Source organism: Abramis brama (assembly GCF_963993115.1).
Source record: "Abramis brama genome assembly, chromosome: 3".
Classification (NCBI taxonomy): domain Eukaryota; kingdom Metazoa; phylum Chordata; class Actinopteri; order Cypriniformes; family Leuciscidae; genus Abramis; species Abramis brama.
In genome coordinates, this window is record NC_139965.1 from 20,592,824 (window position 1) to 20,855,962 (window position 263,139).

The following is a 263,139-nucleotide window of genomic DNA, read 5'->3' on the forward strand; positions in this document are numbered from 1 at the left end:
AGGATGAAAATGGATTTTTTTAATGTTACAAAAGATTTTTATTTCAAATAAATGCTGTTCTTTGGAACTTTCTTTTCATCAAAGAATCCTGAAAAAAAAACACAGTTTCCACAAAAATATGAAGCACCCCAACTGTTTTCAATTTTGATAATAATAAGAAATGTTTCTTGAGCCCAAAGAGTAAATTCAGAAGACTTGAGTAAATTCAGCTTTGTATTACAGGAATAAATTACATTTTAAAATATATTTACATAGAAAACAGTTATTTCAAATATAATATTTCACAATATAATTGTTTTTGATCAAATTGTCTTGCTAAGTCAAAAATGACTTTGAAAATGAAAATGAATATGACAGTTTTTACATAACATTTAAAAAAAACATGTCTGGTGCAGGAAAGACCTTCAAAACCTGATTTTTGTCAGATAAAAAAAAAGATAAATAGTAACTTTTGAAGGACAGCACATAATATTGCACATGTTTAAACTGAAACATTTACAAATAACTCTGTGATGACAATTTGACAACTATTTATTTATTTACAGTTTGACAAACTGACTGCAGCACTGCTATTTCTCAGTCTATTATTCATTTTGCATAGCTAGAACAAATTCTTTCTCTTGCGTAAGTAATTCACCAGATTTCCAAAATGAGCGTGTAAACACAGCCTTATCATGTGTGTCTAGCACATGGATTCAGCTACCTTAAATCAGGTCAGACGAAAAGCAAACTCAGTTCATGCTCCATATGGGTTTTTGCCCTTTCCTTTGTGTCCAGGACAGGAAAAAGGTGGCATTTGGTGTCTGCTCTGAATAAGCCCCGATGCCGTCAAATTTAATAGTACATGTTGTTTAATCTCATTTTCTCTCCTTGCACTAGGGAATCTGTCCTAGGGGAGCAAACCAAATGACACCACATCGCGCCTGCAGAGGATTTAGCTATTTACAGGTCTTCTTCTTTCTCTCTCTTTCTTTTCCCCCTTATTTCTCTCCTATCTCTCTCTAAGCACTCTCCTATTCACATTCTACAAGAGGTGCAATTGGTCTTTAGTGGCTGGAAGAACTGGCTATTCACGGACCGAACCAACGTCTGCCCCAGAAACTTGTTTTTTTCTCTCTCTCGTTCAGATACATTAAATGTGTTTGGCCCTCTGTCTCTTTATTCCATTACTTTGCCTTCAGAAGAGAAACTAGGACATTCTCTTCTGTATAAATTCTGCTGTGGACAATTTGAGATAATGTAGTGACCCATTCAAACGTGAGAGAGAGAAAAAAATCGGTGTTTATACCTCAGCGAGGCCAGAGTTCTTCCTAGGGCATTATGTAAGTTAAACGGGGTGAGTGCAAATCAGGTATTTCCAATCTAATTATGGGATTTCAAATCTCTCCCACACACATAAAGAATGACGTTTGCAAGTTTTCATCTTTGAGTTAAGGACATTGAAATGTATCGCTCTATGGAGATTAAACAGGATTACTTAGACTGGACTGTGGCTGAACTGGGAGAAGTGTGGATTCCTTATTTAGAATGTACTAGGTCAAGTTATTGCTGAAGCTCAGTCTTTTCATATAATGTGAAACAATACATAGTCACAATATATTGCAATACAAAAATGCAACAATATGTGTTGTGTATAGTTCAGCTTTTATTTACATATAAACAATGATTAATGGACATACAAAGAGTGCATCAAATAGGTAAACCAGCGCGTTTATTATTATTATTAATAAATAAAATAAAATACAATATTTAAGTAGTAGAAACATATTATTGTCTAACATATTTCTGTATTTATTAGCTAAGCAGATTCATGAATATTTCTATTCTGGTTAATGAACAGTACTTTTGTTAACTGTTTATCATATGTCTTGGAAGTAACAATTAAAAAACTTGCCATTTTAATTTAGGCTTTCTTTGAAGTATCGTGAGAGAATCGTATCCTATGTCAAACCGAAACATGACATGAGTGTATTGTTACACCCCTATTTTTCACTGTTCTGTCTGCATTAATATCAGACAATTGTATTTAAATGCAATTTGAAAGTTAAATAATTGCATTACAGTTCATCCGTTAAATAGCCTTACGACGATGCAATCCCTAAACACACACACACACACACACACAGTCCTCACTGCGGCAGGGAGAACGGATCGATCAGTCAATCTCTCAGATGTTTGGCTCCAGAGAGCCTTGCTTTTAAACCTCTTACCTCCAGAGCTCTGGAGTCAAGCAGAAGCAACGGGCTCTGCTCATTTGGTTTGAAATCGAAACATGATTTTTTCAATACATTGTCAGAGACTTATTTAGAAGCCTCACTTGTAGAATCTTTCCTGGTAGGCAACAAAACTTTGCTTTTGTTTGGTATTTTACTCTTGTCTTGTACCATACCATTGTATGCAAAGTATTCTTGTTTTTCTGTGAAGTTTGCCTCTAGTCTGACCAACTTCATGGAAACACTGATACAAGCTTCCAGCTAACTGTCACGACACATTTGTCTGCCAAATGTCATGACATGTCAAATTCCAAAACTGTCTTGGTGAGAGAAAGAGAGAGTGTGTGTGTGTGTGTGTGTGAAAATGTGTATTTATGGTCTTTTTGCCAGGTAAGTGTAGATGCAGACTGAAAGAAAATCAGGGAAAGAGGGGGAAAGGGCTATTTAAAACAATATTCTTTATATATTTTTCTATTTTAAAAACGTAATGAAAAAAAAAAAAAAAAAAACATTCTATGTAAATCTTCCTGTGCATTTTTAATATCTTGCATTTTTTCTTGTTGTATTTTAATCATTTGTAAACTCTATATTTTATTTTCTAAAGTTATTGTCATGATGTACAGTATAGCATTCCTTTTTTCTTCATTGTCATTGACAAAAGCAACAACAACAACAACAAAAAAAACCCCTAAAGTTATTATTTTGTAATTGGTACTTATATACTATTGAAGTGGCTTTTTGAACAAGAAAAAATGTTGGGCGGGACTTGATTTTGGGAATTGGGAATTACTTGTATCATTGGATCAATGTGCAATCTCATATGAGTGACAGGTTGTCCCGCCTTTGTGTCTGTAAACACGTCACTAGAAGAGATGTCGCTGCAAGAGGGAGAGGAAGTTATTTTGATTAAAGATTACGAGGGCACATGAATTTAAAAAATAAGAATGATTTGCATGTTAAATCATTTATAATAAATTCTGCAATGTTCCATAAAAAAATAAGAATTGTCCATTTTGATTTCATGATGACTTTTCGTCAATAATTTCGTTATTGCTCATTTACTACTCTGTCACTTGCCTCACCCACCGTGCCATGACTCAGATCTTACAGTGTATGGAGGCTTTTCTGAGAGCTTTTTTTTATTCTCGTATTTACAAGATATTTACATGTGAGACAACTTGGTGGTTATGGCAGGGTAGAATTTGCATTGTCACTGATAATATCGCTCTTTCTCTATTTCTTTTGCATATGAGCAGCAGTGGCGGAGCCAGGATATTTTTATAGGGCTGGTCAGGCAGAGGCCAGCAACCAGTCTGGGGTGGTTTTTTCAACATAAAAATGACTATAAAGTAATGGACTCTTTTAGTGCCTACAACACAACTAAATACAATTAATTTGTATTTGTAACTGAGATAGAGGTGGATTCGATTAAGTAATACTAAGTGATTTTGACAATTCTTGTATTATTCCTCACCTCCAGGAATATTAATAGAAAAGAAGCTCACAGCTAAGTTCAACTTGAGCAGTCTGCTTGGTTCTGGTTCTCAACACCCCCTTAAGCTTGTTCTCCATTGTTGGGTATGCAGGTAACTACATACAGTAGTTCAAAGATTAGTCAACCTTCACTGAATTATATATAATTAATGAACTCTTCTGAAATATAATCACTGAACTCAATTCTGAGTTGGACTGTAAGGTCTGTTTCAAAAACTTGCAACTGAAAAAGGGAACATTTTCATGCACATTTAATTGTGTGTCACATAGCAGTATATTTTAGCCCGAACTTTGGAGAGACATACTTAAATGTGAAACATATATAGCAAATACATACATACATACATGCATGCAAAGTTTTGACTGTGCTTTAATTGTCTCCATATTTAATCATGTTGTATTAAGAGTTCCACTATATCTATTGTTCACTGTTCATTTACTGAAGCTACCTGGCAAAATTTAAGTGCTCGCATGAAACATTTCCTGTGTGTTGTGGTCATAAAGAGTATACTCTACGTCTAAATAAACGCAATTCTTATCAAGAAAAAAGAGACAGAAACAGCTATTGTGAGCAGGGTGGCCAAGCTTAGGTCAATGATCGCAGCAAACCCCTTAGCTCCACTCCTGATGAGCAGATAAATGCATCTCTTTATATTTTTCCTGCCAATAACAAAGCCTCAAGCATGGCCTGTCCAAATAAGAAGCCTCTCGATAGCACAAATCATCATATCGCTAAAGCCGGGAAAACACTAGGATCAGTGAGTGGATCAATGGACCCCATTAAATAGGGTGTCGCTTGGGTCTGCATGCTTCGCCTGTTGTGGTTTATTCAGTTGTGCGTGAAGAAGGGGTTGGGGGTCAGTCAGTGTGACTTGTGCAGTGAGGATGAATCTTGACCCCTAGGGCTCAGTCTAGGCTGCCTGGTAAAGGCTGTTCCAGAATCAGCTCTGCTAACCTGACTCTGAACATTTAATCACTAGAGGAGCGACTGTAAAATTGAGCCCAGAGCCGCATTTAAGAGGAGCTACACGTGAACAGTCAGCCCGGGTCTGATTCAGATTCTAAATGCAATCCTCAATGCATGACTGCTCTGCTCTCGTGGCTGAGCATGAAACAAAATCCAGGGTTTTATATGGAAAATAAAACACCATTTATAAAGAAATTCTGGCCACTGTTTTTGTATATAATATAGAATTTATAAATTTTATTTAAAGAAACTAACAGTATAGAAATTATATTTGTGTTGTTTCTGTAGAATTTACTTCACAACAGAATCATTTTTATCATTTATCAGACCAATTAACAGCACAATATGAAGCCTGGTTTATTTTATTGTGCCTTCCTGAGGGTTGTTCCCGTAAAGGCCGCTTAGAAAAGCAGTGATTAAAGTCCAACACTTGAATGAACTGAACTAATCAGCTGTGCTTAAATCGGTTCCATAACGGTAAGTTGATCTTACTAATTTAAACCAGGTTCAAATAGTCTAGATAATTGCACGTGCACGCTATTCTTAAGAAGCCCTGATGGTGGAGCATGGGTTCTTCAATTTACCATGGCAACTAAGGGGAAATAAAGAGCAATGATGGATGTTCACGGCGACTGAGCAGTGTTTGCTTCTCGAGACTTATGAAGTATTTAAACATGATTACCAAAAAAAAGGGAATAGGTGTCACGGGATAGATGATCATGAGACGAGGATACAGATGCAGAGGAAATTTATTAGTGACATTCAGACAAGGTACAAAAACTCAAAACACAGAGACTCCAAGAACAAGAAACTCGGACAATGAACCAGCACCAGACTACAAACACAAGGAGGCTAAATAGGGGAACAAACAAAGAAGGGTAACGAGACAGACAGGTGGGACAAATTAACCAATAATCAGATAAGATGGGAGGGGCTAGACAATAGACACGAGCACATGGCCCAAAATAACAAAACACCCATGTGCAGCACAAGACAGGACAGGCATGTGACATTACCCCCTCCCTACGGAGCGGCTACCAGACGCTCCATAAGACCAGGGCGGGACGGGAGGGGCCGACCAGGGCGGGACGGGAGGGACCGACCAGGGCGGGACGGGAGGGACAGACCAGGGCGGGACGGGAGGGACAGACCAGGGCGGGACGGGAGGGACAGACCAGGGCGGGACGGGAGGGACAGACCAGGGCGGGACAAGGGAAATGGACAGTTCAGAAGGCCAGGGAGGCACACAAAGTTCGGGAGTCCAGGGCGGAGACGACAGTCCATCTGGCGGCCAGGGCGGAGACAACAGTCCATCTGGCGGCCAGGGCGGAGACGACAGTCCATCTGGCGGCCAGGGCGGAGACGACAGTCCATCTGGCGGCCAGGGCGGAGACTCTCCCTCGGGCGGCCAGGGCGGAGACGACAGTCCATCGGGCGGGACAAGGGAAATGGACAGTTCAGAAGGCCAGGGAGGCACACAAAGTTCGGGAGTCCAGGGCGGAGACGACAGTCCATCTGGCGTCCAGGGCGGAGACGACAGTCCATCTGGCGGCCAGGGCGGAGACGACAGTCCATCTGGCGGCCAGGGCGGAGACTCTCCCTCGGGCGGCCAGGGCGGAGACGACAGTCCATCGGGCGGGACAAGGGAAATGGACAGTTCAGAAGGCCAGGGAGGCACACAAAGTTCGGGAGTCCAGGGCGGAGACGACAGTCCATCTGGAGTCCAGGGCGGAGACGACAGTCCATCTGGCGGCCAGGGCGGAGACGACAGTCCATCTGGCGGCCAGGGCGGAGACGACAGTCCATCTGGCGGCCAGGGCGGAGACGACAGTCCATCTGGCGGCCAGGGCGGAGACGACAGTCCATCTGGCGGCCAGGGCGGAGACTCTCCCTCGGGCGGCCAGGGCGGAGACGACAGTCCATCTGGCGGCCAGGGCGGAGACGACAGTCCATCTGGCGGCCAGGGCGGAGACGACAGTCCATCTGGCGGCCAGGGCGGAGACGACAGTCCATCTGGCGGCCAGGGCGGAGACGACTCTCCCTCGGGCGGCCAGGGCGGAGACTCTCCCTCGGGCGGCCAGGGCGGAGACTCTCCCTCGGGCGGCCAGGGCGGAGACGACAGTCCATCGGGCGGCCAGGGCGGAGACTCTCCCTCGGGCGGCCAGGGCGGAGACTCTCCCTCGGGCGGCCAGGGCGGAGACTCTCCCTCGGGCGGCCAGGGCGGAGACTCTCCCTCGGGCGGCCAGGGCGGAGACTCTCCCTCGGGCGGCCAGGGCGGAGACTCTCCCTCGGGCGGCCAGGGCGGAGACTCTCCCTCGGGCGGCCAGGGCGGAGACTCTCCCTCGGGCGGCCAGGGCGGAGACTCTCCCTCGGGCGGCCACGGCGGAGACGACCTTTCGGGCGGCCACGGCGGAGACGACCCCTCGGGCGGCCAAGGAACAGGCACCGGCTCAGGAACAGACACCACCGGCTCAGGAACAGACACCACCGGCTCAGGAACAGACACCACCGGCCCAGGAACAGACACCACCGGCCCAGGAACAGACACCACCGGCTCAGGCTCAGGAACAGGGACCACCGGCTCAGGGTCAGGCACTGGAACTGGCACCACCGGCTCAGGCACTGGAACTGGCACCAACGGTTCAGGCACTGGAACTGGCACCACCGGCTCAGGCACTGGAACTGGCACCACCGGCTCAGGCACTGGAACTGGCACCACCGGCTCAGGCACTGGAACTGGCACCACCGGCTCAGGCACTGGAACTGGCACCACCGGCTCAGGCACTGGAACTGGCACCACCGGCTCAGGCACTGGAACTGGCACCAACGGCTCAGGCACTGGAACTGGCACCACCGGCTCAGGCACTGGAACTGGCACCACCGGCTCAGGCACTGGAACTGGCACCACCGGCTCAGGCACTGGAACTGGCACCAACGGTTCAGGCACTGGAACTGGCACCACCGGCTCAGGCACTGGAACTGGCACCACCGGCTCAGGCACTGGAACTGGCACCAACGGCTCATGGTCAGGCACTGGAACCGGCACCACCGGCTCAGGCACTGGAACCGGCACCAACGGCTCAGGCACTGGAACCGGCACCAACGGCTCAGGCACTGGAACCGGCACCAACGGCTCAGGCACTGGAACCGGCACCAACGGCTCAGGCACTGGAACTGGCACCAACGGCTCATGGTCAGGCACTGGAACCGGCACCACCGGCTCAGGCACTGGAACCGGCACCAACGGCTCAGGCACTGGAACCGGCACCAACGGCTCAGGCACTGGAACCGGCACCAACGGCTCAGGCACTGGAACCGGCACCAACGGCTCAGGCACTGGAACCGGCACCAACGGCTCAGGCACTGGAACCGGCACCAACGGCTCAGGCACTGGAACCGGCACCATCGGCTCAGGCACTGGAACTGGCACCACCGGCTCGGCAGACATGACGTGAACAGGCTCGGCGGCAACCATCTTGTCCGCAGACACTGGATGCGGCTCGGCAGCGGCCATCTTGTCCGAAGACACAGGCTCGACGGCGGCCATCCTGTCCGAAGACACAGGCTCGGCAGACGTGACGTGAACAGTTCTGGGAAACTCTAGGATCTTGTATAGTCTTTCAAAGTAATTCAACAGAGTCTCAGCTGCTCTGTCTATCTCAGACTGCACGGGGACCTCCGAGACTGGGACCGCCGGAACTGGGACCACCGGATTCGGGATCACCGGAATTGGGACCACCGGACTCGGGACCACCGGAACTGGGACCACCGGAACTGGGACCACCGTACTCAGGACCACCGGAACTGGGACCACTGGACTCAGGACCACCGGAACTGGGACCACCGGACTCGGGACCACCGGACTCGGGACCACCGGAACCGGGACCACCGGAACTGGGACCACCGGAAAAGTCACGGAGGGGTTCTTCCCTCTCCTCCGTTTCGGTACCAGCGATGAAGGCTTTCTTTTCCGCTGACTGCCGTCTGCCGTGGTCCTCTCCTCCTCCATAGTCCTTTGAGCGCATCTGGCGAAGTACTCCAGCAAGGAAATAGAGGATCGCTTCTCCTCTCCCTGAGGAAAAATCTCACTCTGCTGTATCCACATTTTGGGCTGGTTCGTTCTGTCACGGGATAGATGATCATGAGACGAGGATACAGATGCAGAGGAAATTTATTAGTGACATTCAGACAAGGTACAAAAACTCAAAACACAGAGACTCCAAGAACAAGAAACTCGGACAACGAACCAGCACCAGACTACAAACACAAGGAGGCTAAATAGGGGAACAAACAAAGAAGGGTAACGAGACAGACAGGTGGGACAAATTAACCAATAATCAGATAACAAGATGGGAGGGGCTAGACAATAGACACGAGCACATGGCCCAAAATAACAAAACACCCATGTGCAGCACAAGACAGGACAGGCATGTGACAATAGGCTACTGCAGCTATTAATAAAACGAGAGAAAGGCTGGCAGTAAATTGATGATCGTCTCAATGCGTAAGTAGCAACTAATTTGAAATGTACATTACTATATTTTGTTAAAGTTAAATTAAATATTTGTCACAATACATTGAAAAGTGTGTGTGAGTGTGAATAATGACACACAGCAGCAACTTAAGTGAAGAAAAAAAGAACATGGCAGCAGGTGAAAATATTGTGCATAATGTAAGTACTTAAGCATAGTCAGCTTGATGTTACAACTGTCCAGTCGCATGATGTTTATTAATTGCAGCTGCCAAAAAGAAGAGTGAGGTTGCTGGCACTGGGGGAGAGCCACCAACAGCCAACTTTACTCCTGCAGAGGAGCTGGCATTAGAAATGAGCAAAGGGAGGCCTGTCATTGAGGGAATAAAGGGGGGGAACAGCATCTGAATCCATTCCACCTTGTAATGACTACATAAAGGGTTTTTTCATTTTTTATTCATGCATTCCTAACCAAATATTTCCGTTTCATAGTGATGCCAAATTCTGTGTGCTTGCTGAATCCACCAGACATCATGCTGAACCCTGTGAGTATGACAGAGTTTAAAGCACTGATTTATTGTCAAGTGGTGATTTATTAAACTGAGTTTAATTAATGGTGTCAGGTTGAAGGCCCATCCACAGTTGAGGAGGATGAGGAGACTGTGTCAGTATGTTCAAGGAGGCCTGAGGTAGGCACAGTGTAGTGTGCATTTCCCCTATTATTATTATTATTATTGGCTGCAGGATGCTGACACCCTTAGTCATAGTCCTCTCAGTCTGGGACCACATGTGACCAAGTGAGTATTAAGAAATTACAAAAAAGTGCCAAGAGCACTCAATCAAATAACTTAAATTTCTGTGCCTACATAACCCAGAGAATATAAAGGGAATCTACAAACCCAGAGAATATAAAGGGAATTTACAAACCCAGAGAATATAAAGGGAATCTACAAACGCTATCTCCTGAAACAAATGGAAGCCATAGATCCTGACATACAATATAAAAAAAACCTCAAGATAAGAAAGTTGGAGCTGGAAATCCAATAGCTATGGAGAAAAATGCAAGTAGAACTGCCATATTTAAAACAAAGACACGTGACCTTTTTGTTTTTTGACATTTAATTGTATGTTTTCACCCCCCACAGGCAGCTTCAACCTGAAAAAAACAAAAAACAAAAAAAAACTAACTGTGACTTGTGCGTCTGGTAAATTAAGGAGGAAAGTTGAGGACAAAGTGAAAACTTAACATGGTTTGACCATATTAACCAAAATAATTATTGGCATAACTGTCTCTTATAACCCTGCCTGTTTTATTGTCCTCAAAAATGTTCTCAATGCCCCAGTCTTCCTCTACAACCATCCTTGGTTGCCTCTCTCCTCAGACAGGCAATGTTATGTAGCACAACACATGCAACTACAATTTCACATGCCCTTTGTGGAGTCACTCTGAGGTAATTCAGGCACTGGAACCTTGACTTGATGAGCCCAAATGTCATCTCTATACGAGCTCTTGTGCGTGCATGGGCTATATTGTAGTTGTGCTGTGCCTCAGTCTGGGTCTCCTGATAGGGAGTCAAGAGATAAGGCAGGCATGCATGCATATCCCTTGTCTCCCAGCAAAACTCCTGAGAATTCACCTGGGGCCTGTTTCAGAAAGGAGGTTAAGTGAAAACTCTGAGTATGTTAACCCTGAAATGAGGGAAACTCTGGGTTTTCCGTTTCAGAATGGGAGGTATGTCAAACCCGAGAAAGCAGAGTAAGTCAAGCCTGTTTCTGAAAGAGAGGTAACTTGTAATCGGAGTCAGTTACCATGGTAACTTACTCTGGGAACCTAACCTGGGCTGGGTTTCCCGAAACCTTCTTAACGCTACGTCGTTCTTAAGTTACACCTTAAGCTGTACTTTATCGTTAATACGTGTTTCCCGAAACGTTCTTAGTTAAGTATACCTTCTGTAAGTCATACGTTCGGAAGGTTGGTCTGGACCACTCTTAGCTTTACCTTATCACTGTTGCAGGTCTATATGAATATAATTCTGAAGTTTTAATACACCCAGACAGTGTTCAGTTAGGCTAATTCAAGTGTTTTCATGCAAATAATAAAATTGTCATTACACTGATTGTTGTTAGAATTTTAATTATATTATTATATATAATAAAATTGTATAAATTTATTTTAATTAAAGAGCGCTTTTAAAGGCCAGTGAAAGCATAGGCTACTGTCAGTTAAGTCCTATTCGGACGCTAATATTGTTTCTCATGGGCTCGTACGGTATTTTAAACATTTACAGGGGTAAGTCGGTTATTTTAGTGCCGTCTGAATCCACATCTCTGCGTTTTCAAGAAGAGATTCAAAATTCACTGTTTAAATCCTTTTTGATCACTGCCGAGCACCGTACGTGATGTACACTTTTATTACTGAAATGCTTGAAAGTATTTACAAGAACAATATTTCATCGCAGCTCCACCTCAGCGAACAAAAATGGGAAAGAGAAGAAAGCACATAAAAAATGTTAATGGTTATTATGGCAGCAATATATGATACAATTTTAAAATATGTAGGCAATGCTATTATAGGCTATTATAGTTTGGATTATTTTTTATAATATCCCATGAGTCCTAGTAAATGCAATTTCAACTATTTCTAAAGTGCTTTTTTATAAAGAACACCGCTTTCTCACATAAACAGCCCCTGCAAGAGAGAATAATTGAGTCTCGAGCCATTGATATCAACCAATTCAGCACCATCGCCACGGACAGCACCCGGTAACGTCGCACGTAAGAAGGTATATCTTAAGCGGCTTCCTAAGGTATAGTTCGGGGAACACACCTAGAAATGGTATACCTTCAGTTAAGTTATACCTTAAGAGTCTTCGTAGCGCGCTAAGAGACAACGTTATCGGGAAACTCAGCCCTGGTCGGGAGCAGGTTTTCTTCTGTAAACCCAGAGTTTTTCTTATGTAGTAAATAAGAATTTTTAGATATTTTGACTGGAAACAACAAGACAAAAGCCTAAGTAAGAAAATAATTTCTGCAGTGCAGTACATTCATTCATTCATTAATTGTGCATTTTTCTATATAACATTGGAGATGCAGATCACATTAGTAAGGACACTATATCAGAGCAGGAAGGAAAATGTGCCTCGCTCTCACGCTCTTTCTGAGATTTTTTGTGTTGTTTCCTGGACACAAACCTGTGAGATCCATCAAAGAGGAGATTCACAGGATTGCAGGTTAGTGGTGGAGAAATCAGATTAAATGAGGTAATCTGATAAATGACGTTCACTTGATAACATCTTGCTGTGACCTCTGAAAGTAACTGAATAATTAGAATTTCCTTTAGGATTTCCAGTGTAGTTGGATGCATTGATGACACATATTCCCATCATCGCTCCTGCCGAAAATGAAACATTACTTAATGGAATGGGAGGATGCCAGATGGAAGGGTAGAGATATATGCCGTAACCACCTCCACAGCTGTTAAATAAACAGTAATTATTCACAATTTATTTGGTCATTTTTATTTCCTACAAATACAAAAGCAACAGTAATTATTTTTCCTGTCGGATTTTAATATTCTTCCAATATTGTGTATCTCCGCTTCATCTATCAGAGGTGGTGCAGGTCCTCTGCCTTCTTGCTGTTAGCGGAGGAGAACTCACATGTTAATTTCATTAGCCTAATTAAAAAATGTAACAGGTTGAATTAGAGAACATTTAATTTTGTGAAAAGAGCATAATACTACATGGAAACAGCTGCGGCACATTGACATAGACACTGAATTATATTTATTTAATATGTAAAATGTTTGTAAAGTCATGTAGCCTACAGCCATGAACCTTTTATGCTTAATTTAACTGATTGAATTATGTTTTTATTGTTCAATTTTAGTTGCTGCCACAGTTTTTTTTTTTGTTGTTGTTTTTTTTTGCCTGTGGGATACCTACTCAGAGTTGATTAAACTAACTCAATTCAGCTGTTCTGAAACCGAAAACTCAAGAGTTTCCCATCTCAGGGTAAATCAACTCAAGTTTTAACTCAGAGTTGGTTGAACCTCCTTATTGAAACAGGCCCCTGAATAGAGTATTATTATCATTATTTTTTAGTATTGAATTTGGTGAAGGTATTTTAAAGCTGTAGTTTTTGCCATATGTTAAGTGACTAACATACCTTGTGCCAGGTGGGAAAGAGAAGAGGCCCGAAAGATTCTGGAATCATGCACGCCTCTACATTTGTGATCACAGATCATCTAAATAATAAAAAATGTAGGTCACTACACTGGACTTACATAGATATAAAATGAGGATTGTTACTGCATTTGTAATGAACAGAACACTGGTGCCCAGCTTATTGTACAGAACAATTGGTTCTACAGTAGTAGCCTACAATGTCATCTAAGTAGGACTGTACCTGTACATTGTGTGCTATTGCTATTTGTGATGTGTGGGCTCAGTAATCTACAAATATATGCTATCCCTTCCCTTGAGGATCTATACCGCTCATGCAGGTAGTTGTAAGAAAAAGCCAACGGGCCTGCCCTGTCCCTGAAAGTATGTTCTCTTTGAAATGCCCTGCGTATGATTATCGCTCCCTCATCCAGCACCTCATCAATGAAAGGACATGCCATGATTACGGGTCCGACATATGGGTTGAGCTCCCTATTTATAGACATTTAAATGATTCATTACAAAAATAACACCAACTAAAGAAATGTAACTTTACTTCTTTACATTTGTTACACTTTTTGTATGTTCGAATTTATTACATTAATTATTAAAGTGCATTTGCTTTCATTTATGGACTGATAGCGGTTACATGAAATAAAATGGCAGCATGCCAGAGAGTCTGATGTAATTTCATCACATTCCAAGCGGGTCAGTGTTAACGGTATTCTGGTTAAGCTTCAACTCAGGCTTGGCCTGACAGTTAGTCTACCCTGGACCAGGTTAGTTTCCCAGCATAAGTTGCCAAAGTAACTGAGTTTGAACTATTTTAAGTTTGCTTTATGAAACGGAATCCACAGACAATAAGTCTGACTAGCCAAAATAAGCCTGGCTTGTATTCTAATCTTGTTTTGTGGAACAACCCTCTGGCTTGCGAATCACTGAATACTGTGTGTGCGCCAAGATTAATAAACAATAAACAAACAAAGGAATAAACCCCGCTTAAACTTCCCCAATGTTCAAACCAAAACTACGCCCTTTGACATGAGTAAATGATGACAGAATTTCCATTTTTGGCTGAACTAACCCTTTAACAGTTATTGTGGGAACATGGCTTTCTAATATTTTGGCAGTGCTTTGGGTTATTTGTAGAATAAAGCCACTTGCTAGCCTCAGCTGTACACTGAACAAAGCTGTAATCACAGCATAATGTAGCTTTTCAGTGGCTTTTCAGACCTTAATGTTTATTACAAGCCATTATCCCTCATCAATTCTAGGGCATCTTTACATTTCCTTGCGGTGAACATATGTGAACCTTTGTTTCTTTAACTGACTTAACCCTCAACATTTCCCCCACAGGGCTTAGCTTGTTATTAGTTTAGGAAGGTCTGCTCAGAGCTCTATAGTGCCATATATATATGACAGGAAGATGAGGAACCCAGGAGAAAAGGTTATAATCACTACCCTTGCTTCTCTGTGTCTTTTTCTTCTACAAAGCCCTTAATGATAGGTGCGCATGCAGCAGGGGGTTCATGTGGGTGTGGGAAGCAGGAATTGTCGTTTGACATTCTCCAAATGTATCTTTCCTGAAAGTTGGGGAAATGTGCCTCAAATATCCCTCATCATTGTTGAGTAGTCTAATGATCCTGTCTGCTGGCAAAGTTGGAGAGGGAGGCCGGATTACCTTTCAACTATTTTGATACACTTTGTGTGTGTGTGTGTGTGTGTGTGTGTGTGTGTATGTGGTGCGAGATGTTCCTGTGAGGCCCATTAGACTTGCCTGTGGCCTGGGTAAGAGAAGGGAAAATTTCTTTCCTCCAGGGGTCTGCACTCATTACCTCCCAAACGCTAATGCACATAGGCGTTGATGGAGGGTGGTACTCAGAACAGAATTAAAGGTAGGAGTTGTGCTTTTATGCTCTTCTAAGGATGAGATTTTTACCACTAAACATCCCGGACCATTATATGGTCTATTTCAGTTCTCTCTAACCCCAGTAGACCTAGTAATGTGTGTTGGCTTTTATGATTATACTTGAGAAATTTGAGTTGGAACTGATTGACCTTTCAAATCCCATAATCTTCATTTATATCATAGACTGGCTAATTTATTGCTCTGCTCCTCTTGCCCTCCAATCCTCATGGAGCTCCATTTGGCCTCTGTGCATTCGGTCGATCTGTCCTAGCTTGGCTTTAGGGGAAGTTCAGGTCCCCGCTGTTGTCACAAATGATATGTCAGAAGCACAACGAAGCCATTCGTAGGAACCATGCTGGGTCTGTATAATTTAACACGTAGCACTCAGCACTGGGATGGTGCCAAAATGCTCAACTGCAGATCTCATCTAATCGTATTCTACTCCTCACAGCACCATGCAGTCCTTCATAATTGCCTCTTTGAAAAGGTGTTTTGTTAGGTATGATTAGTCATACCACATAAGAGTGCAGACGCTCCTGGCTGTCAAGAGGATTGACTGCATTTGGGTGAATCTCATAAAACCTTTAAGTTTAGGTGATATGTTTGCATTATTTATGACAAATGAGCACCCCTTAAATATAATATTAGAGTAATGAATCATCACTGAGAATAATGGGAGGTGCTATGATTTAAAAATTATGTTGTAAAAAACAAAATGTTTTGCATTTTCTTTTTGAATCTCGCTTGACTGACAATTTTGCTTTAATAAACAAATGCCATCTGTTTATCAGTAGATGTAAATCAGTTAAGGTGAGAGATTTAGTTGCGTTTGATGTTGTGATTTCACTGGACCAGAGAGCGTTCTGATGAGACACAGAGAAATGAAGTGTGCATCTGTGAACAGCTGTGTGCGGGTAGTGCTCCGTGCAGAACACTGCCAGCCTGCCTATGAGCGAGTCTTCCTCTGACTAAGAATAATACCTAATGTAACCATCGTTAGTTTTTTCAAAAGATATGGGACTGGTGAGAGTTGATTCTAAGTGAAATAACCACCCGATAGCTCACTGCAGCTGTTTGGTTTAGACAAAGTGAAGAGAGATCACATAAGCGCAGATATTTAAGAGTGTTGACAGCTATAATCACAGATTTTTAGGGGTGGATTGCGATGAAAGACATAGGGTCTAACAATGCCTATGGCCCAAACTCTACTTCCCATTTCTGTCTCCAATGTCTTTGTCACCATGAATAAAATGCATGTGTGTGTGTTTGTAAAATTAAGTACATATATATGTACTTACAGTAATTGCACATAATTATATAGGATCCATAATTGTATAAGAATAATTAGGCCTACTCCAGTCGTCAGTGTCACATGATTTTTAAGAACTCACCCTAATATGCTGATTTGGTGCTCAATTATAAATAATGGTTTTTATTTTTATCAATGGTCAAAACCATTTTTTTGCTGCCTAATACTTTTCTAAACTGGGAGGAATAAATTACATTTTTAAATATTTTCCAATAGTCATCTTAAAAAAAAAAAAAATAATAAAAAAAAAAATAATATATATATATATATATATATATATATATATATACACACTCACCTAAAGGATTATTAGGAACACCTGTTCAATTTCTCATTAATGCAATTATCTAATCAACCAATCACATGGCAGTTGCTTCAATGCATTTAGGGGTGTGGTCCTGGTCAAGACAATCTCCTGAACTCCAAACTGAATGTCAGAATGGGAAAGAAAGGTGATTTAAGCAATTTTGAGCGTGGCATGGTTGTTGGTGCCAGACGGGCCGGTCTGAGTATTTCACAATCTGCTCAGTTACTGGGATTTTCACGCACAACCATTTCTAGGGTTTACAAAGAATGGTGTGAAAAGGGAAAAACATCCAGTATGCGGCAGTCCTGTGGGCGAAAATGCCTTGCTAGAGGTCAGAGGAGAATGGGCCGACTGATTCAAGCTGATAGAAGAGCAACTTTGACTGAAATAACCACTCGTTACAACCGAGGTATGCAGCAAAGCATTTGTGAAGCCACAACACGCACATGTTGCATGTCGAAATGAATGAATTCCAAGACGTGCATAATTTGATGGGTTCGTTTAATCTTGTTCACTGCTTACATTAACTCAGCATTTATTCACAGTCCACCAAAAACTCTGCGCACGTTCACAACACTACAAAAAAACTCTCTTCCTCTGTTTCTAGTCCACGCCCGCACCTCTCTTCCGTGGGCGCCCCCTCTCCTGTAGGATCGCTATAACATGCCTGCTTGAGCATCACTCAATATAAAACAAGCAGAGATTATGCGTTTGCACAAACATTGACTTAAACATATTTCCAGTATTAACCCCATCAAGAATTTAGAATACATATGAACTAAGTGAACAATAAAAATTAAAAAAGACATATGGGGGGGAATGTTATTATGAACCAATGTTATTATGAACCCCACACACAACCTTGAGGCGGATGGGCTACAACAGCAGAAGACCCCACCGGGTACCACTCATCTCCACTACAAATAGGAAAAAGAGGCTACAATTTGCACGAGCTCACCAAAATTGGACAGTTGAAGACTGGAAAAATGTTGCCTGGTCTGATGAGTCTCGATTTCTGTTGAGACATTCAGATGGTAGAGTCAGAATTTGGCGTAAACAGAATGAGAACATGGATCCATCATGCCTTGTTACCACTGTGCAGGCTGGTGGTGGTGGTGTAATGGTGTGGGGGATGTTTTCTTGGCACACTTTAGGCCCCTTAGTGCCAATTGGGCATCGTTTAAATGTCACGGCCTACCTGAGCATTGTTTCTGACCATGTCCATCCCTTTATGACAATCATGTACCCATCCTTTGATGGCTACTTCCAGCAGGATAATGCACCATGTCACAAAGCTCGAATCATTTCAAATTGGTTTCTTGAACATGACAATGAGTTCACTGTACTAAAATGGCCCCCACAGTCACCAGATCTCAACCCAATAGAGCATCTTTGGGATGTGGTGGAACGGGAGCTTTGTGCCCTGGATGTGCATCCCACAAATCTCCATCAACTGCAAGATGCTATCCTATCAATATGGGCCAACATTTCTAAAGAATGCTTTCAGCACCTTGTTGAATCAATGCCACGTAGAATTAAGGCAGTTCTGAAGGCGAAAGGGGGTCAAACACAGTATTAGTATAGTGTTCCTAATAATCCTTTAGGTGAGTGTATATATATATATATATATATATACAGTATATACATATATATATATGTATATATATATATTACAGTATTACTGCTTTCACTGTATTTGATCAAATATATGTATATCAACGATCAATGTATATGTGTGTGTTATTTTTATGGACACTGCAACAGTATTGTACATTGTAATAAGTTTAAGGCATGTAACCTGCATTATGTAAATTGGTTTGTGAAGAAGTGACATTTACAAAACTGGCTAATTTAACTTCTGGTATGTTAACTTTTGGCACTGGATTGATTTACACCATGAACTTAGACGACTTTATTATGAAACGATCTTTGTGCGTGACTTTCAGTTTTCTTGATGTTGATAAAAGTGCCCAGTCGCTCACTATAATTGCAAGTTCATAGTAATTAAACCGGACCGTCGAGTACTGATGCGTTACAGATAAACACTGGCTGGCCACCACCCTTGCTACCCGTGGCCGTGCGCCAGAGCGCAGCTGCATTAACACACAGCCTGTGGATCCTCCCGCGTTGTTTGGTGTGCGGCTGGTTGCAGGCAGTGACGGCGCTCGCGCGCGCGCTCTCTCTCCCTCTCTCCCTCCCTCCCTCCCTCTCTCTTTCCGCGCTTCAGTCTGAATGAGCACAATCCTCGTCCTGCCACGGGCTTGCGTTCTTGAGGAATTCGTCATCAATGAAAGTGAAAGAAGACTAAATAGGAGAGGAGAAACGCAAGAATGCCGACAGGTCAGAAGAGAAAGACGATTCCTTAATGGGTGAGTTAATCACAAATAACATTTATTCTTTTTTTTACGTGCGAGAAAACACTGGTGTTTATTTATTTAATTCGTTTTAGATGGATGTAGTCTATATCTTCTCACTGCGAAGTATCACGTATTCATTTAACAATTGTATTTTTACAATTCATTTACATATTCATTTGTAGAAAAAAAGTATTTAAAAAAGCCTGATTGAAGTATTCACAGTTAGTTATGTCTTAAAACGACTGTAAGTTCGGAAAGTGAATGAATTCTTAACGTTTTAAAATGTGGATTTAAGCCATTTCAAGTAATTTAGCTTCTCTTTGTTTGGCAATGATCCTGCGCGCAGGATAAGACAACACATCTTGTAAATGCTATAAAAGCTTATTTTAATGACGGCATTGCTGGTGATTTTGCTATTATGTAGTTGGAGATGAACCTCGTAGATATTATTGAATGCGCTGTGATGTGTAACAGAACTTTAGTGTTTCCTTTGCGCATCGCTCCACATCTATTACGCATCTTGTTAATCAAGTGATATTAAACACATTAAGTCAAACATTTTCATGAAATAGAGTCATGACCTTACTCAAGTCTTTCCTCAGTTGTTCGCAATTTACTGTCAATGTCAGAGTGTAAAATGAACCCCCTTCTAGTGGCATTTAAATGTGTCTTTGCTCTAAGAAATCTAGTTTCATGAGTCAGATTCAGTGACATAGAGACAAATTTATGAACATTGGTGACATTCATTGTAGTTGCTGAGGTATATTTGCCTTGATCTAATTAAAAATGATGATTAATTGGTGATATCAATTTGGGATCTCTCTGAGACTAGCAGTGAATTTATTACTGCTGGTTTCGTGTGGTGACATTATGCGACGCGATGTGTCCAGATTCCTTCCAATTCCTTACTATCTATAGGACTTGGAGAGGCGCGCGCCCGCGTGAAAGAGTGAGGACGCGTACAGGTTTGAAAAGTGGACGCTGTAATAAGATGAAATGACGCAATACGGCTGACATCATCCGCGCGCAGTTGCATGCGTAATTGTTCCACATTTTGCGTAGTTTAAAAATGACATTAAGTCTGCTTTTTGAGGATGAAAGTGAGTTAATTAGCATCCTATTGTTTTATAGAAAGGTGTGTTAGGATTTTAATACTGTTTTTAAGACATCTAATTATCTGGCTCTTCCATTAAAATGGGGTAGATGAAATATTGTTTTAATCCACATTTTCTTTGACCTGAGGTCATAACCAATACAACCAATGGATAGGCCTACTTTTCACAGGCTGTGGTGATCATTTCTACAATTATTAACATCGTGAATCAAGCAACTCTTATTTGTATTTTCATTATTTAATAATAATAATAATAATAATAATAATGTCCATTTATATCAATATTTCTGTGGCTTTAAGTTATAAAAACTTGCTGTGAAGGTGTTTCTACAATGGCTGATGGTAAATTTGTAATCTTTCTCTCCTCTGTCTACTGTAATCCATCTCTGTAATTTTTTTTTCCTGATTTGGAAAGTTGTGGAAATGCTATTGTGGATTATTTTTCTTTTACTATTGGAACAAATGGAAACCCAACAATCATATTTGATGAATTAACCTGTTTACCACTATATAAATTTACCCATATATGGTGACTTCCGCTTCTGATAACCCTGAAAAGGGTCCATTAGAAATGATCTACATGTGATGTATGTGAATAATGCTTTTACCTGGTTGTGATTTTGTTTTGTTCATACTCATTCCAGATCGTTTATAATACATCTTAGCTCATCTGGAATCAACCTTCATTTTCTTTCTGATCTCATTAGTTTATGTATTGAAGTGGACAACTGATCTAGAGTTAGCACCCTGGAGAGAAATTGATGATGTGAGGCTGTGCTGGATTGTGTTCTGGTGTTCTGGGCTTTGGTTTTATGTTTAATGTTCTGCTTCTCTGTGGGGTTTCTCATAAATATGAATCGGCTGCCTGGTGCAGGCATTAGGGCTTTGTCTGAGTGGCCCTGGACCAGTGTTCTGTCAGGTCTGATTGTACCCAGTGGGAATGGCTCACCACTATGAATGAAACACAGTATTTTGTAGTAGTTTTGTCTTGATTGTGGTTCAGTTTTTTTTTTTATTTTTTTTTTTTATATAACATTTGTTTTTGTTGCATTTAAAATGTTTGTTGGCATATCTTTTCAATGCTTTTGTTTTTACTAACATCCAGTACACATTGATGATGGGATAAAGAATGTCAATAATCTTAAGCGGTGACCTGACCTGCTCCAGTTTAAATTGATTTGCTGGTGTGACCGTCACCATGAGCATTAGAAGATCCTCTTCTTAATCATTTTTGTGTTCTTTAATTTCTTTATGTAAAACGAAAGCTGCCCAAACAGGCACCGAACACGAAAACACACATGGATAAATACATGCGTGTAGTGCACGGAAACCGTTGTGTGCGTCCACAGGGGAAAATTCCCTTTCTGCCTGTCTGCCCTTTTCTCTCTTTTCCTCTCTGTCGGTCTTTCACACATCTCATCTGATCTTGTCTTGGTGTGCTCTCGTACCCACGTCCCCCAGCCCCAGAGACAAGCTACAGAAACAGTCCACCTGTCACAGAGTTCACAGAGTCCTTGGCACTAGAAACATCCCACGTTCAGTGCCACAGCATGTGGGAGCTTCTCCGGCCGTTTCCCTCCGAGTCTGTCTTTTTTAGGTGTCAAAATACCAGAGATGCCCCATATGTCACTTTGCTTCCCTGGGCAGCATCAGTGCTGGGATGAATCACACAGAGGCATTTTGATATTCTGAGCGTCATACTTGCCACACTTGTGACTAAACGTAACGTTTATTGTTAAAAAGTTTGGGGTCAGTGAATTTAAAAAAAAAGAAATGAATACTTTTATTCAGCAAGGACACATTAATTGATGAAATTTTTGACCACCAAATCAGCATATTAGAATGATTTCTGAAGGATCACGTGACAATAAAGACTGAAGTAATGGCTGCTGAAAATTCAGTAATTGCTGTAAAATTCAATATTACTGTTTTTACTGTATTTTTGATCAAATAAGTGCTGCCTTGGTGAGAAGATACTTCTTTCAAAAACATAAAAAATATTGCCAACCTCAAACTTTTGATTGATAGTGTATTTCCAAGGGTTTGAGAGGAGTGGCATCGGTAGTGCTAATTTTAATAGGATTTAATATATCAAATGAAACTGACAAAGTTGACATAACTGTGTTCTCAGGAGTTTAGTTCATTAAAGACTTTTGGCTTCCCTCATGAAGGGAATTGACTTACCAGAATAAGAAAAATCTAGTGCCAGTTTCTCTTCAGTTGTTCAGTATTCATGAGTGTAGCTATGTCTTTGGCACTGTCACTGCACCTCTCCCTTTCCTTTCACATGACTTGACTGGTGAGGTGTTTCTTTGAGACATGCCTTTGGAGACCCATGTTCATTCCAGCAGCCTGTTTCCAGTTGTTACACCCTTTAACTGTGATAGTGTCAGCAGTTCAGATCAGAACTTCAGCACGGATAGCATAATGCAGTATTGGCCTGATATAATATAGCTCATGCAGCAATCTGTTTATTAGCAAAAGGACGAACGGAAGTGACAACCACATTTACTAGTGGGAGTGAATCTCAAATGTTGATTTTCTGCATGTGTACTGTACTTAATGTAGTGATAACTATAGAAATGTCTTGCAGTTTTTTGCAGGGTTTTTCAAACGGGACAGTAGAATATCATGTTGAACCTTTTGAAGGTATATTACAGCACCAAGAATAGAGTATAACAAAGAGTGGAAGGGTGCACAATCCATGCAGAAAAAATTGCTCTGCCCCTTGAAGATACATCGATTCATGTAATTCTGATTTTCATGTCTGTCAGCTTGTCAGCTTGTCCAATCGAGTAAGGAGTCTTCTTTAAAACACGGTGTCTTGTTGTAGAACCTGTTTTTCCAGCTACTAGGAATCGTTTAGAATAACAGTTTTCATTGTTTCTTTGTGTTTGCATACCAGGCCTAAACTAAATATTCCCCACACACTGCATCATTCTCTACGCTGATGTATACGCACGATTACATCTATTAGAAAGATCAGTGGAACACATTTTAATGTCAGTGTATGAAAGTAATAAATTAAATGCAGATTGTTTTTCTGTGTTGCTGCGCTCAGGAATCAACTCTGGGCCCAGCAATAGTTAATTGATTCACTGTACTTGAACTAATGTGCATTTATTTATATTTTATGCATTGGCAGACATTATGCGTTATACAAAGCAACCGCGCATTCAAGGTATACCAGGGGTCGTCATAGGGGGTCCTCAACCTGTATGTCTGTGGTTGTAGGGGTCTGCCAATTGTTGTGCAATATTCAAGATATTTTTATGTGAGAAAAAAAAAAAATTATGTGATGCATGAAAATATTTACATACTCTTGGAGTAGGTACTTTTTTTGAATAAGTAATTACTTTGTGACTGTAATAAGTATGTTCTCAAAGTATATGTATCCGTCATGTTCTCATTGTCATGTGACCTACCAGCATCAGTTGCGTTATTTCACTGCTATTCACAAATTCTTAGTCGTGTCCATCAGATGTGCTCTTCAGAATCTTGTCGGAAGTAGTAAGTCATCCGGGTTTGACTACTGTTTTATGAAGAATTCGAACATACTCTTTTCACATACTATTTAGTAGGGAAGTATGCAAATTCAGATGCACCCTAAAACATTTATGAAAATATTTTATTTTTCTGTTCCTCAGAAAAATAAAATGAAACCGTTTTGGAACGACATGAAGATGAGTAAATGATGACAGAATTTTTATTTTTGGGTGAACTATACCTGTTCACTACAACCAAATATAAACAAAGCTAAAGTTAAAATGGCCACCTAAAAATGTATTAATAATTTTACAAATGTTTTACTTAATTTTATCCACCAAACAATCTGTAAAAGGTTAAAGGCCCCTGAGCTATTAAATAAATGGAATACTATTGTTCAGTGTATTGTAAACGACGCATCTGCTACATTAAGTAAAAAGGACCGAAGTTCTTTGTTCATTTTTGTTCTTGTTGCTGAGAGGCTTTTCAGTGATAAAAGACAACGTTGTATCAGTTGTTTATAAACAATATTTATATGAGTAGGTAACACTTTATAATAGTGTTCCATCATTAATGAATAACTACACAGTTAACTATTGGCTAATATTAGCTAATAAGCAACTACAATTTTTTCATACCCCCCAATTGACTACTAAGAACTACTTAAGAACATAATGTATAATTAATTCTAAAGTGAAGATCATGGGAACCCACTAGGAGTGACTCCGATAACTCCCTGGTCATGACTGAAGTCATTGTAAGCTTTTGAGGTTTTTGTAAGGATTTGGATAGTAATGACTCAAGTGTTTCTACATCCTTTTAAAGGAATTACAAATTATTTGGATCAGTATTCTAAAGCGAAGATCATGGTAACCCACTAGCAATGAATCACGTGTTACCAAATTCGTCAGAAGCAAGTATTATGCAAATCCTTACAAAAACCTCAAAAGCTTACAATAGCTTCAGTCATTACTTACTGGGTAGGGAGTTATCATGCTTCTCACTTTAGAATACTGTTCCAAATAATTAGTAAGTCCATCTGAAAGATTTGGTGATACTTGAGTCATGGGTTACCATGATCATCACTTAATTATACATTATGCATTATTCATTAATTATGACCCTGTCTATAGTAGTTCTTAGCATTGCTCCGAGAGGTATGAAAAATAATTAAAATAACTACATCATTCAACTGAGCACTATTATTACTATTTAATTAATTTGTTTCTTGTTAGTTAATCATAATCACTAGAATGTTAATAACGCGTTACTCCTTTGTTCCTGTGTAGTTATCATTAATGATGGAACAGTATTCTAAAGTGTTACTTGTGAGTAAGACTTTTTTTAATTGCAGACACATGGCTATTTTGTATTTGTAGACTTTGAGTGGATCATTTGTAGTCTTTGTAGCTCAGTAGTATGCTTAGAAGTGCCACAGATGGCCTTTTTTTGCTTAATGTCTCTTTTGTTTAATTTCGAATAATTTTGACACTTTAAACTAAACAATGGCCTTGACTATGCTCTTTTTTCTCTCTTGTCTTAATGTTCTATTTTCATCATGTTCTAATTTTAAATCTGGACATTCTGTTTCCATAGTACTTACTGGAAATACTTCAGCTGGTGTCAACAGCAATTCCTCATATGCATTCTGTCCGTCTCTCACTGTGAGGGTTGAAGCTCCGACTGTGGAAAAACACACAGAGCTTTGCATGTAGCTTTGGACCCTGCGTGTACGAAATGTGTGGGACTTCAGAAAGCTGTGAGTGTTGTATAAATCGCTGACTGTCACCTGGAACGCATATGAGCCGGACCACAATGCAGCCCACTGCGGTATTCAGCATTTTGCCATTTACAGAACACACACACAGACATAAACACATTATAATCTGATTGATTTGTGTGTCAGTGCTGAATTGATCTGACAAAGAGAAAGCACGTCTCATCAATAGACAGACAGAAGCAGGTAGGATTTTTTGAATTTAGCAGAAGGTTTTAAAGCATGACAAAGTGTTAATGTAAATTAATTAATGAATAATTGTGTACACGTGTATGTATTTATAAAGCTCATCAGTACCCATCCATCACAGTCCCTACTGAAAAAAACAGCTTAATCCAGCCTTAACTGGTTTGCGTGTTTCAAAACCTCTCTAAAAACAGCCAGCTTGAGTCTAGATGGAAGACCGGATAAGACTACAGTAGCAAACAAGTTTAGACTAGTTTAATATGTTTTTTCCAGTATGGCTATGTTGTCTGAAACGTGCTTTCAGCCCAGAAAATGCATCGATTGTCAAACGTTATATTACGCACACTGAAGCCTCTGCTTTACAGCTGTACCTGTGGAGTGTCCCGTAGTCGTAAAAATGCAAGTATATTTAATTTATGAAGCAGAAAGTGCTTAATACCCATAAAGTTGTGAAGCATGGAGTAGGGCCAGGTAGAGTCATTATTTTTATCGTGCATGGCTACAGACATCGGTGGCGTCCAGATACTTTGTAAAAGTTTCCGAAAACAATCTCCTCCACAAAAGGGCTCTAAATTGACATGGTTCCTCAGACAAGCTCCAGATCTCATTAGAAAGAGCATTCAAACATTTTGAAGAATGTGAGTGGCGCTTACCAGTGCAAAAATGGATTCTACAATGTTATGTTTTTATAGTGGTTGCCAGGGCGTTAATATGTGGTTGTTTTCTGTGGTTTTTAGTTTGTTGCTAGGTGGTTGCTGTGTGGTTACCTACAAGCCCACGTCATAACAGCATACCATAAAGTCTCATCCTGCAATGGCCTTCCTGTAGTTCAGTACCTTAAATGCAATGTAAATCACTTTGGATAAAAGCACCTGCAAAATATATTAATATATAAGTATCCATTTGATCGTCCAGCAAGTGGAAATTGTATGTTTGTGATATTATGTGCCAAAGTTTAAGAATGAGTAAAGTATAAATAAAGTACTTCAAGTGTGAGCAATATGGTTGGCTTACAAACGACAACTGAAATAATACTGACTATGCTAGATATTTTGGAAATTTGGGGCCAGGTGTCAGTTTAGAGGTCATTGACTTCTGGGGTGTTTGTGTGTTTTTGTGAGTTCATGCGTGTATGTACACGTTGTGCCAAATAGAAAAAGCGTTGAGTGTAATTGCCTCTCTGTTCACACTGTGTCCCTTTCTGTGACATTGAGAAACCCTGTAGATCAGGGTGTCAGAAGGAGGCTTTAAAATACCTCTCAGACTTTCACAGTAGGTGTGAGCTATTCAAACATCTATCCTCCCACACATGGGCTTTCAGTTCAATTCTGTACAATCCTTCCCCCCTGCAGCCGTCCTCTTTCAACCTCTTTTCTGATTTCACTTATACCCATGCTATCTTTTTATGAATTTGAGATCATTTACATCAATTTTACTGGCAAATGTGTGTGCAAAACTGAACAGCCATTTTAAACACTATTAAATGCAGTGGTGTCAATCTCCCATTCCATCCTTCCCTCACTCGTGAACAAGACCCCCAGATACTTGAACTCCTTCACTTGAGGCAGGAACTCTCCACCTACCTGAAGCGGGCAAGCCACCCTTTTCCGACTGAGAACCATGGCCTCGGACTTGGAGGTGCTGATTCTCATCCCAGCCGCTTCACACTTGGCTGCAAACTGTCCCAGTGCACGCTGAAGGTCCTGGTCTGATGAGGCCAACATGACAACATCATTTGCAAAAAGCAGAGATGAAATCGTGTGGTCCCCAGCACCCTGGAGAGGGTATAGAGCTGGTCCAGTGTTCCACAACCGGGACGAAAACCGCACTGTTACTCCTGAATCCGAGGTTTTACTATCAGCCGAATCATCCTCTCCAGTACCCTGGCATAGACTCTCCAGGGGAGACTGAGAAGTGTGATCCCCCTGTAGTTGAAAACACCCTCTGGTACCCCTTCTTGAAAAGAGGGACCACCAGTCCAGAAGTACTGTCCCCAACCTCCACGCGATGCTACAGAGGCATGTCAGCCAAGACAGCCCCACAACATCCAGAGACTTGAGGTACTCAGGACGGATCGCATCCACCCCTGGTGGCTTGCCACCGAGGAGTTTCTTGACTATCTCGGTGACTTCAGCTTGGGTGATGGACAAGTCCACCTCCGAGCCCTCGGCCTCTGCTTTCTCAATGGAAGACGTGTTTCGTTGGGATTGAGGAGATCCTCAAAGTATTCCTTCCACCATTCGACGATATCCCCAGTTGAGGTCAACAGCTGCCCACCTCCACTGTAAACAGTGTTGGTAGGGCACTGCTTCCCCCTCCTGAGGCGCCGGACGGTTTGCCAGAATCTCTTCGAGGCCAACCGATAGTCCTTCTCCATGGCCTCACCGAACTCCTCCAAAGCCCGATTTGTTTTTTGCCTCCACAACAACCCGGGCTGCAGTCCGCTTGGCCTACTGGTACCCGTCAGCTGCCTCTGAAGTCCCACAAGCCAGCCAGGCCTGATAGGACTGCTCCTTCAGCTTGACGGCATCCCTTACTTCCGGTGTCCACCACCGTGTTTGTGGACTGCCGCCTCGACAGGCACCGGAGACCTTACGGCCACAGCTCCGAGTGGCTGCGTCGACAATGGAGGTAGAGAATATGGTCCACTCTGACTCAATATCTCCAAACTCCCTCGGGATCCAGTTGAAGCTCTGCCGGAGGTGGGAGTTGAAGATCTCTCTGACATGGGACTCGGCCAAACGTTCAATAGAGTTCAAAGGTACAGCACGCACATCCAAAACAATAAAACTGGGTGCTGGGCAGACAAGTAGTTGCAAAGGTAAACAATGAGTCCGCACACCAGAAAATGCTCCTTAGCAATTTTAATGATTGCTCACCACGTGTAACGTTTCGGGCCCAAGCCCTTCATCAGACATAAAAGGCCAAACGTTCCCAACAGACCCTCACAGTACATTTGGGTACAGTACACAGTACAGTCTGTCCAGCTTCCTCCCCCGTCACCAGGTGGTGATCAGTTGACAGCTCCGCCCCTCTCTTCACCCGAGTGTCCAAGACATATGGCCAGAGGTCAGATGAAACGACCACAAAGTCGATCATCGACCTCCGGCCTAGGGTGTCCTGGTGCCACGTGCACTGATGGACACCCTTATGCTTGAACATGGTGTTCGTTACGAACAAACTGTGACTAGCACAGAAGTCCAATAACAAAACACCGCTCGGGTTCAGATCAGTCAGAGCACTTTCCAGCACCCCTTCCAGAAACCTCAAGAAGGCCGGGTACTCTGCACTGCCGTTCGGCCCGTAGGCACATACGACAGTGAGATATCTGTCCCCGACCCGAAGGCGCAGGGAAGCGACCCTCTCGTTCACCGGGGTGAACTCCAACACATGGCGGCTGAGCTGGGGGGCTATAAGCAAACCCACACCAGCCCGCCGCCTCTCACCATGGGCAACTCCAGAGTGGTTGAGAGTCCAACCTCTCTCAAGGAGTGTGGTTCCAGAGCCCAAGCTGCACATGGAGGTGATCCTGACTATCTCTAGTTGGTATCTCTCAACCTCCCGCATAAGCTCAGGCTCCTTCCCCGCCAGCGAGGTGATGTTCCACGTCCCTAAAGCCAGTTTCCGTGTCCAGAGATCGGGTTGTCGGGGCCCCCGCCTTCGACTGCCGCCCTATCCACTATGCACCAGCCCCTTACGGTCCCTCCTGCAGGTGGTGAGCCCACGTCACTCATTCGGGCTGAGCCCGGACGGACCCCATGGGGGGAGGCCCGGCCATCAGGCGCTCACATGCCCAACCCCGGGCCTGGCTCCAGGGTGAGGCCCTGGCTGCCTCATGCCGGGGCGACGTCTCGTCCTTGATTTTTTCGTGCATCATATTGGGCTTCTGAACCGCTCTTAGTCTGACCCGTCACCTAGGAGACCATTGAGACCCATTAATTATTCTCAATGGCCAACTCATATTAATCATGTTGTAATTTATGGCTGAAATACTCAATGTGGTAATGGAGAAATCACTCAGTTTTCTCCGTAATTGAAGTACAGTACACAGTGTATATCGGTTATTTAAAAAATAATAATAATAATTGTTTTTAAAAATAAATATTAAAAAAAGATTAAAGTTTTTGTAGTATAATTAGTTTTAATGAACATAAAGTTTTGTATCATTGAATAATAGTGATTTTACATTTAGAATTTACAAATTTTTATTTAAAATTTTTGGAATAATTTAGATTCATACAGTAAGTTTTTATTATAATGTGATTTATTTGTGGTTTAACACAACTTCCATTTATATATTTAAAAATACTGTATGATATATTATTAGGGGCTTCTTCCCCATCTTACCCTACTATACTATACTATGCCATACTGTATCGAATTACATACAGTATTATCCTGTACTATTTTCTGTGAATGTGTGAGAGTTTCAATTCATTGGCCGCTATAGGTAAATAACTAGAAGAATATCAAAGTGCTGAAAATTGTAAAACTATTTATGCTACAAACCAGTGTTTACGACAATAAATAAAAATAATATGGTTAGAAATACTTTTCAATATCATAGTTTGCAGTATCAGTTTTTTACAGCTAAAAATAACTTGAAGCTGAGGACACCTGAAGCCTTGCACATTCACTTTACAAATGGCCACACCCTCTATTAATCAAATAAAAAAATCTTATTAAAGCCAAAAGTAAATGTAGCGTCCCATTTATTGACAACCATAAACACATTCACCACGCTATCAATAGTCAGTTTGCGGATGATTCTGAAATTTCGGTGAAATACAGGCTGTGTATAAAACAAACAGTACACTTCAAATGACTACTCATATATGTTAATATGCGCTACTTTAATGACAAGACAACATGATAGCGGTTGTGGAAAAAATTAATAAAGAATACCAGTCATGACAGCGATCGTTCTGCCCTTTGCCATCTTGGGAACTTGGGTATCAAAATTATCCCAGAACTTCCCAGTGGTGAATAAGACTTGAAAGGGGCAATTGATTGACAATTGAAAATTTGTATATTGAATATTTGAATATTGAATATTTATGATAATTCTGATAGCATGTGAAGGCAACATTACATTAAAAATAAGGTGGATACTACATTAATACACCACAACACACCATATCAGATGTTTAGCCTCAGCCTCAAAGGTTTATTTTCGAAAGATAAATAAATTGGCTTTACACGGCCATGTCTTTTCTTTGTGTCTTCGTGGGGAACTGACATTCTCTCTGGGGTGGCATCAATAGATCCAGCATGTTCATTTACTGTCCTGCTGTGTGCCCTCTGTGACATCAAAACTCGCTGGTATGTGCCAGGCACTGTGTGCTTTCACATCGGCTGGTGTGACTTTGAGATTCCAACCAGTGTGGAGGACATGAATTAACATTGTCAAGGGCAGGAGTCTTTGCTTGTCTAAAGTTCAAGGCCTCAGCACAGGACTCGAGGTTATGTCTGAGGCGGAATTTATGCTGTGAAGTAGCGAGACAGACAGGGAGAGAGATGGGGGCAGGATTGGAGGACAGGAAGGCAGCCAAACATCAAAGAAGTGATTGAATAAAGAGGGTCAGTCTGTATCCAGATCAGTCTCTGTCCCTTGTTGAAAGGCCATATATCAAGAGTTGTTTACCACTGTCTATTCCTGCATATGTAATCAGATGAACCTAACTGTCCTCAGAATAGTATCTGCTTTATAGCAGAGTTCACTGGGTGGATATTGATAAACGTATCAGTTACCTATGCTCTGATATTAAAATTCCGTCCTATACCAATAAGTTGATCATTATTTTATTGTTATGGTCAGTAACTGATTTTAGCATTTGGTTGATGTTAAAATTTTGTCCTAATAAATTAAAAATAAAGTAATAAAAACTAAGCCAACATAGTCATCGCAACATTATAATGTACAGAATAAAAATGTAAATACTTTATTAAAGACTATATGTAAACGGCTAGTTCACCCAAAAATGAAAATTCTGTGCTTTTTTACACTTAACTCCATGTTGTTCCAAACCTGAATGATTTTCGCAACATAAGATTTTTTTCTCTCTCTCGTCCATACAGTGACATTTAATGGGGACCAGTGTTGTTGTTTTTTTGGACCCTGTTGACTTTCATTGTATAGTCAAAAAAAGTTGATATTCTAAATGTAGGGGATATGAAAATGCATAATTAAACATCAAATGGTACTGTATATCCATTACATTTCCAATTATTATCCAAATATCCAATTTCCAAATATCAATCAATATCAATATGTTGTACATCACCAATATTAAAATTATTTGGAAATGCTTTGCTTGAGCTTCAGCTAAATACATATATTACAAACAATTTAAGGCCATTTTTCATTCATTTTAACCCAGTGTGCCTATACTTTGTGTATGTCAAAAATGTGGAATACACTGTTTTCTGTGCATTTTCACCAGTTGAGGAAAAACTTGAAAAATACTGTTGTTTCATTTTTGGTAGAATGGCATCCACTGCATGGTTTTCTGCAATCGAAATCTGGCTGGGTTACATAATTTTTCTGCTTGGGCGAACCATTCCAAGTAGATAAACAGCTCACAAACTTTGTTGCACCTCTAATGACAAGGACATTTGGTAACACTTTAGAATACTGTATCTTACTTACTGCATAACTAATAAGGAATTATTGAAGAACTAATAGGTAATTCTTCATTAACTACTTCTTTACTACTGTTAACTACTAAGGAAGATGTGTTAACTAATCAGTATGTAATATAATTTTATGATTGTGTTAAGTATCAGTTAGTTAATCAATAACTAATGAATTATGTCATATATCCTGAAGAACTACTATTAATTATCTACTAATTAAGGTTCAAGAAAAATAACTTTGAAGTAACTACTAATGAACAGTCATAGTTATCGGTACTACAATAATCCAGGTTTTTTTCAGTGGAGTGGTGGATGAAGTACACAAATCAAGAACTTGAGTAAAAGTATGGATACCCCAATAAAATATGACTTCAGTAAAATTATAATTAGGCCTATTCATTTTCAAATTAACCTTAAAAGTACAAATGTAATTCATTTTTAAAGTACTTAAAAAGTAAAAAGCACTGAACAATATTTTTTAGTTTTTTAGACAGTTTTAGTCATTCAGCACTAATAAGAAAGATAAGTGGAGAACAGAGACCGGGTGATTACACTTGGAATAGTTTTTATCTGAGTTCCAAGAGTTTTCAGATACGCAAAATGAACACACGGATCGATTAACCGTGACAAAAACAAAATAAAATAAGCTGTATTAAGAAATATCCTTATCTGAAATAAAGGAAGATATCATGTACCCTAAACGAGTCATTGTCATGTATTTTACAAAGGTTAAGATGATTACACATGATAGTGTTTTTTTTTTAACAGTAAGTTTGATTTGAGTGGGAAGTATGTGGTAATTCTTTATTAATTAGTAATGGGTTCCCTATATTTTCACTTTAGAATACTGTTTCGGGTTCTAAGTAATTCCTGAAGAATTATCTAATAATTATTTATTAATTACTAATAGGTTCCCTATATTTTCACATTTAGAATCCTGTTTCAGGTTATAAGTAGGCTAATTCCTGGATAATTATTTGATAATTCTTTATTAATTACTAATGGGTTCCCTATATTTTCACTTTAGAATACTGTTTCAGGTTCTAAGTAATTCCTGAAGAATTATCTAATAATTATTTATTAATTACTAATAAGTTCCCTATATTTTCACATTTAGAATCCTGTTTCAAGTTATAAGTAGACTAATTCCTGGATAATTATTTGGTAATTCTTTGTTAATTACTAATGGGTTCCCTATATTTTCACTTTAGAATACTGTTTCAGGTTCTAAGTAATTCCTGAAGAATTATCTAACAATTATTTATTAATTACTAATAAGTTCCCTACATGTTCAGTTTCCCTCAGTCGTTGCCTCAAATACATGAATTTACTCAATGGCATTCTATGCTGAGCAATACAGACACACACAGTACTGTATATACAATATAAAAACTAATCTGAGGTTAGTTAAGGCAAGGCACTTGAGTGGGGTTTATTTCTGAAGTTTATTTCTTACAGAACACACTCACAAAACCACTTAGGCCAAAACCTCTTTAACATTTATATGCATTTGTTAAAATTGTATTTTCTTATATTAATAACATTAGTAAATAAGGAAGGTCACAACTCAATGTAGTTTTGTATGACTGTTCAGTAGTTACTTCTTAGTTATTTTTCTTGAACCTTAAATAGTAGATAATTAATAGTAGTTCTTCAGGAGATATGACATAATTCATTAGTTATTGATTAACTAACTGATACTTAACACAATCATAAAATTATATTACATACTGATTAGTTAACACATCTTCCTTAGTAGTTAACAGTAGTAAAGAAGTAGTTAATGAAGAATTACCTATTAGTTCTTCAATAATTCCTTATTAGTTATGCAGTAAGTAAGATACAGTATTCTAAAGTGTTACCGGACATTTTATATTTATGTTAATATTCATTAGCAAATCCCCACACTCAAATCCCCACACTCATTCTCTTGAATGACTTGCAGAGCATTGTTAATGTGGAGCTCATACCGCTGTAGCATGGGCTAGTATACTGGAGGGTTTGGTAATTTACTCATAGAGGCACAGATTGACAGAGCGGAGAAGGAGATAATAAATATTGCCATTCGGGTCTTGTGTAGAACCCTGGGTTTTTGGACCCAATTGAACCAGTGAAGACCTATTTTTTTTATAGGTTGTGACAAGAGATAGTTAGTCTTAGAGTTTTTGTGAATGTGTTTTTCATGCAGTGGGAGGTTATGATAATTTGTGAGAAACACACACTCTCATACATATTTACAATTGATCCATGAAGCTGCCCACTCTTCTTTTAATCCTCTTTGCTTTGTGATCTTTTTATCTGGGGTTTTACGGATGGCAGAGCAGAGTGAGTAGGGAAGACCTGTCTGCCACAGTCTCAGGGAGACTCTGTAAAACAGATCTCTTCCAAGCTGTTCTACAGCAATCCCAAAGATTCAGTGTAATGTGCAACAAACAATGCGCCTACTGAGAAATATCCCTCTCTCTCACATACATACTCTGGCATCATGCCCCTGGAGAAACAGGCACCTCGCTGACTTTGTGATAATTTTAGTTTTTGCTATTCCTGTCTTTGTGAAGGATGGCACCCATGCACACACATGAACATGTGTACACGCCTCACTGACTCTGTGATGTGCCTTCTCCTCCTAATGTCACTCAACAGTTTCAACTCACCCAGCAGTCCCACTGAGAGTTATGGGACACAAAGTTTTCTGATGGTGTTATATGCTTGTCGGCTTGCAGATCAGCATCGCTGAGCGTATAGACCCATAACTCCAGAGATTAGAGACTAAGAAATGGAGAATGTGAGAGAGAACCACAGATTAATGGGTTGCTTTCAGACATCCTGTTCCTCTGCAGTAGGTTTTTGTGTCAGTGTCTGTAAGACAAAGGTTATCATATATAGTGTTTGTTATTAATTTTGTCAATTTAAGTTGCTTTCAGGATCAGAATAAGCCAACATTAGACCAGTGGTTGTCAACTGATGGGTTGTAACCCAAAAAATGAATCACAAGTATTAATTCAAGTAATCACAACTGATGCAGGGAAAGAAAGCAATGCTAAATGCTACTAGTAAAATGTAATTGGCCATTTAATAGCGCATATCTAGACAATGAAATTAAATAGGCTTATCAGTTTTTGTTTCTTTGTTGAAATGAAAGGCTGTGTGTCTCTTTATGTCTTAAAATATACAACCAGGGTTTGAAATGAACTTTTTCACTCAACTGCCAATTTGGATACTAAATTAAGTTACCGCCTGTGGCAAGCAGGGCGGGGGCGAGAGGCGTAGGAACGGAATGAAGCTCGGGGCTTGGGTGCTGATGAGCGTCACTTGCGTGCCACACCAGTTTCGAGTCCCACGGAGGAGCTCCTGAAGGATAAAAGGAGGAGAGGAGCAGGCCTGGATTTTATGTTTTGTTTTATAATGTTTATATGTGGCAGTCTGTTTATTTTGTTGTTACATTGGTACCGAAAACGTGGGAGAAAGGAGGAATGCGCTGTCAAAGACCCCTTGCCCAGTGGAAAATCTGCGGTGCCATTGAGCATGGCTGAGCAGAGTCTGCCGCCATGGATGCTCGAGGTGGTGGGCTGGAGTAACCTGACGGGGAGAAGAATGAACTCGCTGCCATCCGCCTGGGCTGCTGAGGAGGAGTTGCCGCCATTAGCCTTAGGCCAGAGTCTACTACCGTCCATCATGATGGGGAGGAGCAGAGAACAGGGGACTTGTTGCCAGGTGCCTGAAGACGGAGGAGACGTTGTCGTCCACCAGGGGGTGGAGGATACAGAGGGCCGTCTGAATAAATTGTTTATACGCAGCAGTGGTCCGTGAGGGGCTGCCGCTTTTCTTTCGTTTTGTTGTTTGTTTATTTTGTGATTAAAACTTTATGTTGATCATTAGCCAGTTCCTTACACCCAAATAGAACTTCTACAAGCCAAAACAAAAATATCATACATAAATATATAAATAGAATAAGTGGAATTAATGAGTTTGAATTTAGTAGTTTACTCACACTTACAGAAGACTGTGTTGGGTTTTAAAGACTTTACACTTTGGGTAACACTTTATTTTGATGATCCACTTTGGACATTCTACTATCTAACTTTGCAACAACATGTCAATTAGCAGTCATATCTGCAAACACTTTATTTTGATGCTCTCTAAACAAACATTCTATTAACTATAACTTTGCAACTACTACGGTCCACTAATACACTAATGAGAGTTAGATGACATGTAGTTGCAAAGTTACTTATAGTAGAATGTCTGAAGTAGATCATTGAAATAAAATGTAACCACCATGCTTTGTTTTGCTAATGTTGAAGCTCCTCTTGGGGGAGGAGCTCTGGTAGCGATGGCATGCAAAGTTATAGGACATTTTTTTTAACCTGCTGAATTAGCTAGTGAGTTGATATGCTTTCCCCGCCATGGTTGATTTTCATCCGCATTCGACAGGTGTTAATTTCAAACCCTGTATACAACCCATATAATCTAGATTCTGTCTACTGAAATTATATGGAAGGTTGTGTTGGCTTAATGTAAACAATAGTGACACATTGAGCAGACATATTGTATTTATAGCATCTGATCAATTTATAAAGAGTGAATTTGAAGACGGTGATGCCAGTTTCAGACAGTTATAGATGAGGCATGGCTGGCCTATATGGTTGCAATGTGGTCTGTAGAAGATTTAATTGTCTCAAAAAGTCAATCCTCTGGGTTGTGTTTTCTTTTACTCTAGAGCCAGCGATTGCCTCCCACTTGAGGCACTGTGAAATGATGTGTCCTATCAACCTGAAGCTGTGTTAAAGTGAAAATGGTGTTAAAAGGTTATTGTAACAGCTCCAGTTCTGCCTGTAGGCAGCTTCTTTGCAGTTGCTCATGAGGCCAATCAACATTGTATCTTTGAGAAACTTACAGGATCTTATGGGGGTGGGCATGCTATTTCCCAATATCATGCTACATTAAAATAAGTATTTATGTTCAGTGCATGCAAGTTAAGCTCAATCGATAGCATTTGTTGCATAATGTTGTTTGCCACAAATTTTGACTCATCTCTCCTTTTTTGTGAAAAAGCAAAAATGGAGGTTACAGTGCGGCACTTTAAATGGAAGTGAATAGGGTACATTTTTGGAGGATTTAAAAGCAAAAATGTAAAGCTTACAATTATATAAAAGCACTTGCATTAATTCTTCTGTAAAATCTAGTGCATTATTTGAGCTGTAAAGCTGTTTAAATCATTTTTACAGACATTTTGGGATTTATGGCATTACGTTATCATGGCACTAAAATCATGTTAACATGCATATTGTTTATGTCTTGTCTCTATACTTGTGAAAATTTGAACATTTATGAATTGTGGGAATGGAGGTCATTTTGGGGGGAATCAACACTATTTTACAAATGCTAAGATTGTTCTTGAAAAGATATTTCCCTCAAAAGGAGAGTTGAGCACAGAGCTAAAATCCACAGAATACTGATCCTAAAATAGATTCTGTGGGCACATAACAGTAGGTCCTGTAGAGGTGTATTTATTGCAGATGAGTATGAATGTGTGAATAGTGCACAGACATTGTTTTAGTAAAGGTGGACAGAGTGTGCCAGACATTGCAGACTCCCATTCAAGCGATCATTTGAGAGAGAGGGAAAAAACCTTGACACTGGAAACATACTCCCACAACTTACACATAGACTCCAGTGTGACTTCTCGTCATGTGGCAACAGTAAATCTTGTTTTTGGAATTCCATTTCTGGTGGTCCGTTCTCAGTGGTCATCAAGCCACAAATATTTCTGTAATGTGACCAAAAGGGATTAGACCTGTCAAACTGATGAATGACCCGCTGCTCAGATCTGTAATGAAATGCATCCTGGACATGATTGGGACTAGATCTCATGTCTCACTGGGCATTTTTCCTGGATGCACGTTAAGAAAAGACTAGCTCAGGTACAAAGGATTTTATGTGTGGAAAAACACTAATAAAATTGGTCTGTATTCAGGTACTTGTTCCCTTGTGCTGTTTTGTAGGGTAATGGCTGGATCACCATCATCACAGAGATTTTAGAGAGAATGAGACTCTAAGAAGATGATACGTTCAAAGGTCTTTAAACCTTGTCCGTTTATGGACCATCAAGAGGTATTTTTAGTGAAATACCAGGTGGATAACATTGAAAATCAGATGATTCGGATTGACTACAATCTAATGCATTAGTTAAGGCTTGAGACCTTTGAAAAACGGCAAAAGGAGCTCATTTTTAATGGAAGGGGACAGAGTGAAATGAGTGGAAATTTTTTGGAAACTGCTGCATAACTTTCTCATAAAACAGGAATGAGTTTACCAGTTGCTGTAACAAGATGTAAATTCAAATCCAAGATCCTTTGTGGTGTTCTGCTTCTGGGCCAAACAATGCTTAATATGCAAAGCCTGACAAGAAAAAATTAGTATACATTGATGGATGACTTGCATCGTAGACATTTGTTTTAAGACCGATGACTTTGATTTGGAAGCTGATATCTTGGATGATGCAAAAAATCATGGATTGCAGCATGGATTGACCCATCAAAAAGCACAAACAAGGAACATGACTGAGAAAAAAAGAAAATTAAGGATATTTATCAAGAAGGTACATTCCTTTCAGGTTTTGTTATGGCCTATTTTGCAATTGTTCTTCTTTTGAATTTAAGTGTAACTGTGTAAAGCACCTGTCTGTTATCATTACTCTTGAAATTAATGGCTTTTCTTTTTGAAAACCAGGGAGCAGATTTCTTGACAGATAAACTTCAAAGCTGGTTCAAGATTATTCCAAACTTCAACGTTTTACCCATCAACATTAAAGGTTTCAAACTCACTACAAATCTGTTGCTTAATCTACAGGTTGTGACCCCACATTCCATGATATAAAATGTAAGATGAAAATATAGTTAATAACATCAACTGAGATTGAGAGGGTGCTTAATCACACACACAATGTACCATCTTAACACCATCAGACACCATGATCACATTGCCAAAACAGCACCGACCCGCAGAGGAATGGACTCTAAAAGACCTCTGAAGGTGTCCTGTGGTATCTGGCAAAAACATGTTAGAGACAGAACCTTCAAGTCCTGTAGGTTGCGAGGTGGAGCCGTTGAAGATCAAACTTGTTGGTCCAGCACATCCCACAGATGCTCAATTGGATTGAGGTCTGGTGAATTTGGAGACCAGGGCAACACCTTGAACTCTTTATCACGTTCCTCAAACCATTCCTGAACAATCTGTGCAGTGTGGCTGCGTCCATTATCCTGCTGAAAGAGGCCACTTCCATAAGGGAACACCACTGTCATGAAGGGGTGTACCTGGTCTGCAACAAAGTTTAGGTAGGTAGCATGTGTGAAGGGTTTCCCAGCAGAACATTGCTCAGAGCATCACACTCCCGCCACCAGCTGTCGTTGTCCCACAGTGCATCCTGGTACCATCAGTTCCTTAGGTAAACGGTGCACACGTACACAGCTGTCCACATTATGTACAAGAAAACCGGATACATCAGACCAGGCGAACTTTTTCCATTGCTTCATGGTCCAGATCTGACGCTCGCGTGCCCATTGTGGGTACTTCTGATGGTGGACAGGGGTCATCATAGGCACTCTGTCTGCAGCTACGCAGCCACATAATGAGTGTGATGTACTGTGTTGTGACACATTCCTCCTATAACCATCATTAAAGGGGTGGTTGATATGATTTCACTTTTTTCATTTTAGTTCATGTGTAATGTTTCTGTTTGAGCATAAATAACATCTGCAAAGTTACAACGTTCAAAATTTAAAGCAAAGGGAGTGAGGTAAAAGGACACAAGCTCTTGAAGCTCTGCCCACTGTGTCGGGAGCAGCAGCTCATTTGCATTTAAAGGGACAGACACAAAAACCTGGCGTTTTTGCTCACCCTCAAAAAGTGACAACTTTAACATGCTATGTACAAATGTCTGTGGGGTATTTTGAGCTAAAACTTCACATACACACTCTGGGGACATCAAAGACTTATTTGACATCTTGTGAAAAGGGCATTATACCACCCCTTTAAAATTTAGTGTGACTTGTGCCACAGTAGACCTTCTGTTGGCTCAGACCAGACGGGATAGCCTTGCCCTCGTACATCGATGAGCACTGGGTGCCCAACACCCTGTCGGCGGTTTGGGCTTTGTCCCTCCTCCGACCACTGTTGCTAAATTCTCACCACTGCTGACCGGAAACAACCCACAAACCTTGCTTCAGAGATACTCTGACCCAGACGCCTTGCCATAATAATTTGGCCCTTGTCAGAGATGTTCGGATCTTTATTCCTGGCCATTTTTCCTGCATCCAACATGTTTATTACGAGAACTGATTTTTTTGCTGACCATCTAATCTACCCAGACCTTAATATATGGACTTGTTTAGAGATGATCAACAATTCTTGCTTCACCTATGACTTGTCATAATGTTTCTGCTCATCAGTGTATATACACACTCTTAAATCAACAATTTACTTGCAGCAAAACCGCACAATATATTAAGACTTATCTTTTTCTTACACATCTGCAAATTATTTTGTTTTATTTTAAGCTTTACCTAACATGTTTGTGTTATTTTTTAAGGCTTATGCTATGAACAAGACTTGTAGTCTCTTAAAACAAGTGTACAGTAAATATCTAATATGTGTATACTGTCTATATATATATATATATATATATATATATATATTGTTTAGATATTTTTACTGGAAAACAAGACAAAAATAATGGATAAGAATTGAATCATCTCTGTGCTGAACAGACAGAAGGTGTTTCTAAATTCACTTAGTTGTACACTATTCTATGACGTTTTATATTATAAATGGTGCAAGTAGTGTGTTCACGCTGAAAATTCCAAAAAGAAAAAGTGCACTTTAAATACCCGGATGATGCACTTAATTAGTGTGGATTGCTCTCGGCTATCTCACCTTTAATTACATAGCGGAGGGGGAGGGGCTATCAGACTCAAATGTTGGATGATAAAATAACCATATAAAATTCATACATTACACAGTTGAGTACACAGTTGAGTGCATAAGTACATAGTGTATAAGTGTATAGTGCTTCATTTGGGACACAACTAGAGACCATTTCAAGCTAAAATCAGGCCACTTTTATGGGAGGAAAACCGGTATCGCTGTTATGAAACATATTTAAAATAGGATGAACTGAAAGCGTAATAAAGACAGCAGCTTGCATGAAGGCGGCAGTGTGGTTGGAGAGGTCACTGAAGCGTAAAGCATCTCTATTTTTTTCCTCCTCACTGGGATTGATTCACTAAAAAGGCTATAAATGGGATATAAATATTTAAAGAGGTGCAAATGGTTACTGAAAACAAAATATTTAGCTTTTGGGAAGTTGGCAAGTAAATCCTTTTTTTGTGTGTGTGTGTGTGTGTGTGTGTGTGTGGCAAATGCTCATGCTGTTGGACTCGTTCTGCGCTCTCTGTCTCTTCCAAATTCATCTCTTTGATGCGAACTGCTTAATTTGGGTGACAAAGCAGAACTAAGAAGAACTCGCCTCTATTCCAAGTAAGAAAGAGGCAGCCAGGGGCACAGGGGCAAATTAAATTAGTAGATCATTCGTTTGGAAGGACGGTACTAATAATATGGATGGGTAAGAAGTTGCATATTCCATATCTCTACCTCTTTTTGCTTCTTTGTTTTATAAATTGGTTTTTAGCATTACCATGAACAGTAGCAGTTCTTTCTCACGGTTGCTGAAAAGTTTCTGCTCACACGGCCAAATTTGATTTGTTCACTTTTATGATGTCACACCTTATCCCTTATTGCAGCACTCCCACAGCGACTCAGAGATCACAGCTTTTCTTGCAGGTTAGTGCCAATAAGTTGTCGGATTAGTACATTACTTTTTTTTTCTCGGGGGCTTATTTTATTAGTCAGAAATCTGTCTATTTTTTTAGGCTGTCAGTTGTTTTCCATAGAGGCAAATTTGAGGCATCACATTCTGTGACACTAAAAAACAAGCACATGCTGCCTGTCAGCCAAAGCGGGTCTGTCACTCTGATGTGTCACAACCAACCTTAACCCCCGACTGAGCCTTACCAATGTGTGGTTTCAGACAGCCTATCACACATACTTTCATTCTCTGGCTCTCCGATCCTTGTCTTTTACAGAAGCGATGGATGGCATCAATGACAAGTCACTGATCTGTGCCGACTCCATGGAACATTCTCCCTCTATGTGTGTGTGTTAAGTGCAAAATCAAGTCGCTAGCCTTTTCAATCCCCAAGGACCAGAGTTGTGTGTGTACGGTACAGTGTGAGAGACACCCTACTATTCTAAACCACGTCATAGATGGAGAATTCAATGATGTTCTAATTGCCCTGAGAGTGAATAGATCTGTCTGTCTGTCTGTTGATTGTTAGTTAATTGGTTCTTTCTATCTTGTTTTAGTTCATCATTCTTTAGTTCTATCCATCTCAAAAAAGAAAAGGACAGAATTTGATTGTCTGTCTGTTGCAAGTGTAATTCTAGCTCTAAAATTTGATTGAATTACACCACATTTTAAAACAATCACCCATAACACTAATGTAAAATAGAAAATGTACTTATTTTGACATATATATTACTATAATATAATTCTATAGCGTTGTGTAGCATACAGTTAAGATAAATCCATTTTATAACCTTTTTGTGCCATAGAATCAGAGAACACTTTGTAATTGTAAATGCTTGTGAGTGTGTATGTGATACGTATATATTTAGCTGAAATCACACGGCTATGCCCCACTGCCCATTCCATCAGCCAACTGATGCACAAAGTCATTCAGGAGTCATTTAAACCATCACACTCCAATGCCAAGAGTCACTCTAGTGTCATTCAGAAACAACTCACACTGAATGAATCTGCTCTCTAATGCAAAGACTAATTCAAAATACTCAATGAATCTCCACAAATGTTCAAAGAGTCATTGCATTCAGTTTACTTAGAATTACTTTTGTTTTGTTTTTTTTTGTTTTTTTTGAAAACCGGGACATCAATGATTTATTGATTAGTAACTAAAGTATTCACTAGAATGTCTCAATAATTCTTTCGATTGAATTAATTTAATCGATTCCGTCACATACATGTACTGTATATACGCACACACAGTTATATGTAGCCTACATTTACAAATACAGTGTATTTACAATTGTATTTTTATTTCATTTTCTGATTAAAAAATGTGTGAATGGTGCTTTCACATGACTACAAAATACAAAAATACAATGCTAGGGTTTCTACAGTAATTGGTAAAAATCATTTGAACCCTCAACAAAGTGCTATATACTATAGCTTGAGCCCCTTGTTTAATGGAAGTTCATGTTGTTTTTTAACCTGTTTTATTTGCAGGCTGAGTCAAAGATTTAATGCGAATACTCCAGGTATTTGTTAGTAGTCAGACTAGGTTGCTTCCTCTGTAAGTCTCCCAGAGGTGCTGTGGAAGGTGAGTGATGCTTTTAAAAGATATTGTTTACGCAGTTTTAAATGTATTCTCCCTCTGTGGTTTGGCAGGAATGATGGCCAGCAATACAGGTAGAGAGATCGAAACACTTGAAAGGCTAAAAGAGAGGAGCTGTTCATCTGTCTTTCAACTGCTCTTTGTGTCATGTGTGTCTGTGTGCGGTTGTTATAAGCAGGAGGGTGTACACCTTCAGTAGAGGGAGGGAAAGAGAAGGACAGAACAAGTGTGTGAGTCTATATGTTAGATATAATTAATATCTCACCCCCGAATCAAAAGAAGAACATAAGAAAAATTGAAATAAATGAAATGATTTTTGGATTTGTGACATTAGTTTTATGACTGTTGTTAAGCACATTGTCACCCAAAATTCTCATTACTGTAATGTGTTGAGGTTTATTCTTTGTAACTCCCATTATTCTCGATGTCGACTCATCGGTGTAAAACTGAAAAATACATTATTTAAGTATTGACAGCATTGTAAAAGTTTTATTTAAGAACAACTTTATGAAAATAAATGTTTATGATTCTTTTTAGTTTCAAAGAATATTGTATTCATATGCTTAATTGATTGATAAAAAATAAAATGTTAGGTTTTTATGTTTAAAGTTGTGCATGCATAAATATTTTTATATTTTAGATGCTGTCAAAATGAATACTAATGAGATCCGTCTGCAGAGGCATGTTCTTGACAGGTTTTGTGAGATTGGGGGCAGTTGTGGACTAATGGTTAGAGGGTCAGACTGGTAACCCGAAGGTTACGGTTCAATTCTCAATGCTGGCAGGAAACGACTGAGGTGCCCTTGAGCAAGGCATCTAACCCCCTATCACTCCCCAGGCAGCAGCAGTGAATGGGTGCCCACAGCGTGTGTGTGTGTCCATGGCTTGCAGTGTGTGTGTGTGTTCGCTACGCACACTAACTTGGATGGGTTAAATGTAGAGGAACTTGGCCTTCACATCACTTCATTTGCCCAGAAATGGTGTGTGTGGTTGTGCTGTATGTGCACGCAGGTGTGAGGAGATGGAATATGACCTAAAGTGCACATCCCACTGTGGTGGTGCTGTGTCTATTAATGGAATGGGTGTGTTTGGGTCAGTAGAACCTGCCTGAGATAAAATGTTTGTTCTGGTCCACCTAATCTCTCGCCCCTCTCTCTCTCTCTTCACTTTATTATTTTAAATTTTATCTTCATTTACTCACCGAACACGTGGAACAACCACACAATCTTTGAAAGTTCATCTCAAGTGCTGTCTCTGAAACTAACCTTTCTATGGAAAGTGCTTCGCAGATAAACACAGATGACGGTTACAATGAAATGCAAATGTAGACTCTCGATGGCCACTAGAGAAGGTACCATAAAGAATAAAATCTCTTGGTGAAGTTTAGTACTCCTAAATGAAAACGAGGGATCCGTTAGATGGGTTCACATACCCGAACATCAGAAACCCATTGGGGAGCAAGTGCAGTTGATGCCGCAGGCTTGAATCAGTAAGAGGTTTGAGAGCCTTTTGGTGTCTTTTTTCCTTCTATCTATCCTTCTTTTCTCTTTGCTTCTTTTCTTTTGAAAGAATAATCTGGGTTGTATTTCTTTTGCAACCAGTTCGAATTGACTCCCTTTCATCCTGCAGGCTCCCAAACAAAACAGATAAATCACTCTTGCATCCATCCATTTATTCTGCCTGCCCACAATTCCACTCAGTGATTAAACGATTCGCTTAAAGGAGCGGGACAGACTCCACTATTAATGATTTTCTGTTTTTCCATGAGGAGATGAATGACTCGTGTTCTGACTGGTCACGTCATGCTCAGCAGTCTGGGGAATAGAAGGAATTGTTTGCTCTTTCCCTTTCTGTCCCCAATGCTTCATCTTTTCCCTAAACCGAGTCAACATCGTTATTTATTAACATGATAAGTGATGTACTAATCATTATTATTTGATGTGGGATTGTCAATATGAGGCTGTAGTGCTCCTCCATCATTCCTTTGAAATTGTGATAGCAGGTCAATGACTAGGGCGATTGCTTTGGTGACCTTCAGGACGTAAAGTTTTGTTGTAATATATTATTAGAAAAATAGAACCGGTCGATCGTACATGACATTTGTGACCTTAGACCACAAAACTAGTCACATGGGTCAGTTTTTTTAAATTGAGATTTATACATCATCTGAAAGCTGAATAAATAAGCTTTCCATTGGTGTATGGTTTGTTAGGATAGGACAATATTTGGCCGAGATACAACTATGGAAATAGTCTGAGGGTTGCAAAAAAATCTAAACATTGAGAAAATCACCTTTAAAGTTGTCCATTTATGTTCGTGATTGTGCTGCATTCACTCACAAAAATAAATGTTTTATATATTTACGGTAGGATATTTACAAAATATCTTCATGGAACATGATCTTTACTTATTATCCTAATAATGTTTGGCATAAAAGAAAAATCGATAATTTTGACCCATACAGTGTATTTTTGGCTATTGCCACAAATATACCCGTGCTACTTGTGACTGGTTTTGTGACCCAGGGTCACATTTATGTGTGGATTCTGCATGGTTGAGGTGTAATTGATATCCATCTCATGGGAATCAACCTCAAAGCGAGTGTATGCGTGTGTATACAGGTTTGGCTATGTGTGAGGGCCAAATGTCGTCACTCATATACTGAAATATTTTAACAACCGACTAAGACATTTTACTGGTCCTCACTAGTTAAAAAAGCTTATAAATCAGCCAAAACATGTTTGTTTTTTTTGTTTTTTTTTGTTGTTTTTTTATTTAGTGTTTTGGATGTTTTTGTGATGGGTGGGTTTAGGGGTACTAGGGGTTGGGTTAGACGATAGAAAATATCATTAACATTATATAAAATCAATGGAAGTCTATGTAGGTCTAATGTTCTCACTAATATAGTGAAACAAACGCGTTTGTGTGTGTGAAGTAGATCAGATCATGACTGAGGTAAGATTCACGTAGACGAGACACTTTACTGTTATTTTACAGGGATGCAATTTGTGCACATTATCCTCTGTGTTTTTGGTCAGGCCATGATACATGCTTACAAATAAGGCAATTAATATTTAGCGGGTATGTGAGGGTTTGTATGTGATATCAGCTCCACAGTCATGATCCAGTGCAACATATGCATTTGGTTGATAGCAGCAGCATTTGTGCTTCATACTGTGAGATTAATTAAAGTTCTGCTGTGATCATGCTGAATTTAATGCAAATTGTTTTCTTCTAACAGAAGGTAGAGGGAGTATTTCCTCTGAATATTCATCTTACTCATGCTGTTTTCTCTCTGTCTGTCCGCTTCTCTGATGATTTGTCAGTATGTGGGAAAGGTTTTCAAAAACAGATTCAGAATCCTTTTTTATTGTGATTACTATAATTGACTTTTAACTCTGTGTGGAGTCAGCAGATTGTAATGTATCTGTTGTTTTGTTGGATTAGACGAGCATGGTCTTTTTTAGATGTAGCTGGATGACCAACAAAGGCTTTCTGGTTCAGTGAGTTAAGAAGGTTCCAGCCTACACTGTAAAAATAAAAGGTGCCTGGAGGAACCTTTTGGGGTTCTTCACTTTGCCACACCGGCGGAACCGTCTGTAGATCCTTTAGGCACCCTTTAAAAAGGGGCGGTTCTCTGAGGAACCACACAGGTTTCCTGAGGAACTCTTATATTAGGCACTGTGTGGAACCACTTTGGGTGCCTCCAGGAACCAAATTTCATTTTTTTAAATATTCAATTTCATGTTGTAACTATGGTTACCTTTGACTTCTATTATAATAAACAAATTGAACCAAATGCAAAATAAGAATTGTTTATTACATATTTTATATTAATTTTTATACATACACTTCCATACACATGGGAAAAAAGCTAACTATAGATTAATATCAATGAATACACAAAAAAATGTTTATAATACATAAGCAACATGTCAATAATCAACCATGTATATACAATAGGCTATACAAGAAAATGCCGCAGAAAACATTTTCCATTATAACAGAGTTAAGGTGCAGTAAAATTATCTGTTGTTCTGTGAATGTTCACTGGTGAATTCCAGTCATTTCAATAAGAATCCACATGATCAGCAATTTCGTTTGTGGTCAAAAATGTCACTATGGGACCAAGGTGGTCACTGGAATTCGCTAGATTTGACCAACAGAAAGCTGCTTGAAAGTGACTCCTGTGTGAGCTGTGCTTCTACATTACGTTGCTACACTGCTGACAATGGTCAATGGACTTTTTTGCCTGTGTAATTTCACGAAATTCACAAATGTGACCGCACCTTTACTCGCTGCAACATAAAATGCAATCAATAATAAAATCTCCACAAGGGACATGTGAGGTACTTAACGAGTTAGAAAAGTGAAAAGGTACAGCAAATTCGTTTTCCGTTTGTTTTTCCTCTTTTCTGGTGGATGGTCCAGGCACTTCAGTGATTTTCAGGTCTACAGGAGGATTTTTATTCTTGTTCAAACTTGTATTTCAGCTTACCGAGATCCCTGCAAAGTACAAAATTTACTGTTAGTAAGGTTATTAAAGATAGTTGTCAAATTTAAAAAATTTCCTCAGCCTTGTGACGTTCCAAACCTGTTTGACTTTCTGTCTGTGGAACCCAAAAGCAGATCTCAGGCATAATGCAACCCCAGTCACCATTCAATTTCACTGCATGAAACACAAGCAGAAAAAATTTGTGTAAATCATTCAGGAAACCATTCTTATGCACACTTGTCTAGTTCAATTCAATGCAACAATTTATTTAAAAATGGTTAAGCTCCAAAAATGACCAAGAAAAGATCCTAAAAATAATCAATGAGTTCACAACTCATGTGTTATGGGTTGTGTTGTAAGTCTTCTGAAGCCATAGAGCTTTTTCCTTTTTTTTGTCGAAAAAGACTAAACTTAAGTTATAAGTTAAGTTATAATTCAGACAGAGTTAAGTTAAGTTATAATTCAGAGTTAAAATGTCTTATATTCAAAGGCAAATGATAAAGATATAAGAAAAAAATGCATAGCATTATTGGCACCAAACCTGTGATATTGTTTTTCTGAGTAACATGAATGAGATTTGTGAGCTTGAGGGAAGATTTTCAGAGAATAACTGATTAAAAAACACAAGTACACAGTCAAACAATACAATTTCACACAGAGAAAGTTCATAGTAATAAAGTACTTGCATGTGGTGCAGGTAACTTACTGTAATTCAATGTTTCCTCTGAAATGTTCAGATTATTTTAGAAATGTTACGTTACTGGTTGTTCTGGGGAAACAAAAGAACAAAGCTGATTATTCACAACATAATATTTATTGACCAGTAAATTGCTTTAAAATGGTATTTGAGAGAATGAGGGCACCTGTAGTAAGTAAAGTTAACTTAGGCTAAACAAAAACAGCCCAAACTATATTAACCTGCTTTTGTTACTCATAACAAACGCAAATGACCACAGCAGGAATCAGCTAAATTAGTAAGGCTATATCAGCAATTTGACGACACAGTTGTACAGAATATGTTGAATTGAATGACTAAATCAATCTAAGACAATAAGTCAGTAATTTCCATTTGTTCATTAGATCAACGTAGTTAGCATCGCGGCTAAAACCTTCATACCAGATACTGTGCAATAAACGAGTGGTAAACACTGTAAAAACGTAGTAATGTATAATACATTTAGTTTATATATATATATGTGTGTGTTTGAATATATAGTGAGTAGAATCTGTATTTATATTTATTTGGCGAGTTTACAAACCTTGTAACGGAGAGCCGAAGAAATGGCGGAAGCTTTGATGAGAGGACTGGAGCCGTTACTTTCAAACCCGATGACGTCGATCAGCTGAGCTTTGTTGCGCGCGAGCAGCGCGAGCATCACTGAAGCGACGACAGCAGCAGTTTCGTGACAGAATAAAACTTTTCTCCTCCTGGTTCTTCTTCTTCATATTATTAATACTATTATTATTTAGTGTTGTTGTTTAAGGTTTAAATTAATCAATAAAATAGGCCTATACTAAATAAATGTAAGCTACACAGGTGAAAAAGACGTAGGCTACTGTTAAATGTATTAAAAATGCATTAAATTATATGTGTATTGTAGGCCTACTAAAAACACACTCAAGTACATTTTTAATACATTTAATAGTATGTCTTTTTCACCTGGGTATGTATACTGAATCAAACTTAAGTAGCCTATAATAATAATAATAGGATAATAATAATCTTATTCTGGCCTCACTGAACCATTGGGTTCCTCCAGATGCTGGCTTTAACATAAGAGATCCTCCAGGAACCACTTAAATGTTAAAAGATCTTCCAATAACCCTTTTATCGCATTCAAGTTCCTCTATTTTCCCCCAAAGCACTTCGAGGTCTCATAGTAATGAAAAGGTGACTCCAGAACCTCTGAACTAAATACAAAGTGCTTAAAGGATCCCATAAGTTCCAGCAAGAACCTCAAAGACTGTCAATGCTCCTCCAGTAACCCTACTATAGGAGAAAGAGCTTTGAGGCACCTAAATTACATTTTGAAGTTCCTTGAGTATCCAACAGGATATTTGAGGCTCCTTTAGTTTTTACAGTGTACAAAACAAAATATTTGTTTGCTACCAGCGCTGGTTGCGTTGGTTACATATGGTTGCCAGCATATGTTTTTTTGTTTGTTTTTTTTTCAGCATATGTTATGTTCTTTTATTCAGCAAAGATGAGTTAATTTGATTAACAGTGACAGTGAATTATTTTTAATGTTACAAAAGATTTCTATTTCAAACAAATGCTGTTCTTTTGAACTTTATTGTCATCGAAGTCAGGAGTGCACTAGGCTCTCCCTAACCGGCTCTCTCAAAATGTATTGTGCCCCTCTCTAAATGTAAATAATAATAATTATTAATATAAATATAATAAATAGCAATACACTTATACACCATTGCCACTAACAATAATAATACAAAAAAATATTAAATACATTTTTTTTTGGCGGAAACATTTGGCGGAGGTGAAGTGGTAGTAGGCGGAGTTTCCTTTGCAGCGCTATGTATGCAGCAGTTCGCCGCGAGACTTCAAACTGCACAGGCAGCAGGTAGGCCTAACATTAAAGGGTTAGTTCACCCAAAAATGAAAATTATGTCATTAATGACTCATCCTCATGTCGTTCCAAGCCCGTAAGACCTCCGTTCATCTTCGGAACACAGTTTAAGATATTAGATTTAGTCCGAGAGCTTTCTGTCCCTCCATTGAAAATGTATGTACGGTATACTGTCCTTGTCCAGAAAGGTAATAAAGACATCATCAAAATAGTCCATGTGACATCAGTGGGTTTGTTAAAAATTTTTGAAGCATCGAAAATAGATTTATTTATTCAGCATTGTATTCTCTTCACGACTCCACAGTGCTGACGTAAGACGCTAAAAAAAAAAAAAAAAAAAATAGGAAGAGAATACAATGCTGAATAAAGTCGTAGTTTTTGTTATTTTTGGACCAAAATGTATTTTCGATACTTCAAAAAATCCTAACTAACCCACTGAGTCTGACAATGTCATTCGTTTTTATCCAAGGCCATAGCAAGTGTTATTAGCTTGGGGAAATACATCTAGTGAAAGGAAATTTTAAGTCCATGCCCAGCTCTAAATTGTAAGGAATTTATATCTTTGATTTCATAGTACACTTTACAATAAGGTTCATTTGTTTATTATTCATATTAACTAACATTAACTAATCATGAGCAAAACATTTGTTAGGCTACTGTAGGCCTATTTGTTAATCTTAGTTAATAATAATACAACTTTTAATTGTTTGTAATTCATAATTGACACAGTCAGTGCATTAACTAATGTTAACAAATACAACTTTTGATTTTAATAATGTTTTAGTAAATGCTGAAATTAATATTAACTAAGATTAATAAATGGTGTAGAAGTGCAGTTCATTATTAGTTCTTGTAAACAAATTTAACTAATGAAACCTTATCGTAAAGTGTTACTGATTTCATGATAGCTAACACTTTAATGAATACATACATACAATTTATAACATCAACATAACTAAACATGAATTCCTCATAATTACCTACTTGATTCTCTGTTTTATTTGGTAAAGTAAATAATATTAAGTAAAATTATCATAATTTCCCTATTTATTTTTATTTTTTTTGATGTTTGATGTGTTATACATTCTAATTGTATCAACATCTTTTCATTGGTAATGAAGAGAGGCTCTCTGACCGACTGCTGCTCTCCATCGAGCGAGATATTCCAAATAATTGTGAGGAAGTCATTCAAATATATAAAAACACAACAGACAGACGGGTACTGCTTTAAATACAGGTGATTTGTTTAAAAAATAAATGTTTTTTTTTTAAAAGTGCCCTTTTTGGTCCTTCCGCCCCTGCCCCGGAGGAGGTCTGTGCACGCCACTGCCGTCATCCACCCACTCTCGCTCGCCAGATTTCTAACTACGCACACCTGTTGTCCATTATCTTATTTGAACCACTATTTAAAACCTGCATGAACACTCAGGCAGAATTAAACCCTCAATTACTATTCCCCACATTAGTCCACTAATACAGTTCACTTGAAGGAGTGAATGAAAGTGAGAGAGCGAATTTGGACAGCTGTTGAGTGTACATCGGCTGTACACTTGTTATTGCGGTGCAACATGAGATTGAATAAGTGTACTCGATAACGTCCACTATGGTTTCGGACACCTCTACAAATGGATGTCCCCTCAAATAATACCCTATATTAGGGTATAGGGGACGATTTGGGATTCAGCCTCAGTTGGTGTCAGTCTTTGTAAATTATTCTAGGTCTCACTATACTCTCTGCTGGAAAGGAAAATACTTATCCGCAAGTATACTGACCTGTTGTTCTTTGTGTTTCTGCCCTTGTTCCTTTATCTGGACATTTGTGAGGAAAAATCACAAACTGAGAGTGTACTCTCCTATGATCCACTATATGAAAGTTAAGTGCTCCGTCTAAGTTCTGAGTTATCCTATGTTCCTGAGTTTGGGCTATTCTAAGTTGAAATCTAAAGCGTCAAGAAAGTATTATCTCTGAGTTTACCTGGATTTGCTTGCCTGCATTCCTCATTGTTTGCCAAGACAGTGGACTTCCATTGCGATTGTTACATCACCAGATTATGATGTTCTCCGCATTCACAAAAGACTGTTTAAAGACTTGTCTATGTGTTCACCTCAAGATATTTACCTGCTTAATGAGTTTTGTTCTCATCTGGGTTTGTCATTAACTTCTGTGTTGTTAACATTATCCGTTCAGTTTTCAGACATTTCCTTTGACCCCAAAACACTGTAACACTGTTACACAACACTGTAAAAAATAAAAACGGAAAATGTGCTGGTAAGTTTCTGCCAGGATGTTATCCAGTAATTTTATAGAAATTTACGTTAACCCTAAAACACAACACAGCGCAATGCATAATTCAAAATACAGGTAGAACTGTAACGTGTATGTTATGTTTTAGTTTAGTTTTCACTCTGTTTGCTCTGTTCCCATTCCCTAGTTAGTTTCCTTGTTTGTTAATTAGTTTCCATAGTGCCTAATTCCACACACCTCTTTGCTTTCTCTTTTGATTACGTTCTCTGTGTATATAAGCCTGTCTGTTATTGTCTATGTTGAAAGTGGTTGTTACATCAATCTCCAATGATCTCCTGTGTTTTTCCATTGAGCAATTATTGATTAAAGACCTGTAGTGCGCTTCATAACAGCCACACACCTAACAGAAACACCTGTAAAAAAAAAAAAAATCAATACGTAAAATTCCTTATTCTATATTGATTCAGTACATTATGCCATATTTTCCACTGACTTTTTTTACAGTGAATATTTTCCAATGCATAATTAAAGATTGAGTAAAACCTGTGCAACTCATTACAGAAAAATCCTTCATATATATCATATATCATATTATAGTACATTTTGCCCAATCTTTTTATTATTTTCTGATGGATCATTGACACTGAATGGATCAATGGTTGCTGAAAATTCAGCTTTGCCATTACATGAATAAATACAATTTTTAAAACAAGTTCAAATAGAAAACAAATATTTTATATTGTAATAATATTTCACAATATTACAATTTTTACTGCCAAGGATCCTGAAATATGATGATCTATTTTTGTGTACAAAGACCCACTAATGTGTAAGGATAATTTTTAAATTACATTGGCAGTGTGATATTTGCAAAATTAAATAATTGGCTTTTATAATTGACTATGTTGCTGAAGCCAACGCATATATGTATATATATGCTTCTTTTGACCCTCCAAGGGACTCTGGGCTCTGGCCACGGTTGAAACCCCCTTTTGAAATTTGCAGATTCTGTAAGTACATTTGGATTTTTCATGGGCAGCAGGCACTAATAACTGGCTACTTCAATCAATGAAATCCCTCTGAGAGAATTTTGTTGGACACACACACACACACACACACACACACATACATACATACATACATGTCACCTGTGGACCTTCCCTTTACCTGTTCATTTCGTACCCCCTTCAGCTCCTCAGTTATCAGCAAAGACATCTAGCTGTTCTCTTTCATTAGTTGTTGTTTGAGTGTCAGTGTGAAGCTGCCCATGGACTGAGTAGGCGTCCGAGCTGTCTCCATTCTGAAGGGTCTGACAGCAGCTAAAAAAGAAATAATAAAAAGGCACACAAGAAGGTGACTATACTTCCAAAACTGAACCACAGATCTTTGTCTGATTTTATGATGTGTGGTTGCTTTATTTCGCCCATGTGAGTGTCAGACTGATTGGCTTGATCTCTGCATGAAGAGCTCTAGAAGGTGCCAGAAAGTTCCAGAAGGTCAGTGAAGGTGGCTGGATGGCATAAGAGGTTGAGGTGTTAGGACTGACTCATAGGGGTTTCATCTCAATTACGCTTTTCCATGGGTCATTATGGGTCAACTTCGCTTCAGATTATTTCATTCGACTTTTATCAACACCTACACACTAACAACTACAGGCTGCTTTTCCTCTCTTGTGCTTGTTTTATCATGGTAAAGAAGGTTGATGATATGTTCGCTGACTATTCCAGGAAAAGTTTTACCATTAAACTTGGACTGATGTGAAATTTGTCAAGTAACTGGCTTCTTCTTTACCTCCGTCCAAAGATTAATCAACCATACTGATTCCCTTTCTTTTAATGTGTTGGTCGCGGGGAAGAACTTGACCAAAGGATTCGGCAAAGCATTTTTTTTTTTTTTTTACCCATAGATACCCTTAATGTTCCTATGGACCGAACACGCTTGAATAAATCAATAGCCTCGGTTTCTGTGGTGTTAAGTGCTCACTCAGGGGAAAAGGTGGGCGGGTTTATTTCTGAGCATAATAACAGGTCAGTCATGACTAGAATGACACTGGCCTCCAATTAAAAACTGAAATTTCAATAAATGTCATGTCACATCAAGCAACACCCTGAGGTCATGAAAGAAAACAGGCTATGAAATTAAGTCTGTTTTGACTTGTGTCTGTGCAATAGCACAATTTAAGAAAAAACTGTTCAAATACATTTTTGTATTTCAAGTACATTGCTGACTACTATTTCCAACAGCTGGATCTTTGAAGGTTGCGTGCAAATATGTCATTACTGAATCGAATATTGATTCATTGACTACGATCTTAATGGAACTCAGGGGTAAACGAGCATGTGGCAATTCATTTACAGTCCATTTGAGACAGTGAACTGAGCCATACCGCTAATCTGAGTAGGAGATGTTTTCTTGGAAAATGATGGTCCTTATTCATGGTATTTCTTAGATGTTTTACTTTAGAATAACCTTTATGTGGGTTTGTAGTTTATGTTGGTTCAAACACATTAATAGACATTAAAAGCCTATCAAAGGTTTTTCTGAAGGTCATCTGCAATGTCTCGAAAACCGTGATCATGCTATAGGTAATTCTCTATTTGACCTTTTTGTTTGAAGTAATTTTCTTAAGGTTTACATTATTAAATGTCGTTCCCGACAATATTAATTAAATAAAGATGGAGTGTTCCTGCATCTTCTCTTTGAATTGCTAGATTTTCATTTTGAACCATCAAATGGCCTCTTTTATTTATCTGATTTTAAATATTAAGCTTTCATTTTAAATACATCAAGCTTTCCATGGTAATTTTACACAGTCTGAAAAAACAGTCAGTTAAAACAACACAATGCAATTAATTTGCAGATTAACTTATTTGCAGTGTCTTTATTGACCAGGCATCCAATCTGGGGTTCTCTGTTCTCCTCATTGTGCATGCTGTGTGTCTTCTGTCTGGTCCTCACAGCGCCTGCAATGTGGAGGCCAGGGGACTCAGAGACAACAGATAAACAACCTCAAACACTGCAGCTTTAACACAGCAGCTGCCATCTAGTTCAACATTATCTATTATGTTTTACATTGGTCCTAATGTAGCTTGGGGAAACACCAGGTAATTAGATTTAGACAAACACTGCCCTCATTAAAACAGGGCTTAACATTTCAACTAGTTTTTTTATTACACTCTCTCATTTATACACAGTCTCAGAACCATTTTCATCTTTTAAAAGATTGGTTTGTGTCAGTCAGCAAAATAGTTCACCTAGGCTGCTTTTGATGGAAATTGGTTTTGCAACTAATTATCAGTGTACAAAGAAAGTGCTGTCTGTTTTTCAGTCAAAGTGATGTTTTCAGTAACCTATTTCCTCTTATTTCATTAAAATGGCTGAATGGAAGAAATTTTGTGTAATAATAAAATATTTTCAAGTGTTACAGCAGAGTCACTTATATGTTTAATCAAAGTCTGTGCTCAATCTCAAAGCACGAATGGATATATTCATGATTCTTCCACATTCTTTGGAAGTTTATTATAAATCACAGTGCACAGTGACTTCAACAACTTTATTATTTACAAATATCATATGTGAATTGATTGCTATGAATTTTTACTCGTTATTTAAATAACTTCAAATAAAAAGCGATGGCATGATGATAATTTTGGATGTTGAAATAAGTTTTCTGGCTGTTACTTACAATTATCATCTATGAATTAAATGCTATGATTTTTATATCTTTTGATGGATGCATCAAAAGCAGCTTATATTATCATAAGCACATTTGTCTTTACAATTTCTTGTAAGACAAACACCGTGATGCACTGTGTTTATTTGCGGGCAGGTTAAAGGGGTTCTTCGCTGGCAAAATGGGCTTTCAATAAAACTTGGCTGCCTATACAGTAGAAAGGCTAAACAATTTTTAAAATCGATGCTACCTGCCTAGAGAAAACAGAGAAAAGATGCTGTTTTCTTCCCTTTTGCCAAATAAGTAGGAAAACTTCAACAGCCATAATGCACTGGGCATGTTGCCATCTGTCACAGTCATCTGGACTCATTCACCTTTAGTTTCGTTTTCATGGACTTTTAGTATGTTTTCGATTGTTTGTATTTTCCCGCTACTCATCAGTCACCATTGACAATAATCCTCCATCACAGCTATTCATCATTTAGTTCATCACCACCATGTCATTAAACTCTGCTTTGGAACTATGCCTGATCATCTTCTTCTTCCTTGTACCTTGCTGAAACCATCCAAGGCCACTCCCACCATTCTGCTATGGCTAAGTTTACCAGTCTAACATACTGTACCGCCTTGCTTTAGTAGGAAATACTTCTTAGCAAACTATTCGTCATAATGGTGTGGACTTGTATTTTTCCCGTTTGCAAGAATTAAAGCGTAAACGTTTAGCAAGTGTAAGTTACTTTTGCTTTCCAGTGAAGGATCTAGCGGCTAAAGGCTGTTTGTAATCAGCATTTCAAACTGGATGACAGCAAACACAGTGTTCTAAGCCAAACGGAAGGGAAAAACTGAAAGAAACTGCCGTTCTGTCAGTTTCGCCCAAAGCAAAACGCTGTATCCAGGTAAGAAAGCTGCTCCCATAGTGTTCCATTTTTACCATAATACTGTTTAAAGTGTTGACATATTAGCACGATACAATTTTCAGTGATAAACCTACCCTTACAATAACTGTAGTGTTCTGCTAATAATTCTCTGTCAGTCCGACTCTTCTTGGGTGGGGATGCGAAAATTCAGAAGTATAATCTATAGTTTTCACGAAAGCCCTTGAGCTGTCAAATGTCTGCAGAGTGACGCATTTTGCAAGATCCAGACAAAGATAGGCTACCTGTATTTCTTGGTCCAGGTAACACAGAGAATGAGTAAACATTGTTCATTTACATATACTACTGACCCAAAGTGGGTTGAAAGTTGGCGAAGTTAAACTTTTAAGTAGTAATTAATTAGTTATGTCTATACGGATATTTTGTGGACACAATGTGAAAAAGATCAGAAAAGAGTACAATGCTTCTTTCGTCATGAAAATTGCTACTTAATACCATTTCTACTGTAAAAATCTGAGTCAACCTCCTTCCTTCTAGATATAATAAAATAAATACCTCCCCTCCCTCCCTCTCGCCCTCCCTGTTGGTTCCTGTTGGTTATTTTCGCAGGGCCCTCATCCTCTTTATTGAGGGTCACATTGCTTTTAAAGGTAATAGAGCTCAAGCCTCAGCCTTGATTGGAAGCGAGATGTTCTGGGAGGAATGATTAATTGAGGTAGTTTGTTTGAAGCTCCAATTCAAATATGTCCTCCCTTCACAATATCCCTTTATTTTCTCTCCCTCGAGAGGAAGTGCAAGAGAACCAAAGTCACAAAGGTGTGAAATGCGTAACTTTATTTCCTTTCAAATAGTTCTGTGCTCTTCTTTTCTGTGTGTGTGTGTATGAGAGTTTATGTGTTTAGAAGACCAGTGTGTGACACCACAATGAGAGTGAACTCATATATACAACCCAATATGCTCCTGTTACACTGTAAAAATCATCGTAATTTTAATGATGAAAATAAATCTTTTTTAATGGTTAACGGAATGTTCCCTTACTCTACACAGTGAAAACTGTAAAAGATCTAATGAAACATTTTGTGTAATTTCACACTAAAATACTCTGTTAAATGTTTTTGGTAGTGAATAAGAACAGGTCATCTTATAATTTACAAAAAAAAATATATTATGGATATTGACTAGAATTCATTTTCACTTATATTATTTATTAGCTATTTTTTTTCTTAGTTCTTTCTTATCCGTTATGTACATTAGGGTATTATATTACATCCTATGTTGTTAAATCAATGTTTATTGCATTATTTTAGCATTGTGTTACCATTAATTTATTGTGTTACCATGACAGTGTTTTGTATTTGTGTGCATTTACCTCAGCTTGTGGAAAAGCTAATTGTGATTAACTTTTTATCAAGTGAAATTTTCTTTACCACCCATGCTTTTAAGGTGGTTGTCAGTATATTATGAAGGTAAAAACGGATTTTATTATTTTGGTATATTAACGTGTATTTCAGTTATTGAAATATGTTTATTTAAATCTGTAAAACTAAAAATGTTGCTATGTTTTTTTCGGTAAAAAACTACTGCTGCCATTCTTTTACGTACGTTTCACATATATATATATATATATATATATATATATATATATATATATATATATATATATATATATATATATATATTATTATTATTTTTATTTTATTTTTTTCTTACAGTGTACATGTTTCTAGCATGCCAAGGTCAATGATTCGAGTTCTAAGAAAAAGATGCAAGGTTTGAATTCACTTTGTTTTTGATAAAAGCATCTGCTATATGCATCCAAATGTAAATGTAAGCTGAAAAAAATACATTTAAAAGCATCTGCTACATGTAAATGAAAAGTAACCGCATTACAAATGTGGCCTTGTCTGCTGTTCAAGTGCCGACCGCAGTTTCCCTTCAGGCTGTGGTGAGACCGCATGCGGCGAGATTGACGCTGTCAGATAAACGGCTCAGAGTCCACACACCTGAGGAGAGGGGAGGACGAGAGAGTGATTATTTTCCTGATTGTGTGTGTTTGACTGCAAAGGAATGTCAGATGCCACACTGTATTCGCAAAATGGTCTGTAATGTTTAGATGCCTTTGCTTTGTCGTTGATCTCTCTTTGATATTCATATATTCCCTTTAGAAATTCTATATAGTCTCATATTTTATGTTTTTGCTGCATTTATTTGATAAAATACAGTAAAAAATAGTAATATTATGAAATATGAAATAATTGTTACAATTAATACTTTTTTATATATTGTAATGTTTGTGTAGAATGCTTTTAATACTTGAGGTTTGGTGTATCCCTGGGCTCAAGTACAATATATACAATGATGTGTTTTATATAAAAACTGTTTTTAATAACCTCTGGCCACTATGGTTCCTCTTTATTGTTGTTTTTTATATTGTCAGAGAGACAGACTTGGATATTGATTACCCTTCTTCTGAGCCTTTGGAACCATTCACACGCAGACAGACATTGCTGAGAAAGTTAGCCAGAATCATCTGGAGGTACGCCAACACCGGCAACCAGTTCTTCAACAAATAATTGATGTATTGTAGCTGAAATACTGGCCTGTGCAAGAGCAATTGGTCTATAGTCACTCCATTACAAAACATCCATTTAATAGATTTTTGGACTTGGCCGTGCGTTCAGTCACTAGGAGAAGAGCAGGATTAAAAACAGGGACTTTGCAACATAGCTGTGATAAATTGTTATTCAAAACTATTTGATGATTTTCCAGGACAAAACAATCTAAGCGCACTAGACTTGCAATCACTTCTCTTGCTGTTAATACCCATAGGTGTCTGGTTCAGATGTCTAGTGCTGTGCTGATTTATACAGCGAGGAGCTCAGCATGTTTTGACATTATTGTAAATGCATTTCTTTTGCATCAAACCATGTTCTCTGCTCTTTTGTTTCTCTGCCGATGAAAATTGTATTTGGTATTGTATATTTAGTCTTTGAGTTTAGTGTTGATAACTGCATCTTGAATTATTTTTAGGGGTATATTTAAGCTCATTTAAAACTTTTTAGCAGTTGTTTACCTCCCACACATGATGTGGTTCTGGCATCTATAGACAACTGAGTGTGTATAATTATGTGCTTGGTTTGTCATTGAAGCCAACTGTCTGAGTAACACTAATTATTGATGAAGATCTTTGAACAGTTTCATGGTGTGTGGCATATATTCTCTTTGTATTTGTATTTGTATTTGTTTTCATTTTCTTTTCTTTTTTTAAAATTAATTTAAAAACATTCAGAAGCTTCATAGAGACAGAAACTAAAAACGGTTACAGACAGACTGGGAAGAGAGGTGCTGTTGACTAAAATTTGACATATGGTCCTCCTAATCCATGGTTCTAATCTTATTGTGCATGAGTCATTATCAAATAAATATAGGCATATATTAGAGACCTTCTTATATCACAATGCTCTCGTGGGTCAGCATGACTTTCAATCCGTTTTGTGCTTTTCATAGCCCGTCAAAACTCTATTGGCCACTGGAAAATATAGTATAATGAAGTTTTAGTCATATATAGATTGCTAATAAACTAGATTTTTTTTAAATACAGATGTAGTTTGGAATGTGCTAATGAGCTCATGCCAAGCCATGTCCCATTAAATCATTTTTTTTCCTGGTTTAGTCCTGTTTCACTCAAATCTATGCTACATTACATTTGCTTAATGGGGTGTGAATGCCGCTTCATGTTGACTTTAACCTTTGTTGAACTGAAATCCATTAATTCAGATAAAATTCCCTAAGGAAACATTCCAGTCAGGCTGTACAACGTAGGGCATGTAAGTCTTGATAAGTGATTATTATTTGCTGTCATGTATGAACACCAGTGATCAAAGGATACTGAGCGAGATTAATTATTCATATATTGAATATGTGATCCTTTATGGCTTCAATCTGTATAGATTTATTTCATGGCTGAAAGTAAATGGATGTTCGTAAACAAGCATGTCAAATCCCTGGGCCCGTATTCATAAAAAATATTAATGCAAAGAGTAGCTCCTAGTGACAAAATTCTAAGAAAATTCTTAGAAATGTGGGCATTTACTCTTAAAAATTAAATAAAATAAAAAATCAGAAAGCGTCTTAACCCTTAAAAGAGGTCTTAAGGTCAAAATTGTTAGGAGTACGGACGAGGACTTTTAAGAGGGTTAAGAGTTTCTTTAGCAGTGGAGAAAATGGCAGAAAGATGAAGAGGGAGAAGAAATGCGTTGCAGACAATGGATGACAGTGAGTTAATAAGACGCAATAGATTAGATCAGACAGGGATCATGTTTGTGACCGATCTTATAGAGACACGCTAACATCTCCGACACAGCGCAGAAATGCCGTAGCGCTAGAAATTAAAGTAATCACTATATTTGGCAACTGGGAAAATGCAACAATGCAGCAGTGATGACTTGGGTCTGTCACAACCTTCTGTAAGCAGAGTGATCACACAAACAATTACAGCACTTTCAGAACCTCTTATTGTGTCGCAGTTCAATTAGTTTCCACTGGACATTCCCACCTTGCAGGCTCGTAACTGCATTTATGAATATAGCAGGCTTCCCTGGTGCGCACATGCAGGGGGAATGAACCATTAATAATTTGTGCTATAAGCTCCCACGTCTACTCCTTGCCCTGTGCTGTGACACCCGGCCCGAATTTTCCTTTAAGGATGGTCTTGTGTTCATCCACTAACTGGGCTAACAGTAAACACTGTTCCTCTGTCCAGTTGAGTTTTCTCGTCCTTCTTGTTTTTGATTCCATGTTTGCTACATTAAAACCAACATTCAAACCACCACTTTAATAGTCATGCCAGCAAATAGGTGTAATTGGAAAGAGTGGAACTATTTTTATCATTCTAAGCCAATGAAATACCTTATAGGAATTTAACAGCATTGTAAAAAAATAATAATAATTATTTATAAGATTTTTATATATATAATGTGTTATATATTATATATATTAACCCTATGCTTAAAATCGCTCTCTCTTTTTTTGTCCTTCTCAACCAACCAATCACAGTCTTCAAAAGATTGTGTCATACATAGCAACGGGGTCAGCCCCGCCTCCTAACTAAGATGAAAGCTTTTGTCTTTTCCTTGCTCAGAGTTGCTCTCAGATCGGTCCCAAATCGCTCTTAAGCTAAGACTCCTACGTAGAAGTTTTTAAGCTAAATTAAGAGTTTTCTGAGAGGATTCTTAGAAGCTTTAAGAACACGGGCCCTGGTCTTTTAGGTGAACTATTGCTTTAAGGAAAGAGAGATGGAGAGCATTATGAAATGCAGACTGCATAAGCAGATAGTCACATCAAGTAAACTCTGTGTAGGCTATTGTTGGGGTAATTTAATGATATCGCTGGCCAATTAGGAGTGTTCCTCTGTTGCAGAGCTGGTTATGCAGAGACGGCAACACAGACATCTACGACAGCCGGAATAGAGGCTGAGAGAAAACTTTGGAAGTACCGTTATACATATTCAAATGCAGTCTGTACAATGCAAAACATCCATTGCCTAAATTGATGTGAATCACATGGAAAAATGTCGAAAAATATCGAACCTAAAGCAAAACCAAATGCATGTTGGTTAATGAAGTGGTTAAATCAGTGTGTTGTTCATCTGGAAGAGCATAATGCCAGGGCCTTCCTGTCAGAGTTGCTAATGTCTATGTTTATGAAAATCACTTCAATATTGAATCCTATTGCTGTAATACAACAGTTATCTGCATTATTTTCTGCAGAGAGAGAGAGGAGGGGGGAGGGGGGAGAGAAAGACTGTAATTTTCTCTCTGGTCTTGGTTTGACAGGATCAATTCTTGTTTGTAATAATGGGTTCTGGGCGTAAGGCTGTCTGAAGACTCTCACTCAGAGTGCACACATTGGTATGACTCATAGTTTTACCTCCTGTTTGGTACAAGCGACTCAAAATGTTTGTGTGTGTGTGTGTGTGTGTGTGTGTGTGTGTCCGAGTCTGTGTGGGTCGCTGCATCTGTAGAAAACTTTGGCTCAGGGCATTCCAAAAACCGTCCACTTGATGGTGAAGACAGTACATTTCATCTTACCTTGTCCCTTGAGGTAACACTTCGGATGTGACAACAAAACATACACTTCTCTCTCTCTCTCTCTCTCTCTCTCTCTCTCTCTCCATTTTGCTCTTGCTTCCATGGCAGATGTATGGATGAAGCTAAAAAAAAATCTGTCAAGAACATGTCAGCGCCATATTTTACCTTAAAATCGGAAGGGAACTATAAACGTTTATACATAAGGGACTCGGAGATTTGAGAGTGTTATGATGAGGAAAAATTGGTGACTGCAGAGAGATATGCGTCAAGCCCGGTCATGGATTTAACTGCGTGGTCAGTTCTGATTCTCCATTGAGAGTTCTTTCTTTGTCTTGGTCTTGGTTTAAGCTTTGTCCAAGAAACCATCATGAATGGTGACAGATTTAGTCCATCATACCTGTTCAACGGGCTGCATCAGGATCTTTACACCAGAGAGTCAGCAAGCTGCAGACAGACTTCATTACCTGCACACAAAGAAATCCTCCTCTCTCTCAATATGCTCTTTCTTTCGCACCGATTCTCCAAGGTCTGGCCCTGTTTGCGTCAAATCTGCTCACACTCTTCCCTCCATGTCCTCGCATGCTTTTTTCCCATATGCTCTCCAAGGACACTTCACACAAGTAAAAAGCTTATATAAACCATCCAAAGACAAGATTAAAGGAATTTAAATGAATAAATAAGAATGATAAAAGAAGTTCCAGGTCTAGTTGTAGTTAAAAAGTAATCAATTTAATCTAATTGAAAATAAAATTTTGTTTAAAAATGTGCACACATTCACTCTTCGTATGTCTAATATGTCGAAAATGCAAAAGTTTCTTTAGGTTTTTTTTTGCTAAAAAGCTTGAAATGCTTGAAACACGTACCCATGGATTGACAACATCTAATTTAAAAATCCTTTTTTATTTGAATGGCACTAAATGACAAAAAAAAACATTTTAAAAAGTCAGCAGTCAATAAAGCTGACTTTATTCCAGCCTTTGCATCTCATTCTACTCTTAGTATCCTGGGCTTGACTGAGACCTGGATTCGTCCAGAAGACTCAGCAACCCCTACTGCTCTCTCTAACAACTTCTCTTTCTCTCACTCTCCTCGCCAGTCTGGGAGGGGTGGGGGTACAGGTCTTCTCATTTCTAACAATTGGAAATACTCAGCGCTCTCCTCTCTATGCAACAACAACTCATTTGAATATCATGCTATTACACTTACAACTCCCAATAAGATCCATATTGTAGTCATTTATCGCCCCCCAGGTCAGCTGGGTAACTTCGTAGATGAGCTGGATGTGCTGCTGTCCTCTTTCCCTGAGGACGGCACCCCACTTCTAGTCTTCGGTGACTTCAACATCCATCTTGAAAAGCCGCATGCAACTGACTTCATCTCTCTCCTAGCCTCTTTCGATCTCAAACGTCTCATCACCACAGGTACTCACAAATCAGGCAACCAACTGGACCTGGTTTACACACGCAACTGCATCACAGACAACATCTTGGTGAGACCTCTCCATGTCTCAGATCATTTCCTCATTACTTTCAGTCTACATCTCTCTACCCCTGCACCACCAACCCCCCCCACCAGTCACTTTCAGGCGAAACCTGCGCTCACTATCTCCCTCCCATCTTTCCTCTGCCGTGTCTTCTTCTCTTCCCCCACCCTCACAATTCTCATCTCTGGATGTGAATACCGCAACGGATACCTTATGCTCCACTCTAACCTCTTCTCTAGACAATATCTGCCCTCTCTCCTCCAGGCCAGCACGCGCTACTCCCTCTAACCCCTGGTTGTCTGAGGTTCTTCGTGAACACCGGACCGAACTCAGGGCAGCGGAGAGGAAATGGCGCAAATCAAAAGACACATCTGACCTGAGTATGTATAAATCTCTCCTCTCTTCCTTTTCTGGTGATGTTCATGCTGCAAAATCTTCATACTTCCACAACAAGATCAACAGCTCCTCCAACACACGATCACTCTTCAAGACATTCAACTCTCTCCTCTGTCCACATCCACCACCACCCACCTCCTCTTTAACTGCTGACGACTTTGCGAACTTCTTCACCAACAAAACAACAACTATCAGCAGTCAGTTCTCAGCTCCACACACACAGGAACCCAGACTGACCCCTTCCACAGCCAATAACCCTCTGTCCACCTTTTCTCAGCTAACCGAGGAAGAAGTATCTACACTTCTCCTCTCCAGTCATCCTACTACCTGCCCTCTTGACCCCATCCCCTCACACCTTCTACAAGCCATCTCTCCCACACTTCTCCCAGCACTCACACACATCATCAACTCATCCCTCCATACTGGCACCTTCCCTACAGCATTCAAGCAGGCTCGGGTTACTCCACTGCTTAAAAAAACAACGCTAAACACATCATATGTAGAGAATTACAGACCTATCTCTCTCCTACCATTCATTGCGAAAACACTTGAAAGAGCTGTTTTCAACCAAGTAACATCCTTCTTGTCTCTAAACAACCAGCTAGATGTCAACCAATCTGGCTTCAAGAAAGGGCATTCTACTGAGACTGCACTACTGTCGGTCACAGAAGCCCTACGGATCGCAAAAGCTGCTTCCAAATCTTCAGTCCTCATTCTCCTGGATCTGTCTGGATCTGTCTTCGACACTGTGAAACATCAGATCCTTCTGTCCAGCCTCTCATCACTGGGCATCACAGGAACTTCACTCCACTGGTTTGAGTCCTATCTCACAGGTAGGTCCTTCAGGGTCGCATGGAGAGGCGAGGTATCCAGAACTCATCGACTGACCACAGGTGTTCCCCAGGGTTCAGTTCTTGGTCCCCTCCTCTTCTCCATCTACACCACATCACTGGGACACATCATACAAGCACACGGTTTCTCCTACCACTGCTATGCTGATGACACACAGCTCTTCCTCTCATTTCAACCAGATGATCCCACAGTAGCTGCACGGGTCTCAAGCTGTCTGGCGGACATCTCGGCATGGATGAAGGAACATCACCTGCAGCTCAACCTGGCAAAGACTGAGCTTCTCTGCCTCCCTGCCAATCCGTCTCTACAGCACAACTTCACTATCCAGCTAGATTCATCATCAATCACCCCATCAAGGTCGGTCAGAAATCTTGGAGTAACGTTTGATGACCAGCTGACCTTCACAGATCACATTTCAAAGACAGCTCGATCATGCAGGTTTGCACTGTACAACATCAGGAAGATCAGGCCTTTCCTAACTGAGCATGCAACACAACTTCTCGTCCAGGCCCTGGTCATTTCTAGGCTTGACTACTGCAATGCTCTTCTGGCTGGACTTCCATCATGTGCAACCAAACCTCTACAGATGATCCAGAACGCTGCAGCTCGTCTCGTCTTCAACGAGCCCAAGAGGGCCCACGTCACTCCTCTGTTCATCTCTCTGCACTGGCTACCACTCGCTGCTCGCATCAAGTTCAAAGCATTGACGCTTTCTTACAGATCTATCACAGGCTCAGCTCCCTCCTACTTTCACTCACTACTACGAGCCTACATCCCTACCAGAAGCCTACGATCGGTCAACGAGCGACGTCTCGTGGTTCCATCACAGAAAGCCACAAAATCACTTTCCAGAACATTCTCATTCACAGTTCCATGCTGGTGGAACGCTTTCCCCACCCTCATCCGGAATGCAGAATCCCTGACAACCTTCAAAAGACAGCTGAAAACCCATCTCTTCCGTGAGCACTTAACCGCATTAAAAAAAAAAAAAAAAAAAACTCCCCTTTCCCTCTAAAACCTCACTTATCGGGCTTATGCTACTCTGAATAATGCCTGAACTTCGTATCTTGAGCACTTCTTGCGTTGTTTTTGTTTTTGCCTCTTCATGATGACTCGCTTAATCTAGTCCTAGTTTGTAAGTCGCTTTGGATAAAAGCGTCTGCTAAATGACTAAATGTAAATGTAAAAAAAGAACAGTGATGTCAGTTGGAACATGTGAGTTAAATGGATAAGTTGGAGCTGAGAGTGAAGACAAAGCAACCAGCCCATAGCATGCCAAGTGGCACCTCATGAAGCTGGGGGAGAGAATGCCAAGAGTGAGCAAAGCTGCTATCAGGGAAAGCGGCAGCTACTTGAAGAATGTAGGCTTTTTGGTCATGCAAGTGATAGTTTTAATGGCTTTACTCTTATTCTAAAGTCTAGAAAGTTTTGAAAAATATATGAATGAGGTGTTGTGACCAAACTTTGGACTGGTAGAGTGTGTGTATGACATGTATAGTCGATCACCGATTCCATTGCCCATCCTTCACCGACACTGCATTGAATCCCCGGGTTTCATTACAGCAGACTAATTTACAGCAATTACATGGCTGATTTTGAATGGAGATTGATTCTCTGTGTGTGTGTGTGTGTGTGTGTGTGTGTGTGTGTGTGTGTGTGCGTGCGTGTGTGTGTGTGTGTGTGTGTGTGTGTGTGTGTGTGTGTGTGTAAAATTGAGAGAGATAGAAAGAGAGGGATTTTAAATGGAGACAGGGGAATAATGGAGAGAAGATTGTAATTGTTGCATCTGCTTGTCTTAACACACCTCAGTTACAAAGCGTGACACACCTCTGTGTGTGAGTGTGTATGTGTGTGTCAGTGAAGGCTCCATCACTTTCAGTTTATTGATCTCACATCTGTAACTCTCTACACTTGTTGAAGAGCTATGGTTATCTCAAGATGCATGGGAAACAAAGCTTTAGAAGCAAAACACAGATTATCTCCATTTTTTTTATTATTAAAATTTCTCAGAGTTTTCCATGTCCCATGTCTCAGCAGTTCTATCAGTGAGTTACTATACTGTTTTCATAGGTAAAAAAGATTCATGTCATTCGTTGAAAACCTTCTGTCTGAGCTTTCAAATCTCATTCGTATTTGCACGGTAAGCATTTATTTGATAAAAAATACAGTAAAAACAGCAATATTGTGAGATATCATTACAGTTTTAACTTTTCTATTATAATATACGAATACATTCAAAATGTAATTTATTTCTGTGATCAAAGCGGATTTTTCAGCATAATTACTTTAGTCTTCAGTGTCACATGATCCTTCAGAAATCATTCTAATGTGCAGATTTAGTGCTCAAGAAACATTTCTCATTATTAACAATGTTGAAAACAGTTTGCTGTTTAATATATTATGTTCTTTAAATTGTTTAATGAATAGAATGTTCAAAAGAAGAGCATTTATTTCAAATTCATTAAATTGATCACTTTCATACAATGTAATGCATCCTTGTTAAATTCAGGAATAATAATTTAAAAAATAAAATAATAATAATAAAAAATCTTACTGACCCAAAACTTTTGATCGGTAGTGTAGGCCGATATATATATATAAAAAAAAATTAGAATCTTTTTGTTTATTTATAGGATAGTAGAGGATAGACACATGTCCAAATTCCAGTGGTTTTATTAATCCAGCTCTGCCATGCAGTTTCATTATATGTTGATCTTGAGGACTTTAGCATGCATGAACTTTTCAAAAAAAAACTTTTCTTGTTTTAGTTGTTGTTTTTTCAGCCAAATACAAATGGACAATTCTTATATTTTCTTAATAGAATTTTGCAGTATTTATTATAAATATTTTTTTCACATTCATGTGTCCTCGTAATCGTTAATCAAAATAACTTCCTCTCCCTTTTACAACGGCCTCTCGTCTCAAATGATGTGGGCGGGACAACCTGTGACTCACACGAGATCACAGCAATATCAAACGACAATGATCTATTTAATTCCCGAGTCCTGCCCTACATTTATTCTTGTTCAAGAAGCCGTTTCACTTGGATAAATGTCTATCACAACTTAAAGATGGGCCGCATACCGTACCCTAAGAGAGAGCAAGAAAGAGAGAGAGAGGGAACTGTCAAAGATCCCGGGCATAATGAGGGCTTTGGGGTCCAGTATTCACTTTTCCTGGCATTCATACGCAGACCACCAGTCTGAATAATTCATCATAGGGACTCAGGGAGTGAAATGTTCTTCCCAGCACACAACAGCATTGTGTAACCAGAGCTCTGTAAGTGTAAGCACCCGCTGGGGCCCTCTGTCATTACATGACCCTGACAACCGGAAGTCAACTCTGACTGCAGCGCTGTGTTGTGAGAGCCGACAGATGTTCACATTGCATTTGCTTGACAGCGAGTGCAGGTCTGTGTTTTAGGTCTATAAAAGATTGACTATGGAAGTAAAATAATGCCAAATGTTTTTGAAACAAAAAAGCCTGTTGAATTGCACCACTTGAAAAAAAAAATGCATTGCATTAACCATGCTTGCATTTTAATGCATTGCATTTTTAGGACTTGCATTTTTATTGGCTGAAATTCAACATGGTTGAATTTTTAAGCTGCGAATATTTCAATTCAAAACATTTCAAACACATTTTCATGATTAAAAATTCAATAATCCATATTCACCTTTTTATATTTCACTTCCAAAATATTCAAACTGTTTAAAAATAACTTTTCAACATTAAAAATAACCTTCAACAGGCAATTTTCGGTCCATTTTATTTCACTTTACAAATTCACTTCCACAAATTCAGTGGTTCAGATTCGACAGTAAATTCAACATTGACATCCAGGAACTGCAGGAAAAGCAGTAGATTACCGAGCATAATCTCTGCTGTTAGTCTACCTCACCAGCAGGTGGTGCAAGCGCATGTTATTGACGAAGACCAGAGCAACAGTTAGAGCAAGCCATTCATTCATAAAAACTGATTTACAGAAATGTAAGTGTATTTGTGATTATTATGAGGGCTCTTTTTATGTTTATTTCAGTGCCTTCACGGTTACTTTACTGTGTAGCCTACATGCATCTTTCTCTACCGTGAACGATATTATAATGTTATTCCCCCGATGCTGATGTACAGATCAAATGTTACATTTTAGGTAGAAATATATTTCTCTTGGATGTTTAGTTGCCTTAACCTTATATAGCAGCGATGTGCTGCATAGGGTTTCCCTCAATACTTCAGCATTGCTGAACAAATAAAATGCTTAACGTAGCTAAATGGACTTATACAGTGATATAAAAGACCAAACTTGCACCTTATTGAGAAGGCTGTACTATATGGCTACAGGCAAGCATGGACTGAATAAAAAAATCATTTGAAATGGCAAATTAGTCTAGAGAAATTAAACTGAAAAATAAATAAATAATGTAATACAGTAAATCTTTTAACAGTGTTAACTTTGGACCCTGTGTGTATAAATTACAGGGTAACACTTTTTTTTAGCATTGCCATTAGTTCGTTTTCTCATACATTACATGTATTTATAATATTAACAAAGTCAAAGGCAAAGTATGGTGGTCATGACATGTTATTTGCTTCAGTTTCAGATGCAGAAACACAAGCAAATTAATAGTGTTAACTCATATTTGTTTTCTAACAGATGACAAGAGGTTCGCTATTAGCCTAATAAGCAGTCCAAAAAGAATACAGCTCTTAAATAATGTCATCAGAGTAAATGTGTGTAATTTTAATGTTCAGTGTTTAAATATTTTTCTTCCACAGTTTGATATTCATAGCCATTGCTCTGTTTACAGATATTCGAACATCCCAAACAGCCTAGCTTAGCAACATTGGCTCAACCGCAAGTTTTGGGTGAGTCTATCTGTTGAACAATGGAAGGTGGAAGGAGCGTTCAGGAAACCTGTTTAAAAAAATGTTTTTTGCAATTCTGTGATGCTAGTGGTGCAGAAATAGAGTACTGCAGTGATGACATATTTTGTAGGCCAAACTGGAAGTTAGCATCACCCTGGTTCCCTTGTCAAAAACCCAATAGGATTTTTCCATTGGCTTTTGGATTATTGCAGAAAATAAGCTTTGTGAACACCAAACGTTTATGATTCCAACACATTTTGTTCATCATGATAATCTTCACAAATAAGCACAACTTTAATTAATTTTGAAGCCTATATACAATCGGCAGAAGTAAAAACCTAAATATAGGGTATAAACAAACTACTCACGGGCGCATAATGTTACGCTTCCGACAACTCTTTCAGTATTTCTCAAAACATTTCCCCTGAAAGTTTAAGTTAGAATAGATCGCAAAGAGCATGATTATAGCGGATTAGTGAGTATGAGTTTACCTGTTCAGTGTGATGGTGTTTAATGTCCCCAACAACCTCTGTAGTCGCATTTAGCCACTCGCTAGCAACCTCCTTTTTCAAGACACAAAAACTTTTGAAAAAATTACAGGGGGTATATTTTAATACTTATATATTTATATATTTTGATAAAATGGGAAAATATCTTGAGCTTGTTTTACAGACCTTCTACAGACCTTATTCAGAACACCCCCCTCCACACACACACACAGATTATTGCAGATTATCTCTGAAATGCTATTAATTTTTCATCTCTCTGGTCCCTGACAGTAAAGAAGCATGGGTATTGCGTGATTTACGTCTGCATGGACCTGTCCCTAACCAGCTGTCAGAGAAAATAAAAACATTTGTAAATTATTCATCTCCCAAGGTGTCGGTGGTTAGAATGACATGAATTATTCATTGGCATAAACCTGCTGATACCTTCACATTTAAGAAGTTGGATATATATTCTTAACCAAGGTTGGGTTTTTTTTTTTCTGTAGCTTACTGGCTGAAAGGACGTGATAGCACAGATCGATATCAGGTCCAATCTCACACAGCTGGGCCCCTGGCTGCTGATTTTCTTTACTGTGCTCTCTGATTACTAAAGAGTGTGATATCTGTAAATATGACTGACTCTGATGGTGTATATGCTTTGGTGTATGTGAATGTGAATGTGAATGTGTGTGTCTGTGTAGGCTTTTCTAAGTTCTGGAGGAAAATAATATTAGACACCAGGGCCCGTATTCATAAAGATTCTAAGAATCCTCTCAGAAAACTCTTAATTTAGCTTAAAAACTTTTACGTAGGAGTCTTAGCTTAAGAGCGATTCGGGACCGATCTGAGAGCAACTCTGAGTAAGGAAAAGACAAAAACTTTTATCTTAGTGAGGAGGTGGGGTTGACCCCGTTGCTATGTATGACACAATCTTTTGAAGACTGTGATTGGTTGGTTGTCCAAGAAGGAAAAAAAAAAGTGATTTTAAGTATAGGGTCTATTCTAAGCCTTCACTTTGAAATTACATGCGTAATTTTTCCTATTTGACCGTTCTCTCAGAGTCACACACACACACACACACACACACACACACACACACACACACACACACACACACACACACACACACACACACACACACACACATTATAGGCCTATATGTGTATATAAATCCTTTTTTTATTTTCCATGCTGTTAATTTCCTATAAGGTATTTGATTGCTTAGAATGATAAAAATTGTTCCACTCTTTCCAATTACACTGATTGTTAGCATGTCTATTTAAGTGGTGGTTTGAATGTTGGTTTTAATGTATCAAACATGGAATTTTCCCAGTTGCCAAATATCGTAATGTAGTGATTACTTTCATTTCTGGCGCTATGGCATTTCTGCGCTGTGCTGGAGATATTAGCGTGTCTCTAAAAAGATCTGTCACAAACATGGTCCCTGCACGATCTAATCTATTGCGTCTTATTAACTCACTGTCATCCATTGTCTGCAACACATTTCTTCTCCCTCTTCGTCTTTCTGCCATTTTCTCCTCTGCTAAAGAAACTCTTAAGCCTCTTAAAAGTCCTCGTCCGTGCTCCTAACAATTTTAACCTTAAAACCTCTTTTAAGGGTTAAGATGCTTCCTGAATGACTTTTTTCTTTACTAGGATTTATTCTTTAATTTTAAGAGTCAACGCCCACATTTCTAAGAATTTTCTTAGAATTTTGTCACTAGGAGCTACTCTTTGCATTAAGATTCTTTATGAATACGGGCCCTGGTAATTACTGTAGTGTGCTGTGACTCTTGAGATACTGTAGCGGACATGTAACCACACACTATTGCACAAACACACATGTTCTTAAAGGCATAAACATGCTGTGATTGTGCCATGCATCTCAAAAAGATTTTTTTCTATAGTGGGGACCTTTTATTGATTCTATTGTGATTATGATGTCACATACAACTAAATATAAAAACCTCACAAGCTTTTTAAGTTTTTACATTTTCTTTGAGTTAATATTTAGTATATTTAGACGTTTTCCTTGAAGGTATAGTTTATGGTGCCCACATTGTAGAGAAAACTGGACCCATACAGACACACACACACACACACACACACACACACACACACACATACATGATCTGAGGCTGATTACAGAGTTTAGGATTGCAGCTGATGGAAGAGAAGTGGTACTCTTCACCTTGAGAGGAACCTTGAGCAAGAGGAGAATGAAAGAAATAATCATGAGATATTTGTCTGAGTTCAAGAGATTGTTCTTAAATGGACAGAGTCATGGAAGAAGTGAAGAGGAGGAGAGCAGAGAGTGTTTGATCACACATGAAAGACAGTTGTAAGAGAAGAGTTTCATATTAGAAGACAGAGTGTTTCAGAAAGATGGATTTCTGATGGCTGGTGACCAGTATAAGGTATTGTTTGCATGCTGGGACAAACATGGGAGGATGGTTGCTGGTTTGCTGGTCCCCAGCATGGGAAGTTTTGCTTGAGAGCCAACATGGTCCAACATGGAATTCATGCTGGTTTATGCTGGATTTTTCACCAGGGTAAAAAAAAAAAAAAAAAAGTGCATAATATATTGACTCTTGGAATAACCTCTAATATCTTAGCAAGAGGTCATCAAGTTTTGCAAACGTTTTCATTCACAAATCCAGTCGTTATCATCATCTCTGTCAAGAGGTGAAGACAGAGATGATAACAACTCGATTTGTGAATGAAAACGTTTGCAAAACTTGATGACCTCTTGCTAAGATTTTAGAGGTTATTCTTAGAGTCGGTATATATGCAGATTTTTAAAAAATCATAAAGTCAAATTCTAATTTTATGATTCTATATAAATATATAAACTATATAAACTCCTTATAAATACACAGGGAAAACATAATGATAGACTGCTGAACGTAATCGATTACAAAGGAGACGAACTAGGAAGCAATAAAGGCTAAACTGAACTGAAGCACAAAAAACAAACACATAGGAACGAAAAGAACACTAAACAAATACATAATCCTGGCAGTCTGCTCCTAATGTGAGGTGTCATTCATGTCTATAGCACAAAAAGTGCAGGATGAGTTACGTGGCAAATTTAGTTCTTAGGATGCGGGGGGGTTGTTAAAATCTCTTAGTTATGGTGAAGCTTGATGATTATAATGCCACAATAACAAAGACTAAACCATGGTTGTTCAAAAGTATTTTTTCTCTCTTTCTCTTGTGAGTAATTCTATTCTTGTGAAATTTCTCATTTTTGGCAATGTTCTGGTGTTTGTTCTTGCTGTTATCTATGAATTGCAGATTTCCATTTCAAAGGGCAATTTTACCCCAGGGGGAAAAAAAGCTGCTGTATTCTCTTCCTTTACGTTCTGTTTAGCGCATCACTCTAAATTTGATACAGACAGATCAGAAATCTTTTGGAGCTGAATGAATGAATGAAAATGTCTGCGAAAGAAAGGGTGATGGACAGAGGAATTTAACACCTCTCTGCATGTGTCTCTCTGGGGGCTCTCCTTCCCAGCATTCCTCTGGAAATTACACCTGTCAACCTACTATTGGCCAACCTGACTCACAAGAGCAATGTAATATTGAGACAGAGAGAAATGGATGGATGGATGGATGGATGGATGGATGGATGGATGGATGAATGAATGAATGAATGAATGAATGAATGAATGAATGAATGGATGGATGGATGGATGGATGGATGGATGGATGGATGGATGGATGGATGGATGGATGGATGGATGGATGGATGGATGATTAAAGATTAAGAGACTGCAGGATGGAATGATGCCCAGGAAGATAAAAGGAAGAGTTTGGTAACAAATGGAGAGATAAATAGATACGGGAGAGGGAACAAGACAAAGGATTAGACAGACATAGTGGGGGAGAGTAATGGAACAACAAATCAAATCACTTAGAACAACAAACCACTTAAAAGGAAAGAGACGCTCCTGTCTGCATTAACACTCCAGAGAGGCCAGGAAATGGATGTGTCCAACATAGACAATTGAAAAGTGAAGACAAATCACTTTACTAACAGCACAAAGTCAGACATAAGTGAAAGAGGGTAGTCTGGACACACTTTACTTTTTGAATAGATCAGAGTTTTGGCACTGACGTATGGACTAATACAGGGGTCTCAAACTCGGATACAGGGGTGCATGGTATTTATTTATTTATTTGTTTGTTAAATATATTTCTAAGAATATATTGTTTTTACAAAGTATGTGGTTGATAAAACTATTTCAGATAAACCCTGCACTATTAAATGGCATGTAAAAACAAAATGGAGTAGTTGGTCACTTTACATGTCTAAGTGGGCTGTCTAAATAGTCAAAATAAGCGGACTAGAATTTATGCCGATGATTATACATGAGAGTGAAAAAGAAAGCAGGATGTTAATCAATTTCAAAACACCATATACGTATTCATACTTCAACATACAGTACTTAAGGGGGGGTTTGGTGCCTCTGTGTGTGCATATAAAGGTCCAAATTCAAAGACAAACTCCATGTTTTTGGAATGAAATTACTTTAGAATAAGAGAAAAAGAGGGACAATATCATCCCTTTTAAAAAGAGCGCACATCTGTGTGTATTTATTTGGATCTTTAAATGCACAACAAACTGTGTGTGTGTGTGTGTGGTGTGTGTGCGCTTGAGAGAGGGAGGGCAACACATGCAGTCACATCTGTGATTCACAGCATGCTACACTCACTCACAGTCATCACAATCACAGTCACACACTCTTGCAGTAGATTAACAGAGGATTCATCTTGAAACACACACACTTAATGGAGGGCTCAGCTTGAGATAAGAACACCGTGGGTCACTGCATTCTCTCCTCCACCAGTGCTCAACTGAACCCAGAAACCCCGGCAAACAGAACACACAACTGGGGGACGGGGTATGTGGACCCGGGTCACAAAACAGCTGCTTTTAGACTGCGGCATGATACTTTACTGTAGACAAGTTTACTGTCTTTTTTTTCCTTTTTTTTCAGCCCAACCCCTTAGATGCAAAACATTTAATTTACTTTATATTTAATTTACTTGAAGTACCCCCTGAGATTTTAAGTTAATATTTCAATAATTTAACAACACATTTGCATATTCACTGTTCTCTGATGCTGGTTTATGGTTAAATGATATGCAAGATAAACAGATAAAATATTTAATATGTTTTTCAGTAAGTGTTTTATTTTGATTGCTTTTATTTTAAAATTATTCATAGGGATGCACAGCTTGGACAAAAAAAAATATATTGCAATTATTTTGTCATATGACAGTAAAATTACATTGCATGTCATAAAAATGTTTCATACTGCTGCTGCTGCTGAAACCAACTAAGACTTCTTTCAGACCATTATTATTATTAGTAGTAGTAGTCAAGTCACCTTTATTTATATAGCGCTTTTTATAATACGGATTGTTGCAAAGCAGCTTTACAGTGATAAGTATAATTAGTAGTAGCAGTACTTTTAACTGTAATTATTAAAAATAAAGACAAATATATTACTGCATTGTAAAAAAAAAAAAAAAAAAAAAATGTTTACACTACAAGCTACCAATATTTTTTTTTTTTAATTCTTCGCTTTCAAATGTTCAAACCCACAAGCTTTTAAGATTTTAAATCCGTGAACATTTATTTTGGCAGAATACTGGTGAAATTCTTCTGTCCACATGTTGGAAATCATTCCCAAAATGCATGTTAAACCCGCTGCAGTTACCTCACGAAGCCCCATTTGGGAAACGGTGCAGTAGACCCACAGGACTGAAGCTTCTTTCACACATGTGCAGAATTTAATAAGATTTCACAAGTTCACATCCATCTTACTTCTTAAAAAGCCATAAAAGTAAAGAGATTTGGTTTGTTTTGCGTAAAGAAGGGGCTTGAGCATAAGTGCTAAGCCCCTGTCTGAACTAATTAATGGATTAATGTTAATATAAAGTGAAGGCATTAAAATAATGGTTGGGGTTGAGGTAGTGCAGGGATGCTTGAAGAGCTGTCACAAGAGTGAGGTGAGTGATTGACGGGACACTTACTGTTAAACCTAATAAATACTAAGGATTTTCTTAAAATTCATTTAGATAATCTCCTGTAGTGCAAGCAGTAGAGCAGAGGGGAGATTGGGAACATTGTTTTTAAGTAATTCCAGCATAGCTTTGGATTTGGCCTTTGTAAACAAATGTTCTCCCACGCTGCAGGTGTCTTAGACTCCATGAGGTTTTCGTCCAGGATTTCCGTGTTGTAACTGCGTTCACAAGCCTTCCAGGGCAGCTGCAGGAAACCTCCTCACAGCATGTTGCTTCCGACACCATGATTCACAGTAGGGACATTGTGTTTCCTTTAAATAACGTTGCACAGTATTTGGTTTGATGCCATGCTTATGACAAATATGATGTTTAGTAGTGATGCACCAAAATGAGTTTTGGGTAATTCAGTTTGGGTAACTATACTCAGTATGCTGTTCAGGGTGTTGTGTTCTCAGTTGAGAAATTAAGCCAGTCTTAGTTCTTCAGCAATGAGCCGCCTCTCAATATTTCAGCCAAACAAATTTTACACATTGCTAATTTAGCATCCTTGGTCACAGTGAAGCATTGCTGACATGTGTCATTGGAGAAGCGCTAATTTTAAAAAAAATTCTGTTGCTCAATCAATAGTGTTTAGTCTGATTTTCTTCTTGCACGGTCAGGTTTTAAGGGCTGCTTTATGATTTGTAGCTGTGCCAAACTGTTCCCATTTCTTAATTACTGACTCATCTGTTCTCTAAGGAATACTTAATGACTTGGAAATGTTCTTGTATTCTTAAATGCCTTGTGCTTTTTAATTATTTTTTCGCAGTGTTGCATGGAACTGTGTTTTTTCTTCTTCTTTATGCTTTAAGGTGTGCAACTAAACTTCAGATACATCAGTACCTTTCAGACAGAACTTCATTTTTTTTTTTAAATCAATTGAAATCTCATGATGTCTCAGGTGATTTCCATTAAAAAATGGAGTGAGTACTAAAAGCCAATTGGTTACATTAATTCTTTTGGATTCATTTATATTGTCATTGGATACTAATGTGTCATTCAAGTGGAAAAAAAATTCAGAGCACATGAATGACTAAGTGAAGTCACACTGTATTGTAACTTGGAATTCTAGATGATACAGTACACAAGTTGCTAATTTGTGACGTTGGAAGTGTTGATTTGAAACATTGTGGAAACACTGATTTATAATATAGATAATATCATATAATATATATGTTACCTATATAGAGATCAATGAGTACAAAGCAAGTCTGTAGAAATTTATAATGAATTTTAATTTTAATACCCAACTTGGAGGTGAAAGTTTCCCATGTGCACTTGAGGGTAGCATATATTATATTACATTACATTCTTACTATAGAGTCTGTGTACCTTCTGGCCATTTGATCTTCTACTTAAAAAGGAATTAGTTAAATGAGAAACAAATAACTATATATAAACTCATTTTTTACTCACACTGTAAAAGCCGTAAAAAAACGGCAATTTTCTGGCAGCAGGGGTGCCAGAAAATATCTGTTAAAAAACGGAAAAATTCTGTAAAAAAATGGTAATTTCTTCCCGTTGTTTTTACGGAAAAAAACTGTATATTTAACATTGGATTTCAGTAATATGATATAACGTTAATTTACCGTCCTATTGAAATATTAATATCTGTTTTGTACACTGATAACCACCAATCACAGCAGTGATGAGAGTCACATGATCAATCAAAGCTCAACACAAGCAGTTCTTCCACAAGAAAGTTAATACTAATATATATAGAAGCTGCACAGTGTCATTCACACAAACATTAAACACCATCATGGTAACACATGAAATTTTAAAAATGCAATAAACATTAATTTAACAACATTAAATGTAACATAAACCCCTAATGTACATAACTGATTAGAAAAAACGAAGAAAACTATGAAGAAACAAACATAGTTATTTCAACAAAAATACATCAAATGTGAAGTGTCACAGGGAATTGTGGGAATGTCAATTTACGGTTTTTCACTGTAAATTATACAATGAGTTGTTTTTTCACTTTCAAAAACTGTAAATTTAACGGTATGTTACAGTAAAATTACATTAAATGTACCGTTAGATCTATCACAGTTATTTACCGTAAATAGTACGGAAACTTTCTGTTAACCAATTAACAGTTTTTCACTGTAGCATTTTTACAGTCTTTTACCGTTAAAATTACGATCATTTTTTACAGTGCATGAACCAAACATACAAAAAACATCTGTCAACTAGTTTTGCCTTTCACAAGGGTACGTTTACACAACAACGATATGCTTAAAACGGAGAAGTTTTTCCTTTGAGTTTTCCACGCACAGACGACACCATTGTCAAAACGATCCCCATTCACACGGATCCACGAATTAAAAAGTTGTACATTTTTAGTTGAAAACGGTGTTGTGTAAACAGCCCCTAAAAGTTAACAGAGCTTTTTCTGTAGTAGTGTCACGGATTCAGCCAGCATGCCATCAGCACCAGGTCCTTCAGCTCCACCCACTCGTTCACACAATCACCAGAATACTAACCTGCCACACCTGTCGCTCCCTCATCAAACACCATTCATAAGCACAAAGCTCACACTCACTCATTATCCGGTCTCGTCTCTACATGAGAGTGAACCTACTACTCACCTGTGTTTCTTTATCCTTCTTAAGCTACCTGTCTATCAGACTATATCTCATCTTCCATCCTGCAAAGAGAAAGACTCTGTCAGTTAAGTGTGACTGTCCATTGAACTGCTTATGCTCCTCACTTAGCGTTTGGCGATCCAAAATATCAAACCTATCTGTGAATAAAAACCTGTTCAGTTAATCTCAGTGTCTCACCTCTTGTTTCATGAAAATTATCCCCAAAGCTGTGGATCTTACTACCTCAATCCGTTAGATTGTCTGCTTCACTACCAGCTTTTAAGTCGTCCTTGAAAATGTACCTCTTTTCACAGGTTTTAGCTTTTAGCTTTTTTGGGGGCTTGTTTTTTAATTAATTTCTTTGGCTATTGTGCGATGTTTAATCTATTCATTTTTAACCATTATAGTTGTGTTATTATTTATTTTTATATGCACCTTGGTCAGCTTTCATGTTGCTTTAAGGTGCTATATAAATAAAAATGACTTTGACCTTGACCTCTAAATTCATGTTTTTCTGTTTCTTAAACAAAACTAAAATCAAAGTGTTTCTCATTTCCCTTTAAGTAGAAAATCAGATGACCAGAAGGTACACAGACCCTACAGACACTGTGGAAAATCATGGAAAAAATTATATTTATAATTAGATAGTTTGTACTATAGACATTCATAATTTTATTTCAGAAGGATGTGCAACAAATAGTAACAGGATTTGTCATCTGAAAGCATCAGGCGATTCTGGAGTAGACAGATTCGTTAACTATAATAGGGTTTATCATTTCAGCGCACCGCCTCACACTGTGGCGAATGTAAAATTAAACTATGCCTGTTTTTGATGCAAGAAACCTTGACTAACATCATAAGTTGATTTCAGGAGAAACAATCATAGAAAAGAAACAGCTCCAGATCAAAGATGTGAGCAAGTGTGTGTTCTGATTGGTGGGTCAACTTCCACTGTGTTTATTTGCAGATACACATTCAGAAGATTGTTACATGTGTTACATGTACGTACCATAGTAATAGTAAAACAGTAAATTATGCATAATTACATGCAACTAACCCTCAACCTAATCCTACCCTAACTCTATAGTAAGTACATGTAGTTGCTTATTATTACTCAGTACTTAAATATATAATTACACTGTAACAATGACACCTTAAAATAAAGTGTAACCGTATTCTACAGTATGCCATTCTCTATCTATCTTATTTATCTCTCTCTCTCTCTCTCTCTGTGTGTGTGTGTGTGTGTGTGTGTGTTTGTGTGTCCGGGCCACTATTGGGGAAATCGATGTAGTCTGAGGGAAAGGTCATATCTGTCTCTGCAGTTAATTAGTTACTTCAAACACCCTGCTACCAACCTACAAACCTCTCAGTCTCACACACATTGTTTAATGTACATAAGATGATTCTGCTTTTATCGCTCATTACTGGAGATGTCAACTTCAGAAGAGGAGAATAAGGGATGTTCTCACACTCAACATATATTTATAGCGGATATGCTATTTTAGATTAAAGTAAACCAGACTGACCAGATTTAAACAAAAACTAAATGCGACAAGCAGAGTAAACGCCTAAAGCTTTGCCCATGAGAGAAGCCAATTCAAACAGCTCACCTGAGGTGTTTTTAGCTGTTTGGGTGTAAGACGCTTAAATAAGGGATAAAATGCATCCTATATGGATTTAATATGAAACGCAAGTCCGTTCCCTTCAGTCCGGAATGATTCCTTATTAGAGAGAATGGTTGGCAGCAGGGACGTCGTTAGGCCTATTTTAGGGGGGCTGAAGCTACCCCAAAATGTTCCTAAGCCCCCCTAAATGATAATAAGAACAACAATTCGATTTATCAATAACCGAATCCTCATTCATATTTAGACGTAACAAATGAGATATATCCAGCTACAAAAAATAGCCGAAAAGTCGGAAGTTGGATAGAAGTACAAAGAGTAAGAGCTGCCAACTCTCACGCATTCACTGTGAGACTCACGCGATTGACTTTTCACCCGCTCTCACGCCACTCATCCATTTTCTCACGCACAGAAAAATCGCGAAGCAAAGAGGACACGGAGACCGACAGACTAGACAGTCAGAGCAGGTTATGATATAAAATAATCTCAACTCTCAGATTCTGTCAATTTTATTACGAAATTCAAACAATAAATACCGTTTTGGCGTTTGTAAATGTGACGTGACAGATCCCTAGCGGCACGTGAACCGATCATCTCTACTAGCTAATAGTAAAAAAACACGAACACTGTTGAAGTAGGCTACAACTTACCGAAATGTATATTCCTCATACATAATATCGATCAATCAGTGTTTTTTATAAGCGTGAAGAGGTCAATAACATAGCTGGAGAACAATTATGTCACATTTACCTCAGGAAAGTCATTTAATGAACATATAGGCTATAGCACATAGTTGGCAAGAAAAAAAGAGCTATAGAGAGTATTTTGCTAAATATGTGTTCTGTATTACATATTTATTATATTGTAATGATTTTTGGCCACCACTAGGGGCCACTGGCAAGCCTTCTTGCGGCTTGAGACCTATACTGCCACCACCTTTAATTTCTAACCCGGTCTGGTCCGGGGGGAGCACACCAAACACACTCCAAAACAGGGATTACAAAAGGAATACACTTTTTATTAGTAACAATAGCAGCCGTATGGCATTCGCTCACTCAAATATCCTGATTACATATACTGGTCATCTCATTTCATTAAACCGTGAACACACATTTTGTTAGGGAACCAAGTACTCATTCCAAATTCACAGCAAACTATAGTGATATCTCAGACAAAGCACACTTAATTAGAAACTCCAATCACATGCCTAGATAGAATAACCAGCACAGGCAATCAACATACAGTTCATGAAGGCAATAATCACCAAGGGCTAAACACAACACACATAATAGATCATATAGAATGATTAAAATAATTTCGGACTTCCCTGTCCACGTCCGACGACACCCTGCCGTCACTGAGAGGACTCAACCTTCCTCGCCACATTAATGGTAGGAAGGTCTCTTCAAACCAGCCAGGTCCACCTACACTTACTTCCCTATCTTTCTCTTTTTCCCCCCAACTGTCTACCTCCAGGCCAATAAGTGGGACCCCGGTTTTCTTCACGCCGGTGGTGCTAGCCAACCACGAACGCCACAGATCCCCTTTGTGAACCCAGCAGGTTAAAAACACAGTTTATCAGTCTCTTTTCTCCTTCAGTGTCCGACAACCCCCATTTTAAAAGTCCCCAATTATCGTTCATCGTCCACAGGTGTTCCAGAAACCATAAATCCTTCCGTGTTTGTCCGTAACAATGACGTCACGCACCATCCATCGAATCATAATCATTACACTACTTCCCCTCTTGAAAACTGGGACTCGTCCTCGAGTCCCTAAACAGCTCCATCATAATCCTTGAACCACACAGGGGGTTTTCTTATTCGTAGGGGACGGCCCCCCTCTGTAATAGATATAGTTGGTGTGGACAATTTCCCCCCAGCCGCAAACCGATCACTCCTGCTAGCCCCCTCAGCAACCGTAGATCCAGCAGGTAAGGGAGGCTCTCTCACTGTAGCCGGAGACACAGGGGGGCAACCACTGTCCACCACTGGAGCTTCTGCCAAAGCCGAGGGCAGCTCAGCCTCAATAAAAAGCTGCGATGCTTGAGATCCCCCGATAGCAGCCGACAGCCCAGGTGAAGCAGGTACTCCAGCAGCAGGTGAAATCGCCAACTGAAACCCGTCCGCGACACCAGAAGAAGCAGATGAATGGACGTCCCCCACAGCAACAGGAACATCAGGTGGCCGTGATCGTCGAAACACCCAAGTAGACCCAAAGCCTGGACCCCTTTCCTTCCTCCCCGTAGTCTGGGCAGATGTAATCTCCTGGTCAGCTTTGGCTTTTGTATAGCCACCCCCAGACTCTGCAACCATAGAAGGGACATAAGGTTTCAGCTGATTAAAATGCACCACATGATCTATACCTCCTGCCTCCGGTTGTATCCGATACAACACTTCAGATACCTTTTCCAACACCTTATATGGGCCCTTAAACCGTTTCTGCAATTTTGGGCTCACCCCCTTCTTCCTGGCCTTATTCTTTAGCCACACCAACTCACCCTCTGAATAATACTGAAACCTGGCTTTAAAGTCAAAGTGCAACTTTTGATGTTCCGAGGCTCTAGCCTGATGATTTTTCACTGCCCCAACTACAGTTGCAAGGCTTTCAGCTACCCCCTTCACATACTCATTCACAGTTGCAAATCGCTCTTGTCCATCTACGTCCATCATGACATCAATAGGCAAAACCATCTCCTGCCCAAATAAAACTTTATATGGGGTAAAGCCAGTACTAGAATGAACACTACTTCTATAAGCCATCATTACATAAGGCAAAAGGACATCCCAGTTCTGCTGATTATCCTCAACATAAAAGGACAACATGGACAGCAATGTACGATTAAACCTCTCAATCATTCCGTCTGACTGCGGCTGATATGGAGATGTCCTTGTCTTATTAATGCCCAGTAACCGACACAATTCCCCAAACAAATTTGATTCGAAATTTCGACCTTGGTCGGAATGCAGGCTTCTAGGGGTTCCATAACGACACACCCACTCTTCTACAAGTACTCTGGCTACGGTCTTTGCTTCCTGGTTTGGGAGTGGGTACGCTTCTGTCCACTTTGAAAAATAATCCCCCACAACCAACACATATTTGTTTTTAAGGAGGGTCTCAGGGAGGGGCCCTAATATATCAAGTGCAACTCGTTCATAAGGACGAGATGTTACAGAAGGAATAAGCGGGGCCCGGGGAACCGGACCGTTTTCCTTATGAACCGCACATTCAGGACATTCTTGACACCATCGTTTCACATCCTTATACCATCCTGGCCAATAAAAACGACCCCTCACCTTTTCTTGTAGCTTTTGCACTCCTAAATGGCCTCCCGTGGTTATATTATGCAGCAACCTCAAAATGTCTGGCACCATAGACTGTGGAATAATAACTTGAGTTTTTGCCCTCAGACCAATTTTTGAAGGCAACACCCTCACCAACCTCTGCCCCTTAACCTCTATCTGCTCCCAGACCAAGGCATACTTCTTAAGGGAAGGGTAGGTCTTCATAACTGCTTGTCGATTACCTTTCTGAGTCTTCAATGTTAACATCAAACTCAACTCTGGGTCCCTATGCTGAGCTCGTGTCAAATCATTCTCTCCTTCTTCCACCCCCCTAATTTCTTGATTCGAGAACTCTCCCTGTTCCAAAGCACCACCCTGAGGTGAAGATTTTACCTCTACATAACTAACAGAGCTAGCCACACCCTCTCCAGAATAAGATGGTAATCTTGATAGCGCATCAGCATTAATGTGGTCTTTACCTGGTCGATGAACAATTTTATATTGGAAGACAGCCAATTGTTCCAACCAACGGGCCAACTGGCCTTCCAAACCCTGAAAATTATGCAACCAACGAAGAGAATTGTGGTCCGTTCGCAACAAAAACTCTTTCCCTAAAAGGAAATGTTTGAAATACTTGGTAAAAGTAACCACACTAAGCAGTTCCTTCTTTGTGGTGGCGTATTTACGTTCTTGTTTACTCAAAGTCCTACTAGCATACGCCACCACTCGCTCCAACCCATCAACTTCCTGTGACAAAACAGCCCCAATCCCCGAATCACTGGCATCTGTATCCAGGATGAATGAGCGCTGGGGGTCTGGATAGGCTAAAACCGGAGCAGTAGTAAGGCACAATTTCAACTTCTCAAAAGCAGTCTGACAGCAATCATCCCACTGAAATCGCCTCCCCTTTTCTGTTAGCCGATGTAACGGTCTAGCCAACTCAGCAAAGCCCTTCACGAATCGTCTATAATATGAGGCTAAGCCCAAAAAGCTTCGTACCTCAGTCTGATTTTTAGGGGTTGGCCACGATTGTACAGCTTCCACTTTGCTGGGATCAGCCATAACCCCCTCAGCCGAAATAACATGACCAAGGTACTGTACTTTGGTGGCAAACAGATTACACTTAGATGGTTTTACTTTGAGATTGGCAGCCTGCAATTGGGACAACACTTGACCCAACCGCTGAAGATGTTCCCCAAAATTCTTCCCAAAAACTATAATATCGTCTAGGTACACTAAACACACGGACCACTGCAAATCTGCCAGAATCAAGTCCATAAGCCTTTGAAATGTACTTGGACTATTAGACAGCCCAAACGGAAGAACATTAAATTCAAAGAGCCCCTGTCTTGTTATGAAGGCTGTTTTAGGGCGATCAATAGGGTCCACTTCGACCTGCCAGTAACCGCTAGCTAAGTCTAAAGTAGAAAACCACTGTGCATGGGTTAAGCTATCTAATGCGTCGTCAATACGTGGAAGGGGATATGCATCTTTTCTAGTGACATCATTTAACTTACGATAATCGACACAAAACCTCAATGTGCCATCTTTCTTTCTCACCGGCACAACAGGAGCAGCCCAAGGACTACAGGAGGGTCGTATGATACCACTTTCCTGCATCTGCTTCACATGATCTGCCACCTCTTGCTGCAAATGAAGTGGTACCCGACGAGGAGCCAATTTAATGGGCTTTGCATCCCCTGTGTCAATTTGATGGAGAGTCCTATGGGTCCGTCCTAAATCCGTGTCACCTTTACTAAAAACAGAAAAATAGTCACTCAATAATTCTTGCACAGCTTGTAACTGTAGGGGTTCCAGGCCTCTATTATTTAACCCCAGATTTTGCAACAGCACTTCGGCTGTCCATGGCTGCTCTACTGCATCTTTCATTGAACTTAGAGAATTGACTGCACTATCCCCCGTCTGAACATCGGTACACAAAGTCCCAATAGTCATCCCTTTCCTTAATACAAGTTCCTCACTTGTCACATTAATTACCCTTAGTGGCAGCACTCCCTTTTCCACCCTACATAACACCCGGGCCACCAGAACTTCAGTAACTAATCTATCCGAAGGTTCCAGCATTCCTTCCATACACTCTAGCCCCACTCCTTCAACACTACCCGGAATTATAACCTCAGTTCTTGGGGGCACAATCACATCCTGCCTCACTGATACAGTCCTGGTCTTGTTGTTCACATTACCCAATTGTAGCGGTAGGCTCTTCCCCATTAAGTTACAACACTGTGCATTTAAGTCAATTACTGCACCAAACTTCCTCAAGAAGTCGGTGCCCAAAATGATCTCCTGTAAAGGTATATCAGCTACTAAGAAGTCTGTGGCCAAAGCCAACGCCTCTATCTGGCACACCGTTGACCATTTTCCCACAATATTCATTTGTCCCCCATCAGCTACAGACACCTTCCCTAAAAATGGCACTAATTCAGAGCCCCCATTTGTTGCTTTTTGCCAGAATTCTTTAGACACTACCGACACCTGAGCCCCGGTATCTAACAACAACTCACAGGCTACCCCTCCCACTTTAGCTGATAAAAACACCCCAACACCCTGTTCACTACAAGAAACACTAATTTGCAGGCCAGTCGTATAATCAGGGAGGGGGGCGAGCATTTGACCTTCTTTACTCGCCCCCTCTATTTTCCCTGTACATAAGGACACTCTCTTCTCAAATGGCGATCACAACCGCACTCCCAACATACATCGCCACGACCCTTTTGGCCCCGACTACAACCTTGTAATTCAGACTGGGAAGGAGCCCTAGAAAAAGAGGCATTATTGACTTGAGTCTTAGTAAGATTTTGAACAGACACCTGTAAAGTTCTAACTTCCTGACGCAAACTCTCCACAGTTTCAAGCAATATAGCCATTTGGGTATCATTCGGATTGTTATTAGACACTCCGCGCACCTTCAATTCAGGTGTCATCTGACTACGTTCTAACTCTCGAATGAGCTCCAATTCAGAAGCCAAATTTATGGCTGCCTCTAATGTAACTGGTCTAGCACTACGGAGCTGTATTCGTAGATCACCGGTTCCAACATGTGCAATAAAATGCTCACGTGCTAGTAAATCTTGAGTATCACAGTTAGCCACTGGATAGGATTTGGCTACTAATCGCCTCAAAGCGTTACCAAACTCACGTGCACTTTCCCCTGGTAATCGTCGCCTAGCTGACAAACTTGCACGATTCCAATCCTCACTTTCGCAAGGATCAAAACACTTACTCAACGCTTCTTTAAGTTTAGCATAACTACTACGATCTTCTAGGGTCAAACCACAGAACACATCTCTTGCTCTGCCAGACAACAAAAGTGACATGAACTTCAATTTTAAATCCCTGTTCCAATTATTCACCTCTGCAGCCATTTCAAATTGCTGGGACCAATCAGACCAATCACGCCCATTACCTGTAAATGTCTCTGGCATGAACACAGGACGGTTCACTATACTACTAACAGAAGCAGTCCTACCCATAGCTGTTTCAGCAGACAATTCCTGACTAGAATGTGCATTTTCAGTGTGCTCCATTTTAATAATTTAACAACACCCCAAAAAAAAAAAAAAAAAAAAAAAAAAAAAAAAAAAAAAAAAAAAATTATGGGTATTTTACAATTCTATCCCACCGCTGCTACCAGTGTAATGATTTTTGGCCACCACTAGGGGCCACTGGCAAGCCTTCTTGCGGCTTGAGACCTATACTGCCACCACCTTTAATTTCTAACCCGGTCTGGTCCGGGGGGAGCACACCAAACACACTCCAAAACAGGGATTACAAAAGGAATACACTTTTTATTAGTAACAATAGCAGCCGTATGGCATTCGCTCACTCAAATATCCTGATTACATATACTGGTCATCTCATTTCATTAAACCGTGAACACACATTTTGTTAGGGAACCAAGTACTCATTCCAAATTCACAGCAAACTATAGTGATATCTCAGACAAAGCACACTTAATTAGAAACTCCAATCACATGCCTAGATAGAATAACCAGCACAGGCAATCAACATACAGTTCATGAAGGCAATAATCACCAAGGGCTAAACACAACACACATAATAGATCATATAGAATGATTAAAATAATTTCGGACTTCCCTGTCCACGTCCGACGACACCCTGCCGTCACTGAGAGGACTCAACCTTCCTCGCCACATTAATGGTAGGAAGGTCTCTTCAAACCAGCCAGGTCCACCTACACTTACTTCCCTATCTTTCTCTTTTTCCCCCCAACTGTCTACCTCCAGGCCAATAAGTGGGACCCCGGTTTTCTTCACGCCGGTGGTGCTAGCCAACCACGAACGCCACAGATCCCCTTTGTGAACCCAGCAGGTTAAAAACACAGTTTATCAGTCTCTTTTCTCCTTCAGTGTCCGACAACCCCCATTTTAAAAGTCCCCAATTATCGTTCATCGTCCACAGGTGTTCCAGAAACCATAAATCCTTCCGTGTTTGTCCGTAACAATGACGTCACGCACCATCCATCGAATCATAATCATTACAATATTTTTACTTTTATCATTAAATAAAGTTGTTATTATATATATAAAAAAAACACATTATATTTAATTTGAGTTATTTTTAACCTTAAAAAAATACTACCAGCTGATAGGGCTCTCTGTATGTTTACAGCATTAGGTGAGTTTTTTTTTTTTCCTTGAGAAAAATTAACGCCCATCTTGTGTACCTAATATTTATCCAAATGAGTGAATATTAAATCAAATCACAAGAATTGAACTGAAATAATAAAAAAGCGTAGCTTACCAGAAATTGTACCATGCACCATAACATTTACATATAATTTTACACTTATGCTATACTAAAGCCTGAAATGGGCACTTTTTGTGACAGCAACCCTTTCATTTTTGATCAAAGATGTGGCTTAACTTCAGAATTTGAACTAACATCAGTATTCTTATGATTGCTCTGAACATTTCTGACTAAGTTCAACAAACATTAAATTACTTATTCATAAACTTAAAAAAAAAATTAATAAAAATGTAGGTGTGACGGGGTTGAGACTAGGGTAACGGGGTTGAAGAGACAAATACAGCTAAACATAGGCCTATACATAGTTGTTTTTTACTCAAATTCACTGTAAGATTTTCTATAAATAAAGTTACAAATACCCTGGGGGCTAAGCCCCCCTGGTCTTCCAATCTTAGTGACGTCCCTGGTTGGCAGCCCTACTCATTACAAGCATTTCTTTGTTTGTCTATGATCTTCTCTACCTCTGTTACATCTTTACTCTCTCTCTCTCTGTCTTATGTCAGTCCTGTTACACTGTATTTCATCATTTAGCTCCATTTCTGCCAAATGAATGCCTTATCGCCCATGTGTCATATCGCCACAGAAAATCACAGGTGTTTAAGGATATTCTTCAGATTCTCCCAGGAGCGATTTCCCTTAAATTGGTTCAGTGAATCAGTGGATACTGGCCAATGTCTTCTAAGAGATGCAGCACAGAGCTGGATAATGAGAAGGCCTAATCAATCACTAAACGTCTGCTGTAGGAAAGGTTTGAGGAGCCCTCTGACCAGACACACTACTGCTTTTCAGTTATAGAAAACGTATTGATTTATATAGAGCTTGTGACATTTTCTATCCTCTTACCCTAAACCTAATCCTCACACAAAGCTTTTTGCACTTTTAGATGTTAATTAAGTCGTTATTTAGTGTGTTTATTAAGGCATTTTCCAAGTGGGGACTTTTGGCTGATTTACATAATGCATAAGATTTCAGGTTTTAGTATCCTTCTAAGCAGTGGCGCCTGCAGCCGTACGGTTTTGCATACGGTGTGTATACCATGAGATTTAATAATGTTTTATTTTTTACATAAATGTTAAATGGATTATTAATCACTCATGACATATTAATTCAAATGTGTGTATGTACGTGCACGGGTGGGTGAAAATAAATTTGATTGGCTAGTTTAGTTTTGTTTAATTTTTACACAAACAAAAAATTACATTACAGTAAATATGCTCATTCAAGGATGTGCATTTATTGCTTGGACAGACCAAGAAAAACAACGTGATAATGTTTACTTTCTTGACTTTAACTTAATGCTGTTGAACTGAATATATATGAAGCAAACTGTTTGCTAAAATAACCACAACAATAACAAAAACACTGAAATAAGAGTGTCAGTCAGATGCGCGTGAAACTTGTTTGTTACTATAACAAACCTTGCGCATTTCCATCATTGGCTGGTAAAAATAAAAATAGAATACATAAAAGCTTTTTATTTAAAATGAAGAAAAGTTAAAGACCCACTCGTCATGTGAGGAATGTTATAAAATATCAGGTATAGAAAAAAAAAACATATTATGAATAATGCAATGAAATTTCAATCACCAGTGAACTAGCCAGAGAAAGAGAACAAACAGGGAGTGTGTAACTTCACCAGCTGGAGTGCCCATGAGAGCCACCAGAGGGCACTACACATCAGACTATTGTCATTCCCTCACAAACTACATTTCCCATAACTCAATGCCCGGACTCATAATCCCTGATTGCATCCACCTGTGTCTCATAACCTTGTCAGTCTCAGCCTATTTTCATTTCCTGCGAAGTCTTGTTTAGTGTTACACTGCAGTTCCGAGCATTCTCCCTGGTTTCATGTCTCTTGGTTTTTGGATTTCTTGCCTGTTCCGTGGATTACTCTTTTGCCCATGTTCCCTGCCTTGTTGTATTTGTTTGTATGGACTGCCTGCGTTTGGCCTTGCCTATACTTTGGATATGGATCCAGTAGTTGAGTCGCATGCGCCAAGGTAACCACACCCTCGAAGAGCACATTCATATTTTCCTGGACATTGCAAATGTTTCTGAACTGCCAGATTGTGCTCTCATCGACTTTTTCTGTTACGGGCTTAACCATCCGCTCATGGTCAAGTTAATCCACGATGCTCCTCGAGGGTCGTTCAGTGACTTTTTGTATTATGCCCTGCTTTTGTGTGGTTCCTCCTTCACTGTTGGGGAGGATGAGGAGGACATGTCCCCTGAACGTTTTTTGGGGAGGGGCATCACACTCCAAGATCCAGTGGCCACGGAGCTTGGCCCACCACAGTCACCAGCATGCCCAGGTCTGCCTCTTCACGTCATGCCTGCCAAGCTTCTTCACGTCATGCCTGCCGAGCCTGAGTAAGTTCTGGAAAAGACAGCACTCATAGTCGCCACTGCGATTTTGAGTGTGTGGGCAGTACCCACATCGGCTCCAGCCCGTGAATCCTTGGCCAATATGGACGCCGTCCTTCCAGAGTCTCGTCCCGTCATGACTGCTGCCACGCCTGTGTCTTCGGACAAGATGGCAGCATCTACGCCTTTGTCTTCGGACAAGATGGAAGCCTCTACCCGTTTGTTCGGACAAGATGGCCGACTCTACGCCTGTGTCTACACCGGTGTCTTCAGACAAGATGGCCGCCTTTGCCCCTGAACCATCGGATCCTCCATCCCGCCCCTGGGTCCGCCTCCGCTCCACCTCCCTCCTGGACAATTTTAGGAGCGTCTGGAAGCCGTTCCTTTGAGGGGGGCTATGTAACTTCACCAGCTGGAGTGCCTTTGAGAGCCACCCGAGGGCACTCCACATCAGACTATTGTCATTCCCTCACAAACTACATTTGCCATAACTCACTGCCCGGACTCATCATCCCTGATTGCATCCACCTGTGTCTCATTACCTTGTCAGTCTCAGCCTATTTAAACCATGTACACTCATTCATTCCCTGCAAAGTCTTGTTTAGTGTTACACTGCAATTCCGAGCATTCTCCCTGCTTTCATGTCTCTTGGTTTTTGGATTTCTTGCCTGTTCTGTGGATTACTCTTTTGTCCGTATTCCCTGCCTTGTTGTGTTTGTTTGTATGGACTGCCGGTGTTTGACGTTGCCTGTACTTTGGATTACGTCTTTGGATTACCCTGTTCAATAAATACTGCATTTGGATCCTCAACCTTCGTGTCTCAGAGCAGTTCGTAACAGAGTGAGTGACTGGAGGTAAAAGCTTTTTATTAAATTTTTTCATTAATTTTTGAAAATTATTTAACTGCTTTTAAAACAATATTTATAAATCTTATGTGGATATCTCCATATTGAGACTTTTTCAGCTTTAGCTGTAGTCCCCAAAGTATAGCTTTGTAAAAAAGAGACTTTCTCATGTACTGTACAAAAACACAGTTGTGTAGCATTGTTTGAAGGTTTTTTTTGTGTTTTTTTTTTTAACTCTTTCTCACACACATCCATGTCAGCATTAACTCTTTCTCACACACATCCATGTCAGCAGCCTCTCTTCTGCAGAACTGTGGGAGCTTGTGTAAGTGCTTTATGGATGTGTGTTAGCAGGGCATGTATCCTCCGCCTGTTACATCAGAGCTGGGATTTTAATCAACTCGCTGTATTCCACACACACTCCATAAAAACATCTGTAACCCAGCCAGCTCTGAGATAATATTTCTAGCATATCCCCAGAGCTTCTGATGTGTTTGGGTTTCAGGTTAGAGGAGATTTGATGTCAAATGTAATGACATTTTAAGGATTTATGGGCAATCTGCTTATTTATTGTAATCTGTGAATTGTGAAGTGATTTCTGTGCTCCAAATGGCATTGCAAAAGTAATGGCTGTTTGCAAACAGACGTTCCCAAACATTCCCCCATCTTCCAATTTATATCTAAGTTTGCAGATGTTTTTATCTAAAGTGTCTGACATTGCATCTGAGATATAAATTTGATCAGTTATTAGATTTCCTGGGAATCGAACCCACGATGGCATTGCTACAGTAGCTGCATTTTTTCTGTTTGGCTGCTTTAACAAGGTCTGCTTTCATAGATGTACTTGTTGGATATGAAACCCCAAATGTGCATATTGAATGCAACATCAGTCACTTTGAAACACAGGCAAAACGGTCCAATTGCAAACAAATCCAGACTAGTAATTCAAAAACGTGAGTCACAAGAATGAAAACAATGGTCATAACAGTAATCATCAACAATGGTATGCAATATGGCAGTGTGAACACATGGCTTTAATACAAGCTGAACTGGAAATGACATGACAGGAACTGATGTGGTAGAACCAGGAAGTGACAGAGTTTACAATATTCAGATGAGAGCTCCCTCTTGCAGACCGGAGCCTGATCAGATGTTACAACTATATATAAAATGCTAGTTAAAATTTTGGGCCCTATCAAGCACCCGGCGCAATGTGGCGCCAGGCGAGAGGAAAGTGTTTTTTGCTAGTTTCAGCCTGAGCTGAAATAGCAAATGCATTTGCGCCCATCTGTTTCCATCTGTTTGCGCACATCACACCAATGGGCGTGCAGTGCTGGTCTGAAAACAAAGTGTGTTGTTGAAACAAGGTGCAAGGTCCTTTATGTTAACAACATTGATTGGACAAATACATGCAAAAAACAATATTGTTAAAAGCGCTATATAAATGAAGGTGACTTGACATGCCTGTTTTAATACCTGTCAGCGTGTCTCATTACTTCAATGAGTTTTTAGCTGCTTTCCCTCGGACTGTAAAAATATATAATATTTGATGAGGTAATCACTGAGGAGGTTTACGATTGGTTGTCTCTTGTTACAAACTCAGGGTAGCATTTTAGCACCACGTAGTTTCACACTAAATAACTTTGGCACTAAGGTAACTTAGGGTAAAGACTAGCTTTTATCTCATTAACCCAGGGTTATGTGTGAAAAGCCCCAGAGACCCATGTCATTTCTCAGGATTACTTTTTCAGTGGTTTCTTACAATTTAATACCTAGACATGTCAGGTAGTAGAGGGACATTTTGTGCTTGATGCGTGCCTGATATTCAAAAGCAAATTCATTTTTTTCCGACAGTTGACCACGTGACAGAAAAATGTTAAGAGTTGTTTTTTCCTGTGCATATGCTGTGGAGGTAGATGAGTGAATGATGAAAAAAAGAAAAACAGTGGAGAAGAGAGAGACTAAGGCATTCCCTTCTAAACTATCTTCTTTAGACAGGCTTGAAAACAGAAGATGAGTATTATTCACACTCTGTTCTTTTCTGTAATTCGGTAAGTGAATGTAATTTTATTTTCTCTCTGAACCCCTCTCAGTTAGACTCCATCTTAAATTCCTAAAAGCAGGGCTTGTTCTCTCTGCGGACAAAAACTTAAAGCCACACTTTAATTGCCTTATAATGCAACAGCAAAGCTTTTTTTTTTTTTTTTGGCTTCACATAGTCATTCTAATTTACATAGATATTTGAATTCTGTTGTCCCCCAAAGGCTTGTTAAATCGTCCTGAAAGATAAATGATCACAGCCTTTCAAAGAGGGAACTCCTTTTAATTTTAACAAATAATTTCTGGCCTTTAATGGTTCACATTTCAAAAAGAAGTGGATTAGAAATGGGCTGACAAAGCAAAGGCTCCTAGGCATATAATGAGGGGGCAAAGGTGGCACTAACTTTCCAGTTTTCCCTTAATTGCTTGTCTTTCATTATGTCCCCTTGACACTCGCTCTGCATCTAATTAAAATACCGGATGAATATTCAGCGTAGGGCAGGGATCCTTCATTGTTTGGGTGTGTAGAATTAGAACAAGAGTATAGGAGGGTGGAAAAGAGCTGCGTCTGATCAAGTGTGTCTCTTTCCCACAGCGGGCGGCACTCAAGTTGGAGAGCAGACTTTGATTGACAGCTGACTGTGGATAAGCTCCGGACAGTTCACTCTGCAGTCCTGCACGCTGAAGGAGCTCTCAGGTGAACATTTTCACATCAGGTGAAAATGGGAGCGTAAGTGAGAAAATGTCTGTGAAATGAATGGATGAATGTCAAAAAGTGAAGAGTGAGTAAAAGAATGAATGAATAAGAGAATGTATTAAGTAACTGTTTAGATTACACTATTTTGATTTTCCACTTTAGACATTCTACTGACTATAAGTAACTTTGCAACTACATGTCAACTAACCCTCATTAATTTGCAACTCATTAGAGTATTGTAGACTGTTATGTTTGGGTTAGGATTAGTAGAATTTAGTTGAAGTTCAGTATAGTAGAAGTTGGCATGTACTCGCAAAGCTACTTATAGTCAATAGAATGTCAAAATAAAGTGTTAGCAGATATTAAAGGGATAGTTCACCCAAAAATGTAAATTATCCCATAATCCCATAATTATCCCCTCAAGCCATGTATATGACTTTCTTCTTTCAGCCAAACACAGAGTTATATTTAAAAAATCTTGGCTCTTCCAAGCTTTTTAATAGGAGTGAATAGATCCTGAGTTTTTGAAGCTCCAATGCGAGTCTAGTTCCGGTGGAAGAGTGACCTTTGACCCGATGTATGACGTAATGACAAACGCAGAAGCGCAGAGTATTGAGCAAAACAAAACACCGGACACAAATTAGAAGCCTAAAATAAGAGGAGCTTGAGTTTGTTGTCCAGCCCTATTTGTTTGAACCGTGAGAGGCGTCTACTCCCACCTTACGCCCATGTCGGGTCAGTGTTCACTCTTCCGCTGGAACTCGACTCGCATACAGCCGTTACCGGAAGCCAGTGATTATAGTTATATAAAGTTATAAATAGGGATATTTTTCTAACAAAAACGCACTGCTTCGCTTCAGAAGGCCTTTATTAACCCCTTGGAGCCGTATGGATTATTTTTATGATGCATGGATGCATTGGATCCCATTATAAAACTGGGAAGAGCCAGGATATTTTCTAATATAACTCAGATTATATTTGGCTGACAGAAGAAAGTCATATACACCTAGGATGGCTTGAGGGTGAGTAAATTATGGGATCATTTTAATTTTTGGATGAACTAACCCTTTAAGTAGACCGTCTACTAATGACTACTAGTTGACATGTAGTTGCAAAGTTATTTATAGTTTATAGAATGTCTAAAGTGGACTATCAAAAAAAGTGGTACCATTGTTTATTCATTAATCAAATAATAAATGAATTAATATTTGAAACATTAATAATTATAAAAAATTATTACAATAAATGATCGAATTCAGTAATTTATTAATCCGTTATTGGATAATGAATTCAGTGAATGTTAATGGAGTAACAAGTGAGAAAATGGCTGAAATGAATGAATATGAGAATGCATGAATGAATTAATGTATGGTCGACTGAGTGATTCAATGAGTTTAGTCATTGAATGATTAAATGAAAAGGGTAAGTAAGTCAGTGAGTGAATAAATGAGTGAGAGGGCGTGTAACTTGAGGAGCAAGTGAGAAAACAACTGACTGGATGGATTAATGACGTTAGAAATGAATTAGCAGTTTACCGAGTGAGTCAGTGAATGAGCAAGAGAATGCATGAATTAATTAATAATCAAATGAATGAGGGAGCCAGTAAATGAGTAAGCATGTAAATGTGGGAGTGATGAATGAGTGAATGGATGGATGGATGGATGGATGAAAACCTGACTGAAGAAATTAGCATGTAGTTTGAGTGAGTGAGTGAGTGAGTGAGTGAGTGAGTGAGTGAGTGTGTGAGGATTTTTGCATTTGTTTCACAAGCGAATTTATGCAAATACTGCATGTTGAATAATGATGAGCAAGAACAATGAAAAGACTGTTGTACAAAGCTATCTTAATGTTCTTCATTCTTCACTCTCTTTTAATCCTAATGGAAGTACATTCAGTATTCCCTTGACAGCCATCATGGAAACTATGAAGTGAGAACAACGCTCACCTCAGGTTGAATGCATGAAGCCAGGAACTTCCTGAGAGCAAACACTCTCAAAACGTTTGAGAGCCAGCAAGGTGAAGAGGACGACAGAATGACACAAGCCCTGTAAACAGTCTCAGGGACCCTGTTCCTTTACAAAATGAGCACTTGCCACTCCCGCTTGTTGTCTTGTTTGTTTAGAGAGCAAAAAGACAATAAGCAAAAGAAAGAAAGACTCTCTCCCTCTCTCAGTACTTCAATTCCTCAAAGCCAAAATCCATACAGTACCTTGACACACAGGTGGATATGTGACTGTGTAACCGAGAGCCAGATTAAGCTTTAGTCTTAACAGTGAATGGTCGCAATTGTGGGGAACTGTGTTGGATTTAGTGACATTTGGCTCGCCTGTAAATTCAGTTGAAGAATTAGCAGCTTTTTCCACTTTTTTTTCACTGAGCCAGAGGAACGGCTGTAAGCATGAGGTTTTCTTTAGAGCTGAATGGTCAATGCGAAGTCAAAAGCAGCCTTACGTTACGTGCTAGAAATGAGGCAGAACACACAAACTGTTTCAACTATTATGTCCTTTCAAGTGGCTAGTTTAGTGAAAGAACTCAAGGACTTTCAGCACTAAAGCAGTTTCTTATCCATTTTTGTTTGTTTATTTATTTCTTTATTCACTGTGTCTGTGTGTGGGCAATGAAAGCCGTTGGATTTTTTTAGCAAGTAAAGTTTACAGACAAACAAACAAATCCTAATTAGCATAGTCTCTCACAACATTCCTCAGCAAGTACACACTCACACACTTGCGACATAATTATGGTTTTAGGTGGCCTGAATGTCAAAAAACACAGGATTTGTCGGATGACTCATGAGAGTTGTGATGGTGAGTTAATCAGAACAGACAGTGTACGTCCTCCAAATGTCTAGACCTCATTTTTAAGATAAGATCTGAGAATAAATGTCTGTTTCTGTACTCAGACCTCTCACTTGTCTTGAGCATGTGTGTGCGGAAGTGTTATGTCAAAGCAAAAATTGTAAATATTTTGTAATTAAAAATAATTGATTTTTTTTTTTAAAATATACTTCATTTTTATCTTTTCTTATTGTTTTTCATTTATTTATTATAAATGAATATATATATATATATATTTTTTTTTTAATTGAACAGGAGCCCTCAGTAAGTTATTTTTATTTATTTATTTTTCATATGAGGGTCCGCTTATGGAGGGTCGGCGACCCATGCACCCGTCAACATTTGCTGTGGTAGATACACCTTTCGTTCCCTCTCTCATCCTCACACAAAGCCTTCAACCATTATTACAACAATTAATACCTGCCATAAATCACAGAAAGAGAGAAAGTCAAAGAGGGAGATGAAACTTGTCATCTTCTGCACCATCTGTCTGTTTCACGTTGATCGATGGATTCCACTCCAGACGTTATTGTTTTTTCTACTCCTCTTTACAAAAGGATTCATTTCATTTTTCTTCCCTCATTAATCACCCCATTCAGATGATATTGACAGGCACCATTTAACTGACATCGTTTATAATAGAGCATCACTGAGATACAAGTTAGGACATTCCGAAAAGGGAAGGAAGTATTTATAGACCACATGCCCTACAACTGAAGTGTCTCTTCGTTTTTTCGTGGACTTTAATTTATTATTCCTCCCATTCCGAGGGCGTTTTAACTCCTACGGTGGCCGTATTATTTCAAATCTGCCGGCAGTCGCGAGTAATCTCCCCCTCGCATTCGTCATGGTGCCACTGAGTGTAAAAACGCGAAAGGTGGAGCTTGAATTTCCAGGTATGTCCCTCTTTGGCTAATGTATTTTCAAGATGGAGGCGCAACATGGCTGCTGCCATTCGAGCGACTCGCTCGTATGTTTTCTAAATGGCAGATTCTACGCTTACGAGAATACTTGATTAGTTGGTAGAAGTAATTACACATTAATGAGCACATATCATTTTGAAAGAACAAAGTGTTTTTTGCTAAGAATCAACTTAAAAAATGACACAGTGTAGCTTTAAGCCTGCAGTGTAAGACCGATCACATTTTAATTTCTTCCTGTAATATTAAGTCATGGTCATAGATGCCTAGGAATATCCTTAAAATTTAAATTAACTTCACATTTATCAGGACATTCTCTCAGGCATCTTTGGGTTTCTGAATGTTCCCATTCTGAGGCACAACCACAGGTTATATCCTTATTGAAATGCAAGGTCCCCTTGTCCTATTGCCGTTTTGTCATGCCAAGGGAGTATGCAGGGGGCGCATTGAATGCCCTACGACAAGGGCTTTTTGCTAATGAGGATTCATACTCTGTTCTTTTGCTGGTCATTTGCTGGCTTTGTTGTAGGAAAATCACAGGGGGTTGTCCACAAGGACAGCATGAATGATGCTAAGTGAAGACAACCTCACCTACAGCACATGCTAATGGGTGGGCTAGAACATGTAGTTTGATGGTGGTCCACCATCATATCTATCTATCTATCTATCTATCTATCTATCTATCTATCTATCTATCTATCTATCTATCTATCTATCTATCTATCTATCTATCTATCTATCTATCTATCTATCTATCTATCTATCTATCTATCTATCTAATCTAATCTCATTGCCCACATTGTCCATAGCCCAAGATTTGCACTGTAAAGATTGGCACCAGTAAAACCGACGTTTGGCATTGGCAAGGTTTGGCTATAGCAGCCCGACCATGAATACTGACTATGTAGCTCTCGACTAACAGTTTGGATGGAAACAGGAGAGACAAGGTGGCATTTAATTCTGCATTGAGTTAGGCAGCTGTGGTTTTATTATTTTTGGATACAATACGGGTTAGTGCCTGGACATCCCTTTCAGACTGCTTCCTCTTTCGTCGACAGTTACTCCTGTTGGATGTGGTTTGTCATACATGGTGGTATGCCGAAATTAACAAAATGAATTTGACTAGTCTAACGAAATTAGACGCCGCCAACAATTTGTCCTCTTTTGAACTCTGATATGTCTTCCATTATTTTGTGTGGATTGCAATATTTTATGTGCAACGGTGCTATTGCTCAGCTTATTCAACCTTCACACTCTGTTCATACTGATGGAATTTAAAATCAGTGAAGATTGGCCACCAGGCCGTGCAAATATATATGCGTGAAACCTCCAACACTATATTGGCTAGTGTTTCAGTGTCGTTGTCCATCTCCTGTCAGCCAGCAATATTTTATGTGCAACGGTGCTATTGCTCAGCTTATTCAACCTTCACACTCTGTTCATACTTATCGGATGTAAAATCAGTGAAGACTGGCCACCAGGCCGTGCAAATACATATGCGTGAAAACTCCTATATTGGCTAGTGTTTCAGTGTCATTGTCCATCTCCTGTCAGCCAGCCAAATGGGGACATTACATGTTTTTTATACTGTACAAACTGTATATTTTATCCTCTTATACTAGCCATACCCCCAAACCTACTCATCACAGAAAACTTTCTGCATTTTTACATTTAAATTTTTTTTTAAATTACTTTATTTTTATACCCGATTTAGAAATGAGGACTTTCCTGAAGGAATGTTTTTGGAGATTTTGTCAGGTTTTGGTCACTTCTGGGAACAAATTTGTCCCCAAAATATAGTTAAGTAGGTACACACACACATACACACACACACACACACACACACACAAAGAAAAAAACACAGATGCACAATAATTCATGGGTTGTGCTTCCTTACATTCAAATTCAACAGTTGTAATAGATAGAGGTCTATCGTCTCCCTCAGCTCACTTCTTTTGCTGTATCTCAAGAATGTCTTTGATCAATGTTTGATAAAGCAGAATAGGCTGCCCACAATATGCTGCAAGGTAGTCCTTTTGAAAGCAATCAGCCCCAAGACTTGTATTCAAAGGCCAGCTCTGCCCAGATCATCATCATTCCCCCACATGCCTCTGTATGTTTGTTCTAGTGAACACTTTTAGATGATTTAATGGGTCAATCAGGACGGCAGAAGGCATTCAGAGGTTTCTTGCATCCCTCAAGGCCACTGATCCTTCAGTCTGTGTGGCGTTAGCATTAACCCAGGCCACTCCTCCGGTTAAACCTTGCTGTAGAGGCCAGTGTAGTGCTCAGGGTGATGGCGTCTCGCTGATTACCCTTGAATATCCAAGCAACTCAAGTGTCATTGAATCAGCTTTGTAGAAAAGTGAACAAGGAATAGAGGAACGCATTGCTTCATCAGTGAACCGTGGGGTCACTGGGAGGAAGTGAAGAAACTGAAGTGGTCAGTAATTGGACTAGAAAAACGTAGTTATTTATCTTTGATAGTGTGTTATAATTGTGAAAAACTAAAAACAGATTACTGTTCATCTGAATGTTGCTATAGCAAACAAGCAGCAATTATCATAAGTGTTGGTTCAGTGGAAGTCTACAAGGAAAGGAAGACTGATGCAGCAGGTCGGGAAGGGTATATAGTAGAAAGACTAACTCGGATATGATTATACGATGAAGAGGTGCTAATGAAACCCTTAGAGGAACAGTCAATCACGCAGTGCAAAAGATGCTTTCAAGCGGTATTGTGTTTGTTAGTGTGTTCGGATAAAAAAACAGGTGTTATATAAACAGGCAGGCTCATACATTGAGTAAAATCATGAAAAAGCTCAAAGGAGAAAAAGAACACCATTCCCACAGAAGAAGCAAAAGGTGTTGCTCTGTTTGATGGAAAAAGAGAAAAGGAAAGGGAGGTGAAAGATACTCAGAGGGAGAAAAAGAGTGAAAGAGGGTGAAATTATTGCCGATGGTGCTCAGTCAAGGTCATAGAGCACCTCAACGTGCTCTTCACCAACTGCTTCTGAAATGTGGTAGAAAGAGAGAGCTAGAAGTTAAAGAAAGATAGAAATCAATAGACTGTCTCCTTGGTTGCCAATATAACCCTTCCACTCACCAAGGCCTGCAAAAATAAAAAGAAAGAACAAATATTTGATATTACAAATGGATGGAAACTAATAAAATGCAGAACCGAGAGGAAGACAGCAATAGTGAAGATATCCGGCATTTAATTGATTAAATTCTATACTGAATGCAAAGAGATCTCATTCATGCATTACTGAAGTCCAGATATGGTTTAATTTCCAAAATGAAAAATAGGCTTTATACTTGTGTATGCATGCACAACATCAGGTTTTTTTTTTATTTCATCATTGGAGACTTGGAACTATTATATGCAATCTGTATATGCAATATCTTTTTGATTTACAAAAAAAAAGTGCCTTATAATGAACTATTATACAATCATTGTAGTCATTGGAATGGAAAGAATAGTTAGAATAGCTTTTAGAATACATTTTCTTTCTTTAGAACTGAAACAAAAAAGCTTCATCTTTGCATTGATGCAAGAATGACAAATAGTTGCAATTTCTGCACCTCACCCTAAAATAGCTGATCATGAGTGGTAGATTGCTAATATCAGAGATCCAGCCTGACCTCATGCATAAATTTACAGAAGGCTTATTTTACTTTTGTTAATACATTTGGAGATTTTGGAGAGGGCAGATGTGCCGCTCAAAGGCATGCCAATGGCCATTGTAACTTAACCACAAAAGAAATAGGAAAATGCGGAGTTTCAAATGGAATGCAAAAAAGGACAAAGGCCTATTACATGCGTTTTGCAATAGGCACAAGCAGACGTGAGATGTTGACCCTGGAAAGGCATATGAGAGGAAACTTTTATCAATCGCACCAGTTCTGGTAAACAATAGCAGGTGCATTTAAAAAAAAGTCTGTGTGTGTTTGTCACCTTTATCAGATCCTGTCTACATATTCACCCATCCAGCAAATACATCTAATGAAAGAGATTGGTGTCCCTATCACACATTTAGACTTTCTGAAAGCTTCGTCTCACAAAGGTGTCCGAGACTTTCACTAAACCAACCAAGTAAAGCCCTGTTTCATGGTTCTGAGAGGTTTCTTGATCTCTCAAATACTTATTATACAAATACTTTTGTATGTGTATGTCTTTGTTTTCAAGTACATGTGTGTATTCTCCTCATAATTAGCTCTTTATGAAACAGTATCGATTAGTTATTGATTTCAGCCTGTTAAATGCACATTAGCAGTCTGACTAGCATCTGATTCAAAGAAAAAAAGGTGGACGCAAAAAGCTTACCACAAACCTAGACCTTTGTCACAGGATCTTGTTTCAGAATATCTGATGCGGAAAAAAAAGATGCTGCATGCTAATATTTGAATTTAGATTTCGGTGACTTTCTCAGTGTAATCACAAAAAGCAGAGGCCTTTTCATGTTTTACATTTTGTAATTGCCGGAATATTGAGGGAACATAAATTTGTCGCCAGCGGCTTTTGTGACTCCTGTAACAGTCCCCCCATATGAGCTGAGTTATTATCTGAATGACCTTCTCCAGAGATGTGAAGAACAGGGCGAAACAGACATATATGAATAGATTTCAAATCATTAGTCTGGGTTATCTTACAAGAGCAGATTTTAATGGTAATGTACCGCAAGCTGCAGATTAATCACTGTATCATAGGAAAGAATTTTACTGTAGTGAATATTGTAGCCTAATATACATGTATATAAAAATAAGACAAAGTATTTGTTGTTGCCGTAAGGATGTTTAGTAATTTTCTTTCAAAAGGCTGCCCTAAGTATTCCACCCTGGTAACAGCAAGATAAAATGAAAGGAAAAGGCCAAGGGCGACAGTTAGCCGAGCTGTTTGTGTTAAGCTGTTTATTTTGATTTATTTTATTTTTTTCAAGTGCTGTGCATAACGTGGCACACTTGAATCCAGAAACCACTTCCATTCTGTAAAAACAAGTTTTCATTTTTTAATGTCACGATTTTACCCTTTCCCAGGACAAATTGAGACTGGAATTTATTTTCTGTTCCATTAAAGTGCTGCACTGATGAAACTAGGCAAATGGCTTTCTAGGCCTGCTGGTTACTTTCTTAATACACTATTCGGCCCTGCGGACAAAAATTATAGTCTCAGCTATGAAAAGCAGTGCTGAGTTAAACTGAACAATAAATTAGGGGACATGAGTCTTCTCTGTGGGATCACAATTGGGGTCTGTTTCACAAGCACTTGCCGAGAAAATATCTGGATATGCATCACTTAGTGCCTGCACATTGTGTTATCCCTGTAATCCTGTTTATTTATTTGTGCCAGACCCCACACACACATGAATACTCTCGCTCGCCTGATTTTACATTTTGTTTCTATTTCCAAACAAAACGCATGGGAGCGTAATATTATATTTGTAATTCTACAGATTCCTTCACTTAGTGATGCTGTCAGAGTCACTCAATCTAATCTTAGTCTCACAATGCCTTCCTCTGTTCTTCATTTGTCTCTGTTGATCTCTGTTGACAGCACCAGGACTAATTAACTACTCAGCATTCATTTCGTATGCTTATTTCACACATACTCACCGCTCAGATTTAGCTTTGGAGAATATTTAACCCTCCTGTCAGGAAGTAAAAGGGTTTTTAAACGTTTCTTAGTGGGAGGAAATTTTTGTCTCCTCCGGCAGATTCACCTACCCACAATTCCCATCATGAAAAAACATTTCTGCTTCTCATTTTCCAATTCAAATATGAAATGAATCGACCAGTTCTAAGAGAACATTCATGTAGGTCAGTGCCTCAGAGTTTAAAACACTCTGAGGCAGAATCATATTTTGTACTCCTTTTATGTTTTGTTTTTGTATTCATTCTATTATAAAAGAAAATGTGAATGTTTACTTGTTGTTTTGGTGGATCATAAGGGAATCTCTGAATGCTTTGGTAACATTTTCCCAATGAAAGCCTTTCCAAATGAACCTAAAATCTAATCTAGTTCTGATCATTACCTGATTAAATGCTGGAGGGTATTTGGGCATTGTCCTTGTTTCCTGTAGTCGTTCAATTTCATGCCAATTTATCCCAATGCACAGTTACTTGATTGGCTTCTGCTGAGGAAGCTAATTACCCATTGTTGGAATGCAGGATCTCACTTAGTTTGTGAGTGCACTCTCGTCCACTTCATTAATGGAAGATGAAGAGGTGTCTGAAAGGAAAAGTGTTTGAGGGAGAGCAATAGAGAGAGAATGAGGAAAGACTAAGATTAGGATTATCATCAGGTGAGCCACAATCAGCTTTGTCAACTTTATAACAACAAAGAGTTTTATAGTTCAGTGTTCTTTTCAATAAACTGCGTGGTTTTGGCTCGTTTTTGTATTTCGCCAACACTCTGAACCTATAGTATTTGAACACCTAAAATATTAATCTAAAAGAAATATCAAACAATCTTCTGACCTTTATGTGATATATGAAGTTCAATGTTTTTGAAACAAGTCTCTCATTCTCACCAAAGTTTTCTATTTTAATGTAGGCCTATGGGGGGGAAAATGATTTTTATATTATATGGATTTAATTATCAGTGTTGAAAACAGTTGTGCTGCTTAATAATGTTGATGAATAAAACATTTTAAATGTCTTAACTAGCATTTTTGATCAATTTCCTTGCTGAATAGAAGGATTCATTTCTTTCAATAAATAAATGAATAACTTAATGACCCTAAAGTGCATCTGTGGTCTCCAAATACTTTTTGGTGTCACTGTGTAGTGAGACAGACTACAGAAGTGCTACAGTTCATAAACAGACTTCTAGTTTTAGACCATTTCAGAGCCGCTTAATACTGATATGGTCTCTTAGCCCTCTGCAGCCCATGGTGTTCATTCTTTGTGCCCACCAGCATGTCTCCCAGGAGATGCTCTATTCTTTTATAATGGGGCCTGAAGTGTCATATTAAGATACAGAGCTCACTGTAAATTTGTCTAAAAAAAGTATTTTATGCACTTTCTTTGAACCTGTATATTATTGAATTTAAATGCTCTTGTGCTTATGTGTATGTGTGTGGTACACAGGAAAGTGACTATCCAGTGATTTTTTTTATTTTTATTGTAGGGCTGTTTTTACTTTTCTTTATCTCAAGTCTCCAGAGAAGAGGTGAACTACCAGGGTCTCTGCATGCGTCTAAGGAACTCTCTATTTAGATGCAGGGAAACATGTCTGTATATCAGAAAACTGCCCTCCCCTGCAGTGAATAAACCTATTTCTTAGCCGGGACAGGTCGTGTCATATTTTCCCTGTGCATTTCACATTTTCTGTCTATAGGGGACAATTTCAGCTGTGATTTAGGGTTTTGTACTTTTGTTCTTCTTCTCTTCTGTTAGTCTTTACTGATAAAGATGTATGTTTAAATGATCGTTGTGTTGATCACTTAGTCATGACGAACGACAGCCATTGGAGGAGTGTTCTCAAACCAGAGTATTAGTGGTGAGATTCATCACGTTGCCCATTTTCAGCTGCTTTTTCCTAATTAAAGCATACATGGTTAGTTGTGGGGCACAGAGCACTGTGGGTACTTGTTATTCCCACACACGTAACATGCTATCAGTCTACACCTACTACAATGCACAGCCTAACTGATGGGGTGAAAACTGCAATTACCCACATCGTTATTAGACATCGTTCGGTTCTAGGGCTACGTGACTGGCTTTATGAAGTGATAATTACCCACTTGTCCATCAGTAATAATATAATAATGTCATAATAATGACATTACATCACATTACCTTTGACAGGTGTCTTGGGTTATTAATACAGCTAATTGAATGACGAGTAACCTCCGATCTGGTGAATTATGATGACTCCCTGTAGGCCAGTACAGCGAAGTGCGGTAGTTTCGCAGAGATTCGGATTGTAGTGTATCATTTGAACTTGTGAACTCAATTACCCTCTATTACCACAGAGATAGGGTGCCAATGGTTGCCTGAAATGGATGGATCTTTCCGTAACTGATCATTTGTGCGTCTTCCAATATTACAATGGCGATATTCTGACTGACAACTGAAATAAATTAGCAACTGAGCAACTGAAACTGACAATTGATAAATTCAGCAAGTCAAGTCAACAGTGCCGTCAGTCACCATTTAGACAATGTGCTGTAAATATTCAGCACAACCTTCAATTTTGTGCGACTTTGATTCCTATTATTATTTTATCTGAGCAACTCTCAGTGATAGTCTTTTTTTAGTCTTTTATGATGTCTGTGGGTTCATATTGTCTAGTATTCATTGGTATTGTGTGTCTCTCATTGTGTTTTACAGATACAGTTTCCATGAATAAGATCCTGAGCCAGAAACTAGGAACAGGAAATGCTATGGATATCCTCAGCGCAGTGGATTTCTCCTTCACATAGCATTTTGAGTGGATCACTTCTTCATTTTTGATCTTCTAAACTCGTCTTCCCATACGTGGCCATCAGCGGCCATGAGTGGAAGGAGCTCTGATTGATACAGGGGACAGGAAACAGCATCAGAGGATGGGGGCACCTGGCGGGCCAGTTGTGGGTGGGTTTAGCTCTACAACATCCTCCCTAGACCTCGTTGGCTGGATGGCCTGGCCTGGTAATACCACTGTGAGCCTGAACCAGAGCTTCTTCGGAACCGATTACAGCGTCAATCTCCCCTCGTCATCTTCATCTTCTCCTCATGGGGTCGAAAGGAAAGTGATGAAGGAAAAGAACTGGCCAGCCCTGCTAATTCTTGTGATTATCTTTCTGACAATAGGAGGGAATATTTTGGTTATTTTGGCCGTGTCGTTGGAGAAGAAGCTGCAAAATGCAACAAACTTCTTCCTGCGGTCCCTTGCAGTGGCGGACATGCTGGTCGGCATCTTGGTCATGCCCATCTCGCTCATTAACATCCTGTATGGTGAGTTGACGCAGGGATTTTCAAACTATTTAATGCCATGGACCCTAAAATATAAAGATTTCCTTCCTGAAATAAAAAGATAGCTATATATTTCCATATAAAGACCTGTGTATATTATGAAAAATTATGAATATTATGAACATACGTAAAACTTGTTTTACATACGTTTTATTTATAATATCATTAATATCTAATATTTATAGTATGATACTCTTAATATAAATTATGTATTTTTAATATTTTTACCAATTTATTTGCATTGGAGCATATTACTCTGAATTTTTCTTCGGTTGCTGTAGCACCTTGGGGACCCCAATTTGAAAATCTCTGATTGAGCATAAAGCTCACATTCATATTCCACAACGTCATCATGATTTGCAGTTTGAAGTGGTGTATTGTGGGTAAAGAGTTAAAGGGTTAGTTCACCCTTTCTGTCATTAATTACTCACCCTCATGTCGTTCCAAAACCGTAAGACATTCGTTTAGCTTCGGAACATCTTTTTCTTCGGATCTTTTTAATGAAATCTGAGAGCTTTCTGTCCCTCCATTGACAGTCTAAGCAACTACCACTTTCAAGCCCCAGAAAGGTAGTAAAGACATCATAAAAATAATTTATGTGACACAATGGTTTGACCTCAATTTTATGAAGCGACGCCAGTGATTTGTTTCATAAAAAAAAAAAAAAAACTTTATTTACAAAATATTAATCTCCAACGCATGTTCACGAGAGCACCACGATGCCAGTGTGCTATGTTGACACGAGAGCAGACTTTTTGCGTGAATGCGCATAATATTTTCGAAATAATTGTGGGTACAGATTACTAAAATATTCCAAGCTGGTCTATAAGCCAATGTGCACTGACTTTTAAGGTGTATAAAAATGCAAATGGGAACTTTAAAATAATGCATCTCATTAGAAAGTCCCCATCACCTACAAAATATAGCCTCACGAGAAGCCACACTTCCCGTAATATAACTTTAGTGGCATTTCCCTTTAAAACCCAGGGGCTTTTTTCACTGGTGCGAGGCAGTCCTTCTCCTCCAAATAACACGGCTCATTATACAAATGACACGATAGAATATTCTCTGGTTAAATAACACATTTAATTGGTCTGTTTCCACCAAAACTCATGAGATGATAACTTCTATTTTGAAAAAAAAAAGTTAGAGTTTAGGTTTATTTAGTTGAGAGATTGTACATGAGTTTAATTATGTATAGTACAGAGCACTGACAAATTTATAAATAAAAAGGGCCAGAGGTGGCAAGATTTAATAGCTTTATAGCACTGTATAGCGTGAAATCGACTTTCACAGAGTAAGAGAAAGAGAGAGACAGGCCGTGGGGTGGGGGGGGTGGGGGTGCATATTGAGAGAGACAGAATCTTCTTTGGCATTGCTTTGCTCAGAAGCCCACAGAAGTATTGCCTGTGGCAGAATTCAGATCGTTTTCCAGTCCGGCCGCCTCGGAGTAACTGAGCTGTCTGCTTCAGAGTATTTCTGGCTCTTGCTATTCGTACATGGGGCCACACTGTCCATCTCTCCTCAGCCATGGGGAGCTCTTTCAGAATGCGTCGCCTCGCCAATCTCTGGACATGAGTGGGTTATCCTTTCATATTGATTGCAGAAGATGTACTAGCTTTAAATGATCTTAGTTGCTTGTCAGTTGTAGATAGTGCACATGATGAGCTTGCATTTGTCAGTTTGAGCGGAGAGGACGTTATTGATCACAAAGAGATATTGATCAGTACAGCATCCTGCAGACCCTCAGAGCAAACAGAGCATTGGAAAAGAGGCAATTTAGTTGCGGGAGAGAGCAAACTGGCATGGATGCATGCAGATAGATACTCTGGCACTGTCTTTTTAGAATCACTGATATAGTTTTTGTTCATATTTTGAATTAGATTTTATTTTTATATGTTCTGTTTTCATTTTAATTTTAGTTAAAGTTTAGTTCTAATCATTTTTATTAGATTTGTTTATATATATGTAGTAATAGATATTATAGAAATCGAATAGAAAACAATAAATTGAAACAACGCAAATATTACAAAATGTGACATAAAAAGTGTAAAAGTCACTGGTTTTTATAAAGTATCAATGCCCAATGGTGATCCCCAAGGTGGCTGTATCTTATGAAAGGCGTCTATTGTGCCTTCTCTTCTGTAATATTTGCATTGTTTTATTTTTGTAATATCGATTACTTTCCCATCCAGTTTTTTTGAGGAGACACAGCCTCCCTTGCCTCCTATGAGGAATCTATATGCCTCCTATAAAGTTTTTATTAAGTTTTAGTTTTAGTTATTTGAGTTCTTCAAATAAGTTCTTCTTAAACTAAACAAAGATTAGAGGTGTTGTCTTGGTAACTAGCTAAAATAAAATAAGTTTAAGTTATATTTTACGGAGCCCCAAACATGACATGCAGACAAATATATAGTGGCCACAAATTAAGAATTTATTCCCACAAATTAAGAATTTGTTCCCTCATCTTAGTTCAAGGTGCTGTGTGTAATTTTTTTGACCATACTAAATCATAAAAATTGCATAATATAATTGCAGAGATTTAGAAAACATTCTAAGTTCAAATAATTGTTTTCTCCAAAAAACAATTGAAATGTGCGTTCCGTGTCAGAGCGTCTGTTTTTGTTTTGGTCTCTGTAATCCCGCCAATTGCCAGTTTACCCAATAGTATTTCAACACCCCAGGTTTCCAGTTGGAGTTGCAGCCATGGAAGCCACCAAAAGAACTAGGTCAGAGATCACAATATTTACCAGACCTAAAAAGCATCAGCAATAAAACATTTCAAACTTACACATTATGAATGAATGATGTATATTTATATAGCTCATTTCCTATGTACTTCTGTACACCCAAAGCACTTTACAATCAATGTCAGGTTTCTCTCCTCAACCTTACCAAATTTTATTACATTAGCTGATCAACTTGCAGTATTAGGCGTGTTGATTTCCACTATCAACTGCGCTCATTCCTGTTGTGTGTCCTCAATCTGGCAACTCGTATGAGTGTGGAGTCTAAGGAGGAGGGGGTGGTGCAAGCAACTCTCTCCAGTATTTTGAATTTGGACTGTGGTACCCATTTCAACCACCTAGTGTCAATATAATTTCCTATTATCAATGTAAGCAGAAGCCACAGCAGCCGCCTCCTGTTCCTCCATCAGCCTCAGCTGCTCTTCACTTTATTGTGGCTCGTAAAGATAGCCACAAACATCTGATTTGAGCATCAGACTTTCGAAATCTTCTTCTTCCATATCATATTGAGTACCTTCCGCCATTGTCGTAACTTCACATCTGGCTCCACAGCGCCTGTTAGCTTAGCTTCCAAACAAGATGGCGGATGTTGCTTTTAGTTTCTGCAAGTGAAGTCCCACCCACTGATCGGTAATAGGTCTGTAGCGTGAGTGGGTCCTACCCTCTGGAAAAATGAGGAACGAGTGTTTGTAGTCTCAACCCCTCTACAAAGATATGGGACTTCCTGATTAGAATGACGCAAAATGACGATTTTTACATCATTATAAGCAGGAACTGCAACACTGAAATCCGTATTTCTCCCGTCTCAGGGGAAAATGAGGGAATAATGCACGACCATTCAAAAATATGATGATACAAAGCTTAATGCAAATGGGTGAAATGTCCCTTTAAGAATTTAGAACGTTGTAGTAACTGTAGGAGTTCCCTCGTTTGGATTTAACTAAAACAAGGGAACTAATTATTACTCCTTGGCCATGGTTTAGTAAAAAGGGGGAACAGATTCTTAATTTGTGCATGACTTAACTAAAACAAGGGGATGAATTGGTAAATTGTGGCCAGGATTTACTACGAATGAATAAGGGACATGGTTTAATTTTAGTTAACGATAATAACCTTGCTCTGGCATGCACAAAACATAGGCCACATAAAAGAGTGTTAATAAAAACTCAAGCATGCATTCATATACAGGAAACCTCTCATATACTGTACTGACACAAAATTGCAGCAACCTTGTGTGCCATACACATGTTTCTTGGGTTTTGGTGTCTTACAACCAGAGGATAAGGAAAGATACACCCACCAACCCACACACACGAACACATAAGCACACAGATTGAACAGATAATGATGGAGTGGAGGGCTTCTGCTGCATGTCTGCTTGTTATCATAAACAGTAAGCCTGTGATGGCCATTACCAGCAAGCTGTCAGAGCAAAATATTATGAACTGTTAGAATGTGTGAATGTGTACACTCAGACACCCACATACGAATGCTCTCATGCTCATAAACTCAGACACGCCTATGCCAACACACAAACACACACGGTTTTCCTCTGCAGTGATTGAGACAATGATGGATTTCACACTCCTCATTTCATTTACGGTGTCTAAAAGTGTGTGCGATTGTGTGTTTGTCTGTTTGGTGGGGGGAATGCACCACATTTGTGATTGAGCTAGTATGTGACTTTCATAAGATACAGTCATCTGACCTTGATTCAGTCTGTTTAATCTGTGTGAGTTGGGTGTTATGTTCCAGTGCATCATCTCAAAAACGGATGAAAAATATGGTGAGATGGGGTTTATGATGGAGTGTTGTAGCCTGCTCACATGTATTACCTTCTGATGGAAGCATAGAAACCTTATCGCTGAGGATCAACGAAAGACGGACAAGGAAAGAGCGAGACAGTACAGTCGGAATGAAATCAGAGAGAAGCATTAGACCGATTACCTCTGGGAACATACAGTGTCAGGATATGTTTAAGATGAGCTATATACTGATACTCAGCCGCTCAGATGGTGTTGAACCGATAGACATCTCACGAACCAAGTATGCCTTACGTCTGAAGGGTGGTTCTGGGCCTTTTAAGGTCAAGTTTCTATTTATGTTACGCTGCACAATAACTCTAGCCACTTTTTTTCCAAACAAAATTATTTAAATTATTGTATTTATAAATATCATATGTTTAAATTTATTCTATGAATTTAACCATTACATTGTTTTGTGTAATATATACAGACCCTTTCCAAAAAATTAGAATATCATGGAAAAGTTTATTTATTTCCATAATTTCATTCAAAACGTTAAACTTCCATAGATTATAGATTCAGGGCCCACAACTTAAACGATTTCAAGTATTTAGTTGTTTATTTGTACATCATTTGGGCTTCCAGCTCATAAAACCCACGAAAATAGGATTTCAAAAAATTAGAATATTACATCCTATATTACATCCATATTACATCCTACTTAACATAGTAGGATGTCCTGTTACTTTATCCTCTACAGTAAAAGACCTGGGTGTTATATTAGACTGCAACCTGTCTTTTGAAAATCATATTTCATATGTTACAAGAACAGCCTTTTTCCACCTTAGAAACATTGCTAAGCTACGTAACATGCTATCAGTTTCTGATGCAGAAAAGTTAGTTCATGCATTCATGACCTCGAGTCTAGATTACTGTAATGCTTTATTAGCTGGTTGTCCTGCATCCTTAATAAACAAGCTACAGTTAGTCCAAAATGCAGCTGCTAGAGTTCTTACTAGATCAAGAAAATATGATCATATAACACCAATTTTATCATCACTACATTGGTTACCTGTAAAGTTCCATATTAATTACAAGGTATTGCTACTGACTTATAAAGCCCTAAATGGCTTAGCTCCAGTCTATTTAACGGATCTTCTATCGCCCTATAATCCATCGCGCTCTTTAAGATCACTAAATTCAAGGCTTTTGGTCATACCTAGGATATCTAGGTCCACCAAAGGAGGGAGAGCATTTTCACATTTAGCTCCAAAACTCTGGAATAGTCTTCCTGATACTGTTCGTTGCTCAGACTCGCTCTCCCAGTTTAAAACTAGATTAAAGACGCATCTCTTCAGCCAGGCATTCATATAAGACTTTTAATCTTACAGTTAAATCCGACCTCTAGTTTATAAACGCCAGAGGAGAACTGGCCCCCGGCTGAGCCTGGGTTCTCCCAAGGTTTTTTTTTCTCCATTAGGTCACCTGATGGAGTTTTTCGGTTCCTTGCCACTGTTGCCTTTGGCTTGCTCAGTTGGGGATATTTGGGGATATTTAATTTAATTAATAAATCAACAATACTATTGATCAGCATTACCAAACGTGGACGTTTCCACTAGAAACAAACATTGATGTATTATTTTAACTTAATACTGTGAAGCTGCTTTGATACAATCTGTATTGTGAAAAGCACTATATAAATAAACTTGACTTGACTTGACTTGACTTACATGAAATCACACAATAATTACACAGTGATACCATGGTAATTGAACCAGGTTTTGGTTCTTTTGGCAGTGTGGGCAGGTGCAAATCCTGCTGGAAAATGAAGGAAGCATGAAGTGCTCTGAAAATGTCCTGGTAGACGGCTGCGTTGACTCTGGATTTAATAAAGCACAGTGGACCAAAGTCCTCTTTTCTGATGAGAGCAAATTTTGCATCTCATTTGGAAACCAAGGTCCAAGACCTGGAGGAAGAATGGAGAGGCACACAATCCAAGATGCTTGAAGTCCAGTGTGAAGTTTCCACAGTCTGTGTTGGTTTGGGGAGCCATGTCATCGGCTGGTGTTGGTCCACTGTGCTGTCCACTCAACGCAGCCGTCTACCAGGACATTTTCAGAGCACTTCATGCTTCCTTCAGCAGACAAGCTTTATGGAGATGCTGACTTCATTTTCCAGCAGGATTTGCACCTGCCCACACTGCCAAAAGAACCAAAACCTGGTTCAATGACCATGGTATCACTGTGTAATTACTGTGTGATTTCATGTAATATTCTAATTTTTTGAAATCCTTTTTTCGTGGGTTTTATGAGCTGGAAGCCCAAATTATGTACAAATAAACAACTAAATACTTGAAATCGTTTAAGTTTTGGGCCCTGAATCTATATTCTATGGAAGTTTAACGTTTTGAATGGAATTATGGAAATAAATAAACTTTTCCATGATATTCTAATTTTTTGGAAAGGGTCTGTATATACAGTATATATATATAGTGGCTTGCGAAATTATTCAGACCCCTTATTTTTTCAGAAACCCCTTCAAAAACAGATCTGTGATAAAATTGCAATTAAAAAAAGATAAAATAAATGAAAAACTGAAATAAGTTGCACAACACTCCACAAGTATTCAAACTCTTAACTCAGTACCTTTACAGCCTCTTTTGGGGTATGATGTGACAAGCTTTGCACATCCGCATTTGGCAATTTTCTGCCATTCTTCTCCTCAGATACTTTCAAGCTCTGTCAGGTTGGATGGGGACCATCGGTGGACAGATATTTTCAGGTTTCTTCAAAAGATGTTCAATTGGATTCAAGCCCAGGCTCTGGCAGGGCCACTCAAAGACATTCACAGAGTTGTCCATAAGCCACTCTTGCATTGTCTTAGCAGTGTGCTTAGGTCATTGACCTGTTGGAAGGTGAACCTTCTGCCCTGTCAGAGGTTCTGAATGCTCTGGACTAGGTTTACTGTGGTTATTTACTGTGGTTATGCTTTAACTAAATACTGAGTTAAGAGTTTTTATACTTGTTTATATGGACAAGCGGTCAGTCAGTGAACACAGCGAGAGCGCGTAAGTGGTTTTTGCTTAATAACCAGTTCTGTTGTTGTTTAGTTTACTATTTTAGATTCTCTGCTTATTTTTAATTTTTACCTTCACAATAATCTGTATTTTAATTACACACGTAAGCTTTGACGCCTCTCGCAGTTCAAACAAACAGGGCTGTGCAACAAACTCAAGCTCCTCCGACATTTCTCTTTAAAAATTTTCGTTTTTGACTTCTAATTTGTGACTGGTGTTTTGTTTTTCTCTATCCTCTGCGCTTCCGTGTTCGTCATTATGTTGTGCGTCAAGGTCAAGGGTTACTCTATTGACGTAAATTGATGCGTACGGCCGTCTGCCAGAAGCTAGTTATTTTAGTCAATAAAGTTTTAAATATGGATATTTTTCTTACACAAACGCATCGCTTCGCTTCAGAAGGCCTTTATTAAAGTGTTTATTAAATGTTGCCCCCCATGCCCTGTTAATTATGTTTAGTTATTAACACTGTCTGTATTTTTTTTCTGCCTCTCCTCTTCTGCCTCTCTTTATCCCACTTTGTCTTTTTCTCTTGCCCCTTTTTTAACCCCGTAATCTGTAACCTCACAGATTTCCTCTCATTTAGGACCGGTGTAATTGCATGTGCTGTGGACAGCAGAACTTGAATGGGAAAAACAAACGATAAGGACAAATAAATGAGGAGAGGAAATCCCTTACTTGCCATCTGTGTCAGAACACTTGCTGGTCCCACGCTGGCAGAGAACTCTATTATCATTCATTTCGCTAACTTGGCATCAGACGTTTCCCTCATCTCCGGTTCAGGTGTTCTGAGCACTAAAATGCTGTCTGGATTCGGACCAGTCTCATTCAGCCAATGATTGGAGTGCCTGCTCTTTCCCTGGGCTTCAATAAAATGTTAAATTGACAATGACTCACACCTCGTGTGGCGCTAATGTCTTCCGAACCCTCAGACATGCCCCTTCAGACCTGTAAACCTTGCTGTAAGAGTATCTGACCCTGCATTACAACGTGTCCTTTCTGAGAAGTGTTTTCATTTTGCCACTTCTGTCACCTAAAAGCGTATCAATTGAAGCCTGACATTTTGTATTAGGTTGTAGTCAAGACCACCTAAAGTGAGACAAAGTCAAGATCAAAGCTGGGCAAGAATGAACAAAATTCATCTTTGCATTGCAGAGTGGCAGTTCAAAGATGTTTTTAAAATCAATTTTTTTCATAAAAATCAATATCACGTTTGCAGTTTGAAATTAGTACATTCAATCCCATGAATTATGTCTGAAACCGAGACAAGACAGAGACCTTCAAAAAATGGTCTCGAGACCAGTCTCACATGGAACTAAAATTTACAAGAACTTGAATGTTGGCCAGAAACTCTTGATTAGAGGTGCTTGCTAAAGCTAACATCACTATTACAACAGTAGTCGTGCAGCTTGCCCAAAATAGACATGAATATTAACTCAAATTATGAGGTTTAGGGATGGGTTCTTTCGATCTGAAACAGTAGGTTACCACCAAAACACTTTAGAAACACAATTGGCAAATGTCCTGGTAACAACCCAAAACATCCTAGCAACTGCATAGCAATTCACTGGCAGCCACCCCACAACATCATAACATCTTGGCGGTGACAGACAAAACCACTCTAAAAATCTAGTTTTTATTAAGTCACATTAAGGAAACATTTTATTAAATTAAATAATTGTTTTACGCAAATAATGCAGGTGTTTCACATCACACTGTTTTGAGCTGGAAAACAAACTCACAAATAAGACAAATTAAGAAGCAGGGCTGTTTTATAATTCTGGTATTATCTTGAAGACCCAGTGTGACGGTGTGTGTGGGTATCTCTCTCTCTCTCTCTCTCATCTTTGAACCTACTCTAAATTACTTTCTTTTTTACATAACCTGACTGTTTCTTAATGTTGGTTATTTAAAGCTTGCTGACATAACAGTCTTTTTTAGCTCTTGGTCTGAAGTCAGTTGTCTGGACTTTTATAATGTGATCTGCCATGCAGGACCACTTTGACTTCTTTCTTTCTTTCTTTCTTTTCTTTCTTTCTTTCTTTCTTTCTTTCTTTCTTTCTTTCTTTCTTTCTTTCTTTCTTTCATTTCTTTCTTTTTATTCATGTGTTTTATTAAAGATGTTTTCAAAGCAATCTCTCTCTCTCTGTATCTTTCCAGATTATGCCTGGCCATTGCCCAGTGCTCTCTGTCCTATTTGGATATATCTGGACGTGCTATTCTCCACTGCTTCCATCATGCACCTGTGTGCCATTTCCCTCGACCGCTACGTGGCCATTCGCAATCCGATTGAGCACAGTCGCTTCAACTCCCGCACCAAGGCCATGCTGAAGATCGCTGCAGTTTGGACCATTTCAATAGGTCAGAGAAACATTGATATTATCATTGATTATTTCTTACAAAAACAAGTATGTAGATGCCTGAAATGGTGCGGAAATCCCAGATAACCAGCAGAGCAGCAGCCTGAAAATCCTGCAGAAGAAAAGAAAGGACAAACACAACATTATTTTCCAATGACAGTAGAGGTCTTTAGATTGAACAGTTGTACCATTTGTACCCACTGAAGTCAATGTCAGTTCACTGCAATCCTCTTGAATCTATTACTGGAATGTGTTCATATCTCACAGGACTCAGAATACCAGATTATGTTTTTTTCAAGGCTCCAGCTTGGTCTAAGAGGCCCTCAGATCAGCAACAATGAAAATGATTTGAAATGACATTGTATAAACAAGCGCCGGTTTGGTGATTGTGGTGATTTTCTCCATCACAAGAACAGCTCCTCTAAATTCAGAGTGGCTTAGATTAATTGAATGTTTGTGGTCTGGTTATCGCATACTTGTAGTGAAGATCACCACCTACGGTTCAATAAAGTAAACCACAGCCTGTCATTGTGTGTGGAATGCTAAGGGATTGGCATGCTTCTACATTAGCGCCCTCTAGAGTCGTCTGATCTAATCCAACAGCAGAGTTAAAGGATTGTCTGAATTTATTGATTGATTGATGCAACTGGTGTTTTAAGGTTTAATGATTTTAGTGGACTTATTTCTAGAAAAATAAACTCTTCTTTCCCTGTTTTTCTTTGAAATTAATGCAAGCCTAAACACTCTCTTGGACATAGTGTCTCTCTTTTTCTCACCCACATAGGCTTTCCCCTCCTCTATTGTTTCCATCTCAGAGTGTGGCGTAGGTATTTTAGTTTTTAGTTTTTTCTATACCATTATGGTTTTCAATAATATTTTTAATAATATTTTATTGATATAAAGTTATTTTTATTTATTAAGCTAGTTGCCAAGGCATTTCATTTAGGTTTTTCATTAGATATTTATATTTTAATTTATTTCAGTTTTGTTTTCCAGCTAACAAAAAAAAAAGATTTTTAATAGTTAACGATAGCAACAATGTTTTTTCTATCCTCCTTTTATGTTTCTCTTTGTCTCTTGTTCATCTCTTTTCTCCATAGAAGGTTCTTGTCTTATTTGCTAAAGACTTAGTAATGACAGTGCAGACGACAGAGAGTTCACACATCTAACCTCTCTCTTGTTTGAACGTGAGCCCAATGTTTATTTGATTCTTATCTGGATCCAAAACAGCATTAAGGTTTCTATCTGCCTTGACAGTCTCATTCATCTGCTCTAATTAAATAAAATTGTCTCTCTCTCAACCATCAGGAATACTGATCTAGTCGGATAAGCGAGAAGATTTGTCTCAGAATTCGCTGAGGCCGTTGGTCTCTTGTCTCCAGCATCTGTCTCAGACTTTGTTAGTCAGACTGTTTCTTTGGTGTTTTTTTTTTTTTACGTATATTTGTTTAATATTCTCTCTCTTACTTTTCCCCAACTCCAGGTATCTCAATGCCTATCCCAGTGATCGGACTGCGTAACAGAGATAAGGTCCTTATAAATGACAACTGTGCTCTGAACGAGGAACGCTTCATACTGGTTGGCTCTTTTGTTGCTTTCTTCATTCCTCTGGTCATCATGGTGGTCACGTATTGTCTCACTGTCCAAGCACTTCAGCGTCAGGCCACAGTCTTCCTCTACGAGGGCAAAGCCTCTTCTCAGCAGCCATTGCAACCTCCTGCTCCACCCACTTCCCAGTTGGAGCCGTCGTCGGCTCCTTCACGTCGCAGCAGTCTGAACTGTCTACGGATCAGCAACAGCGATGGAAACGCGCTCGGTCTGACCGTGCCCCCGGACACCATCTCAATAATCCCAAGTTCAGAAGCGCCGTCTCAAATGAATTCGCCCGCTGGACGGGACCCAGGTGGAGCCCGCGGGCGGCGAGGCATGATGCAGGCCATCAAGAACGAGCGGCGAGCATCCAAAGTGTTGGGTGTAGTGTTCTTCCTTTTCCTTTTCATGTGGTGTCCCTTTTTCATCACTAACGTTCTGTATGTCCTCTGCCGTGGAGCCTGTAACGAGCCTCTGCTCTTGGAACTGCTCAATGTGTTCGTTTGGGTGGGTTACATCTCATCAGGTGTCAACCCTTTAGTGTACACTTTGTTTAACAAGACCTACCGAAGGGCATTTTCAAGCTACTTGCACTGCCAGTACAAACAGGTGGGGCTTAAACCCATCGCTATACACGTTCCTTGTCCATCCCATGCTGTCACGCCTATCGTGATCTGTGAAAAAGTTTCGATCGACCGGAACAGTAACTGCCGCAATGGGAACGGGAACGGAATCCGAAATCTGGAGCCCCATGACATGGACACTGACCCCGGACTGGAGCTGAAACTGGGAACATCAGAGCTCTCCATCAGCAGCGGTCACAATCACACAGAACACACCAGCAGTGTCTGAAAAATATCTTTTAGTTTGACGTGGAAAATAGGACAGGTGTGACAGAGCTCCAAGTTATGCTTAGATCTTGAGATGACAAGAACTTGTAACTCTCATCGACTGTATCACAGCATAGAATGTATGCTGAGTTAGCTACAGAAACGATAATCTGACCAAGGTTGGAAAAGGGAGATGGAATGTAACGTGTGCGTGCGTGCATGCATGCGTGTGTGTGCGTGTGTGTGTTAACAGGTTCAGATGTTTGAATGCCATTAAGTACTGCATGAGCACCTGGTCTCTTACTAAAGCAGCACTGGACATTATGAGACAGCAGTTTGTGTAAGATAGAGTCATAGCATCCTCATGTGGTCAGTTGAATAATTACAAACAGACCCAAAAATCCCCAAAAAAGAGTTACTGTGTCATCCAAGCTAGTTGCATTACAATATAGATGATAAATACATTTGCAATTCAGATCATTGTTTGTGTAACTTGTAAACACCTCCAGTACGATATGCTGAATTAGCAAGTGGCAGTAAAACGATTATACAGTTGGGGGTCACATCTTATTTCCTGACCTAACAATACTGAGGAAATGACTGCAAACCACCTCTCACAGTGACCTATAGCAAACTAGACCTAACAGAACAATGGGGTGAAAGTCATATGCCAAATTTACACTGTAAAGGTGGCACAGAAGCGCTTTTGAATTGGTGGTTTGGTGTCTTTACACAAACTGTTTAATGCTGCTCAGAGGGGGAATACATCTATTTACACAGCAATTTCAATAGTATACATTTATAGATGGGGCTAAGGTGGGTCAGAGCAGGCAAAATTTAGTCTGGCTTTTATACAGCATTATGTCTTTACACAGAATTTGAGCAGCCTTAAATCAGTTGTGCAAAGATGCCAATACTTAACATAAACCTTTGATCAAGAATTTCAATTTGCATCTTTAATGCTAAAATGTAATGCAGTTTGAGCTTTAGTCCAGTCCAAACTGCTTCTCAAGGATTTTTTTCAGCAGGTATTAAAGTGATTTGCCTCTAGCTCTGGGGAACACGCTGTCCTGTGAATGTAAGGTTAGTTGTGTGCTGCCTCATCAAGTGGTCATGACAGAATGAGAGAAGCAACAAAAGTGCACAACAGACAAGAGTACTAAAACAATTTACTTTTTTTTTTTTTTGGACGAACTCTCCATGGCAACAGATGTTGGTCAGTAAGACCAAAAATGCTCAGTCTAGGGATATATATAATGTATAAAGCTGTACATTTTTGCTGTTTTCCTGTGTAGAACCTTAGAATTTCTCCTGTATCACCTGCCCTTGTTCAAACTCCCATGTTTATACCATAGCCTGTAAATGTTTTACCAGATCCTCTTTTTTTTTTTTTTGTTAAAAAACTCCCATCATCCTCACAATGTTATCATTTGGTGAAGCTGCTATTTATTTAATAAAAAAAAAAACTATTATCATTCATTCTGCAGTACCCCTCACTGTGGTGGTCATTGTGTTTGTAAAGTATTGTAGATTTAAACATATCTTTAAGAGTTTGGGTACATCTACCTACAGTGGAATCAAATTGATTCCAGGACCATGGACAGTGCCATATGCATCAGTGGGCGGGACATCTTTACATCTTAAACACAATTACATATTTAAAATCGTTTTGTGGAAATTACATCTCTAAGCCATATGTTTAGATATTTTACCTCAGACTAGAAAAAAAAAAAACAATTTATCTTATACATACAGTTTAAGTACTATGAACTAGCATGGAATTAATGTCAGTAAATTATATAATGTTAATTCCTCTTTTATAAACTCTTAAAATGAGTTTGGTGTAAACTGCTGACAATAACGCAGGTTGTAAAATTAAAAGCCACACGATGACGTAAAGTTAATTAAAATTGTGCTTAAATACAATATATACATATACTTAACGGTGCTGCCATCTACTGATAGAAATGCAAATGTACGGAATAAGAAACAAATTATGCATAGGCCTACTCTGACCTCAAATTTTAACAATTTGAATTTACACAGTAATTTACAAAAATATATTCCTAACATCCCCGCAGTGGGGACATTTCTGTTTAGAAAAGCCCATTAATTTGTCTTTACCTGTTTGTGCTTATAATGGGTTCAACCGTAACTGGCATTTATCAGACGACAGTACATAATGGAATTACGCAATGTAGTCTTATTGGACCGTCCTCACTGTTATTTTGTAAAGATTTCTGAGGTAAAGTGCTATTTTTTTTCTTCCTCTGCTGCTCCAGTCGGTCCTTATTTTGGTGGGAGGTGGTCAAGGCTAGAGTCTGCGCATGCGCGCAGGGCAGCGTTTCTCTTGCTCTAGCAGAAGACTCGACGCTGTCAAGGAAACGCGCACGCTGGGTGCATCGTTCCGAGATTTACAAACAACTGAACCTGTCTCGCGCACCGTTATTCATATTAGCCGTTGCAGATAATAGCCGTTGAGCGACGCATGCGATGTAACAATACAGTGGGAGAGAGACATACGGACCGAAATCAGAGAGACGCCGCGCCAGTGCTTGATATACACAGGTAAACGGTCTTTTAATCGGTTTTGCATCTCTCATGGGCTTGGACAAAGCTGAGCTGCTAACGCTAACATCGCGCGCAAGTGCTCTTTTTTGATCACGTAAAAAGGCTGTGGTGTGTTTTGTTATGTGTGTTATTGCTGTAACGAGGATTAATGTGATACCGTGAAAATATTCGTAACATGGAGTGGGCATTTTATTATTATTTGCATTGGCGAGAAATCATGTGGTACTAACAAATAAAATATGTTGTCAATTGAGACAGGAACTGCGACGGTATAACTGTTACATCCATATTTTTGTTTACATAATTTATAATAGGTCGATCTAGTTTGCCTAAGGGCTTGCTGTCTCCAGAATATGTATGTGTGTGTAACGTGAGTGATATTTCTTGCATAAATCTACAAAAACAAAACTATGATAATTATAACTATTATAAAACACAAAAATGATGGGTTATCTTCATTTTTTCTTTGTTTGTGTTCTGTCCACCCAAAGTCTGTCCATCTTTTCATTTAAGTATTCTCTCAGTTTTCAGACTCCTCAGTCTCAATTAGGGCCTACCTGGTTTTGAGTAAATGTTGGACCCTGCACTTTGAGCTCTTTTCCAACATTTGTTGCCTTTATATGTTGCATTTCTTATGAGCCTAAATATTTGGTTGGCATAATTTATTAAAATAAAAAATAATCTTAACATTATTTTATTTTTTTAAATTATGTACAAGTGAAAACATCTCCAGGGCCCCATAAACTGCCCCAGACTCCAGAGGGTGTCAATTTGATCATGTTAGCCCAAGTAAATGATTTGTGTCCACTGTCTAGCGTTCTCACCAACTTTGAAACGCCCCCCTTGATTGTGACTGTCATGAGCCGGAATGGATCTGTTTACTCGAACTTTAGCATTGATGTCAATTCGGTAAATGTACTGAATGGACATGTTCACAAGTCTTTAACGTCCAAGTCAAGTCTCAACTCAAGTTTCTGTTTAGCTGAACTGTACTGCCTGTATTTGTACAGCAGGCCACCTCTCTGCTTTGTTGTGTGCAAATGTGTTTGTGTGCAATGCCTATGTAAAAGTGCTGTTTGCTGCTATTTTGCCTTTGCCTTTTGTTACCCTACACCAAAAAAAGAAAATGCAAGCATGGCCTGTCTTTTGAGCCCATCGAAAAAGGGCTTTCTAGGTCACACTACATATCAGGATACTAGACAGCTGGACTAAACCAGTGCCTGTCTCATTTTCTCTCTTTTATTCACTTCAGTTGTCAATATGAGGTACTGCTTTAAATCATTTGTTTCCGGTTTTGTGAGCAAACCCAAAAACACACACAGACATGCGTACACACAGTCTGTTTTACCAGCATGCTTACTCAGTAATTTCAGGCAGCAGTAGGGCATGATCGATGCTATGTCGTTGTAGTTACTTTACATGGGTGTCACGGTGGTCATCATTGATGTTGTGAATCAATCCACTTCTGTATAATGTCATCAATCTCAGACTGCTGGTCTGGCTGTAGACTTGCTGTGGTAGTCGGTGTTAAACAGTGTTCGATCGTACACTGATTACATTACTTGCCCGTCGCGGCACCGCCCCCACTGTCGTTTTGCTTTTTTATAGAAATATAAACCATTTAGTTCAGTTGGACAAAGGACACTACAATTAGACTATAAACTAAAAGGACCCTCTTTTAACAATCTTAGTCTTTAGTCTAAGTATAAAGCGCACGGCGCAAGTCCACTTTTGCTAGTTTAATGACAGGAAAAATGGTCGGCGCGCCCGGCGTATGGTCTTAAAAGGGTTTTCCCTATTCTCAATGAGTAATGGGTGTCTGTGTTTTGGGTGTAACTTGAAATAAACCAATCAGAGTCTCACCGCTGAAACTAGCAAAAAACACTTTCGTTGTGCCTGGCGCCGCATTGCACCGGATGTGGCGGAGAACTTGCGCAACATCTTGTCAAAAGCTAAAGTGAAAAGCGAGCGATTGGTCGATTAGTTGTCCATCAACCAAGTTGGTTATCGAAAACACCCAATTTATTTATTTATTTATTTATAAAAAATAAAAAAAAACCCATAACAAATTTTGTAACAAATATGCTGTCTTCAGTAATGCATTTCAAGACGGTTATTGTCCGATTTCAAATTGCATGCTGTGAACAATGTTTGTTTTTTTGCATCTTATTCCATAAATCTTTCCATGTGTTGTTAGGGTTAGGGTTAGGGTTAGGGGCTTCAAAAACCCCCACAAAAATAACGACTTATTCCACTATTCATTTCCTTCTCTCTGGGCCTCGAGTTTTTTCACGTAGTATAACTGCGTAGCGCATCTGTGTTGTACATCACACGTAGGCTCACTATTGGCCGACGCTGGTCATGTGTGTGATGCGTGTGACGTACAACCCAGAAGCGCTACGCAGTTATACTACGTGAAAAAACTCGAGGCCCAGAGAGAAGGAAATTAATAGTGGAATAAAGTCGTTATTTTTGTGGGGTTTTTTGCGCACAAAAAGTATTCTCGTCGCTTTATAAACTTAAGATTGAGCCACTGTAGTCACTTGGACTACTTTGATGATGTCTTTATTACCTTTCTGGACATGGACAGTATACCGTAATACATTTTCAATGGAGGGGCAGAAAGCTCTTGGACTAAATCTAAAATATCTTAAACTGTGTTCCGAAGATGAACGGAGGTCTTGCGGGCTTGGAACGACATGAGCGTGAGTCATTAATGACATAATTTTCATTTTTGGGTGAACTAACCCTTTAAATTCCTTACCCTCAGTTTCACAGACAAGGCTTAACTGGAAGCAACTTGAACAGGAATTTCTTAAAATATGTCATGTTTTGTCTCAAGATGCAAACCAGTAATCTTTTTTTATAAGGCACATTTATAAAAGGTACTTAAATGTCCTAAACTTAGGCCTAATCCTGACTTAATTTAAACTTTGTCTGTGAAACCGGGTCTCTATGTAATGGAAGTTGGTAAAAAGAAAAGAAACGCATAGGCCTACAAGGATGAATCGTTCACAACAACATTCTTTTAAAGAAAATAGATGAAATTGCATTGATTTTCATTTCATGCTGACTTTAAGTTTTTGTTTGAATATCAAACTGAAGTAATCATTCTTTTGGGTCTTCTCTGGGCATCTCAGGTTTCATCCATCTCCATTCAGCCCACAGCCATATTTCATTCCCCAGTTAGCCCACCGCCTTCTCTCCAAACACCCCAGTTTATTTTTCCTGTTAGCCTGCCCCCTTTACTCAGATGAAGGGATCCATCCATGTCCTAATAAATCTGGAACTTCAGATACAAAGCAGGTCACAGATCAGAGCAGTCCTCAAAGCACTGGCTCCAGGGAGTGACCCCTTTTGCTCCAAAGCCTTATCCAGCCAGGGGTTCATGCACAGGGACTCCAGCTAGGTCACATGGTGTCCTGGCTGATTTGTTCCGATTGTGCTGAATGTAGCACATTTAATTGTGTGTGACAGAGTGAGAAGAGTTCATGGGAGAGAAACAGAGAGCTTACCCTCAAGCCCATCCCAGTTTAACAAATGAACTCTTATTTAATGCTAAAATTTGGGCTTTAGGGATCCTTTTTTCATCTAACATTAGGCTACAGCTTATATGATGGCTTAACATTAGGATACAGCACATGTATTTTCATAAATTTATTCTCAGTTTTCAGACTCCTCAGTCTGAATTAGGGCCTACCTGGTTTTGAGTAAATGTTGGACCCTGCACATTGAGCTCTTTACCAACATTTGTAGCCTATATATGTTGCATTTCTTATGAGCCTAAATATTCGGTTGGCATCATTTCTGAATGAAAATCTAAAAAATAATCTCAACATTAATATTTTTTTCTCCAGGGCCCCAAAAACTGTCCCAGACTCCAGAGGGTGTCAATTTGATCATATTTATGTTTAAAAAATGTGGGGAGTTGGCCAGTGTATAGGCTGTCCCTATTGCTAAATCATACACAACCACGTCACATAGGCTAGATCTATGAATATTATTAGCAGTGGCTGCAACCCTACAGTGTGTGCAGGCACTGACACAAACACAAATACTCTGTTGTTTTTGTTGAAAGGAATGGCTGTGTTGTTCTCTGCTTTTCACCAAATCATTTGCACACTCGTCTTTTTTACTTTTTCTTTTTTTCTATCCGAAACTATAGTAACATTGAAACCGAACTCGCACAGCGTATGCCCGCACTGAAATAAATGTAAGTTTAACTGAAAATAAATAAAAACTAAAACTGAAATAAAAATCAATTTAACCATATTTAAAAACAATACTAATAAAAATGACAAAAGCACATGAAAATGTAAACATGAAAACATAATAGAAGGTCAAATATAAATAAAACTAAAATAACACTAGTCTGAAGTCATTGACCTTGGAGGGAATAATGTGCATTTTGTTCTGTCTTTCTGTTTGTCTAACTCTCTTGTCTGCCGAAGTGTTTGGCTTCTGCTCTTCTCTCCTCTTTTTTTGATCAAGCAACAATCGGAGGCATGAAAGGAAACCATGGCAACACTTCCTCTCAGTCTGCACTAATGACACTCTTGTTCTGTGTTCCGAACGGCACTGAATATTTAGGATAAGGGAACAGAATGCTGAATGTAATCGTATTTCCTTAAAGGTTTTTGTTTGTTTGTTTTTTTGGATGGCTTTGGTTGAGGGTTGATCAGCATGGCTCCCAGAGAGCATTGTGGAAGCCAGTGGAAAAGGGGATAAGGGGGGATCAGGGGCTCTGGAATCTGAGCAGCACAAACACATGTCTGCTCATCAGATCGACCTGCTGTTTGTGCTCCTCTTGATTTGACATTTAAAACATCATTTCCTCCTGAAAACTGTTACTGGGAGAAGAGAAAGGAAGCAGCAATGAGTCTGATGTTGGACAATGTTTGTCAGTTTTGTGTGTATGGTCACAAATGTTAAAGATATCCGATATAAGTCTGGTATTGTTGATGTTTGTACAGTTATGGTTGCATGTCAGCGTCTCCCTCAAACATCAAACTCAGGTTCGGACCAGGCAATTGAACCAAGTGTGAAACCACCCTAGTCAAAAATATAGTTTTTTCGATATGTAGCCTATCGATACTGAAATATCTGAAACCGTTTCAATACTAATTTTCCGCACTATTGATACACTGATAGCAGCTGCGCTTTCTCGCTCTCTTCTCCTTTCTCCGACAGCGAGTTGATATACCCGCCTTACTTGTTTCATTCACTCCAGGTGAATAGTGTTGTTGTTACAGAGCCTGAATTTCAGTACGAGATTGCAGGTATTGCACATTATTTAACTCATTCTGCGGCCTGCGAGTACCAAATTGAGTTATTTTATTCACGTAAATAAGTGAAAGTTTACAGTTGAGAAAGAAAACGCATGTGTAACAATAGATGCGTGCATTCGCTCTTAAAGTGACAGCAGCCTAATAAACCTGCTGTACTGCTAATTATTAGAGATGCACCGATTACAATTTTCTGGGCCGATTCCGATTTCCGATTTTTCATTAAGTTTGACCTGCCGATACCGATTTTAGCCGATTCCGATTTAATTTTTTTCTAACCACTTTACAGCACACACAAATATTTATTTTATATCTTTTCTGTAATAGAACATTTTTCAATTTGCATAGTTCACACACATACAAAGTGCAGTGTTATGGAAGAACCATTTCCTTTTCACATTCAATATTCAATAATTTTTTTATGTATTTAGCAAACTAAATGGCTGTATGAAAACAGGGAATGGCAATAAAATAATATATAAATAAAAAATAAAATAAATATAGCCTTGCAGTATAAAGATATTTCTCAAAGCACACACACAGGCCTATTGCAATCACCTGTACAGACTGAATAATAAAACAAGTTTAAATGGGTACATTTTCTATAAATATTAGTCTTCGTTTTCTTTTCTGACATAGCCTACTCCAGTTCTTGTCTTGCCCATTTTGGGCACTTTTTTTTGTGAAACCCTATTTAGGCTATTTTGTCCATCAAAAGTGTGCTTTCCCTTTAATTGAGCGTGAGCAGTGCAGCAAATAGACTCGGCGCCGAAACACGCCCTTCACTGCTCGCGACGCTCCTGCTTGACGCTCACGCGCTGCTCCTGCTCCCGTTGTGAATGCACTCAGTGATTAACATGCACGCCGGAAAAAAAAAACGCTTGCGGTCTGAACGGACGTAATTCACGAGGTTTTCTACATGTGTGTTCTGTGTGCACGTGTGATGCTGATGTTGCGCGATGTTAATCATGCGGCGCCCGAGTGCATTTGACCGGCATAAAATCGGCATTTATCAGACCAACCGGCCGGTCGCCGGTCACGGCCGATCACGTGAAAATCGGCCAATTCCGGTCACCAGCCGATCAATCGGTGCATCTCTACTAATTATGTTATTAAACAACAAAAGAAAAGATAAAATCAACTGCTCTTGACTGAATAACCTTTGTAACTTTAATTGGATTAATCTGTATTTAATATTTATAATAAAGACTTTTATCCAGTTTTATTTTACATTAAATTACTTTATCCAAATTCTGTAGTATTTCTTACCTTAATACTACTGTTAGACTTTGCCAAAAATCTTAAAGCACCTTTGGTTTCATTTATCTTTATTCTGTTGTACCGTATTTATTTGCATTATCGTTTGTAATTATAGTTTATTTATATTTTATTACTGACTGTTTACTTGTCTAATGTAAATTCAATTCAGACTTTGAAATCAAGCTTCCTTGTGCTGTTTGTATGCTATTGCAACATAATTACCCTATTGTAAAAACACAAATACACTGAGTGAGCAAACATGTATGTGAGATGATAATAATAGGAATGTTTCTTGATCACATAATTGGCATATTATAATGAGAGCTTTTCCTTCACAGAAATAAATTACATACACTATACATTACTGTATACATGTACATGATACATTACATGTATCTTTTGTTGTAGTGTGTGAGTAGGAAATATCGGTTTACATTTCCAAACATAAATTTTGCCATTAATAATCCAGTGAGATTTGTGTATGCACAAGGAGTCTGACAACAGCCGGTATGATCTGATCTCACCATCATCGACTCCATCTGGGATTACATGAAGAAACAGAAAAATCTGAGACGAATGCAAAGCTACAGTACTGTGAAAACTTTTAGGCACTTTCTTAAGAGGCTTTCGAACATACTGTCATAAATAGATTTGATTTATCAATTAACTTCTATTAACTAAATCAAATCAATATTTGGTGTCGGCAGTGCACCCTTTGCATTTAAAACATTTTTGTCCAGCTTTTGTCCAGATACACTTGCACATAGTTTTTCAAGTAGCTTTGCAGGTCCGTTTCTTCAGGCATCTTGGAGACGTTCCCGCAGTTCTTCTGGATTTATGTCTGTTTCTTCATGTAATTACAGACGGACTCGATGATGGTGAGATCAGATCATCCTGGCCGTTGTCAGACTCCTTGTGCATACATTATTATTATTACAATTAATGGCAAAATGAATGTTTGGAAATGTAAACTGATATTTCCTACTGAAACACTACAGCAAAATATATAAATAACTGGCCTAGAGTGCCTAAGACTTTTGCACAGTACTGTATATTAAACCAGTTAAAGTAATACATTTTCACAATTTTTTGGATCAAATAAATATAGCCGCAGATGGATTGCATTTGATTGGAACCTGTTAAGAGAATGAACGTCAGTGTTTGTGACTAATGATATAGTGTGTGATATTTTGCAAGCGGTCTGCAGGCACTTGGCTCACAGTGGGAGATGAGCGTTTGATAGCATTACATTGACTTTTAAACACATGCCTGTAGAGAGGGAGAGCTAGGCCTTTAATTCCATTATAAATGCTGTCTGTTTCACACAGAGCAGATGATCATGCACGCATACAAACTCAATAAATGACACTGATGCATATCAAAAACAACATACATCCACAAAAGCGAGTAGTTCTGTCTTTAATATCATGCAAACAGAGACTATACACGCTCACAGAGTCTGACTCCTACTGCTGTACTATAACTGCTCCTAATCAGATGATTGTGAATAATGAGTGTTTAGCGTTGGTTAATGAGGTGAACCTCATATGCTCATTGCTCTTAATATTCATATTAATATACATATTACTGCTTTACATCCCCACCACACACATTACAGCAACTCAACAATTCGCTCTGATGCTCTCCCCTCCTGCTGTCAGAGAGAGATGGGGAAATTCAGACATGCTTAGGTAGTCATTAAATAACTAAGTGTGTGTGTGTGTGTGGTGAATTTAAGATCTCTGTGCTAATGTCTGTATATATCAGAGAGGGAGGGGCTTACAAGAGTGGGTGTTGCTCTGCTGCATTTCTGATGTCTTGTTGAGATGTATAGAAGGGATTCTCTCTGCACCATTTTTCACTCTTCTCCCTCTATCTCATTCTCTCTCTCTAATTCAATCCTTTCTCAGAAGCCATTTCAGTGTTGTTTCCATGGCAACATCATCAAGGCCCCTCCTGGCATGGTGGCACATTTTTTGGCTCTCCCTTTCTCTCATTCATTGCTTTACGTTCTCTCTGTGTGTGCTGCCTATAATTGTCATCATTCTCACCATCATTTTTTTCCAGTTTGTGTTTAAGGGTTCAAGTTTTTAATATTATTATAATATTATACTATAGACCTCCAACCCCCCCACCCCCATTTTTAGTGATTTGATTTCAGTACAAGTTAAACTAAATGGAAATGTTGCTTTGGAAACTAGCTGAAATAAAATAAAATAAGTTTAAGTTTTTATATTTTATTTTTAATTAAAATTTATTTTATTTTAAGTAACAAAAATAAGCTTTTTTATGCTTTTGGTTTTAGTTAAATAAAACCCTAAATTATGTGAAGAGAGAAGATAATGAGAGAGAAGTGAGAGAGTTGGAACACCTGTTTGTAATTGTATTTTTTTGTAAGTACCGGTATAAGAATTCCCTGAATTGGAAATTGAGAATTTTCTCACACTATTACACCTAACCAGGCACAACACAAAGCGGCAATTCAGTTGAATTGAAAATGTGAATTAATCTTTTTTTTTTTCTTAACCAGCTGTGACCACAAAGTCTTTGCAGGATTGAGCCAGGTAGTTCTACCCACAGTGAAATCTTATTGGTCCAAAATCCATTTAATTGTATTTTATTAATTTTTTTAATGTTTGGCTGAGATTGCATCAAGTTGCGCAGCAATTTCGATGGAAACTTGATATCCATCATGGCAGGTTAGGATATGGCGTTGGTATCAGTGACTGTGTTTCCGATCTTAGAGATCTGCCAATCTAAACAGCATTTTGTATGTCCCGAGTCAGCAGCAACCTAAAACTGTCTTGGTAGGTAACATTCCTGTAGCTCAATCGCCAGGCACCAGCAACGCCATCAACTATGTCATGGATTTGATTCCCAGGGACATACTGATAAAATGCATATCATGATTTTTTTGAAGGTCAAAATCACTGGAAAAACGCGTCTGCTGAATGCATAAATGTAAATGTAGATTGAGAGCTCACAAGGTTTTTAGAGACAGCCATGATGAACTGTCCTGCTTTTCTCTCTCTCTCTCTCTCTCTCTCTCTCTCTCTCTCTCTCTCTCTCTCTCTCTCTCTCTCTCTCTCTCTCTCTCTCTCTCTCTCTCTCTCTCTCTCTCTCTCTCTCGTCTTTCCATTAACCCATCCTTTTATTACTTCTACACTTCACACAGTCCTGCCGAGCGCTCGAGGGAGTTAGGATTACAGCCCTGTCTCTCTATGGTCTCACTCATCTCTACTGCTTTATTCATGAGCAGACTCAGAGAAGAAGACAAAAAGAGTGTGAATATTTCAGTTCAGTGTAATCTGTTATTGAACTGGTGTGTAATTGTTATGATGGTGTGTATGAAAGAGATCAGGCCAGCACTTGATGATCAGCTGAGCAAAATTCTCCATTTTTACATTTCCATTATTGACTGATAAAATATACAGTATCTGGTGTATTGCTTTTCTCTAGGCTAACTAATAAACATGCTAATAGGATTAGAAGTGAAGAATAGGGGAGAAAATACAATTTTAAAGTGTCCCTGTGGAGAGATAGACTAGGAGTTAGGATTTGGGAAGAGAAACAAGAGATTTCAGGTGTATTCCAGTGGAATAATTCATGGGGTGTTGTTCATTAAATTGGATGACCAGATCACAGTACCGCAGTGTCTGCTTCACATTGAAAGAGCAGAATCAAGTGGAAAAAAAGAACTCTGTGATTGATAAGAATAAAAGAGCTCTTGCTGCAGTTATTGGCCACGTACACACTGTAAAGTTTGAATCCCATAAATTATCATTCCATCTGTTTATGAAACGGGCGGGGAAATGAGTAGAAAAAAACTGAAAACAACCGTCGCAAAGGCATCCAAGTGCGTTAATAGCGGTCAGTGCTCTGCCTTTATTTTTCCAATGAATCTTTCTTTCTATAATATTTTGTTAAATTATTTGGTAGTCAGAGGTGGGGTGGGGTTTGGGGCGCAGAGAAAAAAAAACAGTAATATTATAAATTATTATTACAATTTAAAATAACAGTTTACTATTTTAAGATCTTTTAAAATTCAGATTATTCCTGTGATGGCAAGGCTTTATTTTTTTAGCAGCCATTAATCCATTCTTCAGTGTCACATGGTCCTTCAGAAATCATTTCTTACTATTATCACAATAACTGGTTGAAAAGTATTGTGCTGCTTAATATTTTTGTGAAAACCTTGATACAAGTTGTTTTGTTTTTTTTAAGATAATTTGATGAATAAAAAAGTTCAAAAGAACTGCATTTAAAATAGTATTAATTTCTTTATTTAAAAAAAAAATACAGACTCCAAACATTTGAATGGTAGTGTAGTTCAATTACTTTATTGGTTTTTAGTATATAGATGTTTTTCCATTCACTTTCAGACCGAAATAATAACTAGACACTATAATAAGAGCACTCACACACATGTCTGCTGTCCCACAGGGCTATAACAGCACTCTTTTTCATGTCTCATTAGCAGCATACTACTCCACTTTTGTTGCCAGGCGATGTTGTCTGCATGCCCAGGTCACTGAACCATTGTGCCTGTATCAGTGTGTGTAATGCCTGTGACTGTCTTTATTAGTGTTTTTCTGTGGTCTTGGTCATAAGCAGACCACAGTGAGTCCTGCTTCGGGTATGTCAGATGCCTGTATTAACTACAGGTGAGTGATTTTTCAGCATAACACACTTAAAAGACTTTAATATTTTTGAATTGGCTGTGAGGAAGGATTTAAATTTATGTTTATTTTATAGCTATTTTATAGTTATTAATTTTCCAATAATTTTGTCTGTGAGGGCCCTGTTTAAATGGATGTTTATTTTATAGCTCTGGAAATGACTCTCATTTGGTGTTTGTGTTCATTAGGTGGTTGGTTTGTGCCTTAACATGTCTCTCTGTTTCTCTGTCTCAGCAGTAGTCAGTCATGCCGCTGGTGAAGAGGAGCATTGAGCCCAAGCACCTCTGTCGAGGAGCTCTGCCTGATGGAGTGCCCAGTGAGCTGGAGTGTGTCACCAACAGCACCCTGGCGGCCATCATCAAACAACTGGGCAGCTTGAGTGAGTGGCACCCTGCTTTTCATTTCTTTCTTGTTGAGTTGTTTGTTCTTTTATATAATAATGTTATCTGTTGAAATAAGTCCCATTTGTGTTATCTCACAATGTCGGAGGCTCTCACCCTACTGAAAAGTCAGGGAAACAATCATTCAACCAGACTGCCATTATAGCCAAGCACTGTATACAAAAAATTGTCCGCTCTATTTCTCTCTCGGGACCAAAATGCACCTTTGGGTGTGGATGTGCTGGCACTCCCGTGGCCGAACGTGTTGCTATATGCATTCCCACCGCTGAGTCTAATTTCTCCCACCCTAGACTGACTAAGAGAAAACTGATTATCTCCCCTTCTGATAGCCCCTCATTGGCCGGTAGAAATTGTCCAGCTCCTTCAGGGAGTTTCAGTTCTTATATGGCGTTTTATGAAGGGAGTGAAGCGTTTGAGACCAGTGTCGAAGCGGCTGGTCCCGTCATGGGACTTGTCCACGGTTCTGAATGCTTTAACTCGTGCTTTACCTCACTCTGGAGAGTGTTTATATTAATATACTATACTTCTATGGGTCTTCATTCCCCGCCGGGCTTAAGGGCTCATTCTACAAGGGGTATGGCTACCTCATGGGCATTGTTCAAGGGGATGTTTGGTGGGAGATGTTACGGGAGTTGGCTATATCATTCCCATAGTGAGATACCGAGCGATTGTTTGAAAGAGAACATAAGGTTACTTGAGTAACCCCGGTTCTCTGAGAACAGAGCGAGTTATCTCACCAAGCTTCCCTACTCGCATAACACGGGGGAAGAGCATGCTTAGAATGCTGTTTTGGGGATCACAGCTGTATATATAGGGAGGGGGTGGGCTCCTTGTCATGAGCTGTTATTGGTCCGTCAGACGTGACGTGGTGTAATTGGTCCTTCCATAGTCTATCATGCTTGAGGGCGTTCCCATAGTGAGATATATCGCTCAGTTCTCAGAGAACCGGGGTTACGCAATTAACCTAACATTTTTATTTATTTTAAAACTTCCGTTTATTGTATACCGGTTCCCCATTCTTCCCTGCGTAACTTTGTTACATTTATATTTAAAAGCATTTTAAATTGCACGTTATAATAAAACACTTGGAAAGAATACCTTAAGAGGTAGGGCCTAATCTTTTTATTTTACCTAGATGCGTTTTCTTCGTGTCAGTCATGGAGAGCACAGAAATTACTGCTCATAAGACAAATGAAGTGCGGGAGTATTTTGAATTCGAAATAAAACCGAAAAGTTGTATGTAAGCTGTGCCATTTCAAACTGGCATAATTCCACCAGAGCCATGCACAACCGTATTCAGGACATGCACATAGACTATATGTGTGATAGCCGAAGCAAGCAAATGCCCATCGCATATTCACTTCAAATTAGAATAAGCTTTATTTGCCAAGTGTGCAGCGTTTAGTGGCATTTATTATGGGATTTGACTGTTTGATTAATAGAGTGCTCAAATGGATCATATATACACAAGGCTTCAGAGGGTTTCTTACTTTTGGACTAGTCGACTAGTCTGTTACAAATCTTCCATTTAAACGACAAATCAAATTAGTGGATGTGCATATCCCTAGATTAAACCGAGATGACACAAGCAAATTGTTTCCTAACCAGGGTCTTTATCTAGTTTTATCATCCTGTAAACCTGCTTAATCTGAAGACACCATTGAACAAGTTTTGCTGGTCCACTAGCAAGACCAACACAAGCCAGTGTGAAAATTAATTTGATCTTTTCAGCATGCCATTCTCTTCTGTCTGCATTTGTCTTGCAGGTCGTCATGCAGAGGACATCTTTGGAGAGCTGTTTAATGAAGCCAACAGTTTCTACATGCGTATGAATAACCTGCAGGAGAGAGTGGACCTGCTGGCTATCAAAGTCACTCAGCTGGACTCCACCGTGGAAGAGGGTAACATCAAGCATTAAGCTTTATCTCTACATCATCTCCAGATCTTATCAAGCTTTCAGCTGTAGCAGGTAGCAGCTGGAAAGAGGCTGAGAAAGAGCATGTTTGCCTTCAAGTGCTGTCCTCTATAATGGTCTTCTTTTAGCCTGTAGTTAGAGGGATGACCCAGCTTTCTCTGCCATGAAAGAGAAATCAAACTGTATCACTTTACTCCTCCCTCTACTCCTCTCATCTCCTTCTTTTGTTCATCTTTCTGTGGAATAGAAGAATCCAGTGTCTGGTGGTACTGTCTTTTGTCTCAATAAATGAAACGGATAGCAGAGCTCAGCACATCTCTCTGATGTCTGGCTATGTGTTTTGATGCCCATCACATAATTTTTTTTTTATCTGTAAACACCCTGCCCATATGTAAAATCTAGATTAGGGCCACGTTACATGTTCTAACGATGTCCTTGTCTATTTAAAACATTCTGCCCAGCTGTGATCGATAACTGGAGATCCGATAAAGAGGGTTTAATATGTTCCAGCTCCCCTGTGACCCCTCGTTTAGGGCGAAGAAACATCGACGTTTCTTTTAAAGTCCGAGCGATCCATTATCACATCCTCAACCACACCCGCGCTGAGAGCCAAGGCCTGCTGGGAATGCACAACATGCAGTTTCTGGACTGTGTGTGTGTTTATAGCTCTCTAATGTGTGTCTGTCTGACCTGATGCTGATCTGGGGTTTTATGTGTGCTGCATGCAGAATGAAGGGTTGTGAAGGAGACAGAAGTGTGTGGTTGTGTGAGTGTGGTTGTGCTAGCAGAAAGGGTGATGGGGTTTGCTGGCATTCATGGTTGTGTCTGATCCAAAAATGTCACCCCATCCCCTCGCTTAACGTTCGTTCTAATTATTAATTTATAACCAGCCATCCACACTTAAAACCGAGTTTCTTTTGCACTCCAACAGTATGTGTACAAGGACAAAACAGGTATTTAGAGATGTAAATAAAAAAAATTAACAAAGAGACAGACGAAGAAATCTGAAATTAATAAAATAAGGCCTGTAGTCAGTATGTGATGTGTAAAGCTCTGTTAGAGAGAAGTACATCATTGGATATTAATATGTCTAACTGCCAGGATTATTATAGTTGATTAAATCTAAAGTGGTAACACTTTACAATAAGGTCTCATTTCTTAACATTAGTTAATGCATTAACTAGCATGAACTTACAATGAACAAAATATTTTTACAACATTTATTAACCTTGTTCATGTTAGTTAACAGTGCATTAACTAATGTTAAAAGATACAACTTTTGAAATTACAAATGTATTAGTAAATGCTGAGATTAGCATTAACTAATTTAAATGCTGTAGAAGGATTGTTAGTTTGTGTTAAATAATGTAACAAATGAACCCTTATTGTAAAGTGTTACCATTAAAGCAATACATAAAAAAAGAATTTTTGTTAATTGAAATGAAATAAATCTTAAATAACTGAAATTAAAACTCAAACTTATTTTGTTTCAGCTATTTGCCAAAACATTTCTCATTTTCATTTAGTTTATCTTGATTAATAAAATAACTAAAACTTGAAATAAAAATGAATAAAAACTGTATAGACATTTAAAAAAATAAAAGAATACAAGTGACAAAAACAAAAATCAAAATGAATAAACTTCAAATGAATAAGCATCAATTTAAAATATAACATCCATGCACTGAGAGTTGCATCTAGGGCTGTCGCTAGCTGGGCGAAAGGTGGCGGTGCCCCACAATTTCAGCCGAGGGGGAAACCCCCACCCACCTTCCGAACCGATTTCAAACAAGGGTGAAAAAGTGAATAATTACTCCTAACTCATAGTAAAAGCAGAAAAGCAGAAACCCCTTGTTTTATAAGTTGTCCTAGGTTTGACCTCATATACCCCATTCCTGCCATCAGATCAGCCAGTATGCTCAGCCTTGAATTATTAATGTTCAATAAAGTAGTATTTGTGCAGTGTTAGCAGTGTTTTAATATTGCGAGTGTTCTCCTGTGGCATATATAATTAGAGGGTGATTGAGGCAGTCTATCATTCTTTACATCAAAACAAGCCCCGCCCTCTCAGTGACAGGCTACCCCAAGACTAATGTAGAAGATCCTAATAAATTATTTAGTTTTGGACCAGAGCCAAGACATTAATTTCCACACAATGGCATGGATCACTTGCATCATCATGACTTTGATGTTGGACAATATTTAAATAGCTCTTTTCCACTGCTGTGCACTGCTTTCTGTGCAAAAACATCATTTGTATAAAAGAATTTTAGTCATAGTATATTTCTGTTGATAAAAAGTCCATTTAAATTTGTACATATTTAAAAAAATATATATATATATATATATATGTGTGTGTGTATAATTTTTATATTATATAAATATATTATATAATTTTTATATATAATTACATTTAGATTTTAGTTTATCAATATTATCATTAATTAAACATTTTAAACACTTGTCATTAAGTTATCACATTTTGTGACCCACTGTGATGTCCCAGTTTTAATGTGTACACTAATGAGATTTGAGAGTTGAATTTGAAAGATTTGTCCCTTTTTCCATATCCCACACAGAGTGTATAGATCCTTACCTTGGTTTTGAATTGGATAGTGGTGATATACAGAACATCTTAAGTCACTGGTGAAGCCCATGTTCTCCAAGGCAGTCAATGCAATAATGTCACTCTTAAATGTGCATCTGATCTCATATTTGTCTGTGCCATTCCAGATTAGTCCAGGGTGAGAAGCAGAGCATGTGAATAGGAGAATGACCATCTGCTGTCTCCTGGATAGCTCTGTCCTCTCCTTAAGTGACTTAAGCAGGGATTTCACACAGCTCTGCTTTAAGGCCCTTTACTCTTTACGCTGATGACAGCTTGTCTTAGTCAAACCACAACTTTAATCACCATAATAGTAAAAATTAAACCGATCTTGGGTAATGGCCGTAATTATTGGCTTATCAATATCCAGTCGTCAATGAGTGGCAGTTAACTGGCTGTCTTGTGGCCCACTGCACTTAACCGAGTGTGTATTACAGAGGTGACGGTTCCTTTCTGGTTCTGGTCCTCGAGTATAGTAGCATGTCATTTATTATGGTGAGGATGAACCATTTAGCCTTACTTTGATCTGTCTTGCCTTCATATAAGTGTATTTTGTCTTGTTTCATTGGTTCTTCATTCTGTAAAATCTTAATATCTTAGACGGTCTCAATGAAGAAATAAATGCATAAAACCTGAACTCTACCTCTGTCCCCCATATTCAGTCTCTCTGCAAGATATCAACATGAGAAAGGCCTTCAAGAGCTCCACCATTCAGGACCAACAGGTGGTTTCCAGGAACTCCATCCCTAATCCTGTTTTGGAGCTCTACCACCGTGGAGACAAACCTCCCCCTCTCAATATTCTCAGCCCTTACAGGTGACATCATCCTCCTCACTTCCAGCTGACATTCCGCCATGAGACACATTATATGATGTTTAATATCAACAGTAGCGACAGTGCATCTTCTGTGGCACACTGTAGCTTCAGCTCAGCTTTTTTTTTTTCATACAAGTAATGATGTACTGTGGAGATGGCCAAGCTTTTTATTACAAAGGGACAAAAATCTAACTTGATTGAGGCCCGTGGGCAGAAAGAAAATATTGCATTATATCCAACTACTGTATATTATGTTGAAAATTATATATTTTGAAGATGAAATGAAGATATGCCCCAGCCCGGGGGAACATTTTGTACATTTTAAAGTGAAATGCATCAATCTGGTGCACTTTGGGAGCAAAAAGAAAAGCTCTAACCCATTTTCAGTGACTAAATTTAAAAAAAAAGTACTTTGGCTTGTACCTGGCCTTCTTTTTAGTTTAGATAGTGTCTCAGTCCACTTCACCTTCACACTTGGTGGTTTTAGAAAGCCAAACTATTTAAATATAATAATAATAATTTTATATTATTACGTTCATATGTTGCGTTCCCAAATGCGTGTTAGAGGAACACTCCACCCATTTGCATTAAGCTTTGCAATGTTAGAAACCCAGTCATACTATTGAATGGTCGTGCAACATTTTCTCATTTTCCCTTGAGACGAGAGAAATCTGTATTTACCTCTTTACACTTCCTCCTACAATGACGCAAAAATCGTCAGGAGGAAGTGTAAGAGGGGGGGATTTCTGTTAAGACTACAAGCACTAGTTCCCACCCTTTCAAACCCGCCCATAGGGGGTTGGAGCTAATGCGCTAACAGACCTATCACAGATCAGTGCGAGTACGTTTGATTTCACCAGCAGAAACCTGCAGAAAACATGGACGAAGAAAGCTGAGTAGTAGGGGTTACCATACACTTTTTCCCGGACATGTCCGGCTGCCGAGATCAACAAAAATGTCCGGGATTCAGCTTTTGCTTTCTGCGGTCGCCATTCATTGTTTACATGCTCACCTTTTGTTTCAATCTAACTGAATTCATTCCGATTGGTGAATGTGAATGTAGTGTTTACATGAACGCTAAACAAGTGATCGGTTGATGTGCGTTTTACCATTGCTAAGAAGATTCCCGCTCCTCCGTGAGAGATACGAGACCAGTGCCTCACAGGTGTCGGTCATCAGTAATCACGCCACCGGCCTCGCGCCGTTCTCCCGCGCCCCTCAGCCTCGTACTGCTCGCCACAGTACACATGATGAATGGCGACTGTAGAACGCAAAAGCCGAATCCCGGACATTTTGGGCGATCTCGAAATCACGGGCAAACTCTTCACGGAGACTCACTCGTAGCCTAGCCTTGCCTTGTTGTTTTCAACTGCGCTCTCTTACCGGTAGGCGTGGCTTGGGAGTGGCCTCGTAGGGCAGCGAAGCAAGTGCATTCTGGGAGTTGTTGTCTTTCATCCACATAAGCCAAAAATACATTTTCTGGCTTTTCTCAGTCTAGAAAGCTCCAAATTCAAAAATAATTTCGCATTTCTTCTACATAAATGACCTATTTTAAATACACATTCATCTTTCCAGCGGTGGAATGTTCCTTTAAACTCAGACCACATGAAGAGATTAAGTTTACTGCATTTGCTGTTAGATTTTAGTTCAATTGATAAATACTTTGTCCAAAGCAATGTTGCAAAACACAACATTAGAGATGTTTTATGTTATTATGAGAAGTGCAAGTATATTTTCGGTTCATTTTGAAACTTAGACAGATTAGCACAGATTAGATTGTGTCCCTGGTTTGTGCATCTCTGGTGTAGTGTGACAAAATGATAAATCACCTGCTGCTCATCAAGTTCACTCTCCTAGAATGTTCTCAATCTCAAGTGGTGTCTGAAAGACCCATTTGTTTTAGCAAATGAGTTTGTTTAAACCATTTCTCCCATTCAATACATTACTTCTACAACCATCATATGTTCTTTCTTTATATAGAGATGATAAGAAGGATGCACTGAAGTTCTACACAGATCCCTCCTACTTCTTTATCCTCTGGAGGGAGAAAATGCTGCAAGCCACAGAGGACAAGAGAAAAGAAAAGAGGAGACAGAAGGTGTGTACTCAGTGCGCTTTATGTCCTGTTTCACTATCTGTTTTTTTCCACAATCATGTGCTGCATTTGGGATGTCAAAAATACTGCAACTTTGGTTCCAAGTTTGTACTAAAATAAATGTTGTACATGTTACTAACATGGTTAAGACTGACTTTAACTTGTCAACAAGAGCTGGAATAATGCTTAGCACATCAGACAACCTACCTTTCATTCCATGGCACTTTCAGGCCCCTGGTAAAACCAGTTTCTCAGATGCATTTCCTCTCTACAAACCAGAAGCCAGTGTGTTTATATGCAAAGAAGAGAGCAGAAAGAAACACGTCAGTGGACGTATCTTTATGTGTGCATGAATGAGAGCTCTAACCCCCCCAGAATCTGCCCCTTCTCTCCAGACCAGCGGCTCAGGCCAGACTCACTCAGACCAGACTAAGTCCCACTCCAGGCAGGCCCTACTCAGAAGCCCCCTCCTGTCCTCCGTAAGAGACCTGCATTTCTGTCAATCCCTCACTGCTGACTCCTTTTTATGCATCCACTTTCTTTCCCTACGGTCTCTTCACTTGCTTTTCTACTGAGTGCGTGTGTATGTTTAATGCATTCCCTGAATTATGTAGAAAACTTTCTTCACAGCATTTTCAGTGAAAGATGTGGACACTACTTTGCTTGCTTGACAATCTAAAACTCTTTCACCAAATGTGATTTGTGATGAAACCCTGGGCTTTCTGCAACATTAGCCTTTCTTTCTCACTCACTCTCGTTTGATCTCTCTTTCTTTCTCTCTCTCTCTCTCTCTCTCTCTCTCTCTCTCTCTCTCTCTCTCTCTCTCTCTCTCTCACACACACACTAACTCAGGAGCAGCAGAAGCAGGTTGAGGACCCCAGTCGTGAGGTGAAAAAGGTTCGTAAAGCTCGAAATCGCAGACAGGAGTGGAACGTAATGGCGTATGATAAGGAGTTCCGCCCAGATGCCCGCTTCACACCTTCTCCTTACCATGGCATGTCTTCTGAAGGCTCCCTCTCACCGGACAACAGGTTAATGGTCTCTTTCACTTTGACTCTTTCATCAATACATGATCATTAAAGTGGGCTGCAGTTCAGCATAACTCAGTACTGCCATCTGTTGACACTTTGAGCTACCAACATCTGTTTGCATTTATAGAGACACCAGAGCAGGGGTGTCATACAGTTTTGTTTTTAAAATACATAAAATAATAATAAACTTGATATGGTTGAGAACACTGAACAGTTGTGATTCATGACAGGTGAGCGCTTCCGTGTCTGGTTCAGCGCGCCAGCCAAAGTGCCCGTTTTAAACTGTCTGTTTAAAAAAAATAGATATGATTCATTGATATTAGTTTGAGTCTCTGCGTGAACATGTTTCATATATTAAATGTATGTTTTGTATGTAGTATGTGCTTTAGATGAATTCTGCTGTTCATTGTTTTATTGGTATGAAGAAAGGGAAGAATGGGAAATTTTAATTTACCATTTGAAAGTTTGTGGTGCGTAAGATTTTTTTAATACTTTTATTTTATTCATCAAGGAACGACACATTTAATTGATCAAAGGTAACCATAAAGACTTTTATAGTGTTACAAAAGATTTCTATTTCAAATAAATGCTGTTCTTTTGAACTTCCTATTTAGCAAAGAATCCTGAAAAAAAGAATTATCACAGTGTCTAAAATATTAAGCAGCACAACTGTTTTCAATCTTGATTTTCTTAAACGCCAAATCAGCATATTAAAATGATAAAGGATCATGTGACACTGGTTTTGGCTCTTTTAACATTTATTCTGGTGCTTTGGCTTGCCCATAGACTTTAGAAGTCTAGGGCAAAATCAACATTAATAATCAACATGATTATTTGTGGTAATAAACAACAGAATGCCACACAGATGCTTTCAATAGAGCTGAAGTTTGGAACCCAAAGCATTTGAATTGCATTTAATGATTTTCTATGACCCCTCTCTGTCTCTTTTCCGCCATCAGGTCGGTTGCCTCAGACATGGGTGAGCACTCTTACCCAGGCAGCCCCAGTCACCCGGCTCAACAGATGGCTGTGACCAGTGCCTACTCTGCTGCCGATGGCAAAGAGCACCTCATGGCTCCCTCTCATGTTCAGACCCAGTCCCTGGACCGCGGTTACCGGCCGGCCCCTTCCTCCTCCGCTCCACCTGGGAGACAGACCATCGGCAGGGTTCAGACCTCCCATGGACAACCAGTCACAGACCCCGCTCTCAACGGGCCACGCCCCCTGCAGGCTAAAGACTACAGGTCTGTTATTCTTTGGCTTCTCTTAATACAGTATCTCCTGTTTAAAAAGTGTCTAAAGCAGAGTTTCCTAACTTTTTTTAATAAGCGGAACCCTTATGATCTAAATTATTTACGTGAAACATAACATTTTAATTATACATTATTTTTTATTTGATTCAGTTATTTTATGCGTTTATTTTACTCTCTCATGAATCCCCTGCAGTTCCATCATATGAACCACTAGGGGTTGCAAAACCCTGGTCTAAATGCTATTTCATTCATATTTTTGTTTAGAGTCTGAATAATGTAAAAAAAAAAATACATATACAATCATGTGTAAAATTTAGCTAGCATCATGTCTGTGGCCAAGCACTGTTTTCATTTTAATTTTAGTTTGTTTATTATTTAGGATATTATTTATTTTTATTTTATTAGCTTTTGAGTTTTTCACATTTATATCTAGTATTGATTTTTATTTTTTTTTATTTTCAGTTTTAGTCATTTTAGTACTTCAACTTAAATTAGTTTTATTTCAGTATGTTGGCAAGTTTTTTTCAGTGAATTTCTTTTTTTTTCTTCTCATCTTTATTCCAGTAAACGAAACAATTTTTAATCATTTCAGTTTTAGTTAGCGATAACAATACTGATGCAAGAGCTTATTTATTTATTCATTTATTTATTTATTTTTACAGCATAACATGGAGGGAGGGTTTTGGGTTCTTTTTTTGTATTAGCCAAAAAAGCATGCTCAAATTAATAACATAAAAAAGCAATGAGTTTCCGTCTTGTAGTGTGCTTCAAGCTTCAAGCTCATCTCTTGATTAAAGTAGTTTGCCTGAACAATTTCTATCTCTGTTTGTGTCTCAGTGGTCAGCAGTCTCAGCATCGAGAGTATTTCATTCCTCCTGCTCCTCCTCCACCTCCACCTCTCATTCCTTCTGCCCAGACTGCATTTGACAGTCCCACTGGCCCCTCCTCTGCCCCGGCCAGTGCCATGCCATCTCTTACCCAGACTTACAACCCCTCTCCTCCGACTCCTGCCCTCCCTGCTTCTTACACTCCTTCCCCAACCCATCCTCCCCCCGCAGCCCCTCCTCCACCTCCACCTGGGCCACCCACACACCCCCACTCGCACCCTCACTCACACATCATGCCCAATGCCCCTGTGGAAGCACCAGTTGTCAGGAAGGGCCAGGTACCTCTCATCCCAATGAGCGATGCACGCAGCGACCTGCTGGCAGCCATCCGACGAGGTGAGAGGTCACACATCAAGTGGGCTTTGGGTGTGAAGAAGTTAGGGGACTACAATCTACTTTTTTTTTTTTTTTTTTTTTTCGATAGTGAGAATTGGCGGCATCATGAAAATAATGTCACAATGTAAAAACTTTTTTAATATTATATACATTCTTAATATAATATACAATTATACCATTCAAAGATTTAGGGACAGTACATTTGTTTTTTAAAGAAATTAATACTTTTATTTTAGCAAGGATGCCTTAAATGAATCAAAAGTGACGATTATAATATTACAAGTAATGTTATAAGTAATGACTGCTGAAATCAGGGTTGTATGATAGGAATCAATTATATTTTAAAATGTATTCAAATAGAAAACAGTTATTTTAAATTGTAATAATATTTCACAATATTACTGTTTTTGATTTAATAAATGCAGCCTTGGTGAGCTTAAGAAAGACTTCTTTCAAAACATAATTAACATTTTTTTATTAGTAGTATTATTTTAGGGTGAAATTTCAAATACTTGAGATTTACAAAGACACTAATATTACTGCACTCATATTACTGTGAATAGGAGAAATATTCAATATGGTGGAATAAGTCCCACCTTCTAAATAAAAGACCAAATCGCCAATTGGTAAAGTCATTGCACCTCTGCAGATGCCTATAGAAGCTCCGGTTGGTATAGAATGCGCATTGGCTGGTCCAGCCTGAAGAATGCTTTTTTTTTGTCATTATTTCAGTGTTTCGATACAATGAATGAGACAGTTGATGTTAGATTGCATTGGTGATTTCAAATATGAAATTTAATTGCAAGCTTGGTGAACAGCTTTGTAGAATTTGATGTTTCCCCATTCAAAGAGTACTTGCATGACTGAAATAGCTGCCCGAGAGGCGTTTCAAAGATGGCCGCCAAGTGAAATGACTTGCACTGAAGGAACAGTTCTTGAGGGGTTCACCCTTTTAGTTATATATGAATTAATGTTCAGGCATCTTCTCTGGTCCTTCCTTTTCCATTTTTGTCTTATAGGGATCCAGCTGCGTAAGGTGCAGGAACAGCGGGAGCAGGAAGCGAAGAAGGAGCCAATTGGAAACGACGTGGCCACTATTTTATCGCGTCGCATCGCCGTGGAGTACAGCGAATCTGACGAAGACTCTGAGCTGGATGAAAACGAGTGGTCAGACTGAGACAGGAAAAACGACAATAGAGGAATCAAAAAAAAAAACATGAAGTAAGCGTTAGAGTGTAGGTTTCAGAGAACAGAATTATCACAACTAATGTAGCATGTCGATGTCTGTCTGCACTAATATAACATGGCTCCTGTGTTTTAAAAGAAGGGCTGCGTAACTACAAAGTCTCAAAGAGACAAAACCAGAAACTTTTGAATTTTAGATCGTACATCTTAAATTGAAGCCTTGACGGTGAAATTTAATGAGAGTTTTGACCCCGTGGAGCAATGTCTGTTAGAGATCGGCTCATCAACGCAGTGAGCTTGAGTCCTCCGCCTGAGACTATTCATCACTTACTCTGAGTGTGGTGGTCCTACCATCTGTCCTCTCTCCTGCACTCTTTCTCTCTCTCTCTAACCTTAGAACATGACCTCATAATTATTAGAACAGCCAGCTGGATGATCATGCAATGTTAACTTTAGCTTGAAGGACCTAGGGCTGTGAAATAATTAATCGCATCCAAAATAAAAGTTTGTGTTTATATAATATGTGTGTGTGTGTACTGTGTATAATTATTTTGGATATATAAATACACACACATGCATGTACATATTTAAGAAATATTTGCATGTGTATATACTATATATTTATATGTAATATATATTATATATAAATATTTTATATATAAATAACACATTTTTCTTAAATATATACATTCATGTGTGTGTATTTATATATACAAAATAATTATACACAGTACACACACACACATATTATATAAACACAAACTTTTATTTTGGATGTGATTAATCGCGATTAATCGTTTCACAGCCCTACGGGAAACGGTCAGAAATAGATTTGAGGCTATATACTAAATGTTTAAGTAAACATTTTCATGTTCAAGCCCAAAGAAACAACTGCATTTTGACCTCTTGAATGCATGTTGACCAAGTATCAAGCAGATAACAAACCAGTTGAAAGTCTAAATGCAATATTCTTGAGCGATTCGCTCCAATAGAGCACAAATACACAGTAGATGTTTAGTGAAGATTTTAGTTTGTTAATTAAAATGTATAAAAGTTATTCATGTTTACATCCCAGCTAATTGAACAGTATGGATGGACAATCTGAATCAGAAAATTGTATCAAGGCCGTGTATGTAAGATATAATCAAATTCTGCTGGGAATATAACATATTTTCTGTATCTAAGGGATGGCGGGAAGCTTAGTGATGATGTTTTACGTACTTTATTGGTGATTGCTATTTCCCCAAATTTAATTAAATAATTTAACCCATTTGGATGGATTGGAATGAGTTTTAGGGTTTTATTTGCTTTCTTCTTGACTACAAGTCGGGCTTTTAAAGGACTTTGATAGTGCATTGGTGCATTCTGAATCCACCAATACATTAAAATCACAAATTGTGATTGCTGCTACTTGTAGGCAGTTACTGGTAGTGCAACTACAAATTAAACAACTTTAATACTTTGTTTTGAGGTTCAAGTGGTGCTGTGTTAGTAGTTATGGACTGTATCTTTAACTGTGTCAGTTCAAACTCTCTCTTTGTTTTTTCCACCGTCTTTTCAAGGATGGAAATAGAAAAAGAAATCATAGTCTTCTGTGTCTTTTCAAATGGATACAGTTCATGGTCATCTGTTCCCTAAAGGATCAAACCATTCACTTGTCAGTCATCTCACTCTGCATTGTTACCAAGGCAACAGGCACACCATAATTGAGCAGACAACAAGGAAGACAGCTGTGCTTGAAACACAAACATAAATAGAAATGAACAGTGTTTTCTGAGTAATTGATCAACAGCTGGTTTGGGGTCATTATTTAATTTTAGTTTTGTTTGCTAGTTTTTTTAATTTGGAATCATCTTGCCCTCTAGGGCATCTGAAATGTTAAATATGCTAATTTGTACAGAATAAGAGCACTTCAGTATTTCAGCTTTTATTTTTTATTTATTTGCTTAAATGTGTCATTCACTGCACAAATAGGGAGGCTTCGAGTTTAAACTCTCCCAACTTAACAGCTATCGTGAGCTGTGTATTTAGCCTGTGTTTTGTATGTAAAGAATGAAGTCCTTTGTGTTTTAAACAATGTGATGTATAGAACTTTGTTAAAATGGCAGAACTTTGATTTATATAGATAATAAACAGTATGAGAATCAATGTATCAAAAAAAGAATATAATGTAAGCAAATGCTGCATGCATGTATGAACTGCCATTAAAGTGCTTCTTAAAACATTCCTCAGTGTGGTTTGTTTACATTTAATATTTCCATTTCAATCTATTTATACATTTAATGCAGGTACTAAGCTCAAAGCAATAGTTTTTGTTTGTTTTTTAGATGTAATGATTTGTCTTCATACAGTATTTTTTAAACTCAGGAACTATCCAGTGATCATAGAAAACCTGGACTTTTTTTCTTTTCTTTTTTTGATTTCCAGGAATGAACAATTGGGATTAATAAAAAATCTCTTTTTTGTGTGTCTTATAGTGCGAATAATATCTAAAGCATTCAATCTGTTTCCCCATAGTCACATTCAAATGTCATGGCATTTATTTTATTTTCTTATTTATTTACATATGTAGTCTAATATGAATAAATTAAAACTATTGGTGTGGATGCTGAAATGGATATCCACTCCAGCAATATCTACAAATGTTTTATTTATTGTTTTAATCATGCAGTAATCGCAATCTACTAATAGAAAAGGACATTCATTGGCCAAAGTGAGTGGGAGAAAATAGAGCAACCTTTTCTTGTATTACACAACCATTACTCTTAATCTCACTGTCTGTCCGTCCTTTCCTTAAACTCTGTCTCTATTGATTTATGGGTTGTTTCCTTCAATATATCCCTATCATTTTCCAATTATGCTTTCTCATCCCTCATAAATTGGCAGAGAACTGAGGGTCTTGTTCACCTGATCCAAACTTTGAGGGAGGTCTGGTGTGTCTCCGTCACAGTTGTGACTTGCAGCAGGACTGATCAATTGTGTGAATCTGTGACGCATCTCTCTCCAGTTTGTTTCTCTGTCTTCATTTTCTCCTTCTGCTATTTGTTGCTGACAAATTGAGGTTTTAAAGTGAATGAGCCTGTTTGCTGTAAAATGTTTTTAGGGATGCTGGATATTACTGTGACCGGGAGGGGACATGTTAGGTGGCTCACTTAGTTTTGGAACGTGATACTGTATATGCCGTGATATTAATTTGTGGGAACGTGTTATGTTGGCCACAAAATAATTTTGTCGAGGTAACGTCATCCTTATGTTGTGGCCACACGATGTGAAGTCATGGCCTCCAGTTCCTATGTTGAGGGAACAACATATTTTTACAACACACATTTCTTATGTTAAAGGAATGGCATACATATGTGATTTTAAATTGAAAATGTTTGAATAATTTGTTATTAATATTATTAGAAAAATAATATTTCAGCTACAAAAAGAAAAAATATAATAATCGCATCCCATTGTCTTTCAACCCCATTCACTGATATGTAGGCTATTTTATTTTTGTTTAATTTTTCGCTTGATTTCATTACCCAATTAACGTTCTGTGTTATCTAATAGGCCTAGCCTATGTTTTGTAACACTGTAAATTCCAGACAGTTGTGCCAATAAAGCTTTGATTTTATATGACTCTATTTCTTAGGCACACTTACAGGAATTTTTCACTTCGAATTTGAGGCTATTAATTTTATTTCGGCTATAGGGCCCTAATAATAATAGTAATATAAAATATTAAACAGACTGTGAATAGATTTAAACGGGTGTGGGATGGGACATAAATATATTTTCTTGTAGGCCTATATTTTTTAAGCGCTGTCAAACAGATTAATCGCAACTAACATAAAAGTTTGTTTATATAATATAGGCGTTGTACACACACAAATATGTGTATGCATATATAAAATAGGCTATGTGTGTCATGGCCAGGACAAAACTAAGAGAAAAGAAGATGTCCTATCCCGCTGGTCATCGTAGGAAATAGCTAGTGAGTTATTGTCAGAAAATGGTGTCTAATGGAGAATGAGACTATAAAGAAGGCTCAGTCTGATTCAAACACAATTATGGGGCAAACAGTAGCAGATGAGCTTGTAGTCATACACCAGATGAACTAGCTCACAGTCAAGAGTGTTGTTTTCTTTGGTGGCTCTCAAGACTTTCTTTCTTTCTTGTCTTATTTAAGGTTATTTTAAAGTGTAATAACTGTGTATAAAAAGAGGATATATTATGTGGCGTTCTATATGTTTGTGTCCTGAAGCAGTTCTCGTGCTGACTGTCTCAATAATGCTGTAGTGTGACTCAGTGCTGTTGAGGCGGTGATACTGTCACCTCTCTGTTTCTGTCCGCATGCGTGGGCGCGCGCGGCCGGTGACTCATCCCTGCTTTTCACCGTGTGTTGGTTCGTGAGCGAGTGAGTGAGTGAATGAGTACGCAGGTTATATGTGGGTAAACCTTACTCTCATTCATTAGTTGTGATTCATCCAAATTACCAGCAGGAAGCGCAATTTCTCACTTAGTCAACCATTCAATCGAGGGTGAGTTCATCGTGTCGGAACATCAATTTCAATGTTTTCTTTGCGTTTAATATACAGGCGAACTCCATTAACCACAGTCCACCAACCTTTTCTTTCTCCCCTTGTGTGTGTGTATGTGTGAAATAACAGGCAAGAGTTTACATTGCTGCTGATCTTTACCTCAGCACGCGTTTGTTTTCAGTTTCAGCTTCCACCGCTGCATTCACATTCCACAGGACATCACATTTCGCTGGCGTTTTTTAAAGAGTTTTTGTCATTTGGTGCCACTCAAATCGTATTAAATTTGATTTGTTGTATATAATGCTGCAAATCTATCTCACACTGATGTTTTTTTTTACAAAATAGCCTAATATTTTGAAGGTGAATCATGGCGGTCTGTAGGGCAGGAAAGCGTACGCTAATTTATTTATAACTCTATAGCCTGTATATTTAAAGTTACATTTTATAATAGTTATAATAACTGTTTTGCTACGGATGTGATAGCCTATTAGATATCGTATTGTAGCATTTAAGGGACCCCTACATAGGCCTTGGTCAATTTATTTTCATCATCATCGTTTTTTAATGGTCTTACACTGTTTTCCAAAGTTATTCTTGTTATATTTACCTTTTAACTTTATTTGCTTCAACAAATTTAGTGCAAAATATTGAATTTCAGTTAATGTATTAGGCTACCATTTATGCTATCTTACAGCAAATCAATAGGCCTAGGCTATGTTAATTGGATGTTGTCATTGGAAGTAGCATTACTATTCACTATTAGATTATAAATATTTTGATTATAATATATTGCTGCATTTAGAGTACAAATTTAAACATTAATATTTGGTTCATAATTAGGGCCGGAACAGGTGAAGTCACATGGAAGATTGTTGTTCAAAGTAAGGGAGTAACATATAGGCCTAATAACTGAGCATATATAAAAAAATAAAAATAATTGAAACTGTTTTGAGGAGATATCCTATTAATCCATTATGGTTTTATAGCAGTGAAGATAACTAGTAACTTCTAAAAAGTAAAAACTGTAATAGGCCTACATTTTCTACAGCAGGTGCTTCCACGTTGATCGCCCCTTCAAAAGGGCGCGAATTGTCCATCACCTCACAGCGTGGGCTCAGCAAGATCTCTGGTGTTCAGATCCCACACTCACCGTGATCCTGACAGCGTTACGTAAAACGGAACGGCTCAATAATTCATACGCAACCCTTTTAAAGCTGAGCCGCCTTCAAACGATAGTCTGTCCTTCCCCCTCAAACACACACACACACAGATGATAAAGACACAAAACAACCATAGGCCGTGATTGAGTTTGCTGAATTTTATTTGACAAAGTAATCTCCTCGTTTAGTTTTTTTCCTTTACCCACTCTCTTTTTGTCTCGATATTGTCATATTTACAGTAATAAAAAATAAATCATTTTTAGGAAGGATTACATTCCACACTTACATTGCAATGTGTAGCATGTTCCTTTCATAAAGTGCATCGTATTTGTCAGATTTCAGTACACAATACAAATAGAAACAAACAAAGCAAGAAAATGATCAACAACGAATACATCACAGTATCAGAGCACCCATCCACATCTCTGACCGCTTGCTAATAAGGGCCACATAATTGTGCTGACAGTTTACCTACACAAGAACTTTCCTTTAGCTCTATAAATGAGTACAAAAGTGATTGTGGATCAAAGTGAGACTTCATCAGTAACAAGAGATTTTGATTTTGGATAATGGGCTACATTTGGGTGCAGTGGTTACATAACCCCAGAGGCTCTTCTAAAGGCTTACTGTCTCTCTCCTCTTCTTTATTTTAGGAAGGCGCCTTCTCACTCTAATGTTGCTGTTGATGGGAAACACAGAGCTCTGCTTAATGGCCCAGAAAACGGATTTCAAGTACCCTAGATAAATGTAACATTTCATGCTCTTCAAGGTTATTTTTAGCAGGGCTAGATTTAGTGGTAATAGAGCTTCCATGCGGTTAGGTGCCGTCATTCAGATGACCTCTCTCCGTTTATGTACGCCAGCAGTGACGTCATGACAAAGGACTAAGGTACGCTAGTCTCTCTCTCAATTTTTCTTCTTTCTCTCTCTATAACTCTCAAAATAAGACCCCACCGCCTGTGCTGTTGCTAGGAATGCAGTCATCTTATATTTTATCCACTACTGACTGAAGATATGTGAAATTCTAGATGGCTGGCTGCCTGACATACTTCAATTCTGTGATGATATCTGTGGTGTTAGTAATTGGATAGGTCACTTTTGAGCATGAGCTGGGGGTGGACCATCTGTCTGTAGTCTGGCACACTAAAGGGCTGTCCCAATCCAACAGAATGCTAAAGAGAGGACTGCACTGCCGGTAGCCGTACTGGGCTCCAGGGTGGGATGCAGCCGTTCCCTTGGCGTTGAACATGTGCACCACCTGGTTCTCTGGGTCTATTTTATAGCTTTTAGACCCTACTGTTAAAACTAGGGATGCACCGATATGAACATTTTGGCCGATACCGATCATTCTATATACAGTCAAACCAAAATTCATTCAGACTCCTTCAACATTTCTCACATTATCACAGTTTATTCGCTATAGTTTAGAAAATGGTTATAAAATATGACAAGAACTCAGAGTTATCAAATCAGTTGATATTTCACTGGTTTTGGCCATCCTTCTGTTAGTCTGTCTCACAAAATGAATTAGGTTGAATCGCTGTCAGCTGTTAAATTTAAGTACACAATTAGATACTATCAATTTAGGTCAACTAATTACCAAGCAATGCTTAATTTTGTTCAGTCTGAGATGAAAAAAGCTTGCGTTAGCAATTAAAGAAAAAACACTTAAGCAAAACATGGTCAGGTCAAAGTGTCTGAATAATGTTTGGTCACAGTTTACTTTATTTTGCTATCCTCACTTACATAAATGAACTATAGTGTCCTGCACCCAAAATTATATCTGGTGTCTGAATAATTTTTAGTTTGACTGTATTTTAAGGCCGATAACCAATATATTAGCTGATAAATAAAAAAAATTATCATTTTTGAGAGCCTGTTTACAAAAACAAAAGTCTCACCATTAAAAGCCATGTCCCAATCACAATTATAATGTTCTCATTATAATTTTATGTAGCCAATATGACAGCACATGTTGCACTAAACTGTATTTTCCTTTTTTGAAGTGATTCCAATCATATTTCAAGCAATTCAAAACCATTGTGGCGAACAGTGTGCATCTAAAGTGTCAGCTGAGGAAAATAATCCATTATTTATAACTTTAATATATTGGTGAAATTTTCTTATTGGGCTGATAACGATAACATTAAAAAATGAGCATATATCGGCTGATACCGATATGGTGAACGATATACCGTGCATCCCTAGTTAAAACTATCCGCTACTAAACAAACGATATCTTGTCTGTCTTCAGTAGTCAAGCTGCCTATAATCTGGGAACAAAGCTGTATTTGGACCCCTGCAGGTTTGAAGGTGACTGTCGACACAGTCGGTGATGTTAGAAATCATAATCCTTGTTTTTACTGATCTGATTAATGCATTAACTCAGTAAGACACTAGTAAGTGAAATTATGGCACTTTCTGCCTTGTCAACACTTTCTGTTTCACGTGTTCGTTTTTTTGTTTCGTTTTTGCTTTTTTTTTGCTTTTTCTAGGAAACCATTGATAAGAATACAGGTACTGAACACACGCACATATACACACACACCAAAACGACATCATAAAACTCATGCCCTGATGTGTATAAAAATATACGTTTTCATACAGCATTGCATAAGAAAAATAACCGCTGCACCCCTGTACAAACTGAATCTATAGCATCCAATTGAGTACATTGTAGTGGAGATACATTACATAACGATAGAGATTTTCTGAAAAACATTGATATTTGCCAGGTGTCGTGTGTCATGAGGGGTGGGTTATTTTTTATAAGTGGGCACAGTGTGACTGGTCACTGAACCCAACTCCTGACATAAGTGAGTGGTATATAAACAAATGGTCCGCTCGCTCTCGCACACAGACACACAAACAATCAGGCGTATCACACAGTCGCCCAAAAAAAAAAAGACTGGAGAATTATTCCACAGTGTCCAGACTGTGAAATAACTCCATGTAGAAGTCCATCAGGTTTTGTACAGGTCACTAAGAGTATTGAGGTTAGTCAGAGGGCATCTGGATGGGCTCTCAAGGCCAACTTTGAATACTTGTTCTACAATGTGAAAGCGCATCCTAGAAAACAGTACATTTGATTTAAAGAGCTGAAACACTCTGGTATCACTAACCTATTCTCAGAATCTTTTTATCATGTTCAAAAATTAGCTCTGTTGATGGCCTCATTGTGATTGTAGCTCTGTCGATGAACGGTACATGCTGATTCATTATTGCAGAAGAGAAATGGTAAGGCCTAAATTAAGATTCTCTGCTGCAAATGAGGGGTCGTCAAAGAACAGCTGTGACATTCATTCCCCCCTCGAAAACGCAAGGCTTTGTTATGGTCATATTTCAAGCTCCTCAAATATCTATGCATATAAAATATTACAGTTAATCCTTTAGCTGTTAGTGGTTGCATTTGCGCCATTTTGAGAGTCATAGTGTTTCTCGGTTTTGACTTTTGAGTTTCTTGTGTGTTTTTGGTTGTACAGCGTAATATAAATCCAGTTTGGCAGATTCAGTAATGTGTTTTTCAAATCTCACATGCCATTTCAAGGTCTTTTGGGCTGAATCTTAACTTAAGTCCCTTCTGTCCCATTTTGGCCTAGTTATCTGATCTTTTAATAGGCCTGCATGTAGATCTATTTACACACAAGCCTGCCCCTAACACTGATTTCTGATCTGACGGAGTAATTGTGCAGTCTACACACTCAGTTATATCTGATAATCGCTGGAATCATTTTGCTGTACAGACCCAAATCTTTTGTCTCATTTAAGCATTCCTGCCCCAGTTGGTCATTTGCAGAATTGCTTTGAAAGATGTTGTCTGCATCGAATTTACAGCATTGTGGCTGACATATTGGTCATATTTTTTTTTCTTTCATCATAATTTCAGTTAGTGAGATGAAAAAAAAAAAAGTGATTTGATAAAACTGGCTGTAAAGCGACAGATGCCAGAAGCAGTATAATTTTCACTCGCAGGACTGTGTTTTCTTTCTGTCATTCATACATTTTTAAGTGAACACGGATATAAGTGTTAGAGGCGGGTTTGCAAGGGAATAGCCTCATTGTATCTGCCACTGTCCGTGGTTCTGAAAGCACTCCCATAGCATGAACGTGTACATGAAAGCTGTTTACAGCTTTCTTCACACAAATCAGGTCTATTTTGTAATAATTTTTACTATTAATGGTGTTATTAATAGATATATAGTATATTGATACTTGTCACTGGGCCTGTACGACATATCTCAGATTATCCAGATTATTCAGATCATGTCTACTATTTGATATTTTGTGCATAGAGGTGTACTATGCATTAAAGACATGCAAATTATACATTTGCAGGTTGACATCTTGGATCTCAACAGCTACTGCACAACCTGCAACGTTTGACTGGGATCCCATCAAGGGAAAACATCATATCATTAACACTGGCACGGTACAAACCAATTATATGAGATAGACACAACTCGTAGGTAGTCCGACCTATACATCGCTCGATGTCCTTGGCCGCAAGGAGAAGTTGGACGGCACGCATCCACAGCAGGCTAGCCACAGGGATTTCTGGATGTCCGGATTTCTGTAAGCGTATATGATTGGGTTTATGACCGAGTTGCATGTCGCCGGCAGCACTGTTGCATACGTGTAGATCATTGGGTAGCTGGAGTCTGCCACGATCGAATACATAGCGAAGGGCATCCAACATGCGGCAAAGGTGCAGAGGATGACGGAGAGCGTGGATACACCTTTTGTGGTGGAAATGGCCATGAACTGGTGCTGAACAGCGATTTGCTGTGCGTGGCGGAAGGCAATCTTACAGATCTGTAAGTAAAGCTGCATCATGAGGGCAAACACCAGCAAGAACGTCACAGCGAGCACCACAGCATTGTTCTTGGTGACCGGCCGGCAGATACTGCAGCTGGCCTCGTCTCGGAGGCAGTTCCAGCCGAGCACTGGCATTAGGCCCAGGATGATGCACACCAGCCAGATGAGAACCACCACGACATAGGTGAATGTCACCGTGCGCTCTGTGTGGTAGGTCAGAGCGTTGTACAGGGACAAGTAGCGATCCACTGTGATGGCCAGGATGTTGAGCACTGATGCGGAGAAGGCGGCGATCAGCAAGCCGACGGAGATCAGAGTCGCGAACTCTTTGTTCAGCATATAGATGAAAACGAAGTTGAGAATGAGGCCAAGTCCTGCGAGCAGGTCCGCGAACGCAAGGCTCCCTATCAGAATGAACATGGGAGCTCTCAAGGTGGGCGTGTAGAAGAGGATGGCAATCACGATTGCATTCTCGCAGGAGATGAGCGTGCCTGTCACACACAGTGCAATGTCCCACGGGCTAACGGGAAGAGGCCTCAGCTCTGCCGTCCGCACCGGTGATGAGTTCCGCACATCCAGGAGATTCCACGTGCCCGCCGTGGAGAGGGAAGAGGTGTTTTGAAGTTGGTTGCTCATTGCTGCTGCAAGAGAGTGAATCATAGCTGATGGTGGGGGGAGGGAGGGGGTGAAAGAGAGAGAGAGAGAGGGGTGCGGTAGTGAAGATAAGAGAGAATGTGTATGTCAGTGGAAAGGCAGTGAGAATAGGATATCTGTCAAAAGAAATATGCCTGAAGCCTCTGAACCTGATGACACAGACTCTTGTTCTTAGGGCAGTCGATAAAATTACTAGGCTGAGTATGATATTATGCGTTTACAAAATTTGTCATTAGCTGGAATTTTCAGATTTTATAATTATTGCTGGCAAAGTGTTGATTTGTGGTTAATTAGAAATTAAACAGTCGTTGAGCACTTGCGAGGCGCAATTATCACATTTTGAACCACCAAAACAATGTAGCAAATTGCATCCGGACGAGCTGTAAATATGCAATACGTCGCTTAGTTTATTGCTGCATGTGCATTTCATTGGGAAAGGGCTATTAATCAAGCACCAGTCCTGACAAAACGCACGCACCTCACTTTGTTTCTATTTTTAGTAATTGGCTAAAAATAAGACGCGCCACCTCAGTGCACGGGTCTCTTATGAAGGCATCGTGTATATGCTTCCAGAATCCACAATGATGCGCTTTTTCCTGACGCCATAGACGCAGACACATTTGAACTCGTTCATTCATAAATTTACACTTCACCGACCTGGCTATATATAAACTGACCAAGAAAAGACTGCAAAGGACTCGGAGAGGTCAAGCCTCCGGCAATTTGTTTAAATACACTGGTGCCCGTTGGAAACCAATTATTGCAATTCAATGACACGTTTAACTAAGACATATTCATACAAAAGAAAGCACAAGTGCGCATCAGCATACGGTACCTCAGTGCCATGAAGCTGCAATGCCTTTTTCTCCCCCGAGCTCGCGCGCAGTCCGTGCCTGTCATACGAGAGGAGATGGAGATGAGAGGGTAGATGGAGGACCCAGAAAGAGACGGAGAACAACATAAAAGAAGAACTAAAATGCGCTTTGTTTCACGTAGTTGAGTAAAACCGTCATCTTTGGCGGGTTAAGTCCTGTGGAAAAGCGAGGTGCCCGTCGGTTAACATGGCTAATTCTGTTGGTAGGACGATAGCTCTGCCTCGCTTGATATTCCCCCCATTGGACCTCAGCGATGATTCTCCCCTCTGACGTCAAGAGTCCTCACAACAGTCATGATCGAGTCTGTGAATCAGAGATGCTGTGGACGGAATATTAATAATAAAACACGTTCAGACAACAACACGAATCCCACTATAAGGTACAAGAGACAAGCGCGTCTCAGTCTGTGTCATTCCCCCAGTACCGGACCCATTGTCGCCGGCAACTGCTGCCGCTTTGCGCAAAGCAACTCAATTCTTTCTCCTTTTTTTCTCCAAGATTACTGACCACACCAAACTGTCCAGCTCACACAAAGGCAAAGCACCACTGTCATTTGTTTTAAGTAACAAAATCTGCCTACTTTGCGCGTGTCTATGTTGTTATGTGTATGACTTTCATGTGTCTTTCATTTGCGGGATTTTACGCAAAATATTGTAACCCGAAAATTCTAAAAGTATATATTTTTAATAGTGATGATTATGTAACATCTCGATTCAGATATCTAATTTAGTTGTTGTCTTTGTTTTAAGACGGATTGTAGTGGTAAGGATGAGTGTTCAGTGGCGCGTAGGTGCGTCTCCCACTATGAGGACACTTTCAAATACTCCAACAACAGATGTCTTTACAAGGCTGTTTATTTTTAGAAAGTCGCATTTCCTTGAATTGTGCATCTGATAGCAAATACTGGCAGACGGTTATGAGAATTAGTTTTGGAGCTGTAAACGGCATACAGGTTTTACCTGCTGTGACACTTGGGGCTGTTCTTATACCTCACAAAAACCTGTTAGTCACAACGTGCAAAAGAAAAACTGGACAAGGAACTGTACAGGATCAGACAAACAATACATTGCTGGTGGTTTGTGTGCTGAAAATAGAGACACAGTGAGAAGGGAGGGCACTGAACTGTTTAAAGGAATGCTGTTTTCATTGTGTTTTCCCTGACAGACAATCTTATGAATAAGTAGTCGTGATCAGAATTACAATAAGTCTCAACATTGGTTGAGCATCGGCCCTGCAATGTCTGTTCATTGATGGGAGCTCCCACCAATCCCCTTCACTCTCACTCCCCCATTCATCTTCTCTGCACAGCATTGTGGGTAAGCTATTACATCATCACTCTCTCACACCTTTCTTACAAGTATGCATGCACTGTTACAACAATAATCTACAACGCCTTTCTGCATGATCACACCCATATACTCATTACCTGATAAACTTTACAAGTATTAGAACAAATTTGTATGCATTTTGATGCACATTTGTCAATTAGCAATGCTGTTAAATCAATGCACACTCACATGGTTGGTATCTGTATAGACACGGGCCTATTTATTTGTCTCTTTAAAATCCACTTATTTAAATCAACTTGATTTGCCCTAGTATGTTTCTTAGCTCTGTTTATCTTATTATTTGTAAGCAGCTACTGCCAACAATTTACTTTCTGTTAGACCATATAAATAAACAAGTGCATGTCAATATAGTGCTTAAGTTGTCCTGAGATACTGTATTGATGATTAAATAAATGCATTGCAATCCCTCCATTCAGCTGAGAAGACTATTACTGAACCCATGTCGACCGCGCAAAAACCTGCTGACGCTTTCCAAACGCTGGAACTCGCTCGTCAGCAGATGCTGTGGCATTGTGTGCGCGAGTATGTGTGCATGTGACTGCCTCATCAAATGTATTTATCTGCTGTGAGCATGCCAGTGTGCTTCTATTCACTGTCTGTTTGAGAGCAGCAGTTTAAACACTCGCAGTGTGAAGGTTTTATTTACTGAGATTTTCCTCAGTCACAGCTCTCTCCAGTTTCAAACTGTTTTCAGCTGTTCTCCAGCGAGAGAGGCTCTTTAATGCAGCACTCTGCTTCTTCCAGGCTTCTTTCTGCTTCCTGTCTTAATGACACTGATGTGTATCTCTTGAGTGGGTGGAGCAAGCTACACCACCACAAAGTTAAAAAAGGGAAGACAGCCATGAGAAATGGCACTGTTCTTGAGGTTTACACATTTTGAAAGCAAACAGTACTCATGGTCAAGGGTTTAATGCGCAAAGTCAGTGTTAGATAGATAGATAGATAGATAGATAGATAGATAGATAGATAGATAGATAGATAGATAGATAGATAGATAGATAGATAGATAGATAGATACTGCTCTAAACAATGGCATCTGTGATGCAAAACTACTGATGGCTGATTAGAAAGGTCAATTATATAAAAATTGACTATGAGATGTCATGATTTAGCTTAGTTACTGCAAAATGCTACAATTTTGAGGTTTGTAATGTGCATTGAGCGGATAATAGCAGTTAATTGTAGTGCATATTGATTGATGGATGAGTTTTAAGCATGGGTGAAATTTATCTAAAATGTCACATGCAAGAAAGGTGGTAAAAAAAAAGCTAGAAAGCTGTTTCCAGTCAAGCTTTTAAGCAGCCATCTTCTTCAGAAGGTGACGGTCTGCTAGACAGAGGCTCAACCTTTTCTTTTCCTCCTAATGTTTCCCTTTTTGTATGCCTTTAACTTCAATTTTGCTAACTTCAATGGAGCTCTTTTAAGCAGGATGGATTCTGATTTGCTGTCAATGTTTTTATCGTTCATTTGCTGGAAAAAATGGTTTTGAAAGTGATTTTGACAATATACAGTAGTTTCTCTGTCATTATCGTTATAGTTGGTGCGGACTCTGCTATTCTTTTTTTATTCTTCAATTCTTAGAACTTTATGGTTATCGTTACATTTATCATGGAGTGAATGGACCTTTTTTTTTGAAGAAGAAGAAGAAGAAAAAATGCAGGGCAGGGCCATGGACAAAAGCATGCATACGTCACCAGAGGGAGGGGGGAATGGGTGCAATATCCGAAATCATTGACCTTTTAAAATCATTACTAAGTGATGTTTTTTTGAAAATGTAAAAATACCGAAAGTTTTCTGTGAATGGAAGATTTAGGGTTAGGGGATAGAATATACAGTTTGTTCAGTATAAAAATCATTAGGTCTATGGAATGTATGTCCCCATAAAACAGGGAAACCCAACGTGTGTGTGTGTGAGAGAGAGAGAGTGTGAGAGAGAGAGAGAGCTTACATTAATATCTGCCCCGAGCTGGTAATACCATGGGTCTAACTGGGTCAGTTTTCCCATCTAATAATGACACTATTATACCTATAGGTGCAAATAGCTATTTATCACTCCTCTTCTTTCTTTTTCCATCCAATCTCTCTTACTTTTGTCAAGATCTCTTCTTCACTTGATGGGGTATTAGTCTGCAGCAGTAAACTCATGCCCAGTGGGGTCCGGCTGGCTTTCATGAGCGGCAGGTCCCCATGTGTGAAGAGTAATCCCAAGGGGGGCAGAGACAAGTGTTAGCATCCACTCAGGATAGACTTTTCCACAGCTTTCACCCAAAGCCTCTCTGACTGATGAGAGCATGTCATTTCATATTAGCCCTAAGAGGGAGACAGCAGGGGTTTGGGCAATTGTGTATTTACGGAATGTGTGAAGATGATAGAGGAAGACGGAACCTGATAGCGGGTCAGATGAGGCAAAACCCAGCCAGAAAGGAGACAGTAGGGCTTAATGAAGATGGAGTAGACTGAGCAATTTTGTACATATACAATAAATACAATTAAAAACAAAAAACTTTGCATTATACAATGACAAGACATTCTGCATATTTTTGGAACCTATTGTCAGAATGACTTCTGTCAATCCATCATTTAGTTTGCTTTGAGAGGGACATTCTTCTGTGTATATTGTTATTTTCCCATTTGGAAGTCTGCTTATTTTTCTATTTTCTCCTTAGATTTCACAACAACTTTTGGTGCGTTCAAGTCATGTCGGAAAGATCGTATATACAAGTCGAGCGCACATGAACTCCACCACAAAGTTGTAATACCAGAAGCTCAGGATTTTCTTTGAGCCCAGATCTGTACAAGTTGGGGGAGTGTCAGTGAGAAACATGGCGGAATACCCCAGTACTTACAGCAGTGACATTCTCAGGCTTTTTTTTTAACAGTAAGCTAATTGCCTGCACACAAAAAATATGATAGCATTGTAATATAACAATATAATATGTAACAATAAAGTGGCTTCTTAAATTAATAAAAAAAAATAAAACAGCAAAACACTACTGATGTACATTCTTTGTTCTTCATTTTCCAGAAATATAGAGTAAAAACCTTGCTATATTTTAATTAAGAGTAGGTACATTGACATTATGCCCCAACGAAAGTGACTCATTTCATAAACACGACTTCCCAACTTGTAAATACAAACTTTCCAGGAGGACTTGAACACACCATTTTTATCAGAGTACTCATCTATTAATTCTCTAAAATAGCTCCACCACTTGGTTATTTTGCTCTGGAATTAGCACCCTTAGCCTCATCTTTGTCTTACAATTACTGAAGAGATGGCAAAGCTGATCTCTAGTCAATGCAAAAGGGCAATGGCTGTTGTTCACTCTGTTGAGGAGTCCATTGGGAATTGTTCTAAACGATTCACTGATCTTTAGATAATATTCCTCAACTGTTGAACCAATTAGCGGTTTCTGCTTGTACAGTTCCCATGTGCACTGCTGTTAAAATTATAATCCTGTTCCAGTTGTGCTCTTTTGCATGATTAGTATTCAGTTCCTTTGAGACAGAATTCCACACATTTAAAATATTTATTTTCACCCACCTTGTGAAGACTTGCGGAGACAAATGCATATTTTACTGTGAATCTGCATGCTACAAATGTGTGTTTCAATAATTGTACATGTGTAATCACATTTGTATCAAGAATACACTCACACATTCAAATAAAAACCTGTTTCTTTCACTGAAGATCAAAGAGAGGCTCATTATTTCATGTCTAGTAAATGAGAATGACGTACATGGCAGTGAATAGATTATCTATCTATCTATCTATCTATCTATCTATCTATCTATCTATCTGTTTGTCTGTTTATCTATATATATATCTGTCTGTCTGTCTGTCTGTCTGGTTATCTATATATATATCCATCCATCTATCTATCTGTCTGTCTGTTTATCCATCTGTCTGGTTATCTGTCCGTCTGTCTACCTATTGTTCTATATATCGATCCATCCATCCCTCATCTAACCGAGGCAACTTTCATCTCACTGGACGCGTTCTCATGGCAACCGATAAACGGTAAAACAATTATTTTGCATGAGCCGTCTGATGATTACACATTTTGTATAAGCAACCAATATAAGCTATACATTTAAAGAGTTAATGTTGTTCGCAAGTGTAGCCTGCATGTGTAATCCTGCATCTGAATCACCGAGCCCCGGTCGTGCTTCTGCTTGCGCACGGCAGGTAGGGTGTTCTTCCTCTGCAGTGGTTTAAGTGCGCGTGGATACGTGAAGGATGACGTAGGCCTACCTCGAGGGGCACGGCAGCACTCCGGGAATCACGAAACTCTTTCTCTGTGAGATCCGTGTTCTGAGGCTTTCTGGAGCATCTTCAGATGCATCTCTTTGATCTCATACCAATTATTGATTGCTCATAGCACGGTTGGAAAAACAAAATTTGCCCCACATCTCAAAAGTAGGCCTAGCTGTATTTTTTAAGACGCTGGATGTGGGGTTTCACTGCATCGGCGCTGAATATAATTATAGTGACCTTGAAGATTATTTAATTGGGACCAGTAGCATTAGACAGACAGTGAGTTTTAATTTACACCGCTGGGTGGCAGCAGAAAGCTACATCCAAAATAATGACTCGGTCGGTAGTTTGTGGGGGTGCCCCTTACTCAAGAACAACTTCATACATCCTTTAAGATAGTAACTAGACAATTATGATCTGTAATTGAAGCATTTGTTGGCAGGTTAATCGTAAAATAGAAAATAGTCAAATACAAAATATTTACATCACAGTCCATATGCACTGACCATTCACTGTTCCCTGTTTTTTTTTTCTTCAAACCTCCCTTCACTTAATTCTAAGTCGGTCATTCATGAGGAACCAAAATGTAATTCTTTCTGTCTACTGGTAGTAGCCATCCAGATTGTAAGTGGAATATTGATTGATACTGGTGCATATAAACTGTGAGTCAGAATTAAGGAAATAATCTTTGCTACTATATAGTCAGTGGTTAATTTATTCTTTTTTCTGTCTTTTTTTTTTTTCCAGAACATTAATGCTAGTAAAGCATAATAAATGCACATGTAACATACTTGAATTTGAATGAAAATAATTTCTAAGTCCCTAGTTTGGTGGCTGCAGCACAAGGTGAATGTAAATTGACTCAGGCCGGCATTTAGATGCCACTCAGATGTGTATTATACATGAAAGCACACGTCAATTTGTGGCAATTTCATATCTGTCTAATGACAGAAAATTAGCATCTATCTACAGTATTGTGGATGTGAAAGAGCGCCTAGGAGCTAATAGCCATTAGAGCTTATAATGGTGATGGATGTAGATGCAAAACAAGAATTGTAGTACAAAAAGATCATAAAATTAATGTGACCGTTCATTTTAAAGGCTATGTACAATCATATAAGAGAAGTCAGGGGAGATAACAGCAGTTTACAGAGAGTTCACATTGAATTTGTTGTTGCACTGGCCTCGTGATTTTATTCAAACATGATAGCAGTGACTAAACTGGTCTCAGAACAGCATGTATTTCATTGTGTATATATTCTATTTTCGTTTGAGAGTTGAGAGTGGGTGTTAAATGGCAAGAGATGCTTTTGGCCGGTTATGGTTAAAGTGTTGGAGAAACTATGGGACAGGAAAAAAAACAAGGGTGTAAACCACTCAAACACACTAAAGTTTTCTCACTTTACTCCTACACCATTCTTGAACATCTTATTACGACTTCATATCATTGTGTGCAAATCACTTAAATGTGTAAAATGGAAGTTTATTTCATCCATTCATATTGAAACTACACACTTTTTTTTTTTTCTTCTTGTGGCATTAACTGAAAATGGGAAGGGGATTTTTGGTTCCCAGCATTCAATCTGGGGACTAGATTTGCAGAGTAATTGTACATTTGTGAAAGTAAGTGTGAATTTGTAAATGTAAGTTTGTGAAAGTGTTTTTTATTATTATTATAAATAATTAATAATAAATAAATAAATAATATTTTTATTTATTTATTTATTTTTAGAACAAGATGCAGAAATAGAGAGACATGCTAGCGTTTAATGAAATGTTACACTAAGATTAAGAATAGTTATGGTGAAGTTTTGAGGGGTTTGGTTGGTCAAGAGTGGAACTTGTGTAGGTGAAGTCTGGTATATAGCTGTATATCACTGTGCAAATATCAGTGGTGTAAAAAGTCTCTTCTCTCTTGCACTTCCTGCTACACCAAATAAATGTTTAGTATGCTAAAGCTTGCTAGCTAGCTACTAGTAAACTGCATTACTTTGACATGTCTGATTGTTGCTATTTGGGCTTCCTAAATTCAGGTATTTTTCTTAAGAAACCTCATTACGGACCAAAGTCCACAATATAATTTATTATTTAAAAAAAGTACGTCCACATTCTTGATAGCACATTAGACCTGATGCTGTGATTGTCTGACCCATTATTACCTGAGTCTGAATGTTCAGAAGAACAGTCAATCAGCTCGATGTGTTGCAACAAGTCATATTTCTTCTTCGATTCCCCTTCCCAATAAACACCCTGCTCCAGTCTGAAGTTTCTGAAGCGTTACTGTAGTGTAGAGCATTGTGTCTGCATAGAGAACTGCAGTAAAACGATAATAGGTGAATAAGCATTAATCTCTCAAACATTTCATAGATAATGTCAAGCCATCCAGATGTGCTGACACACAGACGCTCTCGCGCTCTAGTCCACCCCTCCCATTCGATTCAAATCTTATCCGATGCTATGCGTACACGCGCGTATGTGCGCGACAGAAGCAGATTTGACAGTACCTAACCGCGCTGCGCGAGAGCCCACCAAGAGCAACAAGAACACACACATACACACACGAGGGTCAACGGGAGCAGACAACGCACTATAGAGGTAAAACACCACATCCACCTTTAGGCTACATTTAGTCGGTACAACCGCCGCAGACGGCATCGTGCGCGAGAGTGACAGTTGAGTCTATTTGTCCATTCAGAAAGTGATGGCCGAGCGCTGCGAGCGTTAAATGAATCAAACCGTTAACAGTTTTATTTATATGACGAAGCCGGAGATTGCTGCTCGCGTGAGATCGCTAAATTGTTTATGTACAACATAAATGCTGCCTGTAACACTGCTGTTTTGGGTTGGAAAGACACGAGAACACAGCTGGTGCTGGTGAGTCAGAGATATCTCTGTAAATATAATCTCCTCAAATCCAAAAGCCCATTAGACGCCTGCGTTTAAGTATTAGTAATGTCATTATTGAGTCGAACGTCTCTTTATTGCTCTGCAAAGCGACTGGTTCGTTTTCACACGTAGACGGCCAACGCGCGACATCATAACAGGTAGTTATTTCATGTTTACAGGAGATGTGTGAGCTATAAACCGAAGTCTGTTGCAGAAAGCGTCGTGTTTTAGACATGGAGACATGTTAAGGCAATATGTTGGGGACAAGAGGCGTATTCATTTTATTAACAGATAGAAAGGTGATAACGGACTCGGAGTGTCGCGGAATCAGATGATTGTGAGCGCAACGAATGCGCAGCTGTGAACACACGCGCGGCGCAACAGTCAGCGAGTTCATGCATCTCTCAAAGCCCTGGCTGACAGCGACCGTCTGTGGATTATGTCAGATGGGTTTGTATCGATCCTGAGCGCTAATGGGCTTCACGGTCCGCATAAGGGTCAATTACGTGTCGCTCGTTGTTTTGTCTGAATCTATTTTTATTCAAAATGCAATTCATAAAGTGACCTGAATATATTATACATTGTATGATGAATATGTTTTCACTCTCTGAATTAAAAATCAGTTGGATATGTGATTTTGTGAGGATTAAAGTAAAAACAAATGTGTGATGGTTTAACTCTCTGGAGATTATTTATTTATTTATTTATTTAAATCATTAAAGGCTGATAAAAGGGAATTCAAAAAAATAAGTTGTTTAGCATAATTGTATTTCTTAAAAAAGAGCAATGAAGAGATTTTGTTTTAAAATATTATTAATAGGCTATTTAAAAACTTTTGTCTGCCAGATCAGTGGCATAGCCAATGTGCAGGAAGCTCTTTTTGTAATGTGATGAGAAAAGAGTAAAATACATAGGATATACACTCACCTATATTTAGGCCTAAGTATTTGTATTTGGTGGTTGCACAACTTTTTCAAATTTATTTTCATGCATGAAACCAACATGAATACAAAAATCACAAGCACTTGTGTTTTAAAAGATTCACCCCCCTTTTTTCCCCCTATGACCCAAATGCTATTGTGCAATAGACAAAATAATCCCCTGCGGAGGGTGAACCAACTCCAGGGTAAGGTAGTGGCTAGATATGCTTCCTCCTTATAAACACATTTAAATAAAATGTCATCAAATAGTTTCAAGTTACACATCACCTATAGCAACAACCTACACATCCCAGCTTAAAGGCTCCAGATAAATTATTTGTTATTAAAGCGTCTATGTTCGCAAACCACTATAATTTGAACAGAAAAGCATGCATACTAAGCGTGATTTGGCTGGGCAGCTAATTTGAATAATAAATAAACATTGCCTTACCTAATGCAGCAAAACAAAAGTTTTATTAAAATTCTTAATGGATTATATATAATATTGAGCTATAATCAATGAAGCCGACTGCACAATGAATCTCTTATTTAGCCTACATAATGTCTACACCTTGTTATAAGTTAACTTATAACAAGAGGATTTGCGAGCGTGCAGAACTCTACACTGGACAAAAACTCCGGCGCTTTGAGCGGTGAGTGGATTGATTCTAACTTAAACACGTCTGATTGGCCATTGTGTTCAAGAAATCAACAGATATGTTTGTGATTGGCTACATTGCTCAACGCTGGAAAACATGTTGTAAAGAGAAACCTTTGAGACTCTCAAGAGCGGAAACACCAAAATCAGTTTCACCAATATTCTATTATCATGGAGAAAACTGATCCTAGACCAGCAGTTATAGGCAGCTCTTCCCTCTAAAAGCAATCCGAAGCAGAAGCAGTCAGTGGTTTGAGTGAGAAAATTCCATGCTAGTCTCAGCCTTATACACGCTCCGCCTATGCCCCTGTTGCTGTTAACTGGCCTTTGGTTTGTTCAATGATATCTTTTGTTGGCCTCAAAACAAAACAATCAAAATAGAGGAAATGAATTTGTAGTCTGTAGTTCCTAGAGCTTCATAGGTCTTTAAAATGAAAGCAGAAGAGGTCTCTTTGGGAATCAATACTGTTCACAAAACTGTTGATCGCTGCCGTTGAGCAATGCCTTCTCCTTTTCAGAGCTGACTTGGCACAAAGGAGGACTCAAGTGCAGTGAAAATCCTGTCCCCTGCACAGTCATGGCCTCGAAGTTTAATCCAAATGTCCTTTATGTCGGGGAGCCCCGGGAGTCCCTGACCTCTCCGGACCCTCAAGCCGAGGCCGGTGACGAATCATCGGACAGTGACGGGGAGCCGGAGGAGACCTCGCACAAACTCATCCGAAAAGTGTCCACGTCTGGTCAGATTAGAGCCAAGGTAGGATTTAGGGATATGAGAGAAAAAAAGATAACCACCCAAATATTTTGTTTTATTTTAAGTAGAGAATATTTACTTGGGGGACACCCCAAAAGATGAAGGGCTCAATACCAATGTGCACACACACACACACACACACACATACACACACACACACACACACACACACACACGCACACACATTGTATGGTTGTAGCTGGAGTGCATATTGATCCAGGGGACAGTCACTGATGGCTCAGAATCAGTCAATACTTGGCATGCTATGATGACTAGTACAGTGTATGTACAATATCAATGTCAGTTTGGACTAATGTTTATTCCTGAAACGGCAAAAGGATATGAGACAGTCATTAGCAAGCTTATTGTGTTACACATGACAGAACCTAGTCTACAAAGTGGATGCACATGTTCTTTATTCATCAAAAGCTCAAATGCTGTTGATTAATTGAGTTCATTTTAAAATGGCATCTTCCTTGCAGAATGATTTTGACAGTTTGGTGTAGAGGTCAGTCTGTTCAAAAACACAGTGAGGGCTACTCTGACCCTTGCACCCTCACATATCCTTGTTTATTGTGTCAGCTTTGTGTTGCGTTGTGAAAAGATGAGGACAGAAGAATTGTTAGAATTGTTGAGCAGACAGTGTAAAATGTGTCCTAAATATATATAAACTACTTCATGTTGACCCTGCAGGCAGAAAGTGTATTTACTCTCTCACCTGTGCTTCCCAGCCCCAACAATTCAGTATTCATGTGTCAGGTGACCTTTCTCCTTTGACCATGAGAGTCTGGTGTCATTGAAACAGAACAATGTAATGTTATAGATTGCTCTTTCGCCCACTGTTGAGCTTAGCAATAACTTAGTAACCAGGCCCATTGAACTTTTTTTACATTTAAGACTCTGCATTGCTACTCGCAGAGTTCAAAGGTTTATTGCAGTGTCACCATAACAAATCATATCAGCTTTAAGCTTCCCTTTAAACAGATCTCAGATCAGGCCTTTATCTGTGTGCTTGAGTGCGTCACCTTCCATTCCTTTCTGTTAGCTGAAAACTGACCTCAGATCAGTTTAACCTTTCTGATCTGCTTAGAGTAAGCAGATCTCAAATAAGCAATGGCTTTTTGTACGTGAACATTTAGATCATAGCTGTAATAAGATGAGCCTGATCCCAGATCAGCTCATGTCAGTCATGTTTATCTTGACTGTGCGGTTGATGAAATTAGCAGAATATTAGTCAGTATCAGCAAGCCAATGAAGCTGAACTAATTGAATCAGGCAATTACACAGATGCCAATTAAGTTAACGTTTTCATTCTGTCAATGAATGTCTAACGCTTCACTAATATTTTATGTAGAAATTATTTTATAATTCTGTTCTTATAACCTGTAAATATTTGGGGTCATTAAGATTTATATTCTCACCAAGACTGCGTTTATTTGATAAAAAATAGTAAAAACAGTAATATTGTGAAATACTATCACAATTTATAACTGTTTTCTATTTTAATGTATTTTGAAATATAGTTTATTCATGTGATGGCAAAGCTGAACTTTCAGCATCATTACTCCAGTCTTCAGTGTCACATGATCCTTCAGAAATCATTCTAATATGCTGATTTGGTGCTCAAGAAACATTTCTTATTATTATCAATGTTGTGCTGCTTATAATATTTTTGTGGAAACCATGATCTTTTTTAGGTTTCTTTGTAGAATAGAAAGCTCATAAGAACAGCATTTATTTGAAATAAATTGTTTTTGTAACCATGTGATATCCCTCACTTTCACTTTTGATCAATTTAATGCATCCTAGCTGAATAAAGGTACTGTAAACATTTCTTTTTAAAAGATTTTTAACGGAAAACGTTTGAATGGAATTTTACTTAATGCTTGATAGTTTCACAAATCAGTTTATCTTATTTAAATCTCAGACGAAATGTCCCTTGGGAGACATCTATGAAAATGTTGTCGAAACAAAAACAAAAATTCACATACACATTCACTTTGACAGGAAATAAGGGTGTGTTTACAAGCACTCGCCTTACTACTTGAGATAAAGAGCTTTAGATACATTTGGCTGACAGCTGCTGTTTCTGTGGGGGTTTTTTTTTACATTATCTGGACCCGAGTATTTGTATGCAGCATGTACTGTAGGCCTGGTTTCACACTTCACAGACAGGGCTTAGATTAAGCCAGGATTAGGCCTAAGTTCAATTAGGACATTTAAGTAGCTTTTATAATAGTGTCTTAGAAAAACATTACTGGTGTGCATTTTGAGACAAAACAATGGCAGTGACATATTTTAAGACGTGTGCGTTTGGCTCGAGAACATGGTGCAAAGGACCCTAGGTTGATTTTACTCCGAACCATCCCTTTAATGTCTCCTCATATAATATCTACAGCAAGTTGCCGCAACAATTTCCATTTTGTTAACATCCGCTTCCCCGGTAAGATCATGTGAGGTGCTAAATCTGTCATAATAATCTTAGTCTAGCTTCAAATCTTGTAGTTTGTGCAGGTTTGAGATTTGAAAGAAGACAATCTGTGAAGATTCTCCTTATGTCTGTGATGCAACCAGATTTCGCAGTCGGTTAAGATTTATAAACTCCTGTGTCTGAGCACGTTTACCTTCAGTAGATTATGCCACAAAAGTTATTGCTTCCTGTGATGCGCTCATTGTGACAGCACTATAAAAAAAACAGTGTGTACTCACACCCAGAGGTTGCGTAAAGCCAGCCAATCAGACCAGAAATGACCATTTCAATCAATGCTTGCTATTTTTGTGTGCAATATGCATCAGACGGTCAATGAATGCTGATGGTTTGTTGGAGGGTCATCAGACAATGAGATGCTAATGACAGGCTAATGCTAATGCAGAATTTGAAATTGAGTACAGTGATGAAACAATGATGAAAATGAATTGTCCGTTTGTGTGTGTGCTTAGATTGGTGTCATGAAACACTGCATGCTTCTTCCTTTTGCTCATTAGTGATTTCCCCTTCATTAGCATACTTGTTAAACCCTGCTAAGTGTGACATGTCATTTCAGCCTGACTGAGTTCAGTTATTACCTGTTGTTGGCTTGCGCACACTGACATTTAAATGTGTAGAATCAAAGTTAACAACGTGTTGTAGGCTACATTTTGTAGATATCTTAGACAGTTACCCCATTTTAGCGTTTTGATGATCTCCTTCAAATAGAGAAGTGAGCAGTGATTTAAATGTATTGGATATATAACAAAATAAAAATTGTGTTTAAGTTACTACTGTACATTTGACACCCTGAATGTTAAAAATGGGTCTAGGGTTAAATTAATACTTTTATTCGGCAAGGACATTATTTTACATTACAATTTAGATGTTCGTGAAAAAAAAAATGATATTGCAAATAAATGATGTTCTTTTGATGAACTTTCTGTTCATCAAAGAATGCTAAATATAATGTATCAGTTTCCACAAAAATTAAGCAGCACAACTGTTTTCAAGATTGAAAACAATAAGAAATATTTATTGTGCACCAAATCAGCATAGTATGATTTCTGAAGGATCGTGTGACACGGAAGACTGGAGTAAAGGTGCATTGTTCACGTAAATTCAGCTTTGCCATCACAGGAATAAAACACACTTTAGAATATTAAAGTAGAAAATTAAAAATTATATTAAAATAGAAATAATTGTAATAATATCTCACAATATTACTGCTTTTACTGTATTTTTGATCAAATAAATGCAGCCTTGATGACTTCATTCAAAAACATTTTAAAAAAATCATACTGACCCTAAACTTTTGAAATGGTGTTTGTATGTGTTTCATTGGCTTAATTATTACAGATAAACTCAAATCGTAATCCTAGAAAGGTCAAGCTGAACACATTTCATTTCAGATATGGTGCACAGTATGCTGCACACTACATTCAGTACAAAAAAGTAGGTAATATGCCATTCCAAACATGCCCAGTGTGTTCATATCTATGATTATGTTAGGAGAAATCTGAGAAATAAGTGTGTGCAGGGCTCAACAAACAATGTTTTGCAAATCCTGCTCATTTGTGCTGATGTAAATCTTTTGCCACGTTACATTACAAGCCTGAGTGACATGGATGATGATTTAGCAGTTAAAACTTGTAATCCTTGAACTGTGGTGTAAAGAGAAAAAAAACTAGAGACAAATTGAGATGTTGTAGAAAGAGTTTAAGCGTTTGTGAATTAGGAAAAAGAAGAGAGTAACAGTGATGTGTGTTTATCCTGTAACAGGTTTCCTCTGAGGGTCTCATTTATCAGTGCACAATGTCAATACTCTTTCTGTGTTAGATGGCCCTATTCTATTTCTTCCTCTCCAAGGGGTAAAGAATTACATAAGACTCTGTCTCTCTCGCCCTCTCTCTCTGCCCTTTTTGTCAGTGCCCTCATTAATTTTGTGTGCAGAAACTGGAGGCAGGAAAGGAGGAAAAGAATGTGTGTTGTTGTGTTTTGTGTGTGTTAGCTGGGAGACACATTCAGTCCATTTGCTGAGAAACAGAATGACAATTAGCCATGTCTCCTCAAGGTAGCGGACCAAACGAGGATGTGACCCCACCAGACCGGTGTCCAGCTATTTAGTTTTTTTTCTAAAGAAAGAGGTCTTATACAAAAGCAGCACTTTATATTAGCAGTTTGAAAAGCTGTAATTGTGAGAGAAATTGTCTCTTAAGGAGGAGCAGGAGATTTAGAGTGAGTAGATTTAGGTGACTAAATGATGTAGCAAAAGTTAGTCAAAGACCAAGCAAAAAAAAAAAAAAAAATAGAAAGCATGGTTAAGGGTAGAAAAAGAGAAGTGAAAACGAGTTACACCGTGGGTGTGACACTGAGGGGTAAATATATATTTTTCTTTTTTCGGTTAAAGTTGTTTATGGTGATGCTATTATTTGCCATTGGAACCAACATTGTTAAATCAAAATGTAACACAAAATGTGTGTTTGTTTTTTTTTCATTTAATCTGTATGTCTTCTTTCTTCAAAGGTGCATTTTACAGTTTTATTGGGTATTTAATTGTTCATGCTCATTTCTAATGCGTTGCCGAATGCTCACTTGAAAGTTCATTTTTAAAAACACTGAGAATTGAATAACACCATTAAATGCAAAAACTTTAAGATCTCAAAATGACATGCTATAGATTATTACACAATTTCACTTGAAAATACTGATTTTAATGTGAAGTGTTTTATGTTTAATGTAATAGTACAGACTTTTAATAGCAGTGAATTCCTTGTCACAAGAAGGCACATCACCACTGTGCCACAGCTTCTACTGTATTTCAGTCTGTTCTTACTGTTTATAGTTGGTTTGCATTTAGGAACTTCTTCCAAGAAGACTGTAGCAATATGTGAAAATTTGCCTAGGTGTCTTGAGAAGCCTATAAATTCAGACCATGTGGATGATGAGAGCTCTGTGATTGTTTCATGTGCTTCTGGGTGTTTTTGTTTGAACAGTCATGTAGATGATACTGAAGACCAACTGTATTCAGTTGGAGGAGGAGGTCAAGGGTTGTGTTGTGTGTAAAACCCCTGTAGAATTAGTTGAGGAAACGCGTAGTCTCATATGTCTAGGAATGACTGTGTTTTTCCCTTTGCTGCATTTCCCAGAAGTTGACCGTATGTGTGTTATCTGAGAGTACCTCACAGTGAGTCTCAGCCTACCACTAATGGCTCTTTAATGGTTTGGGTAACCTAAAAAAGGGATTTTATTTCATTTTGAGGATTCAAGACCTGTGCCACTTACTCTTACTGTAGCAATTGACTAAACTATGTCAAATATGTCCTAGACTGAAAGAGCTATAACTGAATTCCGCTGAACTTAAACATTTTTTTATAAAAAAACGATAGAACTAGATATCTTTACTCCACTTATCTTGTCTAAACTGGCATTTTAGCTTTAGGATATATAGACAGGATGTCATAATCACATTAGACCTAAAACAGAACCTTGTATTCTTATTGATAATTGTCTAAGTAAAAAGTAATTAGTAACAAAGACAGACTGAATATCTGTCTCTAATCTCTTTCACCAGGAGACTTTAAACCCCTTTTGTATTGATGTTCTGTCCTAGTGGATTTTATGGGTCCATGTTGAGGAAGACAGCCTTAAATACATCATTACAAAGGACAAAGAGAGAGAATAGGATAACTAGTAAAAGAAGACACAAGGGAGACCTTGATGCATATTTTTTCGTGAACTTGTAATTACATCTCCCCAGAAAATCTATTATTTAGTGTTGTTGAAAACTGTGTGCTGTTATTTAGTCTGTTCCTCAAATCAAACTGTCTGAAGATTCAGAAGAGATGGAGTAGTACAAGTCATATAGACTACTTTTATGGTGTATTTTTAGGGCACTACGAACTACGAACTGGCAAGCTGTGTAACAATTCTTTTAAAATGTGTTCAGAAGAAATAATAATAGCATATGGATTTGTAATGACATGAGTAAATAATTAACTGATCGAACAAATTTTAATTTTTAGATGAACTGAACCATAACTCTAAAGCCTTTGATTATTTTCTCCTGAGGATTTATCAGTTTCCCTTTTTGCGTTCACATTGTACCTGTTTCATTTATCTTTCTTTTTTTATCTCCATTTTCTGTCTTTCTTCCTCTCATCACCCCTCTCTTTCTCTCTCCCTCTCTTTCTTTCTGGGTTAAACTTGAAAACCTAATTAGAAAAGCACCGTCCATCATTGCCTTGACAGTCCATTAAGGCAATGGAGCGAAGAAATGGAGAAGATAGGAGAAAGAGAGAGAGAGAGAGTTAGGGAGACAGTGTAAGAGAGAGAAAGAAAGGGTCCGATAGAGGCCTGAAGGATCTCTGGTTTGTCCAAAAGGTGCCGAAGCGACAGAAAGATTGCAGAGCATTTAAATAACAGGAATAGCTGTCAGATCGTGTCTGTCTGTGTGTGTGTGTGTGTGTGTGTGTGAGAGAGAGGATGAGATGGAGCATTTTTTGTTTATGTGTGTTTGTAATTTTTTTTACATAAAAGAATTGAATAGCACTAGGAATAAGGAATCACAAGAAATTCAATCATTTAGGTTGTAATGATTAATCTTAATGATTTAATGATTTTGGTTCCTTAACAGTTCCATTAAAAAAATGTACTTTTATAATATTATATATACTTTTATATATACTTTTATACACATCTATAATATATTGTATATACCGTGTGTGTGTGTGTGTGTGTGTATATATATATATATACAGTGAGGAAAATAAGTATTTGAACACCCTGCTATTTTGCAAGTTCTCCCACTTAGAAATCATGGAGGGGTCTGAAATTGTCATCGTAGGTGCATGTCCACTGTGAGAGACATAATCTAAAAAAAAAAAATCCAGAAATCACAATGTATGATTTTTTTAACTATTTATTTGTATGATACAGCTGCAAATAAGTATTTGAACACCTGAGAAAATCAATGTTAATATTTGGTACAGTAGCCTTTGTTTGCAATTACAGAGGTCAAACGTTTCCTGTAGTTTTTCACCAGGTTTGCACACACTGCAGGAGGGATTTTGGCCCACTCCTCCACACAGATCTTCTCTAGATCAGTCAGGTTTCTGGGCTGTCGCTGAGAAACATGGAGTTTGAGCTCCCTCCAAAGATTCTCTATTGGGTTTAGGTCTGGAGACTGGCTAGGCCACGCCAGAACCTTGATATGCTTCTTACAGAGCCACTCCTTGGTTATCCTGGCTGTGTGCTTCGGGTCATTGTCATGTTGGAAGACCCAGCCTCGACCCATCTTCAATGCTCTAACTGAGGGAAGGAGGTTGTTCCCTAAAATCTCGCAATACATGGCCCCGGTCATCCTCTCCTTAATACAGTGCAGTCGCCCTGTCCCATGTGCAGAAAAACACCCCCAAAGCATGATGCTACCACCCCCATGCTTCACAGTAGGGATGGTGTTCTTGGGATGGTACTCATCATTCTTCTTCCTCCAAACACGTTTAGTGGAATTATGACCAAAAAGTTTTTTGGTCTCATCTGACCACATGACTTTCTCCCATGACTCCTCTGGATCATCCAAATGGTCATTGGCAAACTTAAGACGGGCCTTGACATGTGCTGGTTTAAGCAGGGGAACCTTCCGTGCCATGCATGATTTCAAACCATGACGTCTTAGTGTATTACCAACAGTAACCTTGGAAACGGTGGTCCCAGCTCTTTTCAGGTCATTGACCAGCTCCTCCCGTGTAGTTCTGGGCTGATTTCTCACCTTTCTTAGGATCATTGAGACCCCACGAGGTGAGATCTTGCATGGAGCCCCAGTCCGAGGGAGATTGACAGTCATGTTTAGCTTCTTCCATTTTCTAATGATTGCTCCAACAGTGGACCTTTTTTCACCAAGCTGCTTGGCAATTTCCCCGTAGCCCTTTCCAGCCTTGTGGAGGTGTACAATTTTGTCTCTAGTGTCTTTGGACAGCTCTTTGGTCTTGGCCATGTTAGTAGTTGGATTCTTACTGATTGTATGGGGTGGACAGGTGTCTTTATGCAGCTAGCGACCTCAAACAGGTGCATCTAATTTAGGATAATAAATGGAGTGGAGGTGGACATTTTAAAGGCAGACTAACAGGTCTTTGAGGGTCAGAATTCTAGCTGATAGACAGGTGTTCAAATACTTATTTGCAGCTGTATCATACAAATAAATAGTTAAAAAATCATATATTGTGATTTCTGGATTTTTTTTTTTAGATTATGTCTCTCACAGTGGACATGCACCTACAATGACAATTTCAGACCCCTCCATGATTTCCAAGTGGAAGAACTTGCAAAATAGCAGGGTGTTCAAATACTTATTTTCCTCACTGTATATATATATATATATATATATATATATATATATATATATATATATATGTATTAAAAAGCAGTGCGTAACAGACCAAAATGTAATTTGTTTTATTCTTTCACATTGGTCAAGCTGTATGTTTCAGTAAAAAGAACCAGCTCGTATGAATCATAAATCATACGTGATTTGTAAGAATGTTGTAAGGTTTTGGTTCACTAAAAAGAACCTACTCAAAAGAGTCTTAATTCAGGGATCGGACTACGCTGGTCTTTCTTTCTTTCTTTCTTTCTTTCTTTCTTTCTTTCTTTCTTTCTTTCTTTCTTTCTTTCTTTCTTTCTTTCTTTCTTTCTTTCTTTCTCTCTTATGGTAAGTGCTAAGCTATGTAACAGGGCACAAATGTACAACATGCTTTATTTCCTACCATTTCTTTCTTTTTTTTCATCTTCCATTCATGTTGTTTTCGTTCTGCTGGGCCCATAAGTGATCTATACACAAACTAGCAATCCTTTATCCTCTGAAGAAAAGCCTGCTATAATGAGCTCTCTCTTTCTCACATTGTGAGGGCATGTGTATGAGAGAGACAGGTGGCAGAGAGAGCAGAGGACAAGTGAACGAGAGGCACAGAGGTTCACAGATGCAGCAGGTAGCTTTTAGTTTCAGTCATCACAGCCGCCCAGGGGAATCTGGCACATGCTTCTACTGTGCATCTATTTTTCACCCTAAATAGGTTAATCAAATCTCTCCAATCTGCCTGTTTGTGTTTCGTCAGTTGTTTGCTTTCTATTTCTGTCGTGTCATTCTAGATAATCTCGCCCAGAGTGAAATCTCATTGGTTGAAACACATAGCTGTATTGAATGGCTGTCATTTTGTTGCTTCATACAGCCTTTATTTTTTGCTTTCAGAAAAATTAAATGCTGTAAACTTTGCGAGTTTAAGAAACAAGTCTCCATCGTATGAGTGAAATTAATTTGTCAGTGAAAAAGAGGAAGAATGAGCTACTGGGTTGTTAGTATGATTGATAATATAGTGTGTATGTCAGTTTCCATCTCTTTTCTTTGCTAATGAAGACAGATAGCACATCATAACATAGCATCAGTCATGATGAACACACTTAGCAGCAGCAGTAGCTTCTCCAGTCAGGACAAAATGGAAGCCATCAGGCCACGTTGACGCCCACTCAGTATCTCTCATCTATTTTTTCGTTGTTTAAATGAAGAAAACTGAAGCAGGAAGGAAGTCTACTTCTGTGTTTCCTCTTTTGACACTCTCTGCTTTTCAGAGCATGTTTTGTGCCACTAAAAATAGCAACGGAGGGTTTTGATTCACACTACACACTCCACATAACAGGAAGCGTCCAGGGGTTTAATTCAGTCAGGACAGAGAGGCACAACTTTAGTGTAGACAGAGTTTAATCAGATGTCATTGTTTTTTGTTTTGTTTGTTTTTTAAACTTTTTTAGCAAAATTGGATGTCTTTCTTTTTTTCTTTCTTTTGTTCTTTCTTTCTTTCTTTCTTTCTTTCTCTTTCTTACTATCTTTCTTCAGATCAATTGATGATCACAGATAGGTTCGCCAGTATGAGCAATGCACTTGCATAGAGGCTGATCAAGGTCAGATATGATTGTAATCCAAATCAACACTTCTCAGATGTTATTTGTACGTGTATAACACTGGTTCCATACAGCATTAATTAGGGTTGCACTGTTTACCGCCCTACTGTACAATTGCAATGCCTGAGCCTCAAAATACCAGCAGTGCCACAGTATATTTCAAATGGTATTACGTGATTTATGGTGGTATATTGTGTGCAACAGAGTGAAACACATTGCAGGAATTCAAAGATGAACTCCTTTTAAATTTATCAGCATCTTATAAAGCAAAAATTCAGCCCAAAACACCTGCCTGATGTATTTGTGCATAAGTCAACAATTAAAAATAGTGCATGTGGAATATAACAACATGGCAGTGAACCGCATAAGCACCTCCTGTGATGCGTTTGATGAACTTTAGAGAGGTTTAGGATTGTTAGTCTTGCTCACGTTCATTATTGCAGACATAACTTTATAGTTAACTTCAATAAAAGTTGCGGGTTTTCGAAGTCTCCCTTCAATTTTCAGTAAAAGCTGCATTGCAACGCTGTGTGAAACTGAAGACATTGGGCCCTATCTTGCACCCAGCGCAATTGACTTTGTACACCGACGCATGTTTCATTCCTATTTTGCACCCGCGCAAAGCGCGCTTTTCCCTCCACAAAAGCACGCCGCTAAACTAGGGAATGAACTTGCGCTCCCTGGGCGGTTCAGCGCAAAAAAGGTGGCGTGTCCTGGCGCAAACAATCCCTGGTGCTATTTTACTGTTCCATAAAACAATTACGCCACTGGCCAGAAAAACTAGTCTAAAGTCAGTGGCGCGTTGCGCGGTGTTCATTATGCTATTTTAAGGGCGCATGCTTGACCATAATGTATAGCGTGCACAACGCGCATACACTTTGATTCTCTAATCTACACAGAAGCAGCAGTTTTCATTTTTGCAAATCATATTATTACAAACGATAGATAGATAGATAGATAGATAGATAGATAGATAGATAGATAGATAGATAGATAGATAGATAGATAGATAGATAGATAGATAGACAATTTATTATAAAAGCATACATCTAGCTTACACATTTACCCACATTATTATATGCCTGTTTAATTTGGGTGTGTTTCTCCATCCCCAATGTCACTTCTCTCTCTTTTACGGCCGTGACGAGAGCGTTGCTCTCCTCGGCTGTGAACCGCTCCTGGCGCGCGCCTGGCAAATCCGCCGTTATAATAGCAATACGCCAAGGAAAAAGCGCGTCTGCTCTTAAAGGGAATGTGAGATGACGCTCTGATTGGTTTATTTCACGTTACGCCCAAACCACACCTATGAATAATGAAGCTACTTCAGACCAACCCATTTTAGATTTGCGCCGGGCGCAAGAGCCATTTATCCCGCCGGGAAAATAGCAACAGCGCCGAGACCCGCCCACAAAGTTACTTGCGCTTTGCGCTTTGACACTTGCGTTTCAGATCGTTGAAATAGGGCCCATTAAGTCATGTTCAGAACTATTATTTTTTTGTATAATAATATTCACTGTAGTAGTAGTAATTAAGTGGGAAAAAAAAGTGTAAATTCATGATACTTCTTGTATTGTGATACTTTAGCTGGTACAGTATAATGGTACGGCCCTAACAGTTTCAAATGTATTATGTCCTGTTTATGAAAAAAGTAATTTGACTCAGAAGAATAGTCACAGAGGGTCTGAAGAGTCAGAACTGGTGGTTTTGTGGGCATGAGCAGTGTCAGAGTGATATGGTGACAATCTACACATTCATGCAGGCCAGAAGCTGAGAGAAAGAGAGAGAGGAAGCAACAGGGAGGAATGAGTCATTCGTCGCTCTGGTCCACTCGAGGAGTTTTAGAGGAGAGAGAGGGACAGACCTCTTCTCTAATCAAAGGCCATTGTTCTGTGCCCGGCTCTTGTCAAATCTGGAGCGGTCCAGTATAAAAGCTCTCAGAGGCGATCATATGCATCAGCACTGCACCAAACAACACCGCAGTGTAAACAGAGGGCACACACAAACACAAGCCACTGTGAAAGCCTAAATTTACATGAATGCACACATTTAAGCACAGATGCATGCAAACTGAATGCGTGATGCAGATGATCTGGATTCCAAAAGAAGCTCTCCAGTTTCTTGATTGATGTTTAGATTAGTCTGATTTGAACACAGCAGGAATGCCAGCTGGTTTAGCAATGTTAGGTCAACTACTACTACAGAAATGACATGTTGTGAAGACTGAGCTGTTTGGGGTGTGAGGTGGAAGGATCAGCATTTCTATATCTGGGCCATTGTCATCAGTACATGAAGGAAGTGGTTTTTGGTTTCATTTGTAAAGTTTCATATTGTTCTTCTTTCTCTCTTACTCTCTCTCTCTCGTTCTCTTGTTTTTTCTCTTCCAGTAAGCATTGCTAGCAGGTCAGTCATTTTTAGGCTAGTGCAGGTCTATTTGTGGCTGTGGTCAGGTCTGCAGGAAGATGGTTTTAGTGTGCTTGTTATTTCCTGTGACGTTCATCTGAATCGAGTCCAAAAATGATCATACTGAGAAACACACAAAGATATAGAGAAAGATTTGGCTAGATGAGTGAAACAGACTGAAAGCAAGCAGGGTGCCGTGACACGTGACATGGCGGTCAGATTTCCCAGAAAGCCACTCATGAGAGGTGTGATTTAGCAGAGGGTTTGCTCATCGTGTCTAATGCATAGAGGGGATATTTCAAACTTAGTGCAGAATAGATTAAACGCAAGTGCCTTACTTTAGAAGTTGTCCTACTTTACCTGTATTCACCTTGTAGGTGAAACTGACACTCTCTTCCAGGTCATGGTTACTGCATGAGCTAGAAAGAAAGATGGAAAGGGGAAGATAAGGGAGAGATGAGAAGGAGAGAATGACTAGATTTATTATCATGTTCTGCATTATCATTGTAGGACAGCAGTGGAGTTAAATACCAGTGCCAAACCAACATCCTCGAACAGCATGGCAATTTGCAGCAGGGGAGAGAAAGAGGAAATTGGGAGATGTTGCAGGCCTGCACAAATCTGTTTCATCTGCATGAGAACTTCTACCCAGAAGAATTTAAATCCGTCTTAACTGTTTTATCATGAATTATTTGAATTATTAAAGAATTATTTCCATTTTTCTGATGTTAGATGCTCATCTGTGAGGTTAAGCTCTGTTCGTGATCATTAGTTTAAACATTGACAGTGGAGCTGAAGATGCTCTTGTTTTTAAGACAGCCTGGAATGGGAATGTCGCCAAGATGAAACTAATCCCATCTCAACGTCTAATCTTATTAGAACAGGATACACACACTCACTCTCTCCCTCTGTGGTACCTGCTGTCAGGTTTGATGCCAGAGAGGAGGAGGAGTCTAGAATGATGTCTCATATTTCACTTTAAATCACAGAGACAAGTCCTACAAGTTTCTACAAGTCCCTTCATCTTGTTAATTTCACAACACTAGTAGTGTTACTCCACATGAAGCACTTGAGAGTGTGTATCTCATCCATATTTCATTCTATTCAGGCTGTGTTTCTTGTCTGTAACTGTAGATGGTCTGTTGTGACAGCGATCAGTTCCTTGAGGTTTCTCCATTGTGAATGGAGCAACATCTCTCATTGTTCAGAGGGCTTAATTGTAGCCGAACAAAGTAGGACGGTGCTGTTTTCAGTTCTCAGGGTCAAATTTGCGTGCACACGGTATTATTTAGAAGAGTTTAGGTAGGCTATTTATTGGTTAGACTGAGTTTTATCCAGAACTGTTCTAAAATATAGTGAAAGAAGCATTTTGCTGAATGATGTTATGATTACAGCTCCAGGACAGAGAACATGTTTAGTTGCTGCATCTCTCATACACATACCCATTTGCCCACACCCACACACATACGCACCTACATAGACTGCACGAAGGTATCTTAAAGGTTGACTTTTCTCTCTTTCTCTTTGAAAATTGATTTTTTTATTATATTTTTATTTATTATTATGACAGTAATAGCTATGTAATGTAAAACGGAAAATACATATTTCATAAGTATATTATTTTACTTTACGCTACAGTAGGGAAATTACAATACTTTTGTCCTGATTTCTACACTTGCGAGAGATAAACCCTCAGGCTTTTATTTTGACGGAAACTGCAATTGAGCTTTTATTTTGGCGGAAAACTACATTTTCTGTGAAAACAGGTTTACAAACGTGTCTCATTACAAATCTAGTGAAATGCTGTAATCATCTTCACACAAAAATGTTGGAAATTATGCAAATGTGAAAATAACGCGTAACTGGTGGCCGCTACATTCCCAAATGCACGCTAAACTCGCAGTACATGCAGAGATGGAGTTCACTGTATGTGAGCTGAGCCGTACTGAGACGTGGAAAACACCGGATCACGAGCTGATCGTGTTAGCAAAGTGCACACTTCGATTTGAAACATGCAGTGCAAACAGATTTACTTATACTGATGTGTATGTGTGTGTTTGCTTTTGGTGTAATGTTGCATACTGAATACCGATAACTTTTTAGAGCTGAGAAGGAGGGACTGTGAAACAAAAGAGGTTTCAGGTAACGAAAACAAAAAAGGAGAGGTTTTAGAGAGAGAATGAAGTACTGTAAGTAGAAAGAAACTCTCAGAGAGAAGGAAAACACAGGGTTAGGGTTTGGGCTATCAAGGTGTAAGGCTAAACGCTTATGGTTGTGCATGTGTTAGTGTGTATTATTTATTCTGAAAAAAGCCTGCAGCTCTGAGGTCTATACTTAATGTTAGAGCACATCCTGCCTGTGAACCCTTGAGCAGCATGTATCATTTACACCACATAGCTACTATAACACCTTTTCAGCAGAGTCAGGACTATATCAAACCTTAGTGCTTCAATTACACCCATCAGAAAACGAGTTCTTCTATTCAAAATCTCTGGCAAGACGTGAGCACTCATCATTCCTCCTGTGTTTCATCACAAAAGTCCTTTTCAGAATAAATGATAGTCACAGCTCAACAGAAGACATGTTCAACTTATGTCCAGTTTAATTGTATAGTACTTTCAAATAAATATTGTTTCAAAGCAGCTTTAAAGATAATTGTCCCTTAATTATCCCTCATTCATTGATTAATTTGTTTATTGTTGTTTTGGACCCCATTGACTTTCATTGAATGGACAAAAAATATTATTTTGTGTTTGGCAGAAGAAAGTCATGAATAATGGCAGAATTAAAATTTTTGGGTGAACTATCCGTTTAATTGAATTGCTTAATTTGTAAATATTTTAAATAAATACACCCTTCAGTAAAGAGTAGTGACAGATCATTTCTTCCATATTGTGATGTACAAAAAATGTGTAAGGAGAGGGGTTGGTTTTATACATCGGTTGTTGATTGTATGGAGGTAGATCTGAATGCAAAGCTTACAGTCGGTTGTAAATAAGGGGTGGGGTTTATGTTGATTTAATAATTGGGAAAGTTCATCATACATCACCAGATCTGCTGCAAATCTGCCGTTTCACCAGAAGATCAAGTTATGACATTTTGATTTAAAATTATGTGGTCAAGGTGCATTTAAAAAATAGAACTGAATTTTTTAATCTTAAAAAAAAGGTAAATTTCCATTTCATGCTCCCACTGTTAGCTGGTTTTAGCCTAAAACTCTTCTCCTGGTTTCCAGCTGGCATCTTTGATGAATCAAGCATAAACATCAGATACTAAACATGGTGAAAACATTTTTTTGGATTGATGGGAAAGGGAAATAACAAAGGAATTACGAAGGAAACTGCAATGCCTTATAGGTCCCTAAGAAGAGAAAAGGAACTGGAAGAGGATCTTATTACCATCTAGCCATTGAATCAGGAAAGGCACAAAAAATCCTGAAAACAAGAGGAGAAATGAATAGAATGGGCCATTGTGACGCTCAAAACTGAAGCACACTTTATTCTGAATTGTAAAAAATATGAATGTTTCAAAATTTATGTCAAAGGGGATGACTGATTAGTGTATAGTGTATAGTTCACACAGAAAAGAAAAATCTGTCAAAACTTGTAAGACTTTCTTTTGCGCATCACCAATGACTTATTTCTGTAGAAAAATAACAGTTTAAAGGATATTTCAGTCAGAAAGAAAGTCATACAGGTTTGAAACAACATAAGGGTGAGTAAATGATAACATATGTGTTGTTTTGAGTGAACAATCCATTGAAGTATTCTTAAGCACAATCTACAGAAGTACAATATACTGTGTTTTTAGCTATACTGTTACCCTTTACTGTTGTTCCAAAAAAGCTTTGTTGAATCATACTCTGAGGAGGGGAAGGAGGGCTTCCTCGTGTTTTGCCGTCTTAAGATAGTGTCACCATCAAGAGGGTACACACACAAACACACACTGGGTGCAGGTGCAGATGATATAATACTGGGGAGGGATTCTGTGTCACCCTGAGATGAAAGCACTGAAGCACCCTCTCCACACACCCACACACACACACCTCCTCAATCAAGTGTGTTTGAGGGTTTGGGAAGGAAGAAGCATGCCTGAGTACAGAAACAGAGACAAAAAAAGATGAAGGAAAAGAAGACACCACTGCATCTGTATGTGCATGTGTAAGAGAAAACACAAGCACCATATATGTATTTTTTTTTTTTGTCCTGCACTGCAAACCACATCCGTGCTTCCTCTGCTCAAAACGTCACAAACGTTTACCTTCAAGGCTTTATGGCTTTACCTTTATGGCTTACTTTCTTCTGAAGAACACTAACAGAGATATTTTGAAGAATGTTTCAGTCAGAAAGAATGTCATACAGGATTGGAATGGCATGAGGCGGAGTAAATCATGACACGATTTTAATTTCTGTGTGAAGTATGTCATCTAACTTTTCTGTAAGAACCACTATATTTCCTCCCTCTAAACACAACTTCTAATCATTAAACAAAAAAAACAACAAAAACTACTTCTCATCTCCGCTAATGGAAATATGGAAGCCTGTTTCCACCTCAGTGTAAAAAATAAATAAAAAGACAATTGTGACTAAACATTGCAGCTGCACATTTATTTTCCTAATTGTGGCTTTACATTTGTGACTATTTTCACTTAATTGTGACTAATATTCGACAATTGCAAATTTGTCATATTTTCATGATTACCATTGTCTTATAATATGACTTATGTTTCTTGCAGTTGTGACTTTGTGTCTCATAATTGCGACATATATATACAGTATATATAAATGTGATCACAATTGCCTCTTTTTTATGAAAACAGGCTTCCTTAAAGTAAAGTCTTATTAAACACACATTTTGCAATAGCTGAACCCACGTTGCCCACTGGAATGACCCAGCACGGTTATGTTTTGACCTCTTCTCTGCTATCTACTTACAGTATTTTGTAACTGTCAGAAACTTGCCTAAGAGTGCAATGTAAGTGCTGGGTATTGCAGTGAGCACACCAGAGACCGGTTGCAACGAACAGATTTCACCACAGCATTCTGCTGGGCGGAGCAGGGGTTATTGGGAGTTGTCTTTGGTGCTCTCCTCTCACCCTGATGCTAATCAGTGCTTACTATAATTTTTCATGAGTTTAGTAGATTAAATTTAGTCCAGCTATATTTATTCTCAGTTTGGTCCCTGTCTGTGGCCTCTGACAGACTGTCTCAGAAGCCACATTGTGACACAGAGGGTTGAAATTGTGTGTGTGTGTGTGTGTGTGTGTGTGCGTGCGTGTGTGTGTGTGTGTGTGTGCAGGGCTGCCAACTTTTGAGTTTAGCTTGGAGTGAGTTTTTTTTTTTTTCTGGGGTGGGGGGGGGGGTTATGTAAAAACAAATATTGCATCACAATAAGTGTAATTGTGATTGTCAAAACATTTGGTAACTAAATAGAATTTTATGAAGTTTAGTGACAACATGTTACAATGTTTACATTGTACAATGACTGGTATAGGATACAGTTTTTATTATTGCTTGACAAAAAATTCAAGATTTCAATTCCATTCTTGTGATTTGATTCCGATTTTGATTCAATATTGACTATTTTGGATACATGTTTATTTTAAATTTTGTTTAAAAAAATAATCTCACCTAATGCTGTACACATAGAGGGCCCAATCTGCTGGTATTATTAAAGGTTAAAAATAATATTAAATTAAATATAATGCAGTTTTTGTTATAATAACAATTATTTAATGACATAAGTAAAAATATAATAAATATGTAATATAGTGCTCAGCAAAATCTCCTCTCTAGCTATTTTTTCTATTTAATTAACATGCTATGGTCGTTAAATGGCTTTCCTGAGGTAAATGTAACGTTATGTGACATAATTGTTCTCCTGCTGTTATATTGACCTCTTTCCGTGGTTGAAAAACACTAATTGGTCGATATTATGTATACTTTCGGTAAGTTGTACTGCATCTTTAAATAAAAAAGTAACAGGTGATCGGTTCACGTGCACTTGAACTGAGGCGCTCAGCAATCTGTCATGTCACATTTACAAGCGCCAAAGGTATTTTTGTCTGAATTTCGTAATAAAATTGACGGAATCTAAGAGCTGAGAATTAGTTTAATATTAAAAGTACCTCTTTGCTCCACAATTTTTCTGTGCATGAGAAAATGGATGTGTGGCGTGAGAGCGTGTGAAAAGTGTCAATTGCGTGAGTCTCACGCTCAATGCATGAGAGTTGGCAGCCCTGGTGTGTGTGTGTGTGTGTGTGTGTGTGTGTGTGTGTGTGTGTGTGTGTGTGTGTGTGTGTGAGATTGGTGAAGAAATAATATTGAGAAATGATTGCATGTGGCAGAGAAAGTGTGTTTTCCTCTTATATGTACTCTAACATAGTTTAGCAGCCTCTCTCTATGGCTAACTCTCCATCATTCGCTCTTTCTTGTTCTCTCCTCACATTGTTTATCACCTGCTGCTGGATATTGGAAAGATGTCACTGGTAAATAGACAGAGTGCCATTTATCCAGCCCCTTTCCACTTTCTCTTTCTGTACTGTTTTAACTTGTCTCCCACTGCGTTTCTAATCGTGTCAAGCTGTGTGTTGCACAGTGCCCCAGGGACCAGAGTGTGTGTTCCCGTGGTTAGATTATGCTCTCCTCTCAATCTTTACCACTTGTCCATGATTGCTTGATGAAACAAGGAACAATGATAAGTGTTCTCCTAACATGCGACTGTTGGAGCTTTAGAAGAAGATTCAGGCAAGGCTCCAAACACCTGCTGAGAGCATAACCACTGCTCTTACAATCTATACTTTCTATATTTATCTTCATATCTATCTCTGGTGTTCCCTCCCTGGGATGAATTTAGCATTGTAGTTTTTAGCGTACACTCTTAAAGTGTAACTTCACAGATTTTCAACCCGCTTTCTATTGTTACAATGTTGGTAGTATACAGGTGCTGGTCATAAAATTAGAATATCATCAAAAAGTTGATTTATTTCAAGAATTCAACTTAACAGGTGAAACTAATATATTATATAGACTAATTACATGCAAAGTGAGATATTTCAAGCCTTTATTTGTTATAATTTTGATTATTATGGCTTACAGCTTATGAAACCCACGAAATCAAAATCCCAGAAAATTAGAATATTACATGAAATCACACAGTAATTACACAGTGATACCATGGTCATTGAACCAGGTTTTGGCTCTTTTGGCAGTGTGGGCAGGTGCAAATCCTGCTGGAAAATGAAGTCAGCATCTCCATAAAGCTTGTCTGCTGAAGGAAGCATGAAGTGCTCTGGAAATGTCCTGGTAGACGGCTGCGTTGAGTGGACAGCACAGTGGACCAACACCAGCCGATGACACGGCTCCCCAAACCAACACAGACTGTGGAAACTTCACACTGGACTTCAAGCATCTTGGATTGTGTGCCTCTCCATTCTTCCTCCAGGTCTTGGACCTTGGTTTCCAAATGAGATGCAAAATTTGCTCTCATCAGAAAAGAGGACTTTGGTCCACTGTGCTTTATTAAATCCAGAGTCAACGCAGCCGTCTACCAGGACATTTTCAGAGCACTTCATGCTTCCTTCATTTTCCAGCAGGATTTGCACCTGCCCACACTGCCAAAAGAACCAAAACCTGGTTCAATGACCATGGTATCACTGTGTAATTACTGTGTGATTTCATGTAATATTCTAATTTTCTGGGATTTTGATTTCGTGGGTTTCATAAGCTGTAAGCCATAATCATCAAAATTATAACAAATAAAGGCTTGAAATATCTCACTTTGCATGTAATGAGCCTATATAATATATTAGTTTCACCTGTTAAGTTGAATTCTTGAAATAAATCAACTTTTTGATGATATTCTAATTTTATGGCCAGCACCTGTATGTTAATGAGCTATGTTTACTAATTCTCCATGTAACCTGGATCGAGAAATTCACACTTATTTGTCAGCAAAAGTCTTATTTGACAGCTCCAGGGCTTTCATGAAAACTATAGATTATACTTCTGCATTTTTGTACCCCCACCCACACAGTCAGATTGACAGAGGGTTATTACCAGAACAGTAATTGTAAAGGTATTGTATTGTCACTGAAAATGTATCGTACTTTTAAACAGCATTATGGTAAAAATGGAACACTATGGCAACAGCTTTCTTACCGGTACATGACAGCGTTTTACTTCAGGAAGTTGAGCGGAACTGACAGTCACAGAACGGCAGCTTCTTTCAGTTTTTCCCTTCCATTTGGCCTTAAACACAGTATAGCATTGTCATCCAATTTGAAATGGAGATTACACACACAGAGGCTTTTCAGATTTTCCGTCACAATGCTATCTCCTAATTTTTATGATTCTTTGCAGCCTTTAGCCACTGCCTACAACTCGCCGGTTCCTTCACTGGAAACCAAAATAACTCACTAAATGTTTACTCTTTACTTCTTGCGAACGGGAACAATACAAGTGACTAAAAGTTTGCCAGGAAGTATTTCCTACTAGAGAAAGGTGGTATTTGACTAGCAGACTGGTGGGAGTGGCCTTGGACAGCAACATGCATTATGGGTGTTGAGGTTGTCCTAAGACAACAGCCTTTTTTCTCTGTTTTCTCTAGTCAGGTAGTATCGATTTCAAAAATTGTTTAACCTATCTACTGCATAGGCAGCCAAGTTTTATTGAAAGCCCATTTTGCCAGCATTGAAGTACCCCTTTAAAAATAAGAACCTCTGAAGAACCTTTTTCCACTTCACGTGCAGTGGATACGTTTATTCCATGGATGTTAAAGGTTCTTCATGGAACATTAACGCAAATAAAGAACCTCCAAAAACACCAAAACACACATTTGTTTTTCATTGACTTCTATTATTATATATAGAGCTAATGATATTTTCCATCCCATATCCTTATATGGCTCAAGATGTTTGACTAGTTAACTAATCATCCATCAACAATCTAGCTTCTTAGTATAATATATTTTTTTGTTCTTTGCTTTAGCTTTTAGACAGTTTATGCACCATACAACCCTCTCTGAAAAATGTTTTTGAAACTCTTCATCTACAGCCATGTGCATTCAGATGGACAATTTGCCTGATGCATCACGTCTTCCGCACCACGAGCATCATGTCTTTAAATGTCCTTTCAAGTAAAAATGATGTCTCGAGATCCCACAATGGCTCCGCTGCTAACCCCAAACATAACTGTCATAGAAACCATTTTGCATTTTTATTAAGACATTATTTATATGTTTATTAAGCCGTTTCCCTTCTGGAAGCTATAGGCTGGTCCCCACATTGTGATTTCAGGTTTTACTATCCCTGTAAGGATATTTGGTCTCCACAATGTAGGCAAAACTTGACCCACACACATAGTTACGCATAAAGACACTTGTGTTATCCCACAAATACAGTATGCCACTTCAGTCATTATGTGTTTGTGTGTGCGACTGCAATGCGGTGGTTACACAACAGCAGGGCCTGAGGGGGCGGCCAGAGAGAGCACACTACACACCAGTGCTCTTCACACTGACCCTAACAAACTGCGGAGGAGAATACACACACACACACATGGTTATGCTTCCTCTCACTCACTATAGCTCCAAGCAGTGTCTATTTTTATTCACTTTCTAGAAATGCGCTCACATTGAGCAATGCCCTCTCATAGAAAATCAGCATCATGTAGAATTCTCCTTGGAATATTTTAACCATCAGTGACTTTGTTTTCACCAACTAATTTATAATAATTTTGTTTAGTTTATCTTTGTCAAACAAGAGTGATGAACTAAACTTACACTTTCTGAAGAAAATGTGAGTGGTGTTTGCTAATGCAGAGGTCGCCTCCACAATGCTAGGGAATTGTGGGTGGTTGCCGGGGCCTTGCCGTGTGGTTGCTGAGGTGTTCTGTGTGGTTTTTAGTGCATTGATATGTGGTCCATAAGGTGTATTTAATTATTTTATTTAGTATTATTGTATACCAGGAACAAATCTTAAGTCTGATTGTTTAGAGGCACCTCTTCTCCACACAATTTGAAGTATCATTCATGTCTGCACACTACAAAGACACTAGGCTACAAAGACACACAAAGGCTAATATTTACAATCATGCATGCAGTAAATAAATGGAAAAAAGTACTTAGTAATTAAAAAAGTTTACTACTAAGGGTTAGGTATTTTAACAGATCCCTAAATGTACACTACCATTCATTAGTTTGAGGTCGGTAAGATTTTGTTTTTGAAATGTCTCTTATGCTCTCCAAGGCTGCATTTTATAAAAATAAAACAGTAGTCTTGTGAAATATTATTACAGTTTAAAATAACTGTTTCTATTTTAATTTGAAAATGTAATTTATTCTTGTTGAATCAAAGTATTCACTACTTTTTTCCCAACGCTAATCGTTTAAACAGCAGTGCAATGCAAGTATGAACAATAATTATAGTTATGCTTTAGCGAGCACCACTAATAATCAAATTATTATAAAATATTGTTTATGGTATAAAGACAAAAATGAAGAGGTGTTCATATGTAGCTCTTGTCTCTTTTTAGAAGTCATATAATATAAATTTGACTTGTAAATCTGCCCAGTTTGCATGTCAAGGTGAACGTGAACGTGTGGGCCTGAGAAACAATTCCGGCTTTGACACTTTTATATCGTGTTCTGATGTGGGCTATATTTAGATGGCTATTTTTGGTCATAAGCTGGATTTTTTTTATTTTATGATTTGAATAGTGCCGTCATTTTCAGGGTGGTCCTTGTCCTTTAAAAACACATGAGATGCAAAGAAGACTCTGACTCTGGTCGATTATTTGAGAGATGGTGTGAAAACATCTCTGCCTGCAAAAACATTATCATATGCAAAGGAAGACACACACTGAGAGATAGTTGGCAGCAGTATTGTTTTCTTCTTCGATTCCCTATTTGGCTTGTGTTGAGCATTTGCGGGAGAGAGAGAGAGAGAGAGAGAGAGAGAGAGAGAGAGAGAGAGAGAGAGAGATGGTGAGAGAGGTGTGGATTCAGCCTTTAGTACCATCAAGAAGGCCAAAGGAATTTCCCTCTTTCTCTCTATCTCTCTCTTGCAGTGGCCATAGGCTATGTAAATTAGGGCCTTGCTCTGCTAAATAAAGAACACTCAAGAAAACAAGAAGGTATAAAATAGGACAAAGACTTGAGAAGAGGGGGGTAAAGAAATGAAATGATTTGCACAGGCCTGAAATAGACAGAGAAGATGGCATGAAAGTAGAGAGGACAGGAGAATGGGAGGACGGTGAGTGTCGGGTTGTGTGTGAGTGTTATTGAGAGCTGTGTATAGGGCTCATTTGCATGGTGGATGGAGCAAGAGAAGGGGAGAGCCTTTCACGCCCCCACTGAAGGACTACCACACTGGACACACAAAAACAGACACAACACATGCACTCAATTGTACTGGCATGACGACAACTTCACTTCAGGACTGCCAAAGTGTTTTTAGCATATCTGCGTACACTGAGAAATGTGCAAAAAACGAAAATTAAGAAAAGTAAACATGTAACATGTACAAACTATCATTAATGCCAAATTAAATGAAAGCACTAATTCATAGACGTTCTCTTCTTCACCCATGTAAACCCACACACACTTAGTCACAAACTCACACACACAGATGGAGTTCTTTCTACAAGAGCCTCTGAGTGCTCTCCAGCACATATGTACTGTAATCTGTACACAGACACACGCTCAGATTTGGCTCTGTCGAATCTCTTGCACAGTTTCTTATTAACATCTATTAGCAACAGTGTGACTATTTGACCTGAGACTATATGCAAATCGGAATACAAATTAGTTTTTTGAGTATGCAAAGTTTGGCACTTACAGTGTGCTGTCACAGGCTGTTTACCACGTAAAATACTGTCTCTGCATTCTCATTAAAGTGACAGAGGAACTCCCTACTGCAGATTTGCTTCTTTTTTTCAGATCCAATTATCCTATCAGCACAACAATTTCAGTGAAAAGTTGAATTGAAAAATGGCATGAATTTCAGAATGTCTTTGTCCGCCTTTTGTTTGAATGACAACAGCACTGCATGAGCTCCACACGTTTGGAAGCAAGAACATGATTAATGTCACAAATGTACTTTTTTGATTAAATATTTCTTATTCATTGCTAGTTGCTTGTAACTGCCATCACAGGAATAAATTATATTTTAAAATATATTCAAATAGAAAACAGTTACTTTAAATTGTAATAATATTGCAGAATATTACTGTTTTTAGTGTATTTTTTGATAAAATCAATTTAAACATGTAAATAAAAAGTTTTAGGATTTTGAAAGAAAAAAACAAAGAAACGTTATGACTAAATGAATAAGAAATATTTAAGATTCTGCACTATTTCTAGGTCACTAATCAAAAAAGTACATTTGTGACATTGATCATGTTCTTGCTTTCAAACTTGTGGAGCTCATGCAGTGCTGCTGTAAGGGAAAGAGTAAAAGTCCTTGCATAGTGAGTCCGAAATTTTCGTATGCGTTTTATCGTATTCATCATTCGGTAGCTCTGAATTGTCAAAACACCTCTCAAAATGCTTGCTTATTATGCGAAAAAAACTAAGAAAATCGAACCCGATCCAATTTTTTTATAATGGACGAAAGTTTCGGAGGCAGTGTGTAAACGTGATTTACTTTAGATGAGGTCATATTTATTTTTATATTTATTTTGGACGACTTAAGAATAAGAATAGGGGAAAGGAAGCCATAGTTGGAGAAACGAAAATGTGATTGAAATAGTGGAGGTGGTATAAGTAGGCAGTTGCACTGCCCACACACACACATACTAACTGGACATCACTGTGTGTTATTGCTGGAATCAGCTGATTGGAGTGGTTTACTGTAATTGAACTGGAGAAGGTTATATGATCCTGTCTGATTATCTTGTGGAAGATGATATCGGCACACATCCTGCTTCAGAGACCAGAGAGATGGAAGATCCTCATTGACGTAAGGCTGGGTAAATAAGTAGTTTGTATGGCTACACACGTATTCGTCACACATCACAAAGCGGAGTATTGGCTGTCAAGAGAAAGAAAAGGACAGAGAGAGTGAGTCACAATTAGCTTGCTGATCAATGAAAGGCCTGATCAGTTAATGAGCTGCTGGGACTGTCTGTTGGTCACACTGGGCAATATGGTTTCCTAGAGGAGAGGGAGAGATCACAGGGTGCTGTGGAATCTCACAGTTTGGACACACACTATTTGAATATGTGTGTTATCGTTTCCACTGTCGTGATGTCGGTGGCAGTGGGTTCGCTCTATACTTTTAAAAGTACACTGCCGTTCAAATATTGGGTCAGTTTTTTTAAAGTTTTTTTTAAGAAAGTCACATTAAATTAATCAAAAGTGACATTTATAATGTTATGAATGATTTCTATTTTAAATAAATGCTGTTCTTTCGAACTTGCGATTTATCAAAGACTCTCGAAAAAATGTATCATGGTTTTCACAAAAATTATATCACAATATTACTGTTTATACTGTATTTTTGATCAAATAATTACAGCCTTGGTGAGCATATTAAAAGAGAAAACATACAAAAATCTGACCGACCCCAAACTTTTGCACAGTAGTGTAATGTTGGATTTGCTTTGAAATAAGAGTGAATAGGGGAAAGCATGCGCAATAGAATGTTAGCATGTTAACAATAGCTATACAGTAAATAGCTGACCTAGCTATGCCACATCAGTAGCAAAGACTCATCTTAAGTGTAGATGTTGTCTATACACTCTCAGCTGTGTAAAGATGCTGAATTAAATTACTTTGGATCTTAATTCTCAAAACTAAAGTCAGTAAACCAGATCTGAGAGAGGCTTTGGCACCGGCACGATTATGGTGGAAAAGGGAAATGGGCAATTCCGCGCAAAAATGTCACATCCATAACGCCAACTAAATACAATGGCATTGTGTTGGCGTTATGGATGTGACAGTTTTGCGTGGAATTGCCCAAATGCGTGTTTGTGATCAGCCTACAGGCCCCTGAAGAACCCAGTCATTATAAACCTTATTCATAATGCATGTTGACGTTAAGAGGATGTCATTTGAATGTTTGGAAAATTTCTGTTCTCTTCACTTATCTAGAGAGATTTATCTTTTCAGAGATCATGCTCTGTGATTGATTAATTCAGCAGAAAATATTTTGCTGCCGGAGGTAGCCGAGCGCTGCCAGTAAAGAGAAGAACTGCTGACGAGACACACACAGAGCACACACACATGCTGAAATATAATAACATTCACGTATGAACACAGTCAGGAGAGGAGACGACACAGGTGTACAGCTGCGACCTGCGCACACAAAACAGGTGCTGGGTCAGGTGTGTGTGTCTCTCACTGGAAAGGTTAAGTGGAATGTTAGTCTACAGCTCTCTCTCTCTCTCTCTCTCTCTCTTTCTCCGCTGTGTGTGAGTGTGCACTAACATTCAAAACAGCTGTATGTGGTTTCACTGGTTTGTAATCTATCTTTCCCACTGGACTCGCTGTGTTCAGTGTGTTTATGTGTTAGGGATTTATTAAGACTTAATTAAGCTTGTTGTGTTTTATAGTTTCCCTTTCAAGCCAATTTTTGTGATTGTTGATCTGGCAACGCTGCCAACAACAACACACGCACACATACACAGTGGGACTGTTAAAGAGATGTACAACCACAAGCAATACTTCTCTTTTCTTCGTCTCTTTATACAGGGCTGGCATTATATTATCAGCTATCTGTTATGTTAATATACAAAATTGTAAACAAAGATTGCCAAAGATTATATGAACTATGTTAACTAAATGTTCATTTATTTACAGACAAATACAAAAAAAAAGTGAATTCAGTTGGATTGAATGAAAGAATGGAACTGAATCAAACCAAATTCAACTGAATACAGGGGGTCCATTTTGGGTTGTTAGGTTAAAGTCAGCATGAAATGAAAATTCACCCTATTCATATATTTTGTAAATACATATTATAGATCTTATTGTAAATTATTCATCTATGTAGACAGTATGTTTATTTTTCTTAACTTTTTTGGACCTTGTGATTTTTAATCAAAATAACGTCAGTCTCTCTGGTGACGTATGCTGGACTTCTTCAGTCATTTAGTCTGCTTAAACCGTGCCCCTTTCTTACAATCGACTGCAAGCTTGCGTTCATTTTTGATGGAAAATCAGTGAATAACCGATGAAAAAAAAAAACTACGTTTCTGTTTCACTCGGATGTATGTCACAATACGTAAGAAAAGATTGCATACAGTATTTAAGCAATTAGCCAATTAGTAGATGCTATAACCACTTGGCAAAAATCTTTTACATTGAAACCCACTGTAAAGTACTTATGTATTTTGACCAAATGAAATGTAAACATTAAAGTATAAATTGCAAAACGTTTATTATAATATATTTTTGGAGTGCCTCTTAACATTCAAATGAACAAAATATTTATTTAGACTTGCGTGTTTTCCCTCTCTGCTACAAGGCCTTTTAATAGAACCATCAGTCACATGGCATATTTGCATGCTATATTTTTAGGTTAAAGTCTAAATGCTCATCCTTGTAAAACTTTTTTTTAACTTTTAACTTTTTTAAATAGTTTTTTTTCTTCTTCTTCTTCTTCTTTTATTGACAGTATTTCAACCATTTAAACTTGTGCGTATGTTGTGGAGCAGACATATTCCACTCACATGTGTAATGAGGTGGTCTGGAGCTTGTGTGAGGGCTGGAATGTTGTTTGTGGAGGGACAATGGGCTCTTTAGTGGAACACCACTCGTCCCGCTGCCGCAGAAATGGCTGGGGATTGTTCCCGTGGAGATGGCACAAGCGGCAGAGCACTCAGGGTTGAGGAGGATGTCGTGACTGAGCCCAGCGTTTGCGTGTATGTCATGAGGGAGCAGCAGTGACGGGACTTCAATCAAAAGGCCTTTGTTCAGTCCAGCCAGCGCTCATGACACGAGCAGCAGGTGTTCACTCTGTAGGTGTTGTCACATCTGTGGGCCGTCTCAATCCCTTTCTTCCTCTCCCTCAGCCTCAGCCTCTATTCACACTGTGTGCACACTGTGTTTCTCTAGTCATAATCTGTTCTCTTTCTTTTAGCCTTGCTGATGTTTTTATTCACAGTATTGATTGTTAATCTGGGATTATTCCTTATGTTCATTAATGTCTGGTTGAACTTTATTTATTTTTGTACATAATATTTTATATTATAATTTCTGACACCTTATTTTATATATTGTATTTGTTAACTATTACATATTCTTTTCATATAATAAAATAAAAGAAGTACAAGGCATTAATGAATAATACCTTTGTACAATGTATTTATATTATTTTGTATATATATTCTATATATATAGAGAGAGAGAGAATATTCTATATATATATAGATATAGTATTATTAAGTTATATTTATTTATTACATATTCTATTTATATATCATATATATTTTTATTTATTACATCTTTATATATATTAGTGCCTTGTTGTAATTTTATTGTATTTTATTTACATAATATTTTAGATTATAAATACAGAAACTTATTTTATTTTTATATTCAAATTTTATTGTTCCTGTCACTGCTTTTATTGTGTGAATAGATTTTTTTCTTTTGGGCAAAACATTACTTTGAAATTATTAATGAAAACAGTTTTGACCTTTTTTAAGACTTTCTTTTCTTCCTCAGTCTTCATTTCATTACTTCATTGTCTTTAGTCTCTCTCTCTCTCTCTCTCTCTCTCTCTCTCTCTCTCTCTCTCTCTCTCTGTCTCTCTCAAGGGATTATGTGAATCAGTCCCAGATTTGTGGCGTATGCTGGAAGCAGTCATCAGTAGTTCTGCAATGAGATTAGAGCGATCTCCCACAGCAGCCTTTGTGTGTGTGTGTGTGTGTGTGTGTGTGTGTGTGTGCGTGCGTGCGTGTGTGTGTGTGTGTGTGTGTGTGTGCGTGCGTGTGCGTGTGCGTGTTCATATCATATGTTCTAATTTCCCAAAGTGTTCTTCGACTTCCTCTTCTAATTTGAATCATAATAGCACACTAAGATAATCTACATTTGGAACCAGTCATGTTTAATCAGTCAATATGGAGGAGAATTTCTGCAGGGAATCGTGTTGACTCTGATGCAGACACTAAATCTGACGCCGGGTTCATTAGGTTTAATGTTGGCAGTGGGCTCTGTCTCTCCATAGTCCGTACACAGATTAGCTGGCTCAGCTCCATATGTCGTGTGATTCTGCCAATCCCCCTGCGTTTGATTCGCTCTCTCGCAGGAAGTGACATTTTGTGTTGATTTACAGTGTGTATGGCCTGGTGGCCCTTCAGATCGTCCGTCTCCTCGCCAACCGGGGGGGGCCAGAGTAGTTGCTATGACAACCCTGAATGCCATCATAATATCACGGACCGCCATGTAACATCAGCTGTGAAAATCCATGTTTCACATGTGAAATTGCGCCAGTGTGAATGTTGTGTTTGGGTATGTTGATGTGTGTGTGTGATAAGCACACACTCTAGTGTTTTTGGGCTCAACAGAGACAGTAACAGACCGTTACAAATAACTGCAGTACTGCTTTAGCTCCAGCAACTACCGCCCTCTAGTGTCTTCACTATTAACTGCAACCCACAAATGCTCTCATTCATCCTATTCTCATAAACAGAGCCATAAGGGATAATGTCTTCCTTCATTCAGCCTTGCACTGTAGTTAGGAGATGTTTGATCTTATTACACACAGACAGGGAGGTTTAGAGCGACAGTAATATGTGAACTGAAGATATAGAGAATGGGTGGAGGTTTGTTCAAATAGAAGATAGAGGGACAAATTCTCTCTCTCTGTCAGTGTTTTCTGTCAAAGAGAACATATCGTTTTGATCATTACAATGTCTCCTTGCCCAGCACTCACGAGAGAATCACATTAGAGCCCACTCTTCATGCTTATTTCTGGCTGTATTTCCGTCTTTTTCCTCCACTCACCAAATGCATCTTGCTCATCTTTTCCACATCCCACTTGTTTCTGTAACAGACACTATAGGTACGTTTCACAGTCAAGATTCTTAGATATTTTTTTTAAATGTTCCACTTAGCATGTTGGTTTGCTTTGGAACAGACTTGCGTACATCCGATGAGAAATAGGAAATATTTATTTAGGTTTCTTTTAAATATCAACTTTGTTGATCAGCATTTATCTGAAATAGAAAGCTTTTGTGACACACTACCATTCAAAAGTTTGGGGAAAGAAATTAATACTTTTATTCAAAAGTGACTGTAAAAACTTTTACAATGTTACATTTTTCTGTCCTGATCCAATAGGAACATCTGTCTTGACCTATAGGTGCTTGGGATTTTCAGTAATTCTGTGAATAAAGACGCTTACCAAACCAGTTTATCTAGTTCTAAATATAGACCTTTACACACCTCTGTGTGTTTTCATTCTCAAAGGGTAGGTCCGGGCATAATAGGATGGGCGGTCTTATCACTTCACCTGTAAGAGGAAGTTCTTTTTCAGAAGAAGGCGTGTCTTTCAGTTGCAGCACAAAGGAAGTCAGCGTGTTACTGTGTGAAAGTGTGTGTGTACATGTCGATGGTTGAAGGGACCCATCATGCCCAGGCTGTGTCCAGGCAGTGTGTGTTGCTTTTCTCCACTCTTGTTCGGCTGTGATGGGGGTGGGCAGGGAGATGCCAATCGCTTGAGAGAGGAAGACTTTTTGGAAACCTCCTCCAACAGTTCAGTTAGAACAACAGAAGGACAGACAATCAGCAATAGCAACTTGTCACAGGTTTGGATAGGCTACTCCTTATATCACTGTGTAGTTTTCTCTAGAGTACGCACTGCAAACTTTGTTTCTGTGATGTTATTTTAGTGATTATGTGATTTATTTGATTGTGAGGCTCATCCCGGTCTCATCCGTCTGATGATCTCTTCCTGTCACACCAGTTGACTCATGATTGGCTTTGTGCATTCATGCATATGTGTATTGGCTTAGATTTATGAGCAATGATGCAGGATGTGTGTGTGTTTGTTTGTTTGTTTGTTTGTGTGTGTGCGTGTGCATCATAAGGTTTATCTGGGCTAGCAGGAGATGCTTGTTTGTGCTGATCTGATTACCACAGCATTAATGCTAAGCCTATAATGAATGACAGAATTGGAAAGTCTGGACAGTTAAAGTCACATGCATAAAGTTCTGTTTATGTAACTCATCAAATGTATGTGAATATAGCCATGAATGCATGGGGAAATTACTAATTTATATCCATGCATCAAGTATAGTGGTTCTGAACCAGGGGGCCAGGGCCCAATAGGGGACCTCAGCAAACTTCCAAAGGGGCCTCAAGATGACTTAAAATGATTTCAAATAAGACAAAACAAGCATGAAAATAAGATATTTATTTATTTTATTTATTTATTTTTTATAACATATACATATTTCTAGGTATGGCAAGCTCTAAAATATTGTATTAAGTAGAACGTGAGTTTTATTGAGTGAGTTGTGGCCTTAAAGTCCAAAAGGTTGACGCTTTTATCCAAAGTGCCTGACAATAGAGGAACATAAGCAATTTGTCTCAGAGCCATCAATATTCAGTGGACAATGCCAGGTTATTCATATGAGATCTTTTTAATATCTCAATTGTTTCTCCTAGATGGAAATTTAAATAAATGGAGGGCTTAAGTCTTTTCTGATTTATTCTCCTTGACAAAAGTCTTGTTCAGATGAAACTAGTCAGGTAAATTCAAACATGTCTGTGTTTTAGGAAAAATGAGTCCAGACAAGAATTTATATGATTGCAAATTGTTTGCAATGCTTCTCTTTTATTTTGGCCTCTGTTGAATACAGAGCACCTCCATTATCTTTTTGCCAGCTTTCTGAGTATGATAACATTTGAGTGCTGTTCAAATGTAAAAAGACAATAAATCCAGAAGAAGAGTCCAATCACAGGCCGGGTCATACTTGAGTATGATCCTCACCTTAATTAATTCCTTTTCTAATTATATACATAATGTACATGAAATCACAGACATCCTAGGTTAATTAATGTAACTGAAACATTTGTTTGGAAGAATAATCCCCTTTTAATAGTGCTACAGATCTTGGTAATCTTATATGTGTCTCCTGTATGGAAGATATCTCAGTAATGTCACAAACTGTGCTGGGATTTGCTATGATGCCAAAATGGATATCAAACCTTTCTTATCAGATTCTTCCAAGATCAGATTATGTGAGCTATGCTAACCACATTCATTTTATAGCTCTGTACTGAATACTCGTACTCATACTTTTTTGTTTCATTATCCCCCTAAGGTATTTTAGGAGCAACTTCTGAGACAAACTGACACTTAAATGAAATAAGCTATGAATAAGTAAGAATGAGCTCGTGGAGCAGCATCCAAAACAAAATAAATTAACCATTTATTGTTTATTCAAATAAAGTTTAAATATAAAACTTAAGAAAATTAGAAATGTCGCCTTGGCAACTACCAAAAAAATTCAAGTTGAAGTAGTAAAGTTATTCAAACTAAAACTGACATAAAACTAAATAATTAAAAATAACACTTTTTATGCTAAGATGATACCTTTTCATACCTATGAATTAGCATTTCTATGTAAAAAGGAACATATCTGCCTCCTGACTTCTGTTTTTATCACAGGATAATGAGATATCTTTGAAAGTCTGTCGATGGAGAGATCAGCATGAACACTATTGTTCTGTGGCAATGGGTTATGTAGGATTATTACATGGCTTGGTTGAATTCCAATGTAGAATGCAGTTTTAGATATTAGTGTTTGTTAGATGCTAAAAATTAATGATTTTAAATATGAATGAGCTGCCATTTCGGGGTGCGTTTCAGACCTCAGGAGGAAGTGGTGTTTGAGAGATATGTATGTTTTGGCTAGTGTGTTATACTGCTGAGTATAACACACCGTTGCCATGAAAAACAGAGCGTTGCTATGGGCGCAGGATTCTAACCGAACAGAACTGACTATTTTCTTTAGCGGAAGCAATACAATCGTTTTTAAATCAATAAACTCCTTTTTAAATCAATATTTTGTGTCAAATTATTGATTTATTTGGTGGGTAGTCATGTAATAAGCGGGATAATGTAGAGCAAGGCGGTTGTTATAGCGAATACAACCCCTTCAGGCTGATTCAAGACCCCTCCGCTTCGCGTCAGGGTCCCGATCAGCCTGTCGGGGTTGTATTCGCTATAACAACCGCCTCACTCTACATTATCACTTACTTAGCATTTATCAGCTCTCTCATTTCCGCTGATTCGGTCACTAGCCAAAACATACATATCTCTCAAACACCACTGCCTCCAGAGGTCTGAAACACACCCCGATATGGCAGCTCATTCAGATTAAAATGCATTCATTTTTAGCATCTAACAAACACTAATATCTAAAACAGCATGCAGGCTGATGTGGTTGCAGCATTAGACGCTCTCTAGGGTGTGTGTGGGGTAACATCTACTGTGTCACTTGACAATTTTACCGTTCAAAGAACTCTGTCTTTTATGCTCCTCAGTCTCCTTTGGCTAGCTTCCTCCCGTTTACAACTTGAATGCATTTCTTTCTCCTTTTTCCTCTCCCATAAGCTGATATGATGCAATGATGCTCTGATTTTTAGTACAGCTTTTTTAGATCAATTCAAGTTTTAATTAAGGTATCCTATTTTTAACCATATATTCAAGATTTAGTTGAACTCAAATATAAAAGTTTTGATTTGGACATTGCAAAGCCCATATCAGTGAATGTGGAGGGCTGTCGTCCGTGTCTATGGGTACAGCCCTTCATAACATATGCACATTCAATATAGTCAAATAGTGTGTTACATGATATTTATTCATCATTTAGTAAAACTAATATGCTAAAAGACATGTGAATTGTTTGTGTGCAGCAGTTTCCATTAGCACGCTGCATGTGTAGGATCTGACAGTGTTACTGAATGAGTCTTGGCTTCTTCAGGGCGACACCTCGGAGGTATAAATTCTCAGGCTGTGTGATTTAGTCTCTAATTAGATCGCACATGCACATACACACTCGGAGGATGTACTGCAGGGGCTGTAATCATTTCATTAGGTTAATTACTAGCTGTGAAGGGGACTCATCATGGTCTCTGTGGGCGCTTTGGTAATTGGTCTGGCTCTAACTCAACTTTAACCAGACTGTGCCATCTCACCCTGACTGGCTCATTGGACACACATACATACAGAGCCTGGAATCAAACACACTGCACAGTAATCCGATCTGATCTTAAGGACTGTCATTTTGTACAGTAAATTATGCAATCTGATCTGTTTGTTCAGAATGTGTGGTCAATATCCGGTACATCTGCATCAGTTGCTATAGTGATGATGTAAGCGTCAGCGCAATGTCAAGAGACTTACTCATATGACAACTGAGAGCAGCTGCCAGTAAGGATGGAAAAATGGAAATTTTTGCCTCTGCTCATAATGTGAATTCGCAAGGCTCATGTGAGAACATGACAGAGGCACTAACTGACTTCCATGCACAAGTTTTCAATATGACAGAAGTTTAAGTGAATATGAATGTATTCAGACACTGCTCCAGACAATACTGAGCAATTTGAGTAATGTTACATAAAGGCCATACAAGCTTTCTGTGGAAAGCCACAACAAAAAAAGACAATGAATTACTTGAAATACAATCTGACCTTTCAGACTGACTGAGACATATTCAAAAAAAAATCTGATCGGATTTGAAACTGTAAATGACTGTGATTTTAAAAATCTGATTTGATTTGGTTCTCTGCTACTGACAGATGAGTCAGATCTGTCCAAATACATCTAGAATACATGCCAGTCTGAACAAAGCTTTAGAGATCTCAACATCAGCCTAGTTCTGTAATTATTTATGAAATGTCTAGAAGGAGGAAAAGATTATGTTTTATAACTGAATCAACAAGGGATTTCTTAAGGGAAAAAAAAACAGTCTGGGTTTTTAATGATTAGGATCTGTGTATTTGACCAGGCTTGGCTGAACAAAGAAAGTGTCTTCATTAATTTTAAATTAATTATTATTTTTTCTTCAGTGTTTCTGGGTAGTGTAGCTTATTGCCCTGCATGCTGTTAGTGCTGCACAATGTTTGACCACGTCTTTGGAACGCTGATCGTTTGAATGACATCTTTGTTTGCTGACAGCTCATTGGTGTTTCCATGGCAACTGATAGATAAGGGCGATTGGCTGAAATTGGGGGATTTTCAGGTGATTGTATTCAGCCATTCTATAACACATACTGTACAAGCAGTGTTATTTTTTCCATTAAGGTCAGTAGGTCAGTAAGGTCAGCTTATATATATATATACTGTATTGATTTACTTATTTAAAGCATTTGGCAGTAGGTCAAATCTCACTCACTCTCTGGTTGATTTCTTCTAAATGGACACTTAATTAAGATTCCCTGCATTTGATTTTATCTCTCGAATGGACAAAATAAAAAAAAATTTGTGGAGTGTACAAATTTGTTAATGATGCTTTTATTTCTCGGGGATTCAATATTTCAAGGACCATTCTATGCTTTCTTTTTCATTTTCTCCCTTTGCTCCCTTACATATTTAGTGGAATGATCTTTCTTTTTCTCTCTTTCACTATCACAAATTGCTTATTTGTTCAACTGGGTTGTAGTCACATTATGAGTATAATGACAAATGATTGTCCAAATAGCTGTTACAGCTTTGACTTAAAAAGCCACTCAGATCCACTTTAACAGCAATTCAGAGGTCAGAAGATGACATTCATCCCAAGTTTTTCAATAATATTTCTTAAGCAAAAGCCATAGTTTAGAAAAAAGTAGGTTAATTTCAGAGCAGAGAAAACGTCTCGGTTACTAATGTAACCCTCGTTCCCTGAAGGAGGGAACGGGAGACGTAACGTCGTCACGTCGACGTTACGTCGAACGGGAGCAACTGAAAGGGAACCTGAACTGAATTGAATTATTAGTATTCGCACCACCGCAGCACCACAAGGCCATGCGTTTGCATGGGAACAACACTTGCTGTCTTTGCACTTGTCTACTTGCATCATATATTTCTTGTATTTGGCCCAAGTGTTCAAATGGGTGTGAAGACGCAAACGTGTGTAGAACTTTTGATTACCTGAGGCTTTTTCATTTCACTTTTGGTGTGAAAGGGCCTTTACATTTGCCAAAAGTAGAACTTTTGTGTTTTGTTATTAAAAAACAAACAAGCAAGCCCAGCTCAGTTGAGGAAAACGTAACGCAAAAGTAATGTCACACATTACTTTCCTTAAAAAGTAACTAAGTGATGCAATTAGTCATTTTTTTAGGGAGCAATATTGTAATGCATTACTTTTAAAAATAACTTTCCCCAACACTGGCATAAATACACGATTATGGGGCCAAAAAACATCTTTCATTCCAAATTAGCCATTTATTCTGACAAAAACAGCTTTACAGTGGTGACAAGAAAATGATTCAATGATGCAAACAGAGCTCATTTTGGCTGTACATCAGCTCTAAAATAAAATTGTGTCATTGTTCAGCTGAAGTCAGTGTTCCGTTGTAAAGATCATCAATTATTAAATTAGTTAATTTCATCTATAAAGCTGATCTGTGGAAAATAGTGATGTCATCATCCAGCTCATTTCAGTTCTCATCCAATAGTATCAGTGCAGTAAAATCAATAATATTGTTAAATATTAAGTGACCCCAACTAAGCAAGGCAGTGGCAAGGAACCCAAACTCCATCAGGTGACTTCCAAATCAGGCATTCGTTATTACGACATGTCACACATTCAAGGACATTTCATTAATATTATATAAATGGGAGCTCTCCGGAGTGCGGATCTTTACTTTGTTACTTGCATTATATATATGAGATCCAGCACCCGTACTTGACTGGGATGTGCGTGATTAAACTGCTCCTTACACATTCAAGGAAACACAACATGGAAGTCACCTATAAAATGATTATGTTGTGAACCATAAACCCAAATAACTTAATTTAAAAATAATTTCTATCACTTTTGTATATCAAAACATGCTAAGAAATCCACGAAAGTTGAGTGATTAACACCATTTGCTAAAGAACTGCTTTATCTATATATACTGTGAGTGTGTGTATATATATATATATAACATCACAACTCATACCCATGAAGTAAAAATGGCAGCATCCAGTCTGTGTACTTCTGGGCTGCACACTAGCCATTGAGATAAATGGGAATGCTGATGGATAGCTCACCAGGTTTTATAACTCCTTGGATCTAATCAGCTTTGCTGTAAGGAATTGTGGGATTTGTAGTTCTAGCTCTATGTAGGGCATTGCAGAGGCACTGTGCCCTTCAGATGAGAGAAAGGACAAAAGAGGAGGATAAAAAAGAGAAATGAGAAGAGAATGACAGCAAACAGAGAAGGGAATTAACAGGGAGAGCCGAAATGACGCAATAAAGAAGAGAGAAAGGAGAAATAGAAGAGCAGGGTGAATACAGAAACTGATGATTTGAGAGGAACTAAAAGAGAGAGAGAGGAGGAGGATTAGGAGAGGAAGAGGTAGAGATTAAACAAAAATAGCAATCATTGTGAGATTCCTCTGAGTCACCAACTGACATCACTTGTGTGTGTGTGTGTGTGTGTGTGTGTGTGTGTGTGTGTGTGTGTGTGTGTGTGTGTGTGTGTGTGTGTGTGTGTGTGTGTGTGTGTGTGTGTGTGTGTGTGTGTGATGGATCAAAGATGTTCTCATTTTTGTATGAATGTGGAACCATCTCTGTTCTGAAAGGATGGAGTGAGTGATGTCTGGGTCTGATGTCTGTCTTGCTGTACAGGGAGGCTTCACTGGCAGATATCCTGAAGTTTAGTCTCTCACACACACTTATTTGTTTCGTCACACCTCTTTTTATGCATTTTCTGTGACTTTTTTTGTTTTTAATTTTTTGACCTAATTATATTTTCTAGAATATATATATATATATATATATATATATATATATATATATATATATATATATATATATATATATTGTTTGTTTGTTTCCTTAGTGTATTTGTTTTTAGATTTTACTGTCCTTGTGGGGACATTTGGTTCCCACAAAAATAGCAAAACCTGACCCATATTCATACATACATGCATACATAATGAGAACATACATACTATACAATTATTTGTATGTAATTATTTTTATATTAAACTAAATATAATAACTTTTGACTCAACTAATCCCTAAATCTACTTCTCCAAGAAAACATTATTTAATTTATTCTATCAATGGGAGTTTTAACAGATTTAACTACCTTCTGGGGGCAATTCACATATATTTATGAGCCCTGCTGGGAGTCACTGGGAGAAAATGAGACACCCGTTGAAAGGGATGTAGAGAGTATAATCACCTGCAAAAATGACTCAGAGGTTACATTGACATTGCAACTGAATGTGACTCAAATCCTCACATGACCTAACATTTAAAATTCTGATCTGAGACATTTTGGGGTATTTACTAAACAGGGCAAATTAGCTTGAGGGTGCAATTCCAAAACAGTGCAGATGGGAGTGGAAAGTTCTGTGTGTGTCAGTCAGATAATTTCCATAATGACTAACACAATCTACCAGGTAGCGTCTGGTTTAAGACGTAGATACATAATGGCGCAAACACCAGTACATTGGTGAGCGCAAACCATAGTAAATCACCTTGCGTGATTCATTTAAATGCTCTCCTCCCATAATTTTTGTGTCTGAAATGGAAACTCCTACAAAATGCATATGCAATAAGGTCAGCCGCAAAGCAGAGCTGCCAACTCTCACGCATTCACCGTGAAACTCACGCAATTGACACTTTTCACACGCTCTCACGCCACACATACATTTTCTCACGAGTCACGCACAGAAAAATTGCGAAGCAAAGAGGACACAGAGACCGACAGACTAGACAGAGCAGGTTACTTATGATATAAAATAAAAAAAATCTCAGCTCTCAGATTCTGTCAATTTTATTACGAAATTCAAACAATAAATAGCCTACCAATAATACCGTTTTGGCGCTTGTAAATGTGACGTGACAGATCCCTAGCGGCACGTGAACCGATCATCTCTACTAGCTAATAGTAAATAAACACGAATGAACACTGTTGAAAGATACAGTACAACTTACCGAAATGTATATTCCTCATACATAATATCGATTAATCTGTGTTTTTCAACCGCGGAAAGGGGTCAATAAAACAGCTGGAAAACAATTGTCACATAACATTTACCTCAGGAAAGACATTTAATGACCATAATATAGCACGCAAGTTGGCTAGAAAAAAAGAGCTATAGAGAGTATTTTGCTAAATATGTGTAGGCCTACTATATTACATATTTATTAGATTTTTTCTTATATCATTAAATAAAGTTGTTATTATAATAAAAAACGCATTATATTTGAGTTATTTTTAACTTTAATATTACCAGCTGCCGGTACCCTCTCTGTATGTTTACAGCATTAGGTGAGATTTTTTTTTTTTTCTTGAGAAAAATTAAGGCCTATCTTGTGTACCTAATATGTATCCAAATGAGTCAATATTTAATCAAATCACAAGAATTGAATTGAATTGAATTGAATTGAAATAGTGAAATTTGTGTCAAGCAATAATAAAAAACGTAGCTTACCAGAAATTGTACCATGTAAACATTGTAACGTTGTCACTAAGCCTAATAAAATTCAGTTTAGTTACTAAAATGTTTTGACAATCACAATACACTTATTGTGATGCAAGAATTTATTTTTATTTTTTAAATAATATGTCCTTAATATGTAAAGCTGTGTATCTGATTATCAAGTGTGAGCACTCATGATGAAATTTAAAATGCAGTTTTGTACATGTTAATGCTAAAAAGAAATTATATTATATTATATTATATTATATTATATTATATTATATTATATTATATTATATTATATTATATTATATTATATTATATTATATTATATTGTGTAACATTTCAGGGTAGTTTGTTTAATGTATTGTGGTCCCTTTAGGAGAGTGTGAAATAGCCAGTGACAGTGAGGTATGTACTTTCTTTCCCAATAGACGTTGCAGGGTGTTTTTTGTGCAGTCTCTTAGTTATTGTCTCTGTGAATTCACTCCCTTCATGTGTACGTCATCATGACTCTTGGCAGATTGTCTGGCTAGGTTACTCACTTTGATTTCCTTAATGATTAGCAACAGCACTCTCACTCTCCTTGTTTTCAGTGTGACAGTCACGAGAGACAGATATGCGGTCGTTTCCGTCCCATCAGCCTGTCTCACTGCTGAGCTGCTGGCAGTGTTCTGCCACGATACACTCATGAAATCCACATCTGACGTCATCAGAGGGCACAGAATATGCCCCTACATGTTTAGACAAGGACAAACTTGTAATTCGATTTTACTGCTTAAGTGCAAGTAAAGATGTATTTGATGACTTCTAGAAAGTCTTTTAGCTGCTCTGCCCTTCAGACCAGATTGAAGTGTCAAGGTTTATGATGAAAGTCAGCGATGAATTGAACACCTGATCATGTTCAACATTTGGAGGCCCATAGTGAACTTTATGGAAAACTTCAGGGTTGTTGGCACTTTAATCAGGAATTTCGCTAGGTGACAGATCAGGTTTTTTAAATGCTTTACCGTAACGCCTTTACAGTAAACCAATGTTTCTTATAAACAATTAAGCAAGGAAGGAGTGAAGGAAAGTGTTTGAGAGAGAAACTGGTTTTGACTGTGTTGTGGTAAATCTGACAGAGGCTCATAGATAGTTTTAATGTGCCAATAAACAAGTCCACATAAGTGTTTCCCCTGAAGTCATTGACAATGTGTGTAACAATCTGTTATCATACTGTAATGAGAAGTAGAAATCTCTGCAGATTTCCACAGAATGCAAACATCTATCAATGACAAAGCTAGTAAACGGATAGTTCACCCAAAAATGAAAATTCTGTCATCATTTACTCACCCTCAAGTTTCAAACCTGTATGAATTTCTTTCTTCTGGTGAACACAAAAGAAGATATTTTGAAGAATATGGTTAACCAAACACTTCCATAGTATTTTCATCAACTGACTAGTTACTTATGTTCTTTAAAAATATCTTCTTTTGAGTTCAGCAGAAGAAAGAAATTCATAGAGGTTTGAAACTTGAGGGTGAGTAAATTATGACAGAATTTTCATTTTTGGGGGAACTATCCCTTTAACCAAACCATGCATGTTTGTTTAATACTTATTCTTTCTAATTTTATACTCTTGTCTATCAATAAGAGTATAAAGCTCTGTTCAATACATTTTATCATGTTTAAAACCAGAAACAGTAGAAAAAAGTCCAACAATTCCATCTGGGCCTGGTGATAAGCCATTGTTATTGAAGTAGGTCTACAGGATTGCTAATGCAAGTTGGAGCCGCAGGGGTTTGTGTGTGTTCATTTCTTATTATGATTTAGTATAACAAACTGAAAACTGAATTTCATGCACATGCAAAAGAAGCAATTTATGAACACCAGTAAATCCACTGGGCTGTGAAGCAGTTTCTAAAAATAGCCAGTTCTAACATGGCATGAAAATGTTTCATTATAAAAAATGTGGCAGTATGGATACATGAACAGAACACTATTATAAAAACAAATCAAATCGTTGTATTTGCAAAAGCTGTCTTGTACACGTTTTTAATTTCTTTTCTCTTTCTCTGCATTGTTTTGTAGAAGAGTGTAAAGGAGGGTATTCTACTCAAACAGACCAGCTCTTTTCAGAGATGGAAGAGGAGATATTTCAAACTGCGAGGCAGGACTCTCTACTATGCCAAAGATTCAAAGGTAAAAGCATGGCCCCTCTGGGGTAGATTGAACCTCATGTGGTGCTGAATGTAGGTGCTTGTTTCAGTGTTTGTTGGTGACAAAAACATGCTACTTTATTGTTGCAGTCTCTCATATTTGACGAGGTCGACCTCTCAGATGCCAGCGTGGCCGAGACCAGCACCAAGAACATCAACAACAGTTTCACAGTAAGCAAAACCTCTTTTCAATGGCTTTATTTAAACTGTGTGAACCATTTTTAAATATGCCTATGTTTATGTAGGTATCTCAATCATTTTTCTCAATCATCTCTCGTTCTCTCCCAGGTTATTACTCCATTCCGTAAGCTGATGTTGTGTGCGGAGAGCAGGAAGGAGATGGAAGACTGGATCAGTGCTTTGAAGTCTGTCCAGAAATGGGAGACTTATGAGGTCAGTGTCTGAACCTTCACCTTCAAACCCCTCCAAAATCATTCAAAGCTTCAGTTAATGTGTATTGATGCTCACAATGGCAGTTTAATGTTCCTTCACATGGATTTATCTTCCCTCTTTGTTAAGTGATCAATAAATGAAAGCCACAGGAGTAATATACTAATATAAGTGTAATTGTGGTTAGGTGAAATATTGATATAAAGTAGTTATATAAAGTAGTAGTGTGTCAATCCATGTGACTTTTAAATCTTTAGAGCTTTTCGTGAGCCAAAGTTTTAAAAAAAGAACAGATCCCAGGCTAGTCTTTGTCTATAACAGTAGCTTGTTTTTGACCCTATATCAGTGGTTCTTAGCCTTTTTTACTCCTCAATGCTCACAATTTCTGCCCAATAAAATATTTTAGAGATTGACATAATATAAAATGCCCATTGCGTTTTAAAATTTTATTACATTACTTTTGAATTTACTTTGATAATTAAAATTTAAAACATTATGGCCATTTTCACACAGCAACAGAACACTGTTGTCAGTCCTCCATTTGAGGCCTTAATACGGTTACGTTCACACAGAGATCAGTTATTTATGGGAGTGACAACAAGTATTCCATAACCGAACTCACACCTGTAAATTTTCAGGACTCACAACAGCATTCTCAGAAAACCCGCACTGTGTGAATGGAACCTGATTGGACCTCTAGTTGTCTTTCACAATACACAGTGCGAGAGAGCCGCTCTGCGCTGCACAAAGGCGTGTCTAATGTTTGTTGTGGGTTTTTGTGTGAGGTTTTGCTTTCGGTAACTTACAGCAATGGATATATGATCCGTGTTATCTGAAGGTTTTAGATCCAGTCACTGTCCTCCAGCGGAGCGGCTCCTGTCAGTTTTGTGCTCTACGCGTGACTCAAAAGCTCTGCTCTCCACCTACTGTAGATATGAAAGCTGCCGTCGGTTAATGAAGATTTGATGGACGAACTCGCGGCTCGATTGGACTCTTGTCATGTCAAAAGTGATAATACTTTTCAGTTTTATGGACGTCGCTATCTTTGATATTACTTTGGTCACTGTCGCTATTGTTACTGGTAAGAGAATACTGGATTGACTCCAGTTGCACGTTCATACAGACCATATTCGAGACGCTACTGTAAGTTGTTGTTTGAACGGGACATTTCGAAACTCACACCTGTAAGTAAATGGAGTTGTCAATCTCAAAAACTGTCTTTGTGAACGTAGCCTATGAGTCTTCTTGAGGCCCCCTGGTTGAGAATCACTGCAGATCTTATTATTTGGATGTGTATTTATTTATAATGCAGTGATGTTGACATGATTTTTATGATCACAGGCCAGTCAATTTAACATGGAGCACTTCTCCGGGATGCATAACTGGTACGCCTGCTCTCATGCCCGGCCCACCTTTTGCAACGTGTGTCGAGAGGCTCTGCCGGGGGTCACCTCTCATGGTCTTTCTTGTGAAGGTAAACATAAACACAAAGCTTTTTTTTTTTTCATGTTTCCCATATTTGTTTTTTTTCTCTCTCTCTTATTCATTATGAACAATTTGTTTGGATTTTCCCTTTTGGTGCCATTTACCTTTTCGTGCGTTGTTTATTCTGCTCGTAGAACGAACAATGACGTTGTTTGTTTAGTGCGTAATCAATGACTCATGAATGCGAACATTGCCTTCAGCCTGTTATCACGTTCTAGTGATGACCTGTTTAATGTCATCTTTTCTCTGTGTGTGTGTTAGTTTGTAAATTCAAAGCCCACAAGCGCTGTGCCGTACGATCCACAAATAACTGTAAGTGGACCACTCTGGCGTCCATAGGAAATGACATCATTGAGGATGAGGATGGGGTAAGTGAATCTTTTAAATTCTACATGCATATGGTCACAGTGGTAATCTGTACCTAAATTAGCATGTTTGTGTATTCAGGTGTCAATGCCTCACCAGTGGTTGGAGGGAAACCTGCCGGTTAGTGCTAAGTGTGTGGTGTGCGATCGAAACTGTGGCAGCGTCCGCCGACTACAGGACTGGCGGTGCCTCTGGTGCAAAGCCATTGTACGTCACCTTCCTGCCCACTCAGTGCTGTATATCACACACACCCAAAATATTGCATCATACCCACTTCACTCTGTAAACATAACTAGAAATACCACATAAACACAGTTTACAGGAAAGATTATGACATCAAATTTATACAGGTGTGTACCTTGTGTAACCAGCGTGTCTCCATCTGTTACACTGATGGATGTTAGCTGTCTGTGAGTAGCCAATAATGTGTGTCTCTTTACATTCCCTCTGTGTAGGTGCATAATAGCTGTAAGGAGCAGTTGGGAAAGGTTTGTCCTCTGGGTCAGTGTAAGGTCTCCATCATTCCACCCACTGCACTCAACAGCATCGACTCTGACGGTAAGGGTTGCCCTGGCAACTGCATCAGCTTAGCTGTCTCCATAACGCTTGTATACATTGTCATATGTTTTTTGTTGCGAATGACATTATTTAGATCAAGTATAATTATCACTGTGTCAGTTAAAAATACCATTGGATAAAATGTTATTCCAGTTATTTCATTACTTAATATATATTTACACTACCATTCAAAGGTTTGAGGTCAGTACGATTTCTCTCTTTTTTCAAAAGAAATTATTACTTTTATTTAGCAAAGATGAAAATATTTTTCAAATAAATGCTGTTCTTTTTAACTTTCTATTTATTAAAGAATCCTTAAAAATAAAAATAACATATAAAACAGTTACTTTAAATTGTAATAATATTTTACAATTTTACAGTTTTTACTGGATTTTTGATCAAGTACATGCAGCCTTGGTGAGCATAAGATACTTATTTCAAAAACATCAGAAGAATCTTACAGACCTCAAACTTTTGCATACTGCATTAATCTGGAGATTTTATGGGAACAAAGTCATTCTTAATGTTAGGAATGTTCTTAAAGAGACAGTGGTTAAAGATGGTTACATTTCCAAACATGACACCCCTCCCAAGTTCTTTTCCTCTCCTCTCCTTCTCTTATTCCCACTCTCCTTCCCCCCTCTCCAATCCCACCATTGTCCTTCTTCATCATCCCTTGCTCACTGCAGGCTTCTGGAAGGCCACCATTCCATCCTGCTCGAGTCCTCTGCTGGTGCTGGTGAACAGCAAGAGTGGTGACAACCAGGGCGTCAAGTTCCTGCGCAGGTTTAGGCAGCTTCTGAACCCGGCGCAGGTCTTTGACCTCATGAACGGCGGCCCACAGCTGGGGTGAGATCAACGTCCGCTGAAAGCACACTGCAATATCAATTAAAAGACTTTGTAAGGCAGTTTAAGAGTCAGGAATCATTCACTGTAGCTTAGCTTTTAAAACAACCCAACATGTTTATCTGATTGCTGTAACATTCTCAATCATTATGTACTTTCAATCTTAGTGCAGCTTTTAATAGTATTCTGTTTTGAACGTACAATTTTATTGGCAATGTGAATTTGCCCTCTGAGACATATTTGTTGTTTTTTATTTTTGTTTATGTGTACAGGCTTCGCCTCTTCCAGAAGTTTGAGACCTTTCGTATCCTAGTGTGTGGTGGAGATGGGAGCGTGGGCTGGGTTCTTTCTGAACTGGACAAACTCAGCCTGCACAAACAGGTCAGAAAAACCAGAATAAAGTATTTTAATGAAAGCTTATGAAAATGTGCAACGGAGCCAATATCTGTATTTCTAACAATCTTAATAAATCTGGAAGTGGGCAGGGCTTTAACCGGAAGTTTGTAAAATTACATAAGAAGCCCATTTTAAGTGTAATTTTGGTCCCTTAGTTTTCATTTAACAAATGCCTTGTATAACTCGTAAAAAAACTGGTAACACTTTATTTTACAGTGTCCTTGTTACATATGTACTTACCGTAGTATTAACAGTAACATCTTGAATGGTATTTTACATATGGTCCATTTTTATTTTGTCATCTTTAGCTCTAGAAGTACCCAGAGGTACACTCTTATTGTGTTGTGTTGTGTTGTGTTGTGTGTGTAACAGTGCCAGCTGGGCGTGTTACCGCTGGGCACAGGAAATGACCTGGCACGTGTGCTGGGCTGGGGAGGACTCTGTGATGATGATGCTCAGCTGCTGCAGATACTGGAGAAACTGGAGAGAGCTACAACCAAGATGCTGGACAGGTGAGAGACAAAGAGAAAGAAGGAGAATGAATGAGTGAGTGGATGAATGACTCTCATCAAACTCATCTCTCTGTTCCTGAATGTGTGTCACAGATGGAGTGTGATGACCTATGAAGTGCCCACCAAACAGACTCCAGCGATTTTAAAGGAGGAGGACCCATTAGACTCCCCCCTACAGGTGACCTTTATTTCTTAAGCATTTACTAAGAGAATAGTTCTTTTATATTGTAATAATATTTCACAGTATCACTGTTTTTTTCTGTATTTTTCATCAAATAAGTGGCATGTTAGTGCTGGTTCTTTAAAAACAATAAAATAAAATCTTAAATTGTATTTAAATGAGATTTTCTGTTTTTTAATGTTTTAAAATCCAGATTACACAATATGCTGATTCTGTTGCCACTCACTTGACCAAAATCCTGGACTCTGACAAACACAGTGACGTTATATCATCTGCTAAGTGAGTAAACAGTTGATTTGTGTTTATGAATGTGTTGTGCAGGTTATGTTTATAGAATATGAATATAATTTTTTTAGTTTTTAAATTTTTCAAAAATCCTTTTGAACCTCTACATTTTGTATTCTTATCTCTTTCATTCACAGGTTTCTTTGTGGAACAGTTAATGAGTTTGTGGCTGAGGTCGGCAAAGCTTATGAACGGGCCACAGAGAATAAAGAGGAGGCCGATGCTATGGCAAAAAAGGTAAAGCTGGAGACTTATGTGATTTTTTTTTCTTTTTTTTCAGTTATTGTGAGCAAACAGTTAAACAATTAGCCAAAAGAATATGTGAATGGTTAAACAGACAAGTGATGAGTTAAAAGAACAGTCAAATAATAAGCCAAAGGAACAAACAAATATTAAGTAAAATCAACACACGATGAGCCAAATGAACAGTTTAATAATGGGTGAATTAGCAGTCAAAAGATTAAATGAAGAGCTAAACAAACAGTCAAATAAACAGTTAAATGAAGATTCAGATAAAGAGTTAAATGTGTTTGGTCCTTTATAAACTGTTTTGATTTGTGCGTGTATCTCAGTGTGCCATGTTGAACGAGAAGCTGGACTCTTTGGTTAAGGCTCTCAGCGAAGACGCCAGTGCCCAGCTGGTACCAGCCGGGCCCATTTCACCAGACGAGAACGACACTGATCAATCCAGACCCTTCAGATCAAGAGAGCAGCTGATGCTGAGGGCCAACAGCCTAAAGAAAGCACTCCGACAGATCATAGATCAGGCAGAAAAGGGTAATTCTTTACAATATATGAGTGCATTCATCTGTGGAAGTTGAAAGTCATTGGATTTTGAGATAACATTTTCAAAACATGCCCAGAGAGAAAAGCATGAAAAGGTTTCAGTAATAAACTTTTTTTTTTTTTTTTTTTTTTTACTGTGTTTACTGCGATTGTATTTAAATAAGAAAAACTAAAATCTGTGGATTGCAGATACAGGAATGTTTCAGTGTCTTCTGGGAAACTTTAACCAATATTTAATTAGATTGCTATTGATTGCTTTCTTTCAGTGGTGGATGAGCAGAACAGACACACACAGGTACAGAGAATGTCATCCTCCTCATCAATCAAAAGAGGCAGCAGTGAGGACCTCAAAGAGGCGGAGCCACGTGAGTGATAAATTCTTTTCGATTACATTTTCCACTGCAAATTCTTATCTCTACTGTAGCTCATTCAAACATTGGCATTTTGATCAATTAAAGATATTCTTAGCACAGTTGCAGGAAAATTAGAGTTGGCTTTAACCTGAGAATCATTCAAACAACCACCAAAGTCCCTGAATAAAAACCCCACAGTTAGAGGATCATTACTCATTGTGAATATGAAGGTCAGCTGTAGAAATTAAGACTTAAGAGCATTGCAAATACAGAAGACATAAAATTAAATTAGGAGGATGCAATATAACTATGTGTTTGCATTCCCTGGTGGAAGTAAAAAACTACATCATGCAACCCAGACGCTGTCTAGAAAAGGTCATCCCTCAGAACTGTCTTTGTGAGCAGGGAGACGTGAAAAAAGAAAAGGCCAAGGATCACTTGAAGGAGCAACAAAGTTAATTAACATCAACTATATCAACATGCATAACACTGCATTAGCTCACATAAATGGCAGCACTAAACCTGTTTTGCATGAAGAACTGTTTTATTTATTTTTTTATATACATTTTGATTTAGAAAATATTTAGATTTTTATGTAATATTTCTCTAAATGAATCACTGATACATGAACGCATGAAATGAGTCACATGAAATTAGTACTCTGGAAAAAGAAAATTTTAACCAAAAAAATTGGAACTTTCACTGATGCTAGTTTTTACTAAATCTACTCTTGTCAGTGTTACTAAACAAATGTGTGTAATCAAGTGAGCTTAGTTTCATTTGAATTCTTTCAAAGAAAATAACTTTAGCTTTAATTGACAAGTATTTGTTCAGTCAACTGGAAATTAGTTTTCTTAACTTTAAATTCACATGTTAACTACTCAAATACTTTGTGTAGTGCTATAGACTTTAAGAGATTTGTTTGCGTTAAATAATGTGTGTTTAATTGGTTTAACTCAAATCAGTTACGTAGGGTGTTACTCAAGTAACATTTAGTAACAAGTAACTCAAGTAAGAGTTTTATTTAGTTATAAGAAATATTATTTTTATTAGACTTTAAATTTACAGTTCACAGTGCTCAAATATTTAAACTCAAATGGTTTAACAGAATCTGTTTTTTTATTATTTATTATAAAAATTATTTAATTATTTAACTCATTGGATTTACTGTATGTATATGTCAAATTAAGACAAAGACTTTCAGTCTTACACAACTAAATTTAAGTAAGCTAGTCATAATTATATTAAGCTTTGAATCATTTTCAAGGAGTACATCATACACAAAATAATTGAATTGAAACTACCAAAAATTAGTAGCATGAACTTATATCTAAAAGTAGATCATTTCAGTTCATTCAACCACTTATCGAAAAAAGAAAGAAAAAAAAGAAAATAAATTCAAAAGTTTTTTTTTTCAGAACAGTTTAATACACCGTTTTTATTATTGTACTATTGCTATTGAAGTTTTTGTAGTGATTCTAGTTTTTTTCTTATGGCTGCATTTTGCACATCTCTCTCTCACTCTTCGATTGCTTTATTTCATTGACAGGTCAAAACACATTGAATCCAACCACCACAACCCCTATATTACTGGAGAAGTCAGAGAGCTTCAGCACTGTGCTTTTCTCTGAGGAGTCTGTGTAAGACTGTGCAAACACACACACACACACACACACACACATACACACATGGCAGAGCTCTTATCTTTCTCCAGAGAAGTGCAGTAATGACATCTGAGGTTCCAGTAGCTCTAAAACCATGTTGACAGTGTAATATACCGCAGTGTTTGCTATTCCACTCACCAACACACAAGTCCATCAAAGTCTCAGTGGACATAAATCTGTTTTTATCCCAGGCCTATATGTTTCCATTTACAGGCTGTAAGGTTCACGTTTACAATGTTAGCATTATTTACATAATTATAGAGCTGAAAAGAGTTGTTCTAGATTAGCTGAAAATGTAATATTTTAATGTTTTTGAAAGTAGTCTCTTATGCTCACCAAGGCTGCATTTATTTGACAGTTACAGTAAAAAAACAGTAATATTGTGAAATATTATTACAATTTAAAATAACTGTTTTCTATTTTAAAATGTAATTTATTCCTGTGATGGCAAAGCTGGATTTTCAGCATCATTACTCCAGTCTTTAGTGTCACATGATTCTTCAGAAATCATTCTAATATGCTGATTTGGTGCTTAATAATTTTTTATTATTATTATCAATGTTGCAAACAGCTGCTTTATATTCTTTGTGGAAACTGTGATCTATTTTTTTCAGGATTCTTGACTAGATATCTTGAATTAGATATCTGTATTAATGTATTATATAATGCTTAATAGATCGTTAGAAGCTTAGCACTCCTCATATCCATCACTATAAAAGACAGTTGCTTATGTGACATTGCAACAATTTCATCTATAAATGAATACATTTTCCTTGTGAATGATGTATGACGAATACATCCAACTTTTTTGTTTATTTAGCACTTCAAAAATCTTTTTTTATTCATAAGTCAGTCCTTTTGTGACTCAGACAAGGCATCCTGCTTGTCTCTCTGTTCCACAGGCAGTGCACAGAAAAGTGTGTGATGAATAACTATTTTGGGATCGGGCTGGATGCCAAAATATCTTTGGAGTTCAACAACAAGAGAGATGAGCACCCAAAAAAGTGCAGGTAAGAAAGAAGAAATGTTTGATAATTGCAGAATATAATCCACTTAATCCAAATGAAAATGTCTTGCAGAGATGTGGCATTACTAGTTACAGTTTTGTTTTAATGTTGTTGGTTTATTCAGTGATAATGTTGTTTATATAATGCTGACTAAAACAGTGAAATTTCGTTCGTTTTTTTCCCCCACAGTAGTCGCACTAAAAACATGATGTGGTATGGAGTGCTAGGGACCAAAGAACTGGTGCAGAAAACTTACAAGAACCTGGAACAAAGAGTCCAGCTTGAGGTATGAGATGTTTTGGACAGACAGAGAGAAAGGGAATGCAAGATGCTGACATTTAGGCTGAATACATTTCTCCCTTTTCTGACCTTTAAGGGGAAGAGGAAGTACTCTTTGTGCCATTTACTTCCCTTCACACACTATGAATGATGCTTTGCCACTGTGTGTTCATGTGTAGATGTACTTTTCATCTAAGTGGTCATGGTTTCATGTTTCAAACGTTGTTCTGAGAAGCTGTACATTACATCATGTATCTCTCTCTCTCTCTCTCTCTCTCTCTCTCTCTCTCTCTCGCTCCTTCTCTCTCTCTCTCTCTCTCTCTCTCTCTCTATTTGTGTGCAGTGTGATGGAGTGCCCATGTCCTTGCCGAGTCTTCAGGGTCTTGCCGTTTTGAACATCCCCAGCTATGCAGGAGGCATTAATTTCTGGGGTGGCACCAAAGAGGACAATGTGAGTCCATCAATGAAACCGAATTTCAGTTCAGAACTTATAACTTTACTTTCCGGAGGGCAGTTCAGTTCAACAAAGTGAAAAATCAGCTCAGAGTTGAACAGATGAGTCTGTGCCTTTCATTTATCCTCAGTGCATCTTTTTAATGTTCTGAGCTGTCAATAAACAATGGCTCCTGGCCAGACTTTCAAATACGACTTTCAGAATGCATCAACCATATTTACAACCACTCTTCAATCCATCAATATCCTTTTATCATTTTTCAAAATGCATGGTGGCGAATAAACAGGAAGCAATATGAAACTGGTGTGGCGAATAAATGGTGGAAAATAGAAAAAGATGAGAGTGTAAAAGAGCAGTGCAAATGTAACAAGTATGATAATTTACAGTTCACTGAAGTCTAGTATATAGAAACATTTATTTCAATATGTAAAAAAACACATATTGTAGCTTTAAGTACACAGTGCAAATTTTATTTTTGAAAAATACATATATTACAGAGGATAGCCAACCTGGAGTTATGCTGTTTGGATATCTGATCAGTATCTTACTCACGTCACGGTAACAGATTCTTTCCTGTAAAGTGGAAAACCATGATATAATTTCCCAGTAAGAATCAGAGTGCACACATAAGACATCTGGTCCTTCCTGTGTTTCATGTTTCAAGCTGCTTATCTTAACATATATATTTAGATAGATAGATATAGACTTGTGTAAATAAAGAATAGTTCAGATGATGAGGATGTGGTTCAGCGGTGGACGTTATGAAATATTGTCTGCCATTGTATTTGTTTGTGTAGAATTATGGAGCTCCATCGTTTGATGATAAGAAGCTGGAAGTGGTGGCTGTGTTCGGCAGCATGCAGATGGCCATGTCTCGAGTCATCAACCTACAACATCACCGTATCACACAGGTCTGAACACTAGGACACAATGCAGAGTTTAACAGTTCACGGGTTGGAATATAAATTAAATTCAACTACACCCTAACTGGAATTTGAATCATAGTGACAAGATGAGGAATTTGTTGAATTGCAGTTCAAAGAAATTCAACAGTCACACAATGGAGAAATTAGTCCAAAACAAATTTTGTGACAACACAATGACTGCATCAGTAATTTAGACTAATTATACTCCATTTTGAAGAGAGTAAATTAGAGCATTCTTGGAAAAGTGTTTTTCCACCGTGGTAAAATGAAACTCAATTTATTAAATATAATGAAATATACAGAACTGAAATACTCTCTTTAAAGTAAAAGTAACTGGTGTGTGTAGGGTAGGTGAATTTTTAAATGTTGATCATCTAATGTTGTTATGTGTATATGAGAACTTGTTTATGGGTCATTTCTGGTAAATAATTTAATAATATGCATCATCTGGTAATTTAATGTAATTTTTAAACTATTTTTACATGAGTCATGTGAGTTCAGATGTGCTTTGACACTGGCTGTTTCCTCAGTGTCGGCAGGTGAAGATCACCATCCTGGGTGATGAAGGCGTACCTGTGCAGGTGGATGGTGAGGCCTGGATTCAGCCTCCTGGCATCGTCCAAATTGTCCACAAGAACCGAGCCCAGATGCTCACCAGAGACCGGGTCAGTGTGTGTGTGTGTGTGTGCTCATCTTCTTTTCTCTTCTTTAAAATCTTTGTCAATCTTTCTGAACAGACCAGCTTTTCTAGTCACCCCTATGTGTTGCGTGATCACTTTTGGGATACTGGTTATCTACTGTCCCCATTAGACTAACCTAACCAGCAGAACCTCCTGTCAGTTTGACCAGAAAAACTAGCTTTATCAGCTTAGTCTTGCAGATGAACATGCATACGAATTAATTGTCTTCGGACTCTCATCCACAGACGGCTTGTTTTGGGCTCATGAAGGGGTATATTTCCTGCTTGATAAATATAAGCAGCACGGCACAAAGCTTCATGTGCTTGTCATCTCCCAATTAGGTCCTGAAACAGATAAATATTAAGTCTGCTTTTTAAAACAAAGAAAAGGAGGATGGTTAGTATGCAACAACAGCTGGAAACTGTATATTTGTGCAGTGTGCGCATGTCAAAAATATGAAATCTGCACACAAACCAAACCCGATCACATTTAGTGTTCATGTAAACACTATGTTTGGATTCAAACAAAATCCAACCCATGTAAATGTAGCTAGTGTTACATGATCCTTCAGAAGTCATTCTAATATGTTGATTTAGTGCTCAAGAAACTAATTCTAGCTGTTATCAATGACAGAGGCTAGTAACTAGGCCATTGTACTCAACTTTAGCGTAGATGCTCTGCATTCTGTCAACATTGTATGTTGCTGTGACACAAGGCATTCGAGAGCACGCTGAAATCGTGGGAAGACAAGAGGAAAGGAGACAGCCGCCCGGCCCGGCCCCGACTGAACTCCCAGCAGTCCATGGAGTATCTGACGGAGGAGGAATGCGCACAGGTTCAGCAGCTTGGCTTAGTGGCAGACTCACTCATATACAGGTGTGTCTGTGTGTGCCTGTATGAAGAGTACATGACACCTACACAAAAATAGTTTGTAACCAAACAGGAATATCACACCACAGTGAATATCAATGCATATGTATGTGAGAAGCTATTTCATAACTATTTGAGGACTATTAAAGAAATGAACTGTGTCCATTTTACCTTGAGACCGCACCCATGACTGTAACTTCTAATTCTTAGAAATGTGACACTTCCTTGTATTGATTCACAAGTCATTTTAGATTCACAATTACATTTATAATTATATATGGATGGGAAAATATGTGTTATGCTGCTGCTGAATGTGTGGTTATCATGTTTTGTAGGATCCGGGAAGTGGCAAAGACTCATAAGGTGGTGGAGCAGGAATTAGCTCATTCTGTCAATGCCAGTGCTGCGGTCCTGAGTGAAGCCTTCCCCTCCAAACCCTCCAGCCCTGAGGTGAGCAAAACACACTTGTGACTAATATATTTAACAACTACATTTAACACGCTTAATGAATTTATTCATTCCTTTTGCTTCATTCTGTTTGTATGGCAGAATTGAATTTAATTGAATTTTTTGATAAATCACCTAGATGCAAAATACACAGTAGATGGTAAAAGTTTCTAAAAAAATAAGTTAATGCGTTATCTGAATTCACAACATTTTGTGAATATATGTACAGTACTGTGCAAAAGTCTTAGACATGTTAATATGCCCCCCCCCCCAAAAAAAATGGTTTTAAGTCAGTTATTTATATCTTTTGCTGTAGTGTTTCAGTAGGAAATATCAGTTTACATTTCCAAACATTATTTTTGCCATTAATAATCCAGTGAGATTTGTGTATGCAAAAGGAGTCTGACAACAGCCGGTATGATCTGATCTCACCATCATCGAGTCCGTCTGTGATTACATGAAGAAACAGAAAAAACTGAGACAGACTAAATCCAGAAGAACTGCGGGAACGTCTCCAACATGCTTGAAGAAACCTTCCTGCAAAGCTACCTGAAAAACTATGCGCAGGTGTACCTGGACAAAAGCCATTTTAAACGCAAAGGGTCGTTACACCATATATTGATTTGAATTAGTTAATAGAAGTTAAATCATAAATAAATTCAATTTGTGATTTTATTTTTGAAAGCATTCTTACTTTACAGCATTTTAACACAAGTGCCAGTACTTTTCACAGTACTGTAGCTTTGCAGGAAGGTTTCTTCAAGCATCTTGGAGACGTTCCCGCAGTTCTTCTGGATTTAGTTTGTCTCAGTTTTTCTGTTTCTTCATGTAATCACAGATGGGCTCGATGATGGTGAGATCAGATGGATTATTCTTGATCTCGGTTTTTGATCACCATTTTTTTTTGTGTGTGTGTGTGTGTGTGGGGGGGGGGTCAGATCAAGTCTCATGCCTAAGACTTTTGCAGAGTACTGTATATCACATCGCTTGAGTACTGTGAACGCCACACATTTGTGTAAAACCTGATGATCCTGTACTCCAGCTTGATTTGAGAATGATCCAAAGAGCATCTTGAGCTTCAGTTGAAGCAAGGAAGCAATTACAAATAAGTTAAGGTCACGAATGTTCTTCAAAAAAAATGTATATGGCAGCGGGTTTAAATTTGGCAAGTTTAAATGTCATATTTTCAGGTTGAAGCCCTCTGTATATATTCTTAGTTCATTTGAGTGAGTGAGTGATGTGATGAGGATCGGTTCAGTCTAGCTCTGCTTTAAAGGTTAACAACTGCACCTTTCAGTCTCCAGTAGGAATAATAGCAGGTCCGTCCGTCCTGCTGTGGCTTTCAGCATGTTCAGCTTTGAGCTTCTCATGCTGTTCTCCACGGGACCTCCATTGACCAGCGAACAGAAGAATAACTGAGTGTTAATCACTGAACAGCAAGAGTCTGACAGAAAGTCAAACTGAACTTGAGCTGTGATTGTGTGTGTGTGTGTTTCTCTGCAGGTTTTGAGTCGCAGTACTGCTGTAGACATTGTCAACAGCAGTAAAGTTCTCCAGCAAGAGACCAAGATGCTGCTTGAGGGAAAACTGCTGGTGAGCGGCTTGCTTCACTGTCTCTCTCTCACTTTCTCTGGCCTGTTCTTGTACACAAGTAATTCTGTATGAAATATGTTAAAGACATTTTCTGTGTATATTTGTGTATGTAGCAGTTGGAGTCTTCTCAAAAAGAGGAGCTTCTTTCCACAGTGGATAGTCTCGGCGCTGAGTTACACAAGCTGGAGGACATTCACTGGATCTGTCCCAGCATGCACTGCTCTGAGGAGGTTTGTCCTACTCCACATTCATGTCTTTAGTCTAGTTTGCATTACTTTTTCTATAGAACACAATAGTTGGATTCTGAAAGTAAAATATACATTAATTTTCTCCAAAGAGAAGTTGTTTAGATATGATGTGATTTCAATGTTTTTCTTAAATCACAACGCTAAATTCCTGATGGAGTATTACTAGTCAGTATTAGGACAAGGGCAAGACTACTTAAGACAATGTTTTTAGTAAATTCAATGTTTTTAGTAAAGCCCTGAATGTTTTGTTTTCCTTGTCTTTCTCATAAAGCTGAAAATAATCTCATTTTCTCATAAATGTAAATATGATTACAGCTGCCTAATCGTGCCTAATTACCTAATCTTAAAAAATGCAGATTGCAGCATTATATTTTCTCCCTTTGCATTAAGGGATGCTACTTTCAATGTGCTTTTGCAGCGTTGAGCATTGTAGCCAATCACAGACATGTTTGTTGAACGCAATGGCCAATCAGAGGCCGTTTAAATGGTCACTGCGCCAAAGATGCTCATTGAGTTCTACACTTTCGCAAACATGTCAGAATCATTATAGCTGTAATGATTCCTGTCTTGTGTTTCCCTCGTCTTGTGTGGACTTTAGTTATTTCCTGTTCTGTGTCATGTTTTGTAGTCCTTTGTAGTTTTTCTAGTTTATTAGTATCCCCAGGTGTTTTCTCTTAGTCACGCCCCCCTTGTTATCTTGTTTAGCTGGTTAGTCACTGTATTTATACCCTGTGTCTTGGTTCAGTGTTTGTGGGTTCTTGTCATTTGTGATGTTGTTTTAGTTTGGTTGTTCTGTTCCCGTGTCTTGTTCCCTTATCTAAGTCTGTCTTGTTTCTAGTTTATTTAATAAATCCGTTGCTTTTGGATCCTGCTTCCTCCGTTGATTCAACCCTGCATCGTCACAATAGCCAATAACCTGTAGTTGCAAATAAGAGATTCACTGCAATGTAGTCCGTTTCTTTGTAAAAAAAAATACTTGAGAATGCAGAGGAATCATGCTGAAATGATTGACAGCTTCAGATTATACACAAATCGTGTTCTGAATATAATCAATTCACAATTTGAACAAATGCTTAATTTTTCATGCTGCTAAGAGGAATGGCCAGTGCACAGTGCAAATTGTGACAACTGCATTTAAATGTGGCTGTGAATCCAGGAATGTATTGCTCCATGTCACTGACAGACATAAAATAAGCGGAATATATTGCTTAAAACACAAGCTCTCTTTTATTTTCGCAAATTTTGGTAATTCCAGCAACTATTCAGACTCATTTAAAAGGTCTAATAACTTAAAATGCTTGGCGAATTGTTTTATAATAGCCTATTATTATAATATTATTAAATTATTAAATATTATAATATCAAAGGATGGCTCAGTTTACATCCACTGAAGTCTGGGCTAAAGCCCCGAATATCCACTGACCCTAGAACCGCCCCTGCTTTTCAGACTCCTTGTTCTTGACTCCCCCTTCTTGGTTTCACTCTAGGACCCGTCCCGTGTGTTGGTGAAAAGCAGTATGAAGCTGAAAATCATGCCCAAGGGCAAGAAAGAGAGAGAGAGGCTGCATAAGCAGCGGTCCAGCAGCTCTCTGTCAGGTAACAGACACAATCACTAGCAGAAACAGCATTAACCAGCCTCATAATCTCACCGTCATGGTACACTCATATCCAGCTGCAGTGTAGTGTAATATGTGGCTCGCCCATGTCATAGTAAGTGCCAGTTGCTTGGCCTGGTTGTGAACTAATTATTTCTAATCATCTCATATACCAAATATGTTTTGCATAATATTCCTTGTGCCATTGACAGATGGTTCAGATCAGGGATGGGCAACTTCGGTCCTGGAGGGCCACTGTCCTACAGAGTTTAGCTTCAACCCTAATCAAATACACCTGAACAAGCTAATCAAGGTCCTCAGGATTACTAGAAAATTACAGGCAGGTGATTTTTTCAGGGTTGGAGCTAAACTCTGTAGGACAGTGGCCCTCCAGAGCCGAAGTTGCCCATCCCTGTTTCAGATGCACAATTAATTATTTGAATTGAAAAAAAAAGATCACATTAAATGATCAAATTCAACTCACAACCTTAATCTTAATACATTTGTTTGCACCACTCAGGATCTTGGGATATCAAAGGCGGGGTGTATGATGTGGATCCTGCAGGCAACTGAAGAGCTGAAGTTTGTTGCACCTCAGCTGTGAGGACACACTCTGCCACGGGACGCTGCTTTATGCCCAGTGAGGGAGGGCCTGAGACCACCTGTGCAGACACATGCCCCATCCCCCATTGTTTGTGAGCTTTTTTTGGAGGGGCGTGGCCCGGCCTGGCACTGCATTACTGTGCTTCTGTTCTGTTTCTTCTCCGCCTGCGGATGGTGTCATGGGAAATGCTCATCATCAGGGAGTAGGAAGTGGACTGTCCACCATCTCTCTCTGTTTTCAGCAACGCCACTCCCATGCATGACCAAATCCGTTTTTTTTATTTTTTTTATCTTATTTTATCATCTTGCTACTTAGTATTCCAGCCGTCAGACACATACTATAAACATTTTTTAACTCTCCAAAGGGAAACAAAAAAAGACCCCATCCTTTCGCCGCCTGAACAACAAGAAAGGAACAAACTAAATCAAACAAAACAATTGTACTGATATGAAGACAATTAACCACATGCAAAAAAAAAAAAAAAGGAATATCCTGATGATGAATGTATGGTGGACCTGTATTATTCGTCAAACTGGCTGAATAGTTACTCTGCATCTAGTCTCTGTATCTATCAAAGACCATCTCAGTTTCTGCATGCCTTTCATGCCCTTATGCAGGAAAAAGGTCTATTTTTTTCTTTTTACTCTCAGATCGTCAGCCAAGTCGTGATGGTGTGTCACTAGTGTCAATTGAGCCGTTGTTCTAGAAGCTTCAGTACCGTAACTCTTGTGCCAAGTGAGTAAATGGAGCGCAGTGGTTTTAAAGTGAGCTGTTTCTTTACTTTTTTCTGCAGGGAAATCTTGTGAAAGAAAGTGATGCTGTATGTCGTACATTTCAAGATGTATTTTATCTCGCCTTGCACTTTAATATAGAAAACAAATGTTTAAAAGAGGCAAACTAAACAGGTTGTGTGTTCTGTTTTATCATATGAAAACCGGTATCCCATTCATGGAAAACCTATGAGATGTTACATATAAGGCAGTATATAACCAAACTTATGAATGTTATTCAACTGTCGCCCCTGTTCAGGGGTCAGTCTGTATATGGAATACATGAGGTAAAGCAAAACTTGACTAATATATGGTATGGTTCTCAAGCAGTATTTATCAACAAACTCCAATGGTACAGTTTTTCCATTAAAAGAAACTAATGTACACAGTACTGGACAACTTAATTGTTTTCTTGATAGTTGTGAGCCAAAGTCTAACAGTGTTGCTCTGTAAAAAAGAAAAGAAAAAGACACTGCAAGCGTGGTATTGATTTGAAGTCAAGGTGCTGATTGTGCCCCTAAAAGCTGAACTGTATTTTTGTATTATTGTTTTGCATGTCTTTGTTTTAAAGTTTCACATCTGTGATGAACTGTTGCCGTGTGCTGTTCAGTTTGGATTGACAGCAGACGCATTACTTGACCATCTCCACGTATCAGCACATCGATTATGACTGTGGCAATCGGGTACGAGCGGAAGGCAATGATTTAATGAACAGAGAAAAAGAACCAAAACAGAGGAGACTAACTTTTAATTTGCTGGTACCAATCCTCTTCATCGTCAAGACTACTGTTTACTTTTAAAATGTATTATTTATCCTTTTTATTTAAAATATTTTTTGCCATATGGGTTGCAGTCAAGCTTCCATGGCCTTAGACCCTGTCTGACTGCAATCACCTACTTCAGGATTGTTGCTGTTGACTTGACGCAAAAATAAAGTGTGGCCATTGCTGTTTGAACTCTTGCACTTTCTTGTCATGATTTCACAGAATATACTGAATCTAAGCTGCGATGGTTTACCGCTCTTATGTTTTCAGTTCAATTTTGAACACACTTTGTCAGCGCTAAAAATCTGCAATGAATCCACAGTAATGCTTTGGGCTCAGTAATGTATTGTTAGTTGTTGTTGTTGTTGAAAGAACACGTGTACTTTTATTCAGTAAAGATGCTTTAAATTACATTGTTACAAAAATATTTTTCAAAAAAATGCTGTGCTTGTGAACTTTCTATTCATCAAAGAACACTTAAAAAAAATGTATGACGTCATCCACAAAAATCTGGTTTCAAAATTGCCCACATCAGCATATTAGAAAGATTTCTGAAGGATCATGCGACCAGTGGTTAAACTGGCTTTTGTAGGGAGGGGGAGCCCTTATCGCATCGTAAAATGACTTAATGTGTTGAGAAATGTGGTGATCAATGTATAATTTCACTGTAATAAAGGTATCACACTTTAATAAAGGTATAATTACACATTTATATTACACTGTAATAAAGGTATAATTACACAATGTATTACATTGTAATAAAGGTATAACTTTTCAAGTTTGTAATACTCTAAATCAACATGGGCATGGATAAATATGGATGCTTTATGCATAATAATAATAATAATAATAAAATAATGTATGTTTATTATTGAAACCATAGTCAACATAGAGCATGAAGACGAGACATGTTTCAAAGGTCATAGATGTTTTTCAAAGAACTTGTTCATGTCTATTAGACACATGTAGAAAGAACAAAGAAATACCAGATTCTCATTATTCTCTTTCTTTGCACTGAGCAATTTACTAACACAAACATGCTTAGATTTTTGCATGACAGGGCAGATCTTCAGAAAATGCTAAATGTACATTTATTATTACATTAGTCTGTCTCGCTCTGTGCCCATTTTAATGAAGCTAAATTCTGAATAAAACTGTTTTCATTGGTATATTTTACTGTTTCTTTTGTCAAACAACGGAATGAATATGAAATAGTGACTGAAATGCGACCCAATAAACATAACCAGAGAGAGAGAGAGAGGTGCACGCGCGTGCTGGGAGAGCAGTACCAGCGATTCTCAGAAACTAAAAAAGGTTTGGGCGCTTTTTTGAAGGGAAAAAATGGCTAAAGGGGTCTGTAATGTCGCTAAGATGGCAACACTGTGTATCTCCATTTCTCCAACTAGGGGTTGGGCCACAGGTCAGACAGAAAATACGCGCTGCGTTAATCGCCCGTTAAAAAAATTGCCGTTAATATGATTTTTGCGTTAACACGTTATTAACGCGCTAACTTTGACAGCACTAATAATAACACAATGTATTATTACATTGTAATAAAGGTATAATTTCACAATTTATTACACTGTAATAAAAGTATAATAACGCAATGTATTATTATACTGTAATAAATGTATAATAACACAATGTATTATTACATTGTAATAAAGGTATAATTACACATTTATTATTACATTGTAATAAAAGTATAATTTCACAATGTATTATTACATTGTAATAAAGGTATAATAGCACAATATATTATTACATTGTAAAAAGGTATAATAACACAATGTATTATTACACTGTAATAAAGGTATAATAACACAATGTATTATTACATTGTAATAAAGGTATAATTACACATTTATTATTACATTGTAATAAAAGTATAATTTCACAATGTATTACATTGTCATAAAGGTATAATAGCACAATATATTATTACATTGTAAAAAGGTATAATAACTCAATGTATTATTACACTGTAATAAAGGTATAATAGCACAATGTTTTATTATACTGTAATAAATGTATAAATACACATTTATTATTACATTGTAATAAATGTATAATTACACAATGTCTTATTACATTGTAATAAAGGTATAATTACACATTTATTATTACATTGTAATAAAGGTATAATTACACTGTAATAAAGGTATAATAACACAATGTATTATTATACTGTAATAAAGGTATAATTGCACAATGTATTATTACATTGTAATAAAGGTATAATTATACAATGTATTATTACACTGTAATAAATTATAATAACACAATGTATTATTACACTGTAATAAAGGTATAATAACACAATGTATTATTACACTGTAATAAATTTATAATTACACAATGTATTATTACACTGTAATAAAGGTATAATTACACAATGTATTATTACACTGTAATAAATGTATAATAACACAATGTATTATTAAACTGTAAGAAAGGTATAATAACACAATGTATTATTACACTGTAATAAATGTATAATAACACAATGTATTATTACATTGTAATAAATGTATAATAACACAATGTATTATTACACTGTAATAATTGTATAATAACACAATGTATTATTACACTGTAATAAAGGTATAATTACACAATTATTACATTGTAATAAAGGTATAATTACACAATGTATTATTACACTGTAATAAATGTATAATAACAATGTATTATTACACTGTAATAAAGGTATAATTACACAATCTATTATTATACTGTAATAAATGTATAATAACACAATGTATTATTACACTGTAATAAATGTATAATAACACAATGTATTATTACACTGTAATAAATGTATAATAACTCAATGTATTATTATACTGTAATAAATGTATAAATACACATTTATTATTACATTGTAATAAAGGTATAATAAAACAATGTATTATTATACTGTAATAAATGTATAATAACACAATGTATTATTATACTGTAATAAAGGTATAATTACACAATGTATTATTACATTGTAATAAAGGTATAATAACACAATGTATTATTACACTGTAATAAATGTATAATAACACAATGTATTATTACACTGTAATAAAGGTATAATAACACAATGTATTATTACACTGTAATAAATTTATAATTACACAATGTATTATTACACTGTAATAAAGGTATAATTACACAATGTATTATTACACTGTAATAAATGTATAATAACACAATGTATTATTAAACTGTAAGAAAGGTATAATAACACAATGTATTATTACACTGTAATAATTGTATAATAACACAATGTATTATTACACTGTAATAAAGGTATAATTACACAATTATTACATTGTAATAAAGGTATAATTACACAATGTATTATTACACTGTAATAAATGTATAATAACAATGTATTATTACACTGTAATAAAGGTATAATTACACAATCTATTATTACACTGTAATAAATGTACAATAACACAATGTATTATTACACTGTAATAAAGGTATAATTACACAATTATTACATTGTCATAAAGGTATAATAGCACAATATATGATTACATTGTAAAAAGGTATAATAACACAATGTATTATTACACTGTAATAAAGGTATAAAAACACAATGTATTATTAAACTGTAATAAAGGTATAATAACTCAATGTAATATTACACTGTAATAAATGTATAATAACACAATGCATTATTACACTGTAATAAATGTATAATTACACAATGTATTATTACACTGTAATAAAGGTATACTAACACAATGTATTATTACACTGTAATAAAGGTATAATAACACAATGTATTATTACATTGTAATAAATGTATAATAACTCAATGTATTATTACACTGTAATAAATGTATAATAACACAATGCATTATTACACTGTAATAAAGGTATAATTACACAATGTATTATTACACTGTAATAAATGTATAATAACACAATGTATTATTACACTGTAATAAAGGTATACTAACACAATGTATTATTACACTGTAATAAAGGTATAATTACACAATGTATTATTACACTGTAATAAAGGTATAATTACACAATGTATTATTACACTGTAATAAATGTATAATAACACAATGTATTATTACACTGTAATAAATGTATAATAACACAATGTATTATTACACTGTAATAAAGGTATAATAACTCAATGTATTATTACACTGTAATAAATGTATAATAACACAATGCATTATTACACTGTAATAAAGGTATAATTACACAATGTATTATTACACTGTAATAAATGTATAATAACACAATGTATTATTACACTGTAATAAAGGTATACTAACACAATGTATTATTACACTGTAATAAAGGTATAATTACACAATGTATTATTACACTGTAATAAAGGTATAATTACACAATGTATTATTACACTGTAATAAATGTATAATAACACAATGTATTATTACACTGTAATAAATGTATAATAACACAATGTATTATTACACTGTAATAAATGTATAATAACACAATGTATTATTACACTGTAATAAATGTATAATAACACAATGTATTATTACATTGTAATAAAGGTATAATTACACAATGTATTATTACACTGTAATAAATGTATAATAACACAATGTATTATTACACTGTAATAAAGGTATAATTACACAATCTATTATTACACTGTAATAAATGTACAATAACACAATGTATTATTATACTGTAATAAATGTATAATAACACAATGTATTATTATATTGTAATAAATGTATAATAAAACAATGTATTATTACACTGTAATAAATGTATAATAACACAATGTATTATTACACTGTAATAAAGGTATAATTACACAATGTATTATCACATTGTAATAAATGTATAATAACACAATGTATTATTACACTGTAATAAAGGTATAATAACACATTTATTATTACACTGTAATAAAGGTATAATAACACAATGTATTATTACACTGTAATAAATGTATAATAACACAATGTATTATTACATTGTAATAAAGGTATAATTACACAATGTATTATTACACTGTAATAAAGGTATAATAACACAATGTATTATTACATTGTAATAAAGGTATAATAACACAATGTATTATTACACTGTAATAAATGTATAATAACACAATGTATTATTACATTGTAATAAAGGTATAATAACACAATGTATTATTACACTGTAATAAAGGTATAATAACACAATGTATTATTACATTGTAATAAATGTATAATAACACAATGTATTATTACACTGTAATAAATGTATAATAACACATTTATTATTACACTGTAATAAAGGTATAATAACACAATGTATTATTATACTGTAATAAAGGTATAATAACACAATGTATTATTACACTGTAATAAATGTATAATAACACAATGTATTATTACACTGTAATAAAGGTATAATAACACAATGTATTATTACACTGTAATAAAGGTATAATAACACAATGTATTATTACACTGTAATAAATGTATAATAACACAATGTATTATTACATTGTAATAAAGGTATAATTACACAATTATTACATTGTCATAAAGGTATAATAGCACAATATATGATTACATTGTAAAAAGGTATAATTACACAATGTATTATTACACTGTAATAAAGGCATACTAACACAATGTATTATTACACTGTAATAAAGGTATAATTACACAATGTATTATTACACTGTAATAAAGGTATAATTACACAATGTATTATTACACTGTAATAAATGTATAATAACACAATGTATTATTAAACTGTAATAAATGTATAATAACACAATGTATTATTACACTGTAATAAATGTATAATAACACAATGTATTATTACATTGTAATAAATGTATAATAACACAATGTATTATTACACTGTAATAAATGTATAATAACACAATGTATTATTACACTGTAATAAAGGTATAATTACACAATTATTACATTGTCATAAAGGTATAATAGCACAATATATGATTACATTGTAAAAAGGTATAATAACACAATGTATTATTACATTGTAATAAAGGTATAATTACACAATGTATTATTACACTGTAATAAATGTATAATAACACAATGTATTATTACACTGTAATAAAGGTATAATTACACAATATATTATTACACTGTAATAAATGTACAATAACACAATGTATTATTATACTGTAATAAATGTATAATAACACAATGTATTATTACATTGTAATAAATGTATAATAAAACAATGTATTTTTACACTGTAATAAATGTATAATAACACAATGTATTATTACACTGTAATAAAGGTATAATTACACAATTATTACATTGTCATAAAGGTATAATAGCACAATATATGATTACATTGTAAAAAGGTATAATAACACAATGTATTATTACACTGTAATAAGGTATAATAACTCAATGTAGTATTACACTGTAATAAATGTATAAATACACATTTATTATTACACTGTAATAAAGGTATAATAACACAATGTAGTATTACACTGTAATAAATGTATAATAACGCAATGTATTATTACACTGTAATAAATGTATAATAACACAATGTATTATTACATTGTAATAAAGGTATAATTACACAATCTATTATTACACTGTAATAAATGTATAATAACACAATGTATTATTATACTGTAATAAATGTATAATAACACAATGTATTATCACATTGTAATAAATGTATAATAACACAATGTATTATTACACTGTAATAAAGGTATAATAACACATTTATTATTACACTGTAATAAAGGTATAATAACACAATGTATTATTACACTGTAATAAATGTATAATAACACAATGTATTATTACACTGTAATAAATGTATAATAACACATTTATTATTACACTGTAATAAAGGTATAATAACACAATGTATTATTATACTGTAATAAATGTATAATAACACAATGTATTATTACACTGTAATAAAGGTATAATAACACAATGTATTATTACACTGTAATAAAGGTATAATAACACAATGTATTATTACACTGTAATAAATGTATAACAACACAATGTATTATTACACTGTAATAAAGGTATAATAACACAATGTATTATTACACTGTAATAAATGTATAATAACACAATGTATTATTACACTGTAATAAAGGTATAATAACACAATGTATTATTACACTGTAATAAAGGTATAATAACACAATGTATTATTACATTGTAATAAAGGTATAATAACACAATGTATTATTATACTGTAATAAATGTATAATAACACAATGTATTATTACATTGTAATAAATGTATAATAACACAATGTATTATTACACTGTAATAAAGGTATAATAACACAATCTATTATTACACTGTAATAAATGTATAATAACACAATGTATTATTACACTGTAATAAAGGTATAATAACACAATGTATTATTACACTGTAATAAAGGTATAATAACACAATGTATTATTACATTGTAATAAAGGTATAATAACACAATGTATTATTATACTGTAATAAATGTATAATAACACAATGTATTATTACATTGTAATAAATGTATAATAACACAATGTATTATTACACTGTAATAAAGGTATAATAACACAATGTATTATTACATTGTAATAAAGGTATAATTACACAATCTATTATTACACTGTAATAAATGTATAATAACACAATGTATTATTATACTGTAATGAATGTATAATAACACAATGTATTATTATACTGTAATGAATGTATAATAACACAATGTATTATTACATTGTAATAAATGTATAATAACACAATGTATTATTACACTGTAATAAAGGTATAATAACACAATGTATTATTACAATGTAATAAAGGTATAATAACACAATGTATTATTACATTGTAATAAAGGTATAATTACACAATCTATTATTACACTGTAATAAATGTATAATAACACAATGTATTATTATACTGTAATGAATGTATAATAACACAATGTATTATTACACTGTAATGAATGTATAATAACACAATGTATTATTACATTGTAATAAAGGTATAATAACACAATGTATTATTATACTGTAATAAATGTATAATAACACAATGTATTATTACATTGTAATAAATGTATAATAAACAATGTATTATTACACTGTAATAAAGGTATAATAACACAATGTATTATTACACTGTAATAAATGTATAATAACACAATGTATTATTACACTGTAATAAAGGTATAATAACACATTTATTATTGCACTGTAATAAAGGTATAATAACACAATGTATTATTACACTGTAATAAATGTATAATAACACAATGTATTATTACACTGTAATAAATGTATAATAACACATGTATTATTACACTGTAATAAAGGTATAATAACACAATGTATTATTATACTGTAATAAATGTATAATAACACAATGTATTATTACATTGTAATAAATGTATAATAACACAATGTATTATTACACTGTAATAAATGTATAATAAACAATGTATTACTACACTGTAATAAAGGTATAATAACACAATGTATTATTACACTGTAATAAATGTATAATAACACAATGTATTATTACACTGTAATAAAGGTATAATAACACAATGTATTATTACACTGTAATAAAGGTATAATAACACAATGTATTATTATACTGTAATAAAGGTATAATAACACAATGTATTATTACACTGTAATAAATGTATAATAACACAATGTATTATTACATTGTAATAAAGGTATAATAACAATGTATTATTATACTGTAATAAATGTATAATAACACAATGTATTATTACATTGTAATAAATGTATAATAACACAATGTATTATTACACTGTAATAAAGGTATAATAACACAATGTATTATTACATTGTAATAAAGGTATAATTACACAATCTATTATTACACTGTAATAAATGTATAATAACACAATGTATTATTATACTGTAATGAATGTATAATAACACAATGTATTATTACATTGTAATAAATGTATAATAACACAATGTATTATTACACTGTAATAAAGGTATAATAACACAATGTATTATTACACTGTAATGAATGTATAATAACACAATGTATTATTACACTGTAATAAAGGTATAATAACACATTTATTATTGCACTGTAATAAAGGTATAATAACACAATGTATTATTACACTGTAATAAATGTATAATAACACAATGTATTATTACACTGTAATAAATGTATAATAACACATGTATTATTACACTGTAATAAAGGTATAATAACACAATGTATTATTATACTGTAATAAATGTATAATAACACAATGTATTATTACATTGTAATAAATGTATAATAACACAATGTATTATTACACTGTAATAAATGTATAATAAACAATGTATTATTACACTGTAATAAATGTATAATAACACAATGTATTATTACACTGTAATAAATGTATAATAACACAATGTATTATTACACTGTAATAAATGTATAATAACACAATGTATTATTACACTGTAATAAATGTATAATAACACAATGTATTATTACATTGTAATAAAGGTATAATTACACAATGTATTATTACACTGTAATAAATGTATAATAACACAATGTATTATTACACTGTAATAAAGGTATAATTACACAATCTATTATTACACTGTAATAAATGTACAATAACACAATGTATTATTATACTGTAATAAATGTATAATAACACAATGTATTATTATATTGTAATAAATGTATAATAAAACAATGTATTATTACACTGTAATAAATGTATAATAACACAATGTATTATTACACTGTAATAAAGGTATAATTACACAATGTATTATCACATTGTAATAAATGTATAATAACACAATGTATTATTACACTGTAATAAAGGTATAATAACACATTTATTATTACACTGTAATAAAGGTATAATAACACAATGTATTATTACACTGTAATAAATGTATAATAACACAATGTATTATTACATTGTAATAAAGGTATAATTACACAATGTATTATTACACTGTAATAAAGGTATAATAACACAATGTATTATTACATTGTAATAAAGGTATAATAACACAATGTATTATTACACTGTAATAAATGTATAATAACACAATGTATTATTACATTGTAATAAAGGTATAATAACACAATGTATTATTACACTGTAATAAAGGTATAATAACACAATGTATTATTACATTGTAATAAATGTATAATAACACAATGTATTATTACACTGTAATAAATGTATAATAACACATTTATTATTACACTGTAATAAAGGTATAATAACACAATGTATTATTATACTGTAATAAAGGTATAATAACACAATGTATTATTACACTGTAATAAATGTATAATAACACAATGTATTATTACACTGTAATAAAGGTATAATAACACAATGTATTATTACACTGTAATAAAGGTATAATAACACAATGTATTATTACACTGTAATAAATGTATAATAACACAATGTATTATTACATTGTAATAAAGGTATAATTACACAATTATTACATTGTCATAAAGGTATAATAGCACAATATATGATTACATTGTAAAAAGGTATAATTACACAATGTATTATTACACTGTAATAAAGGTATACTAACACAATGTATTATTACACTGTAATAAAGGTATAATTACACAATGTATTATTACACTGTAATAAAGGTATAATTACACAATGTATTATTACACTGTAATAAATGTATAATAACACAATGTATTATTAAACTGTAATAAATGTATAATAACACAATGTATTATTACACTGTAATAAATGTATAATAACACAATGTATTATTACATTGTAATAAATGTATAATAACACAATGTATTATTACACTGTAATAAATGTATAATAACACAATGTATTATTACACTGTAATAAAGGTATAATTACACAATTATTACATTGTCATAAAGGTATAATAGCACAATATATGATTACATTGTAAAAAGGTATAATAACACAATGTATTATTACATTGTAATAAAGGTATAATTACACAATGTATTATTACACTGTAATAAATGTATAATAACACAATGTATTATTACACTGTAATAAAGGTATAATTACACAATATATTATTACACTGTAATAAATGTACAATAACACAATGTATTATTATACTGTAATAAATGTATAATAACACAATGTATTATTACATTGTAATAAATGTATAATAAAACAATGTATTTTTACACTGTAATAAATGTATAATAACACAATGTATTATTACACTGTAATAAAGGTATAATTACACAATTATTACATTGTCATAAAGGTATAATAGCACAATATATGATTACATTGTAAAAAGGTATAATAACACAATGTATTATTACACTGTAATAAGGTATAATAACTCAATGTAGTATTACACTGTAATAAATGTATAAATACACATTTATTATTACACTGTAATAAAGGTATAATAACACAATGTAGTATTACACTGTAATAAATGTATAATAACGCAATGTATTATTACACTGTAATAAATGTATAATAACACAATGTATTATTACATTGTAATAAAGGTATAATTACACAATCTATTATTACACTGTAATAAATGTATAATAACACAATGTATTATTATACTGTAATAAATGTATAATAACACAATGTATTATCACATTGTAATAAATGTATAATAACACAATGTATTATTACACTGTAATAAAGGTATAATAACACATTTATTATTACACTGTAATAAAGGTATAATAACACAATGTATTATTACACTGTAATAAATGTATAATAACACAATGTATTATTACACTGTAATAAATGTATAATAACACATTTATTATTACACTGTAATAAAGGTATAATAACACAATGTATTATTATACTGTAATAAATGTATAATAACACAATGTATTATTACACTGTAATAAAGGTATAATAACACAATGTATTATTACACTGTAATAAAGGTATAATAACACAATGTATTATTACACTGTAATAAATGTATAACAACACAATGTATTATTACACTGTAATAAAGGTATAATAACACAATGTATTATTACACTGTAATAAATGTATAATAACACAATGTATTATTACACTGTAATAAAGGTATAATAACACAATGTATTATTACACTGTAATAAAGGTATAATAACACAATGTATTATTACATTGTAATAAAGGTATAATAACACAATGTATTATTATACTGTAATAAATGTATAATAACACAATGTATTATTACATTGTAATAAATGTATAATAACACAATGTATTATTACACTGTAATAAAGGTATAATAACACAATCTATTATTACACTGTAATAAATGTATAATAACACAATGTATTATTACACTGTAATAAAGGTATAATAACACAATGTATTATTACACTGTAATAAAGGTATAATAACACAATGTATTATTACATTGTAATAAAGGTATAATAACACAATGTATTATTATACTGTAATAAATGTATAATAACACAATGTATTATTACATTGTAATAAATGTATAATAACACAATGTATTATTACACTGTAATAAAGGTATAATAACACAATGTATTATTACATTGTAATAAAGGTATAATTACACAATCTATTATTACACTGTAATAAATGTATAATAACACAATGTATTATTATACTGTAATGAATGTATAATAACACAATGTATTATTATACTGTAATGAATGTATAATAACACAATGTATTATTACATTGTAATAAATGTATAATAACACAATGTATTATTACACTGTAATAAAGGTATAATAACACAATGTATTATTACAATGTAATAAAGGTATAATAACACAATGTATTATTACATTGTAATAAAGGTATAATTACACAATCTATTATTACACTGTAATAAATGTATAATAACACAATGTATTATTATACTGTAATGAATGTATAATAACACAATGTATTATTACACTGTAATGAATGTATAATAACACAATGTATTATTACATTGTAATAAAGGTATAATAACACAATGTATTATTATACTGTAATAAATGTATAATAACACAATGTATTATTACATTGTAATAAATGTATAATAAACAATGTATTATTACACTGTAATAAAGGTATAATAACACAATGTATTATTACACTGTAATAAATGTATAATAACACAATGTATTATTACACTGTAATAAAGGTATAATAACACATTTATTATTGCACTGTAATAAAGGTATAATAACACAATGTATTATTACACTGTAATAAATGTATAATAACACAATGTATTATTACACTGTAATAAATGTATAATAACACATGTATTATTACACTGTAATAAAGGTATAATAACACAATGTATTATTATACTGTAATAAATGTATAATAACACAATGTATTATTACATTGTAATAAATGTATAATAACACAATGTATTATTACACTGTAATAAATGTATAATAAACAATGTATTACTACACTGTAATAAAGGTATAATAACACAATGTATTATTACACTGTAATAAATGTATAATAACACAATGTATTATTACACTGTAATAAAGGTATAATAACACAATGTATTATTACACTGTAATAAAGGTATAATAACACAATGTATTATTATACTGTAATAAAGGTATAATAACACAATGTATTATTACACTGTAATAAATGTATAATAACACAATGTATTATTACATTGTAATAAAGGTATAATAACAATGTATTATTATACTGTAATAAATGTATAATAACACAATGTATTATTACATTGTAATAAATGTATAATAACACAATGTATTATTACACTGTAATAAAGGTATAATAACACAATGTATTATTACATTGTAATAAAGGTATAATTACACAATCTATTATTACACTGTAATAAATGTATAATAACACAATGTATTATTATACTGTAATGAATGTATAATAACACAATGTATTATTACATTGTAATAAATGTATAATAACACAATGTATTATTACACTGTAATAAAGGTATAATAACACAATGTATTATTACACTGTAATGAATGTATAATAACACAATGTATTATTACACTGTAATAAAGGTATAATAACACATTTATTATTGCACTGTAATAAAGGTATAATAACACAATGTATTATTACACTGTAATAAATGTATAATAACACAATGTATTATTACACTGTAATAAATGTATAATAACACATGTATTATTACACTGTAATAAAGGTATAATAACACAATGTATTATTATACTGTAATAAATGTATAATAACACAATGTATTATTACATTGTAATAAATGTATAATAACACAATGTATTATTACACTGTAATAAATGTATAATAAACAATGTATTATTACACTGTAATAAAGGTATAATAACACAATGTATTATTACACTGTAATAAATGTATAATAACACAATGTATTATTACACTGTAATAAAGGTATAATAACACAATGTATTATTACACTGCAATAAAGGTATAATAACACAATGTATTATTACACTGTAATAAAGGTATACTAACACAATGTATTATTACACTGTAATAAAGGTATAATTACACAATGTATTATTACACTGTAATAAAGGTATACTAACACAATGTATTATGGCACTGTAATAAAGGTATAATTACACAATGTATTATTAAACTGTAATAAAGGTATAATTACACAATGTATTATTACACTGTAATAAAGGTATAATTACACTATGTATTATTACACTGCAATAAAGGTATAATAACACAATGTATTATTACACTGTAATAAAGGTATACTAACACAATGTATTATTACACTGTAATAAAGGTATAATTACACAATGTATTATTACACTGTAATAAAGGTATAATTACACAATGTATTATTACACTGTAATAAAGGTATAATTACACAATGTATTATTAAACTGTAATAAATGTATAATAACTCAATGTATTATTACACTGTAATAAATGTATAATAACACAATGTATTATTACACTGTAATAAAGGTATACTAACACAATGTATTATTACACTGTAATAAAGGTATAATTACACAATGTATTATTACACTGTAATAAAGGTATAATTACACAATGTATTATTAAACTGTAATAAATGTATAATAACACAATGTATTATTACATTGTAATAAATGTATAATAACACACTGTATTATTACACTGTAATAAATGTATAATAACACAATGTATTATTACACTGTAATAAAGGTATAATTACACAATTATTACATTGTCATAAAGGTATAATAGCACAATATATGATTACATTGTAAAAAGGTATAATAACACAATGTATTATTACACTGTAATAAAGGTATAAAAACACAATGTATTATTACACTGTAATAAAGGTATAAATACACATTTATTATTACATTGTAATAAAGGTATAATTACACAATGTATTATTACACTGTAATAAATGTATAATAACACAATGTATTATTACACTGTAATAAAGGTATAATTCACAATGTATTATTACATTGTAATAAATGTATAATATAACACAATGTATTATTACACTTTAATAAAGGTATAATAACACAATGTATTATTATACTGTAATAAAGGTATAATTACACAATGTATTATTACACTGTAATAAAGGTATAATTACACAATGTATTATTACACTGTAATAAATGTATAATTACACAATACACAATGTATTATTATACTGTAATAAAGGTATAATTACACAATGTATTATTACACTGTAATAAAGGTATAATTACACAATGTATTATTACACTGTAATAAAGGTATAATTACACAATGTATTATTAAACTGTAATAAATGTATAATAACACAATGTATTATTACACTGTAATAAATGTATAATAACACAATGTATTATTACACTGTAATAAAGGTATAATTACACAATTATTACATTGTCATAAAGGTATAATAGCACAATATATGATTACATTGTAAAAAGGTATAATAACACAATGTATTATTACACTGTAATAAAGGTATAAAAACACAATGTATTATACTGTAATAAAGGTATAAATACACATTTATTATTACATTGTAATAAAGGTATAATTACACAATGTATTATTACATTGTAATAAATGTATAATATAACACAATGTATTATTACACTGTAATAAAGGTATAATTACACAATTATTACATTGTCATAAAGGTATAATAGCACAATATATGATTACATTGTAAAAAGGTATAATAACACAATGTATTATTACACTGTAATAAAGGTATAAAAACACAATGTATTATACTGTAATAAAGGTATATATACACATTTATTATTACATTGTAATAAAGGTATAATTACACAATGTATTATTACACTGTAATAAATGTATAATAACACAATGTATTATTACACTGTAATAAAGGTATAATTCACAATGTATTATTACATTGTAATAAATGTATAATATAACACAATGTATTATTACACTGTAATAAAGGTATAACAACACAATGTATTATTATACTGTAATAAAGGTATAATTACACAATGTATTATTACACTGTAATAAAGGTATAATTACACAATGTATTATTACACTGTAATAAATGTATAATTACACAATACACAATGTATTATTATACTGTAATAAAGGTATAATTACACAATGTATTATTACACTGTAATAAAGGTATAATTACACAATGTATTATTACACTGTAATAAATGTATAATTACACAATGTTTTATTATACTGTAATAAAAGTATAATTACATATTTATTATTACATTGTAATAAAGGTATAATTCACAATGTATTATTACATTGTAATAAATGTATAATAACACAATGTATTATTACACTGTAATAAAGGTATAATTTCACAATGTATTATTATACTGTAATAAAGGTATAATTACACATTTATTATTACATTGTAATAAAGGTATAATTTCACAATGTATTATTACACTGTAATAAATGTATAATAACACAATGTATTATGGCACTGTAATAAATGTATAATAACACAATGTATTATTATACTGTAATAAATGTATAATAACACAATGTATTATGGCACTGTAATAAATGTATAATAACAATGTATTATTATACTGTAATAAAGGTATAATTACACATTTATTATTACATTGTAATAAAGGTATAATTTCACAATGTATTATTACACTGTAATAAATGTATAATAACACAATGTATTATGGCACTGTAATAAATGTATAATAACACAATGTATTATTACACTGTAATAAAGGTATAATTACACAATGTATTATTACACTGTAATAAATGTATAATAACACAATGTATTATGGCACTGTAATAAAGGTATAATTTCACAATGTATTATTACACTGTAGTGTTGTCACGATACCAAAATTATTGTTTCGATACCGATACCAAGTCAAGTATTGCGATTTCGATACTTTTTCGATACTTTTCCTGAAAAGGGAGAAACACTCTCAAATATCATTGCTGTGCTTTATTTTAAAACCGGGACAACATTCTAATCATATAACACACTAATAAATAAACATATGAACAGCAGATATATTAAACATTTGAACAAAATATGAAATATCAAAATATAAAAAATAAATTAGAGCAATGACATTCAAGGTAAATTTTTTTTATAAATTTAGCAGCATTATCTCATTTATCATAAGAAACATAAGAGCTTTATCTTGATTCTAAACTTTGAATAAAAATATGAACAGTGATTATATTAAACAATGTTTAATATTGGTAACATATGATAAGCCTCATTAGTGATATATTTGACATGTGGGGAGAGAGTTGTGGAAGGCCTATACTTCATGTTAAACATAAATATATAGCAGCAAAGACAACGTCGGCAGTGTTGACGGCAAAATAGGCTACAGAATAATTCGTTCTGTATTGAGAGGTGCAATATTTGAAAATAGATAATATTTTTTTAAATTACATTTATTGTATTTATGTCAAAACTTTCAAACATCAAAATGTCATTTATTAATATGCATTTGTGTCAAAATGACATAGAAACATCTTTTCCTATTCTATTTTGCCTGGAAACGCTTCCAACACGCTTGCGTGTCGCGTGAAAAATAGGCGTCGGTTCTATTTATAGCATGCAGGCGTTTTCCGCGCGTCTCGAGCTGCGCCCAGACGCGTGTGTCACGCAGGCAGTTAACATGGGAGCCGAAATAAAAACGGACACGACACGCAGCTTGTCGCCGGCCTTACAAATCTGGAACGCGGTCATTCTTAGAAGTATCGATACTAATAAATTAGGGAATCGTGACGTTTTTAATTTCCGGTTTACTTTTGAAGTATTGGTGCACCGTGCAACAGAGCAAGGTAGGCAACGTACTTCCATGTCACTCCTCGCGTCATATTTTTCTACGAGTCGTGGACCACTTGTGCTCGCACATGCAGCCATCTCGCTGTAGTGTTTTGTCACATGACACTGACAGCGGCAGGTTCTTTGCTGCGTGCGTCAGGAAAAAAACACAGACGTCCATAGGGAGGCGGGTTTTTTTTTTTTTTTTTTTTTTAGTATCGATACTAATCAATTTAGGTATCGTGACGTTTTTAATTTCCGAGTATCGCGATACTTTTGAAGTATCGGTACACCGTGCAACACTATTACACTGTAATAAATGTATAATAACACAATGTATTATGGCACTGTAATAAATGTATAATAACACAATGTATTATTACACTGTAATAAAGGTATAATTACACAATGTATTATTACACTGTAATAAATATATAATAACACAATATATTATGGCACTGTAATAAAGGTATAATAACACAATGTATTATTATACTGTAATAAAGGCATAATAACAATGTATTATTACACTGTAATAAATGTATAATTACACAATGTATTATGGCACTGTAATAAAGGTATAATTACACAATGTATTATTACACTGTAATAAAGGTATAATAACATTACACTGTAATAAAGGTATAATTACACAATGTATTATTAAGGCCCTTGCACACTGAGTCCGAAATTATCGCATGCGTTTTTTCGCTTTCGTGATTTGGTGGCTCTGAATTGTCAAAACAAATAAAAAAGGTGTTGTTTATGTGCCTAATGACTGTCATAGTCTCACAGACTGCTTATTTTTTTAAACAGATCAGTAAAATTTTAGTGCTTCAGCCCTGACAGTTGTAGCCTACCTAACATTGCATAGATAACGTTACGCATCACTGACAAGCCTACATTTACCGAAAAAAGTTTTTCATGACCATTAGCTGTAACATCAATATGTCAATGAACTAACGTAGGCCTATACATCAGTAAACACATAGCGTTCATATCTCACTACTCTACCCTGCCAGTACACACAAAGATAGATCAAAGTGACATTACCTTAACCAACCATTCAGAAACGTCCTGTTTTCCGACTCCAGTTCAAATTGATACGGTGTCCTCAGAGACTCCCGCTGCCATTCTTCAAAATATACCCTCAACTGTTAAATTAGGCCAGGTCCACAGGTCCACAACACACCCTGCCGGAGCTCAGCTCCGTCTCGTTCAGCACCAAATATTTTTATTCCACTTGAATTATTTTTCATCTCCTGGTCCTGGCAACTACATGGCATATGATATTGAATAATTAGCAAGACTACACAGAGACAACCAGGCTACATGGAATTATCAGACGTCATAATGCATTAATCTCTGCGTTCTCTGGTTCAGCACCCCGCCCACAGCCATTAAGGGAAAACTGTCACAATTCTAAGCGTAACAGCGACGTTACCAAGGAAACCCGCAAACAGCTAGAGCGATCGAGTCGCTACCACTGAAGTCCTCTGTTTACAGTCTTGAATCTTTGATTTTTATTTTTTTTTATTTTTTTTGCCATTTTCAAAAGTTTTTTGGGGGGCCGAATCAAATGTTTTATGGTCAAGATTCATCTCGTAGCTGGCTGCCTTGGTTTCAGACATAAAACTCTTTATATCAGCAGTTTAATGAAACGTCAATGGAGATATTTAACGGGGAAAACACTTCGGAAAAAAGAGCCGTTAAAAAATGGACATCACTGATGAAAGGTCAAATGAAAGCGAAGCTCGTTCTTCTTTGAAGTCTGCATCTACTGGACAGATGGCGCCTCCCCATTGCTCCGGTAAGTGATAACAATAAAAGGAAACAATAAAGTCAAACAATAAAAATAGGTTAAAAAAAGTTTGAGCTGAAAGAATTGTTAGCTGTCTGTATGTTTAACCATTCAGTTGAGCTAACGTTAATGTTAGCGAGCTCAGTAACATAAGCTATGTTAGTTGACATTGCTCAGGCCCAATTTAAACTCTGATTACAGTTCATACCTTTATTACAGAGTAATAATACATTGTGTAATTATACATTTATTAAAATGTAACAATAAATGTTTAATTATAACTTTATTACAGCGTGATAATACATTGTGTAATAATAAAGTTATTACAGTGTAATAATAAATGTGTGATTATAACTTTATTAGTGTAATTATACATGTATTATAGTGTAATACATTGTGTAACAATGCCTTTATTACAATGTAATAATGCATTGTGTAATTATACCTTTATTACAATTTTATAATAAATGTCTAATTATACCTTTATTGCAATGTAATTATACCTTTATTGCAGTGTAATAATACATTGTTTAAATATACCTTTATTCCATCCTTCGGATGAGATGTTAAACCGAGGTCCTGACTCTCTGTGGTCATTAAAAATCCCAGGATGTCCTTCGAAAAAGAGTAGGAGTGTAACCCCGGTGTGGTATAGTATCCTGTAACCCTATAGTGATGGGTCCGGGCTGAGGACCCAATTAGTATGCCAGTAGTATGCCTGATCTAAATCTGTTCTCGCGATACGGTAAGGCAGTATCAGTGCAGTAATATCAGGTAAAGCTCATAGCACGATCATCGGATAACGTTAGCTGTATGCTATGCTATTATCTAAGCTAACTAAAAAACACTACCAACGAGAAATGTTTAATTTCACAATCTATAGCTTCGGTTAAATACTAGTATATGAAACGTATAATTTAAAATACATTAATGATTCGTTATAACGTAGTACAAACATCTTCTATAATAAAGTGATTTTGTATGATTTGTAACCAGGCACTAAAGCGATTACCCATAAAACGTGCTTTGAACCAATCGGATTGCTTGGGTCCTCAGCCCGGACCCATCACTATAGGGTTACAGGATACTATACCACACCGGCATCCTGGCCAAATTTGCCCCTTTGGCTCTGTCCATCATGGCCTCCTAATCATCCCCATACAGTATACTGATTGGCTTTATCACTGTCTCCTCTCTACCAGTAAGCTGGTGTGTGGTGGGCGTTCTGGCGCAATATGGCTGCCGTCACATCATCCAGGTGGATGCTGCACATTGGTGGTGGTTGAGGAGATTCCCCCTTCCATGTAAAGCGCTTTGAGTACCTAGAAAAGCGCTATTGTAAAAGCCCTGAAAAGGGGAATAGTTGAGTGAAAGATGCACAGACACAAACTTTCCTCGGATCATGTGTGTAATGACTCACTATAGAAAAACATATGCAACGTCAGTACAGTTTACATACAAAAATAATATTCCATACGTTATACATACAATTCTAAACATTATCTCTGGTCTGGTCAGCAATTATACCTGCAGAAGTATTTCCCACTTTTAACTACAGAGTAAATACGGCAATACACAAGAGATACAAAACACAATTATGCTGATAACATACATGTATAACACTTTACACCTCTAATAATACTCAGTATATTTTAGAACCGTATAACTTACAGTCAGACCAAAACTACGACAAGTGCGACGTCACTGCATAGCTACTAAGGGCCGTTCTTTCATCCACGCGGTTAACATTGCTAAAGGCTCATTTTGCTAGCTTACTCGTCGTCATGTAATTAACGCCCAAACTTCACAATGTTCGACTAACTGTGCTAAAAACACTCTCCTCGACACATGTACACATTCACATAATACCCTGGTAACTAATAACACGTATTATAAAAGATTTGTACCTGAAAAGGGGAATAGTTGAGTGAAAGATGCACAGACACAAACTTTCCTCGGATCATGTGTGTAATGACTGAAGGGAGGACGCGAGGTGCATCGTAACATAGCTCACACGTTCCCCCTGCTGGAGCCCTCTAGTAACTACAACACTCTTGTTCACACTTACTGCTGTTGTTGTTAGAATGACATTTTGCACATGAAAAATAAGAAATAAAAAAGTACTGTACTGTAACTGCTGCAACTAACAGTAACAACTTTAACCATAATATATGATATACCATTTAACTATGAGAATGGTAAAATTACCTTACTATGAACCCATTAACCTATATTCTACTACTTACTCAAATGCTTGCTATGACTTACTGATAAAACACATTATTTCCATCTGTCACATACTTCCCCTCAAAATTAGATGTTGTCCTCAACATCATTCCCTCTAACCATACGTTCAAACATGTTCAAAACGCTTTTTACAGACTGGAACTCTTTTGATACATTCTGTTTTCAGTTCACATAACACATACTGTATAAGTCCAATATTGTTGTTTGGTTACAGTCTGGAACTCTTTTGATACATTCTGTTTTCAGTTCACATAACACATACTGTATAAGTCCAATATTGTTGTTTGGTTACAGTCTGGAACTCTTTTGATACATTCTGTTTTCAGTTCACATAACACATACTGTATAAGTCCAATATTTGGAGAAATGGTTGACGCTTTACAGTCCATTGCATGAATACTCCACAGTTGACTTGTGTAACAAAGTCCTCAACTGTGCAATGTTTGTGACATCAGTAGCACTCTGCTTTCTCATGAGTCAATGAGTGCAAAGCAGTTTAAACTGTTAAACGCAGGAATAGTTTTTTTTTTTTAGCTTACATTCCACACAAATAAAGGTGCTGGTTGTAGTATGACTGTACTGGTTGTGCCCATAACTGAGTCCTTACATAGGAGGGCAATGCAGCAAGGCTGTAACAGGATGGGGTTCCAATTTTGTCATAACTGAAGGTCTTTGGTGGCCTACGTTGCCTCTGCGGCCGCTGAGGTCTGGTCTCCAGCTCTACTTCGAGTGTGTTACCCACTGAGGGCAGTGATGTTTCCTCCCCCGTCTCACGTGCGATGTTGTCCTGGACATCCTGGTTGTCTGTTGGGTTATCATCACTATGTTTTATCTGAGGTTGTTCTGGTGCGTGTTCATTTAGCTCTGGTTGAATCACATCAGCTGTTAAGACAGGAGTCTCTCTCACTGATTCTGGTGGGTGAGCAAAGATCTGAGGTGGCACACAATAGTAATCCTCGTCATCATCCTCTTCCTCTGAATCCTCTCTGACTTTATCAGCCACTGCAGTTTTCCTTTTTGGTTTCACAGGTGGGCGTACTTCAGCTTCCAGCGGTAAGTGATCGCATGGTAACAGGAGGTTTCGATGCAGGATCCTGGTTTTTCCTTTCCCTTGTTCAGGTCTCAGCTCATAAATGGGAACATCCCCTCCCACTTGACGGACTACAGTATGGATGGTGTCTTCCCAGTGATTCCTTAATTTTCCAGTCCCACCACGAGGGGTCATGTTTCGGATTAACACACGGTCCCCTGGGTACAACACTGAACTCCTTACCTTGGTATCATACATCCTCTTGTTCCGCTGAGCAGATTTGTGTGCATTCTCCCTTGCGATAGCATATGCCTCCTGCATTCCTTGCTTCCATGTTTCAACATATTCACGCTGGCTGCAACTTCCATCTTCTGCGGGCAAGCTGAACAACGTGTCAATAGGTAATCTTGGAGAACGGCCGTACAATAGATAGAATGGGGAAAAGCCTGTTACCTCTGTACGTGTGCAGTTATAAGCGAATATGAGCTTATTCAAAGAGTCTTTCCAGTTCATCTTGTCTTTGTCTGTGAGAGTCTTGAGCATCTGTATTAACGTTCGATTAAAACGTTCTACTTGGCCATTTCCCTGTGGGTGATACGGAGTCGTCCTCGATCCAGCTACACTGCAGTATTTGCTCAACTGTGAGAAGAGTTGATTCTCAAACTCACCTCCCTGATCATGATGAATGCGTGTTGGAAACCCGAATTTCAGAGCATAATCGTTGAATATTTTGTCAGCCACTGTCTTTCCAGATTTCGATGTTGTCGGGTACGCCTGTGCAAAACGTGTAAAATGATCTACAAGTACTAGTATATACTCGTAGCCGCCTTTGCACTTATCTAGATGGAGGAAATCTACTGACACAAGTTCAAACGGCTGGGTGGTGACAATGTTTGTTAAAGGGGCCCTTGTTTCACGGCTAGGTTTTTTCTGTTTCAGGCAATTACAGCTCATTACATATTGCTCTATTTCACGCTGCATGTACGGCCAGAAAAAGCGGTCTCTTATCAGCGATATTGTTCTGTCTGTGCCTTGGTGTCCCATCTGATTGTGCAGCTCTTTTAGTGCTGTAACTTTGTGTTTTTCAGGCAATACCAGTTGTTTCCTGTGGGCTGTCTTTCTCCATAGGACCCCATTTTCGTCTACTTCCAGTTTTTCCAATTCTCGGAGGAGACAACAACTCTGTGCATTGAGTTTTCTCAGTTCCTGACGCACGGGCCTCACTCCAGACAACTTGCACTGCAAAACTGGTCCAATATGTGAGTCGTCTCTCTGATCCTGCTGTATCTGTGTTGGTGTTAAGGAGACAAGTGATGCACCTTGAGCCTCGAACAAACTCTTAACAGAGATGGCCATCGACCATGAGGCATTTGACTCTGGCTGTGTTTCTACTGCCTGAGCAGTTGTTCCCACTGCATCATAAGACATTTCTTCTGTGCACTCATTCATCAGTTTTTCAACGTCGACTGGCATCCTAGACAAACTATCGGCATCAACGTTCTCTTTGCCAGGGCGATATTTGATGGTAAAGTTGAAGTCTGCTAATTCTGCTACCCATCTACTTCCTGTAGCGTTCAACTTAGCAGTGGACAACACATAAGTCAAAGGGTTATTGTCACTGTAAACTGTGAAAAAGGGGGCGTAATACAAATAGTCACGGAATTTTTCTGTAATCGCCCACTTAAGGGCGAGAAATTCCAGTTTACCTGAATGGAGATGATAGTTTTTTTCTGACGCTGACAGTGTCCGGGAGCCGTATGCTATAACACGCAGCTTTCCATCTTGTTTCTGATAGAGCACAGCTCCGAGTCCCTTATTAGATGCGTCTGTGTGCAGTACAAATGGCTGGGAAAAATCTGGGAATGCCAGGACAGGTGGTTGGACCAGGCAGTCTATCAGTCGCTCAAGAATTTTTTGGTGCGAGGCTGTCCATTCAATTGGTGTGTGAGATGGCACCACTTTTGCATTTCCCCTTTTCTGCAACTTCCTTCCCTCAGATTGTGGGCTTTCCATGTGCACAGATCCCCTAGTTAACTCATACAGGGGGCTAGCGATGCGAGAAAAGTCTTTTATGTACTGGCGATAATAGCTCAACAGTCCCATAATCTGTCTTAACTCGCCAACTGTTCTGGGTTTCTTGTCTCTTAAAACTCTGATTGCAGCAGTGTCAGCAGGATCAATTTTGTTCCCTTCTGCTGATACTATTCTCCCAAGGTAGCGCATTTCAGCTTTGAATAACTCACATTTGCTTGGTTTTAATTTGATGCCGTACTGTCTCAGTCTCTGCAATACTGTTCTTACATCACCGACATGGCTTTCAAATGTTTTGCTGAACACTAAAGTATCATCCAAATATGGGACACAGATTTTGTCTCGGATGCCTTCCAGGCAGTCCTCCATGCAGCGCTCGAAAGCGGCTGGAGCATTCATGAGCCCGAATGGGATCCTGGTCCATTCGTACAGGCCCCAGGGTGTCACAAAAGCTGTCAGGTGCCTGCTGTCTTTTTCCATAAACCCCTGATGGTAGGCCTTTCCCTGATCTAACAGTGAGAACATGGTGTTTCCTCCAAGGCCATCCATGATATCCTGGACTCTGGGTATTGGCTGTCTGTCAGGGTGGGTCTTCCGATTTAACTCCCTGTAATCTATGCACAGTCGTAAAGAGCCACATTTCTTTCTTACGCAAACAATGGGTGAAGAGTAGGATGAGTGGGATTTCTCAATCCACCCTTGTGCAATCAAATCTGTTAAATAGTCCTTCATTTCCTCGTATAAGGGCTTAGGGACTGACATGTAGGTTCGTGCTACAGGCTCAGGATCTTTCAATGAAATTTTCAAATGGAGCTTCTCAATACAGCCTATGTCACTATCCGATCTGGCGAAAGAGTTTGACTCCTCCCTCAGCATCTCACGAACAACCTTCCTCTGCTTTTCGTCCAGATGGCTGAGATCGATAGGGGGATCCCAAAGCTCTGTACTTGTCTCCTGGTTTTTGGTGTGCTGGGCCTTAAGGTTGTTTACATCAACAGGTGAGTGTGTTTCCTTAATAACATTGAGTGGATATACAGATGTGACTGACTGTGCTGTGCCGATAACTACTCTTCCTGTTAATGTGATGTCATGGTCAGTGGCATTCTGTACACTCAGGATAATGCTTGGTTGTGCTCCTTTCCTCACCTGGACAAGTGTGTCACAAAATTCAAGCCCCTCTGGCCACTCGGGATTGTCATCAGGCTCATATACTAATGTTGTGTCTTCCTTAAATGGTCTCACATTTATCCTACACTTTACTTGGACAGCACTATGACTGGGTATACGCATTCTCTGGCTGGCTATTCTCACTAGGTACTCACTTGTTCGCTCAACGCTCACTGCTTTAATGAATGCCTTAGCTGTCTTTTTCTTTAGGTCAGGAAAAGCCATTTTCACAGTATTTATCAATTTATCTTCCTCTGTGTCATTTGTCTGGTTTTTCTGACTGTTAATGACTACACGTTCAATGACATTGAAGCCAATAATGGGGCGGGGCTGTTGGCCGCCTTTCATAACAAGTATGGGGACATGAAACTCTTCAGCGCCTGCTGCTAGCTTAAAAGTCACTTCTACCCATCCCACATAAGGCATCTCTGTACCATTGGCTGCCTCAATCTGCAACGGATCATCTGGATCAACTATCTCGGCTATGTCTCTCAGCCTGATGGCAGGGAAATTGTCAGCTTTCCATGCCTCATCAATTGCAGACACCTGTGAGCCGGTATCCCAGAGCACTTGGGTTCTCTTCCCTTGTAGGTAGCAGTTGAGCAGACATTTCTTCCCCACCAGTTCAGTCACTGTCGAATGTTCCTTTATCAGGGTGTTTCTTTTTTTGTCAGTCGTCATCTTGCATGCATGTGTTTGTTGTGTTTTTGGTTCAGGGTGGGTGGGTGGCTTACAGTTTCCTTTATGTGCTGGCCAGTGATCACCCTGACATTCTATGGAACAATAAAACGCTGTCTTACACACTGAGCATCGTTGGAACTCCTGATGTTTCTCTTGGTCTCCACAGTTAGCGCATTTTTGGGACACTCTGACAGAACTGGTCACTCCCTGTCCCTTGGGGGCAACCACTCTTCGTTTAAAGGGGTCTCTCTAATGGCACTGGGCGGTCCTCTGTATCCTTTGCAGCCTGCACGAAAATGTTCACTACTCCCACACCTGTAGCAATGTTCGCAGTATTCCTCCCCTCGACGCTGACACATCAAGCATCTTGGTTTGGGGCGTGGCATTGGATACCTTTGTGGTGCCAACCTCTGCTGAAACTGGGCTGTTGCTGTCTTTAGTCTTGGGCCACCAGCAGTTTGGTACTCCTGCACTGGTCCACTTGGCTGATGAAAAGCTGTGGCACTCTCTTTGTTCCAGGTCGTGAACTGTGGCTGAGCATAAGCTGGATGGTTGGTTGCACTGTAGCCAATCTCTTTGCCAGTAGGAGGATACAGTTTTGGTACGGCTTCTGTCTTATGAATGGATTCTCTGATTTGTGATATCTCTGCCTTGAGGTCTTTCAAGATTACTATGTCGGCTTTGATTTCCTTTAGGTCTGAAAGAACATCGGGAGGGAGTGTGGCAATGTTTTGTCGAGCTGCACATTTTTTGTCGCCACTTGCATCACTAGACTGGACAGCGTGGACGCCAGTGTGTCTCTGTGGAGTAGTCAGTCTCTTTTTGTCTTGTCTCTCTTTCTCATTAGCGCATGCCGAATTTAGTCTCTCTAAGAGCAACTCATCAGAAGTAGTCGGCTGCAACAGGTAAGGCTGGAGATCAGTTTTGATGCTGTCATTTTGTAGCCCTGTGAGTACGGTGTGCATGAACATGCTCTGCACTAGTGCGGGGTCATACTTGAGGCTAGACTCAGCTTCCTGTGATGCAAACAATATTTTCTGTCTTAAGTCCATAGCTCTGATTAGAAAATTCTGTGGAGTTTCTCTATTGCTCTGAACTTCTGTGGTCAGCTGTTTATATAGCTCAGTTGCACTCATCTCTTGGTAGTGTGATCGTAGGATCCTTCTAAGGGTTGGCAGAGACAGATCATTTTTCCCTTCAAGATAGCTCCGCAGCTGCAGGCCGGGTACAATGGCTCTAATGACGGCATCTACTATTTCTAATTCAGGGTAACCTTTACTGAGACCATTCTCGATTTGACGAGCCAAGCTGGAGAAGGTAAGCCTGTCCTTTTGTCCAGGTTCGCCAATCTGACCAGAGATTTTGTAGTCTTTTCGCCATGGCGGGCTGTTTGCATGAGCATGGGATATGTGAACTGAGGTAGCTTCATGGTTTACTGCACTCTTTGTGTTCCTATTAGCCCGTTCCTGCATTTCAGTTTCCTTCTGTTGTACCATGAGTTTTAATTGCTCTAGCTCTTTCTTTAATTTTTCCTGCTCCTCATTATCTTTTGCTTTTTCTGATGTGTCATTTTTACTAACCTCTTGCAGGGTTTTTATCATGTCCATGAGACTTAACAGATCGGACATGCCTTCATCTTCGAGTTCACTTAGTTCATCATTTTCAATGTACTGGATAATATGGGAAACAAGAGCATTACGAGTTTTCCCAGTAATCTTTTCTCGATTTGTTCCTGATATTTCAAGAAAGTCACTTATCTGCATTAACTCATCTGTAGTGAGTTGAAAAAGAGCTCCTTTAACCTCAAAACGCAAATTCTCAACCTCTGGATCCATTTTAGCAGGTGAGCTACAAACAGGGCTGTGGTGTGATGTGTTGCCTGTTACCGTGGGTTTTGCTGCTCCCTAGTGGACACTGCACCTCAGGATACACGCTTTCCTTGGCTAGGCTTTCCCTCCAACCGTGACTGCAGTCTCTGCCACCTGGGTTACTTTTATGAGATGATCGATGTGTGGTTTCTTCCTCTGCCTCAGGACACCAACCTCACTTCTCTCATCCCAGCGGTGCCTCCAAATGTAAAAGCCCTGAAAAGGGGAATAGTTGAGTGAAAGATGCACAGACACAAACTTTCCTCGGATCATGTGTGTAATGACTCACTATAGAAAAACATATGCAACGTCAGTACAGTTTACATACAAAAATAATATTCCATACGTTATACATACAATTCTAAACATTATCTCTGGTCTGGTCAGCAATTATACCTGCAGAAGTATTTCCCACTTTTAACTACAGAGTAAATACGGCAATACACAAGAGATACAAAACACAATTATGCTGATAACATACATGTATAACACTTTACACCTCTAATAATACTCAGTATATTTTAGAACCGTATAACTTACAGTCAGACCAAAACTACGACAAGTGCGACGTCACTGCATAGCTACTAAGGGCCGTTCTTTCATCCACGCGGTTAACATTGCTAAAGGCTCATTTTGCTAGCTTACTCGTCGTCATGTAATTAACGCCCAAACTTCACAATGTTCGACTAACTGTGCTAAAAACACTCTCCTCGACACATGTACACATTCACATAATACCCTGGTAACTAATAACACGTATTATAAAAGATTTGTACCTGAAAAGGGGAATAGTTGAGTGAAAGATGCACAGACACAAACTTTCCTCGGATCATGTGTGTAATGACTGAAGGGAGGACGCGAGGTGCATCGTAACATAGCTCACACGTTCCCCCTGCTGGAGCCCTCTAGTAACTACAACACTCTTGTTCACACTTACTGCTGTTGTTGTTAGAATGACATTTTGCACATGAAAAATAAGAAATAAAAAAGTACTGTACTGTAACTGCTGCAACTAACAGTAACAACTTTAACCATAATATATGATATACCATTTAACTATGAGAATGGTAAAATTACCTTACTATGAACCCATTAACCTATATTCTACTACTTACTCAAATGCTTGCTATGACTTACTGATAAAACACATTATTTCCATCTGTCACACTATACAAATGTAACAAATGATTATTATTATTATTATTATTATTATTATTATTATTATTATGAGCTTTTTATAAATGAGCTTTCATTTGACCCAGATATCAACAGTGACATCCATTTTTTTAACGGCTCTGTATCCGAAGTGTTTCCCCCCGTTCAATATCTCTGTTGACGTTTCATTAAACTGCTGATATAAAGAGTTTTAAGTCTGGAACCAAGGCAGCCAGCTACGAAATGAATCGTAACCATAAAACATTTGATTCGGCCAAAAAAAAAAAAAAACTTTTGAAAACGGCAAAAAAAAGAAAAAGATTCAAGACTGTAAACAGAGGACTTCAGTGGTAGCGACTCGATCGCTCTAGCTGTTTGCGGGTTTCCATGGTAACGTCGATGTTACGCTTAGAATTGTGACAGTTTTCCTTTGATGGCTGTGGGCGGGGTGCTGAACCAGAGAACGCAGAGATTAATGCATTATGATGTCTGATAATTTCATGTAGCCTGGTTGTCTCTGTGTAGTCTTGCTAATTATTCAATATCATATGCCATGTATTTGCCAGGAGATGAAAAATAATTCAAGTGGAAAAACAATATTTGGTGCTGAAGGAGACGGAGCTGTACGGATGTGGGACGTGGTGGTGGAAATATTTGTAGGTTGAGAGAATTTTATATATTTTTTTTAAATCTTTTGCGTTCCATCGCAAAACATTTGCGTTCCCCCGAGAAACTTTGCGTTCCCTCGCAAAACCTGTTTTGAGCTCGGACAGACACTTCCTGTTTAATGTCCCGCTGGCAGTGTTTCAGAGCTCCGTACGTTAATGGAGCGTTTCATAGTGTTTGAACTTAGACTCAAATATAAAGAAATGCGGTCAGTGCTTAACTCAAGGAGTTCAGTGAAATTGGCAATATTCACATAGGCTATTCGAACTTCCCTATTCTTGAGCTAAACGTTGTTAAAACACAAACGACACCTATTTACAATCACAACCTAGACAACGAGCTACAACCCAATTCTCATCAAAAAGAGCTTTAATATTAATTTGTCTCTAAAGACGAATGAGAGACAAGTCCAAATAAGGGACCGTCTGCAAAGTGCAAATCCCAAAACCCTTCTGCACATTTTATATTATTATATTCAATAGCTTCACTGTGACACACTGTACTGTCACCAAATTCAGTTCACACATCACTGCTCTCCTGCTGGTTATACTACATTACTTAGTTTGATAAAAAATGCATAATTTTATGATTATTTATTATGAAATAAAATCAATAACTTCACCCTTTTTTAGAAAAAAATATTAAATAACTTCACACTGTTATACAGTGTAATGCAATCAAATTCAGTAAGCAAATATAATGCAAAAGCTGCATACAGTACCAATATAATTTGTGTAAAGAATAGGCCTACTTATTTTTTATGTGCAAGTACTTCCCAAACTAAGTGTTGTAGGCCTATAACCAACATTAGAGCAGTGATGTGTGAACTAAATTTGGTGTGTTACAGTGAAGTTATTGAATATTTTTCATAATATAAAATGTGCAAAAGCAGTGTAGTATGACCAGTGGGTCACCATTGATGTGTAAACTGAATTGGGTTGCACTACAGTTTGTAACATTGAAGTTAATGACTATTTTTGTATTTTTGACTGTGAGTTGATACTGTAGTCGTTTTTGGGTTATATTGTACTTTGCAGACGGTCCCTTTGAACTTTCTCTCAGCCGGCTGCTCATAGAGACACATTTAGCCTATATTTTACAAGCTTGTT

The 263,139-nt window shown here is 37.5% G+C and overlaps 4 protein-coding genes across 12 annotated transcripts; 3 read left to right on the plus strand and 1 right to left on the minus strand.

Annotated features, from left to right (window-relative positions):
- Positions 1 to 19,042: 19,042 nt before the first annotated feature.
- Positions 19,043 to 122,754, plus strand: htr2cl1 (5-hydroxytryptamine (serotonin) receptor 2C, G protein-coupled-like 1). 4 transcript variants are annotated; one of them, XM_084108319.1, is made up of 6 exons: positions 19,070 to 19,202; positions 96,124 to 96,225; positions 108,311 to 108,553; positions 108,773 to 108,916; positions 118,660 to 118,860; positions 120,343 to 122,754. In XM_084108319.1, the coding sequence occupies exons 3-6, from the start codon at positions 108,526 to 108,528 to the stop codon at positions 121,299 to 121,301; spliced, it is 1,332 nt and encodes a 443-aa protein (XP_083964445.1). In that variant the 5' UTR covers positions 19,070 to 19,202; positions 96,124 to 96,225; positions 108,311 to 108,525; the 3' UTR covers positions 121,302 to 122,754. The 4 variants fall into 4 exon arrangements, with proteins under 4 accessions (XP_083964442.1, XP_083964443.1, XP_083964444.1 ...); XM_084108316.1 differs by having other exon boundaries at positions 19,043 to 19,202; positions 108,311 to 108,916; XM_084108317.1 differs by having other exon boundaries at positions 19,059 to 19,202; positions 96,124 to 96,258; positions 108,311 to 108,916.
- Positions 122,755 to 123,595: 841 nt separating this feature from the next.
- On the plus strand, positions 123,596 to 149,822 carry LOC311078567 (actin-binding protein WASF3). 4 transcript variants are annotated; one of them, XM_084107446.1, is made up of 11 exons: positions 123,596 to 123,847; positions 135,312 to 135,453; positions 137,242 to 137,376; positions 140,658 to 140,811; positions 142,792 to 142,909; positions 143,302 to 143,385; positions 143,759 to 143,937; positions 144,897 to 145,181; positions 146,028 to 146,413; positions 147,433 to 147,634; positions 149,161 to 149,822. In XM_084107446.1, exons 2-10 carry the CDS (start codon positions 135,321 to 135,323, stop codon positions 147,588 to 147,590), a joined length of 1,632 nt encoding a protein of 543 aa, XP_083963572.1. In that variant the 5' UTR covers positions 123,596 to 123,847; positions 135,312 to 135,320; the 3' UTR covers positions 147,591 to 147,634; positions 149,161 to 149,822. The 4 variants fall into 4 exon arrangements, with proteins under 4 accessions (XP_083963572.1, XP_083963575.1, XP_083963573.1 ...); XM_084107449.1 differs by lacking the exon at positions 143,302 to 143,385 and having other exon boundaries at positions 123,641 to 123,847; XM_084107447.1 differs by lacking the exon at positions 149,161 to 149,822 and having other exon boundaries at positions 123,709 to 123,847; positions 135,309 to 135,453.
- Positions 149,823 to 155,775: 5,953 nt separating this feature from the next.
- On the minus strand, positions 155,776 to 159,870 carry gpr185b (G protein-coupled receptor 185 b). The gene is made up of 2 exons (XM_084110191.1): positions 159,589 to 159,870; positions 155,776 to 158,761 (listed from the first exon to the last, which is right to left on the minus strand). Exon 2 carries the CDS (start codon positions 158,757 to 158,759, stop codon positions 157,761 to 157,763), a length of 999 nt encoding a protein of 332 aa, XP_083966317.1. The 5' UTR covers positions 158,760 to 158,761; positions 159,589 to 159,870; the 3' UTR covers positions 155,776 to 157,760.
- Positions 159,871 to 167,670: 7,800 nt separating this feature from the next.
- LOC311078766 (diacylglycerol kinase delta) lies at positions 167,671 to 231,305 on the plus strand. 3 transcript variants are annotated; one of them, XM_084107766.1, is made up of 29 exons: positions 167,671 to 167,830; positions 170,218 to 170,453; positions 212,927 to 213,037; positions 213,145 to 213,225; positions 213,343 to 213,447; positions 214,786 to 214,918; positions 215,191 to 215,297; positions 215,377 to 215,502; positions 215,751 to 215,853; positions 216,543 to 216,702; positions 216,972 to 217,080; positions 217,468 to 217,607; positions 217,701 to 217,785; positions 217,982 to 218,067; positions 218,211 to 218,310; positions 218,646 to 218,850; positions 219,126 to 219,224; positions 220,762 to 220,852; positions 221,779 to 221,886; positions 222,073 to 222,169; positions 222,506 to 222,613; positions 223,414 to 223,527; positions 224,073 to 224,207; positions 224,938 to 225,098; positions 225,428 to 225,542; positions 227,043 to 227,132; positions 227,246 to 227,362; positions 228,868 to 228,976; positions 229,496 to 231,305. In XM_084107766.1, exons 2-29 carry the CDS (start codon positions 170,277 to 170,279, stop codon positions 229,546 to 229,548), a joined length of 3,225 nt encoding a protein of 1,074 aa, XP_083963892.1. In that variant the 5' UTR covers positions 167,671 to 167,830; positions 170,218 to 170,276; the 3' UTR covers positions 229,549 to 231,305. The 3 variants fall into 3 exon arrangements, with proteins under 3 accessions (XP_083963892.1, XP_083963894.1, XP_083963893.1); XM_084107768.1 differs by having other exon boundaries at positions 167,692 to 167,830; positions 227,249 to 227,362; positions 229,496 to 231,213; XM_084107767.1 differs by lacking the exons at positions 167,671 to 167,830; positions 170,218 to 170,453 and adding an exon at positions 201,760 to 202,022.
- The last annotated feature ends 31,834 nt before the right edge of the window (positions 231,306 to 263,139 follow it).

Excerpts from the sequence above, each read along its gene's own strand:
- LOC311078567 (XM_084107446.1), top strand. The coding sequence starts at position 135,321 with ATGCCGCTGGTGAAGAGGAGCATTGAGCCCAAGCACCTCTGTCGAGGA. Across the intron at positions 142,910-143,301 it reads AAGAAAAGAGGAGACAGAAG|ACCAGCGGCTCAGGCCAGAC; the intron begins GTGTGTACTCAG and ends CCTTCTCTCCAG. Across the intron at positions 146,414-147,432 it reads GCTGGCAGCCATCCGACGAG|GGATCCAGCTGCGTAAGGTG; the intron begins GTGAGAGGTCAC and ends TTTGTCTTATAG.
- htr2cl1 (XM_084108316.1), top strand. The coding sequence starts at position 108,526 with ATGGGGGCACCTGGCGGGCCAGTTGTGGGTGGGTTTAGCTCTACAACA. Across the intron at positions 108,917-118,659 it reads GCTCATTAACATCCTGTATG|ATTATGCCTGGCCATTGCCC; the intron begins GTGAGTTGACGC and ends GTATCTTTCCAG. Across the intron at positions 118,861-120,342 it reads AGTTTGGACCATTTCAATAG|GTATCTCAATGCCTATCCCA; the intron begins GTCAGAGAAACA and ends CCCCAACTCCAG.
- gpr185b (XM_084110191.1), bottom strand. The coding sequence starts at position 158,759 with ATGATTCACTCTCTTGCAGCAGCAATGAGCAACCAACTTCAAAACACC.
- LOC311078766 (XM_084107766.1), top strand. The coding sequence starts at position 170,277 with ATGGCCTCGAAGTTTAATCCAAATGTCCTTTATGTCGGGGAGCCCCGG. Across the intron at positions 218,068-218,210 it reads GACGTTATATCATCTGCTAA|GTTTCTTTGTGGAACAGTTA; the intron begins GTGAGTAAACAG and ends TTTCATTCACAG. Across the intron at positions 218,851-219,125 it reads CATAGATCAGGCAGAAAAGG|TGGTGGATGAGCAGAACAGA; the intron begins GTAATTCTTTAC and ends GCTTTCTTTCAG.